The sequence below is a fragment of the Heterodontus francisci genome, chromosome 19 (genome assembly GCF_036365525.1).
Source record: "Heterodontus francisci isolate sHetFra1 chromosome 19, sHetFra1.hap1, whole genome shotgun sequence".
NCBI lineage: Eukaryota > Metazoa > Chordata > Chondrichthyes > Heterodontiformes > Heterodontidae > Heterodontus > Heterodontus francisci.
In genome coordinates this window covers 65539269-65791350 of record NC_090389.1, presented here as the reverse complement: position 1 = coordinate 65791350, position 252082 = coordinate 65539269, and the positions used below count along the sequence as shown (strand labels likewise).

At 42.6% G+C, this 252082-nt stretch overlaps 3 protein-coding genes across 12 annotated transcripts; 2 read left to right on the top strand and 1 right to left on the bottom strand.

Annotated features, from left to right (window-relative positions):
- Positions 1-13958: 13958 nt before the first annotated feature.
- On the top strand, positions 13959-50557 carry mkrn2 (makorin, ring finger protein, 2). 3 transcript variants are annotated; one of them, XM_068051820.1, is made up of 8 exons: positions 13959-14068; positions 19762-19890; positions 21535-21713; positions 25139-25479; positions 27901-28115; positions 31941-32051; positions 35392-35536; positions 40712-50556. In XM_068051820.1, exons 1-8 carry the CDS (start codon positions 14043-14045, stop codon positions 40892-40894), a joined length of 1329 nt encoding a protein of 442 aa, XP_067907921.1. In that variant the 5' UTR covers positions 13959-14042; the 3' UTR covers positions 40895-50556. The 3 variants fall into 3 exon arrangements, with proteins under 3 accessions (XP_067907921.1, XP_067907922.1, XP_067907923.1); XM_068051821.1 differs by having other exon boundaries at positions 13967-14057; positions 40712-50557; XM_068051822.1 differs by lacking the exon at positions 13959-14068 and adding an exon at positions 14111-14172 and having other exon boundaries at positions 40712-50557.
- Positions 50558-52026: 1469 nt separating this feature from the next.
- LOC137380130 (RAF proto-oncogene serine/threonine-protein kinase-like) lies at positions 52027-152134 on the bottom strand. 6 transcript variants are annotated; one of them, XM_068051818.1, is made up of 18 exons: positions 152116-152134; positions 123700-123782; positions 121872-122097; positions 118894-119000; positions 110730-110832; positions 110494-110642; positions 109251-109376; positions 108992-109145; positions 98017-98044; positions 95881-96008; positions 94234-94351; positions 84875-84959; positions 79300-79476; positions 68138-68184; positions 62025-62143; positions 59065-59196; positions 56793-56927; positions 52030-52911 (listed from the first exon to the last, which is right to left on the bottom strand). In XM_068051818.1, exons 3-18 carry the CDS (start codon positions 122073-122075, stop codon positions 52771-52773), a joined length of 1953 nt encoding a protein of 650 aa, XP_067907919.1. In that variant the 5' UTR covers positions 122076-122097; positions 123700-123782; positions 152116-152134; the 3' UTR covers positions 52030-52770. The 6 variants fall into 6 exon arrangements, 5 of the variants coding, with proteins under 5 accessions (XP_067907916.1, XP_067907919.1, XP_067907917.1 ...); XM_068051816.1 differs by lacking the exon at positions 152116-152134 and adding an exon at positions 151295-151631; XM_068051817.1 differs by lacking the exon at positions 152116-152134 and adding an exon at positions 150975-151171.
- Positions 152135-206976: 54842 nt separating this feature from the next.
- cnbpb (CCHC-type zinc finger, nucleic acid binding protein b) lies at positions 206977-235380 on the top strand. Of its 3 annotated transcripts, none has more exons than XM_068051812.1 (5): positions 206977-207064; positions 216314-216451; positions 223602-223664; positions 223748-223946; positions 230824-235380. In XM_068051812.1, exons 2-5 carry the CDS (start codon positions 216331-216333, stop codon positions 230939-230941), a joined length of 501 nt encoding a protein of 166 aa, XP_067907913.1. In that variant the 5' UTR covers positions 206977-207064; positions 216314-216330; the 3' UTR covers positions 230942-235380. The 3 variants fall into 3 exon arrangements, with proteins under 3 accessions (XP_067907913.1, XP_067907915.1, XP_067907912.1); XM_068051814.1 differs by having other exon boundaries at positions 206997-207091; XM_068051811.1 differs by having other exon boundaries at positions 207013-207234.
- Positions 235381-252082: the final 16702 nt, after the last annotated feature.

Sequence of the window (252082 nt, the reverse complement as noted above, 5' to 3'; positions counted from 1 at the left end):
ACGAAGCTGCAGTTGTATTTTACTACTTCTCGTGCGTTGGAGCTACGTCTTCGAATAGGAAATAGGTTGAGGCACACACAAACTACTTCCTAAATGGCAATGAGACTTCTACAGTCTAGAAAAAAATAATCAAAAAGCAAGCTAGGGTAACTTCACTGTTAAGGCCATACACTCCCTCTTTGTAGATGCAGGCTATCTTGAACAATCTTATCCAAAGTCAGCCAACACAGTAAATTCATGCCACATTCCTGCATTACGTTTGTTTTTAACCTTTTTGACTCACAAAATCACAGAATTGTTACAGTGCAGAAGGAAGCCATTTGGCCCACCCACCTTCTCCCCATAACCCTACACATTTTTCCTTTTCATATAAGTCTAATTCCCTTTTGAATGCTTCAATTGAACCTGCCTCCACCACACTCTTAGACAGCGCATTCCAGACCTTAACCACTCGCTGCGTGAAAAAGTTTTCCCTCATATTGCTTTTGCTTCTTTTACCCATTACTTTAAATCTGTGTGTGCTCGTTCTCGATCCTTTCACGAGTGGGAACCGTTTCTCTCTATCTACTCTGTCCAGACCCCTCATGATTTTGAATACCTCTATCAAATCACCTCTCAGCCTTCTCTTCTCCAGGGAAAACAGTTCTAACTTCTCCAATCTATCTTCATAACTGAAGTTCCTCAAGGACAAAACAACTCTAGGTGTAGATATGATTGGCAATGCAATTCTATAATTTTATTACTGATCGCATCATTGTATTACTGGTCGGGGTCTCTGTGATAAGGACGGTAGCATAGTGGTAACCCATTAATGGACTAATAATCGAGTAGGCCTGGACTAATGCTGCAGAATTGTGAGTTCAAATCCAACCACCTCAGCTGGGGGGATTTAAATTCAATTAATTAATTAATCTGGTATGAAATGCTAGTCTCAATAATAATCATTAAACTACCAGATTGTTGTAAAAATGCATCTGGTTCACTAATGTCTTTCAGAGGAGGAAATCTGCTGCCCTTACCTGGTCTGGCCTACATGTAACTCCAGACCCAGAAAATGTGGTTGACAACACTCAACTGCCCTCTGAAATGACCTAGCAAGCTCCTCAATTCAAGGACAATCAGGGATAGGCAATAAATGCTGGCCTTGCCAGTGATTCTCACATCCCAAGAACAAATTTTATAAAATGCTGTGATCATATTAAAATATAATTCTCATTCAAGCTGAAACCAGTGTATTGTCATCGAGAACGACAAACCAAAGACGTGCATCAGATGCCAGCCATGGCTCAGTGGTGGCACTCAAGCTCTGTCAGGTTAATGAGATAAGTGCATTTAAAATAAAAAGGGGGTGTTTTAAATAAACCAATCAAACTCGAAAGAGGATAAAATCCCTGGTCTGGATGGATTGCATCCACACTTTTTAAAACAATCCAGGGAAGCGATAGCAGAGGCATTACTACACATATTTAATAATTCATTAGAAAAAGGTGTAGTGTCAGAGGACTGGTATATAGCTAATGTAGTATCTATATTTAAGAAAGGGGATAGAACATACCCAGGGAATCATAGACCAGACAGCTTAACATTGGTGGCAGGAAATAATAATGGAATCTCTATTAAAGGAGAAAATAGAAGAACATCTAGAAACAAAAAAAGTAATGAATAGTCAGCATAGATTTCAAAAGAGAAAATCTTGTTTGAATAACCTTATTGAATTTTTTGAGGTGACAATAGTAATGCAGTAGACGTAATTTATCTGGATTTTCAAAAGGGCTTTGATAAGGTATCCCATAATAGATTAATGAATAAGGAGTCAGGGGACAATTGGCAGAATGGATTGCTAACTGGTTTCAAGACAGAAAGCACAGACTGAGAGTAAAGAGTAACTATCCACAGTGGTGGAGGTTGGGTAATGGCATTCCACAAGGATCAGTTCTGTTGTTCAGAATTTAATGAATTGGACTTTGGAACCACAATTTCTAAATTTGTGGATGACACCGAATTTGGGGGGGGGGGGGGGGGGGGGTTGGAGCGGGATGGGAGATAGTCAATACTGAGCAGGACTGCAACAAATTACAGGTGGGCATTAATAAACTTGCAGAATGGACAAATATTTGGCAAATGAAGCTCGCACAGTTAAATGTGAGGTAATACGTGTTGGTAGGAAGAATAGGGAGGTCGCTTATTACTTGAAAGGTCTGAGTCTAAGTGAGATAGAGGAACAAAGGGATTTCGGAGTACAAATATCATTAAAAGTCATGCCACAGGTTAGCAAGGTCATAAAAAAACAAACCAATCACTAAGGTTTATTTTTAAAGGGATAGTACTGAAAAGTAGGGAAGTTATGCGAAACATGTATCGAACCTTGGTTAGACCACACTTACGTATGCAGTTCTGGTCACCATATTATAAAACGGATAGACAGGCACTGGAAAGGTGCAGAGAGACTTACAAGGATGATACCAGAAATGCGAAGGTGTACGTATCAGGAAAGGATGGGTCTCTTTTCTCTTGAAAAAAGGCAGAAGGGTGAACTAATCGAGGTCTCTAAAATAATGAAAGGCTTTGATAAAGTGGATACACAGAAAATGTTTCCACTTGTAGGGAAGAGCATAACTAGAGGCCATCAGTATATGAAAGTCACCAAAATATCCAATAGGAAACTACCCCCAACCACCACAATCCCATCGAATTTTATGCTCTCGTCACCTCCAAACCCGCCGCAGGGGAGAGCATAAAATTCCACCTTGGAACACATAGGGTTGAAATTTACTGACCCCTTGACATCGGGGGTAGTGGCGGGGGTGGGGAAAGCCAGAAAATGCCTCCGGGTGAGGCCCGTCACTGACCCATATTGCCGACGGCGGTGAGGCCTTGTGGCGGCTCCCCTGCCGTGTGGTGACGGGACCGGAATTTAAATACGTTAACAAATGTAAATGAACAAATTAATGAATTACCTTGTCCCACCGGCCGCCCGCTCCGATATTGCGGTCGGTGGCTGGCACTCCCAAGCCGTCAGATCTCTGACCAGTGATGGAAGGCGGTACACTGGTGAGGATTGGGGAGCAGGTAAGTTCCTCAGTGTGGGGGGTGGGGGGAGAGAAGTGGGGCCAAACTATTTTCATTGGTCTAGGGGGCGGTGGGAAGGGGTGAAGATTGAAGTTTGTGACCTTTGGGGGGTAGGTGCGAAAGGTAAATATTTTGGGGAGGAGAAGGCAAGGAATGAATTGTTTGATCATTGCCGGGTGGGAGAGGGGCTTGAAACTTGTACTAATCTTTTTTCAAATAAAGTCCACGTCTCTATTCCTTTAAAAATTCAAATTACATGTAAGGGCTTGAAGCCCTTTAAAAATGGCGTTGGCGCCTGCACATTGCATCAGATGCCATTGCTGGGGACGTCATTGGGGTGGTGGAGGGGCAGTCCACCCCGGCCATGTAAATGAGCCACTGCGTTTAATATCACGGAGGCTCCGCAGAATAAAGCCCACGTCTGCGGGCTGCCACCTTTTACAGCCGCTGACATAAATTTCTGGCCATAATTTAGGCTGACACTACAGTGCAGGACTGTGGGAGTGCTGCACAGTTGGATGTGCCATTTTTCAGATGAAGCACAGATGCGGCGCAGTGGTTAGCACTGCAGCCTCACAGCTCTAGGGACCCGGGTTCAATTCTGGGTACTGCCTGTGCAGAGTTTGCAAGTTCTCCCTATGACTGCGTGGGTTTTCGCTGGGTGCTCCGGTTTCTTCCACAGCCAAAGACTTGCAGGTTGATAGGTAAATTGGCCATTGTAAATTGCCCCTCGTGTAGATAGGTGGTAGGGAATATGGGATTACTGCAGGGTTAGTATAAACGGGTGGTTGTTGGTCGGCACAGACTTGGTGGGCTGAAGGGCCTGTTTCAGTGCTGTATCTCTAAATAAATAAATTGAGGCCTTCTTTGCCATTTCAGCTGCACGTGAAAAATCCCATAGTACAGTTTTGAAGATCAGGGGAGTTCTTCCCTGGTAGTCTGACCAGTATTTATCCCTTAATCAACATCACAAAAACAAATTATCTGGTCATTATCGCTTTGCAGTTGGTGGGGACTTGTTGTGCTTCCTACATTATCACAGTGGCAACACCTCAAAGGTACATCATTGGCTGCATTTGGGATGTTGTTAAAGCACAATATAAATGAAAGTTCTTTTTTTCATAGTGGGTATAACAGCACATTTTTAAGATAACAGGTCATTTAAACCTCAAGATTTATGTAAAGATATTATCTGTAATAATGTTTTCTATTTCTCTGACTGTTATGATTTGTACATTTCTGTTCCCTTTGAGTGAATGCGTAATAAGGGCATTTTAGTTGAGAAGATTTTGTTATTAGGTGTCATGATCTAAGAACATCCATCTTATGATTTGGAATATCCAGTATTAATAGGAAGGAAGGCATTTTAATAGCACATAGTATTAGTTGCCTGCATACTTGAAAATATAATGAGGCACCATTTTGGAAAATATTTCTTCCTATACAAAGACATGAATAGGATCCCAATGATGATGTGATTTTTTTTTAATGCAAGTTTGGAACATTCCATTATACAACTAATATAACTTGCTTTTACATAGCACCTTTAATGTAGTAAAGCATTGCAATGCACTTTGCCAGAGCATTATCAGACAAAATTTGACACTGAGCCACATAAAGTGATATTAGGACAGGTGACCAAAAGCTTGGTCAAAGAGGCAGGTTTTAAGGAGCGACTTAAAGGATGAGAGAGAGTTTCAGACCTGAAACATTAACTATATTTCTCGCTCCGCAGATGCTACCAGACCTGAATATTTCCAGCATTTTCTGTTTATTTCAGATTTCCAGCATCCGCAGTATCTTGCTTTTATTTTAAGTAGAAAGTTTGCCTAGAGCTGCAGAGAAAAGCTATATCAACAACAGACAACAATTCACATCTTCGTAGCACTCTTCACTTACAAGAAGAAATCTCAAAGCCCTTTGAAGAACGAAATAGTAACTGGGAAGGGAAAAGGAAATATGGAAAGTGGTGGGGAAACCAAATGTAGAGATAAAGATAAGGTTTTTTGAGGATGGTTTTAAAAGCAGGGTAGAGGGTACTGGCCAAGAACATTGAGAGGGCAGATTGTAGCAAACAATGATAAAACAGAGAAAGAAGCTCAGTGTCAGAGCAGCAAAGGATGAGTGAAAAGATGTAAGGCAGGAGAAGATCACTAAAGTAGCGGAGACAAGCCATGGATGGATTTGAACATGAAAAGAATTTTGAAGTCAACTTGCTGGAGCTTAGGTAGCCAGTGAAGCTTGCAGTGACAGAGATATGGGACTTTGTGCAGGTGAGAATATGACCTGCAGTGTTTTGAACAAGTAAAGATGTGAAATGGTAAGGCATTGAAATTGGCCAGGACAGCATTATACAGATCTCATGATGAAGGTACAGGGAGAAGTAGAGATGGAAGTGGGAAAATGTTGTAGAGATGGAAGAAAGAACTCTTGTTAACAGAGCGGATGAGGGAAAGGCAGACAACCTTCCATATTTCCTGAATCAGCCAGAGTGGGTGGATGAAGAGGTTCATGGATTCAAGGGCAGAAGTAGTTTTGTAAGTGTTGTAATGTTCAAAAAAGACAGCTTTGGCTTCAACTTTACCAACATTAAGCTGGGTGAAATTTTGGCTCATTCAAGTCTTGATGTTGGAATGTAGCAACAGCCTTTGGATGAATAAAGAAGGCAGGGAGGTAAACCTGGGAGTTTTCAGCTTACATGTGTCAGCTGACTTCTTCCCCTGCACCAAAACCCCATTTTTCCTGAGGATGTCACAAATGGGTAGGGTGTAAATAATGAAAAGGAAAGAACCAAATTTGGACACCTGGAGTGTGCTGGAGTTGTTCATTCGTGCAGAGGAGGAGAAGCCATTGGAGGTAACGTAGAGCCTGCATTGCAAAAGATATAAGTGGAACCAGGGAAGAGTGGTACCATGAAGAGGATGTGGAGGTCCTGAGATTACGGTTTGTGGTGGAGAAATGAATGTGGAGTTCTTTGTGCTTTCTAGCATGATCTTGCATTAATTAGCAGTTTTAGCCAAGGAGAGGGAGCTATAGATAGCCCAGCCAGATCTGGCAGTAAATAGTCAGATCAGTCAATTGCCAACTGCTATCAAGCTAACAGATTTGAGGCTGCGAAGGGCAGGTATTGGGATGAGAGATAGTTTGGGATTTATGGGGAACAAGGATATGGGAGGTGGAGATGGGACAACGGTGCAGAAGGCCCTCAGAAGCATTGTCATCACAAGCGGCAGGGCAGAAAAAAGTGAGGTCAGAATTTGAGAATTTGTTTGCAAGGCGGTAGGGTTAAACTTATTTTCCACAGGAAGCAACTATTGAGGGAGAATTTCAGATTGAAGATGATATAGGTCTCTGAGCACTTGAAGGCATGTAATGATGGGGTCAAAAGGATTGCCATGTGAGTGGATAGAGGAGCTGATGTGGAGGATGTGTAGCTGATTGAGGGCTAAGAAATCAACCTGGAGAGAATAAATTCAGGTTAAAAACACCAAGGATGAGAAGTTGCTTGGTGCAGAGGCTGTGGCTGGAAAGGACTGAGGATATTTTGGTAAGAAACATGCCTAGAGGTATAAGTGGGAATTAGATAAGGAAAATCTTTATGGGGAGATGTGAAGAGTGGTTGAATATATGTCATTGTGTCACAGATCCAAATGTTCAGCCAGCTAATAACAATTCAACACAACTAGCTTTTGTTAATAGAAGTTGAGGGTAAAGATGAATTGAAGTGGTAAGAACATCAAAATTGAAAGGTCTTACACTCTCATAAAGTACAGCAACTGAAATTAGAAGAACTCAACCTGAAGAGTTATAAAAATGGACTTTTCTTTTATGAAGTGGACAATGTGCTTCAAAATGGCCATCAAAGGTCAAAAGTCCTAGCCTTGTATATTCAAACTGTCTTGCTGTCTGGCAAGGACAGAAAGATACATTCCAAGGCAAAGAGGTATCAATTGCACCCACCCTGAACCCATCAAGAGATATTTTTGGAATTGAATGGGTACTTCTGAAACAGTGATGGAAGGGTTGTCGACAATGATGGAAGGGTTGTCGACAATGCTATCAAGCAGCACTTGCACAGCAAAAACCTGCTCACTGACACTCAGTTTGGGTTCGCCAGGGCCACTCAGCTCCTGACCACATCGCAGTCTTGTTCAAAACATGGACAAAAGAACTGAACTCCAGAGGTGAGGTGAGAGTGACTGCCCTTGATATCAAGGCAGCATTTGACTGAGTATGGCATCAAGAAGCCCTAGCAAAAATGGAGTCAATGGGAATCAGGGGAAAATTCTCTGCTGGGTTGAGTCATACCTAGCACAGAGGAAGATGGTTGTGGTTGTTGGTGGTCAATCATCTCAGTCTCAGGACATCACTGCAGGAGTTCCTCTGGGTAATGTCCTAGGCCCAACCATCTTCAACTACTTCATCAATGACTTTCCCTCCATCATAAGGTCAGAAGTGAGGATGTTCACTGATGATTGCACAATGTTCAGCATCATTCGCAACTCCTCAAATAATGAAGCAGCCCATGTCCAGAAGCAGCAAGACCTGGACAACATCCAGGCTTTGTCTGATAAGTGGCAAATAACATTTACACCACTCAAGAGCCAGGCAATGACCATCTCAAACAAGATAGAATCTAAACATCTCCCCTTGATGTTCAATGGCATTACCATTGCTGAATCCTGCACTATCAACATAGAGTCATAGTTATACAGCACAGAAACAGGCCCTTCGGCCCACCGTGTCTGCGCCGGCCATAAAAACTATCTATTCTAATCCCATTTTCCAGCACTTGGCCTGTAGACTTATATGCTATGGCGTTTCAAGTGTTCATCTAAATACTTCTTAAATGTTGAGGGTTCCTGCCTCTATCACCCCTTCAGAAAGTGTGTTCCAGATTCCAACCACCTTCTGGGTGAAAAAAATCTTTCCTCAAATCCCCTCTAAACCTCCTGCCTCTTACCTTAAATCTATGCCCCCTGGTTAGTGACACCATCCCGAGGGTTACCATTGACCAGAAACTGAACTGGACCAGCCACTAAAATGCCATGGCTACAGAGCTGGTCAGAGGCTGGGAATTCTGCAGCGGGTAACTCACCTCCTGTTTCCCCAATGCCTGTCCACCATGTACAAGGCATGAGTCAGGAGTGTGATGTAATACTCTCCACTTGCCTGGATGGGTGCAGCTCCAACAACACTCAAGAAGCTCAACACCATCCAGGACAAAGCAGCCCGCTTGATTGGCATCCCATCCACCACTTTCAACATTCACTCCCTTCATCACTGACGCACAGTGGCAGCAGTGTGTACCATCTACAAGATGCACTGCAGCAATTCACCAAGGTTCCTAAGACAGCACCTTCCAAACACGCGACCTCTACCATCCAGAAAGACAAGGACAGCAGATGCATGGGAATACCACCACCTGCATGTTCCCTTCCAAGCCGCACACCATCCTGACTTGGAACTATATTGTCGTTCCTTCACTGTCGCTGGGTCAAGATCCTGGAACTCCCTTCCTAACAGCACTGTGAGTGTACTTACACCCCAATAACTGCAGCCATTCAAGAAGGCAGCTCATCACTGCCTTCTCAAGGGCAATTAGGGATGGGCAATAAATGCTGGCCAGGCCAGCAATGCCCACATCCCACGAACGAATAAAAAAAAGGTGCTTTTGTTGGTCATCACAGAGAGGAAGATCTCTGTCTTCCAACAGAGGAAAGATGTGAGATTAGCTTAAAAGGTAGCTCTCTGGAGGGAGAAAGAGAGAGAGACCTAGAACAAATCATCAGCAAAGCCTCTCTGGCTAAGAGCTGGGAGAAAATCCAGCAAGCCAAAAAGGTACTCTGCTGTGAATTTTACACTTCAACTTGTGCAGCAGAGATCCCCTGTCTTCAGACCGAAATTTCAACCAACAGAGAAATCTACAAACACCCCAGGCCTGCAACAAAAGAGAAATTGACCTCCGAGAAGATTCAACGCTGTGAACCCAGAAAACCTAATTCACTTCAAACCACTTACCCCTTTTCCTCTCTATCTGTCTCGTGTGTGTGTGCCTGTGCGCGAACGAATGTGTGAGTGGGTGCGGTTGCGACAATTTCGGGATAAGGAATATTGCTCAATAAATAATTAATCTTCTGTTTTAAACCTGTTGCTGTCTGTTTATTTGACAAATAAAACATAAAGGGATTAAAATCCTGGGGGTTTTAAAAAATACTTGCTGCAGTCAGGTTGGAGTTAAACAGTGGAAACCACCCACACCCTTCACGTGACCGTAACAAATGTGTTAAATATTTTGACCAGAAAAGCACCACCCTAGGCTCAGTACTTCCCTGTTTTGACTTGAGAAAGCAAGTTGAAAGTCCATGGCTCAATCATAGAGAGATACAGCACTGAAACAGGCCCTTCGGCCCACCGAGTCTGTGCCGACAAACAACCACCCATTTATACTAATCCTACATTAATCCCATATTCCCTACCATATCCCCACCTTCCCTCAATTCTCCTACCACCTACCTATACTAGGGGCAATTTACAATGGCCAATTTACCTACTAACCTGCAAGTCTTTGGCTGTGGGAGGAAACCGGAGCACCCGGCGGAAACCCACGCAGTCACAGGGAGAACTTGCAAACTCCACACAGGCAGCACCCAGAACTGAACCCGGGTCACTGGAGCTGTGAGGCTGTGGTGCTAACCACTGCACCACCCCAATCGATAGGGAAGACATCAAAGTTCAAAGAAAGAGAACAGGACAATCATAAGGCTGTAGTTAGGTGAATCTAAACTTGAGTTTTAAAAACTTGAAGATTTTATGAGGGAGGAATGACTGAAGGAGGCAAGAAGGTCTGCTAAAACTGCTCACTATTCCAGGATCATCCTGGAATGCAAAGATAAGCCCTGGCTTTTTTTTCTCTACTGCAAACCATCTTCTTAAACCCCTTTCCTCTGTCTCCTCCACCCTCTCCTGCAACAAGTGTAAGAAGTTCATAGACTTCTTTGTCACTTAGATCGAGACCATCCAAACAGCTGCCTCTGCCGCTTCCCTCCCTTCCCCTAGGCCACCGGGCCAAACTTCCTCCAAGGTTCCCCTCCACCCTAACCTTGAATTCGCTTCTTACCCTAGTTTGTCTTCTATCTCCCTTCATGTCCTCTCTGAGATCATCTTGTCCATGAGACCTACCTCCTACTCAATCGACCCTATTCTCACTAAAGGGCTGGCCACCCAATTTTGTTTCCTGGCTTCCATGTCAGCTGGTATTGTTAACAGTTCTCTCTCCTCAGGAACTGTCCTCTCCTTCAAATCTGCGGACATCACTTCTCCTCAAAAAAAACCCCTTGACCCCTCCATCCTTGCAAACTACAATGTCATCTCCAACTTCTCTTTCCTCCTCAAAGTCCTGGAACATGTTATCGCCTCCCAAATCTATGTCCATCTTTCCAGGAGCACCATGTTTGAATCCCTCCAATCAGGTTTCTGGCCCTGCCACATTACCAAAATGGCTCTTATCAAAATCACAAATGATATCTGATGTGACTGTGATAAAAGTAAATGATGCCTCCTTATCCACACCATCCTCCACAACAGCTCTTCAATGTCATCTAGCTGAGTGGAACTGCCTCGCCTGGTTCCATTATTATTTATCTAATTGTAGCCAGAGAATCATGTGTAATGGTTTCTCTCCTTATTCCCGCACCGCTACCTCTGGTGCCCAAGGACCTTCCCTTGGATCCCTCTTATTTCTCATCTAGATGCTGCCCCTCGGCAGCATCATCCAAAAACACAGCATCTGTTTCCACATGTATTCTGACAATACCCAGTTCTACCTCACCACACCACCTCTTGCAACTCCTCCACTGTCTCTAAATTGTCAGACTGCTTCTCCAACATCCAGGATGAGTAGAAATTTCCTCCAAATAAACATTGGAAAGATCGAAGCCCTTGTCTTTGGTCCCAACTACAAACTCCGTTCTCCATGCATTTGTAGAAAGTTTAATATTACTATTCCTCTAAAGGACATTCATTGCAGCTGTAGAAAAGAGAAAAATGCTTCTCATTTTGCTGTTTCCTCTTGTAAGAACTGCCCTACCAACAAAAGTAATAAAAAGTTTACATAATAGAGTTTACCAATATACCTTTTTATGAACAGCAGTTCTTCATTTTATATGGCTGTCATATGTCTGTTTATAATTGCAAATATTAATTAGATACCTACAATACATACATCATGGTTCAGGCTAACGTTTTTGATTGATTTCTAAAAAATATTTGTAATTCTTCACTCAGGTACTCCAAATTGAGAGCCTAACAAACATGGGGTGAATTTTACAGACCCCCGACGTCAGGGGTCATGGTGGTGGGGTGGGGGCCGCCACGCGCCCCAACGCCAGGAAGGCCCCATCTGATATTGCCGGTGGTGGCAAGGCCTCGTGGCGCCCCCCCCTCCCCCCAACCACTCTTCGACGGGACCAGTATTTAAATTAATTTAAATCAACGAATTGATGAGACCTGCGTTCCTGCTACCTGTCCCAGTGCAACTGTCATGCTGCTGGCTGGCATTCCTGCGCCTTCGGATCAGTGTTCGGGGAACCAAGGTGGAAAACTGGTGGGGAGGGGGGAGGAGGTAAGTTTCTCAGTGCAGGGGTGGTGGGGGGAAGAGAGCAGGGTCAAAGTAATATGGTGGGAAGGGTTATAGTTTAAAGTTTATGTACTTTGTTGGGGGTGGGGGGAAGGCAATGTGGACAAGTTAAGTGTTTTGGGGTGGGGGGGGGAGGCCAAGTAATTAATTTAATTGTTACTGGGGGTGTGGGAGTGGGCCAGAATAAAGGGATTTAATTTTTTTTATTACATATCTCTTTAAATATTTAAATGGAACAGTAGGGCTCGAAGCCGTTTAAAAATGGTGTCAGCGCCTTCCATTGCCTGGGATGGACAGCCCACCCCACCCCCCCCCCAAAGTCATTTCAGGGGGAGGGGGCGACCCGCCCTGGTTATTTAAATGAGCCGCTGCGCTTAATATCGCAGTGGCTCCACGACATGCGGCCCGCACAGGTGGGCCGCCATTGTTTTCGCCCGCCACCGATTTCGGCAGCGGGAGTATAAGTTTCAACCCAATGTAGATATTAACAGTGCATCCCTCGTAATCTTTGCTATTCTATAAACAAAAACTATGCACAATTAGCACAACAAATACTGTCGTAAGTGTATGGTCGGTTCGGATCTAAAAACTACTTACCTCATAAAATTAACTTTGTGTGGTTATTTGTAGTGACTTGTGATGCTGGAACTCAAGAAATATTTCAAACTTCAGTGACACTGAACTATAAAACGGGAAAAAAAATCTTCCAGCACCTTAAGAACACACTTAATGAAGTAGGCTTAGCCACACAGAGAGAATTCAAGATCCTTCCTGGATCTCCAGATCTCATATAATTTTAAACTCTCACAGGATTTCACTTGTACATAACAACTTAAACAATAACACCTACCTGTGGCACATTCAAGTTATGTAAAATAACACTTGTATTGCACTCCAACATCCTTCTATATGACATATTCAAAAGAGAAATGGGCCGATTTTGCTACAAATTGATCTGATCATTGTTCTGATGTTTGTTTTGTTGATAATTAATTTGGAAAAAATAACAATCTATGCCTCCACATCAAAAAACACAGAAATTGGAAAAACAGCATTTTTTTGAAAATCTGATTAGTATCTAGTTTTCACTTTGCATATTGCCTGATGTACTCAATAAAAAACTGAAAAAATAGAAAAATGTTGGAAATAAATAGTTGATCCAGCACATCTGTACAGAGAACGGATGGGTTGATGTTTCAGCAGTAGAACTTTCCACGGAATTTTGCTTTTAGTTCAATTTCCATCATTTGCAGGCCTTTATAACCTCCACTCAAAAAATCGCACTGTCTGGTCAGCTGATGTTCTGACTTTTTTTAAACAATACATGAAGATTATTTATCATAACCATGGATCCCTTTTATCAGGCAGCAGGTGTTGGTAATGATTCTGCTTTTGTCATTATCAGCTTCTCTAGACCCATCTTTTGTTTCTTTTATTATCCCATTACCACCTCCTTTTATTTCTTCTCAAAGTCATTCTTATCAAAATCTCTTATCAAAGTCACAAATGACATTGTATGTGACTGTGACACAGGCCTCCTTATCCTTCTTGACCTGTCTGCAGTCTTACGCCATCGAAAAGAAAAAAATCTGAAGCTCCCCTTGAAGCGCCGCTACATTGGCTTTAACAACTGGGAGGAGCTTGCTACTAATGGTTCAGAATGGTGACAACTTATCCAACAACGCTGCAACGAGTCCCAACGCCTTATTGATGAGGCAGAGTGACAGTAGAGAAGAAAAGGAGACAAATCCTGCTCTCCAGGTCCCACTAGCTCATGGGACGGCCCGCTCCAGGTGCCCATAGAGCTGTGGGTTGAAAATCAGCCTGCTCAGTCACGTGAAGACCCACTGCAGAAACTCCCGGCCCTTAGCAGATGTTGTCCTCGAATCAAGGGGCAGCCAAGGACAACTCTACTATGAGAGGTAAAATAAAAGCAAAACACTGCAGATGCTGGAAATCTGAAATAAAAACAAGAAATGCTGGAAATACTTAGCAGGTCTGGCAGCATCTGTAGAAAGAGAAGCAGAGTTAATGTTTCAGATCAATGAGAGGTACCGCAGTGCCCAACCACGCAATGCAGCCCAAGCACAATTTTGGCTCCTGGTACCAGCTGGTCAGGTGCGTGACGTCAATTGAGCACGCCATAGAGGAGCCGCGGCGTCGCCGGCGGTACTGCCCCCTCTGGCCGGGGCCGGTACCGCGAGGGCGCTGCTGAGCCTCGGAACCGCGTGTCAGTTCCTGTGGCGGGTACGTGGGTTTAGACGGACGGACAGGAAATTGATGGGGGGGTGGGTGGCTGGGGAAATGAAGATGATGTAGGACTGGCGGCGGGACGATGAGTACTAAACAGGTGACGTGCAGGTACTGACCTCTTGAATCCTGTTCCTGCTTCGGGGAAGGTGCGGGTGGCGAAGGGTTTGAGGCAGCAGGAGTTGGCGGCTCCCGGGGTTTCTATCCGCTATCAGGTGAGGGGCTGTAAGGGCCAGGCCTTCACCTTCCTCCCTCTGCTTTCAACACCGAACAAACTCCCTCAGTACAAAGGAGCTGAACACCGGAGGGTCCGGGCTCACTTTTGACCGTGCGCTGTCATATTTACAGCAGGTCTGCGACCAAAAAATTTTTTTTGTGCCTTTGGGGTTAAATATTAAATAGCAATACTAGCCAAATACTTTGATTCCGTTTCTACTTTTTTGGCTTGTTGAAAATATTTTAAAACTGATCGAATTGCTTGTTAAACTCGTTTGCTTCTAAAGCCACCGTGGTCTTTGTTTCTGTGCTTTAAGGAGTTTAAAGTTTTACTTGCGGGACCGAATGCCTGTGTTCTGTAGCATCACGAACTTGTACTGTGGTTGCTCTACACATCTGGAGCTGTGGTGTTGTATTGGCATCAGGATCGTCCAAAAAGCGGTTTGCAGCCTCAGCATGATGTTCAACTCCGAGCTAAACTTCTGATCTATCCAGCCTGACACAAAGACTGCCTACTTCCACCTACATAATAATGCCTAATTCTGCCCTCAGTATCTCAGCCCATCTGTTGCTGAAACTCTCATCTATGCCTTTGGCGTCTCCAACTCAACTATTCCAAAGCTCTAATGGCCAGATTCCCATCGTCCACCCTCTGTAATTCTGATGTCCAATATGTAGATAGGCCGACTAGAGGGGAGACTGTGTTGGACTTGGTGCTTGGCAACGAACCAGGCCAGGTGGGAGAGCATTTCGGTGATCGTGATCACAACTCCCTGACCTTTACGATAGTCATGGAGAGGGACAGGAGCAGACGGGATGGGAAAATATTTAATTGGGGGAGGGGGAATTACAATGCTATTAGGCAGGGACTGGGGAGCATAAATTGGGAACAGATGTTCTCCAGGAAATGCACGACAGAAATGTGGATGTTGTTTAGGGAGCACTTGTGACTGCTGGATAGGTTTGTCCCGATGAGGCAGGGAAGGGATGGTAGGGTGAAGGAACCTTGGATGACAAGAGATGTGGAACAGCTAGTCAAGAGGAAGAAGGAAGCTTACTTAAGGTTGAGGAAGCAAGGATCAGACAGGGCTCTAGAGGGTTACAAGGTAGCCAGGAAGGAACTGAAGAATGGACATAGGAGAGCTAGAAGGGGACATGAAAAAGTCTTGGCGGGTAGGATTAAGGAAAATCCCAAGGCGTTCTACACTTATGTGAGGAACAAGAGGATGGCCAGAGTGAGGGTAGGGCCGATCAGGGATAGTGGAGGGAACTTGTGCCTGGAGTCGGAGGTGGTAGGGGAGCTGATATGCTCAAACAGGTTGAGGTTAAGAGGGAGGACGTGCTGGAAATTTTGAATGATATGAGGACAGATAAGTCCCCGGGGCCAGATGGGATATACCCAAGGATATTACGGGAAGCGAGGGAAGAGATTGCTGCGCCTTTGGAGATGATCTTTGCATCTTCACTGTCCACTGGAGTAGTACCGGATGATTGGAGGGTGGCAAATGTTGTTCCCTTGTTCAAGAAAGGGAATAGGGATAACCCTGGGAATTATAGACCAGTCAGTCTTACGTCGGTAGTGGGCAAATTATTGGAGAGGATTCTGAGAGACAGGATTTATGATTATTTGGAAAAGCATAGTTTGATTAGAGACAGTCAGCATAGCTTTGTGAGGGGCAGGTCATGCCTCACAAGCCTTATTGAATTCTTTGAGGATGTGACAAAACACATTGATGAAGGCAGAGCAGTGGATGTGGTGTATATGGATTTTAGCAAGGCGTTTGATAAGGTTCCCCATGGTAGGCTCATTCAGAAAGTAAGGAGGCATGGGATTCAGGGAAAGTTGGCTGTCTGGATACAAAATTGGCTGGCCCATAGAAGTCAGAGGGTGGTAGTAGATGGAAAGTATTCAGCATGGAGCTCGGTGACCAGTGGTGTTCCACAAGGATCTGTTCTGGGACCTCTGCTCTTTGTGATTTTTATAAATGACTTGGATGAGGAAGTGGAAGGCTGGGTTAGCAAGTTTGCCGATGACACGAAGGTTGCTGGAGTTGTGGATAGTGTGGAGGGCTGTTGTAGGTTGCAACGGGACATTGACAGGATGCAGAGCTGGGCTGAGAAGTGGCAGATGGAGTTCAACCTGGAAAAGTGTGAAGTGATTCATTTTGGAAGGTCGAATTTGAATGCGGAATACAGGCTTAAAGACAGGATTCTTGGTAGTGTGGAGGAACAGAGGGATCTTGGGGTCCATGTCCATAGATCGCTCAAAGTTGCCACCCAAGTTGATAGGGTTGTTAAGAAGGCATATGGTGTGTTGGCTTTCATTAACAGGGGGATTGGGTTTAAGAACCGCGAGGTTATGCTGCAGCTCTATAAGGCCCTGGTTCGACCACACTTGGAATATTGTGTTCAGTTCTGGTCGCCTCATTATAGGAAGGATGTGGAAGCTTTAGAGAGGGTGCAGAGGAGATTTACCAGGTTGCTGCCTGGACTGGAGGGCATGTCCTACAAAGAAAGATTGAGGGAGCTAGGGCTTTTCTCACTGGAGCGAAGAAGGATGAGAGGTGACTTGATAGAGGGGTACAAGATGATGAGAGGCATAGATAGAGTGGATAGTCAGAGACTTTTTCCCAGGGTGGAAAGGGCTATCACCAGGGGGCATAATTTTAAGGTGATTGGAGGAAGGTTTCGGGGAGATGTCAGAGGTAGGTTCTTTACACAGAGTGGTGGGTGTGTGGAATGCGCTGCCAGCGGTGGTAGTAGAAGCAGATACATTAGGGGCATTTAAGCGACTCTTGGATAGGTACATGGATGATAGTAGAATGAAGGGTAGGTAGTTAGTTTGATCTTAGAGTAGGTTAAAGGTTCGGCACAACATCGTGGGCCGAAGGGCCTGTACTGTGCTGTACTGTTCTTTGTTCTATGCTACACCAAGTCCTGGTTACCCATCATTCTTCTGACTCAAGCTCATGTAAGTGCACCCCTCCATTTGTCCCATCATTGTGCTTTCAGCTGCCTAGGCCCAACAGACTGGAATACCCTTAAACCCCCTTCTTTCCACTTCTATTCCCTTAAAGGCCCTCTTTGAAACCCAGCCTTTGACCAAGCTTTGATACACTTCTCCTAAATATCTCCTTTGGGTGTCCATCTTTTTCATTCTGCCTCTTTGAAGCACATTGGAACATTGCTCTATAAATGTAAGTTGTCTTGCAATCTAGGTTTATACACAGGCTAGCCCATATAGATTAAATCTCTGTCTGGATTCTTCAGCATTTGAGTACAATATGACTGCAAACCCGTTTTGGCTGTTATCTTGTAGTGATGAGTATTTATGACTATATTTGTCATTGTATGGTGAGCTCTGCATATATTTTATGTAAAATCTGTGTTCAGCAGCCTCTGCACAGCAGTTTTAAAGTTTAAAAGACAGCTGTGGGCCATAGGTTAAGCATACAACATGCTGTCTCCTTTAACATTTGGTTATTCAGTTTAGATAAGTACAGTTTCCCTTTAAATCAAGTTTTATGTTACAGATTGCATAGGATATACGACACAGAAACTGGCCATTCAGTGCAACCAGTCCGTGCCGCCTCCTGGCTTTACTCATCTAACTGTATCAGCATAATCCTGTATTCCCTTCTCCTTCATATGCCTATCTAGCCTCCCCTAAAAGGTATCTATGCTATTTGCTTCAGCCACTGCCTGGGGTAGAGTTCTGCATACTCGCCACTCTCTGAGTAAAGAAGTTTCTTCTGAATTCCCTATTTGATTTCTTGGTAATTATCCTATATCGATGGGCCTCTAGTTTTGTTCTTCCCCGGTTGGCATCCTTCCATCTATGAAAGATGATGGACACGCAGCAAACAATCTATTTAGGTGGGGTGTCTTCTCTTGGTGCACCTTTGCTGATGGCTGTGAAAGCCAATCCTTGAGAGGCAGATTCTGCCACAAGTGTCACACGCGACGCTGTCAAGTGATGCCATGAGTTGTTGTTTTTGATGTTGGCACCTGTTGCCAAGCTGCTGTAGCCACTGTTCGTCGTGATAGTGCACACCAGTCCACCGGATGTGTCGCCAGTTTCCTCTTTTGTCAGCTCGTGACTCCCAGGTGTGATAGTCGACATTTCGGGCCTTCATGTCACACTTGCAAGTATCCTTGAAGCGGAGCTTTGGATGCCTCACTGGTCGTCTGACCCTGTCTACCTCCCCATACAGAAGGTCCTTGGTTATGTAACTGTCTTCTATCCTGTGGACGTGACCAATCCACCGAAGCCACCTCTGTTTGAGTAGTGCCAACTCAGCCTTTGAGAGGACTGCCACATTTGTGATTTTGTCCTACTCCCAGGATAGTCCCATTATGCGCTGCGGACAGCGAAGATGGAAATTATTGTGCTGCTTTTGCTGGTAGCTGTAAGTCGCCCATGTTTCACAGTCATACAGTAAGGTGCTGAGAACACAGGCCTTATAAACCAACAGCTTGGTCCTAAGGGTCAACTTGGTGTTATACCACGAGCGTTTCGCTAGCTGCTTTTCCTTTGTGTGTATTGAACTCTGCATCAAGGGTCAGATTGTCTGTCACTGTAGACCAAGGTAGCAGAATTTGCTAATCACTTCCAGTGGAGTGTTCTTCCCCACAAATAGAAATATTCTGTCTGTCATTGCCAGCAAAACTTTTCCTAATTTTAAAGACCTCGATTAGGTCACTGTACAGCCTTCTCCTTTCAAGAGCAAAGAGGCCCAGCCTGTTCATTTGGAATTATTGGTACTTAGGTTTAACAGCTGCCCTTCAGTATACAATAATGGACCCCCTAACACTAACATTTCTAGCAGTTTGTAACTGATGTGGATTCCTAGCATCCCAACTAAGTATAGCTGCAAACTATTTTTTGGGGTGTTGTAATTAAAGATTATGGCACAGTGGCGCAGTGGTTAGCACTGCAGCCTCATAGCTACAGCGACCCGGGTTCAATTCTGGGTACTGCCTGTGTGGAGTTTGCAAGTTCCCCCTGTGTCTGTGTGAGTTTCCTCCGGGTGCTCCGGTTTCCTCCCACAGCCAAAAGACTTGCAGGTTGATAGGTAAATTGGCCATTATAAATTGCCCCTAGTATAGGTAGGTGGTAGGGGAATATAGGGACAGGTGAGGATGTGGTAGGAATATGGGATTAGTGTAGGATTAGTATAAATGGGTGGTTAATGGTCGGCACAGACTCGGTGGTCCGAAGGGCCTGTTTCAGTGCTGTATCTCTAAATCAAATCAAAGCAATATGCTTAGGGATCAATGAGAGAAATTTGAGGCAGCACTTTATAAAATGTAAATTGGCATGAGTTGGAGCAGACTACATAACATTTGTTTTCACATGTATGAATGCTTTTGTAAAATTTAACATCACACTGATTATTTGTGTAGGGGTGGTTTTATAGCTATTCACGGATGCCTTTTTTTTGTTTTTGTGTTTTTATTTTGCTGCCCTTTTCAGATAATTCTATAAACAATGGTGTATACCTAGTTGATGTCTCAAATGTTGTCCTATCTGTTTATAATGCTAACAGAAGTAAAATTGTCTAAACCCTATAAATAATTCTATTTAGATATTTTATGCATGGGGTCTGCCGTGAAGGAAGTCGCTGTATGTTTTCCCATGATTTGTCTACAAGCAAGCCATCTACAATATGTAAATTCTACCAGAAAGGGCAGTGTGCCTATGGGGAGCACTGCAGGTAGGGTTACAGTGATTTTGTGTTTTTCAAACTAATACCATGCTACTACGATGCTATTTTGGGAAGTGAATTGTTGAGTTATACAGTTTTAAGGAACAGGGGGGCAAGCATGTCAGACTCATGCTCTCTATTGTAATTTGAAGCTAGCTAAAATTGTTTTTCTGGGGAAAACAAGCATCATATATCCACTCTTTGCTAGCTCTCATTACCGCAAAATTATTGCTTAAATCTGAATGCATTGCCAAATTATTGGCTTCTGCTTTTTCTGGCTCTAATCTGTTTATTTCTGCCTCCTTTTTTTTTATTCGTTCATGGGATGTGAGCGTCACTGGCAAAGCCAGCATTTGCTGCCCATCCCTAATTGCTCTGGAGAAGGTGGTGGTGAGCTGCCTTCTTGAACCGCTGCAGTCCATGTGGTGTAGGTACACCCACAGTGCTGTTAGGAAGGGAATTCCAGGATTTTCATCCGGTGACAGTGAAGGAATGGCGATATAGTTCCAAGTCAGGATGGTGTGTAGCTTGGAGGGAAACTTGCAGGTGGCGGTGTGCCCAGGTGTCTGCTGCCCTTGTTCTTCTAGGCAGTAGAGGTCGCAAGTTAAGACTTACCCTTTTAGTTTTTGACTCCATTTTTTTCTCGTTTTAACAACAGCTACATTCTTAGTTGATATGAGACTTAGTATCAACAACAGTGCCACTTCCTGAATTTTTATTTTGGTTTTCAATAAAAAATCTCATGGTATTCATTTTCTTATGGGAGTATGAGCTGTGTTTGCTGCTGGCCAGCTGTGAGCAGGAAAACTCTATCTAGTACCACCTTCTGAAATAAACCATTGTGCACACACATGGCACCTAAGTATGAAAGTCATGCCTGTCTCCCTTGCATCTTGTGGCTGCTGAAGGTACAAATGACTAATTACAGCCAAGCATGTCTGCTCTGACAAAATGACATGAATCCCAGCACAATAGTGGAAGGGTCTGAAAATATTTATGGAAATGAAGTTTATTAATTTATTTTCAAGTGCTGCAAAGGAGTGGCGTTCTGTGAAATGCCTGAAGATGTTATTACTTGGTATAACAGATGGCAAAGTCTTGTTAAATGCATGAGCACTTTAACCACAAGTCTTGTTAAATGCACGGACACTTTAACCACCTTTGTTTATTCAACTCTTTGCAGCTCCTTTATCTGTTAGAGGGGAAAAAACCTCAATAGTTTTGCCCTTTTGTTTGTCTTTTCTTGCTGCAGTCACCCAGTCTTTCCCACAATTCCGACCCACAAGAACCCAATGCCTCCTCCCCTTCCCCCCCACAACTGGCCTTACTGGTCTGGTGGCTTCAGGGCTGCCAAATCTTGGCAGCTCCAAAGCCGATGAACTGCCTCTTTAGATCCCCAATTTGAGCAGTTGGTTGGACAGCAGATGTTAATGAAAGCCCAGCCGTTAAAATTGACTGAACCTCCTGCTGCAGCTCCCGGGTGGGCAGCACACCTGTCCTACCAGTTTTTTGTCTGCGAGTTAAAATTCCCCCTTTTTATTTCAGGTGTTGTTTGGGTTTAAATTAAATGTGTCTGCTGTTCATCAGTAGGCCTACTGATGTGATGATATAATGTATCTGGTGTCTAACTACACTCTATTTTTCATTGATAAGATATGACCATGTGAAACTTCCTGGATCTAGAGCAGTGGGGCCAGTAATCTCTAGAGTCACCTGTACACCTGTTGTTCATGATGCAATTGCAGAATCAACTGCTGCAGAACAGACTGTGCCTGTCAAAGTTACTGAATCTGGAAGATGTAAAAAGAAAACACTTGAACTAAAAGATCGAGGTATGTTAAAATGGGACTGTCTATTGGTCGTGTGCCTTTTTCACTCATGGGTTTTGCGATATTTTGCTACCCAAAGCTATGAGAGAAACATGGGTGTATCTTGTTTTTTTGGCACATGTAGTGAAATCTGAGAGGCTGCAAAGAGACTGTGACACTAGTCTACTCCTTGTCCTCCATTCTGCTCCTCCTTTAGCAATTGGTCCTTCATCTGTTACAGTGTGGAATGCTCTCTATTTTCAAAAGTTTCCTAAAAACTCCCCTCTTTGCATTTCAGCTCCACCCCCTTGTCTTTTTGTTTTTGGTGACATCATCTGAAAACATGATGGCTACCAACTGTGCCTCAGCACCAAGTCTCTCGAGCCCTCCACTTTCTCTTTGTCAGACTGCTTGCCCAAAATCCAGTCTTGGATTAGCTGAAATTTCCTCCATTTAGCCATTGGGAAGTCCAAAGACCACCACAGATTCCATTCACTCACAGCCGATTCTATTCCCCTCCCAGGCCACTGTCTCGGGCAGAACCAGACTGTAACTTCAGTGTCCTAGTTAATCCTGTGTTGTACTTCCATCTCCATATGCTGTCCGCCATAAAAGACCACCTACTTCCATCTCTGTAACATTGCTTGTCACCACCCCACCTCAGCTTATCTGTTGCTGAAACCCTCTTCCATGCATTTGTTGCTTCCAAACTTGACTATTCCAATGCTCTCCTGGCCGACTTCCCATCCTCCACTCAGCACAAACTTGAACTCATCCAAAACTGCTGCCCGTTTCCAAACTCGTATGACGACCCATTGACCCATCACCCTTGTGCTTGAGTTCACCAATGCCTTCTTTTTTATTTAAATTCTGATCCTAGTGTTCAAACCCCTCCAAGGCCACCCTACCATGACACATCATTCCTTCAGCCGCCTTGGGCCTAAACTCTAAAGTTCCCTTTCCAAACCTCATCATCTCTCAACCTCTCCTCCTCTCACCCTTTTCTAAACTTACCTCTTTGACCAAGTCACCTACCTTAATATCTTCTTCATTGGCTTGGTAATAGTTTTTGACCCATGACACCCCCACGAAGTGCCTTGGGACATTTTACTACATTAAAGGCACTATACTTTGTATGAAAAAAGGGAAGAAAAATATAACAAAAACTATATTATTCAAGCTATTTGGTATGAATAGTACAGTATGTTATTTGACCAGTTTCAGTAGAAATGGCCATACATTTGCACAGAATTGCTCCAGTGTATCTTGGATGATGTTTAGTATCTGTTTCAGTAATTGTTGCAAATTGGGCAGCAGAAGTACTTGAGAGTGCCAACCAATTACCACACTTTTGGTTCCAATAGTGTAAGTTTCTTTTTCTGTGAGATTTTCATAGGTTGTAGAATAATTTATGGTACAGAAGGAGGCCATTAGGCCCATGGTGTAAATTTTCTATTAAATTTTTTAATGGATGGAGCTATAAAGCAAAATATATTTGACTTAAGATTTGTTTGTCTGAGGGCACTGCCAACTCTGGTTTTGTTGCTAAATCAAGAAAAAACGAGATACTTTTAGTTTTTTGCAAGTCTTGTTTCCATCCACTAGAGTGAGCTAGAGCACATGTTGGTCATCAGCATTGCTTACTTTTTATATAAACAGAGGTTATGCATGTCGAACTCAAGTCCTGATATTTAGTTAAAATATTCATTTGTACTTACAAAAAGTAAATTAAGTATGGAAATAATTAAAAACCAAATATGAAATTGTCTATTCTCATACTGAAAAAGCAGCACACTCTGGACCATGCTGTATCTTGCTTCTGTGCTCTTGTATCAAGAGTGAACGAACTCAAATATCCCGGTGGGAGTACCAGTGCAGAGGAAATTTTTAAGTGGGATTTTCCTTGTGTTTTTGTTCAGTTTAAGAATTTTGTGGTCCAGTGCTACTACAGAACCAGTATGTATTTTGTTTAAGAGGAACATAGGAGCAGGAGTAGGCCATTCAGCCCATCGAGCCTGCTCTGCCAGTCAATACAATCATGGCTGATCATCCACTTCAATACTTTTTTCTCCACACTATCCCCATATTTCTTTGTCATTGGTATTGAGAAATATGTCAATCTCTGCTTTAAACATACTCAATGCTTGAGCTTCCACAGCCCTCTGGGGTAGAGAATTCCAAAGATTCACAACCCTCTGAGTAAAGAAATTTCTCCTCATCTCGGTCCTAAGTGGCTTCCCCCTTATTTTGAAATTGAGGCAAACATCTTATCTGCACCTACCCTGTCTATCCCTTTAAGTATTTTGCAGGTTTCAATGAGATAATGTCTTCCATTTTGTGTCTTCCATCTAATGTTCAGTAGTTCTTCCGTCTTAATACAGAACCTAGTTACCATTTTAACAAATTGTACTTGCATGAGAAAATGAAAAGCATCACAAACATGAGTTCAGACTTGCTCTATCCATTTGCAAATAGTTTGTTTTTGTTTGTAATTAGCAGGGACCAAATTCTAAACACGTAACAAAACATGGCATAAACTGTTATGAACTGTTAGAATTGATGTTATTCAGAGGATAAGTTAAATTGGAGCAGTGCTGATAATTATTGCCCTATAATTATTATTATGATAATTATTGTCTAACAAACATATTCTTTTTTTATGGGGACTGAAACAGGGAGGGAAGTAGTTTAGCATATTTCCTCTAAAGCAAAATGAGAATGCCGGTGAACCATCACTCTATTAAAAAGTGCACAATCCAAGGAGTAGATTTTATTTGGTGTGCTGCTTAAATCAATTTTTGTCATCTGACCTCTGCCATGACCTCTGAAATACAAACTGAGCAGAGCCATCTTATCATGATAGGGTAAAACTGCAAGTATTTTTTTCAAATCTATTCATATACTTCCCTGTTAGCAAAATAAATGATCTCCACTTAAAAGATTTTTGGTTTATTTATAATTTATTCACCTGTACTGCAGCAATGGGATCTTAAGTGGAATGTGGGTGGTCTATGTTGCAGCTAGCTTTCGTATTTCTTTTACCTGTGCCATACATTATGAATTTCCTTGCTTATAGACCTTACATAGACACCAACTTAAACTGAGTGATATACTTGCACCTAACCCACATGCATAATTAATCTTTTTTACCTACAGTTGTCACTCTTGCCTCATTTGTCAATCGCCAGAATACCTGCTCATCCAGTTCTGCATCTCATCTGTTATTGTGCAAGCCTCTATGGTCAAGGTTACAGCTTAATTCCATTAATGTATGCCTGAAATTATTTTGCGTGTTTTTCCTTTGTTTATAAGCTCAGTTAGAGGGATTGGGGAGGAGACCATCTGGGCAGTGACCATTTCTGTATTCCATTATGTCTGTTAAGCATGATCCTGTAACTTTTAATTGCATTTCATGCTGCAACTTTTTTTGGGTTTATTCTTCTTTTTAGACCTTTGCAACCGAGCAGCAGAAAAATCTAAATTGTTTCCTTTCCCACCATCTTATTGCAACACCACAAAGACTGCATCGCATTTCTTTGACTCAGCAAAGTTTGCTTATGAAGATGTCCAAGTGAAGCCACCATCGTATTTGGACGCAGTTCGCAGTGGACTGGATGTTTCAGCATCAGTATGCAGCAATAATTCTGCACAGCAGCTGTGCCCTTTTGCAGCAGCTGGTGAATGTCATTATGGTGACAGCTGTTTATATCTTCATGGGGATGTGTGTGAAGTGTGTGGACTGCAAGTACTGCATCCAACTGACCTTGAGCAACGTAGAGCACATGAACAGGCAAGTGTAGGCCAAAGCAATGTGCCTTTCAAAGGCCTGGATTTACTCCATATTATTCATATTTGTATGTTCAGCTATAGCTTGCTCTAGTTATTGCCAACTTCTTAGTTTAGTTAACTCAACTTTAAATTATGTTAACTGAAAGAATTTACCTTTAATCTTCATCATGAAGTAAAACTACTGAAATTTCATCCTCATAGAGTCATAGAGTTATACAGCAGAGAAACAGGCCCTTCAGCTCATCGTGTCCGTGCCAGCCATCAAGCACCTATCTATTCTAATCCCATTTTCCGGCACTTGGCCCGTAGCCATGTATGCTATGGCGTTTCAAGTGCTCATCTAAATACTACTTAAATATTGTGAAGGTACCTGCCTCTACCACCCCTTCAGGCAGTGTGTTCCAGATTCCAACCACCTTCTGGGTGAAATTTTTTTCCTCAAATCCCCTCAAAACCTCCTGCCCCTTACCTTAAATCTATGCCCCCTGGTTTTTGATACCTTGCTAAGGGAAAAAGTTTTTTCCTATCTATGCCCCTCATAATTTTGTATACCTCAATCAGGTCCCCCCTCAGCCTTCTGTGCTGTGAGGAAAACAGCCCTAGCCTATCCAATGTCTCTTCATAGCTGAAATGCTCCAGCCCAGGCAACATCCTGGTGAATCTCCTCTGCACCCTCTCCAGTGCAATCACATCCTTCCTATAGTATGGTGACCAGAACTGTACACAGTACTCCAGCTGTGGCCTAACTAGCATTTTATACAGCTCCATCATAACCTCCTTGCTCTATGCCTTGGCTATTAAAGACAAGTAACCCATATGCCATCCGAAGCACCTTTATCTACCTGTGCTGCTGCCTTCAGTGATCTATGGACAAGCATTGTTTTTTCTTTAATGGAATAATGGTGTAATGTGCTGAAAATGAGGGGTGGCGGTATTTCTTGTAAAATTCACACCTCCCATTTCTTGGGATTATTGCTTTTGCTGTGTTTTTTTTCATTTTATTATGTTTTATTGCTTGTTTCTGATCCTAATTGCAAAAATGATGTGCCTAATCTGTATTATCTATATAAATATAAAGTTGCCTATAGATCACATTTCCAATAATACTTTCCCATCACAATATAAGAGCTCAATTGTTATGCAACAGCATATCCACTAACCTACTGTGAGCAAAACTATGGGACGTCTAATTTATTATAGATTAAGAAAGGAAAAAAAGACTTGCATTTACATAGCACCTTTCATAACCTGTAGAGATCCCAAAGGATTTACAGCCAATAAAGTACTTTTGAAATGTAGATCTGATATAAAATAGGGAAATTTGCACCCAGCAAGGTCCCACAAAAAGCAATGAGATGATCTGTTTTAGTGATGTCAGTTAAGGGATAATATTGGTCAAGACATCTGGAGAACTCCTCAGCTCTTGTTCGAATAGTGGCATGGGATCTTTTACATCCCCCTGAGATGGGGCTTGTCGTAACGTCCAACAGTGCAGGTGTCACCTTAGATTATGTACTGAAGTCTGTGAAGTGGGACTCCAGGACTTCAGCACAAAAATCAAGGCTGATGCTCCAGTGCAGTACTGTGGGAGGACTGCACTGTCAGAGGTGCTGTCTTTCAGATGAGACGTTAAACCAAGGCCCCATCTGTCCTAACAGGCAGATGTAAATGAACCAAGGGCACTGTTTCAAATAAGAGCAGGGGAGTTATCCCCAATGTCCTGGCCAATACTTTTCCTTCGCTCGACATCACAAAAAAACAGGATATCTGGTCATTATCATATTGCTGTTTGTGGGAGTTTGCTGTGTGCAAGTTGACTGCTGCATTTCCTACATTACTACAATGGCTACACTTCAGAAGTACTTCATTGTCTGAAAAGCGCTTTGGGGTATCCGGTGGTTGAAAGGCACTATATAAATGCAAGTGTTTCTTTTATTGATTCCATGACCTGAGCCAGAGATGAGAGCGCTACTCCTGAGTGAAGGCTGATGCCTAGAATTGTATTGAAATATTTGCTTGTACATTGGTAGTTAAAATGTGTAGACTAACAAAAGACTTTTGCCCAATTAACTCTAACTAGTGTTCTTGTGTCATTGAGCCTTTCACTCTGATTTGCGATTGAAAGATTGGTGAGGCAATGTTGAGTTCAGTGACAACTCCTCTTCCCTCTCAGTTCTTTTTATGATTCTCAATGTTCCTGTCTCTGCTCTGTGTTGCTTTATTGAAGTTTTACTATAAATAAAATAACTAAAACAGCACCTTGAGTAAGCATGAACTGCCTGGAAATTTTGCCATATGTAGAAAATCCATGGTCTGCCACCAGACAATGATGGTATTAGGTCTTTTGGTTGGGTAAATTTATTCAATTTGCTTGGAATATGTGTCCTTTAAATTCTGACTGTTGCCTTTTTGATTCGATCAGATGTGTCTCATTGCATTTGAACAAGACATGGAGAAAGCCTTTGCTGTACAAAAGAGTCAAGATAAAGTCTGTAACATTTGTATGGAGATAGTCTATGATAAAATGATACCATCCGAGAGAAGATTTGGAATTCTTTCTGACTGCATTCACCCGTATTGTCTGTCCTGCATTAGACAGTGGAGATGTGCGAAACAGTTTGAGAATAAAATAATCAAGTGAGTGTAACTGGTTTTACAGATCAGTAAGTGACAACTTTTGAGTATTGTACACAGACAAATATAGATCACAATCATTTTTATGGTTTGCGAAACAAGTGGCCAGCAATTTTAATGAGGCTTTCTAAAGGATACAAGCATTGGAAAGGTGGAGAGTTTTTTTTGAACATGGCAAGGTTGATATTTTTGACATTAACGTTGTATTTTGGGAAAGAAAAATCACAGCAAAAGCAGAAAAAAAAAAATCATCCCTTCTTTAAACTGGGCCAGTCTGATTTCATATATATGAATTACATATGAAATTGGATACTTTGCAGTTAGTGATGCCTTTGACTAGCACTGCACATATGTGTGTGTGAATAAAGTGACATACGAACATACGAATTAGGAGCAGGAGTAGGCCACTCGGGCCCTCGAGCCTGCTCTGCAATTCAATAAGATCATGGCTGATCTGATTGTAACCCCGACTCCGCATTCCCGCCTACCCCCAATAACCTTTCAACCCCTTTCTTATCAAGAATCTATCTACCTCTGCTTTAAAAATATTCAAAGACTCTGCTTCCACTGCCTTTTGAGGAAGAGTTCCAAAGACTCTCGACCCTCTGAGAGAAAAGATTTCTCCTTATCTCTGTCTTAAGTAGGCGACCCCTTATTTTTAAACAGTGTTCCCTAGTTCTAGATTCTCCCACAGAAGAAACACCCTTTCCACATTCACCCTGTCAAGACCCCTCCGGATCTTATATGTTTCAATTAAGTCGCCTTTTACTCTCCTAAACTCCAGTGAATACAAGCCTAGCCTGTCCAACCTTTCCTCATAAGACAACCCGCCCATTCCAGGTTTAGTCCAATAGACCACCTCTGAACTGCTTCCAATGCATTTATATCCTTCCATAAGGAGACCAATACTGTACACAGTACTCTAGATGTGGTCTCACCAATGTCCTGTATAATTGAAGCATAACCTCCCTACTTTTGTATTCAGTTCCCCGGCAATAAACAATAACATTGTATTAGCCTTCCTAATTACTTGCTGAACCTGCGTATTAACCTTTTGCGATTCATGCACTAGGCCATCCAGATCCCTCTGCATCTCAGCTCTGCAATCTCTCACCATTTAGATAATATGCTTTTTTATTCTTGCTGCCAAAATGGGCAATTTCACATTTTTCCCACATTATACTCCATTTGCCAGATCTTTGCCCACTCACTTAACTTATCCATATCCCTTTGTAGCCTCCTTAGGTCCTTTTCACAATTTGCTTTCCAACCTATCTTTGTGTCATCAGCAAATTTAGCAACCATACCTTCTGTCCCTTCATCCAAGTCATTCATATAAATTGTAAAAAGTTGAGGCCCCAGCACTGATCCCTGCAGCATGCTACTCGTTACATCTTGCCAACCAGCAAATGTCCCATTTATGCCTACTCTCTGTTTCCTGTTAGCTAGCCAATCTTCTATCCATGCCAATATGTTACCCCCACACCATTATTTTCCGCAATAACCATTGATGTACCACCTTATCAAATGCCTTCTGGAAATCTAAGTACAGTGCATCTAGCGATTTCCCCTTTATTCACAGCACATGTTACTTCTTCAAAGAACTCCGATAAATTGGTTAAACATTATTTTCCTTTCACAAAACCATGTTGACTCTGCCTGATTACCTTGAATTTTTCTATATGCTCTGCTATAACGTCTTTAATAATAGCTTCTAACATTTTTCCTAAGACAGATGTTAAACTAACTGGCTTGTAATTTCAGGCTTTCTGTCTCCCTCCCTTTTTAAATAAAAAAAATTGCATTTGCTATTTTCCAATCTAATGGAACGTTCCCCAAATCTAGGGAATTTTGGAAAATTAAAACCAACGCATCAACTATCTCACTAGCCACTTCTTTTAGGACCCTAGGATGAAGTCCATCAGGACTCGAGGCTTGTCAGGCCACAACTGCAACAATTTGTTCAGTACTACTTCCCTGGTGATTGTAATTTTCTTGAGTGCCTCCCTCCCTTCTGTTTCCTGATTACATCTATTTCTGGGATGTTATTTGTATCCTCTATAGTGAAGACCGATGCAAAATACCTGTTTAATTCATCTGCCATCACCTTATTTTGCTTTATTAATTCCCCAGACTCACTTTCTATTGGGCCAATGCTCACTTTGTTAACTTTTTCTTTTTTTAAAAAAATATCTATAGAAACTCTTACTGTCTGTTTTGATATTTCTAGCTGGCTTTCTCTCGTACTCTAATTTTTCCCTCCTTATCAATCGTTTAGTCATTCCTTGCTGTTACTTGTATTCTGTCCAATCTTCTGACCTGCCACCCATCTTTGCGCAATTATATGCTTTTTCTTTAAGTTTGGTACTATCTTTAACTGTTTTAGTTAATTACAGATAGTGAGTCTTCCTCTTGGAATTTTTCTTTCTCATTGGAATGTATCTATTCTGTTCTGAAATAGCGCCTTAAATGTCTGCCACTGCATCTCTAATGACCTATCCTTTAACCTAATTTGGCAGTTCACTCTGCTTTCATGCCCTCATAATTGCCCTTATTTGAAGTTTAAAATACTAGTGTCCTGTATGAGCGAGTCATAATATTGGATCCATTGATACGGGAAGAATTTTTTTTATAGAGTGCAAAATTTCATTGGGGATAATGGCATTTCCTGTTCTTAAAAAATTCTATGTTAGATACCATGATCCATTGAAGCTTTTAAACTGTGGAGGTGGTTTTTATTTTGGAGGAAACTCTGCCCATCCCCACCCTTTGCCCTAACGCATAACAGTACTGCCATGTCGAACAGTAAGTAATCAGGATCACAAAGTGTCTGGTTTCATTACATGTCTATATTGAGCCAGAGTATCAGTTGGCAAGCTACAATTATCTCCAGTGCTTCTGGAGTAAGGAAGCTAAAAGCAGCCATGGCTTCTGAGTACTTAATTATAAATCAAAAGGCTCTGATAAGTCCATGAAATGTGAGGTCAAAACTAAAGCAGTTTGTACATTTCCTCTAAACCCTAAGATTGAATTAAACCTTTTAATGTGCTCCAAGGTGACTTGTTTATCTCCACTGTAGAGTTTTAAACAAAATTCAGATGGGCATGTTCATTGCAAATTCTTGAGCTGACTGATGCTGAGAATCTTTCTGCTTTTGCTGTTCAACCTTTAAAGATTATGATTACATTACTCATTGTGTTGTGTTGCAGTGTAGAGGATCCATACTTTTTTTTTGCGGGGCCCTTGTTTGGCGATTCATGCCATTCCCCCTTTTTCTAAAATGTCATATTTTGTAGTTTCCCAAGAAAATATCAAGAGTTCAATATTATTGGTTTCAAAAACTGAGGAAAAATTGAGACGATCAAGATGCTCACCCTGCCTTCAGTCATATAGGGACCGTGTACCTCAAATAGTCAACTACTTCAAGGATCTCTCTTTTCATACAGCAGTCAGGAGGGGCTACAGAAATGTCTTTCACAGTAACTAATGCAGTTTCGCATAGTGAGCGGAAATGCATTATCAGATGATTTCTGCACGGGACGTTTGACTCCCCACAGATTTCTAGAATCACAGAATTGTTACAGAAGTGGACCAATCAGAGTTGTTTTTGGCGCCCTTACAATCACTGCTTAATTCAGCGTGTTCAAACCTTGTGCCATACATGTATATGTGCATAATGAGGTTATTAAGGATGCATTTATCAATCAAATTTGCTAATTCCTCCGATCCTCCATTTAGGTTTCTGATTATTAAAGCATTTTGTATGTTGCACATGCCAATGTGTCATTTATAAAATCTCAGTATTTTAAAAGAAAATTGTTGTCTTAGGTCCTGCCCTGAGTGTCGAGTGGTGTCTGAATTTGTGATCCCTAGTGCTTATTGGGTGGAGGAAAAAGAGGAAAAGGACCAGCTTATTGACGCATTCAAGCAGGGAATGAGGTGAGGAGTTCTTGCTTTATGAAATGGGGTATTGAATTTCCATTCATGGAGATGGTTCAACATGTATGCAGTAAAATCAGAATGAAGGTGCTTAACATAATGTAAATTGAATCTGTTTGAGTCAAATGCTTCTTTCTATTGGTTATGTGGCAGAGTTTCATATTCTTGCAACTAGGAGGTATGATGTGTCTTGGCACATGACCTTTCTGTCGAACTAGCTGTTGATTTACAGAAAAATAAGCACATCGGAGTCAGTGGCCTGGCCAGTGATGCCTACATCCCGTGAAACGAATAAAAGAAAAAAATAATTTTAAATGTCCAAACTGAGACTGCACTTTTCTGTACTATATTATGTTTTTCTATTTACAATACAATGGTTTTTCTTACCTGGCCTGTCCAACTTGTGAATCTTGTTGATGCTTGGAATTAGTGAGAGAAATCTAGGAAAGTTTGGGAGATGGTGCTATCTCAGTATCCATACAGAAAATTGGAAGCCCTCTGTTATTTTCAACAGGACCAATCACTATATACATATGTATGCTGGGAAAACCTTGCTTCTGCAAACATTCTCTTGCTTGAATAGTACTGAATTATGACACCAGCAGCAGAGCATATATAAACAGAAACATGGACTCACTTGGAAGCTGCTAAAGGCAGAAGGTGAGGGTGAACTGGATTGTGGAGTGCATTGAGTGGGCTTGCATTTCCTTGACAGAGTTGGTCTGTTTGCTTGAAGACTTGCTTTGTAACTTTGAGCTTCTGCGATACATCATGTACATGTTGGAAATCATTCAAAGGAGATTTTTTTTACATTTGTGATGAATAAATGTATCAACTATCATAGGCATTTTGCTGGTATCACATAGCATCATTATGCTTCTGCTACTTTTGTATAGTAAATACAAGTTATGCAGAAAACACACAATGTAAGTTACCTTACTGGTATTCTTAAATAAACCAAATCAAAAAACCAGACAAATTCAACAATGGGCAGAATGACCAGAGTAAATAATGACTTTACTTTTTTGATCATAGCTAGAAAGCCTTCATATATGGTTCACTGATATGTATGCCACTCAGTACTGTGGTAACATCAGATACTTATAAGAAATAGGAGCAGGAGTAGACTATACAGCCTCTCGAGCCTCCTCTGCCATTCAGTATGATCATAACTGATCCTCAGCCTCAACTCTACTTTCCTGCCCCTTCACCTTATCTCTTGATTCCCTGAGAGACCAAAAACCTGTAACTCAGCCTTAAATGTATTCAACGATGGAGCATCCACAAACTTCTGGGGTAGAGAATTCCAAAGATTCACAACCCTTTGAGTGAAATAATTTCTCCTTGTCTCGTCCTAAATGATCGGCCCCTTATCCTGGGAATGTGCCCCCAAGTTCTAGATCCCCTAGCCAGGAGAAATAACCTCAGTGTCTACCTTGTCAGGCCACTTCAGAATCTTGTATGTTTCAATGAGATCAGCTCATTCTTCTAAGCTGCAGAGAGTATAGGTGCAATTTACTCAGCCTCTTATCATTGGACAACCTTCTCATTCCAGGAACTAATCTAGTGCACACTTTTCTTAGTAAAATTAGTACCGTTGATTCCAGGCATAAAATGTGTAAGCAAATAACTGTGTTGAAGCCAGTGAGTTCTGGTGCATAGAAAGTGTTTTTTCCTTGTCCTGATCACCAGGTGGCACTCTAACTGAACGCAATATCTCTTGTCGAATGCAGAGGGTAAGAGAGGGCAATCCTTGTTGAAGCTAACAGAATAAATTCAGTAATGTCAAAAATCCAAAGTGGCCTCACTCCACCAAGCTCCTGAATTTCTGTTGAAGGCGTTCATGAGGCTAAATCAGAAAATGCAAGTTTATAATAAAATATATAGGAAATCTTTTGAAATCAGTATATTGCATACTCAATTTTTCAACAGAGTGAAGATGGAACCAAAATTTGAAATTTTGAGACTTTTTATTCCCATTAATTTTCTCCCCTGCCTCGTGAAGGCATTGGCTGTTTTAACCAATGAGTGACTTAAATGTAATTTACAGAGCTGTTGTGAATACAGCCAAGGGAGTTTAAAAGGTGAACATTGTGCCTCTATTCTATGACTTTGCAAATAGATATACAAAAGATCATTGATAACTTGTGGGGAAATACACAAAGTCTATGATGTAAATTCAAAGACCGTTGTAATATATTGCTGTTTTACCCCAAAAGAATAAATTTAATTTTTTATCTCAATTTGTAATGTATGATTAGGCTTCAATATGTGGGATTACAGAAGGGATAAATACTATAAATATCAGTTTGCTCCAGATAGTTTCTGTTATGAATCTGCATCAAAGTTCCTACTTTATTAGAATATATTCCGATTGAGATAAATGAATGATTACCTTCATGTGGTGTGTGAACTGTATTCCTGAAAAGATTCTATAAATAAACTGGAATTTGTCTTTATAATATAATGCATGTAACAAAAATTTTGTTTCAGAATTTGGCACAGTGTAGAGGCTGGCAACAAAGTTTTTGCACGCCAACTTGTCATTTTTCAACTTTGGGTCTAAGATGCGTACCAGTGGTGTTCATGTTTCTGTAACTACTGATGATTTGCAGTAGTTATAATCTGCTGCTTTTAGCTAATAAGAGGCTGGGAGGAACCAAATCCTTATGCGTTTATGTTACATGTTTTTATCTTTGGCACATATATCTTATCTCTGCTCACACAACTTGTTCTAAGAATACATTGCTCTTCGGGTGAAATGGCAGCTGCTATTTAAAAAAAAAAAATTGCTTTTAAGGAAGGTTTACTGGTCACAACTTTGAGTCATCAGCTTTTTAGCTGCTGTTCCTCTTATGATTTTGTGACATGTATGTTGGCCCCACTTTTCCAAATCCTTCTGTATCCTCGTACCCAAATGCTTCAAATTCACGAGGCAACTATATTTACTATAACTGGGCACATCTTGTTATGCCAGTGCAGCTGAAGAGGGAGGAAAAATTACTGTAATGCAGCTACATGTATAAATTAGTATTTCTATCAAAGAAGAACTGGCGTGGGATGGTTAATGAATTATACTCCGAGTTAGCTCTGTCTCAAAATACAAGGGCATGATTGAGTTAACATTAAATAGAAAGGTGTTCAGAAATACTAAATGGTTAGCAATGATAGAAAAATTACTGAATTCCATGTGTAAATGACTAGTCTGAGCTTTGAATGCTGTAGCTGGAGAGCGAAGTGCAGTTGTAAAATGTATTTTTGTTTTGTCCAAAACTAGATTGCCAATTACAGCACTAATTGTGCATTCCTCTTTTCTACTTTTTATGTTGTCACTTAACAGTAAGAAGGCTTGTAAATACTTTGACAAGGGGAAAGGGTCCTGTCCGTTTGGTGGAAAGTGCCTTTATCTTCACGCTTACCCTGATGGAACGTTGGCAGAGCCTGAGCAGCCAAGAAAACAGCTCAGTTCAGAAGGCAATGTGAGGGTAAATAATCTAAGTACCAGATTTGTCATTGCATGATGTTTTTTCTGATGAACTTTCAGTTTTCCTCCTAGGGCTTTTGAAAAGCATCAGCCGGTGAACAACTTTTTTTAAATTTAGAGATACAGCACTGAAACAGGCCCTTCGACCCACCGAGTCTGTGCCGACCATCAACCACCCATTTATACTAATCCTACACTAATTCCATATTCCTACCACATCCCCACCTGTCCCTATATTTCCCTACCACCTACCTATACTAGGGGCAATTTATAATGGCCAATTTACCTATCAACCTGCAAGTCTTTGGCATGTGGGAGGAAACCGGAGCACCCGGAGGAAACCCACGCAGACACAGGGAGAACTTGCAAACTCCACACAGGCAGTACCCAGAATTGAACCCAGGTCACTGGAGCTGTGAGGCGGCAGTGCTAACCACTGCGCCACCCTATCTGGAGCCCTTGATGCCACTGCATTAAGTTGGTGATAATTAGAGCTGCCTAGTTCAGCGCATTGACGATGCAAGTTTTGGATTTACTTATTTTAGATTCAGTTAAATCTGATCATCACAAATGGACACCTGTAGATGGGTAGCCCACCTACCCACAGAAACAGAAAGTGTATCAACTTCTTATTAATTTTACATTGATTTGAAGCCTCAAATTGCACAGTGCCCCACAATTGACATTAGGTGGCTATGGCCCATTTTTTTTAATTTGTGAAAGTAGCAGACAGTTTTTGTTTAAACTTCATTCATCACTTTGGGAACAAATTACATCCATATCAGTACAAGTAGCTATTGAACATTGCTACTGGTGCTTCGGTAAGGATGATACTTCCAAGATTTAGTGAATTTCATACTATGTGATTATATGAATTTAAAAAAAAATTATTTTCTTGGGATGTGAGCATCAGTGGCTCATCCCTAATTGCCCTTGAGAAGGTGGTGGTGAGCAGCCTTCTTGAACTGCTGCATCCATGTGCTGTAGGTACACCCACAAAGCTGTTAGGAAGGGAGATCAGGTTTTTGGCCCAGCAACAGTGAAGACTTGGCGATGTAGTTCCAAGTCAGGATGGTTTGTGGCTTGGAGGGGAACTTGCAGGTGGTGGTGTTCCCATGCATCTGCTGCCCTTCTAGATGAAAGAGGTCGTGGGTTTGGAAGGTGCTGTCGAAGGAACCTTGATGAGTTGTTGCAGTGCATCTTGTAGGTGGCGTACACTGCTGTCACAGTGCACTGATGGTGGAGGAGGGACTGTATGTTTAAGGTGGTGGGCAGCCAATCAAGTGAGCTGCGTTGTCCTTGATGGTGTCACGCTTCTTGCGTGTTGTTGGAGCTGCACTCATCGAGGCAAATGGAGAGTATTCCATCACACTCCTGGCTTGTGCCTTGTAGATGGTGGACAGGCTTTGGGGAGTCAGGAGGTGAGTTACTCGCTGCAGAATTCCCTGCCTCAGACCTCTTTTTATTATTCGTTCAGGGGATGTGGGCATCGCTGGCTATGCCAGCATTTATTGTTCATTCCTCATTGCCCTTAAGAAGGTGGTGGTGAGCTATGTTTTTGAACCGCTGCAGTCCTTGGGGTGTAGGTACACCAGCAGAACTGTTAGGAAGGAAGTTCCAGAATTTTGACCTAGCGACAGTGAAGGAATGGCATTTATAGTTCCAAGTCAGGATGGTGTCTGGCTTGGAGCAGAACTTGCAGGTGGTGGTGTTTGTCGCTCTTGTAGCCACAGTATTTATATGGCTGTTCCAGTTGAGTTTCTGGTCAATGGTAACCTCCAGAATGTTGATCGTGGGGTATTCAGTGATGGTAATGCTGTTGAACATCAAGGAGAGATGATTAGATTCTCTCTTGTTGGAGATAGTCATTGCCTGGCACTTCTGTGGCATGAAAGTTACCGCATATCAGCCAATGCCTGAATGTTGTCCGGTTCTTGCTACATGTGCGCACAGACTTCTTCAGTATCTGAGGAGTCTCGAATGGTACTGTACACCACAATCATCAGCAAACATCCCGTTATGACTGATGCGAGAGGAGTGCATTGTTAATTCAGTCCCACTTCTCCACAGGTCACAACATATTTAATAAAAGTTTCCCACTTATCGATATGGTTAATCATGTACACTATTTTTCCCAGAATAGAACACACTAACCAGGTTTCTTTACTGAACAATAAAATTATCAGTTTATTGTAAAACAAGTCTTAACTAGTAATGAAGTAAAACATAAATAGATCAAATTTTTAAAGTCCCAACATTAAATTTTAAAATCCCCTATTTTTCCTTAGCAATTCACACTCGCGCACACACACACATACACACATGTATACTGGTTAACCGAAAAAATAAAAAAGGATTTTTGGATCAGAGCTCTGTTACAAACAAAAAGCATTTGGGTTAACTACTTGCTCGTTTTTGAAGGAAACAGCAGATTGGTCACTAAAATCTTTAGAACAGTTCTCTTCAGAAGGCGTTGAGAATTATTTCAGCTTTCTTGAAATACAGGAAACAAGACGAATTGACTTGATGGGGTCTTTCATGGAATTTCTGGGAAGCGAGCTGGGTTGTGGTCTTCTGTCCTTTCTTGACTTTTTCTTCAGACTTGACTTTATCTTCTTCCAAAAGGTAAAACGCACTCACTCTGACACACAACCAGAAAGCTTGTGAGTTTTTCTGCCAATCCAGGTGCTCTCTGTTACTACTGGGCTTGTCCAATCAATGGAGCGCTTGTCACTTTTCTGCCCCTGTTACCAGGGTTTACGCTCCATCTCCAACCCAAGCCATGTGACAACCAGCAACACTGTTGCCAATCCAGCTCCCTCAGTCCTCTTGATGGATTCCTTTTTTTTAAAAAAACCTGGTCCAATATTTATTCAGTTTAACCATAAATTCCTTTTAAAAATATTTAACAAAAAACAGAATCACTTTCATAACAATCCCCACTTCTGACCTTTCTGATGGAGGAAAGGTCACTGATGAAGCAGCTGAAGATGGTTGGGCTTAAGACACTACCCTGAGGAACTCCTGCAGTGATGCCCTGGGGCTGACATGTTTGATCTCCAACAACTATTTTCCTTTATACTAGGTATGACTCCAACCAGTGGACAGTTTTCATCCCCAATTCCCATTGACTCAATTTTTACTCGGGCCCTAGATACCACACTTGATCAAATGCTGCCTTGATGTCAAGGGCAGTCACTCTTGCCTAATTTTTGGAATTCAGCAATCTTGTCTGTGTTTTAACCAAGGCTGTAATAAGGTGTGGAGTCGAGTGGCCCTGGCGGAACTCAAATTGAGCATCGGTGAACCAGTTATTGCTGAGTAGGTGCTGCTTGATAGCACTGTCAATGACAACTTCCATCACTTTGCTGATTGAGAGTAGACTGATCAGGCTTAATTGGTCGGATTGGATTTGTCCTGCCTTTTGTGGACCACACGCACCTGGGCACTTTTCCAAATTGTCAGGTAGATGCCAGTGCTGTAGCTGTACTGGAACAGCTTGGCTAGGGGCGCAGCTAGTTCTGGAGCACAAGTCTTTTGTACTACAGCCTTTGCTGTATCCATTGAGTTCAGTTGTTTCTGGATATCACTGAGTGAACCGGATTGGCTGAAGACTGGTATCTCTGATGCTGGGGACCTCTGGGGGAGGCCGAGATGGATCATCCACTCAGCACTTCTGGCTGAAGATGATTGCAAATGCTTCAGCCTTGTCTTTTGCACTAACGTCCTGGACTCCCCCATCATTGAGGATGGGGATGTTTTCTGCCTTCTGAAGCATCTGGTTAGTTGTTTAGTAGTCCACCACCATTCACGACTGGATTGGCAGGAATGCAGAGCTTAGATCTGATATTTTGGTTGTGGGATCGCTTAGCTCTCTATCACATGCTGCTTCTGCTTTTCAGCATGCATGTTAATCCTGTGTTGTAACTTCACCAGATTGGCACCTCATTTTTAAGTATGCTTGGTTCTGCTCCAGGCATGCTCTTCTGCACACTTCATTGAACCAGGGTTGAACCCTGGTAGAGTGAGAAATATGCTGGGCCATGAGGTTGCAGATTATGGTTGAATGCTCTGCTGCTGCTGCTGCTGCTGATGGCCCACAGTGTCTCATGGATGCTCAGTTTTGAGCTGCTAGATCTGTTCTGACTCTATCCCATTTAGCACTGTGGTAGTGCCACACAACACGATGGACAGTATCCTCAGTGTGAAGATGGAACTTCGTCTCCAGAAAGACTGTGTAGTGGTCACTCCTACCAAAACTGTTTTGGACAGATGCATCTGCGACAGGTAGATCGGTGAGGATGAGGTCAGGTAGGTTTTTCTCTCTTATTGGTTCTCTCACCACCTGCTGCAGGCCCAGTCTGGCAGATATGTCTTTCAGGACTTGGTCAGTAGTGGTGTTACTGAGCCATTCTTGGTGATGGACATTGAAGGCCCCCAACCAGAATATATTCTGTGCCCTTGCTACCTTCAGTGCTTCTTTCAAGTGGTGTAAAATATCATCAGCGGAGGAAGGGTTGTAGCTGGCAGGCAGTAGGAGGTTTCCTTGCCCGTTTGATCTGATGCCATGAGACTTCATGAGGTCCGGAGTCAATGTTGAGGACACAGCGCCACTCCCTGCCAACTGTATACCACTGCGCCACCTTTGGACAGGACGTACCCAGGGATAGTGGAGGTGTCTGGGACATTGGCTGCAAGGTATGATTCAGTGGGACAGCTCTCCCAATTTTGGCACAAGTCCCCAGATGTTAGTGAGGAGGATTTTGCAGGGTTGGCTGGGCGGGGTGTGCCTTTGTCGTTTCCAGTGCCTTGGTTGATGCCAGATGGTCCATCCAGCTCGATATTTTTTGACTTTTCTGTCTAGGTTTAATACAACTGTGTCGTCCTCCAGATTTATTAATGAATTGAATTTAAATTCCACCAGCTGATGTGGTGGGATTTGAGCTTGTCTCTGGAGCATTAGTCTGGCCTTCTGGATTACTAGTCCAGTAACATTTCCACTACTTGACCCTGTGTACTTTCCTTTGGGGGGGTTGGGGGGGAGAAAGAACTGAACACCAGCTGCTTAATATTTTTGCAATAATGGTTCATATCTTGTCTGCAAGTATATATTTTAAAATAGGTTCCAGAAAAGTGCAATGCACAATGATACTGTTTGTTTTTTTTAATCCTGCAGTTCCTTCACTCCATGCGACTGTGGGATTTTATTGAAGAGCGGGAGCACAGGGATGTTCCCCAACATACAGGTGATGAGGAAGTGGCAGAGCTTGGAGATCTCTTCATGCACCTGTCAGGAGCGGATGAGCGTACTGCATCCAGTGAGAGTCAGGCTGATCAGCCTGTTTCTGTAGTGTTATAAGATGCTATAAACTAAATTACAGCTTGCTTCTGCTGAAGCACAAAATTGATTCACCTAAGCATGGAAGCTTGGTTCAAATTTGTTTGAATTGGAGCTGCTATATAATGGGAACAAATGGTACAATGAAATTGTGGTTGAATCAGGACTGTATTTTGCAGTGTTTGCTATATTTAATTGTAAACTTTTGATTTATTTATGAATTCTGAACAGTTTTTTTTTAAATCACTGCAGAGCACACTACAGTGTACAATTCACAGCCGTTTTTCTGGTATTAGAAATTTTCTTGCTGTAATTTTAAAAGGAAAAGATGTATGAAGCTGTTGAGATATTGCTTGTAGTTAATTGCCTTGATAGTATACATTAGTAACAAAGCAAAGCTTTTGTAGCTTGAGTCCACAGTTGAAGCTGCAAAATATATTCACTTCAGAATAAGGCCCCTCACTTTTCTCACACTTCCCAAGTTGGTGGGCTATGCATCAGTGCTTCTCTGAACTGACCTCAGGAGCACTAGAGTAGTCTGCAATTGATTAATTTTGTCTGCTGTCTCTCCCACTCTGATGAAGTACCTGACTTCTGCATCCCAGAATGATGCCTGGTAACAGTGTAGGAGTGTATATCCACGTCCCACCATCTTTTCTTTGCCAAGAGAGTAGACAGGTAAGCTGCTGCCAGCCCACTCAACCATCTACCAGGAATTGAATGAGAGCAACCTGAAGTGGCCTAACCATATGTTACCCTTTCCCTGGCTCTCAGACTGAAATGACCTGATGAAGGTTGTGAACCTGTCTTGTTGCACAGAAGTTCGGTTTAAAACAACATGTTTTGGCAATACTGTCTGTTAGCTGCGAAAAATGTTTATGAATTGCCTTTTCTTTTAAAAATTACAATGACGGCTAGAAGAAAACTAAAATATATTGTACCACAGATCCTATTAAGATCCCAAAGTCGGAAGCAATTTTTAAACAAAATAGCTCAAATCTTTTTTTACTTATTGCTATTTTGCTAACTATTCTCATTGAGCCATGCTTGGGTGAAACTAAAATACTTGTGACACAGTAGTCAGTCTCCCTGAATGAAAATAGTTGAAAGGTCAGTGTTTATTATTAAGGCTCATTCAATTGTTGAGATTACTAGTTAATAAATCTGGGAAATGACTGGCTAAGTCTTGTAATCTTTCCCTGAAAATACAGATCAGATTGCAGCACATATGTTGTCAAGGTTTGTAAATGGCTAGAAAACTATTAATCATGTTGCACCTGTAAAGATGTGGTTTGGTGCAGTATTATAATTTTAAAAAATTAGTAAAGCAAGGTATCCCAGTATTGCAAATAGAATTGTTTTCACAATTACTTAGTTCCATTAAATCAATTTTTACAGTTGCTAACCAGGCTATTTCAATGTGATAGGTTGTCCATCTCGAGGAGAGGACAAATCCCTAATTCTGCTTTTCTACCAACTTAGGGCAGGGTAGCTATTCTGAACATGTTCATCATCCTTCCAAAGTGTGTGTTTTGGTGGTGGGGGGAAAGAAGGAACAGGGGACTAAAATAATTATTCTACAAGCCAAGACTACTTTATTTGATAGTGTTTGTATTTTGTATTGTGAAAGTGCAAACTAAAGCTTGAGTGTTACATATATGAACTGTAACTGAATCATATCAGAAAACAGGGACTTGTCAAACAACTGTGAATGTCAGGGTTAGTTATTAACTACTCAGCTTGAATGTTCTAACACAAGTCCTTTTTAAATCTGTACTTTTTTGTAAAAGGTATTAATTGGGGAAAATGAGATTCTAATACTGAAATCTTCACCATCTATTACTGGTGATAATATTTCCCCAAAAAACTATTTCAGTGCCTACCATAGCAAACTCAAAATGGTAATGAAAGTATCCTTCCTATAGATGGATTCTGAGTTCTGTTGTACCTGCCAGATATTGGGTAAAGTTCTGTATTTACACCTGCTTGTCTTCTCCATTGTGTAGTAGTGTTGCTTTGAATAAAAGTTTCCTATGGTAGAGAAGAGGCTTGTCTGTGCTTTGGTTTAAGAAAGAAAAAAATTAAATTTTTATAGCACCTTTTAAATCCTCAGGAAATCCCAAAGTGCTTCAGTCAATTATACTTTTGTAATATGGGGGAAATTGAGGCCTGTCATGTGGCAGTAACAGGGCAATAAGTGCCCCGTAAATCACAGAAAAGAACTTGACTCCAAGGGTCCTTGGAAGAGGTGACCCAGGTGGCCACCTGAAACGTGTACAGCTAATTTGTGTTTTAAGTTGGGGTTCGAGGACATCAACACCATTTTAGCAGAACTGGCAGTGAGTGTACCATGCACACATTGCCCAGTATTAGCTGGCAGTCCAGGTGAAGTGAAGCACAAAAGTAAGCTTTCTATTAATGCAGGGCCAAGAGGAGCAGGAATGCTTCCCTCCACCCACACACCAGCCTATCTTTTTCCAGATCCAGAGGCTGGCTGGGTTGTCCGATATTGGTGCAGAATCAATAGACTGTCTGCAGCCTGCTGGCAGTGTTAACAAACCCCAGCCCTCAATGGTTTGGGACTCAAGTCAGTACTGTCGGATGGGTGTCCCTGAAGCTAGCTACCCAAAAATCTCAGAAAACATTCTACCTCTTGTAGGAAAATACAGCAGCTTATTTGTGCTCAGCAAGGTCCCATAATCAGCAAGGAGAATTAACCAGATGAATATTTTCAGTGGCACTGGTCGAAGGATAAGTGTTGGCCAGAACAGCAGGAGAACTGCTCTGTTCATTTTTTTTAAAAACTTATTCATGGGATGTGGGCATCACTGGCTAGGCCAGCATTTATTGCCCATCCCTAATTGCCCTTGAACTGTGTGGCTTACTATGCCATCTCAGGGCATTTAAGAGTCAACCACATAGCTGTGGATCTGAGTCACGTGTAGGCCAGACCAGATAAGGACGGCAGATTTCCTTCCCTAAAGGACATTAGTGAACCAGATGGGTTTTTACAACATTCTCATTGGTTTCATGGTCACCATTAGACTAGCTTTTTTAATTCCAGATTTATTAATTGAATTCAAATTTCACCATCTGCTTTGGTGGGATTCGAACCCATGCCCCCAGAGCACTAGCCTGGGCTTCTGGACTACTAGTCCAGTGACATTACCACTGCGCCACCCTTAAGGTTCAAGCTTTAACATTTTTAACACCTCAACCAAAAGACGGCACTTCATAACACTGTAACTCTATGCTGCAGTGAAGCGTCAGCCCACATTCTGTGCTTGAACCCACAACTTTCTAACTCTACCATTGCTGAACCAAGGCTGACGCTAATTAAATGTTAACACTGGCAAAACATCTGCATTTACATATTTCTAGTGACCTCTGCATCCCTTCCCCTTCCTTAGTGATACATGGCACCAAGTTAACACATATTTTATCCCATTAGAGATATGCAGATCTCCCATGGTATTGCACATGGTGTCGAGCTGGATACTTAAAAGTGTTAAACCTATGGGAAGTGTATGGTATAGCAAAGGATTAGTTCTAGTAAGCAGAGGTGATGGCTGAAGCAGATCACCGAGAGTAGGTAGCAGGAAGTAGATTGAGATGGAGGGATGAAGAAACAAGAAGCAGAATGGTTAGGTTGGCAGGAGATGGTAGAGTATGCACAATGAGAAGACATGAATAAGGAAAGGGAAGAGCAGAAGTGGGGTCTGAGTGGCTGAGCAAAACAGCAAGGAAAGTGGATAACGACTTGAGTAGTTGGTTAGAAAAGGAGCATAATTGGACATGGTGTGAAAGAGATAGGTAGCGAAACAACTTGTTGGGAAGGAAGGAGAGCTTGCTAGGACGCAGATGGTAGTAGAGTTGGAAGGAGTAGGAGATGGATGGTGGGGGAGAAAAAGCTATGTAGGGCAGGTAAAGGTACATGTTGAATGTACAAGTTGCCCCATCGTATGAAAATATGTTGACACAGGATTCAAAATGACTGTTATGCCTGACTGACTTTTCTAAAAAGAAAGTTAGGGGTCCAATCTGCAGCCTGAAGAGCAATTATACTCCCACTTCACCCAGTACTTACTGAACTGATATTAGACTTTAGTCTCATCTTAGTAGATAATACATTGATATTATAATGCTCCTAACCTTGTGAAATAGCATATAATCCTATTTAATGGCAATGCCACAGCAGATCTGCATGTCTGTGCGAATGTGTCAGTCACACTTTAGTGTTAATCAATCTTTATGTGCAAATATCAGTCTCAAACTGTCACCTAGTTGGTGCAAATGTCATAATCAGAAAAGCAAGAAATGAAGAAAATCTACTAATCCTAAAAAGATTAGAAACTGAACTAGTCTTGCAATTTCTTTCCCTTTTTTGGTCCATCTGCTGGCATTTCCCAATGCTGCCCGCTCCCCTGGACATCTGAATTAATTTCTGACCTATTGTAATTTGGCTTACAAAAGCCAATTTGACTTTTCAATGCAAATGCTTGTGAATAATGATTTGCTAATAAACTGCTGACTCATTTACCAAAGTTACAGAAGAAAAATAATCATGGGCAAATGGTCTATTTTGACTCTCTGCCACTACTTAGACAAAACTACAATTGCTGCTGGGGACAAAATCCTGTAGTGCAATTTTTAAAAGTTCTTTCATCGGATGTGGGTGCCGCTGGCAAGGCCAGCATCTGTTGCCCATCCCTAATTGCCCTTGACAACTGTGTGGCTTGCTAGGCCATTTCAGAGGGCAGTTAAGAGTCAGCCACATTGCTGTGGGCCTGGAGTCATATGTAGGCCAGACCAGGTTAGGATGGCAGGTTTCCTTCCTTTAAAGGACATTAGTGAAACAGAAGAGTTTTTACGACAATTTATAGTTTTATGGCGCTATTACTGAGACTAGCTTTCAATTCCAGATTTTTTTATTAATTAAATTTAAACTCCACCAGCTGCCCTGGTGGGATTTGAACCAGTGGCCCTAGGGCATTGGTCTGGGCCTGTTAGTGGATTACTAGTTCAGTGACATTACCTTCAGTTGGCAAACATGGAACAGTATTTAAGTACGTCATATGTGCACTCACTGACTAATGTGACAAGATGCCCAGAAAAAATTGTATCCAGCCATAAACAGGATGCCTGTTATATATACAATGATGTCCAATTTTTCCTGCTGTCCACCTCACTCAAGCTTTTCTCCATGTCCGCTGATTCATCATGGCCTCAGTTTCACTGGTGCAGCAGCCTTACAAGACTCTATTTTTAGTGGGAAAATTAAGGTCCTGCCCTAGCCTTCTAAACAAAGAGAAATTAAATAAAACCACTCCTGTAATGTTGCCCTGATGGTTCAGCTGGTTTAGACAGTGATTCATTGCACTATGTAGTCCAAGAAGTTCCCAATTTGAATCCCCAGTGTGAAGAATTAGCTGATCTCAGCCAGGACAGCAGTAGGAGTACAAGAATGGCTTCTGCATACCTGCAGAGAGGAGAAGAAAATCGGACAGTATGCCCACTCCTAATGAAAGTGTGTGTGGACGCTGGTGAGAAAAGATCAGGTTCAGCTGTAATGCCACTGCAATTGAATAGCCTACTGACACTCACTGTCTCTGTTCGCACATGAACTTAGGAACAGGACTGCAGCAGTTCAAGAAGGCACCTCACCAGCACCAACTTCTCAAGGGCAATTAGGGATGGGCAATAAATGGATGCCCACATCCCCTGAAAGAACAAAAACAGTAGGCCATTCAGCCCCTGGAGCCTGTTCTGCCAATCCTGGCTGATCTGTATCCTAACTCCATCCACCTGCCTTGGCTCCATATCCCTCAGTAGCCTTGACTAGCAAAAAAAATCTATCAATCTCAGGTGTAAAATTATTGAGTTAGTATCTACTGCATACTGTGGTATAGAGTACCACATTTCTACCACCCTTTCTGTGAAGAAGTGATTTCCAGCCCCTCTCAATGTCCCCTTGTCCTAAACTCCCACACCAGGAGAAAAAGTTTCCTCTCTAGTTACCCTATCAATTCCTTTGAAAAACCTCAATCAAATGATCCACTAACCACCTATATTCCAGGGAATATAAACCTCATTTATCTAATCTCACTTCATAATTTAACCATTAAAGCCCTAGTAACATTTTGGTGAATCTCTGCTGCACTCCAAGGCCAATAGATCCTAAAATGCATTGCCTAGTACTCCAGATGTGGTCTAACCAGGCCTTTGTATAGCTGTAGCAAAATTTCCCTTTATATTCTAGCCCTCTAGTTAGTTTTGATTTTTTTTGTATCTAACCACAACATTTTAGTGATCTGTGTACATGGACCCCTAAATCTCTTTGAGTCTCCATTGTTCTAGCTTTCGAGCATTTAAAAAAACTCAGCTCCATCCTTTTAAGAACCAAAATGGGTGACCGCCCATTTACCTGTGATGAAATCCATGCCAGTATTGCTGATTCATTAGATATATTAATGTCTTTTTAATTTTATGCCCCTGTTTAGTACTATGCCACCAATCTTTGTAAAATCTATGCAAACTTGGATATATGGTTCTCTATTGTGTTATCTAAGTCATTAATAAATAGAGTGAATAGTTGAGGTCCCAGCACACATCCTTATGGAATGCCACTAGATACTTATAATGCACATGCTTACTCATTGGGCTGAATTTTATCAGCGTGTTGCACTCCATGGCGGCGCGCCTTCAGCCACGGAAGCGCTGTCGCAGAGCCCCCGCGATATCATGCGTGGGGACTCATTTAAATGGAGAGGGCGGAGCGGCCACCATTTTTAAAGGCTTCAAGCCCTTCAGTTAAATTTTTAGAATGTCACAACACCTTTCATTCAAATAAAACATTAAAAGATGGAGGCCCCTTTCCCAACCCGACAATGGTGTTTTTATTGTCTGATGTGATTGAAATCTATTTTGGTTCCAGCACGACCTTTCCTCCGTAACCTCACCACATTTGCCCTTCAACCCCTTCCCACCATCCCCACAGCCAACAATTATTGTTTTTCCCGCTAACACCCCACCCCGCCTTTGTTAGCTCTCTCTCTCTCTCTCTAATCAGCTCAAATTTCTGTGCTCAGTCACTCTATCCTTAATTATAGATTCTAATAACTCTGACCCCCTCCCCCCAACCTGCCTCAGTTCCCAAAGAAGTTAGACTAATAAGTCTATATTTTTACTGGTTCATCTCACACCTTAAATAATGGAAGTACATTTGCAATTTTCCAATCTGAAAGGGTGAATTCCTGAACAGTGTGTGTTTTGGAAGATTATGGCTAAAGTATCAGCAATTTCTTCATCTTCCTTTCCATAGGGTCTAGAACATAAAACATAGGGTCTAGTGAGAAGGAAGAACTGTATGAAATCAGTATTAGTAGGGAAATGGTGTTAAGGAAATTGATGGGATTGAAGGCTGATAAATCCCCAGGGCCTGATAATCTACATCCCAGAATACTTAAGGAAGTGGCTCTAAAAATAGTAGATGCATTGCTGGTCATTTTTCGAAATTCTATAGACTCTGGAACAGTTCCAACGGATTGGAGGGTAGTTAATGTAACCCCACTATTTAAAAAAGGAGGCAGAGAGAAAACAGAATTATAGACTGGTTAGCCTGACATCAGTAGTGGGGAAAATGCTAGAGTCCATTATAAAAGATGTAATAGCAGAGCACTTGGAAAACAATGACATGTTCGGACAAAGTCAACATGGATTTACAAAAGCGAAATCATGCTTGGCAAATCTACTGGAATTTTTTGAGGATGTAACTAGTATAATAGATAAGGGAGAACCAGTGGATGTAGTTTATTTGGACTTTCAGAAGGCTTTTGACAAGGTCCCACAGAAGAGATTAGCGTGCAAAATTAAAGCACATGGGATTGGGGGGAAGATACTGACATGGATAGAGAACTGGTTGGCAGACAGGAAACAAAGAGTAGGAATAAACGGGTCTTTTTCTGAGTGGAAGGCAGTGACTAGTGGGGTACCGCAGGGATCAGTGCTAGGACCCCAGCTATTCACAATATATATTAATGATATAGATGAGGAAATTAAATGTAATATATCCAATTTTGCAGATGACACAAAGCTGGGTGGGAGTGTGAACTGTGAGGAAGATGCAGAGAAGCTCCAGTGTGATTTGGACAGGTTGAGTGAGTGGGCAAATACATGGCAGATGCAGTATAATGTGGATAAATGTGAGGTTATCCACTTTGCTGGCAAAAACAGAGGGGAAGATGCAGCAAGACCTAGGTATCTGTGGGCACCAGTCACTGAAAGTATGCATGCAGGTGCAGCAGGCAGGCAAATAATATGATGGCCTTCATAGTGAGAGGATTTGAGTACAGGAGCAAGGATGTCTTGCTGCAATTATACAAGGCCTTGGTGAGCCCACATCTGGAGTATTGTGTGCAGTTTTGGACTCCTTATCTGAGGAAGGATGTTCTTGCTATGGAGGGAGTGCAGCGAGGTTTCACCAGACTGATTCCTGGGATGGCAGGTCTGACGTATGAAGAGAGATTGGGTCAATTAGGCTTGTAGTCTCTAGAGTTTAGAAGAATGAGGGGTGATCTCATAAAAACCTACAAAATTCTAACAGGACTGGACAGGCTAGGTGCAGGAAGGATGTTCCCGATGGTGGGGGAGTCCAGGCCCAGGGGTCACAATCTAAGGATAAGGGGTGAGCCATTTAGGACTGAGATGAGGAGGGATTTCTTCACCCAGAGAGTGGTGAATCTGTGGAATTGTCTACCACAGAAAGCAGTTGCGGCCAAATCATTAAATATATTCAAGAAAGAGTTAGATATAGTTCTTAGGGCTAAAGGAATCAAGGGATACAGGGAGAAAGCGGGAACAGGGTTTGGACGATCAGCTATGATCGTATTGAAGGTGCAGGCTCGAAGGGTCGAATGCCCTACTCCTATTTTCTATGTTTCTAAAACATTAGGGTGAAAACCATCAGGTCTGTGGGATTTGGTGGTCTTTAGTGCCATTACTTGTTCTAATACTGTTTTCTTTCTTACATTAACTTTGAGTTCCAGTCCTTGATTCATCATTAGTTTCCCTGGAATGTGTGTTATATTATCCTCTTCCTCTGCTGTGAAGTTTTACTGTCATTATTCAGTCTGCCATTTCCTTAGTTGCAATATTACCTGCATCTATTTTTAACAAAGGTCTCATTAACGTTGACTACCCTTTTTCTAATACAAATGGAAAAGCTTTGCATTAATCTTGATATCCTTTGCAAGTTTCTTTTCATTGCTTACTAATTTTTTTTTGTCTTCCTTTGCTATTTGTTCTATCTCTCCCCGTCCCTTGGATCTACCTTATTCGTCACACTTTTGTATGCTCTTTTCTTTAGTTTTATGTTATTTGTCACCTCTTTTGTCAACCGTGGCTGTTTTATTTGGTAAGTAGAACTGCTTGCCCCTTAGGGATGTAGACTGGTTCTGTATTAAGTTAAATTCTTTTTCCAATCCCTCCCACTGTTTGTTTGCAGTTTTACCCGAAAATAGGTTTGTCCAGTTTTCTGTCAATCTTTTGTTAAATAATCTTGTTAAAGTTAGCCCTAATAAAATCTAGAATTTTAGTAGCTGTGTTGTTACGTTTCTCCTTTTCAAACCTAACATTGAATTTGATTGTATTATGATCACTGTTAAATAAATGTACCATCACAGTTAGATTACTAACCAAGTCTGGCTCATTACTCATTATTAAATCTATTAAGGCCTGCCCTCTTGTTGGTCCTAGAAATTATTGCTCCAGAAAATGATCTTGAATGCACTCAAGAAATTTACTACTTTCTGGCTTGAGCTACTCTGCACTTCCCAATCTATATAAAAATTAAAGTCTCTAATTAAAATAACTCTGCTTTTGCTACAAGCCTCTCTAATCTGTGAATTACTATATTCTGCTGACACTTCATTGCTGTGATTAACAGCCCTGTAGGCAATTCCCATTACAGTTTTAAGTCCTCAATTCATCTATTCTAACGATAGTCTCCGCTGATTGCTTTCCCTTACCTATATCCTCTCTTCCTAACGTTAAGTACATCAGAAATCGGAGCAGGAGTAGGCCATTTAGCCCTTCGAGCCCACTCTGCCATTCAACGAGATCATGGCTGATCTACTTCAACACCTTTTTCCTGCACTATCCCTGTATCCCTTGATGTTTTTAATATGTAGAAATCTATCGATCTCAGTCTTGAATGTACTCAACGACGGAGCCTCCAGAGCCCTCTGGGGCGCAGAATTCCAAAGATTTACCACCCTCTGAATGAAGAGCTTCCTCCTCATCTCAGTCCTAAATGGCCTGCCCCTTATTCTGAGACTGTAACAATATATTTAATCAATAAGACTACTCCTCCTCCTCTTCCAGTTTTTCACTATCCTTTCTAAAGACTTATTAACTTGAAATATTTAACTCCCAATTAAGACCAGCGTGCAGCCATGATATAGTAATGGCCATCACGTCATACCTTCTAAGCTGTATTTGAGCCTCAAATTCACTCAGTTTATTTCTTGTACTCTGTGTTAATATATAAAACTCTTATCTAGACAAGAGACCCTATCCTATCCTTCTAACCTGCTGCTGTATTCCTCACACTGTTTAATGTAACAGATTTCTAATTTGTCACTCCTCCAGTAACGACTTTCGCTTTTTAAAGTATCCCCTTCAACTGGAGCATCTATATCGCCACTTGTGACCTGAACTCTGCTCTTATTCCATTTTTTAAAATAATCTTTAAACTCATTTTTACTATTGTTTCTGACTGAGCCCTTGCCCCATTTATTAGTTTAAAGTTCTTTTTACCATCCTAAAATGAACACACTGACATCAATGACCATTGAACTGTGCTCCATCAAGAAGTTAACATCTGAGGAGAGACAGGCAGGAGAGGAAAGTGGCAAAAAGAGAAAAATCACTAACATAACTTGAAAAATGTAATAAGATAGGTTATAAAAATAAATGTTAATATGGTAGATCATGGAACAACAGATACAAGTTTAAGCTCGCTTACTCTACTGGCTAAACTGGAATTGCAGAAAATGAAAATGATTATCAATGGTTGCAATTGGTCGCAGCAGCCTTCTGATTTCTATTGGCTGTTTTTATTCTGTTTCTCAGGAGTAATTAATAATCCATCCATAGTCTTTTGGCATTTTAATGCTGTTAAATTCTGTAATTACATTTTTCAATTATCTAATGTTCTGAAGTAATAGAACGATCTAAAAAAACTGCATATAGTTCTGTATAAAATGCAAATTTTAACTTATTTTATTAAAATACATGGGACTGACAGCAACTCTACAGGTATTCAAATGGAATACCATGTTATCCCCACTCAATAGCAAAAAAACCCAAAACTGAAACAATGAACTTCCCAATTATTTATAACCACTTCGACACTTGTTGCAGCGTACTGACTCACAGTTTACCACATTAGTCCACCTTTAACCCTCAAATTTACTAAGTCAATATAAAAGCGGTACATGTTTGCTTTAGAAATGTCTTCTTTGATAAGCAGGTTGCTTGGTGATTGGATCATCATGTAGCATGCTGTAATACGGTTTTCTCCAATACAGCCACGTTGCACCAGTGCACAGTCTGAAGCTTGGTGATAAGCGTGGAAGGCAGGCAGTGGGCATGATACGACTGCAAGACAAGAGTCCACGGTGTACAAGTCAGTTGATTGTCCACCTCTGGAAAAGGCTTCATGAAATTTACCAGGAATCCACACGTTAAATGAAATGTACGCACTTTTACCTTGATAGTTAGTATCAATAAATCTGAACAATAGCAGCTTTCAGGATTGATTACAAGTGAAAGGATGCTGCACCACCCCAAGAAACATAACTGCACAGCTTTCTCCATTGCTCTTGACTCAAGATCAGTTAGCAAGGAACCACTCTCGTTGATGTTAGGGTGAAGGGATTCAAGTCTTCAGTGTGTGCAGCTCGATGAAGAGAGGGTTCAGAGGCGCTACGGTGGATTTTGGGTAATGAATGTTGCAACAGTTCAACAGAAGATAAAATCTGTAACAATTTCAGAAAGGAGGAAATTAAAAAAAGAAAAAAATCGAGCAATGGCACTCATTTAAGAATCTAATACAAGCATTTTATGTAATTTAAATTATAAGTATGGCAATTTAAGTTTAATGAAATTATGGTAAGAAACTATTATCCATTCTAATCCAGTTGTATGCTTTGTAATAATTATGAGAGATTTTGTGATATCAGAATGCTGCAGGAGTCTTTTATCTATTCAACAGTTCAACAGAAGTGCAGTTTTCTCTTTGTAACCCAATCACAAAAATATCCTGAAAGTACATCTTGTAGTTCTATGTCTGGATGTTATTAATCATCTTCTACATTTATTGTATTCTGTACCCAGAATTCCATTTGATTACATAAACTGAAACGTCAGCTTTCATATTCTAATGCAGTCAATCATTCCAGCCTACCTGTGGGAATGTAATTTAGTGGTAGAAATGGAAGCCTTGTGCCTCAAGGCTTACTGTACTCATCTCATGCAAAGCTCAGTGAGCCTAACATCTAAATCAAAACCAAATCAAAATGATCTTTACATGTAAAATTTACAGCAGTTTGAACCAAAAATATATCCAAAAATACTTTTAAAATTTAAATTCAACCAGTAGAAGTGCACAACCAAATTAAATTAATTCATAAAAGAGCAATACAATAAGGTAATTATTGTATTACAGGACTTGTCATACAATAGGAGAGATAGGGTTGAGTACTGATTTTTAAAGCAGTAATCATTATTCTGCAAAAGAAGCTGCATAACATATTACAAATAAGATAGTCTGTCTAATTGTGTAGGTGGGAGGGAGAATAGCGAAAAAGAGGCACATGACCTTAGAATTCAGTCAATCAGCGTGCTTCATTTATTTCATCTGTTACTGTATACCATTTAATACTTCCTACAACTCAATGAAATCTTCAATAATTTCCTTCTCTAAAGACTGTAAAACCTGTACTTCAATATATCTTCTAATATCTTTCATTCATCTGGGCAGGATATAAATAAAATAAGATGCCTTGGCAATCCCTTTCTTACATATAGGCTGGAATTTTACACCTCCCTCCAACAAGTGGGCCGGTGGCTGGGGTGGGAGTGCCAATTAACAGCCGCCGACCGCTGCCATGGGGATTTTACTGTTGACAGGTGGGTGGCCCAGACCTGAGAAAAGCCGCCTGACAAAAGTAGGCGGCTTTATGACGGCCTGGGGAGGGGGGATGGCCCTCCTGATCAGGCACCCTGTGCCTGATGGAGGCCCGCCCCCGATGCCCCAAATCAATCCACCTTGCCTCGCTGGGGCCTAACTGATCACTCCCAGCAAGACCCCAAAAACTACCTTTCTTGGGGACACCCGGGGGCGCTGCTGGGACTAAGAGCTGCCAGCCCACTGATTGGCCAGCAGCTCCATTAGGTGGGACTTCCTGCTTCAATGAGGTGGAAGTTCTGCCTTAGACCAATTAAGATCCTGGGGACTGTAAAATCCAGACTAGATCCCCAGGCCCGACGGAGGCCACTGACATTTTGGTCGGTGGACGGCTCCCATCCGCCATGCGAAAAATTCCGGCCTTAGTATCCAACCCGCTTCCCACCATCTCTGCACCTTTCTTGTGTTTATTTAAATTTATTTTATTGATACTACTATTGCCTTACTTTAATTTTTCAATCTTGTTTCCATTAAGCTCCAAAGTGCTAAGTATTCCATTCTACATGCCCTGTTCCTCCTTTCACTTTCAAGGTGTTTAAATCAAAATTCATGGCAGTGTTTTAACTCATTCTTTGATAGCACCTTAAAACAGTGGAGTTCTTTATCCCCTCAATCTTTCCTACTTCCTACAATCTTCAGATTTCTAATACCCAAGCATGGCTAATTAATCACTACTTGTTGATTTATAATATCTTTTACTCTGTCCAATCATCAGTATTCTGCACAAAGGTTCCTCACTTTGATTTCTTAATTTTTAAAAAAGGAGGCCTATAAAAAAGTTCAATTTAAGAGAGATTGATAATCTCAGTAGAGCGGATATGGTATGTGCAGCATAATTTCACTTGAAGAGTGACAACTATATTATATTTAGTGATGATGAATCTATCTTTTTCCTTGTTCTTTAAAATACATCTCTCAATGTATGGACAATCCTTACGGTTTAGCGCCTCAACAAAGGTAGCAGGAACTTAGTACAGCCCTAGTAGACTGCAGGCTTTTCTAGGCAGCAAAGTCATAGCAATATACACCTTGAGATGTACAGATTACTTGTAGATATCCTGAATATCATTATGATAAATGTTATCTCAAATAATGTGCTCATGAAATGCTCTTCAATGTCACTAGGACCTTCAAATTCTACCACTTGGTAACAGAGGGATATGCTCCACTAGAAATGCACAGGTAATCACACAGGCATTTGAGAAACCAATGTTTTGGTTGCACAGCATTTAAGATGTGGGAATCTGTCCTTCAGCATTCTAATTCTTTCTAACATTTAGCCCAGAAAAAAAAACAATGGGCAGAATTTTCCCAGCCAGGTGGAGGCAGGTTTCATTGCGTGTCAGGTGGGAAAGTTCCAGAAAGTGACGTTCAGGATCCTGCTCCCTTCCGGCTTTCTCTGGGGCAGGTTCCAAATCCTGTGGGGAATCCCTGTGGGTCTGGCAGGAAAGTAATTAAGGTGATTAAAAAGGCAATTATGAGCATTTTGAACCATGAATGCCTTCTTTCCCAACAGTGCATGACTCCCATTGAGAGACTGCTGTTCAAAGCATTTCTTCGTCACAAAGTGCTCGACATGTGATTGCCGACTTCTTGGAAAGTCCTGTCCAGCACTTCACTCACTTTCTGCTACATTTCCCTGCTGCCAGCCTTCACCACAGCTTAGCAGCACCTTGCACAGCTCAAACTTCCACCTTCTGCAACCTCAGAAGCCAAACCACTGCCAAGAGCTCCAGCAGCAGCACCAGCTGCCTTCTCATATTGTTGCCATAAGATATTTACAGTTGTAATCAAACTACTTAAAAAGAGCATATGGAGTATGGTTGTCTGATGGTTATGCAACTGGTGGTATCAAAGCATATTTTAGTGCCAGCTGATAGTAAGCAATTTCCCCAGTACACCTGGTAGCTGCTATGCAAGTTGCTATAATTTATCTGTGACATGCTGTACTCTTTCCTAAGTGTAGCAGAAGACTCCTACAAGATATTACATTGTATGAGCCCTGCTTGGATGATTTCCTGAGCACCAAATGAATACAGATGAGAGAGGCAATTCAGCTTATTTAATTTATCTAAAACCTATAATTCTTCCAATTATGTCATTCAATAAGGTCTTCAAAACTTTACATCTCCACTACTCTTTCTGGAAGTCTATTTCAACATTAGTTCTGCCATTAGTCCTAAATTTACCCTTCACCTATGTAGCCTTGTTCTATTGTCTTGGTTTACTTTGAAGTATAGCGCTGCATTTATCTTTTCTATACCATGTAATCACCGATACTTTATAACAATTTTCTCCTTCATCCAAGACTCCAAAGAGATTACATTTCTCTAATCTCATGCTGATTTCTCAGTGCTCACTCAGTCCTATGATTCTGGGATTAACTCAATCACTCTTCCCTGAACTGCCTCCAAATACTGTATCTGAATGAGCAGAACTGGACACAGTGCTCAAGATCTCACCAGAGTACAACTTGTATCATAATAATTTTTGACTTTTACTCGGCTAATTTGGTTATGTAGTTTAGTCTACCCTTGGTGTGAGAAGCACACGAGATCAGATCACAAGCTTGCTTCTGTAACCAATATAAAATAAAAATATAACCCGTATCTCATTTTTTGGTTTATTATTAAGTAAATCAGCTGATACCCTCACTATCTTTGGTCTTACCTGAGGAAAGAGGGGTCGATCATCCTTGCTTCTGTTCAAACAGTTTGCTACAAGTCTCTTCATTGCTTTTGGGCAATTTTTATAGAGTTTACTGAGGTCAGGTGTTAAAAATCCTCGGCCCACCATGAAAATAATCTAATCACATAAAGACAAAGGCAAATACAAATGTTAAATTGTGTTTTGCCAATGGATGAAAAATTGTGAAATATTTATCAAAAAGGTAAGAAATAATGTTTTTTAATGTAAGAACAGATAGTGCTGGAAATACTCAGCAGGTCTGGCAGCATCTGTGAAGAGAGAAACAGAGTTAACGTTTCGGGTCAATGATCTTTCTTTTGTCAGAAGGTCATCAACCAGAAACGTTAATTCTGTTTCTCTCTCCACAGATGCTGCCAGACCTGCTGAGTATTTCAAGATTTCTGTTTTTATTTCAAATTTCCAGCTTTTGTATTAATGCATTTTAATGTGTTGTTTACATGAACTGGTGGTAGGGCGGAACCCTCTTGTCATTTTTAATTTACCAGCCCAAAAAAAGTAACAGCGAATAGCAAGTAACAAAAGGGCTTTGTTCCAACAAAGTGATTATCGACAACGCAGCCGGCAGCTAACGTCATCAGGCTGCGCCAATCTGCGCACATGAGCAGATTGGCTCCTACTCTCTGCGTATGTGCTGCGTTCCGCATTGCCAGGACTGGTTGGCACATGCGCAGATTACGTCATCGAGTAACGTCATCGGGGAGAGAGTGGGGGTGGTGGAAGCGGGGAGAGCGTGGCCGAAGATCTTGGTGGTGGCGGCGGGTGCGCTCTCCTCCCCCCCACCCAACCCCTGGCCGGCCCACCCGCCTGCTTGCTCCCCCCGCTCGTTCCCTCCCCCCGGCCGGCCCACTCGCTCGCTCACCTGCTCGCTCTCTCTGTCCTGCCATTGTGTTTTGCTATGTGTTTAGGTTGCCTTCGTGTGATTATTTCAGCAGCGCCATCTTTAGTCCTGGCAGCTGCAGATGTCGCAGACTGTGATGTTTTTGTGGCACATGCTGCATTTGCGCATGTGCCACTGCAGCGCCACCTAGTGGTAGTGTTGTCAGCAAACGCAGCCTTGTTCCAACATGATACAGTTTATCTTAGAGAAATTTTTCAGATAGCTCACTTCAATAACTAAATGTCAATGAAATAAGTCAAATAACTTCAATGCGAACCAATACAAATTTGCATTACTTTGTTTATTAGGGATGGGCAACAAATGCTGGCTTTGCCAGCAATGCTCACATCACATAAAAGTGAAATTTAAAAAATGTAGAGAGTTGTAAATGGCAGCTTCTGAAGTCAATAAAGCTCCTTGGAGTCTCCTTATACTTTTAAATGCCTTGGGACATTTTACCACATTAAAGGTGCGATATAAATGCAAGTTATTGTTTTTGAAGCCCCATCTGGTGACAGAGATGTGCAAATGCAGGAATGGCTGTCTCAACATTGACACCCAAATAAGTGTGCCACATACATAGCAAATGTTATGCATTATAGGTTGGATTCATGGTGTTACAAAATTGGAGTCCTGAATTTGGAAAGAAGTCAAAATAGTTTGTGACATCATCACAATGAAATTAAATATCTGCAAGTAAAAGGTATAGTGCTAAACCATATAGATTGGTAGATCCCAGTATCATTTTGAACTCTGTGCCGAGTAAGGTGGTTTCATTCAGGGCAGCAATTCGGATTCTATAATTGGTTTCAATGCCCCAGGGTGGAAGCCCACTAAACTAATGCTTCTGATTATTGTTTGGGGACTCCTGCTGAAAGATGTACAAGTGTTAACAGGATCAGGTGCAGCTGTGATATTCCCCACAATTTGATAGTTTGCAGTTCACAGATGAATAATGGCTTTTGGCACCTATAAAACTGCAGATTCCCAGCACCAAACAAAACAAAATCCATGACATATGTGCCACAAACTGTAGGTCGCTGCTGTTGCATATCCCTACAAAACCATTGCCCAGTGTCAGTTGGTTATCATAAGGAAGAACTTTGTTACTGGGGGGGGGGGTGGGAAGGAAGGGAAAAATTAATAAATCAACAGCCAAATCAAACTGGACAACTGTTCGGTGCCATCTGATTGCACAGTAGAATTTTCAGAGGTACAGAACAATTCAATAGCTTGCAGTAGTGTGTGACAAAGGAAAAAAGCAGAGAAAAACAATAGGGGACAGAGGAGGAGTTGAATACCAAGTACTAATTTGTTTTTAAAAGAGTTATGTACTTGAACATATTGCACTCTTACCTGGTCTCGATTGTTTATGTGGGAGTAGGGCAGCTCTCCTGTCATTAATTCAAATAGCACAATACCATATGAATAGACATCAGATTGAAAACTATATGGATTAATTTCCTCCATTCGAATTACCTCGGGTGCCTAGAAAAACAGTTCCATACAAGTTACACTCTCTCAGGTTTTCTTAAGTTTCAGAAAACACAAGCCTTAGAAAATACTCTTTTATGCAAATTGTGCAAAACAGTGAAATTTAGGATGGTCTGATTGGAACCATATCACAGCACAAGTCAGCACCTGCACAAGAGAGGAAGAAAATGGGATATTATCAAAGATGCTAGGCCTCTCTAGTCCTGAACAGGCTAGGAGTTGTCAGTTCACAGGGAGAATTCTGTCCAATCTTGCCTAGAAATGGCTAACTAGAGCAGACTGAAATGTATGGTTTAAATCTTTTCCAATGTGTGTCCCAGCAGTTCCAGTACAATACTCTCAACTAAAAGGAAGCTGTAGCTCAATCTCAATTCAGGCTAGCATTCCTGATTTCTTTCCTTAGGAATGGATCTCTGCTCTTTTCCTCTCCTTCCCCCAAACTACACCATACACACACACACACACACACACACACACAGAGCAAACCAACTGGGATCAAGTTACTTTCCACATCACTCAAGAACACCTAGTGGTGACTCCACCAAGCAGCGATAGTGACGTGTGGATGAAGCCTCCCCTTAAATGTGGCAATGCTATCCGTTTCAACCTCTCCATGTAGCAGCAAGTTCCACATTCTCAGCATGCCGTATAAAGATATTCCTTCTAAATTCTTTATTTGATCAGTTTATCCTCTATTTATGCTCCTTGTTCTGGACTCACCCAAAAGTGGAAGCAGTTTCTCCATGTCCACCACAGTGAACCAGTCCATAATTTTAAAGATTGTTATCAGATCTCCTCTTAGTCTTCCCTTTTCAGGTAAAATCCCCAGTCTATTCAAACATTTCTGATTGTCACATCCTCTCAATTATAACATCCTTGTAAATCTTTTCTGCACTTTCTCTAGTGCTTCAAGATCTAAACAACAGTACTTGAACTGTGGTCTAACCAAGGTTCTATATATATTTAACAATCCCTCCTTTTATATTCTGTTCCTCTAGAAATGAAGCCCAGTCAATACTTTGCACACTTTATGGCCTTATCAACTTGCAATGCTACTTTTAGCAATGAATGTATCTGTATTCTTAGATCTCTTTGCTCCTCAACCCCATTTAGTTTCTTACCTTCTATGAAATGTGGCCTCCTTATATCGCCACCAAAATAGAACACTTTATTTGTTAAGAGGAAAAGCAGATCATTTATGGGGTGTCCATTAAGTTATTTACAAGCTGGAATATTCTAATTGAAGACAGCATAGCTGCAGAGAAAAAAAAAATCTAAAATGCAAGATTTCAAAAAGTGTTTTTCCATATTCACTGTTTAAACTGCTTTCCATTGTCCCATTTTAGAACAAGTATCCACTTTCAGTTACATTTTCTATTTTTTTGTGAAGCATTAACCAGCACCGCAGACCCCTACTGGTGTAGGAGGCTGCACCTTTGAATAGAGAAGTATCAAAATTGCCTGTGCCCAACAGAATTTTAAATAGGCCACCAGGATTAGGCAGAAACAATTAGGCTGATCAGAAAGAAGTTAAATTTCTGCTCATCTTATGACTACATAGTCATGTTTAAACCTCTAATGTTATTTCCAAAGATATTTTGACAGTATTATCAATTTATTACTTAATTTATAAGCAAATTGACATTAATTGAAAGTAATTTTGAAAAAAATAGTGACCTTTGGATAAGATAAATGCCAAGTTTAACACTGAATGCTCGCTATTCAGACAAATATAGCAGTGTGCATGAAAACACCAAATTAATGGAATGCATTCTAATCAGTGCTGAATACAAGGCCAGGTGGCAGAGATCCCAATTTCTTGCCTTTCCTTTCCTAACTGGAACAGAATAGTGACAGATATCCCAGATGAATCAGCAACAAGTATGTGTAAAAGTAAAATTATTTTTTAAAACTAAATTGCATATGTAGAAAATTTATTTTGGAAGATCATCAGACAAACCTGAAAAGCCGAGGATGAGATCACTATTGTTATTTTTAAAGTGGCATTTGCTGCCGGTAATTCAGAAAAGGCAGGAACAAGCAAACTGCTTTAGGGACTGCATAAAAGGGAATTCTCTGTTTACAGTGAATTTAGGAAATATTAATTAGGGAGATAAAACATCAAAGGAGATTGCAAAAAAGAGATAGGGAAAATAAACTCATCATCATAAATCAAAAGTCAAAGAAAGCAAGTTTGGTTTATCAGATGCCAAAAACAGCATGTAAAATTTTTTAATCACAATTGTCTTTGATATACGCAAATTGCTGCCATTTAAGCAGTATTTACAGCATTCCCAATTATAAGGACAGAGAGTCAGAGGTTAGAAAAAAATTCACAGAATGACAAAGAATCAATTTGGGTACATTCATTACAACTATTGATGAATGTACCCAAATTGATTCTTTGTCATTCTGTGAATTTTTTTCTAACCTCTGACTGTTTGCATAATTAGCTATAAAAGTGCTACATTTTAAAAGTTGGAGACAGGTTGGTTGACTGTGGTTCAAAAATTGCTTTAAGATTCATGAGTGTAACATTTTATAATGCAGTGATTATGTACTTTTGACAAGCGACAACACTGGAACCTTGTTACTCCCTTGCTTAATAGTCAAACTAATCTGAGCAGACTAGGTCTTTCATTTCCTGAATGAAAGACTTTCAGAGAAGTTTAGGAGTCTCAGGTTAGGTTTAATATGGCCTCTGGATATTAATAAAGCCTATTTAACAAAAGTGTAAAGTTTTTATTTATCTTAACTACTACAGTTAAACCAGCTTTCAAAGTTAAGCACTCTAAAACAACCAAAAGTGCCCAATTCCTCACCATCCAAAGAATGGAACCTGTTGGCTGTCCTACTTGTTGGGAGCCACTCCATCGAGATTTCACAGTTGCTAAGCCAAAATCTCCAATCTTCACAGTGAGGCCTTCATGAAGAAAGATGTCTGAACTTCTCTTAAGGAGAATGTATGTTGATAGTAGCAGTGTACTACCCAAAAAAGAAAGCTGTTCCCGATGACTTCCATCCAGATAGTAAGAACCAGTTAAGCTGGATTTCTGCAAATTTTACAACCTTTACTCTTCATTACAGTTGATTGCTTAAGGAGGTATCCAAAAACTTATTTTACAGCACTATAATGAGTACCAAAAGAAATTCATCTCCATACCCAACTGGCGTGAAGATCAATTTTCAGGAACTTTTCCTGCACACTTTTGGACAGTGCAAGAAAAAATCCACTTAAGAAAAAGAGGATAATTACAAACAGTTATGTGCTTTGCCAGTAATACATTTCTTGAATTGATATTAACCGACCAGAAGAAAAACAGAATGCAGTAAAGACACTTGGTTGTATAGGGCAGTTATAAGGTTACCAATTGTATAAGATGATTCCCTTAGTTTGCTTACATTCTTAGCTAACAATGAATGTCAATGAAACAACTACAAAACTTCAGATTTCCATCTTTAGCCAATTAGTAGCTGTGTAATATCTAAAAGTACATTTAGTCCTGTTTAAATTTTAGTCACCCATTAACATCTGTCTCTCATATTAACTGATGGCCCAATTCAGACATTGAAATGTTAACTGCCAATCAATTTAAAATGTGGCATCCTCCATCTGATAACGAGCTGGAATTTCCAAATATAATGCGGCTAGTTGTCTGGAATGTTTTACAAAAGCCTACTGCAACAACACTACTGTTGTTGTTCATTTTGAGTAGTCAGCGGTTGCATTTCTTCAATAGCAAATCTAAAGTCGTAAACTGCGGCAGAGATGGACACAACACTGGTCACTACAAAAAAACTGATATTTGAAATCATTTAACGCCCAAAGGTTACTCACAAGAATACAAGAGCTAATGAATAAAAAAGATTACAGGATCTTGGTACTACCTAAATAAACACCTGCTCATCCTGAAGTAAATAATTACTCTCTATGTATCTAATATATTTTAAAATTTTCATCTGCACACACTTCCCGTCAACTTTCCATACAGAACTTTCCATATGATACACAATGGGGGTGAATTTCCTTAGACGTTTTATATAAAACACTACTTCAGCCCCAGCTGGAGAATTGTGTCCAGTTCTGGGCACCACACTTTAGGAAGGATATGAAGGTTTTGGAGAGGCTGCAGAAGAGATTTACTAGAATAGTTCCTGGGATGAGGGATTACAGTTACATGGATAGACTGGAGCAGCTGGGCTTGTTCACCTTACAGCAGTGAAGGCTAAGAGGAGATTTGATGGAGGTGTTTAAAACCATGAACAGTTTAGATAGAGTAAATAAAGAGAAACTGTTTTCAATGGCTGAAGAGTCAAAAACCATAGGGCACAGATTTAAGGTGATTGGCAAAAGAACCAGAGGAAAAACTTTTTTTAAGCAACAAATGGTTAGGATTTGGAATGCACTGCCTGATTTGGTGGTGGGCACAGATTCAACAGTAGCCTTCAAAAGGGAGTTGGTAAAGACTTAAAAGAGAAAAAATTGCAGCAATGTGGTGAGAGTGGGGAGGGGAACTAACTGGACTGCCCTTCAAAAGACCTGGCGCAGACTTGATGGGCTGAAAATAGCTTCCTTCTGTACTATACTATTCTATGATTCGCTCTTTCATCCACAGAAACTCAGAGAAACAGCATAAATGTTGCTTTTCCATGATTTGCTCTAATCAGTAAAAGAAGCTGCAAAACAGAAACAGCCCCTAATTGTAACCCCTGCGATCCCATCTGTTAGCAGTTCTAAACATATAAACATCTTAAAACTGTTAATGAATATATTGAAATTAAAAACCTTATTTCAAACTTGTCAGCAAGGTGAGGGGAAAAATGGCAGGGGATATTTCATAAAGTATTTGGGAATTTAATTGGATGAATTTCTGGTTTCATTAATGTTCTTGATTCAGCATAGTTGCAAGTGAACTTAGGTGGTTCTAGATACCAGAATATGTGGAAGCAAATGTGACAGACAGGAATCATGAAACGTTATATCATCGCTATTACAGAAACATGGCTTAGGCAGGGACAGGAATGGCAGCTCTATGTTCCTGGTTACAGGGTTTTCAGATGCGATAGGGAGAGGGATAAGAAAGGAGGGGGAGTGGCAATTTTGGTCAAAGAAACTATTACAGCTATGAGGAGGGATGATATGTTGGAAGGTTCATCAAATGAGGCCATATGGATTGAGCTAAGGAACAAAAAATGGGCACTCATGCTGGAAGTATACTAATAGACTCCCAAACAGTCAGATGGAGATAGAAGAGCAGATATGTAGGCAAATCTCTGAGAAGTGCAAGAACAATAGGGCAGTAATAGTAGGGGATTTTAACTACCACAATATTAACTGGGATAGTTTTAGTGTGAAAGGAATTGAGGGAGCAGAATTCTTGAGGTGCATTCAGAAAAGCTTTTTTGTCAGTATGTAACAAGTCCAACAAGAGAGGGCACAGTTTTAGACTTAGTTTTAAGAAACGAAGATGGGCAGGTGGAAGGAGTGGCAGTGGGAGAGCGTTTTGGTGGTAGTGATCATAATTCAGTCAGCTTTAACATAATTATGGAAAAGGACACAGACAGAACAGAAGCTGGAGTTCTCAATTGGGGCAAGGCCAATTTTACTAAATTGAGGAATAATTTAGCGAAAGTGGACTGGAAACAGTTACTTGAAGATAAATCAGTATCAGAGCAGTGGGAGGCATTCAAAGCAGAGATTCAAGGGTTTCAGAGTAAGCATGTTCCCACAAAGAAAAAGAGTGAGATGGCCAAGTCTACAGCCACATGGATGTCAAGGAGCTTACAGGGAAAGATAAGGCAGAAAAGGAAAGCTTATGTCCAACATCGAGAACTCAATACTACAGAAAGCAGAGAGGAGTATAGAAAGTGGAGGGGTGAAATCAAAAAGGAAATTAGGAAAGCAAAGAGAGGGCATGAAAGAATATTGGCAAGCAAAATCAAGGTGAACCCAAAGATGTTTTATCAATAAATTCATAGTAAGAGGATAACTAAGGAGAGCGTGGGGCCCATTAGGGACCAAAATGGTAACCTATGTGTAGGGGCGGAAGATGTTGGTATTGTTCTCAATGAATATTTTGCATCTGTCTTCACAAAAGAGGGGGGACAATTCAGATATTGTAGTTAAGGGGGAGGAGGAGTGTGAAGTATTGGATGCGATAAACATAGGGAGAGAGGAAGTATTAATGGGATTAGCATCCTTGAAAGTTGATAAAACACCAGGGCCGGATGAAATATACCCCAGGCTGTTAAAAGAGGCATGAGAGGAAATAGCAGAAGATCTGACCATCATTTTCCAGTCCTCACTGGATACAGGTGTGGTGCCGGACAACTGGAAAACTGATAACATTGTTCCTCTGTTTAAAAACGGAGCGAGGGATAGACCGAATAATTACGGGCCAATCAGTCTAACCTCAGTAGTGGGCAAATCATTGGAATCTATTCTGAGAGACAGGATAAACTGTCACTTAGAAAGGCACAGGTAAATCAAGGATAGTCAGCATGGATTTGATAAGGGAATATCTTGTTTGACCAACTTGATCCAATTTTATGAAGTAACAAGGAAGATAGATGAGGGTAGTGCAGTTGATGTGGTCAACATAGATTTTAGTGAGGCTTTTGACAAGGTCCCACATGGCAGATTGGTTAAAAAAATAAAATCCTGTGGGATCTGGGGAAATGCAGCAAGGTGGATACAAAATTGGCTCAGTGGCAGGAAACAAAGGGTAATTGCTGACGGGTGTTTTTGCGACTAGAGGGCTGTTTCCAGTGGTGTTCCACAGGGCTTAGTATTGGGTGCCATGCTTTCTGTGGTATATATTAACGATTTGGACATAAATGTAGGGAGCATGATCAAGAAGTTTGCAGACGACACAAAGATTGGCCGTGTGATAGATAGTGAGGAGGAGAGCTGCAGGAAGATATTGATGGTCTGGTCAGATGGGAAGAAAAGTGGCAAATGGAATTCAACCCGGAGAAGTATGAGGTGATGCATCTAGGGAGGCCAAACAAGGCAAAGGAATGCACAATTAATGGGAAAATACTGAGAAGTGTAGAGGAAGTGAGGGACCTTGGAGTGAATGTTCACAGATCCCTGAAGGTAGCAGGACAGGTCGATAAGGTGGTTAAGAAGGCATATGAAATCCTTACCTTTAATAGCTGAGGTATGGAATATAACAGCAGAGAGGTTATGCTGGAAGTGTATAACTCATTGGTTAGGCCACAACTTGAGTACTGTGTGCAGTTCTGGTCACCTCATTACAGAAAGGATGTAATTGCACCAGAGAGGGTACAGAAAAGACTTACGACTGGAAAGATGCAGCTATGAGAAAGATTGGATAGGCTGGAGTTGTTCTCCTTGGAAAAGAGAAGGCTGAGGGGAGATCTGATTGAAATGTACAAAATTTTGGGGGCCTGGATAGAGTGGAGGTGAAGGGTCTATTCACCTTACCAGAGAGGACAGTGATGAGGGGGCATAGATTTAAAGTGATTGGTAGAAAAATTAGAGGGGAGATGAGGAAAAACCTTTTTCATCCAGAGGGTGGTGGGGGTCTGGAACTCACTGCCAATAAGATTAGTTGAGGCAGAAACCCTCAACTCATTCAAAAGGAGTCTGGATATGCACCTCAAGTGCCATAATCTGTTGGGCTATGGACCAAATGCTGGAAGGTGGGATTAGAATGGGTGGATTGTTTTTCAGTCGGCACAGACACGATGGGCCAAGTGGCCTCTTTCTGTGCCTTAAACTTTCTATGATTCTATGATTGAACCATTTTAATGTATAATATATAGATAAAGAGAGATAAGAAAGCAAAAATATCTAGCCTGCATCTGTCACACTCTGGATGTCACATTATATTACTGATTCAAAACAATCTAATAAAAAAACACCCAGGTATTTTATCTTGAGGTTTCTGATCTGTAGTCTGAAATTTGTAAGTACCCGCTGATCTGCAAGTTTTCTATATTAATAAGCAATTAAGCTCTAAATAACCTCAAGCTGTGTTTGCTTAATAGCAATCAAACATTCCGACCTTGTAGGAATACAGGCAAACCTCAACAGCAGAACAGTACAATATGCATTACATTATATAACATTCCTGTTCTTATACAATGCAGTACCACTTAACTTGGGAACAATGCCACAAAAGATCCACTAGTCTTATCTAAATGTCTAATATTTAACAATATTTAATCAAAATTTGCTTCAGTATCCTCTTGCCTAAATACTATTGTTCCATATATTAACCAAAATTTATCCCATGCACCTAGGTGAACCAGCACTGTTCCCAATAAAAACCACTGAGAAATCACATATTCTGTGCATACATGCCAAGTCTCATATTTCAACCAAGCGCTGTGTAGTCTCACAGAATTTAAAACAGTCATACAAATCGATGCTGGCTCTACAGCAGACACAGTGTTCACTGGCTTTCTTCCATGGGGCGGACATTGTTTGCAACACACTTGAGGGGCAGGACCCAAGTTTCACTAATTGTATACTAAATAGCAATCACCATTAAACTGCCTGTTTATCAACCCGTCAGCAGAGAGAGGCATTTCAATTGCACAGGATTCCTGTGTAACAGCACAGGAGCGGAGCATATATCACCCATAAACCCATCTCAAATTCATATGGCTCTTGGAATCTGCATTTTCCTAATGGTTGGCTTAGTTGTCAGTTGTGAAATGCATACCAGTGAGTTAGTTAAGAAAGCAGCACAGTGCAGGAAACAGGAGTTAAACCTGAGCTGCAAATAAAATAAACTGGTTGTGTGGCCGGGGATGTGAATTCCTTTACTGTTGGTAGCGTCATGCTGGAAAATTTCATGCTTGGCACACATTGAAATTTGGCATTTATTTCTGCTGTGCATCATCCTGCTGAATCATTCTAAAGAATAAACAACAATGGTCAAAGATCAAATAAAAAGGATACTGTTTGATTTCATGTCTCTATGGATAATATTCTTTGCATGTAAATAACTGTAAGAGAAGCAAACCACAGTCAGGCTGTTCTGTTCAGGCAGTGATGCCTCTGGCTATTAATGTCGTTTTTCTTTCTAAGTAAATAAAAATGTAAACCGGTTTTGCCTCTCATTAATACAGTGTACAACATTGTAGAAGGTATTTGAAAGAAAATGGGGAGTGGCCGGTTTGTTTTCTTGCATGCCCTGGTCAGGTCATTGAACTTTTTGGGGTACTGGTCTGTAGACCAGGAGTCATCTCACTCTACATGGCATGAGTAACCTTCTTCATAGATTTACTGCCACTAACACCCAGCACTGTCTCCGCTTTGCACTATTTTATTGAGAATGGTTTGCAGGGCAGTCTCTGAAATTGTGGCAGCTTCTTCTCTGCTTTTGTACCTGGCTCTTGTCCCTCCTTTGGCTGTCTCTTACAGGCTCTTCTGTGTTAAGCATTCTTGCAACGTGCCACAAAATAACCATGAGACATAGGACGAGATTTTAATGCACTCAAAACCCATCCACTTGCACAGAGTTAAAAACAAGCCTAGACGGCGGGATATTTATTTAAATGAGAGGGTAGGAATAGAGGCAGGCAGTCACTTAAACCCTCCCCTCGGGTCAATGTATCAGTTTCATGATGCAAAACTAACACGGTCAAATTTAAAGGGCTCCGAGGAGCCTCCATGAGAGGCAACATGCCCGAAATGGATAAATGGCCAGTTAAAGGCTCTTAATGAACTTGTTAGCTGGTTAAGGGACAATTTGAAATTTTCTTTATAAGGCGTAGGATTCACACAGGGTCTCATCCACGACCAGGAAATGGGATTAAGCTACTCCAAGATAGGATTGACTAGTGATGAGGAGCAAAGGCAGACCCTGGGCAACAAAGGCACAGGGGTGAGGAATGAGGGGCAGGAAGGCAATACCCTCAGCAGAGGGTCTATCACCAAAGGAGAAGCTACCTGGATATGTCAGAGTGTCAGTACCGCAGAAGGCTGTGCCTGTCCAGGCGGATGGTTACTGACTTGTGTGTCCTCATTGAGGGTTTTCCGAGGGTTCGCAGGAACCGTCACCATGTCTTCCCATAGCTGTACTTTTTTTTCAACCAGGTCCTTCCAAGGAGTGGCAGCAGATATTGGCAGCATCTCCCAGGCAACAGCAGATCACTGCATCGTGAAGGTAACAAGAAGGCAGTGGATTACATTGAATTCAAGGTGGATAAGCTCCGGGACAATGGGGTTTGCCTCCTTTGCTGGATTCACTCAGGTGCAGGAGATTATCGATTGCATCCATGTGGTCATCAAGGCACTGACTGACCAGCCAGGGAGATTCTTGAACATGAAGGGATTCCACTCCCTAAGTGTTCAGCTGGTATGCGACCACAGTAAGAGCTTTATGCAGGTGTGTACATGTGATCCAGGAAGCTACCATGACACCTTCATCCATTGGCAATCACAGGTTGTGCAGCTCTTCATGAAGCCATTGGATGGCTGTTAGCGGATAAGGCTTATCCCTTTAAGAGATGGCTGATGACTCAGGTGCAGAACCCTGCCACAGAGTCTGAGAGACACTACAACCGATGCCACCTGAGCACAAGGGTCATCATTGAGCAGGCCATCAGCCTCATGAAGGTGAGATTCAGGTGCCTTGTCCAGTTGGGTAGCACCCTCCAGTACACTCCCTCAAGGGTTTGTGCATTGTGGTAGTCTGCTGCGCTCTCCATAACATGGCCATCCAGAGAGGCATGGACCTTAAAGAGGGAGAAGCGCTGGAATGGCACAGCTCCTCAGAGGAGGAAGACTAGGACGAGGGGAAGGCTGAAGGAAAGCGGTCACCATGCTTTGCAGGGATGTCACTGTGGTATGTTCATGAGGCGGAGCACTTCTCAGGATGGCAGGGATCCTAGGGTCACTCTAATCCAGACACATTTCACCTGAACGATACTCAGTCTGCAGGATATTTGGAGAGGAGATTCTCCTTCATCTGAGTGGCAGTAAGCATCCGTTAAGAACAAATGTCAGCAACCTTCCAATGGCACAAGCACTGCAAGACTCCACAGTCTCCACCTGACAGACTCTTCCCAAGGCACTCCTTTGCCCTGCTAACCCTTATTTTCCATTCTCCTGCCTTCCACCATGATAAAATGGAAACACACAAATCCGCCTTAGTGCAACAACACGCTCAGTGCTTTATCGCATAAAACTTTGATTACATGTACAACAGAAATGACCCACAAAGTGACATCACTGACATGGTGGCCTGCACTCATGGCCACTCTTATGAGTTGCTCCCCCTGTGGCTGAGTTGCTCCCTCTGTGGCTGAGGTTGAGGCGCAGGCAGACTGCTCACTAGTGCTTGTCTGGGACGGAGATGCCTGTGGTGGTCGACCTCGTCATGGAGGTGCTAGCGTGGGGCAACACCTCCAAAGGATGCTGCACTGGCATCACTGCAGACGCAGCCTGTTATAAGGCAAAACTCTACAGATGCTTCCTCTGTCAGAAGGGCCATGGAGGCAAATAATATTGATGGAGTCCCATGAGGGGTGGCTCCCTCATCGCCTCCTCAGCCCTTTCCTGACATCCTTGATCACTCGAGGGAACCACCAGCTGTGGTGCAGCTGGCATCCACTCCATGCTTCTTTGTGTAATTTGTGCCACTGACAGGTCAATACTACAGACTGTCCCATGCATTCTGTGCATGTCAGTGCACTGTTCCTGCATCCACTCTGGGTGAAGCTGCATATGGTTCTTCAGGAGGTTGGCCACACTCTCAATGGAGGAGCTCATGCACAAAAAGCACTGGGACACTGTGGAACACATGAGATAAATGGACTCCTCCATTCACATCCCATGACTCTGCAGTACCTCTGGTATCTCCGACATGTTGCACACATCTCACACTGGTTCTGAAGATAGAGCCGTCTGTTTTGTGACTCCTGAGGCTCAAGCAAGGCTGCACCTGCCCTCCATCCTCTGAAGAGGTCTAGCCACAACTGACTCTGCCTTTCCTGTCTCCTCCTGCTCTGAAGAGATGTTGCCTTCTCCCTGTGACACCAGTTCTAATACTGTGCGAGGACCCACCGAGGTGCAAGTGACTGTGCTGGTGGAGGGTGCCTATGAAAGATGTGATGGTACAGGCTCCGATGTGTCTTCCTCCTTTGACTCCTCCAGAACAGATTGGCAGTGTGTCAACTCTGCAGCTGGCCCTGTGGGAGACATAAGAGAAGGTGACATGAGAAATTGGCACAATCGACAGATGCTTCTGTGCTTAAAATAATGAGATGACAGCTTATGCATTGACAGCTCGTTGCATGGGGAAGATTGCTATGCATCCGCTGAACTTGTAGATATAGAGATCTTCTCACCCTGGCTAAGTTGGACGCCCAACTTCCCGGTGGCTTGCTATTCTGGCCAGATCAAGGGTCAGTTCCTCAAAATGCATCAGTGGCGCAAGCTGGTGTCCCCACCGTCCGAACATGCCCTATCGCTCTTTCTGATGTTCTGCCATTTGGCCTGCGAGGTGAAGAAAGATGCCATTAGGACAATGACTCTCTCCCTCGCCACTTTTCATTCGCATAGTATGTTGCTGTCTTCACTGTAGTTTACTGTCCAATAGCGCTCAGATAATGAACTATGCTTATGGTCATCAATGCTGCTGTGCATACTATCTCTCCCATGGTCAGGAGGACTCTATGCGCCCTCAGGATGCCCCCCTCTTTTGCATTCTGGTGACTGCTGACCAGGAGGCATGGCCTTCTGGGTCTATCTCTGGACTCACCTTGCCAAACCGAAGCAGGTCATTGAAATATTTCCTGCACTGGACCCAGTTCCTCCTTATCACTCCTCTGCTGCTGACCTCATGAGCCGCCTCTAGCCATGCCTTCTTGGTGTGTCTTGCAGGCTTTCTCATGTCACTGGCAAGGAATAGGATATTTCTCTGTGATGTCGCTGCCTCCAGCAGCAATTCAAGTGAGGCGTCAGAAAAACAGGGGGCTGCCCTGGCATGGAGACTCTCCCTACCCACTGCCCTCTGCTCAGCTACTCCTTCCATCATTGAGACGAATGGCAACCACAGCAATGGCTGCCACTCGCCCTTTAAATTGGGTCCGCTCCTCCCTGTGTCCTGCCTCCTTCCTGCACCTGCCACTGCTAATTGGACTGTGAACATGACTCTGGGCCAATTAACTTGATTTTCAATTAAAATTGCTACAAGTGTACAGTGCCGGCACGGTACAGGGTCAGGTCCCAGAAGTGAACATAACATTGTGGTCCCGACCCCAGAATTGAAATAAAGTTAGCTAACAGTCAACTGACTGAGCCAAGCACTATTCCCTACTTAGCTGCTGCTCCCCCAGCCTGCAATCCTCAGGTAGAACAGGGTTTTATTTTATGTAAAAGGAGTACACTCTAATTTCCAGGCACTCTAGCAGATTACTTCCATTTTATGCAAGTTAGATTCCCAAAGATATGAGAATAAGCTGACCCAGGAATTTCTTTTGTAAATACCTTTCTAATCTATCCATGGGCACAACTCACTTTCCACCGGCATGAAAGTAACGCAACTCACTCCATGGAATTTCTAGGCTCCCTTTACATAGGACCTGTGAAATTGTCACTTGAAGCAGATAAAATGTTAAAAACCATGAAATTTTCAAGGGACTTGTTAGGCGTTAAGTACCATTCATTCAAATAAGGAATTCTAGAGAACAGATCAGATCTGTAATTACAACGTTACAGAACTGGATTACTCATCTTATCCTCCACTAATGGCACTTTTACATTTGGATTAGGAGTCCAGGAGAGTGAACCACAACTCCATGCATTGCTCTCCCATTTTAACCTTTCTTCTGCAGCTGCTCCAAATTTTGGTTCATTGGAGCAGATAACTGGCAACAAACAAGTAGAAAATAAGAGAAATCGGATCTAAATTGAAATTTCACGGCAACTTGTGAGAATATAGGTCTCCAACACAGTTAGGTCTCTAGAGGCCCCTGCCTTATATAAGAGAATAGCCATCAGTGGCAAGTGTACCATTGGCAGCACTCATCCAATGCACAAGTGCCTTAACATTCAACCACTGGACTTTCTCAGATACACAATTTCATTATCATCTATGACAATTAACCATTGTACTAGATTAGCAGTGTTTGTTTATTCAATTCTAATAATATTGAACAACAGGGCCTGTTTACCCTGTCCTGTTTCTTGAACAGTGGCAGATAGAGATTGCTATAAATGGTGAACAAAGTAGATAATTCATCTGTGGTGATGAAATCTTCAGAAACTAACATTTAGCCCTGTATTTCACAAACTGTGCGGTATGACACTTTTCCAGGTGGGGTATATGGAGAGGTTAAAAAGAGGTATAGCAATAGTAGAGTGCAGACTATGAGCATTCACACGGATAGTGCTCTTTGCCAGCATTAATCAGTTTAGCACTCTATCATTCTGTTTGCTTAAACCATTGTCATTTCTCACTTGGACCATACAATCTATTTACATACAAAATAAAACAATTGAACTTATAGTCTTTTATTTTCTATTGGTCATACCACTTTTCAATCAGGCAACTAATATAAATTAATTTGCAATTAATTCCAAGAATCCTACTCTTTAAAAGCCTCACATGAGCTTCCCTGAAGGCTCAGCAAGTTTAGCTAATGAGTCATGTTCAAAAGGACCCAGGTTCCATCATAAATATTAGTCAACTAGTCGCTGTAATAGATAGAAAGAGAAATCCTTTGAAGCTATCGTACTGGTTCTATTGTTTTCTTTTAAATTTATTCATTCACGGGATATGGGTGTCACTGATCAGGCCAGCATTTATTGCTCATGGAATCTGAGCCCTTGAGGAGGTGGGGGTGAACCGCCTTCTTGAACTGCTGCAGTCCATGTGATGTAGGTACACCCACAGTGCTGTTTGGCAGAGAGTTCTAGGATTTTGACCCACTGATGATGAAGGAATGGCAATATATTTCCAAGTCAGGACAGTGAGTGACTTGGAGGGGAACTTGCATGTGGTGGTGTTCTCATGCGCCTGCTGCCCTTGTCCTTGTAGGTGGTGCAGGTCACCAGTTTTGAAGGTGCTATTGAAGAAGCTATGGAAAGTTGCTTCAGTGCATCTGATAGATGGTACACAATACAACGGTGGTAGAGGAAGTGAACGTTTATAGTGGTGGATGAGGTGCTAATCAAATGGGCTGCTTTGTCCTGGATGGTGTTGAACTTGGAGTGTTGTTGGAACTGCAGTCATCCAGGCAAGTGGAAAGTATTCCATCACACCCCTGAGTTGTGCCTTGTAGGTGATGAAAAGCTTTGGGAAGTCAGGAGGTGAGTCACTCCCTACAGAATATCCAGTCTCTGACCTGCTCTTGTAGCCATAGTATTTATATGGCTGGTCCAATTAAATTTCTGGTCAATGGTAACCCCAGGATGTTGATGGTGGAGGATTCAATGACAGTAATACTATTGAATGTCAAGGGAAGGCAGTTACACTCTCTCTTATTAGAGATGGTCATTGCCTAGCACTTATGTGGTGCAAATGTTACTTGCCACTTACCAGCCCACCCCTGGATGTTGTCTAGGTCTTGCTGCATGCAGGCACAGACTGCTTCATTATCTCAGCAACTGCGAATGGAACTGAACACTGTGCAATCAGCAAAAATACTCACTTCTGAATTTATGATGGAGGGAGGTTATTGTTAAAGCAGTTGAAGATAATTGGCCCATGGACATTGCCCTGAGGAATTCCTGCAGTGATATTCCAGGGCTGAGATGATTGGCCTCCAACAACCACAACCATCTCCCTTTGTGCTAGGTATGACTCCGACCAGTGGACAGTTTTCCTCTCGATTGTCATTGACTTCAATTTTACTGGGGTTCTTTGATACCACACTCAGTCAAATGCTGCCTCGGTGTCAAGGGCAGTTTCTCACCTCACCTCTGGAATTCAGCTCTTTTGTCCATTTTTTGACCAAGGCTGTAATGAGGTCTGGAAGTGAGTGGTTCTTGTGGAACCCAAACTAAGCACTGGAGAACAGATTACTGGTAAGTGCTGCTTGATAGTACTGTCGATGACACCTTCCACCATTTTGCTGATAATTGAGCATAGGCTGATGGAGCGGTAATTGAATATATTGGATTGGTCCTGCTTTTAGTGGACAGGACATACCTGGGCAATTTTCCACTTTATCAGGTAGATGCCAGTAGATCTTGGCCAGTAGTGATGCTACTGAGCCACACTTGGTGATGGACGTGCAGACCCCACCCTGAGTACATTCTGTGCCCTCGTATATCACCAATGATATACGACCTCAGGGCATCCCAAAGCACTTTACAGCCAGTGATGTGGATTTTAAGTGTAGTCACTGTTGTAATGTAGGAAACGCGGCAGCCGATATGTGCACAGCAAGTTCCCACAATCAGCAATGTGATAACGGCCAAATAAGCTGTTTTAGTGATGTTGATTGAGGGATAAATATTCACCAGAACACCAGGGAGAACTCTTCTGCTCTTCTTTGAAATAGGGGCAAGGGATCTTTAATGTCCACCTGAGTGCGCACAGGGACTTGGCTTAACATGCAAATTACATCACCTTTGATAGTGCAGCATTCCCTCACTACTGCACTGGAATGTCAGCCTGGGTGTTTGTGTTTAAGTCTCTAAAGTGGGACTTGAATCCACAACTTTCTGACTCGAAAGTAAGAGTGCTACCAACTGAGCCATGGCTGACATTATGTGGCTGTAAAGATTCTAAAGATCCTGATTTAACACTAAAACAACAGATACAAATAAAATAGTGCAACGGTTCAAACCTGGGTCACAGCCTCAAGCAGGAGGGAGGGCTTCACATGCTTGGGGCATTGGGACCAGTTCTGGGGCAGAAGGCACCTATTCAAAAGAGACGAGTTGCATCTCAACAGGACTTGGACCAATGTCGTCGCGAGGAGATTCACTAGTGCAGTTGGGGAGGGTTTAAACTAAATTGCCAGGGGAATGGGCATCAGAATATAGAAGTAGTAAAGAGGATTAAGGTGCATAATGTGAGAGTGTTAGACATTACTAGAGAAGGGAGTAGTTCCGGATCAGATGGGAGAAAACTGAGAAGGAATATAAGGAATGCAAAGACAGGATTACAATGCATGTATGTAAACACACAAAGTGTGGTGAATAAGGTAGGTAAGCTATAAGCACAAATAGTATTATGGGAATATGACGTAGTGGCAATAATGGAAACATGGCTTAAAAATGGCGAGGACAGAGCACTTAATATATGAGGATATAAACTGTAAAGAGAAGGGAAAAAAGGGAGGTGGGGTGGCAGTACTGATTAGGGAAGGCATTGCAGTGTTAGAAAAGGAGAATGTCCTTGAGGGGGCATGAATAGAATCCATTTGGTTAGAATTGAGAAGCAAAAGGATATGATAACACTACTAGGGGCACTCTATGGGCCTCGAAATAGTGTTCTTGTGAGAGAGAGAGATAGAGAAGCAAATCTGCAGGGAAATCACAAAGATGTGCAAGAATTATAGAATGGTGATATTTGGGGACTTTAATTACCCAAATATCGATTGGGATAATTTAAAAGTACAGGGTAAAGAGGGGGATGAATTTCTGAAACGTGTTCAGGAGAACTTCCTTGAGCAGTATGTTCTCAGCCCAACTAGACAGGAGGCATTACAGAAAATGCTGCAAATACTCAGGACCTACTGAGTATTTCCAGCACTTTGTTTTTATTTCAGATTTCCAGCACCCGCAGTATTTTACTTTTATTATAGAAAGGGGGCATTTCTGGATCGGAACCTGAGAAATGAGGTGGGCCAAGTGGACCAAGTGTCTCTCAAGGAGCACTTAGGTAAGAGTGATCATTGTATCATAAGGTTTAGACTAGTAATGCAGAAAAGCAAGGAATGAAATAAGGTCTAGATTGGAAAAGGGCTAATTTCAATGCAATGAGAAGGGATCTTGCTAGGATAAAATGGAACCAAAGACTGACAGGCAGAGTTGTATCGGAACAATGGTTTATCTTTAAGGAAGAGATGCTTCAGGTACAGGCTAGGAACATTCCAACAAGGGTGAAGGGCAAGGAACCAAAAACAAGGCTCCCTGGATGATGAGGGAGAGAGAGTGAAACAAAAAAAGAGAATGCATAATACATGTCAGGCGAATTCTTCAAGTGAGAACCATATCATATACAATAAGCTGAGAGGGGAGGTGAAGAGAGAATGTGAAAATAGAATGGAATCTGGCAAAATATAGGTAGAAGCAGAGTAGAGCAATGGGGGAGGTATTGGCTGGCTATGCTTAGGGTTGATAAAGTCACCTTGTCCGGATGGCTTGCATCCCAGGTTGCTAAAGGAAGTGGGGCTAGAAATGGTGGAAGGGCTTGCCATAATCTTCCAATCTTCCTTGGATACAGTGGAGGTGCCAGAAGATTGGAGAGTGGCAAATGTGACACCCTTATTCAAGAAAGGGTGTAAGGATAGTCCTAGCAACTACAGGCCTGTTAGTTTAACATCAGTGGTGGGTAAGATTTTAGAAACAATAATCAGGGGAAAATATCAACAGACACTTGGAGAGTGTTTGAGTTAATTAAGGAGAGCCAGCATGGATTTGTAAAAGGGAGATCATGCTTGACCAATCTAATTGAATTTTTTCATGAAGTAACAGAGAAGGTTGATGAAGGGAATGCAGTGAATGTTGTTTATATGGATTTTAAGAAAGTGTTTGATCAGGTACCACATAAAAGGTTGGTTAACAAAATTAAAGCTCATGGAATAGGAGGGTCAGTGTTTAATTGGATAAAAAAAAAATTGGCTTAAGGACAGAAAACAGTGGGTCGTGGTAAATGGTTGTTTTGCAGACTGGAGAATGGTGGACAGTGGTGTTCCCCAAGGGTCAGTGCTGGGACCAGTGCTTTTTTTGCTATATATAAATGACTTAGATCTTGGAATACAGGGTAGAATTTCAAAATTTGTCACTGCCATCAAACTTGGAGGTGTGACAAACATTAAGGATGACATGAACCACCTGCAACAGGACATACAGATTAGGAGAAATGAGCCGACAAGGTGGCAGATGGAATTTAATATAGAGAAGTGTGAGGTGATACATTGTAGCAGAAGGAATAGGGAGAGGCAACACATACTTAATGGCACAGTTCTAGAGTGTGCATGAACAGAGGGACCTGGGGGCTGCATGTGCATCGATCTTTGAAGGGGGCAGGACATATTAAGAAAGTGGTTAGTAAAGCATTTGGAATCTTTGGCTTCATAAATAGAGGCATTGAGTACAAAAGCTGGGAAGTTATGCTGAAGCTTTATAAAGCTCTGGTTAGGCCCCAACTGGAGTGCTGCGTCCAGTTCTGGTCACCACCACACTTCAGGAAGGATGTGAGGGTCCTTGAAAGGGTGCAGAGGAGATTTATCAGAAAGGTTCCAGGGATGGGGGATTTTTGTTATAAAAGGTTAGGTTGGAAAAGCTGGGGTTTTTCTCATTAGAGCAAAGGAGACTGAGGAGAGATTTAATAGAGCTGTACAAGATTACAGACAAAGAAATACTGTTCCCATTAACTGATGATACAAGGACTTGGGGACACAGATTGAAGGTTTTGGGCAGGAGGTGCAGGGGGAATATGAGGAAGAACGTTTTTTTACCCAGCGGGTAGTAATGACCTGGAACTTGCTGCCCACGTGGTGGAAGCGGAGACAATCAATGACTTCTAAAGGAAATTGGATGGCCACTTAAAGGAAATAAACTTGCAGGGCTATGGGGATCGAGCAGGGTTGGGGGGCCGGGGGGGGGGGGGGCGGGGGGGGGGGTGGTGGGTGGAGGGAAGGGCAGACCTGTTGCCTTGGACTCCTTCACTGCTTGATGTACATTCAGATCAAACTCATTTACCACTGCTTACTGCAATGTGTACCAGAGGGGATACAGATACCAGAACGTCGTCACACAGAAAGAAAAAATAGCTATAAGAATAGGTGAAGCCTGGCTACAATTATCATTAATCCTCTAACGAGTTAAACATGAAACTAAATTACACCACAACAAAGTTCTTATTTAGATGTACACAACAGGATGAGAAGTCATGCCACTGTACCACAATGCTGATTTTATGAAGTTGTACTCACTCCATTCCTTGTGCCGTCTGACGAGCAATGTCAATCAGCTGAAACATCTCCAGCTTTATTTCCTGCACATGTAAGTGTTGGTAGAGGCTGTTACCTTCACACCACTGGGTGACAATAGCCAGGTTAAACTTAGTCATGTAGCCCATAAATAATAAGATGTTTACGTGCCGTGTCTTCCTGCAACAAGAAAACAGATAGCAATCAGAAAAGCACTTGCTATAAAAAACGAATTACTGATAAGAAACATAATTTTAAACATTTTATAGTTTTTCTTTGCCAATTTCTTCCTCTCTTTCCACTCCTAAAGGTATGGACTACTTGCTAAGTTGGGTAGGTGATAGACATCTACACAACTGGGCTGTGAATCACGATAGTATCTGAAAGGAACTTGATCAAATTTTGATTCAGCTATCTACACATTCACGCTTCTATTTGTGATTCTGGATAGCAATCTTAAAGGCACATGAGCAATGCAGTGAAGCGATTGTTAAGTAAACAGGGTGCTGAGATGTATTCATAGGACAACTGGGTATAATACGAAGCAAAGTCCTTGTGGAAGACCTTGGTTAGGTTTCACTTGGAATACTGTGTCCAGCTTTGGTCTCCTCACATGGTGGATGATAATGAGGCATTGGAAAGGGTGCAGAAGAGGGCCACTGGACTAATTCCCAGTATAAATCAAGATAGGCTAAAAGAGTTTGAAGTCTATACTTTAGAGAAGTGTAGACTTACGAGTGATCTGATTCAAGTTTATAAGATGATGAAGGGAATAGATTGTGTTCCAGTCGATAGTTTGTTCCAATTAAATAGGTTAGGGAGGACCAGGGTAACAATAAAATAAAAGCAAAATACTGCGGATGCTGGAAATCTGAAATAAAAACAAGAACACACTCAGTGCTATGCGCCGCCACATGCACACACTGGACCTCTCTCTCCAGCAGCACCGTCTCACCTTATCTCAAAGCTGTTCTACTCCACAGTTTCATCTCATCTTACGTCTCATCCGACGCATTAACAAAAAACTTTTTTTCTTCCTTTCAGGTGTTAAGGAATGCAAGCTCCAGCAGCTGATGGGGACTAATGCCCCTCCAGATCCTCCTTCCGCTTCACTTCCCTCTGACCCCACCCCTTCTGATCGGACCCCTTGCCGTGTATTCACTATACCCTCTGACCTCCCCCTCTCTGATGCTGAGCGTTCTGTACTCAGCAAAGGTCTCAGTTTTATCCCCTTACGCCCCCACCTCAAATGAATTTCGCGCTCGGCATGACGTTGAGCTCTTCTTCCGTCGCCTCCGCCTCCGGGCTCACTTCTTCGACCAGGAGTCCTTCCCCCGACCAGCAGACCCATTCACCCGCCTCCAGCATTCTCCCTCTACCTGGACCCCTCCCCCTGGCCTCTTACCCGCTCTTGATCTCTTCATTGAAAACTGTCGGCGAGACATTGGTCGTCTCAATTTCTCTGCCCCCCTCACTCACTCTAACCTGTCCCCCTCTGAACTTGAGGCACTCCATTCTCTCAGGTCTAACCCCGACATGGTCATCAAACCTGCAGACCAGGGTGGTGCTGTTGTTGTATGGCGTACCGACCTCTACCTTGCAGAAGCTCAACGCCAACTCACGGACACTTCTTCCTACCTCCCTCTGGACCATGACCCCACCACCGAACATCAAGCCACCGTCCAAAGGACTGTCACTGACCTCATCTCCTCTGGAGATCTTCCCTCTACAGCTTCCAACCTCATAGTCCCACAACCCCGGACAGCCCGCTTCTACCTCCTTCCCAAAATCCACAAACGGGACTGTCCCGGCAGACCCATTGTGTCTGCCTGCTCCTGCCCCACTGAACTTATTTCTTCCTATCTAGACTCTATCTTTTCTCCGCTGGTCCAGTCTCTTCCCACCTACATCCGTGACTCTTCTGACGCCCTACGTCATTTTGACAATTTCCAGTTTCCTGGTCCCAACCGCCTCCTCTTCACTATGGACGTCCAATCGCTCTACACCTCCATCCCCCACCAGGATGGTTTGAGGGCTCGCCGCTTCTTCCTGGAACAGAGGCCCAACCAGTCCCCATCCACCACCACCCTCCTCCGCCTGGCTGAACTTGTTCTCACATTGAACAACTTCTCCTTCAACTCCACGCACTTCCTTCAAGTAAAAGGTGTCGCTATGGGTACCCGCATGGGTCCTAGTTATGCCTGTCTTTTTGTGGGATATGTCGAGCATTCTTTGTTCCAGTCCTACTCAGGCCCCCTCCCCCAACTCTTTTTCCGGTACATTGATGACTGTATCGGTGCCGTTTCCTGCTCCCGCCCCGAACTAGAAAACTTTATCAACTTTGCTTCCAATTTCCACCCTTCTCTCACCTTTACATGGTCCATCTCTGACACTTCCCTTCCCTTCCTCGACTTCTCTGTCTCCATCTCTGGGGATAGGTTGTCTACCAACATCCATTATAAGCCCACCGACTCCCACAGCTACTTCGACTACACTTCTTCACACCCTACCTCCTGTAAGGACTCCATTCCATTCTCCCAGTTTCTCCGTCTCCGACGCATCTGCTCTGATGATGTTACCTTTCATGACGGTGCTTCTGATATGACCTCCTTTTTCCTCAACCGAGGATTTCCCCCCACTGTGGTTGACAGGGCCCTCAACCGTGTCCGACCCATTCCCCGCACCTCTACCCTCACCCCTTCCCCTCCCTCCCAGAACCGTGACAGGGTTCCCCTTGTCCTCACTTTTCATCCCACCAGCCTCCATATCCAAAGGATCATCCTCCGCCATTTTCGGCACCTCCAGTGTGATGCCACTACCAGTCGCATCTTCCCCTCCCTTCCCCTGTCAGCATTCCGAAGGGATCGTTCCCTCCGCGACACCCTGGTCCACTCCTCCATTACCCCCACCACCTCGTCCCCGTCCCAGGGCACCTTCCCCTGCAATCGCAGGAGGTGTAATACCTGCCCATTTACCTCCTCTCTCCTCACTATCCCAAGCCCCAAACACTCCTTTCAGGTGAAGCAGCGATTTACTTGTACTTCTTTCAATGTAGTATACTGTATTCGCTGCTCACAGTGTGGTCTCCTCTACATTGGGGAGACCAAGCGCAGACTGGGTGACCGCTTTGCGGAACATCTCCGCTCAGTCCTCAAGCAGGACCCTGAGCTTCCGGTTGCTTGCCATTTCATCACTCCCCCCTGCTCTCATGCTCACATCTCTGTCCTGGGATTGCTGCAGTGTTCCAGTGAACATCAATGCAAGCTCGAGGAACAGCATCTCATCTACCGATTAGGCACACTACAGCCTGCCGGACTGAACATTGAGTTCAATAATTTCAGAGCATGACAGCCCCCCATTTTACTTTCAATTTTAGTTATTTTTTTCTTCCTTGTTTTTACATTCTTTTTTACATTTTTTACAATCTTTTTTTTGCATTTATTTCATTTCATCTTAGTTTGTTCAGTTTGCTTACCCACTGTTTTTTTTCAGGTTTGCACTTGCTGCTGTTCAATATTCAGTGTATTTACACCTAATCTGTACTAATGCTTTGTCTTTCAACACACCATTAACATATTGTTTGCCTTTGCTCCGTGACCTTTTGGTCAGCTATGTGGCCTGGTCCAATCTACACCTTCTCCTTTGTTATCTCTTGCCCCACCCCCACCTCACTTGCTTATAATCTGTGACTTTTCTAATATTTGTCAGTTCCGAAGAAGGGTCACTGACCCGAAACGTTAACTCTGCTTCTCTTTCCACAGATGCTGCCAGACCTGCTGAGTGATACCAGGGTAACAATATTAAGTTGTGTAAGGCCAAATCTAGGTTAGATGTCAGGAGATGGTTCTCTTCCCAGATAATAGTGGACCTCTGGAACTTCTCATACGGTGGACGTTGACTTGCTGAGTTACTTCAAATGAGAGAGATGGACCTATTTCTGATTGGGGTGGGCATCACCTCTTACAAAAGGTAGGTACTTCAGAGAATTCAGAGCTACCTCAGAGAATTCAGGGCCAGTGAGCTGCTAAACTAGTTTTGAACGGCTAGATGGGTTAGAAGGAAATTTCCCAGACATCTTTCCCCAAATTGGCCTGGATTTTTATCTGATTTTTCACCTTTCCCAGGAGATCACATGGTTTCAGGTAGGGTGGGGAGCATATATAGTGTGATACACGAGGTAATTGTGTGGGACAGGCTGGGTAGACCACAGGATCTTTACCTGTCTGTCATTGATCATATGTTTATAATCAGAAGTCCAAACCGTGGGCAATTTTTCTTCTCCCTAACTAGTGGTGCTGAGTCCAACTGTTGCACCCATACTGCCGCACTGGCCAAGATCAACTAAATTAATCCTTACAACCTGAAAACTTCTTGGTCTCTACAGCTCACCGACTGACTTGGATAAACTTGCTGAGGCACCAGGGACTTTTTAAATATCAAACTCATCAATTTATATAGTGTCTTTTAACATAGAAAAACATCACAAGGCATTTCAAAGGCATGATCAGATAAAAAATAGGCACAGATCCAAAGAAGAAGATATTAGGAGGGATGTCCAAAAGCTTACTCAAAAAAGTGAATTTTAATGAGGTCCTTAAAGGAGGAGAGGTAGATGGACAAGCAGTGGGTTTAGGGAGGGAATTGTTCAGCTTGGGGCCTGGATGGCTGAAGGTATGGACATCAACAGTGCAGCGAAGGAGGGGGAGCATGCACAAAAGGCCAAAATAAGCGTAATGGAGAATTGGGGACAAGGAGCTTGTAGGACTGGAGGAGATAGGGTGGTGCAAGGCCATGAAGGGATTTAAACATGAAAGTGAGAATTTTTAATTGGAGGCATTGGGAGGCCGGGAGTCAATATAAGTCTGCAAGGACAGCATTTTGGATTAGCCGAAGTTTACAGAGCCCGTAAAATGGGAGGTTTGCCACTCCTCCAACGCTCCTCCAACTCTGGCTTCTTGTGCATCACCAATTTTCTTCACTCCACTATTGGTAACTGTGCCTTCAGCTGCCTAGGCACTAAGCTCTGGAATTCCCACCCTAAACATCTCTTTCTCACGCTCCTTCTTGAATATGCACCTTAAAATCTACCTCTTTTGCCAAGCTTTTGGTTACCTGTCCCATCATCTCTTCATGTTGCTTGGTGTCAAATTACTCACTCCTGTGAAGCATCTTGGGATATTTTACTATGTCAAATCCGCTATCTAAATGCATGATGTGATATATGGCAACATGGTTAGCTCCTCCTCTCTTTTGCTTTCCCATCACCCATAGACAAAGTTCTAAACTTCTCCATGAATATCCGACCAAGAATTATGAATCAAGTGTTCCTGTTGCCGTCTTGAAGAAAAATAAATGTTTTTTTTTTATGTTGTGACTTATGATGTCATCAGTGCTTTCCACAATGAACCAGTTGTGGAGCTCAGTGACTTTTTATGAAAGCAAAAACAAAACACTCTACGCTGGCAACATCCCATAAACACTAATGAGAGAAATGTCCAGTTAATCTTAATTTCTGGTGGTAGTAGTCAAGGGAGGAATATTGGCCAAAATACTGAGAGAAACTCTCTAATTGTCTTACCTTAGTACCTGAACTTCATTCCGAAAAGCTTGGAGTTGTTCTGGTGTTGGATCTGTTACCTTTAGAATCTTTACGGCTACATCACCTGAAAAAGCAAGTTCACAACAACTTCCATCTGTTACACAACAGAGCAGTCAGTCAAGGTTGTTGTGATCTGTGACTTGTGACTTCCATTATGTGTCATCGTGAAACCAGGGCTGGAGCATGTATTAGACTATGCAAAATTTCTAGTTTCTCCATTGACGCCCCAGCTTCACAACTCTCCAAATGCTTCAATTCTATCTACAACCACAAGGCCAGCAAGGTAACAATTTGAATAAGGCAGCTACTGTCTTGACTGCTAATATAATATAATTACTTTGCGTGACCAAACAATGTGCATTCTAAACAAACAAATTATTTGGTCTGAGATTATGATGTTAAAAGCTAGTCTTCAGCCACACTGTCATTATGCCATGATATATAATAATTACTTAAAAAAAGACAGTGATCACTTAAATGGAAGTCATATTACAAAACCAATATAAGACAGTCTATGTGACATAAACAACAACATTTATATAGCGCCTTAAACATAATAAAACACCCCAAGGCACTTTACAGGAGCATTATAAAACTAAGTATGAAACTGAGCCACAAAAGGAGAGATTAGGTCAGATGACCAAAAGCTTGGTCAAAGAGGTAGGTTTTAAGGAGTGTCTTAAAAGGAGGAAAGCGAGGTGGAGAGGCAGAGAGGTCTAGGGAGGGTATTCCAGAGTTTGGGGTCAAGGCAACTGAAGGCATGGCCACCGATGTTGGAGCGATTAAAATCAGGGATGCACAAGAGGCCAGAGTTAGAGGAGTACAAATATCTTGGAGGGTTGTTAGTCTGGAGGAGATTAAAGAAATAGGGAAGGGTGAGGCCACGGAAGGATTTGAAAACAAGGATGAGAATTTTAAAATTACTATGTTGCTTGACTGGGAGCCACTGTAGGTTGGCGAGCACAGGGGTGATATGAAAACAGGACTTGGTGCAAGTTCAAACATGGGCAGCAGAGTTTTTGATGACCTCAAGTTTACAGAGAGTAGAATATGGGAGATCAGCTAGGAGTGCATTGGAACAGTCAAGCCTAGAGGTAACAAAGGCATGAATGTGGGTTTCAGCAGAAGAGGAGCTGAGGTAGGGCGAAGTTGGGCAATTTTACGGAGGTAGAAACAGGCAGTCTTATTGATGGCATGAATGTGAGGTCAGAAGCTCATCTCGAGGTCAAATGTGTCAACAATGTTGCGAACAGACTGATTTGGAGCGGGGACCAAACACAATGGCTTCAGTCTTCCCAATATTTAAGTGGAATTAACCTCAACATATAGCACTCAGACCATTAACATTTCGTTAATAAAATCCCTTTTAGGTTCAGTATCTTCCTTGCTGAAAAATAAATTGGATTGAAAACTAACAAATTGGAGAAAACTGATTGATAAATTTTAACTAAGACTTGGCATGTATTCCCCGCACCCTAAGAAAGGTCAGCAAGGAATCTGAAAAATACTGTCCTGTGGAGATATGGGGAAAATACAATTATCTGAGGGTGTGTAGGCATTATGTAAGATAAAGAAAGAACATGAAATAAAACCTGTAACCATTTTATTTCAACCATGAATTCTAAAGAAAACGTTTTTTTTAAAAAGTAGGATCTTTATCTTATCTTTGTGCCTTTCAGATGCTGTCCTATATTTCGGCTCTCCCAGAGATGTGAGCAAATCATCAAAGTGAGACTCACCCTCAGGCTCTTTAACCTTTGGACTACAGCAATATATTCTGTGCCAGATTCAAAATAAAATTTCAAGAGTAGAACTGCCCATTTTCTTTAGAACATGCTATAAACAGTCTCTGCTGCTCTTTGTTCTCACTTACAAGAGTTTGGCAGAAACCAAATTTTCCTCTGATGCAGCTTGTAAGTAAAGGTAAATAGCCTGAATACTGAAGAAATAGTACAGCAAGCATCAGGAGCTTAACAGCAAAATTTGCAGACACCAACAAAGTAAAGGGCTTAACAGTAAAATGGACTGTATGAGGAAGAAAATCGATTCTGCTTTGACGCCTGCCTATGCTGTATTTCTCTTATATTGTACAAAATAAACAGGAGAGTGGAATGGATAGACAGGCGCAATTTATTGTGGATATGTGTGAGGTAACAATAAATTTTGGGAGAGAAAACAACAAATAGGATTATACACTTAATGGAAAGATGCTGAACAGTTTGTATGAACAAGACCTGAGTGTTCAAATACATAATTTCCTGAAACTGAGAGTTAGAAAGGTAAAGCCATAAAAAGCCAAATAGCATTCTGGGTTTTGGAAATAGGGCATACAAAACAGGAGCAAAGAGGTAAACAGTAAGATTACACAAGGCAATGGCTAGGCCACAGAATACTGTGTGAAGGTTTAGATTCCCCATTACAAAAAGAACATTAAAACCACAGAGAATGTACAGCATCAATTCATAGAATGATACCAGGGATTGTAAACTATAGTTACAAAAAGATTGTAATACTCTTCTTCTTTGGCCTCCTTGTCTCGAGAGACAATGGGTAAGCGCCTGGAGGTGGTCAGTGGTTTGTGAAGCAGCGGTTGGAGGGGCTATAAAGGCCAATTCTAGAGTGACAGACTCTTCCACAGGTGCTGCAGATAAAATTGGTTGTCGGGGCTGTTACACAGTTGGCTCTCCCTTTGCGCTTCTGTCTTTTTTCCTGCCAACTGCTAAGTCTCTTTGACTCACCACACTTTAGCCCCGCCTTTATGGCTGCCCGCCAGCTCTGGCGATCGCTGGCAACTGACTCCCACAACTTGTGATCAATGTCACAGGACTGCATGTCGCGTTTGCAGACATCTTTAAAACGGAGACATGGACGAGCTCGCTGTACAATGTGTCTTTGGGGATCCTGCCATCTTCCATGCGGCTCACATGGCCAAGCCATCTCAAGTGCCGCTGGCTCAGTAGGGTGTATATGCTGGGGATGATGGCCGCCTCGAGGACTTCTGTGTTGGGGATATGGTCCTGCCACCTGATGCCAAGGATTCTCCGGAGGCAGCGAAGATGGAATGAATTGAGACGTAGCTCTTGGCTGACATACGTTGTCCAGGCCTCGCTGCCATAGAGCAAGGTACTGACACACAGGCTTGATACACTCGGACTTTTGAGTTCCGTGTCAGTGCGTCATTTTCCCACACTCTCTTGGCCAGTCTGGACATAAGAAAGAACAAAGAAAATTACAGCACAGGAACAGGCCCTTCTGCCCTCCAAGCCTGCACCGATCCAGATCCTCATAGCAGTGGAAGCCTTTCCCATGCGCTTGTTGATTTCTGCATCGAGAGACAGGTTACTGGTGATAGTTGAGCCTAGGTAGGTGAACTCTTGAACCACTTCCAGAGCGTGGTCGCCAGTACTGATGGATGGAGCTTTTCTGACGTCCTGTCCCATGATGTTCGTTTTCTTGAGGCTAATGGTTAGGCCAAATTCGTTGCAGACAGCCGCAATCCTGTCGATGAGTCTCTGCAGACACTCTTCAGTGTGAGATGTTAATGCAGCATCGTCAGCAAAGAGGAGTTCCCTGATGAGGACCTTCCGTACTTTGGTCTTCGCTCTTAGACGGGCAAGGTTGAACAACCTGCCACCTGATCTTGTGTGGAGGAAAATTCCTACTTCTGAAGACTTGAACGCATGTGAGAGCATCAGGGAGAAGAGATCCCAAACAGTGGAGGTGCAAGAACACAACCCTGTTTCACGCCACTCAGGATAGGAAAGGGTCTGATGAGGCGCCGCTATGCTGAATTGTGCCTTTCATATTGTCATGGAATGAGGTGATGATACTTAGTAGCTTTGGTGGACATCCGATCTTTTCTAGTAGTCTGAAGAGACCACGTCTGCTGACGAGGTCAAAGGCTTTGGTGAGATCAATGAAAGCAACGTAGAGGGGCATCTGTTGTTCACAGCATTTCTCCTGTAGCTGGTGAAGGGAGAACAGCATGTCAATGGTCGATCTCTCTGCTCGAAAGCCACACTGTGCCTCAGGGTAGATGCGCTCAGCCAGCTTCTGGAGCCTGTTTAAAGCGACTCAAGCGAAGACTTTCCCCACTATGCTGAGCAGGAAGATTCCACTGTAGTTGTTGCAGTCACCACGGTCACCCTTGTTCTTATAGAGGGTGATGATATTGGCATCACGCATGTCCTGTGGTACTGCTCCCTCGTCCCAGCACAGGCAAAGCAGTTCGTAGAGTGCTGAAAGTATAGCAGGCTTAGCACTCTTGATTATTTCAGGGGTAATGCCGTCCTTCCCAGGGGCTTTTCCGCTGGCTAGAGAATCAATGGCATCACTGAGTTCAGATTTTGTTGGCTGTACGTCCAGCTTGTCCATGACTGGTAGAATGGGCTGCATTGAGGGCAGTCTCAGTGACAACATTTTCCCTGGAGTACAGTTCTAGGTAGTGCTCCACCCAGCAGTCCATTTGCTTGCATTGGTCAGTGATTGTGTCCCCTGATTTAGATTTGAGGGGGCGATCTTCTTGATGGTTGGCCCAAAAGCTCTCTTAATGCCATCATACATTCCTCTGATGTTTCCGGTGTCTGAGGCCAGCTGAATATGACTGTATAGCTGTTGCCAGTAGTCATTTGCACAGCGCCTGGCTGTTCTTTGTGCAGTACTTCTGGCTGCTTTAAGTGCTACGGATGTTAACTCGCTGGGGGCTTTCTTGTAGTTCAGCAGCGCAATGCGCTTAGCGGCTATGACAGGTTCCAGCTCTTCAAAGTGAGATTGAAACCAGTCTACATTCCGCTTCACACATTTGCCATAGTTGGTCATTGCTGAGTCATAGATGGCGTCTCTGATGTGGGCCCACTTGGTCTCTGCATCCCCTGTAGAAGTGTTATGAAGGGCTTTCTCAAGTGAATGTAGAAACCTATGTAACAGCTGTGGATGAGAGATTCTGCTCGTGTTGATGCGCGGGCGGCCCTTCTGCTTGGAGTGATGCAGCTTCTTTGGCTTGAGTCCAACCTTGCTGCACACCAGGGAGTGGTCGGTGTCGCAGTCCGCACTGTGGAAGCTGCGTGTGATTTAAACGCTGTTTAAAGAGGCTCGCCTTGTGACGATGAGGTCCAGCCGGTGCCAACGATGTGATCTTGGGTGCCTCCAAGAAACCTGGTGACAGGGTTTAGTGTGAAAGAACGAGTTGGTGATGCAGAGGTTATGATAGGTACACAACTCAAGCAGTCCCTGTCCATTCTCATTCATCCTTCCAATGCCATAACGCCCAAGGCAGGAGGCCCATGATTCAATGTTCGGCCCCATCCCTGGCATTAAAATCCTCCAGCAGGAACGGGTGTTCAGTATTGGGGATGCTACTAATGATATTATGGAGTTCCTCGTAGAACTGGTCTTTAGCTTCAGGTGGGGAGCAGAGTGTTGGAGCACAGATGCTGAGTAGGTGTACTGGACCAGAGGCGGTGAACAGTCGGATGGACAGTATGCGTTCCGAGCCATTTGAGGGTGGCTCTATCATGCTGAGCAAAGAGTTTCTGATGGCGAAGCCCACTCCATGCTGTCTTGGTTCTTCAGGATCCCTACTCTGCCAGAAGATGGTGTAGTCTTGCTCTCTTAGAGATCCGCTCCCAGGGAGGAGTGTCTCCTGAAGTGCTGCAATGTCCACATTGAGTCTGCTGAGCTCGTTGTTAATGATGGCGGTCTTCCGAGAATCGTTGATTTGTGTAAAGTCTTCTGACAGGCCAGGACACATAGTTCTGACGTTCCAGCTTGCAAAACCAAGGGCTGGTACCTTCTTTCCTTTTTTTGTCGTGCTGTTTGGTGGGGTATTACAGTCCATTTGTCGGGCAATGACCCTGAGCTCCAAGCACCCATTGAAGCAGGTGGACTGTGGCGGGACAGAACCTTACTGACCGGGGGCTGCCCGGTTTGAGGCAGGCGGTAGCTGTCCAGTGAGACGAGCTGACCTCTCCCACCGACAAAGGCAACCCGTGGCGCCCAATCTCTATGCCAGTTGAGCTGGACTTATAACCCGTAACTGCTGCCTTCTGTGTTGTTTCAGTCGCTGTGAGGCAACTATGAAGTGACCTCTCCATGGCGCATGCCTGGGCGAATGTATGGGGGTTGTGAGTTGCCCAAGCGTCAAAACCCCCCTCTCGGCCTTTCTGGTGGGATCCAAAGGAGTGCAGAGCACGACGTTTGGCACCGGTATGGCTGCAGGAACTGCCGGAAACATGCCAAAATGACACTTGACCGCCTTCGGGGTTCCCCTCCGGATTTTCTGTTAGGGTTTACTCCCTTAGCCTTGGTCTCTCCTGAGACGCCCACAAGGCCACAAGGGTTGTTAGGGCCCCAGCACAGCAACTCGATTGGATTTCATGGGTACTGAAAATGGGAGGTCGATACCTGTTTTTAATGGTTTGTAAACTAGTAAACGCCTGAAAGATGAAGGAGCGAGGTCGCTGCTCGAAAACCAGCGGGAAACTCAGTTGTTCGTCCAGAGTGTCGAGCGTGACGGGCGGCATGGCCATGCCGGGCTCCAGGGAGGAGGCCGCTCCTCGGCGTCCCAAAAGCATGAGGAAAGCTTCAAATGCGGCGCCGCTGCTCAGTTCCCCCGTCACCGACGGCTAATACTAGGACTATTGAAATTGGAGCAGAGAAGGCCAAGAGGAGATTGTGCTATGATGAATAGAAAAGGTTATTTCCTCTATTTGCGAGGTCAGAAATGAGGGGTATCAATTAAAATTGGTTACTAAGTGAAAGGTTACAGAGGAATTCCTTTAACAGAGTTGTTGTATCATGTAATGCTTTACTTCAGGGAGCAGCTGAAGCAGCGCTCAGTGCATCTTTTAAGGGAATAGATATTTGAAGCAAAGGAAGATGTAAGACCATGGAGAGAGAGGAGGGGTGGAATTTTATGCTCTCCCCCACAGTGGATTTAGAGGCGAGGAGAGCATAAAATCAGATGGAATGGTGGTGGCGCAGAGTTTGCCACCACCATCCCGCCTCCGCCGTAATTTAGTCCAGGATGGGAAGGCACCCTGCCACCAATTGAGGCCCTTAACAGGGGAATTAACCCCCAATTAAGGGCCTCTTCCCACCGGAGCCACAATTACCCATGCGGGCCCTGTTGCTGCTGGGGAAGCACAGTAGGAAAAGCTCCGGGGGGGGGGGGGGGGTTCCTCGTTTAAAGGCACTTAGTGCCTGAATGAGGGACCCCCAGAATCAGGAAGGGGAGCCCACTGAGGGCCACCACCTGCACTTACTGCCGACTCGCCCCTCCCCCCCTGCCTCCCAATGAGACCCCTCCCACCCTGACCCACCCGAGGCCTGGCTCCAGCGACGCTCCTTGGCCTCCAGTACAGCCACCTCCAGCAGCAGCCACCACCTCTGATTGGCCGGCAGCTCTCAGAGGGCAGGACTTCATTCGACGTGGTCCTAAATCCTATGGAAGACCCGCCACTGTCCAATTAAGTGCCTGATTGGCACTAATTTCAGCGGGCCTTCCGGAAAAGTGGCGATGCGGGGATCTCGGTGTCCGTTTCTCTCGACATCGAGACACCCCCCACCCCCCCACCCCACCAGCATAAAATTCACCCCCAGTTTTGGATTGCTTCAACAAAGAGGCAGTACAAACAAAATGGACCATTAGTCTCTCTCTGTATTGTAAACCTCTATGGAAGCTTTTAAGCAGTTCCAATTCAAAGGCACAAATAAAACTGTAAAGCTGCAATACCTGAAAGAAGAGGAGACACAACTCCAGTTAGCCAGGCTTTCAATACACTTTAATGCCCAGCTCCAACTCTGGATCTGTTTTTCATTTTCACATTTAAGTACAGCTGTGTGTGACCCAAACTTGCTACATTTCCATTGCAACACTTTTGCAAACTTTCTCAGCTAATCAGACTAAACAAACCATTCATTATCATCAACGGTATAAATAGCCAGTCATGAGGCAGGCTAATTCACCCACAATCTTCAACACCCACCCACTGCGGTCAGTGCTGCAATTCCAAATCATATTCTCTCCAGTAAACCACAAGCTAGGAACTGTACGAACAGTCAGTTTGGCAATCTGTTTATTTACTAATTTTTTTTTTTAGAGGGAAATGGGGTTGAACTCTAAATACTGACTTTATAACACCTATATAAACACCTATATAAAAACAGTCATCAATTTAATTAAGTTATTCAGTTGGTTTAGGCAGTAGCAGCAGATTCTAAAAGCCAAAGTGAAGACACAGTGCATGAGTAAGATCTCACACAGTACATGTGGTCTTAGGAGCTACAATATCCCAACTGAGGCCTTTACCCAACAACTTTTATGCAAGATCCATACACGTAGCATGTAGGTTAAGAGTCAAACACTGCACAAACCAGAGCTGACTCTCTCTGGACTAATGGTTTCTTTAAAAAATATACATTAATTATAAAATTCTCTCATAAACATGATTTTAAGATTTAGCTCTGGAGTTTGGGTAATTTGTTACTTAAAACTAAATCTTTTAATAACTTATATTTTCAGTATTTTTCTTTCTGAGCATAATATCCTATTCACCATCTCCTTCAACCCTCAATGAGAGGATTGGAGATAAATTATTCCCAGATCTCATCTACTTCCATCTGTAATTGAATGCTATTTCATGAACATGAGTTCCCTGGCCTGGCACACCCTCCAATTTCCCTTCTCTTTTTGGGAGGAAATGGTGAAGGTGAAGGAGGTGGCAGCTTAACACCACCTTTGCTGGGCAACCAGAGTTGGGCAAGAAATGCCAGCTTCACCAGCAATGCTCATGCCCTGAGAATGGGAAAAAAGAAAGTTGCCAATCTCACTCTGAGAGGTCACAGGTAGGATTATGTAAAAAATATGACAGAAGTCCCACTGCTGCAATAGGCATGCTTTACGACACTGGGGCTGAGGCTCTTTGTTGGGTGAAAGTAGAGGAATTTTTGTACATGGCTATACTCCATCTGATCTGGGAGTGCTTGATGCAGATACTGATTGGCTAAAATGGGAACAATTTCATTCCACAACCCAAACATCCATCACTTTGATCAACACACAAAATTCAGTGAAAGAAAACCATGTTAAAAAATTATCCACAGAAGCACTGATTATTTCACGAAAAGTCTTCGAACCAGATAACTCAGCTACAAGATTACAGATCAGACAGATTTCCTTCCAGAATTATATAAATGATATATAAAAATTCAAAGTTCCAACACTTAATCACTAGGCAGGACTGTCCTGGCAGTTCAAGTTTTCATACTACCCATCAATGCAGAATTTTTAAAAGAAAAAAAAAAGTTTAGATGATGGATGGAGATAGAAAGATTCTTACCATGCCATTTTCCTTTAAATACAGTTCCAAAGGATCCGGAGCCTATTCTCTTCAACAATACAACTTCCTCCCCTTTTATTTCCCAGTAGTAACTGGAATCTCTTTGAACACGTGGGCGCTGTAACAGATTGTATAATGTTCAAACCAACAGTATAAATATCTTAGAAGACATCAATCTGTTTAGCATTCATTTTAGAAATATTAATCATTCAAGTCTCTAAAATCTTCCAATGGAAATTACTGATTTATCACAAATCTTACTCCATTAACTCTCTGGAATGCATTTAGGGCTCAATTCTCAAACTGTTCAAATACAATTCTGTAAGCAAAGTAATAGGCAACAAGTTTGTTAAGGGCTCCCCCGCACAGTTCCATAACTATTCTGCTGAGTTAGCTACTCTCAGCTGCTGCAACAGAGTTGAGCGCAACAACTGGCTTCAGCTTTCCTAGGTTAAGGAAAGGAAAATCTGCTAGGTTTCTCACTTCTGTTTACCACCCAGAGATTACTGCTGGAAGAGCGTGAATATGAGTGCATGACTTAGGGTTGGGTTCAGCTAAGATGCCCATCATGATCAAGTCGCCTTGCAACACTCCCTGCAAAGTTCACTCATGAATAACAGTCACTTGGATAACAGAGGATGACTATGAAACTGTGCTCCAGGAAGAACAAACACCTTCAGCAGGAGAAGCGGGGAAAAGTAAAAATTGACAGGAAAAAGGAAAAAAGAAATCAAGTATTTTACTTCACATCATCTATGTTTTTTAATAAAGCTATTTTCTCTTAATCTCTTAGATGCTCCCCCTGCCCCCTCATCCCAGACCCCACTCACTCTTTGTGATAACAAGCAGACAGTCTCCTCCCAAGCTATTGCCTATACTGCAGGGCAGCACAGTGGCGCAGTGGTTAGCACCGCAGCCTCACAGCTCCAGCGACCCAGGTTCAGTTCTGGGTACTGCCTGTGCACAGTTTGCAAGTTCTCTCTGTGACCGCATGGGTTTCCACTGGGTGCTCCGGTTTCCTCCCACAGCCAAAGACTTACAGGTTGATAGGTAAATAGGTGGTAGGAGAATTGAGGGAAGGTGGAGATGTGGTAGGGAATATGGGATTAGTGTAGGATTAGTATAAATGGGTGGTTGATGGTTGGCACGGACTTGGTGGGTCGAAGGGCCTCTTTCAGTGCTGTATCTCTCTAAAAGCAATTTCCTGTCCAATGTAATGCAACTTTAAATAAAAGTTCTACATTTTCCTCCTCCCAGACTGATCACCTAAGATATGATTTAAGAAATGTTATTCAATATAATTGACTCTTTTTATACATTATGAATGAGAATAAAAAGATCTGTGCAGGCTGATAATTACAGCCTAGATTCAGGCTGACAGGTGAGAAAATGAACTAAAATACAAATTTGGAAAGGGCAGTTTTTGGATTTACCTGGAGAAGTTGTTACAAAGTACAATAAGAAAATTATTAAAAAATGAGCATCTCATCAATACGTCTATTCCTGTGAATGTTGTCATCCACTGAAATATAGTCAGCTATGTACATTATACTACAAATACTATGAAAGAGCTCCAAATAAAGAGTCTTATGCAGTATGGTTCTGCATATATTAATAATTAGGCTTCACCAGTTTGCTTTGACTTACAATCTTCTTTATTCCTTCTGACGTCGCTGACGGTCTTCTATCTCTGTGAGTTTGAACTGGAGACTTTTGCTTAGATTCACGTGTTGGACTTAAACTGGGTGGACTATTCGACAGTGCTGACGCAGGAACTAAATAAAAATAAATAGCATCAGTTTACTGTTATCGTTGGGTGCTATTTTTTGAAAAAGGGTTTCAACTGACCCAAACGTTATTTTGGATTTCTGTTCTTGAAAGTTTGAAGTACTGTAAAATCTGGTGTAAATGAAACATATATGCCAGGTGGCAATGCGCACTGTCATGCAGGCCCCCACCTGCCAAACATGAGGCATATTAATTTCGCCACATGAACATTAAATTTCAAACTGTTGTTAAAGTGAAGAAAGGACTTCCTTTAAAAAATTGCCAGATCTTGGTTGGAAAGATATTTGCATATTAACAGACAGTGTTTGGAAGGACAAAGCAGCCATTCCCTGACACATTCAACCCACAATGGACTTTAGATCACCAGACATTGAAGGTGGGGGAGCTCGCATTCCAGGTTGACTGCTAAGATGGCCGAATACATAAACGGACATGGTCAAACCAGATAGTCACATGACTAACCTGCTGAGCAAGCTGAGTTTTTTGAATTTGTACAAACAGTTTGGGCAGATAGCAGAATGCTCCTGGACTGAGAAGATCTCTCCTGGCTGGCTCGCCACAGTCTCTCCTGTCTGCCTGCTCCCATCTCTTTCTCACAAGCCTCTGAATCCACTGAAGACACATGAACCCCAAGAGAGAAAAGTCTCCTACAGCGAACAAGGCTTAAGAAGAATACTGGGCCCTAATGAAAAGCAAGATCTACCTACAATCAAGGAGTGAGCTCGAAGACCCATTAGAAACTCTTCAGATATTGCCTCAAACCTTTCCACTTTATTTTTCTTCTGCTCTTTTCTGTCTCTATTTGCATGTGTGTATCGCGTATGCATGCTAGCATGGGCACATTGTGTATCCATAGGCATCAACTAAATTAGAGTTTAAGTTTAATAAATTTAAACTTTTCTTCTTTAAACCTAAGAAAGCCCATTTGTGCTGGTTTCTTTCCCTTATAATTGGAAAGAAGTGAACAAGGATTCACCACGGGGTAGCTAAAAACACGGTGTGTTTAAAATTAAACCCTGTTATGGTAAAACCAGGTGAAGGCTGAGAGGGACCCCTAGACACCTTTCTCACCTGGTCGTAACAGCACATTAGTGCATCATGATGCAAACCCCACTTGTCAGTTGTCTAATAACCAATTACTGACTGCACTCCTTAGAGGGGAGAGGATGGTCCAGTTGACTCAAAGATGACATGCTGATGATGGAAAATTGGAACTGAGTCAACCCTCTGTGGCAAATTTAGCAATCCAATACCTGAACCAGGAAGGTCCACAGTAGTCCAGGGCACTGATGATGTCTGATTAGATACTCTGACCCATTAATGGAACCTCAAAAGGTAGGAACCATCAGATCGGCTGAGCTGCACCTAACTTGGACCAAAATAACCCTGCACATCACTGCTATAAATGGTAGGGTGGCCCTAACTGAGAACAACAGGAAGTTTAACAAGTGCTCTATGCTAGCAAGCTGCCTGGAATAATTCAGCTAAAATACAGGAGTACCCCTGTGCACACTTAGGAATCCTTAAGCCTTGGTCATCCCCAACCTGCACCTAAACTCTGGACCTAACCAAGCCGCTACAGGGAGACAATGTGTACTTAATAACAGGAAACCAGAAACTTTACCTAAATGCATTTCTCAGTAGCTAATTTGAAGACTTAAGCACAGAGATGGGTTTCCATGTCTGTCAGACACCCAGCTGACCAAAATTAAAAAATGACAACTGATAAAAATCTGAGTTAAGTTAAAATGCACTAAATGGTATAATATATAAAAGGGAATGTTACATCAACTAACAGTCAGCAAGCACCATGATTGTGCAGTAAACTGGCATATCAAATGGTACTTCCCCACAGGAAGAGGATGGGGTGGAGAAATCAGAGTCACTTCTGCATGTGTCCCAACAGTATGCTGGCACAAGGTCACTTGCCCTCCAACTTTGCTGGAAATTGAACAGTATGTTATCAGGAAGAATAAAAAACAATAAGCAATTTACCTCTTGGAGTGTGACTTCTTATTACATCCTGTAAAAGTAAATAAATATATTATTTCTGACCATCACCACAAATATATAGCGAATTTGGAGAAATTTGATTAATCAACTCATTTAGTTTATGGGGGCGGGTAAGGTGGCAGTAGCTATCTCCATTCAAATGAACAGGAATCACATATTATTTCAAGCCATTGTGGATAAAAACGGAGGGATGGAGCAACATAATAAGCTGAATTAGTAAATCTACATTTCGTCTTAAAATGGGGAAACTCAAAAGGAAGAAGCAGGCTACAACAATGAGGATTCTGAAAATGTGTCAGCCAAACAAAACCTCCTCCAAGTCAACTAGCAAATTATAGTTATTCCCACTCAGCTGCCAACCAAGAATGTAACAAAGCAGAGTGCAGAGTATTTCATCACAGTCCTGACTTGTACCTTTAGGTGGTGGACAAGCTTTGGGGAGTCAGGAGATGACTTAGTTGCCACAGAATTCCTAGCCTCTGACCTGCTCTTGTAGTCACAGTATTTGTGTGGCTGGTCCAGTTAAGTTTCTGGCCAATGGTGATCCTCAGGATGTTGATGGTGGGGATTCAACAATGGTAACACTACTGAATGTCAGGGAGAGGAGTTAGACTCTTGTTGGAAATGGTCATTGTCTGGCACTTGTGTGGCATGAATGGTACTCGTCACTTATCAGTCCAAATGTGAATGTTGTCCCGGTCTTGTTGCATGTGGATACAGACTGCTTCATTATCTCAGCAATTACAAATGTAAATGAACATTGTGCAATCATCAGTGAAGATCCCCACTTCTGCCCTTATGATGGAGGGCAGGTCACTAATGAAGCAGGTGAAGGAGTTTGGGCCTAGAACACTAACCTGAGGAATTTCGGCAGGAATATCCTGGGGCTGAGATGATTGGCCACCAACAACCACAACCATCTTCCTTTGTGCTAGGTATGACTTCAGTCAGTAGAGTGTTTCTCCCTGATTCCCATTAACATCAATTTTGCTAGGGCTCTTTGATGCCACAATCAGTCAAATGCTGCCTTGATGTCAAGAGCAGTCACTCTCACCTCACCTCTGAAATTTCAGCTCTTTTGTACATGTTTGGACTAAGGCTGTAATAATATCTGGAACAAAGTGATCCTGGAGGAATACAAACTGAGCATCAATGAGCAGATTATTGGTGAGTAAGCACTGCTTAATAACACTTTCAATGACGCCTTCCAACAGATTGAGAGTAGACTGATGAAGCAGTAATTGGCCGGATTGGATTTGTTCTGCTTTTTATGGACAGGACTTAGCTGGGCAATTGTCCACTTTGTCAGGCAGATGCTAGGTGTTATAGCTGTACTGGAACAGCTAGGCTGGAGGCACAGCTAGTTTTGGAGCAGAAGTCTTCAGCACTACAGCCAGGATGTTAGCAGGGCCTTTACACTTCGCCATATCCAGCGCACTCAGCCATTTCTTGATATCATGTGGAGTAAATCAAATTGGCCAAATACTGGCATCTCCAATGGTGGAAAGCTCAGGAGGGGGGGCCCAAATGACTCATCCACTTGGCACTTCTGGCTGAAAATAGTTGCAAACGCTTCAGCCTTGTCTTTTGCAGTCACATGCTGGGCTCCGTCATCACTGAGGATGGAGAAGTTCATGAAGCCTCCACTTCTCATTAGTTGTTTAGTTGTCCAACACCAGTCACGACTGGATGTGGCAGGTCTGCAGAGTTTTGATCTTATCTGCTGGCTGTGGGCACACTTAGCTCTGTTTATAGCATACTGGCTTCCCGTTTTAGCACATATATAATCCAGTGTTGCAGCTTCACCGGGTCGACACCTTATTTTTAGGTGCTCCTGGGATGCTCTTCTACACTCTTCATTGAACCAGGGTTGATCTCTTGGTTTGATGGTAATGGCTGAGTGAGGGATATGCTGGGCCATGAGGTTACAAACTGTAGTGAAATACAATTCTATTGTTGCTGATGGCCCACAGTGCCTCATGGATGCCTAGGTTTGAGTTGGTCGATCTGTTCTAAATCTATCCCGTTTAGCACAGTGGTAGTGCCACACAACATGATGGAGGGTGGCCTCAGTGTAAAAACGGGACTTTGTCTCCACAAGGACTGCACGGTAATCACTCATACTGATGCTGTCATGGATGGATGCATCTAAGACAGATAGACTGGTGAGGACGAGGTGAAGTAGGATTTTCCCTTACATTGGTTCACTCATCACTTGCCGCAAGCCTGGTTTGGTAGATAGGTCCTTCAGGACTCAGCCAGCTCGGCCGGTAGTGGTGGTTCCAAGCCATTCTTGTTGATGGACATTGAAGTTTCCCACCCACAGTCCATTCCTTGCTACCCTCAGTGCTTCTGCCATATGGGCCTGACTTTCAGAACAGGTATAATTCTGTAAGTTCTTTGTCAAAGATAGTAATTATAGTTGTAATATTAACTTGTTCATGTGGTTTGAGTTTGAGACTCAAAATTGACTGACCACCTGAGCTGAAAACAGGACCTGTGACAACACCATAAGTGACAAATCTAAACACTACAAGTGACCAGTCTGGTTTGCTTGAGTTTCTGTCATTTTGAAAGCACATCCTGTCTTGTTAGCAGTCTGTAACAAATTTCCTGGACTAACTTGCAAGTTCGGAGAAGGTTCTGGTGAGTACCAGCCAGCCTTAAAACAATCTAATTTTATCCTCCTCCACTGAAACCACAAACCTTGAAAACTGAATACTATTTTTTTGTCAAAATCCCACCTCTCAAATTTTCCATAGAATGTTAGCTCTCAGGATTTACAGGACTGCCAGTTTGGACCAAGGCTGTAATAATATCTGGAACGAAGAGATCCTGGAAGAATACAAACTGAGCCAGTTGTAGTCTTTCATTACTTTACTCTACAGCAAAATTGCAGACAAGGAAATACCAACAAAAGGTACAACTATTAATCAAATTGAAGAAAGTGGCAGACACATATGTATCAAACATGATAACAGATTTGTAAAATTCATAGTTGGTCATGAAAACATTCTTAGAATGTTTTCAATCAATTTTCAAAACAATTTTAACTCCATGTAATCAACTAACTAAACAATCCAAGGGAATACCAAGGGAATTATTATTAATGGTAAAATTATTTAATTCCTCATAATCTACCCACATCCAGAACAATTTCTCTTCACAAACAATGGAGATTTATTACTTCTATTCATCAAGGAAACCCTGCATATGGCCTCAATACACTATGAACTTTACCACAAAGAAAACTGAAACAAACTGCAGGACTTTTTTTTTTACTGAAATGGCTTGGTGATTGTGGATGAAAGAAACGTGATAATCTTTGCTCAAAGAATGGTGGATCTACTGCACATGGCAACATGCTAAGAAACAGCACTGCAAAACAATCTATAATAAAATTACTATAAAAATTATTTTGTGCTACTGCAATTTTGTTGTGCTGCACAAGGAGCTGAAAACATCTCATCTGTTTAAGGTGAAGTGTACATGGATATGAATATTTTGCATAAATACTGAGAGATGGGAGAGGTATTATTTTAGTGAAAGGGAGAAATCAGGAACTAAATAGCTGAGCTAATAAGAAACATCTCTTTGATAGTCCAGATTTAGCACATAATTTTCAGGTTAATTGATGATTATCATAATTTGAATGTGTCTGCAGGTGCTAACCAGAAACTTGCAAGTTTAGGACTCAAGAACTGACTAGATGCAAATTTCACGGAACAGTATATATAGGTTCCTCGATCCACTTCCACTGAAGGTGTGGAGTGCTCTGGCTGGCACACAGTGGCACGTTGCAGGATAGTCAGGGACTGAGGGAAACAGTGCACAGGTTATCAGATGTGGAATTGGAGGTCCGGGTGGAGGAGGTCCAGAGGATGAGGGATGTCTTGTATCTGCAGTGGAGGGGGAAAGGACACCACTTCACCCTTCTGTTCATCTCTCCTGCAGCAGCTGGTGCCGCTCTGCCTCGCCTCATGTCCTCCTGCTATTCCTCATTCAGACATCCCTAGCTAGATTTTTTTTTTATTTTCAAAATATACTTTATTCATAAAAATCTGCAAAAATTACATTGCCAAACAGTTTCAAACAGCACCAAAAAATACAAACATTGCAAGGGAGATCAGTTTCCTTCTATACTATCATGAGTTTCTTCACAACCCTTCCATTTCACTATTGTCATGCCAGTTACAGTTTTACATTTACAGCAAAAGAAAATATCAACGATACAGTTCGAGGGGTTTCCCATGGATCCAGCCCCTCAGTTCAGCTTGGTGGGGGGACCTTACACTGTGGTCTTTCCCCATTGAGCCTTTGCTGCGGCTGCCCCAAGCTTTAGTGCGTCCCTCAGCACGTAGTCCTGGACCTTGGAATGTGCCAGTCTGCAACATTCGGTGGTGGACAACTCTTTGCGCTGGAAGACCAGCAAGTTTCGGGCAGACCAAAGGGCGTCTTTCACCGAATTGATAGTCCTCCAGCAGCAGTTGATGTTTGTCTCGGTGTGCGTCCCTGGGAACAGCCCGTAGAGCACAGACTCCTGTGTTATAGAGCTGCTTGGGATGAACCTCGACAAAAACCACTGCATCTCTTTCCACACCTGCTTTGCAAAGACACATTCCAGGAGGAGGTGGGCGACCGTCTCTTCCCCACCACAGCCAACGCGGGGGCACTGTGCGGAGGAGGAGAGACTTCGGGTGTGCATGAAGGATCTGACGGGAAGGGCCCTTCTCACCACCAGCCAAGCTACGTCTTGGTGCTTGTTTGAAAGTTCTGGTGATGAGGCATTCCGCCAAATGACTTTGACGGTCTGCTCGGGGAACCATCCGACAGCATCCACCGTCTCCTTTTCCCGTAGGCCCTTGAGGACATTCCGTGCAGACCACTGCCTGATGGACCGGTGGTCAAAGGTGTTTTCCCGCAGAAACTGCTCCAGGAAGGATAGGTGGTACGGCACGGCCCAACTGCATGGAGCGTTCCGCGGCAATGTGGCCAAGCCCATCCTTCGCAACACCGGGGACAGATAGAACCTCAGCACGTAGTGACACTTGGAGTTTGCGTACTGGAGGTCTACACACAGCTTGATGCAGCCGCACACGAAGGTGGTCATCAGGATGAGGGCCACGTTGGGTACATTTTTCCCACCCTTGTCCAGAGATTTGAACATCGTGTCCCTCCGGACCCGGTCCATTTTAGATCCCCAGATGAAGCGGAAAATGGCTCGGGTGACTGCCACGGTGCAGGAGTGGGGTATGGGCCAGACCTGCGCCACGTAGAGCAACAACATGAGCGCCTCGCACCTGATGACATCCCTAGCTAGATGTCCATGGCCAAGCACTCCCTTTCTCCTGGTGGCTCATATAAGGTATCCAACAAGGTGCAGTAACACAGCACTTACTCTATTTAAGCGAAGTCCTGAGAGAATTTCCAAAATAAATGTTGCACAAGTGTTGGTGTAGTCTTAACAAAGTGTCCATGAAAGTCTTCCAATATGTTTCAGAGATCCTCTTCACAGCTCCCTTAGCAATGGCCATGAAATGGTATCGCTTCAGGTCAAGTTTGAAATCAACATAAACACCATGTTTACTCTCAAACAGCTGCTTGCTATTAGGAGAGGGAATTAGTTGAAGTGATAGCCACCAAAACGCTGTGAAATCTCTTTAATGAGTGCAAGCAGCAATTTTAAGTGGCATCAACTGTTTATCCAGTCTCCAGATGGCTTTTCCTAACACTGGCTTCAACTCCTTTACCAAAATGGTGTTTTGTGCTAACCTGGCATTTCAACTTCAAGAATAGGAACAGGAGTATGCCATTTAGTCCCTCAGGCCTGTAACGTCATTCAACGAGATCATGGCTGATCCATGGCCTAACTCTATGTACCCGCCTTTGCCCCATATCCCTTAATACCTTTGGTTAACAACAAACAATCAATCTCAGATTTAAAATTTACAATTGATCTAGCATCAACTGCGAAAGAGAGCTCCAAACTTCTACCACCCTCTGTATGCAGAAGTGTTTCCTAATCTAAGATACCATTTTAGCCAGCTCTCAATATCTTCAGCGCTTAAAGTATTCGACAAAAATTTCCTCTGGTACTTAAAATGAGCACGGTCATGCAGGCCCCCACCTGCCAAGAGTGAGGCATATTAATTTTATCATATGAACATGGATTTTAAACTTGCTGGGAAGAAGAGAAGGCCTGTTACAAGGGCTGCCAGACACTTAGCTGAAAAACATTTGCATACTAACAGACAGTGCTTGTAGAGACAAAAGGACCATTTCCTGACACATTCAACCCACAATGGATTTTGATCACCAGACATTGAAGGCGTAAGGAAGAGCATTCCAGAGACTGCTAAGATGATACAATCCACAAAAGCCAGGACTAGTTAAATGAGCTGGTTACATGACTAACTGGCTGGTCCAGGGTTTTCTGAACTAGCCACAGAGTTTTTAAACTTGAAAAGACTGTTTGCTCCTGGTGTGAGAAGACCTCTTCTGTCTGCTCCCATCTCTTTCTCACAAGCCTCTGGACCCACTGAGGCCACATGAACTTCAAGAGAGAAAAGTCTCCTACATCAAGCAAGGTTTAAGAAGAATACTGGGCCCCAACGAAAAGCAAGACCTACCTATAATCAAGGACTTTACAGTGAGCTCGAAGAACAGTGACCAAAACCATCTTCAGATATTGCCTCAAACTTTTCCACTTTATTTCTTCTGCTCTTTTCTGTCTCTATTTGCACGTGTGTATCGCGTAGGCATGCTAGTGTGGTCGCGTCGTGTATCCGTAGGCATTAACCGCATTAGAGATTAAGTTTAATAAAGTTCAACCTTTTCTCTTTAAACCCAAGAAAACCTGTTTAGCTAGTTTCTTTGCCTTATAATTGGAAGTTAGTGAATTTAGAATTTTTAGAATTTAGAACTTAGAACATTACAGCGCAGTACAGGCCCTTCGGCCCTCGATGTTGCGCCGACCTGTGAAACCATCTGACCCCTGCATTATTCCATTTTCATCCATGTGTCTATCCAATGTCCACTTAAATGCCCTTAAAGTTGGCGAATCTACTACTGCTGCAGGCAGGGCGTTCCACGCCCTTACTACTCTCTGAGTAAAGAAACTACCTCTCACATCTGTCCGATATCTATCACCCCTCAACTTGAAGCTATGTCCCCTCGTGTTTGCCATCACCATCCGAGGAAAAAGACGCTCACTATCCACCCTATCTAACCCTCTGATTATCTTATATGTCTCTATTAAGTCACCTCTCCTCCTCCTTCTCTCCAACGAAAACAACCTCAAGTCCCTCAGCCTTTCCTCGTAAGACCTTCCCTCCATACCAGGCAACATCCTAGTAAATCTCCTCTGCACCCTTTCCATAGCTTCCACATCCTTCCTATAATGCGGTGACCAGAACTGCACGCAATACTCCAGGTGCGGTCTCACCAGAGTTTTGTACAGCTGCAGCATGACCTCGTGGCTCCGAAACTCGACCCCCCTACTAATAAAAGCTAACACACCATATGCCTTCTTAACAGCCCTATTAACCTGGTTAGCAACCTTCAGGGATTTATGCACCTGGACACCAAGATCTCTCTGTTCATCTACAGTACCAAGAATCCTCCCATTAGCCCAGTACTCTGCATTCCTGTTACTCCTTCCAAAGTGAATCACCTCACACTTTTCCGCATTAAACTCCATTTGCCATCTCTCAGCCCAGCTCTGCAGCCTATCTATGTCTCTCTGTACCCGACAACATCCTTCGGCACTATCCACAACTCCACCGACCTTAGTGTCATCTGCAAATTTACTAACCCACCCTTCTAAACCCTCTTCCAGGTCATTTATAAAAATGACAAACAGCAGTGGCCCCAAAACAGATCCTTGCGGTACACTACTAGTAACTAAACTCCAGGATGAGCATTTGCCATCAACCACCAACCTCTGTCTTCTTTCAGCTAGCCAATTTCTGATCCAAAGCTCTAAATCACCTTCAACCCCATACTTGCGTATTTTCTGCAATAGCCTACCGTGGGGAACCTTATCAAACGCCTTACTGAAATCCATATACACCACATCCACTGCTTTACCCTCATCCACCTGTTTGGTCACCTTCTCGAAAAACTCAATAAGGTTTGTGAGGCACGACCTACCAGTCACAAAACCGTGCTGACTATCTCTAATGTACTTATTCTTTTCAAGATGATTATAAATCCTGTCTCTTATAACCTTTTCCAACATTTTACCCACAACCGAAGTAAGGCTCACAGGTCTATAATTACCAGGGCTGTCTCTACTCCCCTTCTTGAACAAGGGGACAACATTTGCAATCCTCCAGTCTTCCGGCACTATTCCTGTCGACAATGACGACATAAAGATAAAGGACAAAGGCTCTGCAATCTCCTCCCTAGCTTCCCAGAGAATCCTAGGATAAATCCCATCTGGCCCAGGGGACTTATCTATTTTCACACTTTCCAAAATTGCTAACACCTCCTCCCTGTGAACCTCAATCCCATCTAGCCTCGTAGCCTGAATCTCAGTATTCTCAACAACATTTTCTTTCTCTACTGTAAATACTGACGCAAAATATTCATTTAACACTTCCCCTATCTCCTCTGATTTCACACACAACTTCCCACTACTATCCTTGATTGGCCCTAATCTAACTCTAGTCATTCTTTTATTCCTGATATACCTATAGAAAGCCTTAGGGTTTTCCCTGATCCGATCCACCAATGACCTCTCGTGTCCTCTCCTTGCTCTTCTTAGCTCTCCCTTTAGATCCTTCCTGGCTAGCTTGTAGCTCTCAAGCGCCCTAACTGAGCCTTCACGTCTCATCCTAACATAAGCCTTCTTCTTCCTCTTGACAAGCGCTTCAACTTCTTTAGTAAACCACGGCTCCCTCGCACGACAACTTCCTCCCTGCCTCACAGGTACATACTTATCAAGGACACGCAGTAGCTGCTCCTTGAATAAGCTCCACATTTCGATTGTTCCCATCCCCTGCAGTTTCCTTCCCCATCCTACGCATCCTAAATCTTGCCTAATCGCATCATAATTTCCTTTCCCCCAGTTATAATTCTTGCCCTGCGGTATATACCTGTCCCTGCCCATCGCTAAGGTAAACCTAACCGAATTGTGATCACTATCACCAAAGTGCTCACCTACATCTAAATCTAACACCTGGCCGGGTTCATTTCCCAGTACCAAATCCAATGTGGCATCGCCCCTGGTTGGCCTGTCTACATACTGTGTCAGAAAACCCTCCTGCACACACTGGACAAAAACTGACCCATCTAAAGTACTCGAACTATAGTATTTCCAGTCGATATTTGGAAAGTTAAAGTCCCCCATAACAACTACCCTGTTACTCTCACCCCTGTCGAGAATCATCTTCGCTATCCTTTCCTCTACATCTCTGGAACTATTTGGAGGTCTATAAAAGACTCCCAACAGGGTAACCTCACCTCTCCTGTTTCTAACCTCAGCCCATACTACCTCAGTAGCCGAGTCCTCAAACGTCCTTTCTGTCGCTGTAATACTCTCCTTGATTAACAATGCCACACCCCCCCCTCTTTTACCATCTTCTCTGTTCTTACTGAAACATCTAAATCCCGGGATCTGCAACATCCATTCCTGCCCCTGCTCTACCCATGTCTCCGAAATGGCCACTACATCGAGATCCCAGGTACCAACCCATGCTGCAAGCTCACCCACCTTATTCCGGATGCTCCTGGCGTTGAAATAGACACACTTTAAACCAGGTTCTTGCTTGCCAGTGCCCTCTTGCGTCCTTGTAACCATATCCCTGACCTCACTACTCTCAACATCCTGTACACTGGCACTACAATTTAGGTTCCCATTCCCCTGCTGAATTAGTTTAAACCCCCCCGAAGAGCACTAGCAAACCTCCCCCCCAGGATATTGGTACCCCTCTGGTTCAGGTGAAGACCATCCTGTTTGTAGAGGTCCCACCTACCCCAGAAAGAGCCCCAATTATCCAGGAAACCAAAACCCTCCCTCCTGCACCATCCCTGCAGCCACGTGTTCAACTCCTCTCTCTCCCTATTCCTCACTTCGCTATCACGTGGCACGGGCAACAACCCAGAGATAACAACTCTGTTTGTTCTCGCTCTAAGCTTCCACCCTAGCTCCCTAAATTTCTGTCTTAAATCCCCATCTCTCTTCCTACCTATGTCGTTGGTGCCTATGTGGACCACGACTTGGGGCTGCTCCCCCTCCCCATTAAGGATCCCAAAAACACGATCCGAGACATCACGAACCCTGGCACCTGGGAGGCAACATACCAACCGTGAGTCTCTCTCGTTCCCACAGAACCTCCTATCTGTTCCCCTAACTATGGAGTCCCCAATGACTAATGTTCTGCTCCTCTTCCCCCTTCCCTTCTGAGCAACAGGGACAGACTCTGTGCCAGATATCTGTACCCCATTGCTTACCCCTGATAAGTCGTCCCCCGCAACAGTATCCAAAACGGTATACCTGTTGTTGAGGGAAACGGCCACAGGGGATCCCTGCCCTGCCTGCTGGTTCCCTCTCCTTCCCCTGACGGTAACCCATCTACCCATCACCAAGGGGGAGCTAAAAAAAGTGTGTTTAAAACAAAACCCTGTTACAGTAAGACCAGGTGAAGGCTGAGAGGGAACCCTAGACCCCTTTCTCACCTGGTCGTAACAGCACAAAATTTTAAAAATTGGAAAATCAATTTTTTTATAAAGTTGAGACTATAGAAAAAAGCATAACTATAATGAATGGAATAAAATATGAAGTGTGAAAATTATAGTAATCACAAACAACATTTTATTTATAACGGCAAATGAAACTTAAATCAACTAGCCACAGCCAAGAGTAACCAACAAATGCCCATGTGTTCTAAGCAGCTGCACGTTCTTAGGCACATGCAAGTTCGGGGGTTCTGTCATTTCACAAGGGTCATTTTACCTCAATAATGCTGTTATCAATTGGCATGTTGGTGCTGGACATGTGAACGTTGGGAGTGGATGAAGACCTTTGCCGCTGGCAGAGCTGACCTTCTGTGGATGAGAAAGTCATGGGACAGTTGAAGGCATGAGAGGTGGAATGCCTGTACTGCAAGCTGAAAATGATAAAAGAAAAGCACAAGCTAAGAACAGTCAAAGAAGCAGACAACAAACTGTGATGAAAATTCTTCTTTGAAATTAGTTTAATGCTTTCAACTCACCTCTCAGGAAGTCGTGAAAAAGACTCACGCACTCGGCGTGTAGTCATTTGTGTAATGGATGGCACTACCCCATCGCTGTTAGAAGGTGAGAACAGTCTAGAGTATGGCGTGGCTGCTTGATATGCTCTGACAGAAAATAGAAAAGAAATTAACTGGCATCCTGAATACTCATTGTGCAAGAATTGCTTAAAATATCTAATTTATTTACTGCAATTACTTTGCAATTAATAAAGAGAATATCCTTGAACATAGGATAGCTTACAAAATTACCACATACTTTTGGGAAAAAGTATTTCTTAATTCAGATGAAATAAAACAAAGTATTTCCAACAAGGAGAGATGATGATTTAAAAACAGCAGCCTTTTGAGATAAAGTCATGTCTTGAACCTGAAGGGACCAAAGCAGTAGGTAGTAAGGCCCTTTTATTTCGAACATAAGTTGCAGTACTGTCCTGTAGCAACAGGTTTAAATAATGACCACAATATGCAACCTCAGCTCTTCCTTCCCTCTCCTATAGGTAAGGAGTCCATTGGTCAGCTGCAGGAGGATTAGAGGAGGAATACCCAAGTGTCAACCAAAGGGTGGTGTTGATAGGCTCTGTGTCCAGAGGCTGTCCTTTCCACCCTTCCACCAAATGGGAACTGTACAAAGCAACCAATTAGGAGGGAAGAGAACGAGACAAAAAGGGAGGAAAAAGCAATATGATAAATCACTGTAATACAACTGATAACACAGTGACTTACTGACACACTCCACCCCTCAGCCAAAAATGATTTATTATACAAATAGCTAACCAGTTACTGTCTGCCAACAAAGATCAACAAATGTTCAATTAAAATTACAGGACCACAGAATACACAAAATCTGAACACTTCTCAACAACATTGTTGTGAAGCACTCCATTTAACAGGCTGCCCAAAATCTAGCATACTCATAACTGGAGTCAATTCTGCTGGATCATAAGGTCACTTAAAAGCCAGAACCCAGATTCAGAGATAGCAGGGTGCAAGTTCAATGCCCTACTACTGAAGCAGCAGGTTGTCACAAATAGGCAATCATTTTGATGACAGTAGTTAAAGTCAGAATCAATATTCCCACATATTGCCAACCATGAAGAACTTTTGTACATAGCATAAATTATCAGTACATACAAACATAGGTAATATCTCCACAGTAATGCAATGCACTAGAAAGATTCAATGAGAAACCAACTAAACATTTTACAAAAATTCTCGCAAGTACCTAACATTATTCCAGTCGATACACATGGTAGGGACTTTGGTGCTACAGTGCTCATGGAACTTGTAGCCGCAGGTCTGACACCGAAAGCCATTCAGAAGAAACTTTTGACAGATATCACAGAATGCCAACTTCAAAAAGGTTTTGCGAACCTTTGAACAAATAACATGAGAATGGTTTAAAATGGTGAAGTTACTAAGGAGTGCAAACTGAATTCAAAAGTAACCTGAAATACTTACAAAATTGTGAGTAGTTAGGGGGAGGTGGTCCAGGACCTCAACCACCAGCTCTTCACCAATCAACGAGGTAGTATCTGTGGTCCAATCTATACGGTACTTCGGGCTACAGATGGAGCAAGGTATATCAATGAAAGTGTTTTTTTTTTAAAAAGGTGAAACTCCCTCTTTCTAAAATATTTTTCTTCTCTAGTCACACACCTTCAGCAGAGGAATGAGCACATGCATAGCTAACCTACTCCTAAACCTTCAATAATGTTACTTGGAAACCAGTTACAAGAAGCTGCCAGATTGATGATTCTCCCTCCTGCATTTATGCCTTTTGTTGGGAAATGCTTGGCATCTCCAAGTCTTGGAGCATCAAATGTGCAAACTCACATGGCGCTGCGCATTAATGTTCCAACACACTACACCACCATATACAATCTTAAAAAGCATACTGAAAGCATGATATTATGGATCAGAAGGTGGCTATGGAAAACCTAAATTTTTGATGTGTCAAGAATTCTTATGTAATTTCCATTTCCACAGTAAAAGGTTGAAAATGCACCAGACTTTCCATACGTTTCTGCACTTGGTTGAACATAATTTAAAAGTCTGACTCTCGTATCGTACAAGGCTTGCGGGATGTTCCTGGATGACTCCTGTATGACAGGCAAAAAAAAAAGATGGCAAATCTCCAAATAGACAATGAAGCAGTGCAGCCAGGAGGCCCGTCAATCAATTAATTATATTAATTTTTAGCACACATTTCCATCATGCTTCTTGCTTACAGTTAAATGTGGGCAATTTTCTTGCATCTGACTGGCTCATTCACAATTTCTTCATTTTAACTGCACAGTAGGAAACAGGAATCATGGCTATGCTTCACACTATGTTACAATTAATCTTTTACAGTTTTATTGTTTGCTCATCTTCTTTAACTTCTGCATATAGCAGAGCTTCCCCTGCAGTTCCCACCCGCCATTCACTACCAAGTACATGGCAACGTGTGCACACCTCACCTCCAGCAACCTGCTCTTTATGCTCTTGGTGGGTTACACTGCTCCAAATCCCTGCTCGTAACTGATTCAGCTTCCATCACCTCCCAGTCTGCTTCCCATGTTTATCCCTCATCTGCTGCTCACCCTACACTAGTACTTGACTCTGTCATCCCACATCAACTTCTGCTATTGACACTTGCTGCTCCACAATTAACTAAACATTTAGCAGATAAATCTGTAAGGAAGATGTGTCCTGGTAATATGATACCAAGTTATGCAAATAACTAATTTGCAGTGAACTGAATTGTAGATCAGTTACAAATCACAACCCTTTAGTACAAAAGTTTAACTTTCTGCATTTCCTCTTAGTTCTGAATCAACATAAAACAAGTACAAATTACTCTAAACAAATTCATTTAGCTTTTTCTTGTCAACATTATACATCATATGCTCTGCTGCCTTCATTACATAATGCAATCAATGTGTGTCACATGCATTTGCTTCTTTTATTATAAACCACATTTCCTCCAACATAACTAGTACTAACTGCATACATAAACATAAAATCTGTCAAATAGATAACATGTCACTAAACTTAACAGTTTCTTAATTAATATGAAAGACCAACACCTCATTAAAAATTATCTATTTGTCTGTCACTTGATTTAGCTATGATTTATGATAGAGCAGTGGTCGTTTCTACAAATTCTACAAAGACAAAAACATTTATGTATACAGACAGACTCTGGATTGCAATTACTGCTGATAGTAGAGCAATTTCTTCATGAATTTTATAGGACAGCTTCTGTGTCTTTCATTTTTAGCATAATGAAAATTTTTGTTTCCTAGAATCTGCATACAATTGCTCTGTTCTGTGCTACTCAGGCTGTTTCACTTCAATTATTTTTCTTGAAATCTTTAATTATTTTTACATCATGAAGTTAATAGCTTAGATTTGTCTCACCAAATCAGAACTAAAGATCAAACTATCTGATTGGATCCTTTCAAATTGGCCATGGAGGTGGTCTGCTGCCAGCTTCATCTATTGCAGGGTGCAGATTATTTTTACCTATGTCATACAACTGCCAGCTTGTGGTTCAATTGGGAGATTCTGATGACTCGATCGATTTATCATATTCCACATTACCATCTGTGAAGTACCTGCAAGGGACGAGGGGTGTGCCTGAATGTTAAGTGAGCAGTAAAGTGCTTCCATTCTTTCAGTTTTCAATAAGTGATGCGCTGTATATTTATAGGCCACCAACTAGTGGGAAAGATGTAGAAAAGCAAATTTGCGGGGAAATTATAGAGAGGTGCAAGAACTATGCAATAGTGATAATGGGGGACTTTAATTATCCAAATATAGACCGGAACAATAATAGTGTAAAGAGCAGAGAGGGAGAAAGAGTTTCTGATGTGTGGTCAGGAGAATTTTCTTCACCAGTACATTTTCAGCCCAATGAGGAAGGAGGCATTGCTGGATTTGGTTCTGGGGAATGAGGTTGGACAAGTAGATCAATTGTCAATAGGGGAACATTTAGGGAACAGTGATAATATTATCATAAGTTTTAGATTAGCTATGGAAAAGGAGAAGGAGCAATCCAGAGTAAAAATATTTCATTTGAGGAGGGCCAATTTCACTGAGCTGAGAACAGATCTGGCCCAGATAAATTGGAATTAAAGACTGGCAGACAAAACTGTAATGAAACAAAGGGAGTCTTTAAAGAGAAATAAAAACAAAAAATGCTGGAAATACTCAGCAGGTCTGGCAGCATCTGTGGAGAGAGAAGTAGAGTTAACGTTTCAGGTCTGTGACCTTTCATCAGAACTGGCAAAGGTTAGAAAAGAATTAGGTTTTAAGCAAGTGAAGGGGAGGCAGTGGGAGAGAGAATAAAGGGGAAGGTGCTTGATATGGCAGAGGGCAAGAGAGATTAAATAACAAAGCTGTCCTGGGACAAAGGAAAACAGCGTATTAATGCTTGTTGTGAAAGACAAAGCATTAGTTCAGAGAGCGTGTTAATAGCAAAATAATGAGCAGCTCTGACTACATGAAAAACAGGCACATGGTTAAAAAATAAAATATAAAAACAAAGGCCAGTCATGCTCTGAAGTTATTGAACTCAATGTTCTGTAGAGTGCCTAACTGAAAGATCAGGTGCTGCTCCTCGAGCTTGCGTTGATGTTCACTGGAACACTGGAGCAGGCCAAAGACAGAAATGTTGGCATGAGAGCAGAGGGGAGTGTTGAAATAGCAAGCAACCGGAAGCTTGGGTAATAAAAACAAGAAATGCTGGAACCACTCAGCAGGTCTGGAAGCTTGGGTCATGCTTTCGGACTGAGTAAAGGTGTTCCACAAAACAGTCACCCAATCTGCGTTTGGTCTCCCCAATGTAGAGGAGACCACATTGTGTGCAGCGAATACAGTATACTAAATTGAAAGAAGTACAAGTAAATCACTGCTTCACCTGAAAGGAGTATTTGGGGCATTGGATAGTGAGGAGAGAGGAGGTAAACATTTATTACACCTGCGATTGCAGGGAAAGATGCCATGGGAAGGGGACGAGGTGTTGGGGGTAATGGAGGAGTGGACCAGGGTGTTGCGGAGGGAACGATCCCTTCGGAATGCTGAAAGGGGAGGGGAGGGGAAGATGCGTTTGGTGATGGCATCACGCTGGAGGTGGCGGAAACGGTGGAGAATGATTCTTTGAATATGGAGGCTGGTTGGGTGGAAAGTGAGGACAAGGGGAACCCTGTCGCAATTCTGGGAGGGAGGGGACGGGGTGAGAGCAGAAGTGCGGGAAATGGGCCAGACACGGTTGAGGGCCCTGTCAACCACAGTGGGGGAGATTCCTCAGTTGAGGAAAAAGGAAGACATATCAGAAGCGCTCTTGTGGAAGGCTGCATCATCACAGCAGATGTGTCGGAGACAAAGAAACTGAGAGAATGGAATGGAGTCCTTACAGGAGGTAGGGTGTGAAGAAGTGTAGTCGAGGTAGCTGTGGGAGTTGGTGGGCTTATAATGAATATTAGTAGACAGCCTATCCCCAGAGATGGAGAGAGAGAAGTCAAGGAAGGGAATGGTGTCAGAGATGGACCCTATAAAGGTGAGAGAAGGATGGAAATTGGAAGCAAAGTTGATAATGTTTTCCAGTTTGGGACAGGAGCAGGAAACGGCACTGATACAGTCATCAATGTACCGGAAAAAGAGTTGGGGGAGGGGGCCTGAGTAGGACTCGAACAAGGAATGTTCGACGTATCCCACAAAAGGATAGGCGCAACTACGACCCATGTGGGTACCCATAGTAACACCTTTTACTTGAGTGGAGTTGAAGGAGAAGTTGTTCAATGTGAGAACAAGTTCTGCCAGGTGGAGGAATGTGGTGGTGGATGGGGACGGGTTGGGCCTCTGTTCAAGGAAAAAGCGAAGAGCTGTCAAACCGTCCTGGTGGGGGATGGAGGTGTAGAGAGATTGGACGTCCATAGTGAAGAGGAGGCGGTTAGGGCCAGGAAACTGGAAATTGTCAAAATGACATTGGACGTCAGAAGAGTGACAGATGTAGGTGGGAAGAGACTGGATCAGCGGAGAAAAGATAGAGTCAAGATAGGAAGAAATAAGTTCTTTGGGGCAGAAACAGGCTGAAACAATGGGTCTGCCAGGACAGTCCTTGTTTGTGGATTTTAGGAAGGAGCTAGAAGTGGGCTGTCCGGGTTTGCAGGACTATGAAGTTGGAATCTGTAGAGGGAAGATCTCCAGAGGAGAGGAGGTCGGTGACAGTCCTGTAGACAGAAGTTTGATGTTCGGTGGTGGGGTCATGGTACAGGGGGAGGTAGGAAGAAGTGTCTCAGAGCTGGCGCTCAGCCTCTGCAAGGTAGAGATACGCCAGATAACAACAGCACCACCCTTGTCAGCAGGTTTGATCATAATATCGGGGTTAGACCTGAGAGAACGGTGTGCAGCTAGCTCATAGGAAGACAGGTTAGAGTGAGTGAGGGGAGCAGAGAAATTGAAACGGCCAATGTCTTTAAACAGGAGATGGTTCACATCCAGTTGAGGCACATTCCCACGAGGGGGAAAGGTAGGGCTCTACTTAAAGTTGACAAGTGACAGGGACCAAATGGGATGCATCCGAGGATGGTAAGAGAGATAAAGGTGAAAACTGCGGAGGTACTGGCCATAATCTTCCAATCCTCCTTAGATACAGGGGTGGTGATAGAGGACTATAGAATTGCAAATGTCACACCCTTGCTCAAAAAAAGGTGTAAGGATAAACACACAACTACAGACCAGATAGTTTAACCTCACTGGTGGGAAAGCTTTTAGAAACAATACTCCAGGACAAAATTAACAGTCACTTGGATCAGTATAGATTAAGGAAAGCCAGCACGGATTTGTTAAAGGCAAATTATGTTTAACTAACTTGATTGGGTTTTTTGATGAAGTAACAGGGAGGGCTGCTGAGGGTAATACAGTTGATGTGGTGTATATGGACTTCCGAAAGGCATTTGATAAAGTGCCACATAATAGGCTTGCCAGCAAAGTTGAAGCCCAAGGAAAAAAAGGGGCAGTGGCAGCTTGGTTGCAAAGTTGGCTGAGTGACAGAAAACAAAGAATAATGGTGAACGGTTGTTTATCGGACTGGAAGAAGGTATACAGTGGGGTTCCCTAGGGGTCAGTAGTGGGGAACATGCTTTTCTTGATCCATATTAATGACTTAGACTTGGGTGTACAGGGCACAATTTCAAAATTTGTGGATGACACAAAATTTTGAAGTATTGTGCACTGTTAGGAGGATAGCGATAGACTTCAAGAGGACATAGACAGGCTGATGGAATGGATGGACACGTTAGCAAATAATATTTAATACAGAGAAGTGTGACATGATACATTTTGGTAGGAATAATGAAGAGAGGCAATACAAAATAAAGGATACAATTCTAAAGAGGGTGCATGAACAAAGAGACCTAGGGGTATTTGTGCACAAATCATGAAAGGACAGGTTCAGAAAGTGATTTAAAAAGTATACAGTATCCTGGGATTTATAAATAGAGGCATAGAGTACAAAAGCAAGGAAGTTATGATGAACCTTTATAAAACACTGGTTTTGCCTCAGCTGGAATATCGTGTCAAATTCTGGGCATTACACTTTAGGAATGATGTGAAGGCTTTAGAGAGGGTGCAGAAAACATTTACGAGAATACTTCCATGGATGAGGGACTTCAGTTATGCGGATTGATTGGAGAAGCTGGTGTTGTTCTCCTTAGAGAAGAAAGACAGACTTGCATTTATATAGCACCTTTCACAACCACCGGACATCCCAAAGCACTTTACAGCCAATGAAGTACTTTTGAAGTATAATCACTTTTGTAATGTAGGAAACATGGCAATCAATTTGCACACAGCAAGCTCCCACAAACAGCAATGTGATAATGATCAGATAATCTGTTTTTGCGATGCTGATTGAGGAATAAATATTGGCCAAGACAAGAGAAGGTTGAGTGGGGATTTGATAGATATGTTCAAAATTATGAGTGGTCTAGACAGAGTAGGTAGAGAGAAATTGTTCCCATTGGCTGAAGGGTCAAGAACCAGAGAACACAGATTTAAGGTGTTTGGCAAAAGAACCAAAGGTGATATGAGAAAAAATGTTTTTACACAGTGAGTGGTTAGGATCTGGAATGCACTGCCTGAGAGAGTGGTGGAGGCAGATTCAATCATGGCTTTCTAAAGGAATTTGGAGAAGTATCTGAAGAAAAAAAAATTGCCGGTCTTCGGGCAAAGGGCGGGGAAGTGGGACAAGCTGAATTGGTTTTGCAGAGAGCCAGCAAGGACTTGATGGGCCAAATGGCCCACTTCTGTACTGTAACCATTCTATGATTACACATTCACACAGCGAGTGGTTAAGGTCTGGAATGCGCTGCCTGAGAACGTAGTGCAGGCAGGTTCAATTGAAGCATTCAAAAGGGAATTAGACAGTTGTTTGAAAAGGAAGAATGTGCAGGGTTACAGGGAGAAGGCAGGGGAATGGAACTGAGGGAGTTGCTCTTTCAGAGAGCTGGTGCGAACACGATGGGCCGAATGGCCTCCTTCTCCGTTGTAACAATTCTGTGATTCAGATGGAGTTTCTCATGGATACTCGATTAGATCTTGTGACCATAGTCTAAATCGTGGTCTCTCCATCACCCCACATTTCAGCAGAACAGGGAGGTTGAGATCAAAATTGCAAGAATTCATTACCAATATATTTCTTATTTGACATTTGCCCACTAAAATTTTCCAGCAGGCCTCAAATTAGGCAGCCAGCACTCATGCTGGAAACAGGCAGGAGTCTCATCGTATCATGTAACTGAGTAATAGACAGCGCAGCACCAGCTAAGTGCAGGACCCATTCACTGTACAGAGCAAAAAACTGCCATGACGTATGTCCCTTAAAGGGGAACCAAGTCAGGAATGAAGAAAATGCATTTTATATAACACTTTCTGGAATTCAGGATGAACATAACTGCTCCTCATTGAGAATCACAGAACCAAAGAAAAGTTACGGTGCAGAAGGAGTCCATTCAGTCCATTGTGTCTGAGTCGGCTGAAACAACTAGCCGCCCAATCTGATCCTTTCCAGCCCTCCACCACTCCAATCAGTAATTCTCTGTCGCCCTATAACCCCACCACAATATGGCCCAGCCTCCCCCTTTAATACAATGCTGTAGGCCCACCAGATTTTCCAATTCCTCCAAAATAGCAAGCAGACATGAGTGTTCAGACAGGCAGCTTGCCAATTAAATTTAAATGAGGCCTGATCATCAAAAGTCAAAAATAGGGGTCAATATTTCAGAGGCTTGTTCCCAAAGTGAAATAAGTTGATGGTAGAAATCTACAGCATATCATAACAAGCAATGGCATTTAATTTAATTTAAAAACACCTCTGATAACATTTTTAAAGAACTATTTGATATTAAAGACTTTCTATAAAACGTGTAGCTTTTTTGTCTTACGTAAGACTTACTTCTTTTACATTCCTCAGGCTGGGATCAAGAACAACTCACATGGGGTGAGTTACAGGGAGAACAAATTGGAACTGAATATTGACATACTTAATATCAATAATTTATTCAGTGCTCCACTATTGAAGAGCATAACAAACCAGTCAGCTATTATTCATGGTAACTGAACAGAAAAATGTTCTTACCATCCTTGTGGCAGCCTGAAGACTGCACAGCAATCTGGCTGCAGACCCCGGACTTTTAGAGCCTTTTTGAGACTGTCCTGTACAGTCATGCCTGGTCGCACACTCACCTGCAGCACCATATAAAGGGAGAACAACAGGTCAGATATACATAATGTTGCATTCACATATTAAATTATGCTATTTTTAAATAATGTTTTCTGGTTAAGGCTTGATTATACAATTTGTACTTCATTGTCCTTACTGGAACAAATAGGTCAGGGTGGGGATGCAAAAAACCTAATTTGTCCATCCCACAAAATTTGCAACAGGTAAATAATGTTGGCCATTTTAGCTGTACTTGCCCTTTCAGGGTATTCTGTATTTTAGACATAGCTGTTCATTCTCACCCTTCAGGATCAGGGCTAGATATAGTTATAATTTTGATTCAGTCATTTCACTCCCACCAGCCCCCACCACCACCCACCACCCCCCACCCCACCCCAAACACTGGCCAATTCAAAACATCTGTCACCCTGACAAATGTTGCTCAGCATTCAAGAGAAACCTAAAGAATACAAATATATATATTTTTAAATGAGCAATAAGTCAGCATATTTTATACAGTCTGCAGTAAAGAGTCGTACTCATTAATATGTGCATGGATCTGGATGTAGCTCACAAAAACTAGTTACTGGCCCGGTTACCTATTACCTATTGCAAGTGCATATATTATTCTTTATCCACCAATAAGAGTCTGCATAACTCTCTAGCAGCCAGGTCTGGGACAGAACTTTCTGAATACCAAATACCATAGCAACATGAACAGACTTGTCCCTCACTTGAAGCAATACCAAACGTGCAGGACAAGCATACAAAGAGTAAATGCTATTTTTTTTTGTGATTAAATGCTCTTCTGGCAACTGTTGTCATAGTGACTAGATGCTATCAGCCAGGCCTGGTGCCACTGTCCACTCACTGCTTCAATGCCACAGAATATTCATTGTAGCCAACTGCAATCGACATAATGATTTCTTTTTAGGAACTCAAAAAATTATACAATGTGTTTACTTCTGTTATATAGATTTTTGCTTTAGATTAGAGATTTGCCAACTTTCACAGTCCCCTTTTGACTGACTTTTCAGTTAAACGTATGGGCCTAATTTTAACCTATTCAAAACCCACCCACTTGCAAAGTTAAAATCAGATCCATACTTTCTTGCATGCTACTCCATGCAACAAAGGTGTGCCTGAACTATAAAGTCTGTCATGAATTTTTATCTGTAATTCAGTTAGTTGTCAGAATCATTCAATGGAGTGTCTGTGCAAATTGAGGTAAAGGGCGTGAAAAAAATCAATAAACAGTTACAATTATTCTGTAAACAAACATCAAAACTACAGATACAAAATAGTTTGGAACCTTGATTTCCAGCCAATAATGGTTGAAATTCAGTTCAATATGAAGTTGGATTGGACTACAGATCATGTGCCCATGTTCCACTAGCTACACAAGAGGCCTACTCAGCACAATGACTTGACAATTATAATTAAGACAGTACTAAAGAATATTTCTGCAGGGCGTAAAGGGAAAGTAAACCAAATAATCTGTTTCTAGTACTACTCCATATCTGGCTCATATCCTAAAAGTGCTCAAAGGCAGTTCGCAAAATAAGAAATGAGCTCTTAATGAACAAAAGGGGAAAGACACAATCCATCTGTAATACAATTTTTCCTCCATGTAGCTTACTTTACTTTAATTTAGAGCTTTATTATCAATTTTAAATTTAGTCCATTCTTCCTCAATGACAACATTGTTTTTAGTAAAATACAATAATCCTACTCCACCTTGGCAAATCTGTCAAAGCGAGAAGTCTTCTGATATGACTACCACCTTGGGAAATTGCTAGATTGCTTATCTACTATACATCCAATGTTGTCAAACAACAAATTTCACACTTAGGCCAGTAATCAGACTATGCTCTTAGCGTGCAGAACATAGAAGTATTACTTTCAAGTAATTTTGTCCTCATCAAGTTTTTGATATTTTTATAATTAGATTTTCTGGAAGGCAAGTTACTCCAATAGTGAACTGGAAGAGCAATTAAAAATTAAACTGAGATTCAGATTAATTTGACCTTTGCTATGCAGTCTTGATGATAGGTACAGCTATTTTTGCAGGACAGCGCTTCTGCTACCATGAACCTATATGGATTTAAGCAAGTGAAAAAGACAATGCAATAAAATCAGTGATGAATAGCTGATCATGGGTACATCTACTTACATTAAAAAGAAATCCAACACTGTACCAACTTCTATTAAATGCCTCATTAAAAATGAATCTCAGAATTCTTACTAATTTTCTCTTTTAAACCTGCTAGGCATCCTAAGGCAACACCCTTGAACGCAGAGAACTGTCTTAGTGATGTAATTTTTCATCAGGACTGCCTTCAAAGTTATTCAAGGATCAAATAATTAGTGGTACTATTGCATCCTAGATTCTACCATTTTTCTTTTTGCCATATTCTTTAAGAGGGAAATCTTCATGTGATGGGATTCCCATCTACCAGTCCCAAGTTCCGCCTTCATACCAAATATTGTACCACCGGGGGAATGGAACGGAGGGAACTGCTCTTTCAGACAGCCAGTGTGAACACGATGGGCCGATTGGCCCCCTTCTGCACTGTAACGATTCTGTGATTCATTCTGGCCAGGAGCCAAGTACTCATCAGTTTGAGCTACAGAATCGCATTTTAGTTATCCAAGACAAGTACTAGATGGAAGCATTTGTGTAACACTATCCCACCCGCATCTTCCTAGCTCTGTGAGATCACATTACTTTGCAAATACTAATTACTTTGATAAATGTTACTACAGGAGTTGTATTAGGTAAAAAATAAAATGGTTACTTAAAAACAATTACCACTTTACAGAAAACCTAAAATTCCAAAGGAAGCAAACCTTTTCATATTATTTGGCTTCTAAATAATGGAACATAAATTTACCACGGTACGCTGCTTGTTTGGTAAGTAAACCCGAATAGTGCCCCCTGCTTTGTAAGCATCTGCCAATTTCCCATCCTCAGATTCCCGACGATATGCAAAGTGATGAGCAAAGGTGGGGGAAGCAGATGTAGAAATATCATGGAAAACATCTTGTACATTGAAACCATTACTGGTGGACTTCCAGAATCCCAGATTATACTCCATTTTGATCAGACAGGCAGGGGATCTGCAAGAATAGCAAACACAAATTAAAGACAGTGATTCTCTGATTCTATACAGGCTCTGCTAAGTATTCAACATTCATCAAGCATCTGAACATACCTATAATATTGAGCCTTAATACTGGAGAAAGTTTTTTTTGTTCCTGTTGGCCTTAGAGCAAAGGTTTGGACCCCTGATTCCAATTTCTGCCAACCCAAGATATTGATTTTCCAGTCCATATTCATTTGAAAATGGCTCCCCGACTTCCTAAATCCTCACAGCATATGATCACAAAATGGAATTCAAACTACAGGCTTTGGAATTGCATTCACTGCAGTATTCCAGAACTAGTTCTAGGCTGTGAAATACATGTTAGTTTTAAATTCTGCTTGCTCAGTGCCTTTGGCAACTAGTGAACCCTTTGATCTAGCTGCCACAAAGCTAAATATAGCACAGCAATGAAAACAAATCTAAAAAAAAGCAAATCAAACACAACATTCACAGCAAGCGCCATGAAAATTTACAGTTTAAAAAGTGCAGAGATCTAGGATTACAGTGCAGCTGCTGCAGTACTCACTGACCCTGATCATACATGCATGTGTGACGTGCTGTTTTCAATCAAGTTCTTTTAGCAGATTACACTGATTCTCGGCAATGTGCTGAATTCACTTAACAGAACTAGTTTTCTTAAAAATAGTAAAATACTCACGACCCATTGCAAATAGTAGCAGCCCTCCCCTGCCTGTCACCACAAACTATCTAATAGATGAAGACCAAATCGCTGACATTAATACACAGTTTGATTCAATGCCAGCCATTTCTTGAAGGAAATTATCTATCTCAATCTCAGAAAGCAGGTAGCTTTGCTTTAATGGAGACACAATTGACACGGTGCCAGAATGTCCATATAAGTACCTTATACTGGAATGCCACAACATATACTGCAAGATTTCTCTGAATAACATTACAGCTAAACATTTTCTTGACAGGTTGTGCTAGTTAAACAATTAGTTTCAGCTCCTTGATAGTTTAGCTTTCAGTGTGGAACTGAGGCACACAGATCATAGAAGGTTCCTCATTTAATTCCCATTCTATGCTGAGTTAGCTGATCAGCACCAGAGTCAGTAAGAGGAGTACTTCAATATTTGTTAGCACTCCTGGGTCATAAGAAGGGTTGCGGAAAAGAAAAATACCACCCGCACCCCCACCCAGTCACAATCCACTGCTGATAAATGTATAATTGTGGACGTTGGTTAAGGCCAGTATCAGACTCAACTGTCCACGGCCTCACAGATGAAGAATGGTCACTTGCGTAAGAAACCAGTAGCTGGTCAGTACCTGTCGTTCTGTACCCAGTCAGTACGAGATAATATCTTTATAACAGGGAGGTTTTTTTTAATATAAACATTACACTAATTGAGCTGATCTGTGCCATGATAAAAAAGAATATTTGGCCCAGTGCCTCTGTACTAGCAAAGGGAAGAATTGACCAGGCTCCCAACCCTGATTACATAGGGATCCCTAGTGGGAGTGTGCATATGTAGGTATTTGGTGAAGACAGGATTGTGCTTAGCTGTGATATCGTTCACAGTGAAATAGCTGACTGTCATTCAACATCAAGACTCACATGATAAACGTGCACTTGGGCGATGTACTGCAGGGTGACAACCGACTGAGGACGTCAACGCCTTCAGAAGAGGAGGGAGAAAACTGGAGGAGAAAAATTATATAGAAATTACTAAATATTACATGTACAATGAACACAGTGTATACCCAACCTCATCCACATGGGAGAGATGCCCACGAGAACAGTGCCAAAGCCAAGACGTGACACTAGTATACAACATTCATTGGGCTGGATTTTACAGTCAGCGAAGAAAGTTGCCCACAAAAGATCTAGCAATCTCTGTGGCGTGGATTTCACCTTTCCTGATGGTATTTTAAATCTGGCACAAAGTGAAGGGGATCTCCAGGCTTCCAGCAGCAGTGATGTCAGCAAGCAGGGTAAGCAATTAATCACAATGAAGTATTCATTATCCTTCACTTTTAATCTAAATTTTCAGGTAACGAAATAAATGGTTATGCTTATTTTATCTTCTATCTTAATCCAAAGTTAAACAAACTTAAAAAAAAATTTAAATGTGGACATTTTATCATTGTGGAGAAATTTGACATTCTACAAATATAAAACTAGCTTTTCAGCGCCAGCGAGGGTGTTTAGCAGTAATTATGAACTTATACGCCATTAAAATCCCAGTTACACCTCATTCAACATGGTGTAACTTTTTCAAGGGTTTTTACAATGAGACAAACAGTATAAGAGAGGACGTTCTTGTCAATTCACTCTGAGATTGCACTCTGGGGGGACCTCAACATGGCACCCTCTGGAGAAAGAATCATTGACAGCAATTCTGGATTTCTACATTATTCTGTGCATGTGCAAACTCTCAAAGTTGCTGTCAGGTTCAGTGGAGTAATTATGGTGAACACTGACAGTTTTGCCATCATTACCACCAGAAAATCCAGGCCAATGATCCAAGTACACATTTATCCTCTGAATAACAATTAACTGCTAAAGCATTAGTCACAGCACTTGTCACACCAAGCAAGGGTAGCAGTGAGATCAGAAACAGGTGTTTGCTCACAGGGATTTGTATAACATTGACTTGATTTGAATAGAAGCAGGACACTCAAAAGTTACTCATCTTTGTCTTATTTCTGGTTCCAGATCAAGCAGACTGAAAGATTTAGTGAAAGGCGCTTCAATTTTGTCCACAACTCCAAACTGGTCCCTTCAACAACTTATATTCTCAAGTCAAAATGAAAGGGATGGGCAATGTATGCGGGGCTTGCCAATGATGCCCGCATTCCATGACTGAATAAATAATATATACAACTTTCTCTTCCTTCCTTTGATGCCTGCTCACTATAGAATCAACTGCAATTTAATGCTCAGTCTACACATAGAAACATAGCAGTAATAGGCCAATCAAACCCTCAAGCATGTTCATCCATTCAACGGCTGATCTGTGCCTCAACTCCATTTATGGACCCATTCCCCATAATCCCGTGATATTCTTACCTAACAAAAAATCTATTAATTTCAATCTTGAAAATTTTAATTGACTCACCATCTACTGCCTTTTGAGGGAGAGAATTCCAGATTTCTATTACCCTTTAAGTGAAAAAAAATGCTTCCTGATTTCACTCCTAAATGGCCTAGCTCTAATATGAAGTTTATGATGTTCTGAACACCCAGTCAGAGGAAGTGCTCTATAGAATCCCTTAAACATTTTAAGCACATCTATTGTATCACCCCTCAACCTTCTAAATTCAAGTAGCCAAGTTTATGGAACCTAAGTCCTTATATCATCATTCTGGTAAATCTGTGTTGTATCCCCACCAAGATCAATATATCTTTCCTGAGGTTCAGTGCCCAAAACTGAACGCACTACTTCAGATGGGGGTCTGACTAAGGCTTTGTACAATTGAAGCATCACTTTCTTGCTTTTGAATTCCAACCCATTTGAGATAAAGATCAAAATGTCATTAGTTACTTGCATTATTATTTCCACTTCTGCACTGGCTTTTATTGATTTGCGTACATGGACACCTAAATCACTTTGCTCCTCCACAGCTCCTAGTCTCTCACCGTTTAGCAAATATTCTGATTTGTCTTTCTCCCATCCAAAGTTGATAACCTCATACTTCCTTGTATTGAACTCCATCTGCTAGGTGTCAGCCATGGCTTAGTGGTAGCAATCTCACTGGAGTCAGAAGGTTATGGGATCAAGTCCCACTCCTTAGATTTTAACATAAAGTCTAGGCTGGCACTCAGTGCAGTACTGAGGGAGTGCTGCACTGTTGGAGGAGCCATCTTTCAGATGAGACATTAAACTGAGGCCCCGTATGCCCTCTCAGGTGGATGTAAAAGAACTAATGGCACTTTTCAAAGAAGAGCAGCATAGTTTTCCCCAGTATCCTGCCAATAATTACCCCTTAACCAACACCACTAAAATAGGTCATTATTACACTGCTGTTTGTGCCAACTTGCTGTGCACAAATTGACTACCATATTTCCTTTATTACAACAGTGACGAACTACATAACAAAAATACTTAATTGGTTGTAAAGCACTTTGGGATGTCCCAAGATCCTGAAAGGCACTATATAAATTTAAGTTCTTTATTTTGCTATAGTTCTGCCTACTCAAATGTTCCTTTGAAGCCTCCTGCTCCCATCTACACAACTTGCTGTGCCTCCTAAAATATTGCTATCTGCAGACTTGGAGATATAAATCGCTTTTTTTTTCTTTCATGGGATGTGGCGTCGCTGGCAAGGCCAGCATTTGCTGCCCATCATTAATTGCCCTTAACAACTGAGTGGCTTGCTAGGCCATTTCAGAGGGCAGTTAAAAGTCAACCACATTTCCATTGGTCTGGGGGTCACATGTTGGTCAGACCAGTTAAGAACAGCAGATTTCCTTCCCTAAATTTTCATTAGTGAACTAAATGAGTTTTTATGACAATTGATCATAGTTTCATTACTGAGACTAGCTTTCAATTACAGCTTTTTATTAATTAATTGAATTTTTATTAACTGTGTTGGCATCCCTCCATTACTATGGAGGATACAAAAACATTCCAGTAATAGCTGTAAATCAGGAGGTGGAAGGAAGACAGGAACTTGGTGAAATTACAATCACCAGGGAAACAGTACTGACGAAACTGATGGAGCTACGGGCCTGATGGGCTTCATCCTAGGATCTTAAAAGAGGTGGCTAATGAGGTAGTAGATGCGTTGGTGTTAATTTTTCAGAATTAACTTGATTCTGGAAAGGTTCCATCAGACTGGAAAATAGCAAATATAACCCCTCTATTCAAGGGGTGGGGAGGAAGGCAGAAAACAGGTAACTACTAACCAGTTAGCTTGACGTCTGTCATGGGGAAGGTATTAGAATTGATCATTAAGGAGGCAATAGCTGTGCACTTAGAAAAACTCAAGGTAATCAGGAATAGTCAGCATGGTTTTGTGAAAGGCAGATCATGTTTAACCAATTTATTGGAGTTCTTTGAAGGAGTAACATGTGTCATGGATAAAGGGGAGCCCGTTGACATACTGTACTTGGATTTCCAGAAGGCATTTGACAAGGTGCCACATAAAAGGTTATTGCGCAAGATAGGAGCTCATGGTGTAATGGGCAACATATTGGCATGGGGGATAGAAGATTGGCTGGCTGGTAGAAAACAGAGAGTATGTATTAATGGGTCCTTTTCTGATTGGCAGGATGTGACGAGTGGAGTCCCGCAGGGGTCTGTGCTGGGGTCTCAACTTTTTACAATTTATATCAATGACCTAGTTGAGGGGAGCGATAGCATGGTAGCTAGATTTGCACATGACACAAAGATAGGTAGGAAAGTGTGTTGTGAAGAGGACATAAGGAGCTTGCCGACTGATATAGATAGAATTAGAATTAGAATTAGAACATTACAGTGCAGTACAGGCCCTTCGGCCCTCGATGTTGCGCCGACCTGTGAAACCATCTGACCTACACTATTCCATTTTCATCCATATGTCTATCCAATGACCACTTAAATGCCCTTAAAGTTGGCGAGTCTACTACTGTTGCAGGCAGGGCGTTCCACGCCCCTACTACTCACTGAGTAAAGAAACTACCTCTGACATCTGTCCTATATCTATCACCCCTCAACTTAAAGCTATGTCCCCTCGTGTTTGCCATCACCATCCGAGGAAAAAGACTCTCACTATCCACCCTATCTAACCCTCTGATTATCTTATATGTCTCTATTAAGTCACCTCTCCTCCTCCTTCTCTCCAATGAAAACAACCTCAAGTCCCTCAGCCTTTCCTCGTAAGACCTTCCCTCCATACCAGGCAACATCCTAGTCAATCTCCTCTGCACCCCTTCCATAGCTTCCACATCCTTCCTATAATGCGGTGACCAGAACTGCACGCAATACTCCAGGTGCGGTCTCACCAGAGTTTTGTACAGCTGCAGCATGACATCGTGGCTCCGAGACTCGATCCCCCTACTAATAAAAGCTAACACACCATATGCCTTCTTAACAGCCCTATTAACCTGGGTAGCAACCTTCAGGGATTTATGCACCTGGACACCAAGATCTCTCTGTTCATCTACACTACCAAGAATCTTCCCATTAGCCCAGTACTCTGCATTCCTGTTACTCCTTCCAAAGTGAATCACCTCGCACTTTTCCGCATTAAACTCCATTTGCCATCTCTCAGCCCAGCTCTGCAGCCTATCTATGTCCCTCTGTACCCTACAACATCCTTCGGCACTATCCACAACTCCACCGACCTTAGTGACATCCGCAAATTTACTAACCCACCCTTCTACACCCTCTTCCAGGTCATTTATAAAAATGACAAACAGCAGTGGTCCCACTGCTGATAGGTTGAGTGAGTGGACAAAAATCTGGCAGATGGAGTACAATGTGGGAAAATGTGAAGTTGTTCACTTTGGCAAGAAGAATAAAAAAGTAGAGTATTACTTAAACGGAGAATGACTGCAGAACTCCGAGGTGCAAAGGGATTGAGATGTTCTCGTGCATGAGTCACAAAAAGTTAGTATACAGGTACAGCAAGTAATAAAGAAGGCTAGTGGAATGCTATCCTTTATTACGAGAGGAATTGAAAATAAAAGTAAGGATGTTATGATTCAGTTATACAGGGCATTGGTGAGAGCACATCTCGAATACTGTGTGCAGTTTTGATCTCCTTATTTAAGGAAGGATGTGAATGCGTTGGAGGCAGTTCAGAGGAGGTTTACTAGATAGATAGCTGGAATGAGCCGGTTGTCTTATGAGGAAAGGTTAGACAGACTGGGCTTGTTTTCACTGGAGTTTAGAGGAGTGAGGGGAGACTTGATTGAAGTTTATAAGATCCTGAACGGTCTTGACAAGGTGGATGGGGAAAGGATGTTTCCTCTTGTGGGGGAGTCCAGAACTAGGAGGCACTGTTTTAAAATTAGGTGCCGCCCTTTTCGGACAGAGATGAGGAGAGATTTTTTCTCTCAGAGGGTTGTGCGAGTTTGGAACTCTCTGCCTCAAAAGGTGGTGGAGGCAGGGTCATTGAATAATTTTAAGGTGGGGGTAGATAGATTCTTGTTAGGCAAGGGAATTAAAGGATCAGGGATAGATGGTAGTGTGGAATTTGAGACACAAACAGATCAGCAATGATCTTATTGAATGACAGAGCAGGCTAGAGGGGCCAAATGGCCTACTTCTACTCCTTCGTATGTTCGTAAAGATGGTGGACATGCAGCAAACAATCCTTTTAGATGGGGTGTCTTCCCTTGGTGCACCTTTGTTGATGGCTGTGAAGGCCAAACCTTAAGAGGCAGGTTCTGCCACAAGTGCCGCAAGTAAAACTGCTAAGTGATGCTGTGAGTTGTTGTTTTTGATGTTGGCACCTGTTGCCAAGTTGCTGTAGCCACTGGTCGTCGTGGTAGTGCATGCCAGTCCACAGGATGTGTCAGCATTTCCCTCTTTCGCCAGCTAGTGACTCCCAGGTGCAACAGTCGACATTTCGGGCTTTCATGTCATGCTTGCGAGCATCCTTGAAGCGGAGCCTCGGGCGCCCCACTGGTCATCTGGCCTCGACTACCTCGCCATACAGAAGATCCTGGGGATGCAACCGTCTTCCATCCTACGGACGTGTCCGATCCACCGAAGCCACCTCTGTTTGATTAGTGCTAACACACTTGGGAGCTCTGCCTTTTCAAAGGACTGCTGCATGTGATTTTGTCCTGTCAGGATATACTCATAATGTGCTGCAGATAGCAAAGATAGAAATTATTGAGCTTCTTTTCCTGATAGTTGTAAGTCACCCATGTTTCATAGCCATACAGCAAGGTGCTGAGAACACAGGCCTTATAAACCATCAGCTTGGTCCTGAGGGACAGCTTAGTGTTATCATATGCACATTTCACAAGCCAACCAAAGGTGGTAGCTGCCTTGCCTGTGTGTGTATTAAGCTCTGCATCATAGGACAGATTGTCTGTCACAGTGGACCCAAGGTAACAGAATTTGCTAATCACTTCCAGTGTGGTGCTGCATTGTGTGATCAGGGGCAGAGATGCAACACCTTGTCCCATGACCATGGTTTTCTTAACGTTTATAGTCAAGATGAACAAGTTATAGGCAAGGGAGAGACAGTTCATAAGTCTTTGTAGCTGAGTTTCGGTGTGAGCGACTAGCACAGCATCATCAGCATAGAGGAACTCTCTGATCGGGACAGGATGTGTTTTTGTCTTCACTTTCAGCCTTGATAGATTGTAGAGCTTGCCCTCTGACATAGTGTGTAAGTAGACTTCCATATCTGCAGGGAAGGTGAAGGTCAGGAGCATGGAGAAGATACCAAACAGAGCGGGAGTTAGGACACAACCCTGTTTTATTCCATGCTTCACTCCGAAACTGTCAGAAGTGGAGCCAACAAACTGTACAGTGCAGTGCATGTTGTCATGGAAGGAGTAGATGAGTCTGAGGAGCTTCGGTGGACAGCCAATTTTTCCCAAAATCTTGTACAGCCCTGCTCTGCTGACAGTGTCGAATGCCTTAGTGAGAGCTACAAAAGTAAGGTAAAGGGGTATACTCTGTTCCCTACACTTCTCTCGTAGATGGTCTATGGAGAAGATCATGTCCACATGTCATCTGCCAGCATGGAAACCACACTGCTCTTCCGGGTCCACTCGGTTTGCAATTAAATGGAGTTTTTTAGCCTACAAAAGGCCTTCCCCGTGACGCTTAACAGTGAGATGCCCTGTGATTGTTGAAGTCTCCTCTATCGCCTTTGTTTTTGTATAGTGTGATGATTTTGGCGTCAAACACCTCCTGTGGAACAGAGCCTACTTTCCAGAAGAGAAGGAAGAGGTCATAAAGTTGTGACAATGGATGGGACTTTCCATGCTTGAGCAGTTCAGCTGGGATTAATTAATTAAATTTAAATTCCACCAGCTGCTGTGGTGGGATTTGAACCCAGTAGCCCAGGCCTCTGGATTACTAGTTCAGTGACATTACAGCTATGCCACCGTCTCTCCCCATTTCATAGAATCACAGAATTCTTACAGTGCAGAAGGTGGTCATTCGGCCCATCGTGTCCGCACTGGCTTTCTGTAAGAGCAATTCACTCAGTTCCATTCCCCCGCCTTCTCCCCATATCCTGCACATTCTTCCTTTTTATATAACAGTCTAATTCCCTTTTGAATGCTTCAATTGAACCTGCCTCCACCACCTTCTCAGGTAGCGCATTCTAGACCTTAACCACTTGCTGCGTGAAAAGGTTTTTCCTCATGTCACTTTTGCTTCTCTTACCAAATACTTTAAATCTGTGCCCGCTCGTTCTCAATCCTTTCAGGAGTGGGAACAGTTTCTCTCTATCTACTCTGTCCAGACCCCTCATGATTTTGAATACTTCTATCAAGTCACCTCTCATCCTTCTCTTCTCCAAGGAAAACAGTCCTAACTTCTCCAATCTATCTTCATAACTGAAATTCCTCATCCCTGAAAAAATTATCATCAATGTTTTCAGTACTCTTGCCGATGTTCTCACGTCCTTCCTAAAGTGCGTTGCCCAGAACTGGATGCAATACTCCAGCTGAGGCATAACGAGTGTCTTATACAAGTTCAACATAACTTCCTTGCTCTTGTACTCTATGCCCCTGTTAATAAAGCCCAGGATACTGTATGCTTTATTAACCGCTCTCGCAACCTGTCCTGCCACCTTCAATAACTTATGCACATATACACCAAGGTCCCTCTGCTCCTGCACCCCCTTTAGAATTGTACCATTTATTTTATATTGTCTCACCATGTTCTTCCTACCAAAATGAATCACTTCACATTTCTCTGCTTTGAACTTCATCTGCCACCTGTCTGCCCATTCCACCAACTTGTCTATGTCCTTTTGAAGTTCTACACTATTTCTGCATCCAAGTCATGAATATATATTGCGAAAAGCCAAGGCTCCATTACAGATCCATGGGGAACAGCACTCGTCATTTCCTGCCACAGTACATTCTTCTTGTCACTACTCTGACTGCTCCATCCAACCAATTACCAATCCATGGCACAAAGGTTACCTCCAATTCTGTGTACTTTCATATGTGATAATGCTCACTTGTGTGGAATCTTACCAAATGCATTAATATTTCTTCATCGCTTATCCAAATTGTATTTAAATGCTTGCGGCAGTCTATAAAAAAGTCCAAGTCAACGAAACAACACCAGTTTCCCAATATCAGCTTCAAGTTTACATGATACAACGACTGTACAACAAAAAGTGGAATATCTCCAAAGCAGCAGTCAGAATAAGCACTGAAACAAAATAAAACATTCTTCTCCCTCATTTTTCTCTCCTTCCCTCATGAAGTGTTCAGGTCCACCATCAGTCCTCCAGAACCTTGCCCTTCACGGAAGTCAAGGCACCATCAGTCAGCTATTCAAGTTAGGGACGCATAACACCCAAACTTGAACTTTTCCTCACTGCTGACTACAAATGTAATCTCAGGCAGTTGACTGCTATCTAGTGACCCCACTAGCAAACGCACATGTGTAGAGGTTGAGCAAAAATTTGATGCCCTTCACTCGAACATTCCGTCAACACTCACGGCTCACATACGAAAACTTGGCCCCAGCAAGTCAGTGCTTCAGAAGGTGTGAAGAAAGAAAAATTACTAGCCTTTATGTATTTACATTTTAGAAAATAAAACATGCAAATAAAATTCATAATTGCGGCAATTCTATTCTAGATGAAGGGCTGGATGTTATTCCAGCAATGGCAGTCCTGTGGCAGGCCAGAAAGCCTGGGTATAACCCACCTCAGCCCTCCGTTGGACCTCCATTGCCATCTAATGGCAGGCAGCCAATTAACTGCCTGCCATCAGGGACGCTGTCCCTTTAAGAGCTGAACTCCCACCTCCAGAGCTGCTGGCCAATCAGAAGGCTGGCAGCTCACCTGTACTGGCATTGCTACTGGGAGTGGTGGCCCTGGATTGCCCCCAAAGGAGGGACCCTCGACACTGCTTGGAGGCCACCAGGTTTTACCTGGCGGTGTCTCCCCACGGCGGGTGGCCCCTCCGCCTTCTGCAAAATTGAAGTGAAGGCCTCAATTGGCCTTCCCTGCCTGGACAAAATGGCAGTGAGCCCGGGCAATGTCAGGAACGGCGCCCTCTGCCACTTTGTTTGCCCCCTCTACCTCTGTGCCCATCTCTGAGGGCATTCCAAGGAGTTCAATTCCATTTTAAAAGTATTTGTTGTACCTACTCAGAGGGGTGGAATGTTTTAACATAATGCAGGATGATTTATTTAGCTGGCCTAGAATAGTTGAGAGCTAGGCAATCCCACTCACTATAGCCAAGAGGGGAACTGGTTTGTAAAATTGAAATATCCAACTGATGTGTCAAAAGGAAAAGACAACTAATCAGATCAACACTTTAACTAACCGCAGAGCACTTGATGCTGACACTGGGCTGAATTTTGGACGCCCAGAAGGAGCAGGTGTGGAGGTGCGGGAGGGCCGAAACATCGGGACGCGTATGCTCATGCGGAAACCCAACATGGTTACAGATTTTGTCAGCGGTGGGAAAGCTCCAAGGTGGCATTGCCAGCCTGACACAACAGGACTGCAATTTAAATTGGTGAACAATCCATTTTAATACATTTGCATGGAAGTGATTACAATTTTATGGGGGGAGGTTTTAAATTTAGTGAAGGGGCTGCAGGGATCATGCGCCTTTTGATCCCCGGCCATTTAAAGGTGGCGACACCGAGGCAAGGCCTCAGTGATGCCGCAGGTAGGCAGCCATAGGGAGCACTGGATAAGGGAAGAGGGGGGAGGGAAGGTTGTTGTTGGCCTGCAATGCTGGGCACGCTGCACGTGTGGGCAATCTCTCGGGTGCAAGGATTCAGTGAGCTATTATCTTGGGTGCTGGGCTATCTGCAAGGGTGGGCATTGAGAGGCATTAGCGCGTATTCCAAGGAGATTAGCAAAGGTGCCAAGATAACTTAGTCTCTGCAAGGACAGCATTTGGGAGGGCTACCTATCAGATGGCATGGGTCTCATACACACCGTGTTTGTGGACCCCTGTGCCACACAACAGCAGCTCAGAGGGAGGGAGGGCCATGATGTAGCTGTGCCCGCCTGTGAAGCTCCAAGAGGAGAGCAGAAGCCACTAGCCACTCCAAGAAGGGCCTACCCGTGCCAGATAGTGTACTGGACTCGCCTCAGCTACCTCCAAATGTTCGAGCGGCAGTGTCAACTAAGACTGTACCTCTCCAGGGAGGCTCTCTCACCAACTCATGCGCTATACTGCAGGACGAGTTGCGACCCCAATGGACACCCAATGCCTGTGGCTCTGAAGATAACCATAGCACTCAACCTCTGTGCCTCTGGCTCTTTCCAAGGATCCACTGGGGACATGTGTGGAGTTTCCCAGGCAGCAACCCACCACTGCATCAAGGAGGCGATCAATGCCGTGTTCAAATGGGCCGGCGACTATGTGCATTACCAGACCGAGCGTGACGATCAGGCAGAGAGAGCCATTGGGTTTGGAGCCAATGCTGGATTCCCCCAGATGCAAGGTGTCATTGACTGCATGCATGTGGCCACCAAGGCTCCCACGGAGCAGCTAGCCACCTCCATCAACATTCAACTGGTCTGCGACCACCGAAAGCATTTCCTGCAGGTGTGTGCCCGCTTCCCAGGAAGCATACTTCGGCAGTGCCAGGTGCCACAGCTTTCCTGGCCCCTACTCATCTTCAGGATTCTCGGGTCAAGGGCTACCCATTGAAGACATGGCTATTGACGCCTGTGAGGAAGCATCGCACAGCAGCAGAGGACAGGTACAACACCTGCCACAGCTCCACCCGAGCGACCATCGAGTAGGCCATTGAGCTGCTGAAGATGTGATTCTGGTGCTTGGATCCATCTGGTGGAGCTCTGCAGTATGCCCCAGCAAGGGTCTCGCATATCGTTGTGGTCTGCTGTGCTCTGCGCAATCTAGCACAGCAGATGGAGGAATGAAGAGGACATGATTGATCGCCAGTCCTCATCGATGAAGAGGATGTGGAGGAGAATGTGGCAGAGCTTACTGAGCAGACACCACTAGATATTGATTGCCTTACAGCAGAAACCAGGGCCATTGAGAGACGCGCAAGGGAGGCAAGAGACAATCTCATACATATCCGGTTCCTTCCACCATGATGGCCTCTCAAAGTGGATTCAATACAGACTCACCTCACTGTATTCCGCCTGTTGCCAGCTCTCCATCTCCATTCTGTGCCTAGCACCAGCTTCACCATGTGCTCTGGAACATCTGAGATGCTGATCAAAGGTGTGCCTACACTGGCAGCCCATTGAAGGAGCAAGGGTGATGGCATCATCTCCCAATTCAGGTGTGAATGAGAATTCTACAACAATGAATGTGAACTCTATATTATAACACCAATTGCAGACAACAATATAAATGCCAAAGATAATACACCCGTGATTCCTCAAAGGGGTCTTGGTGCTCTTCTTTATATATTTCCAAGTGCTTCTGCGAGGCATGACTCCTGCGCTAGTAGCTAAGACGGAAGCAGGCTGCTATCAGGCTGTCCTCGGCCTGGATTAATCCGGCAGATGTCCTCTGGCTGTATGAGGCTTGAAGGGTCCCGGCTGCCTGAGGGGTTGTTGCACAGGTGCAGATGCCTCCTCACAGCTACTGGAACTGGGTTCACTGGTAGAGGGGCTAAGGAACCACTGTCCGCACTCAGAGCACCCCGAGGGGTGCCCCCAGATGTGGAGGTCAGCCTCTCCCTCCTCCCTTTCAAGGCTCACTTGAACCACCCTGCTGACCAGAGAAGAATGAGGATCTGGAAAAGACTGCAGAAGCCTTGTCCTTCTCGCGACTTGCTGAGTTGAGCTCATGGCCAAGGTGATGGTGTGCAGGTCTGCGTGCATCTGTCAGATCTGGCTCTCCATGAGGGTCGTCAACCTCTCAATGGAGGAGGCCATGCACTCACATGCTTGAGACATTGCAGCACTCTTAGCATGGATGGACTCCTCTCCTCCATCAGCCGCTCATGGCCGTGCATTACCCCAGCAGCCCCGCCAGACATTGCCTTACTTCTCTTCGCACCTCCAGCATGCCCTGTGCTGTTGACACCAGAGGCTGGTCATCAGCCTGGGGCCTGGCCACCCACAGTCCTCCGACTGTCAGTGGCCTCATTTGTCACAGCCTCTGTCAGTTGCTCTGGTGTGTGTGAGGCGCTCTCACCAGCTTGTGATCCTGAATCTAAGTCTGAGCACATAACCACTGAGGTGAAAGTATCTATGCTGGTGAAAGGCACAGGGAAATGATGTAACAGTGCATCCTCTGACTGCTCCTTCTCCTTACAGGTAGACAGCACGCCCCCTATCGCAGTGGCTGTGCTTGCCTCTGGCGTTAAATGAACTGCATGACAGAACACAAACATTTGTGGGTTAGGTTGTGTGGATATCCACATGCCAACCATGCGTGAGGTGAGTCTCCAGGAGTGTGGTGGAGGTCACATGAACTCAATCCTCACTCTCTTGTGCGGACACTCAAGTCTCACAGTTCGCAACTGAATGGCTGCACTGTGCCCCTTCTAGCTCCAGAGCTGCCTCCTCACTGATAAGAGGACAAACATCAGGGATCCCTCCACCAGTCCTCGAGGTCTCCCTAGTGTTATGTGGCCATTTGTCTTGCAAGTGGATAGAGGGACATAGGTAGACTTTGCAGGAAAATCTACAGAAGTTATGCTTTTAGCAGCCCCTCGTCCCTTGATGGGGCTTCCCTTATGGCTCCTCCCCGCGTTCGCTCTCAGGAGACGTAATGGCTATGAACTGTGAAAGGCGATGGCACGTCGCCGAGATACAGCCATGCATTGCCAGGGTGTGGTGATGCATAACTCCTTTACCATTGCCTTTGTGGTCACTCCCTCCCCATGTAGCGCTCCCTCCCGCATAGCCACATGCAAACCCCAAAGAGGAGAGAGGTATGGAGGACTCACCTTGGAGCGAAGGAGGTCATAGACCCTCTTGCGATGCTAGACCCAGTTCCGGGAGGGGGGGGCGGGGGGGTGGGGGGGTGACCCCACAGCTGCTGACCTCCTCTGCAGTCTCTATCCAGGCTTGCTTGATCGGACAGGAGCATCTCTTGACAATCCTTGGTCAGATCCGCCTGTCTTTCCCTTGCAGCCTGGAGGAGGATCTCCAAGGAGGCATCACTAAACCGTGGGGCCACCCGATGACTTGCCTTGGACATGGTCCCAGTTTGATCAAGCTCCATCCCAACGGTCAGCAGTCCTGGAGCAAGGGGGTCCAGGACTTGCAGACCCAGCAAGCAGCTACAGCAGTGGAGCAGGAGGGTCCAGGAGTTGAAAATACAATCAGACAGGTCCAGCAGCGTTCCTGGTTCACTGCCTCACTGAAAGGCATCAATACCACGAGGGCTGGCAGCGCTTTAAAAATGGCACCAGCACCCATGTTGGAGTCATCTGGCACTGCAATCAACGCCTAGGAGCCCACCCCCATCGTGCAGTTGGACAGGTCCTGCACTTCTGTTATGTTAAGTGACTGGCCGCTGCATGATCGCGGCCGGCTGCACACATAACATGCAGCAATGGCACCCGCTTCCGGGTCCACCGCTGGGACTTGCGACAGGCTCACAAAATTCAGCCCACTGTGTGCAGAGAATAATGTTCCATTACCTAGTACGAGATAGTCACTAAATCAGTTTATTTAAGATCAATATTGTATGAGTTTTGTCTCCAAAGCTTATTGATTTAAAGCTGCAAATCCAAGTGGTCTAAATATTGGTTTCAAAGTTGTATTTCCAAATACATCTTTTTTCAAGAAACTGACTGACTCACCAACAGAAGAGGTATCTACAACAAATCACAGTTGATGCACATCTAGTTTTTAAAGACAGCAGAATGAAAAAAGAAAGCAATTAGTTTCTACTTCTGTACTTCTTGCATCATGGCCTTTAAGCCACAAGAACTGAACATCAACAGAAACAATTCTTTTAAGTAAGTGACAACAGAACAGATTACATGTCCTGGACTACATCTGTAATCAGTATCAGCTAGATTACATAGCTGTGGTGGGAACATTTGTTTCTGTAAAGTTAGCAGAGTGTAACTGCAAACTTAGGAGAATAGCAGATATTTTCCTTGTTTGATAGTGAGATTTGTTTTAAGCAAAACAAAAATGTGGGTGAAGTGAATGCAGCTTTACCAAACGCATCAATATATGTATTATTCCGTTCTAGTAGATCCATGTCTATGATGGAATGCGTGTAATATTAAAACATCTGGTAAATATTACGAAAGTTTTAAAACCAAGCTTTTTTAAAAAAAACTAAGGGCTCAGCTTATATTTTTTTGTTCATCTCTTAATTTACAGAATTGCACCATGTCATCTGCATTTCTTGTGGTTATGAAAGTTGAACAGATGTAACATTTAAACAGTTTACATTCCTTAGATTGTAGATGTCTCTTTAGCGTGCTATCAAGTAATTTCCCAATTCATCACAGTGTGCTTACATCACAGACACTGCACAGTTCTAACGCATTAAGTAGGTCAGGAGCTCTCATGTTGGAGCATTTGTTGAATCTTAAGCCAATTTGTACATTTTTTTTTATTTATGCAACACCAATCCCAAAATCTGAATTTCCAACTAGCTGTCACACAAAAACATATAAAATATTTTAATGACTGTATAGTTCAAATAGTAAGAGAAGCATCTATTTATTGCAGTGCATGTGTGCTACCAAATAAATTCTAAGGTTTGGGTAAAAAGAGCATTTGAAAATAATTTGAAGTCTGTATGGTGAAATGTGGAAAAATATGCTATCAACTGCTCATTGACAATTAATCACCTTGCGGCACTATAAATTTTTCTCACCTCCTAATCTAACTGCATTTTGCTTGCTAAAAAGAGCTGAGCGTCAGAACTCGAGAACGACCAGTAGCTCCAGTTTCTAAATCAATCATATTTATAACGGACCCATAAACATCACACCCAATAAAATGGTCACGAGGTCACATTATCAAAAATGACAGATATGCTTCACCAAAGATGAGACAGCACGATCATTTAATTCTTTACGATTGAATGAGATCTACGACTAGCTGCAATCTGTCAACACACAGATTGGCCAATGCCAAGCCTACCTTACAAGATTAGTGAAACTACAGCTCTGATGACATTTAGAGCAAATTATCTAACTAATCAAATATAATTAAAATAAAAAGAATGCACTATTTTCACTCATGATTTGTTTGAAATATATCATGTGATATTTAATATAAAGCCCATAAACAGAGTGTCTTTTCATTATGACAATCTTAAAAATTGCTTTGTATAAATAAAAAAAACTAGCTGGGTTTTTTTGCAGCCATAGCAAAGAATTCCATCCTTAACTGTGAGCCTTTGTTGCTTTCAAAATATACATATTTAGCATCAAATTTTATGAAATTATTTTCCTGTAAAAATCTCTAATGATAACATTAATGAAGGACAATTAAAGCTGCACTGCAAACCATATTCTTGCAACAAAAAATGCATCTTGATTATTTTTGCTGTACATATAGATGCCCACAGTTATCATGAGGGTAAAGAGTGCTGTAAGCAAATCAACTGCCAAGATCCTCTTCCAAAACAAACACGAAAGAAATGAATGAGTTATAGCAATCTGTGGCACCATTCAGTGTCTATAAAAGTACACTGTGAGTTTAAGATAGTATTCAATTTCATTTTGTCCCAAGATTACTGCATTACACTTAAAATGAAAAAATATGGCAAAAGGAACTTGGCCTACTCGAGGGCTGTATTCGCACCTCACCAACCAACACCCCCATCCCACAATGATACCCATTTATAAAAATACTGAATACAACTAATATATCTTATTTAGATGTGCAAGACGACCTCACTTTATGGTGCTCTTACGTCAGAGAACCATACATTAAAATGTATACTGCTTAGTTAGTCTAGCTTAGTTTTAGACTCTGAAGATTACTTCATACAGTAGGACTACAGTACTTTTTTTAGAACCATGTTAAAAAGTGCTGACTGTAACAAAAACTGTGCTGTATTATGTGCCCTGCTCCTGGCAGTGTGGTCTCTTGGAATCATGCCAAGGACATATCCTGTTGAAAGTCTGGTCGGCACTGTACTAACAGGGCCTGTGCAAAATGGTACACCTACAGATTGCATTCATTAAATAAAAAGTTTGAATGAAATTTAATGATAATAAAAATGAAACTTAAGAATACATTTTATCTATACGCTGGAGCCACATTTATATACCATGCAGGAATGGCATATTGATTTTATATTAAGGCAGAATAGGACTAGAGGATATATATTTAAATCAGTAAAAAATACATTTAAAAGTTGTTCCAGGAAGAACTTCTTTACTTAAGGAGTGATAACTGTTTGGAATAACCTATAGTCCAGGTAGTAACGATAAAAAATATCAGGGATGTTTAAATGGAAGAGTTAAGAGTACCAGAAGGATGAGCTTCGATGGACAAGGCTTTCTCATTCTTGACCTTTCTTAAGTTCTTATAGTGATTATGAATGACAGTTTCTATTGGTCCAATGTCTACAGCAAGGACTGCACACAAGAGCTCAACTTTATCCAATCCTGGAAAGAAATATTCCCAACAATATCTTCTAACAAGCAATCTATGGATTATTGATTACAAGGCATAAGATATTTCAGAGTTTTAAAATACCAGTTCTCCCATTAATTATTGCCGCGGGGTGAATGAATGACATCACATTTCATACGAATTGAGGATGATGAACAAGAAATGTTATAATATATAAGCGAAAGCTAATGGGTCATGCATCAGATGTATGTTGGTATGGTAAGACTGCACTTTTAAATGTACTTTCTATGCTTCTTTGTTTGGGTAGGTGAACTGTTCCAGAGCTCTGCTCGGTGCCTCATCACTACAACATTCCGGTGATCAGCCGTAGAGTTTGTTTAAAGTTTGCAAAGTTAGGACCATCTTAATGGAGGTTAATGTTTGAAGTCAACAAAATATTGTTTCTACCAAACAATCTTGATTTAAAAGTCATTCTAAATGTCTGACAGTGTAAAAATACTGTATTAACTTAAAGGCGAGCCACTGTGCCCCCAAAAAATTTCAGTTTTTTAATCTGCTCGATGGAGCTCCTTCTTGGTACAATGCCGACTTTAAGCATTTCTATTTTCAGTTGGTGTCATTAGAATTTAACATATGCCAAATCAATTCTCAACAGGTCTTTGCATGGTATTCAGTGCCAGTTAATCTAATGCAAAGATTGCTCTGGCCATTCTCCAATTTGCAAATTGCTAATACTGGGCTTTATGTGGCTAAATATATTTTCAAATGACTAAAAAGATGGTGTAAAAAAAATCTACTGTATCACAATACTAAACTTGGTGGTGCTATCGCATTTGAACTTCAAATGTAATGCCTTCACTGGCTGTCTAGTTTTAAGACCCATTAATATTTTTTTTCATGTGGCTGTTGCCCACTAATCAGTAATCATCCTATATAGGTCTCGTTCTCCAAATTTACAAAAACCTGAGAATCATCTTCAACTGCAAAACAACTCCTAAAGATTTTTTTTTTAAAACCATTGATAAATCTTCCAAAAAATTCAAAACACAAATATTCTATCACAGAATATTTGAAAATCATAACATTTATTCTGGAAAATTTCTAATGCTAGTCATAATCTTGATTTACCTCTATATAAATGTTTGCAACTTCAGAATAACTCTTCATTCACAGAACTATATGAATTAACTCCAAATAACTCAGCAGGAAAATATACATGGTGCATTATTATCTTTTGCAATCCTGTGTTGTCAGACTGCAAGCCTGAAATTCAGTTCTGGATGAGCTGAGATTTCCTCCAATTAAGCAATGGAAAGGCCAAAGTTCAGTTCCCGCCACATACTCTATCCCCCTCCCTAGCCACTGTCTCAGGCTGAACTAGACTATTTGCAACCTCTCCATCCTATTGAACCTTGAGCTGAGATTCCAACCCCAGATGCAAGATCGCCTACATCTACCTTCCTAATATCACCCATGTCCAGCTACGCCTAAGCTCATTGACTTGTCCAATCCAATGCTCTCCTGGCTGGCTCTCATCTTCTCCTCTCCAAAAACTTATCATCCAAAACTCTGTTGCCCCTATTATAGCTCGCACCAAATCCTGTTCACCCACCACCTCTGTGCTTGCTGACCTCCACTGGCTCACAGTTCCCCAAATGCCTCCATTTAAAATCCCTCGTCCTCATATTCAAATCCTTCCATGGCCTTGCCGCTCCCTATCTCTGTAACCTCCTCCGGCCCTACAATCCTTCAAGAACTCGGTGTTCCTCCAAATCTGGCCTCTTGTCTTGGCAATTATACCTTCAGTTTTCTAAGCCCTAAGCTCTGGAATACCCTCCCTAAATCTCTCCGCCTCCCCACATCACTCTCGTCCTTTAAGAATCTTCTTAAAAACTACCTCTTTGACCAAGATTTTTGTCATCTGTCCTAATGGGCAAAATCTTCCCTGTCTCGTGGACGCAGGTTTGAAGGCATGACTGGAAGCAAACTTGGCGATTCCCACCTGCTGGCGATCTTTTTATTTTATTTTATTTTTTTTAAATTTATTTAGAGATACAGCACTGAAACAGGCCCTTCGGCCCACCGAGTCTGTGCCGACCAACAACCACCCATTTATACTAACCCTACAGTAATCCCATATTCCCCATCACCTACCTATACTAGGGGCAATTTACAACGGCCAATTTACCTATCACCTGCAAGTCTTTTGGATGTGGGAGGAAACCGGAGCACCCGGCGAAAACCCACGCAGACACAGGGAGAACTTGCAAACTCCGCACAGGCAGTACCCAGAATCGAACCCGGTCCCTGGAGCTGTGAGGCTGCGGTGCTAACCACTGCGCCACCGGAGGTAAGCATCAGCAACACCTACCTGACAGGCAACAGCGGGTAGCCAATAATCGCCAAATGAGGGGGACAGTGAGGACTACGTTGGGACCTTCCCAGCGTCGGAGCGGACACCCACTGATTGCTGAGCCTGGCAGCTCCATGGAGGCAGTCTCAAGCGGCAGTCCGGGTGGCCATTGGAATTGGGGGCTCCGTGCCCCAGTGGCAGAACCATAGGAATGAAAGGCCGCACTCCTTGCCCAGACAAATCCTCCTGAGGGGTGTCCCCTCTGCTTTGATGGGCCTACTGGCTGCGCCCCTCTATTTATGAAATGTTATATATACTTGAGGGCACCTCCATTTCTGCCTGAGCAGTGCCCAACTCTTCCGGCAGGGCTGCCGGCCTTCCAAAGCTGTGGGTCCTCTGATTGGGCCTGTGGCCTCTGGAACCCACTCGCCGTCCTTAATTGGTTGGCGGACACAGAGGGGACCAATTAGGAGGCCACCTCCCAGAACATGGCGCCAGATTGCATACTCGTGCAGGGTCAAGACTCAGAACTGGTCCTGACTCCTGAAATTAAACAATCATCAGAAGATTCTGCTCAATGTCCCCTTCTTTGGCTCAGTGTCAATTTCTGTCTGATAGCATTTCCGTGAAGAGCCTTGGAACATTTACTACATTAAAGGCCGTATAGTAATGCAAGTTGTTATTAAGCTGTACAGAAGGTTGAGATCTGATACTTTGTCTTGTATTGAGTCAGCCAATTTCAGGGCAGCAGTCGTGATGGAAAATATGGCCTCAGCATCCCAGGGCTAGATAACTGGAAGAAAATTAGCCAGGCTGAGCTTCTGTTTGAAATGTGCATGTCAACATTATAATTTGATGGTCAAGTAAATTTGCTAACAGTATTTACTGGTTCAGATTCCATATCAAGAATAGGCACTTGAGCAAAGTACCAGCGGACCACTGTCATCCATAAAGCATGATTCGGCATCTTCAGGAAAGGGTAAGGGATGAGAAAAACAATGAATAAATGCCCTATTTTGATGCATAAGTATTAACTCAGTTCTGTGGTAATCTACATCTCAGCCTTCATTACAATTGTGATCTCTCCCTTAATGTCTCAGCAAATTTATCCAGTAACTGAGCCATACAACCATAGAGGTTTAAGGTACAAAAATTACACCGTATAATTCAGTGAAAATGCTTTAGCAATAATGCCGAACAATCAATTGCACTTGGCACAAACCACGAAAAAACATGTAACAGAACATTTACAATCTTATCATGAAACCATGCTTTACCTCCTCTGCATGTACTTTCAAATAATCATTCTGTACTTCTATCAGTATTACAGGGAACGGTTTCAAATGTACTCAGCAAAAAACAATTCAGAACGCAGAAAGAAAGGTTAAGAAGTTTACTTCTTTAATAATGTTCTATATACTTAATCTTCATTAACATTTATTGGAATCATAGAATCTTACAGTAAAGGAGGCCATTCTGCTCATCACTTTGAAAGAACTGTCCAATTCAGTCCCATATCCTAGCTTTTTCCCCATAACCCTGCAAAAATTAGTCCTCTTCAATTAAAGCTAATTGCCTTTTGAAAGTTCCTATTGAATCTGCTTCCACCACCCTTTCAGATAGTGCATTCCAGATCTTAACAACGCACTGTGAAAAAATTTCTCCTCATTTCTCCACTAGTTCTTTTTCCATTTATGTTAAATCTGGTTATCAACCCACTTGCTAGAGGAAACAGTTTCTCCCAACTACTCTATCAAAACACCTCATAATCGTTCTATAACTATCAAAAATGACTATTGTCCAATGGGCCATTCGTACAAACACATTAAATAAAGCAGAACAGCTCTTCGTTGGAAGACACATCTATATGTGAGGAGGATCTGTTCTTGGTAATTGGAGTTAACTGTACTGACATTATCTACTCTTAATCAGAGTGACTTCAATTTCACTGGGTGGCTCATCTAAAGTTAAGATTCAGCCAGTAAGCAGCAATTTAAGTTAGATGATCAGTAAATAAAGCAGTGCAATAAAAAGTTAGGAAATTTAAACAAACAAGGCTGAGATTTAAAATAGACTTCATAAGCATACACCCAGGTCTTTAAAACAGGAGGCAATATTCAATTTCAATTGTGGCCTCTTAAATCAAGAATCAATACATCACTTTTTAAGCTATATTTTTTTCTCCCAAGGTAGTTTGTCCACAAGCTGAATATTGAATGTGTGGAAAAGTCACGGTATCTTCTCAACTTGCACAAGCAGGTATTTCGACTGTTTGAGTACCACCTGAGCAATGATCTCTTGTAATTGTGGCACCATTTCTGACTCATCTCCCAGCATAAATACACACACACACACACACACACACACACAGTCAGGTGGGCAATACCTTCATCCATTGTTAGTAATGGAGACTTGAAAGATCTTGAAAAATGGAGACTTGAAAATAATGGAGACTTGAAAGGCTTATGCTTCTATTAGAGTTATAGGTATGCTCCCATCCTGTCCTCAACTCTCCCTACATTTATTTTTTATTTTTTTTAATTTTGGAGATACAGCACTGAAACAGGCCCTTCGGCCCACCGAGTCTGTGCTGGCCATCAACCACCCATTTATACTAATCCTACATTAATCCCATATTCCTACCACATCCCCACCTTCCCTCAATGCCCCTACCACCTACCTACCTACACTAGGGGCAATTTACAATGGCTAATTTACCTATCAACCTGCAAGTCTTTGGCTTTGGGAGGAAACCAGAGCACCCGGCGAAAACCCACGCGGACCCATGCACAAACTTATAAAGCACTAACAAAATAGAACAGTTTATTTTTATTTGTAATGCTTCCCATTTCTACACCACAACCAGGGCAGGTAAAATATACATAAATTGAATAACAACAATTTGCATTTGGCATGCTTAATGTGGTAAAACCTCCCAAGGCACTTTACTGGAGCATAAGCAAGCACTGACACCAAGCAAAAGGAAATGTAAGGACAGGTGACAAAATGCTTGGTCAAAGATGTACATTTTCAGGAGGGTCTTAAAGAAGGAGAGAAGTGTGGAGAGGTTTAGGAAGGGAATTCCGAGCTTGGGGCCTAGACAGCTAAAGCATGGCCACCAATGGTGGGGTAAAGGAAGTGGGGATGGTTAAGAGGCCAGAGTTGAAGCAACACAAGAGTGCTCAGACAGCTATAGCACTGGGTGAGGTTAGAAATAGAAAGCAGTGCAGCAATGGAAGGATTTGAACTCAACAATAAGAATTTTAAAATGGAGGCATTTGCGGACGGGGAGCCAATGTCGGTCAGCTAGCACAGGGGTGATGAGTGAAGGGGATAGTTGTGAGTTAGGATTCGGGCAGTAGAGATTTGGATGAGCTTAAGTTTATGGAGGGTGGAAGATGGGAGTGTATAACTTGGAAACTGCAGTTTTGTTACTGTAACTACAGAATCATCACAAAACACCCTTATCAATGTGATAATTACATACAAAATAGCAGAAGTGAAAAAAGGAACTTCTCTCTGAAAAACAGAACTTCTCAACACAGTGGTGGTTAAAAGTCACTATATTATACGCAATATGTTTTGAACTATTGACATGTGACACCATATACTGTAGAGAATGGCTACCCGACCTGAACCCGACGGCACGTGTCGGGGTCAGGTCACTCTTCCGGGTCCGGCATTCAGGTTCGGGTCGGACACACTCCATCACCACCTCCAGTACGTGCCTCCAATCTTAATGTACTTTTTAAACAACCTTTCAAGTCCAGTTACAGTTTTTGTTGCTTATATGCACTAGTTTAAAAAGTGAAAAATGGAAGCTAAGTCAACTGAACATTCCGGTGGTGGGGTCGGTTCGGGCGCGGGAAAATTGAAAGGACTCTGGCTGGGTCGGGCTTGGGTTGGACGTGGTTCTGTTGCGCTCGGGTCGGGTTTCATTTGCAGACCCGAGCAGGCCTCTAATATATTGTACAGCACTAAAAATATACCATCACATGCCAAATCGGGTGTGCGATATCGACAGAACCATTTCATTTACTATCAGTTACAAATGGAAATAAAATGACTTAACAGAGTTCAAATTTGGTAGGACTCACAATCATGTGCTGCATTTACTACTGTGCTCCCTATAAAAACTTGCTGATGGTCAATCCTGATATCCTATGTTACTGCATGCTCATTTCGCTTCAGTATTCATGATTCAAAATTATTTACTACAACACTTATGTACTTGCAATCTAGGATTCAACATCTTTTTCTCACCAGCACTATTATCCCTACTAAGTTCCATTGGTATGCCATGTCCCCGAGAATTAAATTTAAAGCTATCATTCCCTTTGAGTTCATACTTAACCGTGCTGCTCCTTACCACTCTGATCTCCTCCATATCCAATACTCCTCTGATATCTGTCTATTTATTTTTCTTCACCATTATTGGCTGCTCCTTCAGCCACTATGGCCTTGCCCTCTTAAACTCCCTCCCTTACCACCTCTCTTCCTCCCTTCAAAAACCTCATTAAGACTTTCCTTTTTCACAGTGCTTCCCTTCCCTCTTCCTCCCTTCTGCTTGGTGTCCTCTCAATTATCCACCACCTATGAAGAGCTCCAAGATGCTCCTCTGTATATAAGTGCTAAGTTGTTGTTGATCTACAGCCACAAATACAATTAGGCGACTAACAAATTTAGCCAGGTGACAACACAGTCTAAAAAGTGAATCTGCTCATAGGAGTATATTTTTGAACTTACAGAATGTTCTATTTATTTTGAATGTACAGTAATTACTAGAATCAAAGGACACCAATTTAAGGTGATTGGCAAAAGATGCGACATGAGTAAAAACTGTTTTACACAGTGAGTGGTTAGGATCTGGAATGCACTGTCTGAGAGTGTGGTGGAGGCAGATTCAATCGAGGCCTTCAAAGGAAAATTGGATAATTATCTGAAGAGAAAAAAATTTGCAGGGCTACAGGGAAAAGACAGGGGAGTGGAACTAGGCGAGCTGCTCTTTCGGAGAGCTGGCACAGACACAATGGGCTGAATAGCCTCCTTCTGTGCTGTAACTATTCTATGATTCTATTAGTTATGTGTCAGGGCCTAGATAAGTCTCTCCCAGTACGACCTTATTTCTATAGACAAGTGACCTACCCAAGGCTATAACAACACAAACAGTGACTGTTGTTCATGGTCATTATTCACAGAACAGTTACTGAATGCAAATTGGTGTAGCTCCTATTCATAGGGTTACACAAAGAAATACTAGTCTTTGTGCAGTTCGATTTGCACATATTTAAGCAAGGATAGCATCAGGATTGTTTTTGTACTTTAGCCAGTTGCATAACAGCCTGCGTGCCCAGATCAATTGTGCAAAATACAGTAGACCTTCTTTATAAGGTTCTCTAATATTTCCTGCTCTGATATAGAATGCCAGTTGCTAGTTCAATCACAAGTTAAACATCCCATTTATAAAATGCTTCTTTGTACAACTCCATAGAGTGTGTTGGGAGTGGGAGGTGGAAGATCTATTGTATAAACAATATTCCCACCCCCATTTAGAAAGGATCCCCCCTGGGAATCATAGCAAAACCTGGAATCTTCAATGTGGTAGTCACATGACACCATACTTTTCAATGCTACCTCCTGGTTGTGTCATTAGACAGATTAGATTAGATTAGATTAGAGATACAGCACTGAAACAGGCCCTTCGGCCCACCGAGTCTGTGCCGAACATCAACCACCCATTTTATACTAATCCTACACTAATCCCATATTCCCAACAAACATCCCCACCTGTCCCTATATTTCCCTACCACCTACCTATACTAGTGACAATTTATAATGGCCAATTTACCTATCAACCTGCAAGTCTTTTGGCTTGTGGGAGGAAACCGGAGCACCCGGAGAAAACCCACGCAGACACAGGGAGAACTTGCAAACTCCACACAGGCAGTTCCCGGAATCGAACCCGTGTCCCTGGAGCTGTGAGGCTGCGGTGCTAACCACTGCGCCGCCCTTGATGTATGCATCAACACTGACACCCTGTCTAATTCCAAAAACTGAAGGATGACACTTTGTGGTCATTTCTGGAGGATCTATATTTTAGCACTTCTAGTATCCAGAAAATAATTGTACATTTTTCTCAATCCATGGCTTTGTCAGCTAAATCTACTTATTCCTATGCATGTTTCAATTAATATTTTGCTGTACTACCTTCACACTGACAGTTAACATTGTCAGTTGTTTTAAAATGTGTGTACTGTTATAATACAGTATTTACCCAAATATGAATATATGCCGATTGCAAACAGCTGTTCTGCCACATAGAACTAAATGCTAGTAGCCAGTTATCAACAAATCACCTTAATGCATGAATATTTAGTAGGAAAACCTACTAAGATGGTTACAGCACCAAATAGCAATGATTCAAAAATATTTTGTTCTATTGTTATTGATGACAAGGAACTCACTATAGCAATGCTTTCTTTAGTATAAAAACCTATAAATCATCAACATACGAGATAAGAGGGTTTTTGCACAAATGGAAAGACAACTGTAACACTTACACTGGTGTGATGTTTTGTTCATTCTATGGGCCCTATGGCTCCTGGCTGAATTCTAAGTTCACCCTTCAATGAAACTGAGAACTATTTTGGTTGTTTCAAGAAGGAGTTAGATATAGCTCTTGGGTTTAAAGGGCTCAAAGGATATGGGGCAAAAGTGGGAACATGTTACTGAGTTGGATGATCAGCCATGATCATAATGAATGGTGAAGCAGGCTCAAAGGGTCAAACGGCCTAATCCTGCTCCTATTTTCTATGTTTCTATGAGATCTGGCTCCTCCTGTGATAGCATCAAAAGAATATACCATACTTCTGGTGTCATGTTTCTAGGTGTATGATCCAAAGTTACATCCAAAGATCACAAGTTAATTAAGATTTGTATTTATATAGTGCTTTTCACAACCACCGGACGACTCAAAATACTTCATAGCCAATAAAGTACTTTTTTGAAGTGTATCAGTGTTGTAATGCAGGAAACACAGCAGCCAGTATGAAGCAAACTCCCAAAAACAGCAATGTGTTAGTGACCAGATAATCGGTTTTTGTGATGCTGATTGAGTGATAAATACTGGCCAGGATATCAGGGATAACTCCCCCACTCTTCTTCAGAACAGTGCCACGGAATCTTTTACATCCATCCAAGCAAGTAGACAAGGCCTCGGTGTAATGTCTCATCCAAAAGACAGCACCTCCGACAGTGCAGTACTCCCTCAGCACAGCACTGGAGCGTCAGCCTTGATCTTTTTTGTGCTCAAGCCCTGGAATCCGAAACCTTGTGACTGAGAGGCGAGTGTGCCTTTTATCAACTACAATGAAAGGATCTGTACTTCTGGAATTTATTGCCAAAATGGATGTTTCCATTTTTAGACACCTCATACTACGATTACTTGCCTAAACACTTGGGTGGAAATTCGTAAAATTCACGGCTCCTGAGCTCAAGTGCGATTTCAGACACGCGTGAATGTTTTTTGAGTAGCACACGTGTCAATTCTCTGCGGCCACTGAGAACAACTGCAGCTCAGAGCACAGCCACAAAACAGATTAGTTATCGGGTCCCCACAGTGTCAACCATCGAACCGGGTTTTAGCCGAATAAAGCCCGGCTAAACCTGGAGTGTGTTGACGGCATTCCTGCTATAATAAATATATCCACTCAATCCAAATATTATTCTCCCCCTCAAAATTTCACTTTCTCTCCCCACCCCCCAGCTCCCTGAACTTTATAATATGATTACATTTCAGTGTGAATAATGTGTACACAATAGATCAGATCATTTACGCCACTTTAACAAAGAATGCAAGATAAAGCAGCCAAATAACCCCAAACCTATGCAACACGGCCGGTTGGATTCTCAGATGTTTGCACTATTTTTACATCAGTCCCAATGTAATGGTCGCTGCGAGTTCCGCCACGGGAGAAATGGCCTGACGCCGATGAACCTTTCGGGTCTGCAGAAATTCTGCCGGGGGGTAGAAAACAGAAAGATACTTTGGAACCAGCCTAAAGGAAGCAAGATTTTAAAGCTCCACGCTTCGGGCCCTTCTGCCGCAGCAAAGAGGGACACAACAACAACAACAAAAGTAAATCAAACAAGAGGAACTAACTTGGGAGTTTTAACCCTTTCCCAATCCCCAAATGGCACTCACACTTTCACCGACCACTGTCCGCTCGCTGCCCCTTTAAACGGCGACAAACACGGGTAAACATTTCGCGCCGATCCACTGTGCCGTGTCGGAAATCCAAAAGTTGGCCAACTTTCTAAAGTTGACCTCCGCCATAACTAAGCGAAAAACTTGTCGCCCGCTGACATCATCATATTCCCTACTTGAACTGTTCCCACACTCTGCCAACTGTTGTGATCACAAACTCTTTCACATCGCACTCGGCGTAGGATGCTGGGAGAAATTATTAATGATAACCTTTTTAATATATATAAAGAAAAATAGTAATTTCAAACATTTTGTGGGATTGCTGCGATTACACGATACACATTCGCCTCTCTCTGCATTAGGGGCAAATACCTGCACCAACACACAGAGAACACAGAGCCGTGAGCATTTTTTTTTTCCTGGTGTTCACGGGAGATGGGAAATATGCATTTATTTTCGTGGGGAAAGCAAAACTTTTAAATGCACAACAAAAGTATCCGCCTTTTTAGAGGGGCACAGAACGATGAACACCCAAATCATACCAAGGAAAAAAGGAAACTTAAATCATAATATTATTCGAGAAGAGGTGTAGTATTTAATAGGTTAATTAAAAAGTACGTTAAACTTTTCTATTTATTCCACCAGTGTTGAGAGACTAGCGTCTTGATGACGCCAGGCTGTTGAAACAAGATATTGGATCTTGATGGTCCGGAATTACAGCCATGATCAGCATGTTACCAGGGTAAAGGGACAGTGCACTGCAAATAGCAAGTGAAATTCCACCGAGGTCATTTGACCATCTCAGCCTGTTAGCTTACCTCGGCAGCATTGCGAAATGAGGGCGTATTTATTTATACTGTAGCTGCGTGAACACCCCACTTTCACAAAACACTTAAAACGTCTCGGTCTGCGTTTATAAAGTGTCCAGGGGCTCCAGTTGATCAGATGAACACGATTTAAAACATTGTAAATAAAACACTGCGGATGCTGGAAATCTGAAACACTAACAGAAAATGCTGGAAAAACACTCAGTAGATCGATCAGTATCTATGACGAGAACAGCCAAGTCAACGTTTCAGTTACAATCGTTACTTGTTCTGATCAGCTGAGTGTTTACAGCATTTGCTACTTTTTAAAGCGACTTTCACATCATGTGGTGGGAGGGAGTCTGCATCCTCTTGGTGTATCATACTGTTCCCTTCTGGAGTCAGCTTCAGACCAGGCCTTGGGTTCTCAGGCTGAATTGTCCTGGCCCTTTGGAGAGGGGCTGGGCGGCAGAAGAGCTGGCAATATGGCAGGGGAAGGTGTCAGGAGGGGAGTCCGACATCTTCCTGCCACCATGGCATATTGCCAGCGGCAGAAACCTGAGTGGTGCGGCCACCCACCAGGCTGCCAATCAAGCCACTTAAGGAGCCAATTAATGGCCACTTCCTGCCCCGTGGGCGGAGGGCCGACTGTTGTGAGGGGAGACTGCCAAGTAAACCCTGGCAGCCTCCCAGCAGGTTCCCAGAGGTGGACTGTCATTGATGGGCGCTCCATGGCCCAGAGAGGGGCCCCTGGCGGCAGTGGCCATCCCAACGCCTAATTCGTCGCCAGTGCACCATGCCACCACCCACCGCCCCAGTCAATTGCCGGGCTTGCCTGCCTGGCCCCAGCTTCCTCAGCAACATTTACGTGTCTTTGAGGGTGCCTCGACATTGAGGTGCAGTCTCAGCAGTGGTCACCACTAGCGGTGGCACTGCCGAGGCTGCTGAGCTGCTGACCCTCTAATTGGGCCAGCTGCTCTTGGGGAGTGAGCCACCGTCGTCAATTGAATGGCAGCCCCAGTGGCGGCCTATTAATTGGCCACCACCAACAAAATGCAACCCCAGGGTCCCACCACAGTGGGGTCAGCTCCTGCTTTCGGCCCCAGAGGCGGGACTACTTCAAGGATGACAAAATTCAACCCATACTGTTGCTCTTCTATTGCTCCTAATTTAAAACTGAATCTACCCCATTAACTTTTCCCCCAAACTTTTCAGATAATACTTTCAATTACCTAAACATAAATATATATTCACAATTTCAGGGAATACTACTCAATCTCTTGTGGTACTCCACAAAAGTAGTTAAGACCAAGTATAGTCTTCAGATGAAAAGAGATTAGAGGGCAGGGGATAATTGGACAGGTCATGTAGATGCAAGACTGGAGGTCGCGGATTTGGGCTCAGGTGAGGGTGAGAGGGGGAGACTGGAAGATTGGAGTTTGAGAGGGAGTCTGGGAAATGGGAGAAGTGGGTATAGGTCCAGCATTTCCTGCAGAGCTGCAGCAGCAATATGTAGTTTAGTATCTTTGCTCATGGTTTTGTTCCAGAAGCTGTTTTGTGAGAAGTTCTGAGAACCAGGAGACTGGCGAGCAGGTGAAGAGGGGAAATCGAGGGCAGAGGAAGGATTCACAGTGGGAAAACCAGAGGTAAGAGGAACTTTGATTCCACCATAAGTAGCAGTAACTTACTGAAATTGCACCACTAATGGTAATACTGCTGTCACTCAGCACCAACCAACATAACCAACAGTAATACAATAACTCATTGATAGTCTATATGTAACTGGCGGAAATAGGTACAACGCCCCAACATCCTGTGCGTGAAGTGGCACCGAAAGAGGTGTGGCCAGTAAAGGGTTACATAAATAGTGGGAGATTTGTTTCTACTGGTGGGGGAAGGGGGAACTGGGGGTGGGCAAAGATCAATGATTTTCACTGAAAAAATCTTGAAAGAATAAAAGATGGTATTTAAACTGAGAGCTATGGGCCCATAGATGCTTCACTGAAAGTAGCTATTGAGACAGAGATTAGATCATCATATAAGAGGGGTTGAGATAAGTATTTGAAAAGGAGAGAGATGGGTCGTTAAAAGTGGCATCAAGAGCCAGACCACATTGATGTAGCGTAGGGGGATTCTGACTATACTTACAGGGTGAAGATCAGTGGATAATAGGATTGCTACTAGTTACAGGTAGGATTTTGGGGCATTCATATTCAACGGATAATCCTCTGCCATTTCCACCAGCTGTAGCCTGATACCACCACCAAACACATCTTCCCTTCCCCTCTCCTTTCAGCTTTCTAAAGAGACTGTTCCCTCCGCGACACCCTGGGTCATCCCCAACACTTCCCCTCTCGCCTACAGCACCTTTCCATGCAAGTGCAGAAGATGCAACACCTGCCCTTTTACCTCCTCCCTTCTCACCATCCAAACTGCGATTTACTTGTACTTCTTTCAATTTACTATACTGTTTCCACTGCTCAAAATGTGGTCTCCTTTACATGGGGAGACTACCACAGACTGGGTGACCGCTTTGCAGAACACCTCCATTCAGTCCGCAAGCGCAACCCCGAGCTTCCTGACGCTTGTCATTTTAATTCTCCGCCTTGCTCCCACTCTGACCTTTCTGTCCTTGACCTGCTGCAGTGTTCAAATGAAAATCAACACAAGCTCGAGGAACAGCACCTCATCTTTCGACTGGGCACTTTACAGCCTTCCTGACTTAACATTGAATTCAATAATTTTAGTTCGTAACCTCTGCTCCCATTTTTTTCTTTATTTGTTTTTTTTTGCTGGTTCTTTTTTTCTCCCTCTTGTTCTTTCTTTATCCTTTTACTTTTTATTCGGACAGCTGTTATCCTGCCATTCACATCTCATCCATGTTTCTTTACCTGTCCCATTACCACTCCTTTGGCTTTGTACCATGAAACCTTTTGTCATTTAATCTATCCTGCCCTCCACCTGATCACAGACCTTCCCTTTTGTTCTTCTTCCCCCCTTCCCCCCCTTCACTTGATCAAAACCTGTTACATTTCAAACTTCTAACAGTTCTGATGAAAGGTCACAGACCTGAAATATTAACTCTGTATTTTTTCTCCACTGATGCTACCTCACCTGCTGAGTATTTCCAGCATTTTTGTTTTTGTTTCAGATTTCCAGCAATATTTTTCTTTTGTGCTGAAGCCACACAACATCCTGACTTGGAACTATATCGCTGTTCCTTCGCTGTCACTGGGTCAAAAACCTGGAACTCCCATCCTTACAGCACTGTGTATGTACTTACACCAGATGGACTGCAGCAGTTCAAGAAGGCAGCTCAGCACCACCTTCTCAAGGGCAATTGGGGATGGGTAATAAATCTTGCAGTGACGCTCACATCAATGAAAGAATAAAAAAAGAATGAAATGGGGAAAGTGGAGCATATGTCAGTGGGAGTGACCTCTAGAAACTGATCACAATATCATTAGGTTTAAAGTAGATAGGGAAATGGACAAAAACAATCAAAGATGATGATTTTTAACTGGAAGGGGACTAATGTAAGTGTGTTAAAAAGGAATCTGGCTTTGACTAGGTGGATCGGAAATAAAGATTGGTTAGTAAAACAGTAAATGAGCAATGGGAGGCCTTCAAGGAGGAGCTAGTTGGGGTACAGACCAAACACTTTCCTATGTGTGGAAAGGAAGGGCATCAAAAGTGAATATAGGGAGTTAGGCAGAAGGTTAAAAAGCAGGACCTCTAGGGTTGTAATCTCAGGACTACTCCCTGTGCCACGTGCTAGTGAGGGTAGGAATAGGAGGATTAGGCAAATGAATGTGTGGCTGAAGAGCTGGTGTAGGCGGGAGGGCTTCAGCTACTTGGATCATTGGGATCTCTTCTGGTGCAGAGGTGACCTGTACAAGAAGGACGGGTTGCATCTGAACTGGAAGGGGACCAATATCCTTGCGGGGAGGTTTGCTAGTACTACTCGGGAGGGTTTAAACTAGTCTTGCAGGGGAGTGGGACCCAAAGTAGCAGTCTTTCCGATGAGATAGTTGAGGTAAATGTAGAGGTTAAAACAAGCAAGTCCAGTAGGCAGGCCGGGCAGGGGCAGAACAGGGAGCGTGGAAGGTCTGATAGGCTAAACTGCATTTACTTTAATGCAAGAAGCCTTACAGCTAAGGCAGGTGAACTCAAAGCATGGATCGGTATATGGGATTGTGATATTATAGCTATTACGGAAACGTGGTTGAGGGATGGGCAGGACTGGCAGCTCAATGTTCCGGGGTACCGATGCTTCCGGCGTGACAGAGGTGGAGGTAAGAGAGGAGGGGGAGTTGCGCTATTGATTAGGGAGGACATCGCGGCAGTACTTAGAGAGGATATCCCGGGGGGAATGTCCAGCAAGGCCATATGGGTAGAACTTAGAAATAAGAAAGGGGTGATCACTTTGATGGGATTATACTATAAGCCCCCCAATAGTCAGAGGTAATTGGAGGAACATATATGTAGGGAAATCACAGATAGGTGTAGGAATTATAGGGTTGTAATAGTAGGTGATTTTAACTTCCCTAATATTGACTGGGACTGCCTTAGTGCTAAAGGATCAGATGGGGAAGAATTTGTTAAGTGTGTCCAGGATAGTTTTCTGATGTAGTATGTGGATGCCCCCACTAGAGAAGGAGCTACACTCGACCTCCTCTTAGGAAATGAGGCTGGGAAGGTGGTTGATGTGTCAGTGGGGGAGCACTTTGGGACCAGTGACCATAACTCTATTAGCTTCAAGATAGTTATGGAAAAGGATAGGACTGGTCCTCAGGTTGAAGTCCTAAATTGGGGGAAGGTAAATTTTGATGGCATCAGACAGGAACTCTCAAAAGTTGAATGGGAGCGGCTGTTTACAGGTAAAGGGACAGCTGGCAAGTGGGAGGCTTTTAAAAGTGAGATTGGAAGAGTTCAGGGCTGGCATGTTCCTGTTAGATGGAAGGGCAAGGCTGGCAGGTTTAGGGAATCTTGCTTGACAGGGGATATTGAGGGTCTGGTCAGGACAAAGAAGGAGGCATATGTCAGGTATAGGCAGCTGGGATCAAGTGAGTCCCTCGAGGAGTATATGGGATGTAGGAGTACACTTAAGAAGGAAATTAGGAGGGTGAAAAGGGGCCATGAGATTTCCCTGGCAGATAAGATAAAGGAGAATCCTAAAAGATTCTTTAAGTATATTAAGAGTAAAAGGGTAGCTAGGGAGAGAGTAGGTCCCCTTAAGGATCAGTGTGGTAATCTATGTGTGGAGCCACGGGAAATGGGCGAGGTCTTAAATGAATACTTCTCATCTGTATTTACCGTGGAGAAGGTCATGGAAGCTAATGAGTCCAAGGGAGGGAACAGCGATATCCTGGAGCATATCAACATTACAAAGGAGGAGGTGTTGGAGGTTTTGAAACATGTTAAGGTGGATAAATCCCCAGGGCCTGACCACGTGTATCCTAGGATGCTATGGGAAGCAAGGGAGGAGATTGTGGGGCCCTGGCAGTGATTTTTGTTTCATCGTTAGCCAAGGGTGAGGTACTGGAAGACTGGAGGATAGCTAATGTTATGCTTTTATTTCAGAAGAGCAGCAAGGATAAGCCAGGGAACTACAGGCCGGTGAGCCTTACATCAGTGGTGGGAAAGATATTGGAAGGGATTCTGAGAGACAGGATTTATATGCATTTGGAAAGGCATGGTCTGATTAGGGATAGTCAGCATGGCTTTGTGCATGGGGAATCATGTCTCACGAATTTGATTGAGTTTTTCGAGGAGGTGACTAAGAGGATTGCCGAGGGCAGGGCGATGGCCATTGTCTACATGGACTTTAGCTAGGCCTTTGACAAGGTCCCGCATGGTAAGCTGGTCCAGAAGGTTCGAACACATGGGATCCAGGGTGAGCTCGCCAATTGGATACAAAATTGACTTGGTCGGAGGCAGAAGATGGTAGTGGAGGGTTGTTTTTCAGATTGGAGGCTGGTGACCAATGGTGTGCAGCAGGGATCGGTGCTGGGCCCTCTGTTGTTTGTCATATATAATAATGACTTGGATGTGAATGCAGGGGGCATGATTAGTAAGTTTGCAGATGACACCAAAATTGGTGGTATAGTGGACAGTGAAGAAGGTTGTCTAAGGTTACAACAGGATATAGATAAACTGGGAAAATGGGCAAGGGATTGGCAAATGGAAATTAAGGCAGACAAGTGCGAAGTGATGCATTTTGGGAAGTTAAACCAGGGCAGGACATATACAGTGAATGGCAGGGCCCTGGGAAGTGTTGTTGAGCAGAGAGACCTTGGGGTGCAAGTACATAGTTCCCTGAAAATGGCAACATAGATAGACAGGGTGGTGAAGAAGGCATATGGCATGCTTGCCTCCATCGGCCAAGGCATTGAGTACAAGAGTTGGGACATCATGTTACAGTTGTACATAACGTTGGTTAGGCCGCACTTGGAGTACTGTGTGCAGTTCTGGTCGCCGCACTACAGGAAAGATGTGATTAAGCTAGAGAGGGTGCAGAAAAGATTCACAAGGATGTTGCCTGGTTTGAAGGGCTTGCGTTATAAAGAGAGATTGGACAGGCTGGGTCTGTTTTCCCTGGAGCGAAGGAGGTTGAGAGGGGACATGATAGAGGTATATAAAATTATGAGAGGCATAGATAGGGTAGATAGCCAGAGTCTGTTTCCCATGGTAGGGGTGACTAAAACTAGAGGGCATAGATTTAAGGTGAGAGGGAGGAGGTTTAAAGGAGATCAAAGGGGTAAATTTTTCACACAAAGAATAGTGGGTATCTGGAATGAGCTGCCTGAGGAGGTGGTGGAGGCAGGAACAGTAGCAACATTTAAGAGGCATCTGGACAGGTACTTGAATGAGCAAGGCATAGAGGGATATGAAATTAATGCAGGCAGGTGGGATTAGTATAGATAGGCATTCTGGTCGGCATGGACGCGGTGCGCTGAAGGGTCGGTGTCTATGCTGTACAACTCTATGACTCTATAAAAGCTGGAGCTCCCTGGGTGACTAAAATACTGAGATTAAATTAAACAGGAAAAGGAGGCTTACGATAAATGTCAGGTTCACAGTGCAGAATAAAGCAAAATACTGAAAGTGCAGAATATAACTGAATGAGGAAATGAAAAAAGATTAGCAGATAACATGAAAGAGAACACTAAAGTCTTTTATAAACATATAGAGTAAAAGAATATTCAAATAAAGGGTATGGCTGATTAGGGACCAAAAAAGAAATCTTGTGGAAGCAGAGGGCATAGCTGAGGTACTAAATGAGAATTTTACATCTGTATTTATAAAAGAGGATGCTGCCAATATCACATTTAGGAAGGAAGGGTAGAAAAATTGGATAGAATAAAAATAAAGAGGTACTTAAAAGGGTGACAGCAATCATAGTAGAAAAGTTACTTGGTCCCAGATGGGATGCATCTAGATTGCTGAGGTATATTAGCATAGATATAGCAGAGGCTCTGGTCACAATCTTTCAATCGTCCTTGGATATGGGAGTGATGTCAGAAGACTGGAGAGTTGCATATGTTACACACTGTTCAAAAATAGGGAAAAGGGATAAACGCAGAAACTAAAGGCTAGTTAGCCGACTGTCAGTGATGGGGAAACTCTTAAAAGACAACAATCGGGCAAAATTAATTGTCACTTGGAGAAACATGGGTTAATAAATGCGAGAGGAATTGAATACAAAAGTAGGGAGGTTATGCTACAGTTATAGAGGGCATTGGTGAGACAACATCTGGAGTACTGTATTCACAGAATCACAGACACAGAATTGTTACAGTGCAAAAGGAGGCCATTCGGCCCATCATCTCCACACCAGCCCTCTGAAAGAGCAACTCCCACAGTTCCATTCCCCTGCCTTCTCCCCGTAACCCTGCATGCTCTTCCTTTTCATACCTAATGTAAGTACACCTAAATGTATGTTGAAATTATTCAAGTTAACCATTCAAACAGGCATAAAAGAGGCAGCAATATGTGGCAGATAAGGCGAGTCATAAATAGGAGTTTGGTCACTATTCAAAGTACAAGAAAGTTTATATATTTTCTGTATTTATTCTACAAGATTTATTGGTCACTTTAGATGTCGACTGTGAATTTTTGGATGAAGTAGAAATTACAGTTTCTAGATATGGCTAGAAATTGATCTGCAAGGTAAACCAAGCCCACAGATGAAATTGCACATGTATTGGTCTCCTTATTTAAGGAAGGATTTAAATGTTTTGGAAGCAGTCCAGAGAAGGTTTACTAGATTAATACCTGGAATGGTGGGTTGTCTTATGAGGAAAAGTTGGACTGGCTCGGCTTGTATCTGCTGGAGTTTAGAAGAGTAAGATCCTGAGGGGTCATAACAGGGTGGATGTGGAAAGGATGTTTCCTCTTGTGGAAGAATCTGGAACTAGGGGTCACAATTTAAAAATAAGGGGTCGCCCATTTAACACAGAGATGAGGAGAAATTTTTTCTCTGAGGGTCGTGAGTCTTTGGAACTCTCGTCCTCAAAAGGTGGTGGAAGCAGAGTCTTTGAATATATTTATGGCAGAGGTAGATAGATTCTTGATAAGCAAGGGTGTGAAAGGTTATCGGGGGTATGCAGGAATGTGGAGTTGAGGTTACAATCAGATCAGCCATAATTATGTTGAATGGCGGAGCAGGCTCAACAGGCCAAGTGGCCGACTCCTGCTCCTCCAATTTGTATGCTCGTGCATATGTTCGTATGACAGCAAGCATGGATTTGTTAAAGGCAAATCATGTATTACAAACTTGATTGAGTTCTTTGATGAAGCAACTGAGAGGACTGATGAGAGCAGTGCAGTTGATGTTGTGTATGTGGACTTTCAAAAGGTGTTTGATAAAGTGCCACATAATAGACTTGTTAGCAAAATCGAATTCCATGGGATTAAAGGGGCAGTGGCAGCATGGAAACAAAATTGGCTAAGAGACTGAAAGCAGAGAGTAGTGGTAAATGTTAATTGTCAGGCTGGAGGAAAATGTACAGTGTTGTCCACCAGGGGTCAGTTTTAGGACCACTGCTATTTCTTATACATATTAATGACCTGGACGTAGGTATAAAGGACATAATTTCACAGTTTGCAGGTGGAATAAGAGGGTCAATATCAGTTTGGATAAAAAATTGGCTTAAGGGCAGAAAACAGCGAGTCATGGTAAATAGTTGTTTTTCAAACTGGAGCATGGCAGACAGCGCTGTTCCCCAAGGTTCAGTGCTAGGAGCATTGCTTTTTTAATATACATAGATGACTTTGATATTGGAATATAGAGTAATATTTCAAAATTTGCCAATGATACCAAACTTGGAGGTGTGGCAGTGAGGATGATACCAATTAACTGCAAAAGGACATAGTTTGGCTCGCAAAATGTGCAGACAAGGGGCAGACAGAATTTAATACAGAAAAATGTGAGGCGATGCAAAAGCGATAGGGAGAGGCAATATAGACTAAATAGCACAGTTCTAAAGAGTGCATGGGGCAGAGGGATCTTGGGATTCATGTGCAATGATCTTTAAAGGTAGCAGTACATATTGATAGAGTAGTTAGCAAAGCATATGGGATCTGGGACTTCATAAATAGTGGTATTGAGTACAAAAGCAAGGAGATTATGCTGAACCTTTATAAAGCTCTGGTTAGGCCAGTTCTGGTCACCACACTTTAGGAAAGATGTCAGGGTCCTTAAGAGGGTGCAGAGGAGAGTTATCAGAATGGTTCCAGAGTTGAGGGATTTTAGCTACAAGATTAGGTTGGAAAAACTGGGGTTGTTCTCCTTAGAACACAGGCGATTGAGGGGATATTTGATAGAGGTGTACAAGATTATGACAGGTTTGGATAGTGTAGACAAAGAAAAGCTATTCCCATTAGCTGATGGTCCAAGGACTAGTGGACATAGATTTAAAGTTTTGGGCAAGAGATGCAGGGGGGAATGTGAGGAAGAACATTTTTACGCAGCAAGTGGTAATGACCTGGAACTTGCTGCCTATGAGGGTGGTAGGAGCGAAGGCAATCAATGATTTCAAAAGGAATTTGGATGGGCACTTGAGGAAATTTGATGGGCACTTGAAGGAAATAAACTTGCAGGGCTACAGGGATACAACCGGGGAATGAGACTGATTGGACTGCTTTACAGAGAGATGGCATGGACTTGATGGGCCGAATGGCCTCTTTCTGTGCCTTTATGACTCTATGACACAAAACACGGAGATGTAGTAAACAGTGAACAGAATAATAGCAGACTGCAGAAGGACATAGGCAGACTGGTAAAATGAGCAGACACACAACAGATAAATTTTAACGTCGAGAAGTGATTCATCTTCAAAAGGAGAATGAGGAGAGCTAATATAAACAAAATGGTATAATGGTAAAGGGGGTGCATGAACAGAGAGCGGATTCATGTGCACAAATTTTTTGAAGGTGGCAAGACAAATCAATAAGGCCGTTAAAAAATTATATGGGATCCTTGACTTTATAAATAGAAGCATAGCATGCAAAAACATGAAAGTTATACTAAACATTTATAAATCATTGGTTAGACCTCAGCCGGAGCATTGTGTCCAATTTTGCATACCGCACTTTAGGAAGAATGTCAAGACCTTGGAGAGGGTGAGGAAGAGATTTACTAGAACGGTACCAGGGATGAGGAACTTTCTCTTACAGCAGAGAAGATTAAAGGGAGATTTAATAGAGTTGTTTAAAATTATGAAGGGTTTTGATAGTGTACATCAGGAAAAGTTATTTCCACTGGTAGGCAGGTCAGTAATCAGAGGCAACAATTTTAAGGTAATTGGGAAAAAAATCTGAGGGGAGATGAGGAGAAATGCTTTTTACCTGGCGGGTTCTTATGATCTGGAATACACTGCCTGCAAGGGTGATCAAAGCAGATACAGTAGTAACTTTTGAAAGGCAATTGGATAAATACTTAGAGTCATAGAGTTATACAGCACAGAAACAGGCCCTTCGGCCCATCGTGTCCATGCCAGCCATCTAGCACCTAGCTATTCTAATCCCATTTTCCAGCACTTGGCCCATAGCCTTGTATGCTATGGCGTTTCAAGTGCTCATCTAAATACTTCTTAAATATTGTGAGGGTTCCTGCCTCTACCACCCCTTCAGGCAGTGTGTTCCAGATTCCAACCACCCTCTGGGTGAAAAAGGTTTTCCTCAAATCCCCTCTAAACCTCCTGCCCCTTACCTTAAATCTATGCCCCCTGGTTAGTGACACCTCCGCTAAGAGAAAAAGTTTCTTCTTATCTGTGCCCTTCATAATTTTGTATACCTCAATCAGGTCCCTCCTCAGCCTTCTCTGCTCTAAGGAAAACAACCCTAGCCTATCTAGTCTCTCTTCATAGCTGAAATGCTCCAGCCCACGCAACATCCTATTGAATCTCCTCTGCACCCTCTCTGGTGCAATCACATCCTTCCTATAGTGTGGCAACCAGAACTGTATACAGTATCCAGCTGTGGCCTAACTAGCGTTTTATATAGCTCCATCATAACCTCCCTGCTCTTATATTCTGTGCCTCGGCTAATAAAGGCAAGTATCCCATATGCCTTCCTAGCCACCTTTATCTACCTGTGCTGCTGCCTTCAGTGATCTAAGAACAAGTACACCAAGGTCCCTCTGACCCTCTGTACTTCCTAGGGTCGTACCATCCATTGTATATTCCCTTGCCTTGTTAGTCCTCCCAAAATACATCACCTCACACTTCCCAGGATTAAATTCCATTTGCCATTGCTCTGTCCATCTTACCAGTCCATCTATATCATCCTGTAATCTAAGGCTTTCCGCCTCACCATTTACGACACCACCAGTTTTCGTGTCATCTGCGAACTTACTGATCATACCTCCTACATTCACGTCTAAATCATTAATGTACACTACAAACAGCAAGGGTCCCAGCACCAATCACTTGAAAGGGAAAACTTTTCAGGGCTATGGGAAAGAAGCAGGGGAGTGTGACCAATTGGATAGCTCTTTCAAAGAGCTGGCACAGATATGATGGGCTGAATGGCCTCCTTTTGTGCTGTACAATTCCCTGGCATTATCATCCACAAACATGGAATTAACTTCCACATGCATGCCGATGATAGCCGGCTCTACCTATCCATCACCTTTACTTCCCCTCCACTGCCAACGTGCTATCAGCTTGCTTGTCCTACATCCAGTCTTGGTTGAGCTACAATTTACTCCTGTTAAACACCAAAACCATCTTCCAGCCCCCTCACCAGCCACTGCCTAAAGTTGAACCAGATTATTTACATCCTTGGTGTCCTATTCAACTCCGAGCTGAGATTCCAACCCCATATCCCCTCCATCACAAAGAGCACTTGCTGCCAGCTCTGTAACATGGCCCGTGTATACTCTGCCATAGCTCATCTGCTGCCGAAACTCTCATCCATGCCACTGTATCTTCAGAATCAATTACTCAATGCTTTCCTGGCTGTCATCCTCCATAATATGTGTAAATAGGAATTAGTATGAATCCAATTACTATCATGACATTGCTGAAAATAAATGCTGACTTGGTATTTTTCAAATATCGTCTTTCTTGCAATAACTTTGAAGTTAAATGTATGACTGAAAGCAGCCATAATACAAGTGCACTTTACAATTTATTATTAAATGTTGGTTGTAGTAAAATTATTCATCACTTAATATTAATTGTCACTTCAAAGATAGATTCTAAGCTGAGATCCACAGAACCATAGAAAAGGTACAGCACAGAAAGAGGCCATTCAGCCCATCGTGTCTGCTCTGGCTGAAAAAACTAGCCGCCCAATCTAATCCCAATTTTCAGCAACTGGTCTGTAGCCTTGCAGGTTACAGCACTTAAGGTGCAGGTCCAGTATTAGTAGAATAATGTATGAATATTTAATAGAGGCAATTTTCAAACTATTTTACTAATATTTCAATATATAATAATTCAATATATTTTCAATACATAATTGATTATACATGGATAAATGATATATGACAACATGTATTTATATAGTGCCTTTAACTTAGTAAAACATCCCAACATGCTTCACAGGGGTGTTATCAAACAGAATTTGACACCAATACACATAAGGAAATATTAGTGCCGATAGGTAGGTTTTAAGGAGTGTCTGAAAGGAGGAAAGATGGTAAGAAAGGCAGAGTGGTCTCGGGAGGGAAATCCAAAGCTTAAGGCCTCGGCAGCTGAAGGTACAGCCAATAATAGTGGAGAGATTAAAGTCAGGGATGGCATCATGAAAACCCTATTTGGCATATGGGAAATATTAATTTAATCAGTTGGACACTTACATTAGACTTTTAAAGGAAAAATCCTACCAGTTAACTTTTAAAAGATAGCAGCCAAGATGGCCACTGCAATTTACATTTGAAACACAGTGAAATTAAACTGGAGATGAAAAGTCTAACCAAGCCCAGCCAGAACAATAGCTTTCACTCAGTGATTTGAATCACCTCGAATGGCTTATCAACATTATCATCAAGGCCATTTCTACCATTGAGTTTGAAAGAACCAACCCCCTCCAAGTGTGACTGAACATCCTGAGGCATGTAGCACCTTTAATTCCAGAGAAGATACCAGAAAAAACCTAATTAAAAACAAAGGGGTTTGATAGAACCATGTGACTGCTTGCGCATCTCTGAAGAAACAGTATGTCTTGTCACACAGACAGCAGACAAGCAGTAACTGAAAAGCCAGCAATGAAGCAGGCTCTCTCTCTCTCTCTTTCTGACGCCAGAAAACATTAGAAGAACATCCAGCTGCGACTGGGAACCCCCCAAGCCTACAGACTGCTACAGCCAGCAACAAGGGGGAAGAGAAACCACCACTCATTCTGCCTCAGTAGCCCTAAGCAAAACAAGCCAACCACCGTGCATGTGGCCCAGCGAGGAATTCAAGACTACAACTTCAGCTGAGGACTATTGGACTCACGTACTGTATTTTAATTCCATTTATTCTGGACTTTAATCCAACCACCAAATCTGTTTCCCTCTGTAATCTATTTGTGTGTATGTGATTCTCGTGTGAATGTGTGCATGCATGTGTAGCATATTTTTAGTATTTTAAATTGGGTGAGAGTGTTGAGTGTAATAAAGTTACCTCTTTCTTGTTTAAACTCAAGAAAATCTGTCTGATTGGTTCTTTTGCAATCACGTTAGAGAAACAGGAGAAAATGCTCACTGAGGTCATAAGCTCAACCACTGTGTTAAAAAAGGAATAAACCCTGTTACGGTCAAACAAGAGATGGGGGCGAAAGGGAGCCTGAGATCCCTCCTCACCAGGCCATAACAGATGCTCAAGAGGCCAGAATTGGAGTTCAGATATCTCGAAGGGTTGTCGGGCTGGAGGAGATTACAGAGATGGGGAGGGGAGAGATGAGAATTTTAAAATTGGAAGCCAATTGGTTAGCATGGACAGTGGTGATGAGTGAAAGAGACTCAGTGCAAGTTAGGACATGGACAGCAGAGTTTTGGATGACCTCAAATTTATGTAAGGTAGAAAGTGGGAGGCTGGCCAGGAGTGCTCTGGAATAGTCAAGTCTAGAGGTAACAAAGGCATGGAGGGTTTCAGCAGCAGAACTGAGTCAGGGGTGGAGTCAGAAGTGAAAATAGGCAGTCTTAGTGATGGCGTGCATACATGGTCAGAAGCTCATCCTGGGGTCAAATATGACACTAAGGTTGCCTGCAGTCTGGTTCCGCCTCAGACAGTTGCCAGGAAGAGGGATGGAGACAGTGACTGGGGAACAGAGTTTGTGGTGGGGACTGAAGACAATGGCTTCAGTCTTCATAATATTTAGTTGGATAGAATGTCTGCTCATCTGGATGTCAGATAAACAGTTTAAAGACAGTGGAGGTGTCAAGAGAGGTGGAGGGAAGGTAGAGCTGGGTGTTGTCAGTGTACATGTGGAAACTGACACTGTGTTTTTGAATGATGTCACCGAGGGGCATAAGAATAAGAGGTGGCCAAGGATTATTCTTGGGGGAATAGCAGAGGTAATGTTGAGGGAGCAAGAGGAGAAACCATTGCAGGTTATTCTTTGGCTACGACTGGACAGATAAGAATGGAACCAGACGAATGCTGTTCCACCCAGCTGGACAACGGTGGAGCAGCGTTGGAAGAGGATGGTCAATCATGTCAAAGGCTGCGGACAGGATGCGAAGGGCGACATTGTCTTGTTTACCATTGTCACCAACATTCGTAACTTTGATAAGAGCCATTTTGGTATTGTGGGAGGGGCAGAAACCTGTTTGGAGGGATTCAAAGATGCTTTGAAAGCGCCCTGAATTTGTGGATGATAATTTCAATGGAAGGAAACTGTGAGCTAAATATAACTTCAGTTACTTCAAACTGGTCAATGTTAATTCAAGGACTAGATTTGACTGGACTGCGCTGCCACCTAGTGCAACATATGTATCTGGACTGACGTGTTCAGAATAGAAATGGATGATTCTGGATTTCATAGAAAAGTATAATATTGGCACGCTGTCAATTTAAGTGGAAAATAGGAATTGTGTATTTAACTCTTTATTTATTTATTTTTTATTTAGAGATACAGCACTGAAACAGGCCCTTCGGCCCACCGAGTCTGTGCCGACCAACAACCACCCATTTATACTAACCCTACAGTAATCCCATATTCCCTATCACCTACCTACACTAGGGGCAATTTACAATGGCCAATTTACCTATCACCTGCAAGTTTTTGCCAGAAAGGCCGAGAGGGGGGTTTTGACGACTGGGCAACTCTCAACCCCCATAAATTTGCCCAGGCATGCGCCATGGAGAGGTCACTCCATAGTTGCCTCACAGCGACTAAAACAACACGGAAGGCAGCAGTTACGGGTTATAAGTCCAGATAAATTGGCGTAGAAACTGGGCGCCACGGGTTGCCTTTGTCGGTGGGAGAGGTCATTGCACCTCACTGGACAGCTACTGCCCGCCTCAAACCGGGCAGCCCCCGGTCAATAAGGTTCTGTCCCGCCACAGTCTGCCTGCTTCAATGGGTGCTTGGAGCTCAGGGTCATTGCCCGAAAGGTGGACTGATACACCGCACCAAACAACATGAAAAAAGGAAAGAAGGTACCAGCCCTTCGCTTTGCAAGCTGGAACGTCAGAACTATGTGTCCTGGCCTGTCGGAAGACCTTACACAAATCAACGATTCTCGGAAGACCGCCATCATTAACAACGAGCTCAGTAGATTCAATGTGGACATTGCAGCACTTCAGGAGACTCGCCTCCCCGCGAGTGGCTCTCTAGCAGAGCAAGACTACACCTTCTTCTGGCAGGGCAGGGATCCTGAAGAACCAAGACAGCATGGAGTGGGCTTCGCCATCAGAAACTCCTTGCTCAGCATGATAGAGCCTCCCTCAAATGGCTCGGAACGCATACTGTCCATCCGACTGCTCACCACCTCTGGTCCAGTACACCTACTCAGCATCTATGCTCCAACACTCTGCTCCGCACCTGAAGCTAAAGACCAGTTCTATGAACAACTCCATAACATCATTAGCAGCATCCCCAACACTGAACACCTATTCCTGCTGGGGGACTTTAATGCCAGGGTTGGGGCCGACCATGACTCATGGCCCTCCTGCCTTGGGCGCTATGGCGTTGGAAGGATGAATGAGAACGGGCAGAGACTGCTTGAGTTGTGTACCTATCATAACCTCTGCATCACCAACTCGTTCTTTCACACTAAACCCTGTCACCAGGTTTCATGGAGGCACCCAAGATCACGTCGTTGGCACAAGGCGAGCCGCCTTAAACAGTGTTCAAATCACACGCAGCTTCCACAGTGCGGACTGCGACACCGACCACTCCCTGGTGTGCAGCAAGGTTAGACTCAGACCAAAGAAGTTGCATCATTCCAAGCAGAAGGGCCACCCGCGCATCAACACGAGCAGAATTTCTCACCCACAGCTGTTACAAAAATTTCTAAATTCACTTGTAACAGCCCTTCAAAACACTCCCACAGGGGATGCTGAGACCAAGTGGGCCCACATCAGAGACGCCATCTATGAGTCAGCTTTGACCACCTACGGCAAAAGTGCGAAGAGAAATGCAGACTGGTTTCAATCTCATAATGAAGAGCTGGAACCTGTCATAGCCGCTAAGCGCATTGCACTTTTGAACTACAAGAAAGCCCCCAGCGATTTAACATCCGCAGCACTTAAAGCAGCCAGAAGTACTGCACAAAGAACAGCTAGGCGTTGCGCAAACGACTACTGGCAACACCTATGCAGTCATATTCAGCTGGCCTCAGACACCGGAAACATCAGAGGAATGTATGATGGCATGAAGAGAGCTCTTGGGCCAACCATCAAGAAGATCACCCCCCTCAAATCTAAATCGGGGGACATAATCACTGACCAACGCAAACAGATGGACCGCTGGGTTGAGCACTACCTAGAACTGTACTCCAGGGAGAATGCTGTCACTGAGACTGCCCTCAATGCAGCCCAGCCTCTACCAGTCATGGATGAGCTGGACATACAGCCAACCAAATCGGAACTCAGTGATGCCATTGATTCCCTAGCCAGCGGAAAAGCCCCTGGGAAGGACAGCATTACCCCTGAAATAATCAAGAGTGCCAAGCCTGCTATACTCTCAGCACTACATGAACTGCTATGCCTGTGCTGGGACGAGGGAGCAGTACCCCAGGACATGCGCGATGCCAACATCATCACCCTCTATAAAAACAAAGGTGACCGCGGTGACTGCAACAACTACCGTGGAATCTCCCTGCTCAGCATAGTGGGGAAAGTCTTTGCTCGAGTCGCTCTGAACAGGCTCCAGAAGCTGGCCGAGCGCGTCTACCCTGAGGCACAGTGTGGCTTTCGTGCAGAGAGATCGACTATTGACATGCTGTTCTCCCTTCGTCAGATACAGGAGAAATGCCGTGAACAACAGATGCCCCTCTACATTGCTTTCATTGATCTCACCAAAGCCTTTGACCTCGTCAGCAGACGTGGTCTCTTCAGACTACTAGAAAAGATCGGATGTCCACCAAAGCTACTAAGTATCATCACCTCATTCCATGACAATATGAAAGGCACAATTCAACATGGTGGCTCCTCATCAGAGCCCTTTCCTATCCTGAGTGGTGTGAAACAGGGCTGTGTTCTCGCACCCACACTTTTTGGGATTTTCTTCTCCCTGCTGCTTTCACATGCGTTCAAATCCTCTGAAGAAGGAATTTTCCTCCACACAAGATCAGGGGGCAGGTTGTTCAACCTTGCCCGTCTAAGAGCGAAGTCCAAAGTACGGAAAGTCCTCATCAGAGAACTCCTCTTTGCTGACGATGCTGCTTTAACATCTCACACTGAAGAATGCCTGCAGAGTCTCATCGACAGGTTTGCGTCTGCCTGCAATGAATTTGGCCTAACCATCAGCCTCAAGAAAACGAACATCATGGGGCAGGATGTCAGAAATGCTCCATCCATCAATATTGGCGACCACGCTCTGGAAGTGGTTCAAGAGTTCACCTACCTAGGCTCAACTATCACCAGTAACCTGTCTCTAGATGCAGAAATCAACAAGCGCATGGGTAAGGCTTCCACTGCTATGTCCAGACTGGCCAAGAGAGTGTGGGAAAATGGCGCACTGACACGGAACACAAAAGTCCGAGTGTATCAGGCCTGTGTCCTCAGTACCTTGCTCTACGGCAGCGAGGCCTGGACAACGTATGCCAGCCAAGAGCGACGTCTCAATTCATTCCATCTTCGCTGCCTTCGGAGAATACTTGGCATCAGGTGGCAGGACTATATCTCCAACACAGAAGTCCTTGAAGCGGCCAACATCCCCAGCTTATACACACTACTGAGTCAGCGGCGCTTGAGATGGCTTGGCCATGTGAGCCGCATGGAAGATGGCAGGATCCCCAAAGACACATTGTACAGCGAGCTCGCCACTGGTATCAGACCCACCGGCCGTCCATGTCTCCGTTATAAAGACGTCTGCAAACGCGACATGAAATCGTGTGACATTGATCACAAGTCGTGGGAGTCAGTTGCCAGCATTCGCCAGAGCTGGCGGGCAGCCATAAAGACAGGGCTAAATTGTGGCGAGTCGAAGAGACTTAGTAGTTGGCAGAAAAAAAGACAGAGGCGCAAGGGGAGAGCCAACTGTGCAACAGCCCCAACAAACAAATTTCTCTGCAGCACCTGTGGAAGAGCCTGTCACTCCAGAATTGGCCTTTATAGCCACTCCAGGCGCTGCTTCACAAACCACTGACCACCTCCAGGCGCGTATCCATTGTCTCTCGAGATGAGGAGGCCCAAAAGAAAGAACAGTAATCCCATATTCCCTATCACCTACCTACACTAGGGGCAATTTACAATGGCCAATTTACCTATCACCTGCAAGTTTTTGGCAGTGGGAGGAAACCGGAGCACCCGGCGAACACCCACATGGTCACAGGGAGAACTTGCAAACTCCGCACAGGCAATACCCAGAATTGAACCCGGGTCCCTAGAGCTGTGAGGTTGCGGTGCTAACCACTGCGCCACTGTGCCGCCCATCTTTACATAGACTTAATCATTAGCATGAGCTTTATAGGCTCTCCAGGCTTTTCACGTTCCCAACTTCTAATATTTTTTTATATTGGTGTGGTTTGAATGGGCTGGATTTTACCAGCCCTCTTGTCATGGGCTGGGCGGCGGGGAGCCCTGTAAAACAGCGAGCGAGGGTGGAGTGCCCTTTACCTTCCTGCTGCCATGCCATTTTACCAGCAGCAGGGAAGGTGGCTGAAGGCCCTCCCACCCAGAGGCCAATTGAGCCACTTTAGTGGCCAAATAAGGGCCTCTTCCCGCCGCCATTGGCATTTTACCAGTGGCAGGAGGGCCCTCCACTGCATGGAGAGACGGCCAGGTGAACACTGTCGACCTCCTCGTGGGCTCGGGGGTGCCTCTTCCTTGGGCACTCTTTTGCCTATGGAGGGGCCCCCGGAAGCAATGGCTGGCCCCACAGCAACACCCCTGCCTCTCACCAACACCCCTCCCCAGCCCCAGTGCCCCCAGACCTCACTTACCTGGTTGGGAGGGTGGCGTCAATTGATGCCGTCCTCTTCTTCCAGGTGCAGCCCCAGCAGTGGCACTGCTGAGTCTGATGAGCTGCCAGCCTTCCGATTGGCTGCCAGCTCCTGGCGTGGGCAGTCATCCTTTAAAGGGATGGCAGCTCCGACAGCAATGAACTAGTTGCCTGACCCCCGTGAAATGCAGACAAGATGGGGTCACCCCCAGCTTTCGGCCCATCATCAGGAACCCCCGCTGCAAGCATAAAATTCAGCTCATTTTTTATGACAATGGAATTGTTCTAGATGAATGAACTAAGATGAGCTCAATGGCTACCATGTGATGGGACATTTTGGCCACAGCTCTGGTGTAAATTAATAATGTCTCATTCAATGAGGCATAATTGGGTTCTTAACTGTGTCCTAAGTCATAATTACAAATGAGCAACCTCTCAGGCCCTGAAAAACAAATGTTATATTTGTGGAATGTTACATTTCTGTATTATGATAAATATTCCATAGGTTTATAATATAGTAAAAATTATTTTTTTGGAAAGATTATTTATGATATTTCAGCTTCTACCTTAATCCCATGTCTATGTCCCAATCTTTATTTCGCTTTCTGTGAAATTATTAAAAAGTGAAGGATAATCAATGCATTTTAATTCCTGGATTGCTGACTATGAGAATCCTTCAATATGATTGGTTGCTTAGCCTGTTTGATGATATCTATATTGCTGGTCAGTGGAGATCCTCTATAGTTGGTGCCAGAATCAAATTAACATTGGGAAAGGTGAAACACACACCACAAAAATCGCTACATCTTTGTGGGCAGCTTTCTTCGAGGCCAGCAGCAAGCACTATCATTTTGCTGCTGACCACAAAATCCAGGCCAAAGTGTTGATTCCAACTCAACACATTTATTGGCCACTTTCAGGAGCTCCAAGAACCATGGAGAGACTCAGCAAAAAGTAGGTCTTTGCTTCTGCTGCATATATAAAACTAGGTATGTTTCTCTTCAGTACTGCTTCTTTCTGAGGGAGGCCTGCTTGTTGGGACCCACTGGGACTAATATAATATTAAAGCACCCAGTAACATGTCCACTCCTGCCCCATCAATTAACCAGACTAGTTGATGAATCACCAAGAGAACCCTGAGATACTGTAGCCTTCCCTGATTCAGGTATTGGATTATTCAGTCTACCAAAAAAGATCTATTTAGAGGGGTCCTTATGCCATGTGTTTCTAACATCTAGATCTCACGCATCTAGAGGCAACCCTAATGAAAAGTTACTGAATTTACTCAGCCTGGCTGAGGAAAAATATGAAGCATGAGACTCACATGTTGTGAACTGGAGGTGCAAGCACCCCTCTAAGATATGTGCAAAATTAACTTTTGAAGACAATTTTATTTAAACTAACACTTACCATCCTTAAGGAGCATACTTCAAGATATTTATGGGTATTTTAGTCTATTACAGACTTGGACACCTATGACCCATTGTTTTTGGTGACACAGGCTAATCACTATTCCACTCACTGGGGAAGATTTTTAGTGCAGCCTCCCGGCAGGAACAAGGCCGTAACATGCCAGAAAATGGCAGTGAACCACTTACTGTCCTGTTGTCACTCTCAGTACAGCCACTGCCATTTCCACTGCAGTCTTTTCATGGGTGACCTGGGCTTTTGTAATATGCTAATTGAGGTCTTATGCTGTACAAATGATTCTAACGCAATTTAAAGGTACCAATAAATGCACGCATTGCACTGTTGGTGCCAGGCATTGATCAGTTTACCCAGCGCCCACAAAAGAGCCCAGTTAAATTTTTCAAAGAATTTTGTGGGGGTCAGGAGAATCAAAATCTTCCTGGCCACTGCTGACCTGTCTGTGATCCCAACTCCAAGATATTTTCCCCACCCTTTAAGGTGCAACTTGCAGCTCATCGCACACACCACCAACCCCATAACCCAAATTAGCACGCCACTGTGAGCATTGATACAGCGCTCGCAGTCTGCCAGCAGTAACCAAATGAGGCTCAGCCCTCAAAATGGCTCAGGCTCATGCAAGGTCTTCATATGGCAATGCAAGCACACATCCCGCTACCCACCCCAAGCTATAAATAGCTATAATGCCTCCCTATGAATTTCTGCTTCTGATGCTGTCCCAGGATGTGAAGGTCATACTCACACATTGTTTCCTCAGTACAAACCTGCAGAAAAGCCTTCAAATCAACCAATTCAGCATGTAGATTTCTGCTTTGTTGGGCTCAGAAATATCACAGTAGTTGCCAAAGAAACCGTACCATCTCTACCCTGAAAATCAAGCTCGACCAAGAAATGCTGATTCTACCAATGAGAGTGAGGGGTATGGTTGCTCACTTTCTATTATCAAATCTACTTTTCTGAACTTCTGAAAGCTGTTATATGAGAGCAGTAAATCAAAACCTTACCAGAAAGTACAAGAGAGAGGGCAAAGATGAAATGGAAATCGATGATCTGGATGAGTCTGAGGACCAGTCGCTGAGCCGACTAGGCTGCAGCTGATGTTTGGAAAGCATTACTCACACTGTAAATCAATGGCCATCCAGACTGCCAGAGACATTCCTACACTGGAAAACTGTGCTAAGCCTCTAAGGTAGCAAAAGCTCGGCAAACTCACATCACAGGCATTTTTGCTGCACAGAAGTGATTAAAATAAGTTTCCTTTTATTTTGAACTGTTTACCCAGTGTTTATACTGATATTTGGGAGCTTTTTTTCCCCCGTAAATCTATCATCATAGTATGAATTCTGCACAATATTTTATGTTAAAGTTTCTGTGTACTTAATTTGTCAAGCTATGGTAAAAACGATGAGGAGGAAATTCTACCCTGGAATCTGACAGGAAAATGCCGGAATATTTAGGTAATGAAGTCTATCGTTGTCTCACCGCCCATACTGGAATTTTCCTCCACTTGCCCGACTGAGACCTCCACTGCCACTCCTTCCCTGCCTGATCCATGCAAATGACAGGAGGGCCACAATGCAATTTACTTCTTTTCGATCCCAGTTACTGTTGCTTCCTGGGACTGTCACGTAGAAGGTGCAGGTCGGCCCAGGAACCAATGGTAAAGGCCCTACACTCCCCCAATGAAAGGAGAAGGCTGTGTTGAGCCTTTTCTCCCTTCAGTCAACATCAAACACTTAGCTGCTGAAGGTCTCAAGCATAACCACTACCAACCACCCCTGCACCCACCCACAACACCCTAGCTGCCGCTATCTCACTCCCAATCTCCTAGAGAAAAATCATTACACATTGAAATGCTAAAAATTTGCAAGCTTACAACTGAGAAAGTAGACAAATTCATTATCTGCAATGGCTGGCCCATCGAGTAATGTTCTGAAAGGAATTCTGTTAATGTCTCAAGATTAACATTTGTGACCTGAAAGGCTTCATACAGCATAAAGGTGCTACCAGAACTATTCATCTTAAGTTTCATCCACATTCACTTGATTCAGCTGTATATTATCATGTCATAGAAATGAATCAGAATTTTGTGTGGACATTTGGGCGGCACAGTGGCGCAGTGGTTAGCACCGCAGCCTCACAGCTCCAGGGACCCAGGTTCGATTCTGGGTACTGCCTGTGCGGAGTTTGCAAGTTCTCCCTGTGACCGTGTGGGTTTTCGCCGGGTGCTCCGGTTTCCTCCCACCGCCAAAGACTTGCAGGTGATAGGTAAATTGGCCATTGTAAATTGCCCCTAGTGTAGGTAGGTGGTAGGGAATATGGGATTACTGTAGGGTTAGTATAAATGGATGGTTGTTGGTTGGCACAGACTCGGTGGGCCGAAGGGCCTGTTTCAGTGCTGTATCTCTAAATAAAATAAATAGAAGCATGTACAATGTAATGATCTCTAGTGCTGAAGATATGTGCCCCAGTACTATCCACCCCACCACCAGCCAAGCTGTTCCAGTACAGCTACAACACTGGCTTCTACCCAACAAAATGGAAAATTGCCAAAGTATGTCCTGTCCACAAAGAGCAGAACAAATCCAATTTGGCCAATTACCATCCTATCAGTCTACTCGCAATCATCAGCAAAGCCATGGTAGGTGTCGTCAACAGTGCTATGAAGCAACACTTACTCCCCATAACCTGTTCATTGGTGCTCAGTTTGGGTCCTGCTAGGAGAACTCAGCTCCTGACCTCTTTACAGCCTTGGTCTGGACATGGACAAAAGAACTGAATGCTAGAGCTGAGGTGAAAGTGACTTCCTTTGACTTCAAGGCAACATTAACTAAGTGCACTTTCAAGGAACCCTAGTAAAATTGAAATCAATGGGAAATGGTGGGGGGAGCTCTCCACTGGCTGGAGTCATACCTAGCACAAATTATGATCGTTGTGGTTGTTGGAGATCAATCATCTCAGCTGCAGGAGTTCCTCAGGGTAGTGTCCTAGCCCAACCATCTACAGCTGCTTCATCACTGATCTTCCCTCCATCATAAGATCAGAAGTGGAGAGGTTCACTAATAATTACACAGTCTCCAGTTCCATTCGCAACTCCTCTGTAAATGAAGCAGTCCATGGCCGCATCCAGCAAGACCTGGACAACATTCAGGCTTGGAGTAATAAGTGACATCACACCACACAAGTGCCAGGCAAAGACCATCTCCAACAAGACAGAATATAACCATCTCCCCTTGACATTCAGTGACATTACCATCACTGAATCCCCCATCATCAACATCCTGGGCATCACCATTGACCAGAAATCTAACTGAACCAGCCACATAAATATTGTGACTACAAGAGGAGTACAGAGGCTGGGAACTCCGCAGCAAGTTATTCACCTCCTGACTCCCCAAAGCCTGCTCACCATTTACAAGGCACAAGACAGGAATATGATGGAATACCCTCCACTTGCCTGGATGAGTGCAGTTCCTACAAGACTCAAGAAGCATGACACTATCTGGGACAAAGTGACCTACTTGATTGGCACCCCATTCACATTCACTCCCTCTAGCACCAGCGCACAGTGCAGCAGTGTGTCCAATCTACAAGATGCACTGCAGCAACTCGCCAAACCTCCTTCGATAGCGCCTTCCAAATCTGCGAACTCTACCACCTAGAAGAACAAGGGCAGCAAGTGTATCGGAACACCATCACTTGCAAGTTCCGTTCTCAGTCACACAACAATCTGACTTGGAATTACATTGCTGTTCCTTAACTCTTGTTGGGTCAAGATTCTGGAACTCCCTCCCTAACAGTACTGTGGGAGTGCCTACACCACACAGGTTGCAGTGGTTCAAGGAGGTGTCTCACCATTACTTTTCTAGGGAAATTAGAGATAGGCAATAAATGCTGGCCTTGTCTGCAAAACACACATCCGAGGAAGGAATAAAAAAAAGACTCCGTTGAAAGATTCCAAAAGGGGGAAGGAATTTTAGGTCCCGATGGGGGTGAATGTGGAGGTGGGTGGGTGTGAAAATTCATGCCGCTGACTGGCATGCCAGTTTGCCGGCACCATCCCGGGCCATTTTCCTGGAGGCCGGATTGGAGGCAGCAGAGCTACTCGCCTGTAGGCGGCAGACAGCCAATTAAGAGTATTTAAAGACCATTTAAGAACTATTGTCAGAGGCCAACTGGAATTTTCCAGTCAGCCTCCAGGGCACCCGAGGCGTGGGGGACTAGGCCAGCTGCCTGGAGGCGGCCTCCTGATGGCAGACCTGGGGGCCAGCACTCCAGGCAGGCTTTGAGGCTCTCCCCACCTGTTTGGCCACAGCTGCAGCTATAGCCGCAGGCTGCCCTGTTGAGGGCCTCCCCTCCACAATGGTGTCTCAGCTGCTGAAGGCATTTTTAAATGTAAAAGTTTAATAAGCTGGAGAAAGAGTACCTCTCTCTCTTAACTGAATTGCAAGCTTCTGCTTCTTCAGTGCTGGAAGGCCTCCTATTGGCCCTCCAGCTTTGAGATCCCACCCACTGTCCATAATTGGGCGGTGAACTCTCCCTCTGTCCACTAATTTGCCAATTCAGGGAAAATCTCTGCCAGGTGACTGTTTCCCACACAGTGCTGGGTTGTGACCCCCATTTGACCCTGATGTCGGGGTCCCGACCCAGAGGGCAAAATCCTGCCAAGGATTCTATGATTTGAGAATACTTTGTTATTTTCTTACACTGTAAAAAGTAGTGAAGTAGTAGTAGTAGGTATCCATCTGTCTCGGAAGACGATGGACTGCACCCAGGTTGTATGCCATTTCTGAGTTGAACATTGCCTGTTGTGGCTGATAAGGCCGACTCGGGAGTGGCAATCCCTTCCAAAACTCCACTGTTTTCTTTTTGGTTCTGTGTATATTTATTTTCTGTAGTAAATTTTACTTATAGTTTTACCCTGAACCACATGTAACGAGGGCATAATTTTTTCCACCTATCGGAGACAACAGGAGTCATAGTGAGTAACATGTGTGCTTCTGTTTTTTAACCATGCAGTAAAAGAGTAATTGTTAGTTCTATGGCATGCAGTTTACTACAGTTACAAGACTGACTACACTACAAAAGTATTTCATTGGCTGTAAACGATTTGGGACATCCTGAGGTCTTTCCTTCTTAATTGTATTTGAGGTTAATTTTAAATTATAAGTTTCTGATCATAAAGGATGGAGGTTTGCTTATGGAAATTGTAATTCCATATGAACAGAGTCCAACTTGTAATTACCACCTTCTTTGCACAGTCATGACTGAAAAATTTGGCTTACATTACAATTGAGAGAATAAAAAGGTCTCCTCCGTGGCCTTAGTGCCTACTACAGCCATATTTTCCATTCATTGTCCTAACCTAGAAAGATGAAATGTGGGCAATAGCTCCTTGGAGGCAAAAAATGAATGGAAATATCTATCTATTTAATTGTGAAATATTTTATAAAGCAGCAAAACAATCAATTTACTACACGTACCCTCTTCATCTGATGAATATGCATCAAAATAGGAAGATATTGTGTCTCTTTTACCAGGGAAGCTCATACTTTTCCTCTTATTGTCATGGACTGTACTATTTTTCTCCTCGGATTAAAACAGTGTGCCTTTCAGATTCTGTTAAAAACAGTGCACCTTTAAGACAGGGAGAGAAGTTTGGATTTTGGGGCACAGTGTGCCATGGCTGCATTTTGTTACCCTAGACCACAGCAGGAGTGTGAGGTCACATGGTATAATGTATGGATTTGACTGTGTGTAAAACTGGAAAAAAAAGGTCTGAATCAATTTGTTTGGAGAGACTTTCCAGCGAGGCGTGCTACTGAAGAACTGTCTATTTTCTCTCAGCAAAATTCTACAGGGAGCTACGGGCTGAGTTGATTACCTGTTGCGGAGAAAAAAAAGCCCTTTCTTTTCAGAGACCGTTTGTATTGCTGAAGGTAATAAAAAATAAAACTCCTTTTCTTTACTTCCAAGCCAGGAAGTATTTGCTTCAAGATTGAATCTCTCTTAACTGATTACATTTTTGGAATTCACCGGTGTTTGATGCCTGCTGTAGCCGAAGTGTTTTGAATGCCTATTAAGAACAGACAATTTAATCAAATCCATGTGGCGACTTTGAGTAGCCTTTGATTTGATTATTTTCACATTGGAATATCTCATCCATCAGGAACGTAACCCACGAAGACTTATTTATTTATTCTTAAGAAACAGCTTTTTTTTTTAAAAAACACATTTAAAACTGGTTAACTACTGTTATTTTGAGTGTCTGTGTGTGAATGGGGAAGTTAGATTAAAATTAGAAGTTATAAGGTCTTTAGACATAGGTTTATCTTAATAGTTTTAAATAATAGTTAATTTGTTGTTATCTAAAGATACCTGGTTTGGTCTGTTTTATTCCGGGGGTTACTAGAGTGTTTAATTTGGCTGTTTTCTGGTTGGGTGGGAAAACTTTAATAATATGCTGCAAACTGTGGAGTGACAGGACTGAATTGACAGTGTGTTGCTCCCGCCGCGGTCGTAACATATTGATTGGGTGGCTCATCCAAGATCAGAATCAAATTAATTGGGGGGCTTGCATTTGGAATCATATTAATTACTCGTCTCTGGGATAACATATAAATTGGGGTCTTACGTCGGCATTATATTAATTGCTCTCGCGTCTGGGATCATATTAATTGGAAACTCGATTGTCGGGATCCAAATCTAACGTCAATTACAAAAAAAAGGAACCAGGTTTCTTGTATAATAACGTACCGTCTATATCATCAGAATTGCATGAGCAGTTTCAGCAGAGTTTCTGGGAAAGGAGACTATTTCCCTCAGTGACTTGAAAACTTTAACTAAGAATAAACTAAAAGAATTGGCAGCAGAATTGGGGTTAGAATTGAAATCAGGTGCCAAAAAGCAATGATAATTGACCTAATAGCCCAACATCTGGTATTAGAAGAAGACAAGGAACAAGAAGGTAGTAAGTCAGAGAGTGATGCATTGGAATTAGCCAAAATTCAGTTGGAAATGGAAAAACTTAGGCTTCAACAGGAAACAGAAAAAGAAATAGTTATAAGAAAACTTGAGGCTGAAAAAGAATTAAGAAAACTTGAATTTGAAAAAGAGGAAAGGGAGAGAGGGAATGTAGGTTAAGAGAGATGGAACTAAGACAAAGAGGTGGTCTTGACATCAGGGAAAATTCAGGTCAGGAAGAATCTGAATTCAGCTCAGGACCCAGCGAAAAGCAATTTAAATTTATACAAGCTCTTCCTAAGTTTGAGGAAAAGGACATAGAGGCATTTTTCATATCTTTTGAAAAAGTAGCCAAACAGATGAAATGGCTGACGGAAAGCTGGACACTGCTTATGCAAAGCAGCTTGGTAGGCAGAGATCATGAAGTTTATGCCATGCTTCCTGAAGAGGTTTCTGCAGATTATGTGATGGCAAAAAAAGGCTATTCTCACTGCGTATGAGTTAGTCCCTGAAGCTTACCGTCAGAAGTTTCGGAACTTACGGAGATTGGCTGGGCAGATGTATGCAGAATTTTACAGGGTGAAGTAAATTAGTTTTGACCGTTGGATATGGGCATTAAAGCTGGAAACCACATATGAGAACCTTGAGAGTTGATTCTCTTGGAAGAGTTTAAAAATTCAATTTCTTCAGTACTGAGAACTCATGTAGATAACCTGAAAGTTTTGAAAGTTAGGCAAGCAGCGGAAATTGCTGATGATTTCAAGCCAAAACCTTTTGTCCTTCACCCCCATAAACCCGAAAAGGATAGAAAGTGAAAGTGAAAGGAAGGCAAATAGCCGGGGACAAGAAAGAACAGCTGGGAATGCCCCAGGATCACCTCCTCAGGCCAGAAAGGAAGGTGCTGAGGGTAGAAGTAAGGTTTGCAAGCCGAGGTGTTATCATTGCCACAGAATGGGTCACCTTCGTTCAGAATGCTGGAGGTTGCGAAATAAACCCATAGGACTACTTGGGGTATGCAAAGCTAATGCGTAGGAAAAGACTCTGACTGAGAGTATAGCACACCAGGCTATAGCTTTAACAGCAGCTGTAAAACCAGATACAAAAATTAAAGTGAGTATTGAGGTTAAGAATAAGATATCCGAAAGTGCAATGAATTTTTGTCAAAGGGGAAAGTAACTCCATATCCTTTAAGTGAGGCAGGAAAACCTATCACTATACTCAGGGATACAGGAACAACCCAAACACTCTTGTTGGGGACAGATATAGCGTTTCCACCAGAGAGTGCCTTTTTTTTTAGAGATACAGCACTGAAACAGGCCCTTCGGCCCACCGAGTCTGTACCGACCATTAACCACCCATTTATACTAATCCTACCCTAATCCCATATTCCTACCACATCCCCACCGGTCCCTATATTCCCCTACCACCTACCTATACTGGGGACAATTTATAATGGCCAATTTACCTATCAACCTGCAAGTCTTTTGGCTGTGGGAGGAAACCGGAGCACCCTGGGAAAACCCACGCAGACACAGGGAGAACTTGCAAACTCCACACAGGCAGTACCCAGAATTGAACCCGGGTCACTGGAGCTGTGAGGCTGCATCTTTGACACTAAAGTTTTAGTTCATGGAGTCGGAAGGGAGTACCTTTATATAAAGTACGCCTAGAGAGTGACTTAATATCTGGGATGGAAACTAGGAGTTGTCAACAGTTTACCAGAAGAGCAAATTGATCTACTCCTAGGAAATGATTTGGCCAGGTCAAAAGTATCAGTTTCACCTATAATTACAGAGGAACTATGTGAAATTAAGGAAACGGAGCAATTACAGGAACAAGTTCCAGGAATATTTCCTGCGTGTGTAGTCACCCAAGCAATGGCTAAACTAGATCCATTGTCGGAGGTAAAAGTGGCATTAAAAACAGATAGCCAAGTATCTGAAACCTTATTTGGGGATTTAGATAATCCAAATGAAATGTTTAACAGATCTTCTAACATTGCAGAACAGCAAGCTGATCCAGAGTTATACCAAATAGCACAGACGGCTCTGTCAGAAGCTGAGGCAAAAGGAACTCCAGAAAGCTATTATAAGGCAAACGGGATTTTGAGGAGGAAATGGAGACCACCTCATTGACCTGCAGGCGAAGACTGGACAGTTGTTGAACAGATAGTGGTACCATCTAAATATTGCCAGGGACTATTAAGGTTTTTTAAAATTCATTCATTTGATATGGGCGTCACTGGCTATGCCAGCATTTATTGCCCATCCCTAATTGCCCTTCAGAAGGTGGTGGTGAGCTGCCTTCTTAAACCGCTGCAGTCCATGTGAGGTAGGTACACCCACAGTGCTGTTAGGAAGGGAGTTCCAGGATTTTGACCCAGTGACAGTGAAGGAACGGTGATATAGTTCCAAGTCAGGATGGTGTGTGATTTGGACGGGAACTTGGAGGTGGTGATGTTCCCATGCATCTGCTGCTCTTGTCCTTCGAGGTGGTAGAGGTCGCAGGTTTGGAAGGTGCTATCTAAGGAGCCTTGGTGCGTTGCTGCAGTGCATCTTGTAGATGGTACACACTGCTGCCACTGTGCATCGGTGGTGGAGGGAGTGAATGTTTGTGCATGGTGTGCCAATCAAGCGGGCTGTTTTGTTCTGGATGGTGTCGAGCTTCTTGAGTATTGTTGGAGCTGCACCCATCCAGGCAAGTGGAGAATATTCCATCACACCCCTGACTTGTGTCTTGTAGATGGTGGACAGGCTTTGGGGAGTCAGGATGTGAGTTACTCGCCGCAGGATTCCTAGCCTCTGACCTGCTCATGTAGCCACGGTATTTATATGGCTACTCCAGTTCAGTTTCTGGTCAATGGTAGCCCCTAAGATGTTGATAGTGGGGGATTCAGCGATGGTAATGCCACTGAATGTCAAGGGGAGATGGTTAGATTCTCTCTTGTTGGAGATCGTCATTGCCTGGCACTTGTGTGGCGCAAATGTTACTTGCCATTTATCAGCCCAAGCCTGGATATTGTCCAGGTCTTGCTGCATTTCTGCACGGACTGCTTCAGTATTTGAGGAGTCGTGAATGGTGCTGAACATTGTGCAATCATCAGCGAACATCCTCACTTCTGACCTTATGATTGAAGGAAGGTCATTGATGAAGCAGCTGAAGATGGTTGGGCCTAGGACACTACCCTGAGGAACTCCTGCACTGATGTCCTGGAGCTCAGATGTTTGACCTCCAACAACCACAGCCATCTTCCTTTGCACTAGGTATGACTCCAACCAGCAGAGAGTTTTCCCCGATTCCCATTGACTCCAGTTTTGCTAGGGCTCCTTGATGCCATACTCGGTCAAATGCTGCCTTGATGTCAAGGGCAGTCACTCTCACCTCACCTCTTGAGTTCAGCTCTTTTGTCCATGTTTGAACCAAGGCTGTAATGAGGTCAGGAGCTGAGTGGCCCTGGCGAAACCCAAACTGAGCATCACTGAGCAGGTTATTGCTAAGCAATTGCTGCTTGATGGCACTGTTGATGACACCTTCCATCACTTTACTGATGATTGAGAGTAGACTGATGGGGTGGTTATTGGCCGGGTTGGACTTGTCCTGTTTTTTGTGTACAGGACATTCCTGGGCAATTTTCCACATTGCTGGGTAGATGCCAGTGTTGTAGCTATACTGGAACAGCTTGGCTAGGGCTGCGGCAAGTTCTGGAGCACAGGTCTTCAGTACTATTGCCGGAATATTGTCAGGACCCAAGCCTTTGTAGTATCCAGTGCCTTCAGTCGTTTCTTGATATCATACGGAGTGAATCGAATTGGCTGAAGCCTGGCATCTGTAATGCTGGGGACTTCAGGAGGGGGCCGAGATGGATCATCCACTCGGCACTTCTGGCTGAAGATTGTTGCAAATGCTTCAGCCTTATCTTTCGCACTGATGTGCTGGGCTACCCCATCATTGAGGATGGAGATATTTGTGTGCGCCACCTCCTCCAGTTAGTTGTTTAATTGTCCACCACCATTCACGACTGGATGTGGCAGGACTACAGAGCTTAGATCTGATCCATTGGTTATAGGATCGCTTAGCTCTGCCTATTGCATGCTGCTTATGCAATTTGGCATGCAAGTAGTCCTGGGTTGTAGCTTCACCAGGTTGACACCTCATTTTGAGGTATGCCTGGTGCTGCTCCTGGTATGCCCTCCTGCACTCTTCATTGAACCAGGGTTGGTCTTCTGGCTTGATGGTAATGGTAGAGTGGGGGATATGCCGGGCCATGAGGTTACAGATTGTGGTTGAGTACAATTCTGCTGCTGCTGGTGGCCCACAGCACCTCATGGATGCCCAGTTTTGCATTGCTAGATCTGTTCGAAATCTATCCCATTTAGCATGGTGATCGTGCCACACAACACAATGGACGGTATCCTCAATGTGAAGGCGGGGCTTCGTCTCCACAAGGACTGTGTGGTGGTCACTCCTACCAATACTGTCATGGACAGATGCATCTGCGGCCGGCAGATTGGTGACGACAAGGTCAAGTATGTTTTTCCCTTGTGTTGGTTCTCCCACCACGTGCCGCAGTCTATCAGCTATGTCCTTTAGTACTCGGCCAGCTTGGTCAGTAGTGGTGCTACCGAGCCACTCTTGGTGATAGACATTGATGTCCCCCACCCAGAGTACATTTTGTGCCCTTGCCACCCTCAGTGCTTCCTCCAAGTGGTGTTCAACATGGAGGAGTACTGACTCATCAGCTGAGGGAGGGCGGTAGGTGGTAATCAGTAGGAGGTTACCTTGCCCATGTTTGACCTGATGCCATGAGACTTCATGGGGTCAGGAGTCGATGTTGAGGACTCCCAGGGCAACTCCCTCCCTACTGTAGGCCACTATCCCACCACCTCTGCTGAATCTGTCCTGCCGGTGGGACAGGACATACCCAGGGATAGTGATTGCAGTGTCTGGGACATTGTCGTTAAGGTATGATTCCGTGTGTATGACTATGTCAGGCTGTTGCTTGACCAGTCTGTGGGACAGCTCTCCCAACTTTGGCACAAGTCCCCAGATGTTAGTAAGGAGGACTTTGCAGGGTCGACAGGGCTGGGTTTGCCGTTGTCGTTTCTGGTGCCTAGGTCGATGCCAGGTGGTCCGTCCGGTTTCATTCCTTTTTTAGGTGATTTATTAAGGTGAGCACATGACATTCCTTTTGCAGGACAGAGGGGAATTTGAAAGGCCAAATCACGTATAAGCCAATATTGTTACTGGCCAGGTCTTACAAAGGATGTGAGACAATTTTGTAGGACATGCTATACATGCCAAATGGTGGGAAAACTGCAACCTACCATAAAAGCAGCACCCTAGTTCCCATAGCAGTGATTGAGGAACCATTTAACAGGGTATTGGTAGACTGTGTAGGACCCTTGCCAAAAACAAAAGCGTGACATCAATACATACTTACTATCATGGATAGGACTTCTCCATTTCCATTACTGCTAAAATAGTAGTAGAGAAGTTAACCCAATTCTTTACGAGATATGGGTTACCACTTGAAGTTCAATCGGATCAAGGTTCTAATTTCATGTCTAAGATATGTCATTCTCGGCCCTCACCTGCCAAGAATGAGGCACATTAATTTTGTCATGAACATTGATTTTAAACTGTTACTGGAGTGAAGAAAGGACTTGATAAACAGATCAGCCACAGCTGGAAAAGACACTTGCATATAAACAGACAGTGTTTTGAAGGACAAAGCAGCCATTCCTGACACATTCAACCCACAATGGACTTTTGATCACCAGACGTTGAAGGTGGGGGAGTTCGCATTCCAGGTTGACTGCTAAGATGGCTGAATACACAAATGGACATGGTCAAACCAGCTAGTCACATGATTAACCTGCTGGGCAACCTGAGTTTTTTGGATTTGTGCAAACAGTTTGGGCAGAGTGTCTGTTTGCTCCTGGACTGAGAAGATCTCTCCTGTCTACTCCCATCTCTTTCTCACAAGCCTCCGAATCCACTGAAGACACATGAACCCCTAGAGAGAAAAGTCTCCTACAGCGAACAAGGTTTGAGAAGAATACTGGGCCCCAACAAAAAGCAAGATCTACCTACAATCAAAGACTCGACAGTGAGCTCGAAGAACTGTAACACAATAAACCTCCTCAGATATTGCCTCAAACTTTTCCACTTTATTTCTTCTGTTTTCTTTCTGTTTCTATCTGTATGTGTGTATCGCGTGTGCATGCTAACATGGGCGCGTCGTGTATCCGTAGGTATTAAATGAATTAGAGTTTAGATTTAAGTTTAATAAATTTCAACTTTTCTTCTTTAAACCTAAGAAAGAATGTTTGTGTTGGTTTCTTTGCCTTATAATTGGAAAGCGGTGAACAAGGATTCACCAAGGGGGAGCTAAAAAACACGATGTTTTAAAAATTAAACCTTGTTACGGTAAGAGCAGGTGAAGGCTGAGCGGGACCTCTGGACACCTTTCTCACCTGGTCGTAACAGATATTTCAAGAAGTCATGGGCAATTTGGGCATTAAACAGTTGAAATCTTCAGCATATCACCCACAATCACAGGGAGCTTTAGAGAGATACCACCAAACTCTCAAAACAATGATTAGAACTTACTGTCCCGAGTATCCACATGACTGGGATAAAGGACTAGACTTTCTTTTATTTGCCACCAGAGACTCACCGAATGAGTCTACAGGCTTCAGTCCTTTTGAATTGGTTTACGGACATGAAGTAAGAGGTCCTCTACACCTCATAAAAGAAAGATTCTTGGAACAAAAGAATGAATCTTCGATACTGGACTATGTATGTGTTCCCCAAAAGGCTCACGAAAGCATGTGGTGTGGCTCAGGAGCACCTTAAAGCATCCCAAGCCGATATGAAAAAATGGGCAGACAAGAATGCAAAAGCCTGCAATTTTCAACCAGGGGATAAAGTAGTGGTGTTGTTACCATTACAGGGAGAACCATTACAAGCACGGTTCAGTGGCCCATATAGAGTGATCAAAAGAGTGGGTAAGGTAGATTACTTGATTGATACCCCTGATCGTCGGAAGAAGAACTGGTTGTGTCACATCAATATGTTAAAGCAATATTATCGCAAAGAGGAGGATAAGCCAGTACAGGTATGTCAGGTAATTGGGACTGTTGAGAAGGAAAAGGATAGTGAGGATGAGGCAGAAGGAGGCCTAGACAATTCTCAGATTGAACCTCCAACTATCAGATTAGTGAATACAGAATGGCTAGGAAAATTGGAAAACATGCTTTTGCACTTAGAGGCAAAACAATGTAAAGACCTAATCAAGCTTTTCACAACATTTAAAAGAATTTATAGGGATGAGCCAGGATGTACAACCTTAGCCACACATGATGTGATGTAGGGGGAACCGTTCCTTTAAAACAACATCCTTCCCGCTTAAGTCCGGACAAACAGACCTAAGTAAAAGCAGAGATCCAATACATGCTGGAAAACATTTTAATATTATAAAAGAACTGACAGCAAATTTGGGGTCAGTATTGAAATCAGGTGCCAGAAAAGCAATGATAATTGACCTAATAGCCCAACATCTGGAATTAGAAGAAGAGGAAGACAAGGAACAAGAAGGTAGTAAGTCAGAGAGTGATGCAGTGGAATTAGCCAAAATTTAGTTAGAAATGAAAAAACTTGAGCAGGAACAATAAATGAAAAAACTTGAGGCTGAAAAAGAATTAAGAAAACTTGAACCTGAAAAATGGGAAAGGGAGAATGAGAGAGCACATCAGAGAGAAAGTGTAAGAGGAGAGGGAATTTAGGCTAAAGAGTTGGAACTAAGACAAAGGGGTTGTCTTGACTCCTAGGAAAATTTGGCTCAGGAAGAATCTGAATTCAGCCCAGGACCCAGCAAAAAGCTGTTTAAATTTATACAAGCTCTTCCTATGTTTGAGGAAAAGGACGTAGAGACATTTTTCATATCTTTTGAAAAAATAGCCAAACAGATGAAGTGGCCAAAGGAAAGCTAGACACTGCTTATGCAAAGCAGGTTGGTAGGCAGAGCTCATGACGTTTAGGCCATGCTTTCTGAACAGTCTTCTGCAGATTATGAGATGGCAAAAAAGGCTATTCTTGCTGTGTATGAGGTAGTCCCTGAAGCTTACCATTAGAAGTTTCGGAACTTACGGAGATTGGCTGGGCAGATGTAAAGGCCGGCTCGGGTCTGCAAATGAAACCTAACCCGAGCCCAACAGAACCAAATCCGACCCTAGCCCGACCTGGCCCGAGTCCTTTCATTTTGTCCCACGCCCGACCCAACCCGACCACCGGAATATAATCAACTTTATTGAAGAGGTTGTGCTCTACCTTGGATGGAATCGCTCACTGCAGACTAGTGTGGAGTGTTTCCTGCCTTGACATCCTGGCTGTCACTGTGTCTGACCTGGCCCAACCCAACCCGGCCCAAATGCCAGATCCGGAAGAGCGACCCAACCTGACCTGAGCCCGACACATGTCATCGGGTCCCATCGGGTTTGGGTCAGGTAGCCATGCTCTAGGCAAACGTATGTAGAATTTGAGAGGGTGATAATATGGTGAATAATAATGGGGAAGTTAGATTAAAATAAGAAGTTATAAGGTCAGTAGACATAGGTTTATCTTAATAGTGTTTAAGATTTAGTTTTAATAAATAGTTAATTTGTTGTTGTCTAAAGATACCTGGTTTGGTCTGTTTTATTCTGAAGGATTACTGGAGTGTTTAATTTGGCTGTTTTCTGGTTGAGTGGGAAAACTTTAATAATATGATAATATGTGGAGTGACGGGACTGAATTGACAGTGTGTTACACCCACCGTAGTCCTAACAATATTTATAACAAATCAAAAGGGAGTATTTTGCTTTCAATTTCTGTTCCAACAGAAGCTATTTTTAATTAAGTCTTCAGACAGACCACATTAGAACATTTGAAATTTGCATCTATCCTTGTTTTGCAGCTGATTTGTAAATAGTTATTCCTATAGCCTCTACATTGTACACATAAGCTGCAAAAGTCACAACAGCATGTAACATTACTGAAATATTTAAAACTAATATTTCTGCAGGAAAGGATATCAAAAGCAGACTGCTCTCCAAAGACAATGGCAAAGTACACGACAAGAATAGAAAATTCTGGAAACACACAGCAGATCAGTTAGCATCAGTGGAGGTAACAGAAAAGTTAAATGTTTCAGATGCCAACCATCTGCACTAGTAAAATTAAAGTGTTTGTACTTTCCTCAGATGCTGCCTGACCTGCGGTGTTTCTGCCATTTTTGTTTTAAATTTCCAACATCTGTAGTATTTTGCTTTTTACTCATCAAAGTATGGAAACTTGACTGATAAACATTCAGCAGGCAAGTTATTAAAATCCACAATGATTATTAACCTGTCTGAAAATTCTTCATTTTTGTGTCAAAAATAACCCATGTAAGTAGTTTATTGTGACAGGTATTATTGAAAATCAAGTTCAATTGAGCTGAGATAATGACTAATTCATCAACCAGTTCATAGCTTCTGATGAAGCGTTGCTATCCAAAACACTAACCCATCATTTCTCTTTTCAGATGTATAAATACTCCTGTAAGTGGCATGTTATTACTCGGTCAAACTCGATCCAGCCAAGGGGTTTCCCCTCCAACCCTATGCACTTGGTGGCCTAGATTTTGTTCACTTCAGCACTGCTGTGCAGCCCAGCAAGGACACCTCCATGTTGTTATGAACTCTTACTATGCCAAATTTTGATTTTTTTTTTAAATCCAGCAGTTGGAAACCTGAATTAAACTTTAAAAAGAAAGCAGGAAACAAAAAACTGATAAAAGGGTTACTGCTAGTGGCTAAAATGGCCACCGCAATTTGCATCTAAATGCCTCACATACCAACGTAAAAGGTGGAGATGAATGGCTGGTTAATCTCCCACCAGTACAATGGCTTGCGAATTTTGAATGAGCTATCTGCCTTACCTCCATTAACAGGACACTAAAAGCCATCTTGGAATATTAACGCTGATGGAGATGAACCTCAAAAGGGAAACACTGAAACAATGGGACCCAAGAGAGACTGGAGTTCTTAGACTTGAACTAATTAAGAGAGAATACACTGGGCCATCATGTGACAGACTCTGCATCTGTGTGAAAACTTGCAATTCTTCTCTCTACAGCAGACAAGCACCTGAGTTTGACCAGTGCAGGACCAAAGTGGGGGTCTGTCTGACTGTCCATCTCTCTCTCCAGGCAACCCTATAACTGCTGACTACAAAACATCCAAGACTATCATTGCTGCAGACAGAGATCCCAGGGAGAAAACCATATATATCATTGTCTCCAAGAAAACCCTGAGCCAGGTGGCCACCTCTACCAGCCAGAAACTTCAGGACCATGAGTTCAGCCAGAAGACAACTGAATTACCAGACTCCACAGACTGTATATTCTTTTATTTGTTCTGGACTCTAATCAAACCTATCTATTCCTCTTCACTCTGTAACCTATTTGTGTCTGTGTGTTTCTCATGTGTGTGTGTGTGTGGAGCATAGTTTATTATTTTACTTAGATTGGGTTTTTGGTTTTACGTACAATAAACTAATTTCTTTCTTGTTTAAACTCAAGAAAGCCTGTCTGTTTGGTTCTTTTATGATCGTAGCTTATAAAAGGATACACACTCACTGAATTGGTAAGCATATCCACTGTTTAAAAGAAATAAACCCTGTTGCAGTCAAACAAGGAGAGGGACAAGAGGGGAGCCTCTCGACTCCTCCTTAACTGATTGTAACTATGTTGAGGCTCCCTTGTGGTCCCTGACCTGCCTCTTCCAGTGGGGCTGCAGGACCAACAGGATTGATGACGTCGAACACAGAGGCATCTAATTTGGAGGCTGCCTCCTGGAAGATTGCTGAGCCAGTCTCACCACCGGCAAGTGTGGGCTCAGGGCCCTCATTTGGTCCTCATGTCAGGGTCCCGAAGCCTGTGGCAAAATCCAGCCCTTATAGTTTGGTGCATACTTCCTAAAAGTTTCCTGTTTTAAGAGAATAATTGAGTATTTTTCAGAATTTCAACACTCAGAGATTTTAGAAAACACCACCTTTGATTAAAATAGAAAATTGATACAGATAGTGACTGAGACACTTTACCCTATTTTTTGGCATCTGATTGTTGGGCCCTTTCGTCTGAAGTTCACTCTGAAGGTCACTGTAAATAACAATGATGCTTGAAACTGATGCAAATTGATAGTGCTACCTACAAAAGAGAGGGTTTGAAATCTTATATAAAAAACAAAGACTTACTCGTATACAGCACCTTATTTAATGTCCCAAAGCAGTTCAGAGCCAAAGAAGTATTTTTGACATGAAGTCACTGTTGGAATGTTGGAAAATTAAGTATTATAAAATCCAACAACTAAAATGCTGTAACCTTGCATAATATCAATAAAAGACCAACGAATACTATAAATAGCATCTACATATCACCTGCATTAACTCTAGCAATTCCTCCACAGCAAAATGCCTAACAGTGCTATAATGTCACTGGATGGAGGAAGCTGAGAAATTGCTGAGTTATAATTTTACCCTATGAAAATTACAATGAAAAAATGTATTTTGGGGACTGAACCAACAGCAATCTGAGCGAAGACTATGTTTTACAGAATTTAATTCAGGGGTAGCTTCAGTGCTTGTGGAAATTCACTTTCATCCAGAGGAAAATAAATAAATTTCAAATATTGTTACGACTGAGATTGTGCACTGTCTTTTCTAGTTCCACTTCTCCACAGGTCACAACATATATTTTAAATGTTTACCCAGTTACCGATACGGTCAATTATATACTTTATTCTTTATCCCAGAATAAAATAAATCAAGCAGGTTTCTTTAATAAACAACAACATTATCAGTTTATGATAAAACAAGACTTATCCAGTAAAGAAGCAAAGCATTAACACACAGATTAAAATATGAAAGCTCCCTTTTTAAATACCCCCCTACACACACACACACACACACACACAGTGTTAAAGAACAATAAAAAAAATCTCTCTGCAGAGTTCTTTTACAAAAAGAAGACAAAAAATGAATACTTTTGCCAAATACTTGTTAATTCTTGAAGAAAAAGGATGAGATATGTGGTGTCCCAGAAATGGCATACAGCCTGGCATCCAAGTACACGTACTGGGCTCTTTTCTGAAGCAGTACTTTTCAGGCGTCGTCGAAAATTAATCTGGCAGGCCTTCCAGGAGTATCTCAGGAGAAATGTGGCATCAGGGGTTTTAGCTCTCACACACTGGATCTTTGCAGGGTTTTGCAGAGTCTGGAGGAAAGAGAATAGCTGACTTGGCAGGCTGATCTCCAACTGCCTTCAAACACATTCCCACCCCCAACTGAACCAAAACAATATCTCAGAAGTGAAACCAACTCCTGACCCTCATAAATCTTGACATGTCACTCCTCTGTAAATATCTCCCCTAAGTCACCAAGTTTCTGTTGTTTATTGAGCTTAAGGCATGTGACAGTGAGTAAAGATTTGTTTTTAAACAAGACTTCTCAGTGACCCTTCAAACAAAAACAAAGTCCAACATCAATGGAATCTCCCCAGTGTTAAATAAATCCATCTCCACAATTCTAACAAATGAATCCTCAAAAAATATTTTTAAAAATGAAGCACTTTCATAACACCTCCATCCTTGGAGGAATGAAACACCATTTTTAAATGTGTTTCATTACGAAGTATGGAAAAACAGAAGGTTAAATTTTTTTTTAAAAAGAAGCACTTTCATAACAATATAATAAAATGCACCAACTAAATAATTTGACTAATACTTTTTAATTATGTGGGATATTGCAATCATATACATCAACCTTTTATTTTAACATGGTGTTGCTCTGTGACCTATTTTAATTGACTACATTTTCATAACTAACGTGAAACTTAACATCTCCTTGATAATGGCCTTTCCATTATTGCTACGATTTTAATGCAGTATACGTGAAAACAAAGTGCTTTAATGTTAGTTTACCATGCATAGTAATTAAATATGTAATTCTGAATTCAAACTAAAGAACAAATCATAAGCTCTGGGAGAGAATAAGGAAGACTTCCAGACACTTCACCAGAGGGTTGGCCTCATGTATCTGAAGCACAGACCAACATTACCCAAGTCCACTAGTCCACATATCTTGCTGGAGAATTTCTTGGGCATGTCATAGGAGACTTGATGAGGGAGACCACACTTCAGGTTGAGATTGTGCCCTCTAGGTGGCATTTGGTTGGTCTCGGACAAAAGTCATCTAGCGAGGCTTTAAGTTGAAGGAGGAAATGCACAGTGACAAGGTGTGTGCAACCTGTATACTGACCTGGGTGATCCTAGGTGACTGTGCATCTTGTAGCTGGGTTGTTCTAAAATGCCTTGAGGTGTCAGGGCCTTAAAATTGCAAGGTTCCCGATTCGACATTGCATCTTGCAGGGGTGCCATCCTGAAGCTGTAAGGTTAATTCAGGGCTCAGGGTTGTTGAGGTGTACATGTGGAACAGGCTATACTTTACAGCAAAATCTGCCATAATGAAAAACTCTCCTTGCACCCACCTCACGCGGCTGCATGCCCATTGAGATGTTGCTGAAACAGGGGAGATGCTGTATCTCTCACTCACTTGACCACAGCGTTATGCCTCAACATCAAGTTTGCTTTCATTTTCTTTATGCATGAAACTTCCCTCCTTTTCCCAGCCTTAACTTTTTTTAAAAATTATTCATTCACAGGATGGGAGCATCGCTAACAAGACTAGCATTTATAGCTCATCCCTCCTTGGCCTTGAACAGGTGGTGGTGAACTGCCTTCTTGAACTGCTACAGTCTTACACTGCTGTTAGGTAGGGAGTTCCAGGATTTTGACCCAATAACAATGAACGGATGGTGATATTTTTCTAAGTCAGGATGCTGTGTGACTTGGAGGTGGTGTTGATCGCATACGCCCTGTTGGCCTTGTCCTTCAAAGTGGTAGAGGTTGCATGTTTTGGAGGTGCTGCAGTGCATTTTGTAGATGTCACACACTGCAGCCATCATGCATCGGTGGTGGAGGGAGTGAATGTTTAAGGTGGTGGATGGGTGCCGATCAAGTGGGTTGCTTTATCATGGAGAATGTCAAGCTTCTTGAGTGTTGTTGGAGCTGCAATCATCCAGGTAAATGGACAGTATTCTATTAAACTCCTGACTTGTGCCTTGTAAGTAGTGAACATGCTTTCGGGCGTCAGGAGATAATTCACTCACGGCAGAATTCCTAGTCTCTGTCCTGCTCTTGTAGCCATAGTATTTGTGTGGTTGGTCCAGTTAAGTTTCTGGAAATGGTGTTACCACCACCCCCCCACCCCCGCAGGGTGTTAATGGTGGGGTTTCAATGACAGTAATGTCACTTAATGTCGTGGTGGTGGTCAGACTCTCTCTTATTGGAGATGGCCATTGCATGGCACTGTGTGGCATGAATGTTACTTGCCATTGATCAGCCAAGCCTGGATGTTATCCAGGTCTTTCTGCATGTGGTACGGACTGCTTCATTATCTGAGGAATTATGAACACTGTGCAGTCATTAGCGAATATTCGCACTTCTGACTTTATGATGGAGCGAAGGACCTTGATGAAGCAGGTGAAAATGTTGGGCCTAGAATACCACTCTGTGTAAATCCTGCAGCGATGTCCTGTGCTGAGATGATAGGTCTTCAACAAGCACAAGCATCTTCCTTTGTGCTAGGTACAACTCTACCCAGTGGAGAGTTTTCACTTTGAGCCCTGTTGACTTCAATTTCACTAGGACGTCTTGATGCTACACTCAGTTATAATTAGATTAGATTAGAGATACAGCACTGAAACAGGCCCTTCGGCCCACCGAGTCTGTGCCGAACATCAACCACCCATTTATACTAATCCTACACTAATCCCATATTCCTACCAAACATCCCCACCTGTCCCTATATTTCCCTACCACCTACCTATACTAGTGACAATTTATAATGGCCAATTTACCTATCAACCTGCAAGTCTTTTGGCTTGTGGGAGGAAACCGGAGCACCCGGAGAAAACCCACGCAGACACAGGGAGAACTTGCAAACTCCACACAGACAGTACCCGGAATCGAACCCGGGTCCCTGGAGCTGTGAGGCTGCGGTGCTAACCACTGCGCCACTGTGCCGCCCGATAATGTTGCCTTGATGTCAAGGGCAATCCCTCTCATCTCACCTCTGGCATTCAGCTGTTTTGTGCATGTTTGGAACAAAGCTGTAATGAGGTCTGGAATTTATTAGCCCTGGTCAAACCCAAACTGAGCAATCGGTCAGCAGGTTATTGGTAAGTGCCACTTGATAGAACTTTGCTGATGATTGAGAGTAGGCTGACAGGGTGGTAATTGGCTGGATTGGATTTGTCCGCCTGTGGAGAGGACATATCTGGGCAATTTTCCACTTTGTTGTAGCTTGCTGGAACAGTTCGGCTAGAGACTTGACTAGTTCTGCAGCCCAAGTCTTCAGCACTAATGAATCGAATAGGCTGAAGACTGGCATCTATGAGAATGTGGACCTCAGGAGGAGGGCAGAGGCTGAAGATAGTTGCAAAAGCATCAGCTTTGTCTTTGGTACTAATGTGTAGGATTCCACTATTGTAGAGGATGGGCACGTTGATGGAGACTCCAATTCCTGTTAGTTGTTTAAATGTCCACCACCATTCACTACTGGATGTGGCAGGACTGCAGAGTTGTGATCTGATCTGCTGGTTGTGGGAACATTTAGCTCTGTCTATAGCATGCTTCTTCTGTTGTTTAACATACATGTGGTCCTGTGTTATAGCTTCACCAGGTTGGCACCTCATTTTTAGGTTTGTCTGGTGCTGCTCCTAGCATGCTCTTCTACACTCCTCATTGAACAAGGGTTGGTCGCTTGGTTTGATGGTAATGGTACAGTGAGGGATATGTGGGGCCATGAAGTGACAGATTGTGGTGGAATACAATTCTACTGCTTCTGATGTTCAGTTTTGATCTGCTAGATCTGTTCTGAATTTATCTCATTTAGCATGGTGGTAGTGCCACACATGGCGGTGATTGTTCTCAGTTTGACAACAGAATTTCACCTCCACAAGGACTGTGCAGTGGTCACTCCTACTAATACTGTCATGGACAGATGCATCTGTGCTGGGTAGATTGGTGAGGATGAGGTCATGTAGGTTTTTCCCTCTTGCTGGTTCTCTCAATACCTGCTGTAAGCACACTTTGGCAGCTATGTCCTTCAAAACTCGGCCAACTCGGTCAGTAGTGCTGCTACCAAGCCACTCTTAGTAATGGACATTGAAGTCCCCCACCCTGAGTATATTCTGTGCCCTTGTTTCCTTCAGTATTTCTTTCAAGTGGTGTTCAACATGGAAGAGTACTGAGCCATCTGTTAAGGGTGACAAGTGGTAATCAGCAGGAGGTTTCCTTTCCCATGTTTGGTCTGGTGCCATGGGACTTCATGGGGTCTGGAGTCACTGTTGAGGACTCCCCAGGACCACTACCTCCCAAACGTATACCACTGTGTTGCCACCTCTGGTGGGTTTGTCTTGCCGATGAGACAGGACATACCCAGGGATGGTGATGGAGGAGCATGGGACATTGACTGGAAGGTGTAATTCTATGAGTATGACTATGTCAGGCTGTTGCTTAACTAGTTTGTGGGACAGCCATCCCAATTTTGGCACAAATTCCCAGATGTAAGTGAAGTGGACTTTGTAGGGTCGACTGGGCTGGGAGTGCCTTTTTTTATGTCCGAATCCAATGCCGAGGTCATTACCGAGTGGTCCATCCAGTTTCATTATTGTGCCTTTTTGTAGCAGTTTGATGCAACTGATTGGTTTGTTAGGCTATTTCAAAGAGCAGTTAAGAGCACCACATTGCTGTGGGTTTGGATTCACATATTTTTTTTTATTTCCAAAATATACTTTATTCATAAAAATCTGTCAAAATTACATTGCCAAACAGTTTCCAAACAGCACCAAAAAATACAAACATTGCAAGGGAGATCAGTTTCCTTCAATACTGTCATGAGTTTCTTCCCAACCCTTCCGTTTCACAATTGTCATGTCAATTACAGTTTTACATTTACAGCAATTGCGAATATTAACGATACAGTTCGAGGGGTTTCCCATGGATCCAGCCCCTCAGTCCAGCTTGGTGGGGGAACCTTACACTGTGGTCTTTCCCCATTGAGCCTTTGCTGCGGCTGCCCCAAGCTTTAGTGCGTCCCTCAGCACGTAGTCCTGGACCTTGGAATGTGCCAGTCTGCAACATTCGGCGGTGGACAACTCTTTGCACTGGAAGACCAGCAAGTTTTGGGCAGACCAAAGGGCGTCTTTCACCGAATTGATAGTCCTCCAGCAGCAGTTGATGTTTGTCTCGGTGTGCGTCCCTGGGAACAGCCCGTAGAGCACAGACTCCTGTGTTACAGAGCTGCTTGGGATGAACCTTGACAAAAACCACTGCATCTCTTTCCACACCTGCTTTGCAAAGGCACATTCCAGGAGGAGGTGGGCGACCGTCTCTTCCCCACCACAGCCAACGCGGGGGCATTGTGCGGAGGGGGCGAGACTTCGGGTGTGCATGAAGGATCTGACGGGGAGGGCCCTTCTCACCACCAGCCAAGCTACGTCTTGGTGCTTGTTTGAAAGTTCTGGTGATGAGGCATTCCGCCAAATGACTTTGACGGTCTGCTCGGGGAACCACCCGACATGATCCACCGTTTCCTTTTCCCGTAGGGCCTTGAGGACATTCCGTGCAGACCACTGCCTGATGGACCAGTGGTCAAAAGTGTTTTCCCGCAGTTTGGATTCACATATAGGCCAGACTGGGTTAAAACAGCAGGTTTCCACCCCTAAAAGACATTAGTGAGCCAGTCAGGGCTTTCTCTTGGCTCACATATACGTGAAATTGATTTTGCAACTTGAGTAAGCTAAAATAAATATTTATCCCTATACGAAGCATATCGCTTGAATTACAACTTGATGTGCAGAAATTCCACTCCTTCACTGAGCTGGCTCCCTGCACAACAGCAAAGTTGGGCAAGAAATTATAATTATTCAAATTAGCTGGAATGCAAATTTCAGAGCAGCAAGTGCACCGCTGCACCATGGCAGCTAGTGTTGGCAACACTACATAAAAACTTCTCTTGTGCTGGGAACATAATTTCAGGCTCTATATAGTGACCAGTGATTAAAAATAAATGTGAAATAGATTATATTAGATATATAAATGCGTTTGAATGATATAATGTAAAATAAATTATATCGTATATAAAAGATTTCATATAATTTAGAATATTTAATAGAATTTGTAGGGTATATATTTTTATTTGATATTGTAAATGCCATTTTCTACAGTTTATATGAAATATAAATGTTTGGTTATATGTTCTAAACCTTCATAATGGTAATTGGCTTTGATTGCTTGATCTGACTGGATTCAAAGCTGCACCACGAGATGTGTCAGAATCATGGTGCACCAAAGCTCCAGCTCTGCACGTCAGGGAAAAGAGTGTGATAAGCTAGGCAGGGGAGAATACGAAAATTAAGAACGAGAGAAAGTCAGAAGTGAAGGAAAGATATAGGGAGAGAGACAGAAGTTCAGGAAACGGGAAGGAAACAAAATTGAAAGAAGAAACAGCAAGAGATGTAAGTGCCATAGTCCAATGATTCCAAAAAGCACAAAATAAATGGAGAATTGGACTTCATATTTAATCATTATTCTGCCTAATTCAACAACAATTCATCAGACACAACTCATTCACTAGTTGTGACACATGAATCTGGCCTGCATTTCCAAAATGTGGTTATCTGGATGCAGGTAGGAGGCATCTCTGCTCCCAGTGACAGATCCACCAATGAGTTTGATCAATGATTCAGGTTGACTTGTCAATTGTCAATAGTGCGATGGAACCATCTTCATAAGATTTTGAATTTCCAAGTCTGTCATGTAGGATCGATTTGGTTCAAATCTCCCACCACTTTTTACAGTGATTTTTGTAGAACCAGGATTTAGAAATATCCTCTTCCACGCCCCAAAAACCTCTTCAGGCTCACTGTTGCCACACCCCACTTGACATACGCTCCATTTGAAAATTGTCTCCCTTGATCTCCTCCTGTCTCTCACTGGTGTTGTTAATTAGAATGTTTATATTTTCTGTAAACACACCAATTAGAGCTGTTTTGCAAAGTTCAACCAATTTGTTGCATTTTTCTGAAAAATGAAATAAAACTAGAATGAGGAAAGACACTCTCCATTTAATACACTTTCCAAAGCTTACATGACACTCAGTAAAATTTACAAGAGGCGTGTAATTTATCTGACACGCTTGCTCCCCTTGCTCTCACCATGGAGCTTCCTTGTGTAGGAAAAAAACTTGATGTAAACTTTACTAGAATTTGTCCTCTAAGAAAAAGAACTTACATTTGTATAAAGTCTTTCATGGTCTCAGAATGTCCGAACCAGTGAAGTACGTTTGAACTATATTCACTGTTGTAATGTAGGAAAACTCGACAACCAATTTGCAGAAAGCAATGTCCCCCAAACAGCAAGCAGATAAATAACCAGATAAGTGATATTTGTTGAGGGATAAATATTGGCAAGGATATCAGAAGAACTTCTCTTTTCTTCATGGAATTGTGCCCTGGCATTTTTTATGTCCACCTAAGATTGCAGACAGTTTAATGGTTCAACAACTTGCATTTATATAGTGCCTTTCTATAGTAAACCCATCCCCCAAGTGCTTCACAGGAGACACCAAGCCACATAAAGATATATAAGGACAGGTGACCAAAAGGTTTGTCAAAGAGATAAGTTTTAAGGAGCATCTTAAAGGAGGGAGAATGGTAGAGAAGGGGAAAGTATTGAGGGAATTTCAGTGCTTGGGTCTTTTCTTATTTTCTTATGTTCTTATAATCATGGGATTATGGGGATCGGGTGGGAGAAAGAAGTTGAGGTCAAAGATCAGCCATGATCTTGTTAAATGGAGGAGCAAGCTTGAGGGACTGTATGGCCTACTCCTGGTTCTATCTCGTAATTTATTATGATAGCTGCAGACATTGCCTCCAATGGTGGACCAGAGGCCAGAATTTGCGGAACGCAGAGTTCTCAGAGGGTTGTAGGGCCAGAGGAGGTTACAGAGATAAGGAGGGTGAAACCATGGAGGGATTTGAGTACAAGGATGAGAATTTTAAATTTTAAGCATTGCTGGGCTGGGAGTCAATGTAGGTCAGCGAGCTCAGGGATGATGGAGGAATAGAGCTTTGTACAATTTGGATACGTGCAGCAGAATTTTGGATGAGCACAAATTAACGGAGTGTGAAGGGTGGGCGGCTGGCGAGGGGAGCATTGGAATAGTCGAATCTGGAGGTAACAAAAGCATGGATGAGGGTTTCAGCAGCAGATGGGACTCCAGGTACATATGCTAAAACATAGAAACATAGAAAATAGAAGCAGGAGTAGGCCATTCGGCCCTTTGAGCCTGCTCCGCCATTCATTATGATCATGGCTGATCATCCACCTCAGTAACCTGTTCCCACTTTCCCACCATATCCTTTGATCCCTTTCACCCCAAGAGCTATATCTAACTCCTTCTTGAAAACATTCAATGTTTTGGCCTCAACTGCTTTCTGTGGTAGCGAATTCCACAGGCTCACCACTCTCTGGGCGAAGATATTTCTCCTCATCTCGGTCCTGAAAGACTTATCCCATATCCTTGGACTATGACCCCCGGTTCTGGACTCCCCCACCATTGGGAACATCCTTCCTGCATCTACCCTGTCAAGTCCTGATGGAATTTTATAGGTTTCTATGAGATCCCCCCTCACTCTTCTGAACTCGAGCGAATATAATCCTAACCGACTCAATCGCTCCTCGTACGCCAGTCCCGCCATACCAGGAATCAGTCTGGTAAACCTTCGCTGCACTCCCTCTATAGCAAGAACATCCTTCCTCAGATAAGGAGACCAAAACTGCACACAATATTCCAGGTGTGGCCTCATCAAGGCCCTGTATAATTGCAGCAAGACATCCCTGCTCCTGTACTCGAATCCTCTCGCTATGAAGGCTAACATACCATTTGTCTTTTTTACCGCCTGTTGCACTTGCATGCTTACCTTCAGCGACGTGTGTATGAGAACACCCAGGTCTCGCTGCTTATTCCCCTCTCTGTTTATAGCCGTTCAGATACTAATCTGCCTTCCTGTTTTTGCTACCAAAGTGGATAACCTCACATTTATCCACATTATACTGCAGCTGCCATGCATTTGCCCACTCACTCTACTTGTCCAAATCATCCTGAAGCCTCTCTGCATCCTCCTCACAAATCACCCTCCCACCCAGTTTTGTGTCATCTGCAAAGTTGGAGATATTACATTTAGTTCCCTCATCTAAATCATTAATATATATTTGTGAATAGCTGGGGTCCTAGCACCGATCCCAACGGTACCCCACTAGTCACTGCCTGCCATTCGGAAAAAGACCAGATTATTCCTACTCTTTGTTTCCTGTCTGCAAACCAATTTTCTGCCCATTGCAATACACTACCCCCAATCCCATACGCTTTAATTTTACACACTAACCTCTTATGTGGGACTTTGTCGAAAGAGTCATAGAGTTATACAGCACAGAAACAGGCCCTTTGGCCCATCATGTCTGTGCTGGCCATCAAGCACCTATCTATTCTAATCCCATTTTCCAGCACTTGACCTGTAGCCTTGTATGCTAAAGCCTTCTGAAAGTCCAAATAAACCACATCCACTGGCTCCCCCTCATCAACTCTACTAGTTACATCCTCGAAGAATTCTAGTAGATTAGTTAAGCATGATTTCCCTTTCGTAAATCCATGCTGACACTGTCCGATTCTACCACTGTTCTCCAAGTGCTCTGCTATAAAATCTTTGATAATGGACTCTAGAATTTTCCCCACTACCGACTTCAGGCTGACTGGTCTACAATTCCCTGTTTTCTCTCTACCTCCCTTTTTAAATAGTGGGGTTACATTAGCTACCCTCCAATCTGTAGGAACTGTTCCAGAGTCTGTAGAATCTTGGAAGATGACCACCAATGCATCCACTATTTCTAGGGCCACTTCCTTAAGTACTCTGGGATGTAGATTATCAGGCCCTGGGGATTTACCAGCCTTCAATCCCATCAGTTTCCCCAACACCATTTCTTTACTAATACTAATTTCCTTCAGTTCCTCCCTCTCACTAAACCCTGTGTTCCCCAACATTTCTGGTATGTTATTTGTGTTCTCCTTTGTGAAGACAGAACCAAAGTATGCATTTAGTTAGTCAGCCATTTCTTTGTTCCCCATAATAAATTCCCCTGTTTCTGAGTGTAAGGGGCCTACATTTGTCTTCACCAATCTTGCTCTCTTCACATACCTATAGAAACTTTTACAGTCAGTTTTTATGTTCCCCGCAAGCTTACTCTCATACTCTATTTTCCCCTTCTTAATCAATCCCTTGGTCCTCCTTTGCTGAATTCTAAACTGCTCCCAATCCTCAGTTGTTTTTTTTTGGTGAATTTGTATGCCTCTTCCTTGGATCTAATGCTATCTCCAATTTCCCATTGTAAGCCATGGTTTGGCTACCTTTCCCGTTTTACTTTTGCGCCAGACAAGAATAAACAATTGTTGCAGTTCATCCATGCGCACTTTGAATGTTTGCCATTGCCTATCCACCATCATCCCTTTTAAGTAACGTTTCCCAATCCGTCATGGCCAACTCGCGCCTCATACCTTCGTAGTTTCCTTCATTAAGATTCAGGACCTGAGTGTCAGAATCAACTACGCCACTCTCCATCTTGATGAAGAATTCTATCATATTATGGTCGCTCATCCCCAAGGGGTCTCGCACAACTAGATTGTCAATTATTCCTCTCTCATTACACAATACCCAGTCTAGGATGGCCTGTTCTTTAGTTGGTTCCTCAACATATTGGTCCATAAAACCATCCCGTATACACTCCATGAATTCCTCCTCTACGGTATTGTGACTAATTTGATTTGCCCAATCTATATGCAGATTAAAATCACCCATAATTACAGATGTTCCTGTATCGCATGCATCTCTAATTTCCTGTTTAATGCCATTCCCAACATCACCACTACAGTTTGGGGGTCTATATACAACCCCCACTAATGTTTTTTGCCCCTTAGTATTTCTCAGCTCTACCCATACAGATTCCAGATCGTCAGAGCAAATATCCTTCCTCACTATTGCGTTGATTTCCTCTTTAACTAGCAATGCAACTCCACTGCCTTTTATTTTTTATCTGTCCTTCCTAAATACTGAATATCCCTGAATGTTCATTTCCCATCCCTGGTCACCCTGCAGCCATGTCTCCATAATCCCAACTATATCATACCTGTTTATATCTATTTGAGCGATTAATTCATCCCCTTTATTGAGAATGCTCCGCGTGTTAAGGCATAAAGCCTTAAGGCTTGCCTTTTTAACATTACCTGTCCCCTTCCCACTATTTTTCACTGTGGCCCTGTTTGATTCTGGCCCTTGATTTCTCTGCCAATCACTTTTCTTAATCCCCTTACTGTCTTTTGTTCTTGTCCTTGATCCCCCCCCCTTCCTCTGACTCCTTGCAAAGGTTCCCATCCCGCTGCCATTTTAGTTTAAACCCTCCCCAACCACTCTAGCAAATACTCCCCCTAGGACATCAGTCTCAAGGGCAATTAGGGGTTGGCAATAAATGCTGGCCTGGCCAGCGACGCCCAAATCCCGTGAATGAATAAAAACAAAGTCCCGGTCCTGCCCAGGTATAACCCGTCCAGTTTGTACTGGTCCCACCTTCCCCAGAACTGGTCCCAATGTCCCAGGAATCTAAAACCCTCCCCCTCACACCATCTCTTCAGCCACATATTCATCCGATACATCCTGCTATTTCTACTCTGACTAACACGTGGCACTGGTAGTAATCCTGAGATCACTACCTTTGAGGTCCGACTTTTCAACTTACTTCCTAACTGCCTATATTCTGCTTTTAGGACCTCATCCCTTTTTTTACCTACGTTGTTTGTACCAATGTGTACCATGACCACTGGCTGTTCACCCTCCCCTTCAGAATGCCCTGTAACCACTCTGAGACATCTTTGACCCTAGCACCAGGGAGGCAAAATACCATCCTGGAGTCTCGTTTGCAGCCACAGAAACGCCTATCTATTCCCCTTACAATTGAAACCCAGGAAGGTTCCAGGTTAGGTCCCTAGTTTGTGCTCATCCTGGTAGTAGTTTTTATTAGTGCCCTGGGTAAGAAAGGATAAATCAACCATAGCTTCCCTTCCTGATTACTATCTAATGGCAGCTGCTGGAAAAGGCGCATTTGGAAATTAGACACGCTGTAGCACATGGATGAGCACTGACATGAGGAATAACCATTTGGGTTCAGTACAAAATGTTACTGTTGCTATTTCAGTAGATGCCAATAACTTTAGGAGAGAAGGTGAGAAAGTTACTAAAATCTCTTTTAAAAACCCCATTTAATAAAAACAAAATTCAAGCACAATTGAGTTATATAATATTGGACTTCAAAATGAGATGGCTGAAAAATAAAAAACGCCTAATGCATTGAGACAATAAAGTTACATCAATAGTAAAACGAAATGGGGCACAATCCTGAAAATAAATTTGCTTTAATTGAAGCTTATGTTAGAGATTCTTATTGATATCCAAATAGAATCCACTGCACATGTGCATTAAAATTGTTGTTTTGAGATTTTACATTATATTTAATTTGTACATAATCATTGAAATGGTACTGTGGGCAGCTGTGTGTCCAGTGGCCTCTCACTGACCCTGCATATTCCACAGGGTTGCAGCAGAGGTTACCAGCAGGCATATCGCGACCTTTGCAGCTTTTTCTTCTTAGTTATCATTGCAGTAGCACCTTCGGGATCCCATTTAAGCCAGTAAGTTGGGTTGATTGGGTGTAGAAGATAACTTGCATAATTTCAGGTAATTCAGTAATAGTCCAAATTAATAACAATTACATAACAATATTAACAAACATAGCATTGCCCACCAATGCCTGGTCCACCAGAGTTCAATTTTAAATTTTTCATCCTCATGTTAAAATCCTTCCACGGCCTAGTGCCTTCCTATCTGTGTTCCTCCAATTCTGGCCTCTTGTGCATCCCCACTTCCTTCACTCCACCACTGGCAGCCATACCTTCAGCTATTCCAAAGGTCTAGAATTACCTTTCTTCTTTGTAATTCATTCACAGGATGTGCACAATGCAGGGAACACCAGCATTTAATGCCCATCCCTAATTGCCCTTGAGAAGGTGATGTTGAGCTATCTTCTTGAATTGCTGCAATCCATGTGGTGAAGGTACACCACAGTGGTTAGGTAGGGAGTTCCAGGACTTTGACCCAGTGATAATGAAAGAGCAGCGATATTTTTCCAAGTCAGGGTAGTGTGAGACTTGGAAGGGAACTTGGAGATGGTGGTAACCTCCGGCTGCACTTGTCCTTCTAAGTATTAGAGGTTTGGGAGGTGCGAATGAAGATCCCCTGGAGAATTGCTGCAATGCTTCCTGTAGATGGTACACGCTGCAGCCACAGTGCATTAGTGGTGGAGACAGTGAACTTTAAGGTGATGGAAGAAATGCCAATCAAGCAGACTGCTTTGTCATGGACAGCATCGAGCTTCTCAGGTGCTGTTGGAGCTGCACCCATTCTTGGGCTAAAAATTCTGATGAAAGGCCACTGATCTGAAACGTTAACTATGCTTCTCTCTTCACAGGTGCTGCCAGACCTGCCGAATATTTCCAGCATTTTTGTTTTTATTTCAGATTTCCAGCATCAGCAGTATTTTGCTTTTATTATCCCTGCCCTCGAACCCCAGGGCAGCTCTACACCACCACAGGAAGTCGGCTAGTAAATGCTTTAAATTTCCCTGTCAGGCCTTGCAAATGTTAACAAAGTAGGAAAGTCACAAGACAGAGAAATTACAGAATTGTGGTTTGGGCCTGGAAATCTGGGCTCAATTCCTTCTGGAACTGTCACTCAATCGGACACCCTGAGGAAACTACAGCTCCCAGTATACAACACGCACAATAATTTTACTTTAGAGATAAACACAAAGTAACGAGCACTAGAGAATCCTCTCCACAGGAATCAATTTATACTTCTTGCTTAAATACGAAAAAGGGCAACATAAGAGTCAAACGGACAAGAAATATTAACACCTCAAGACAACGCATCTTAAAAAGAACTTGAAAGCTGCCAGGCCGCAGCACTGCGCAATTGCCAGCAAGTAGCATCTGATTGGTCCCGCGGCGGCAGAGGCGGGTTTTGCTACGGAGGAGTGGCATTCAACGCATCCAGTCAGGAGGACGGTCGCCTGGATCGGGATAAATTGATTGGCAAGCGCCAGGGTGTGTGCCGTGTGCAGAGGGTTCCGCCCCCTTTTTTCGTGTGCAAACCGCGTGACGCGTGCAGAAGGAAAGAGCCAGAAAAAAAACCGAAACTCGGAGTGAAAGCGGTCAGACGGTGAGTGGGAACCGTAGCACCGAGACCGTGAGTAAAAAAAAACACTGTGCGTATGGTGAAGAGTTTAACACCAGTACGGTGAACCTGACTTTCGTTCCCCCTCTCCTTCTTCCTGAGAGCTCAAGCGTGGTGGCGAGCTCCCGAGAGTTAAACGCTAAAGAAGTGCTGAGGTAAACAAGTGAATTTCTGACGGCGCATTGCGGCCTGTGCGTCAGGCTGTCGGATCGAGCCTTCTTCTTTGGTTTCACCCCATCCCACCGGCCACCTGAAAGCATCGACCCGATGACTGTCTAACGTGACTTCAGCCCGAACCCCTTTCCCCCTCCCACTGAAGCAAGGCCGCTTAAACTAAACGCGGTGTCTCGGGAGGTGTGTATCGCTAGGCCCAATGCGTGTAGTGGCGTGGTTTGTGTTAGGTTACCAGGCCTGCGACGGCTGCTTTTAACCACCTTCGGTTTGAGACTTACTTCCTGTAGTTGTCCCTTAGACTCAAATATAACGGTTCCTACAAGTGAGTCCAGCTGCTTCGCATGACGGCTTTTGGCGCCGCAACGCGTGATGGCCTGGCGACAAACCGCCGAGTTTGTTTTGGAAAGCCACACTTAAAACTGGCCGGTCCATTAGGCCCGTATTCACCGTTGTTTGACTTTACTAATCGGGGTCACATTTTGTTAGTTTTAGTAGCAATGTGAGCCAACTTATTCCGAAAAGTGAGGCTCGAAATGTTAAGTAGATACTAAGACCCCGCCCCTGGAAGCACGTTTTAACCCGAAACTTGAATGAGTTGCGCTTTGGCGGGAAAGGGAATAAAATTAAAATATCCCACATGGATAATATACGGGCCATATCTACTGATAGATCTATTAACCTGAAGTATTCTGTTTATGGCGTTTCTAGCAAGAATGTTTAAAAGCATGATCTAATTACTTATTTTAGGAAACGAGAATTCTGCTCGATTTCAAATGATGTGCAAGCCTCCGTCTCAAAAACCCTTCAGGAACAAATTGTATTAGACCTGTACACTTGAATTAATTTAGTTTTGCATATGAATGTTTGTCATTCATTTGCTGTAATGTGCTGTGGGAGGGAATACAGGGGCAGTATGAGCCCATGAATAATGTGCAGCATTGTATTTAGGAAACTATAATTTCCAAATATTTAACTGTTGCCAATTAATATTGGGTGCCATGCAGTGGTATCGGAATGACTGATACTACTGGAAAGGTTAGTTTATTCCATACTTTTCTCTTGTGTCTTTAACAGCAAATTGGGCTATATGGATATTCAGTTTTAGATAATCCTCAACTGAGGATTCCCTCCTCCCTCCCCTGTGGTTGACAGGGCCCTCAACTGTGTCTGGCCCATTTCCTGCACCTCTACCCTCACCCCTTCCCCTCCCTCCCAGAACTGTGACGAGGTTCCCCTTGTCCTCACTTTCCACCCCACCAGCCTCCACATCCAAAGGATCATTCTCCACCATTTCATTCACATCCAGCGTGATGCAACTACCAAATGCATCTTCCCCTCCCCTGTCAGCATTCCAAAGGGATCATTCCCTCCGCGACACCCTGGTCCACTCCTCCATTACCCTCAACACCTTGTTTCCTTCCCATGCAATCGCAGGAGGTGAAATACCTGCCCAATTACCACCTCTCTGCTATCCAAGGCCTCAACCACTCCTTTCAGGTGAAGCAGTGATTTACTTGTACTACTTTCAACTTGGTATACTGTATTTGCTGCTCACAATGTGGTCTCTACATTGGGGAGACCAACCGCAGATTGGGTGACCGCTTTGCGGAACATCTACGCTCAGTCCGAAAGCATGACCCTGACCTTCTGGTTGCTTGCTATTTCAACACCCCCACCTGCTGTCATGCCCACATAGCTATCCTGGGTTTGCTGCAGTGTTCCAGTGAACATCAATGCAAGCTCGAGTAACAGTATCTCGTTTACCAAGTAGGCATGCTACAGCCTGCTGGACTGAACATGGAGTTCAATCATTTTAGAGCATAACAGGGCCTCCTTTAATTTTTTGATTTGTTTTTTTTTAACCATGTACCTGCTTGTTCTTTGGGCCAGGCTGTTCATTTTTCTGTTAATTAACACCCTCTCTGCACTAACGCTTTGTCTTTCAGCACACCATTAACATACCGTTTGCCTTTGTTCCATGACCTTCTGGTCAGGTATTCTGTGACCCTGTCCTATCAACACCTTCCCTTTTGTTATCTGTTGTCCCACTCCTGCTTTAATTGCTTAGATCCTATTACATTTCTGACCTTTGCCAGTTCTGATGAAAGGTCACTGACCTGAAATGTTAACTCTGCTCTTCTCTCCACAGATGCTGCCAGACGTGCTGAGTATTTCTAGCATTTCTTGTTTTTAATTTTACGTAATTGTCTGCCTGGATTGAAATAAGTATTCTGAAATTACAGCAACAAAGACCATCTGGCCTACCATGTCTGTGCTGTTCAACTGTCCTTGCTACCAAGTTGCATTTACCTGCTCTTTCCCTTTAAATGATATGCCGTGTGTCTCAATATTAACTTTCAACCTCTTCTGGTGAGAATCCTGAGTATTATGACTAGTACAACTAACTTTATTTGACCTTGAATAATTTTGGACATCTTTTATTAGACTTTTGACCCCCTCATCTGAACCTAGTGACAAAAACCTTCCTTTTCTGAACCTCTTGTAACAACTTCCTACTTTAGACATACTTCTCTTAAATATCCAGTAAATTTACTTCTAGTAAAAATGTACTACTTCACATTTCTCTGCATTAAACTGGAGCTGTCACCTTTCTGTTTAAATGTTGAACTTTGACACTTTAAATATCAGCAGCAGTTTACATTTAAATAGTGTCTTTGACACAGTAAGATATTCCAAGGCCCTTCACAGGAGTGTTGCTGGGCAAAAATTGGCATGGAGCCACATTAGGAAATATTAGGACAGGTGTTGGTCAGATGTTTTAATGAGCATCTTGATGGCAGAGTTGTTCAGGGAGGGAATTCCAGAGCTTGAGGGCTAGACAGCTGAAGGTGCAACTGCTAATAGGGTGAAGGAAACCTGGGATGCACAAGAGGCTGTGATTAGTGTTATCTAAGATTGATTTATTAAAAAGTTTACGTATATGTGAAAATATAGGAGTATATGCCAATGCAGCCAAGGTTTGAGCTCCACTGTTACAGTTGGTTCTCTAATTTTTATAAAGTTTGAAAATAATCTCATTGTGATGTATAGAACTGCATCACTTTCAATCAGTGGGCACCTGTTTTTTATAATGCGGTGGTGGGGGGAAGTGAACAGTCTACAGAAGCAAGTCTTGCTGTTCTTAGATTTCAGTTCACAAAACCTCACGTCTAAGCACCTATTCATAATGTTCGGGAAATAAATGTGGCCATGTAACCTCATTCCTGAGGGGGAAAGAGAGGAATATCCTGCTCCCAGTTTGGTTTTGTTTCTGCTGTTGTGTGTATGAACATTGTTCAGGCAAGTGGACAGTATATTTAGGAAGCTAGATACAGTTCAGAGGTATTTAATTTTTGCCACTTTTGTGTATCCTGCTTTTCCTAAATTAATATTCAATATGACCTCTACAAATGTAACTTCACTATTCATACAGTATACACAGAAAAGATTGCATATGAAATGTACAGCTGATACTATTAAGCTTCCTTTTTGTAGCAGGTTTCTTGTTCAGAGTCTTGTAGTGGATCATTGTTACTTTGATTTCTGACCATTTGTAAAGTTGCATTTTTCTTTCAATTAGAATTTCCCATTCTTGTCCCCTCAACTCAACTGTAATATCATTAAATGTGTGATATGATACACAACTAGGACTATTATTCATAGTACAGGAATTGTCAAAGTATAAAAGAACATTGGGCAGCAGTGACCATTTGTAAAACTGTGTAGTTTGTGCAAGGGGATAAAATCCAAAATCTGTGACACTGTAGCATGTTTCCATCTGGTCTTTAGTTGAATTGGAGTTGAGATACATGGATCTGTCAAAGGGTTGTCCATAATTAAAACATTTGTGATATCCAAAGCCAACCTCAGCTACCTAGTTAAAGCATTTTGCACTTGGTCTAATTTAAATGTTGTGTGGATGGGAGTATTTAGGCATTTAAAAAAAAAAGTTTTCATCAAACGCTTGTTATAGTTACACAAATATGAGGGTGGTGGGATGGCCATTTAATTGGGCAGGGTGGTTGTATGACTTCAGGCCTCCAATGAAACTTCCAGAAATACATCAAACCAAAATGGACAACCATAGATGCAGTGCCATAACTGATGCTGTGGCTGGGATCAGCTAACAGCATAGAAATTATGCCTGGGATAATCTGATCCTTGAGGCTTAGTTCTACATTTGTGATGGGACTCCTTCCTATTGCAGAGACAGTCAAGGGAGAGAAGTAGAGAAGCTTACAGAATAGCGGTTAGAGAAATCTAGTAAGTTAGATGGAGGATCTTGGTGAAATATGTAAAATGTGACCTGGTATAATATAGCACCTAGGAAATAAACTAAAGGACATATGAAAATTAGTAAACCACACCAATGTACTGCTGCAGTGACTATTAATTCTTGCAAGGTTATTTTGTGTTCTTGATCTTTTGCTAGTGCCAAGTTTACTTGTAAGCAGAGCTCCTTCTGCATTTGACCTGTGCAAATGGTTGAGTAAGAGCTATGTTGCAGCCATGCCAGACCTTTTATTACTGGATTTAAATGAAGAGCTGGTGTTAAGCCAATGAAATGGTTTTTCTTCCAAAACTACTTATTTCAAAAATGGGTGTTGGTAGTCATGGAGGAGAAAGAATTTTGAAAATATAATTTTAAAAAAATGCTTGATGAAAATTAGTACAAACGGGGAATGGAGGATAGGACAAATAGGATTGGTTTTCAAATACTTTAAAATCACGATAATGGTTTTAAACAGTTATGATTAGTGTTGCAGTGATAAAGCCACTCAGTTTAATTTTATATTGTATTAGTTGTTTTGAACAATTGTATTAGTTGTTCAAACATCGCAGTACATGTCCTTAAAAACTTAGTTATCCCAAGAAAATGTTTGTTGATCTGGTTATACATGGATTAAAACATGATTTGTTAATGACATTTCTGTTCCTGGGGGAAACTTGGAATTATTTCTTCAGTTATAAAAGCCTTTACTGAAATTTCTAATCCCTGTTTGGTGTCATGTTTCTACCACAAGTTCCTACTATTAATGGTGATGTGCAATAATTTTATTGCTCACTAATTTGATTCTGAATAATTTCATGTGTGCAGCTTTTAGATAATTTTCTATTATTCATTTACAATAACTTTTCTTTATTTGTTCATGGAATGTGAGCATCACTGGCAAGGCCAGCATTTATTTTCCATCCCTAATTGCCCTTGAAAAGTTGGTGGTGAGTCACCACATTGAACCACTACAGTCCATGTGGTGTAGGCACACCCACAGTACTGTTAGGAAGGAAGTTCCAGGATTTTGACCCAGTGACTGTTAAGGAACAGTGATCCAATTCCAAGTATATGTCTTGGAGGGGAACTTGCAGGTGGTGGTTCCATGCATCTCCTGCCCTTGTTCTTCTCGGGCTGGAAGGTGCTTTCAGAGGAGCCTTGGCGTGTTGCTGTAGTGCTTGTAGATGGTGAAAACTGCTGCCACTGTGTGCTGGTGGTGGAGGGAGTGAATGTTTAAGGTGGAAGATGGGAAATCGATCAAGTGGGCTACTTTGTCTTGGATGGTGTTGGAGCTGCACTCATCAGGTAAGTGGAGAGTAGGAACATAGGAAATAGGAACAGGAGTAGGCCATTTGGCCTGTCGAGCCTGCTCCATCATTTATACAGATTATGCCTGATCATCTACCTCTACCATTTTTCTTGTCTGTGTTCCTCCACTGCTTGGCCAGGTTGGACTTCCTTGGTTTTCCTTTTGAAAACCCGAGTAAAGCTCTCATGGGAGGTGTTTGGGGGAAGTAAGAGTTGCATGCTTACACATCTGCAGCTTGTAAACCAGGAGTGTGGGAAGTGAGGAGGATTAGTTATGAGAATGGTCATCAGTGGTTTCAGCTTCAGCAATGGACGTCCCAATATTAACCAGTACTGCCTCCTCCGTTACGGTTAGTATGTGCAGATGCTCCAGCTACCTCTAGTTGTATGCCACCTTGTCCTGCAGGAGAGAGGGGAGTAGGTCAGTGAATGTATTGCAATCTGTTAATGTGGCTGTCATGGTTGAATAACTGGTAGTGTGTGCAACCTGAGATCTTGAGGCTTGCAACAGTGCCAAGTGTGAGGGTGTGAATGCCTGGTATGAAGCCTGATGGAGATTGTTGGTAGGTGATTAGTGTGATAATTTGAGCAGTGGCTGAGACTACTAGTGCAGTTGGTCTGATGTGGCATTTGCAGATGCATAGACTGGCCCATAAATCTTGGCGTTCACTCGTTCCCAAGTTAGATTCTTCTCAATTTTGAGGCTGAAACAGCCTTCCATTTTAAGAGGTGTAGGCTAGCTTTAAGTGCTGCTAGACATGATATTGGCTGGACACATCAGCGGTTCAGTGAACAGCATAGTTAGCGCTGGCAGGATGCAGAGCTCATTCAAATGAGCAGGTAGCACAAAGTTGATATGCCTGCATTGTAATCAACAGGTGTGGGTTTAATCATTCATTGTGATCCCTGTGCTCATATTTGGGGCTATCCAATTTAGCTCCTATTGCCTTGTGTTTGTCAACTCTTCACTCCTGATGGCAGTTAATATTGCTGGGTGCAATTCCAGGAGCACCAGTAGCCAACTGGTGCATCAACTACGTGATCACTCTTCATATGAGTTTAGGGTTTCTGGCTAGGAATGAAACCTAGCTAAACCATATCCTGTCCTCACTTAATGGCCCTGATTTTGTGGTTCGTGGTGAACTGACAGCATTCTCCATTCATTATCTTTGCGCTTATACTTGCCCACAGACTTGTACGCTGCAACTTGTAATTAGAGAGCCGAGACAGCATGGCACCCTCTACCAAGGGATCTTGAACCTGTGTACAAGGCAAGCAACAGAGTATTTCCGAAGAAGGGTCACTGACGCGAAACGTTAACTCTGCTTCTCTCTTCACAGATGCTGCCAGGCCTGCTGAGTATTTCCAGCATTTCTTGTTTTTATAAGAGTCTATTTGATCAATATGATTGAAAAATTCTTAGAGACATGTAGAGTCTAAACCAGGGAATGTAAGATTGAATATTTACAATGCCACATCATCTACAGACAGGAAAAGAAATATGGTATTTGGGGATAAAGTGAAAACTTTTTAAATTTAAAAAAAAATCCAATAGTTGAACTATGACTAACAACTCCACTTGTAAATTCAGTGCTGAGAGATTGTATGGCAGTAATTAGACTTATCCCAATAAAAATTCAGTCCTACTTGAATAGGAAAGCCCTAACTCTTGTGTAACTAGTGGGTAAGTGCTGCAACTTCATGTCCTTTAGTATTTCAATGCCAAGTCTCTTGGCTAGATACTGGTACAGTGAAGTTTCTGTAGCTGCAGTGCAACCTGGATAGCAGTTTCTTAATTTCTGCTTTTAATTGCTCGTGTGGACTGGCAATTGCTGTCTGATTTACTCAACAATGGAAGTGCTGATTGTGGTAAGAACAATAAAACAAAGTCTGGGCCTTTTTTAAGACTTGTAATTATGTGGTACTTTTCACAACCTTAGCATGTTCCAAAGTTGAGTCTCTGGATGGCAGTTGAGCACAGTATCTGGAGTGACTTTTATATACCAACTCTCCCTGGATCACTAAAACTAACTGAAACATGACCCTACCCTCACTAAGCTGAAACTGGTCAGCTCAGCACCGAGCAGAAAGGAGTGACTTTAAACAAACTCATTGTGGGAGGTAAATGTTAATGGCTGCTATAATGTAGATTTGCTGGAACATTGGAAGTATTAATGTAAAGAATTGTGCAGCAGTCTATGGAATTCAGTTACTGGAAAAATGCCATGCTGTGGTAAATGGATTTTTGAACAAGCGCTTTACAACTGCTATACCATGCATAAGGTAGATAAGGTTGTTTCGTGTTGCATTCGCAGATTTCCTTCTCACTAATTTACTTTTCCATATTCATAAAACAGCAACAAATCACAATTGGAAAAAGTAGGAAGAGAAATAATCACTACAAATATTTTTGAAAGTTTTTATCTGCTGTCTTGGAATTTCTGCCTATTGGAAACAAGATTATAATGTCATTATTCAGAAACAACATTTTTTTTAAATTGGCATTTTCCATTTTTGAAATGCTTGCAAGTGTTTTAGATTGGAAGCCTTAGACCATGTGAGATCTCTCTGCCTGAATTTCATGAAGCTTCTCAAAACAATCACACTCCACTGAAGTGTCACTAGGTTCTAGCCTACAAATTCTAGCATGCCCTTGTGTCTACATCTTGCTAATCTTTCAAAAAGATTTTATATTTTTTTAAAAAATACAAGATTGGCACTTCACAACATGTCAACTTTCTGGTTGTCATGTTCTCCTGCGTATCAACACAAATTGTGCAAATGAAAGTTTCCATGTCAGTTTTATTTTGGTGATTTAGTCACTTAATTTTCTTGTGGGTAAATCATTGCAAACAGCAGAAACCCTTCAAACATTTTGAAGTGAGACTTTTACTTGTGACTCCATACCATCTGTAGGTCAAGAATGCCAACCCATTACGCTAGTTGTATCTGGTCTATGTCTACTACAGTTGCAAGCCAAGTTCTGCTCTCCAAGGAAGACTTGGAAATAAAGTATTGGTGATTTTGTCTCTTTGTGATCTATATGTTGAGAAAACTATTAAAGGAGCAGATGAATCTTCATGTTCTTTTTTGTATTTCTTGGCTTTTGATGTGCATGCCATTTACATTGAGTTCCTTTTGCACTGAGCGGCTAGCTTGGGCGTTACTGTTTGCTTTTTCCTGCTAATCTGGTGCTAGGTGCTTTCCTTTTTAAAATACAAATTGTAACTTGTATCCTTGGGCAATATCCTGTTTCCTTAAGATTGCATTATAGTCTGTATTTGTAAAAAATATAGTTGGCCTTGAACAAAGCAAAATATAGTTTCAAGAACACCATGTATTATACGCTGTGATAAGCTGACAAGTAGAAATATATTTGCAAAAGAACTTTTTTTCAAGAAAAAAAAAGTACTGGCTTTGATTAAGTGTTACTGGAATATGGCTATAACTTTAAATGTCCCAACATTTTTCTCCTTTAGGCTGAATATAGTTCACCATGAGTAGCCAGCTGTGCTATACATGTGGGCATTCCGGCCACTGGGCGCGTGAATGTCCAAGTGCAGGTGGGCGCAGTCGGATTCGAGGTCGTGGCAGAGGAAGTTTCACTGCTGCAAGAGGTAACCTAAGAATTTGCTTTTTAATCTTAGCATGAGAACTTGGGCCAAAAATGTGCCTACTGTACTAGATGATCAAAATAATAGATACTCATATTACATACAGGAGTTTGAGAAGTTTAGATTTAAATTCCAAATTGACTAGTCCATAAGCACTCAACTTAAATTTAGCTCTGGTACTGCTACTGTAATTGGGGTTAAAAAAAAAAACTTGAGTCTGAAATAGTATTAGCCTGCTTATCTTAGACAAATGATTTGACATTTGATCTGATGGCTGACAGAATTTCACAATACTTTGAGATGTGTGGAATATTTTTATTTCACTTAAACACGTCTCAGCCCTCAAACACTTTGACCTTTTCTATAGCAACTTCATAATTATAAATTTGGAAAGTAAATCTAAATTTTGCTTTTTCAGAATAATTGAGGGCATAATTGAGGATTCTGATGAGTTTATAAGCAGTGAGTGGAAAGTTGAGCTGGAAAGTCCTCAAGCATGTTCTTGCCTCCCAAATCCATGCACATCTTTATTTGGACTCAGGTTTCTGGCCCTGTCGCAGTACCAACACAGCTCCTAAAGGATGACATTTGTGACTCTGACTAAGAGAAACTATCCTTGTCCTCCTCCTATCTGTCTGCAGCCTTTGACTGTTATCACACCATCTTCCTCTGACGCCTCTCCACCAGCATCTAACTGAATGGGACTACTCACCTGATTTTGCAATTAACTATCTAATTGTAGGCAGGGTATCACTGCAGTAGCCTCTCTCCCTGCTTTGTAAAGTTACCTGTCAATATCCTGGGGGTTACCATTGACCAGAAACTGGAGTGCTGTGCTAAGTGCTGTGGCTAAAGAGCAGGTCAGAAGGCTGAGAATTCTGTGGTGAGTAACTTGTTTCCTGTCTCCCCAATGCCTGTCCACCATCTACAAGGCACAAGCCTGGAGTATGATGGAATACTCTCCACTTTCCTGGATGGGTGCAGCTCCAACAACACTCCAGAAGCTCGACATCATCCAGGGCAAAGCAGCCCGCTTGATTGGCACCCCATCCAGCACCCTCAACATTCACTCCTCCACCACTGACCCACACTAGTAGCAGTGTGTACCATCTACAAGATGCACTCCAGCAACTCACCAAGGCTCCTTGGAAAACACCTTCTAAACCCGCGACCTCTACTGCCTTGAAGGACGAGGGCAGCAGGTGCATGGAAACATGGGCAGCGCAGTAGTTAGCACCACAGCCTCACAGCTCCAGCGACCCGGGTTCAATTCTGGGTACTGCCTGTGTGGAGTTTGCAAGTTCTCCCTGTGTCTGCGTGGGTTTTCTCCGGGTGCTCCAGTTTCCTCCCCAAGCCAAAAGACTTGCAGGTTGGTAGGTAAATTGCCCCTAGTATAGGTGGGTGGTAGGGAAATATAGGGACAGGTAGGGATGTGGTAGGAATATGGGATTAGTGTAGGATTGGTATATATGGGTGGTTGATGGTCGGCACAGATTCAGTGGGCCGAAGGGCCTGTTTCAGTGCTGTATCACTAAACTAAACCACCTGCGTTCTCTTCCAAGCGCACACCTTCCTGACTTGGAACTATATCGTCGTTACTTCGCTGTTGCTAGGTCAAAATCCTGGAACTCACTAGCAGCACTGGATGCGCCTACACCCCAAGGGCTGCAGCGGTTCAAGAAAGCAGCTCACTGCACTTTCTCAAGCAATTAGGGATGGGCAATAAATGCTGGCCTAACCTGTGACGCCCGCATCCTCTGGTGTCTCCCAAGGATCTATCCTTGGCCCCCTCCTACTTCTCATCTAGATGTTGCTCCTTGGTGACATCCAGAAACATGACTGTGCTTCCACACCTGCTGAGAACACCCAGCTCTACTTCACCTGTACCCCTCATGATCCTTCCACTGTTAAGTGTCATTCTGCTTATTTAACATCCAGCACTGGATGAGCTGAAATATTGAAAATCCCGGTTCCTGTGCAAATGCTGCTCCCTCGTCACTGACTGCATCCCCTGCCTGGCAGCTGCTTGAGGCTGATCCAGACTGTTCAGTCTTGGTGTGTTATTTCACCGAGTTGAGCTTTCAACCATATACCCACCCCATCACTAATACTGCCTATTTCCACCTCTAACATTGCCTGACTCCACCCTGTCTCCACCTATCTGCTGAAACACTCATCCATGCTTTTGTTACCTCTAAAGTTGACTATTCTAATATACTCCTGGCCAGCCTCCCACATTCTACCTCCATAAACTTGAGGTCATCCAGAACTCTGCTGCCCCTGTCCTAAATTGCACCAAGTCTCATTCGCCCATCACCCCTGTGCTCACTAATCTATATTGGCTGCCACATAAGCAACGCCTTGATATCTGACATTCTCATCCTTGTTTTCCAATCCTTCCACTGCCTCATTCCACTCTCTCCCTCCCAGTCCCACAGTCCTGTGATATCTGGCTGTGCAGCCAAGGCTGTAAGCTCTGGAATTCCCTCCCTAAACCCTTATGTCTTCCCCTTTTCCCCCTTTTAACATGCTCCTTATAACCTTATCAAGCTTTAGGTCATATAATCTTTTTATGTGACTTGGTGTCATTTTTTGTTTTGCCATTGTGAAGAGCCTCAACATTTTGTGAAAATGTGCTATATAAAATCAGATTGTTGGAACTGTAAGTATTACAAACCCAAGATTATGGAACTGTAATTAGTCTGTAATTGTCTGTCATCTGATAATTTATACCTGCAAGTAGTCAAAAGGTGGTGAATAGAACTAGTGGAACATGATTGTTCGTTTGCTTGATTGTGGAAATAAGGAAGCAACCCGTCCCCCTGGTTGGTTGCCTAGACTTCTCTTGGGAATAATTCCTTGTACATAGGATTTTTTAAAATCTGACAGGTCATCCAGTCTTAAATACTGACTTGTAATTGGCTTCCCATCATTTGGGCATAATGTTCTGGATTTTGTGATGGTAGTGACAGCAAAACTGTCGGTGTTTGCCTTGATTACTCCGAAAGATGACAACTTCTGGAGTCCACATGTATGCAGTTAAATGTAGAAAACCAGAAGTTGCTGTCAGTGCTTCAATGCTTGTTGAAGTCCTCTGCCCCCCTGACTCCCAACCAAGAGTGTAGTCAAGTAGAAATCACTCAACTGACAAACTTGCTTTTTTTATGCTATTTGTCTTGCTGTACAAACACTTGAAAAAGTTACATCTTGTTAAAATAAGGTGTAACTGGGTTTTTAATGCTATATTAAGATCACAAGTCGTGGGAGTCAGTTGCCAGCATTCGCCAGAGCTGGCGGGCAGCCATAAAGACAGGGCTAAATTGTGGCGAGTCGAAGAGACTTAGTAGTTGGCAGGAAAAAAGACAGGCGCAAGGGGAGAGCCAACTGTGCAACAGCCCCAACAAACAAATTTCTCTGCAGCACCTGTGGAAGAGCCTGTCACTCCAGAATTGGCCTTTATAGCCACTCCAGGCGCTGCTTCACAAACCACTGACCACCTCCAGGCGCGTATCCATTGTCTCTCGAGATAAGGAGGCCCAAAAGAAAGAAAAAGAAGATGATCACAAATACTGCTGAACAGCCTCACTGGCTCTGGAAAAAAAACTTATGGAATGTCAAATTTCTGCATTGATATTCACATTATTACATTAAGGTTTTGTGATGGGAATGTAGAAGTAGGTCATTTGGCTTGTAGAGCCTGCTCTGCCATTCAAACGATCATAGCTGATCATCTACCTCTATGCCATTTATCCCCAATATCCCTTGATGTCATTAGTATCCAGAAATCTTTTTTTTTTCTTACTTAAATGTGCTCAGTGAGCTTCCACAGCCCTCTGGGGGTAGAGAATTCCACAGATGCACTGCCCTTTGAGTAAAGAGATTCCTCCATCTGTCTTAAATGGTCGGCCCCTTATTCTGAGACTGTGGTCCCCTGGTTCTCAACTCCAGCCAGAGGAAATATCCTATCTACATCTACCCTGTCACGCCCTGTAAAAGTTTTGTAAGTTTAAATGAGATCACCTCTCATTCTTTGAAATGGAGAATACAGGCCCAGTTTATGTAATAGCTCATGACCATTCTGCCATTCCAGGAATTAGTCTGGTGAATCTCTGTTGTACTCACTCCTTCCTTGGTAAGAGGACCAAGACTGCACACAATACTCCGTGTGTGGTGTCACCAAGGCTGTATACAATTACAGCAAGGTATCTTTATTTCTGTACTCAAATCCCCTTGCAGTGCAGGCCAACTTACCATTTGTCTTGCTAATTGCTTGCTGCACCTGCATACTAGCTTTTAGTGACTCATGAACAAGGATACCCAAATCCCTTTGGACATCAACACTTCCCAACCCCTCTCCATTTAAGAAATACTCTGCCTTTCTGTTTTTCTACCAAAGTGGATCACATTATATTCCATCTGCTATGTTCTTGCCCATTCACTTAGCCTGTTCAAATCCCCTTGAAGTCTCCTTGCATCCTCCTCCTCAACTTGCATTCCCACCTAGTTTTGTGTCATCTGCAAATTTGGAAATATTACAATTGGTCCCCATATCCAAATCATTTATGTAGATTGTGAATAGCTGTAGCCCAATCACTTGTGGTACCCCACTAGTAACAGCCTGCCATCCTGAAAATGACCTGTTTATTCCTATTCTCTGCTTTATGTCTGTTAACCAATTCTTAATCCATAGCAGTATATTACCCTCAAACCCATGTTCCAATTTTGTTTACTAACCACCTGTGTGGGACCTTGTCAAAAGCTTTCTGAAAATCCAAATACACCACATCCACTGGTTCTCCTTTATCTGTGCTACAAGTAGCACCCTCTTAAGAACTCACAGGTTTGTCAAACATGATTTCCATTTCATAAATCCATGTTGACTCTGCTCAGTTGTATCATTTTCTAAGTGTCCAGTTATCTCGTCCTGTATAATCTAACATTTTCCCTACTAATGTCAAACAAACAGGTCCTATAGTTCAGTTTTCTCTTGTAACCCCACTGTTTAAGAAGGGAGCGTTTGCTACTTTCCAATCTGTAGGAACCCTTCCAGAATCTATAGAATTTTGAAAGATAATCACCAATGCATCTACATCTCTGTAGCCACCTCCTTCAGTACTTTGGGATATAGCTCATCTGGTCCAGGGGATTTATCAACTTTAAATCCAGTTCATTTTTTGAGTGCGACCTCTTTTTTTCAATGGATACAAATTTTTTTCAGTTCCTTTTTTTTTTACAAGTCCCTTGGTTCCCTTGTATTTCTAGGAGATTGTCTTCCTCCATGAAGACAGTCTCAATTGTTTAGTCTGTCATTTCCCCATTCTCCACCACAAATTCTCCTGTTTCTGCCTGTAATGGTCCCATATTTGCCTTCACTTATCTTTTCCTTTTCACATACCTAAAGAAGCTTTTACATTCTGCCTTTGTTACTAGCTAGCTTGTTTTTTTCCCTTTCTTTCAGTTTCTTGGTACTCCTTTGTTGGATTCTAAATTGCTCCAAGCGTTGGGCTTACCACTTTTTTTCTGATCTTACCCAGTCTATATGTAAATTGAAATCACTGCCTCAGGGAGATGGTGTAGTGGTAATGTCACTAGACTAGTAATCCAGAGCCCAGGCTAATGCTCTGGGGGACTTGGGTTTGAATCCCACCATGGTAGATGGTGAAATTTGAATTCAGTTTAATATGCAATTAAAAGCTATTCTAATGGTGACCTTGAAACCATTGTTTGTTGTGAAAACCCATATGGCTCACTAATAAGTAACTGGTAAGTTATTCTACTTATTCCACTGTCTGCCTCCACTGTAATGCAGAAAGAACTGAATACTGGAAGCTGAAAAGGCAAAAAGAGTCAAAGGAGCACTTCCTTCCCCATGTCACTGAACTCCCTCACTCACCAAATTCACAGCTTCATGCTAATTTAAACCCTAGCAATATTAACCTTACCGCTTATAAAGTAGCTATTTGAGGGTTTAAAAAAAACTTTAAGCTTTTACCTTTAATCCTATGTATATCCCAATCATTTATGTTGCTGTCTGTAAAATTTTAAAGTGAAAAGATCAGTGTATTTTACTTGTTCTCAGACAAACACCAGTGTGATTGCTTGATGACATCACTGGACACCAGGCAGCTTTCTTCAAGGTTAGCAGCAAGTGCCATCACTTCACCATTGGCTGTGAAATCGGGCCAGTATTTTTTCTCAAGTTTCTGCTGTAACTAAACTGTTAGAAATAAGCTCCTGGTCAAGAGTGCAAAGAGCTGCTTATCGTGAGGACATGTTGGACGATCCTTTATAAATATGGTTTCCTAGCTCCGTGGCGTCATAACATGGACAGATTCTGTCAAATTCTTTTGTAACTTGGCATTACTCTTTGAAGAAGCCATCAAATACTGAAATGATATTCTAGTTGTGTTTTATGAAGTCAACAGTAATCAAAGTGGTGTTTAATTATTCTGGATTTAAATACTTGGGCGGGGTGGTGGAATTCAAGATGTTAAGGTTGCAAATGGAAAGCTTTTTCACCTTGGCTATCAAAGTCAAGCATACCCAAGTTGGGTAGACTTGCAGGTGGCAAGGAATGTTCCTTCATTATGCTGCAGCTTCAGATGGGTCTTCACTATTTGCATAGTAACTGTCTTTGACACTAATTTGTGGTAATTTTGAAGGCCATGCCCAGCAGAACTGGATTGAGACTACCCAAAATTTTATATAGGAAGCTTACAACTGGCAAACTTACACATGCTCTACCCCCTCTCCAAAATCCAAGGTAAATGGGTCGTGCCACTTCAGTGATCAGGGTCTCCACGTAATAGAAATTGTAAGTATTGAGGTATATCACACTGACATTAAGGATCTGTGATTCAGGAAAATAGTGACCTGGTGCTGGAAATTAACATGGGGATTGTGTGGGGGGGGGGGGGGGGGAGAAACTTAAATGTTGACGTGATTAGAATTACACGTACACAAATTACTGGCTATTTCAAATTCTTTTCAGTATTTTTGAATAACCTGCATTTTTCTTCCAATATTTTCAATATTTAATCTGTCATTAGAATTAGTCATTCAAGTGAAAAATAAATAGCACACATTGTGATATCATGCAGTTTTTTTATTACTGGCTAATGAACTGTTTTAAATCTATACACTCGATTTACAGATATCTGCTATCGCTGCGGTGAATCAGGCCACCTCGCAAAGGATTGTGAGCTCCAGGAAGATGGTAAATATGTAAACATTTTTGTTGGAAATGGGACAAAGTTGCTACTTGTAAACAAAAATAATTTTTATACTGTTGCATTGCAGCCTGCTACAACTGTGGTAAGGGTGGCCACATTGCCAAAGACTGTAAGGAGCCAAAGAAGGAGAGGGAGCAGTGCTGCTACAACTGTGGCAGACCTGGGCATCTGGCCCGTGACTGTGATCATGCTGATGAGCAGAAATGTTATTCTTGTGGAGAATTTGGGCACATTCAGAAGGATTGCACTAAAGTCAAGTGCTATAGGTATGGAGCAAATGACCAGCATTTTTTTTTGTGAACTTTATTCCTGGTGTTGTAAATTCTGTTAGTTACAATTTCTATCTAGTTACAAATGTCTATTGGTTGTTCATGAGCAATATTTCACTTGGACTGATCTATTAGTCTAACTTTTCTGCTGGAAAATAACAGGCCAAGCATGCACTGGACATTCGTGGAGCAGCATTTAATCCATTGTTTGACTACTTCATTTATGTTCCTTTTTTAGTTGACAAAATCACTGCAACTGTCTGTTTGCTGCCTTCATGGCAGACTATATAAACATCACTGCTGTGTAAGTAAGAGTAGTGATGTATTCTGCAGAATTAAGAGTATAAAACCTCATGTTACCAATGGTATTGTCTTTTCCTGTATGAAAATTTTAGGAAAACATTTGGACATTTCAGCAGTTCAGTTAAGTTGGGCAGCTGTATTTTTGTAACATGGGCAATACAGGGATTTTTTTTTTTCTTGCCAGTTCTTTCCCCTCGTCTAATGTCAATATTGACTCTACAAGGCTAAGGTTCTACAAGTGCCTTCCTGAGTTTTGCCTATATGACCATTCCATTATGTGAGCCCCTCAACAGTGTGGCTATTCCAAAAAAAAAAAAGGCATTGTAGCTGAGCCCACTATCTACATGAGTGCACTTAAGGGGCTGTTGCTGGGTAGTAATTGGGAGCATGAGTACTGGCCAGTGTCCCCTCCCACTCCAATTCCTTGGCCTTGGATTGTTGAGGCTACTGTTCACCATTTTGAACTGATGATGAGAAGTTTCTTCTCAGTTGTGAAACTTGGGAATTCTCTACACCAGAGGGCTATGGATTCTCAGTTGTTGAGTATATTGAAGGCTGAAATCATTAGATTTTTGGCTGTTAAGAAATATGGGAAAAGGGCAGGAAGTGAAGTTGAGGTAGATCCACCATTATTTTCTTGAATGGTGGAGCAGACTTGAGGGGCTGCATGACCTACTCCTATATGTTCTTAATGCCATTGTTCGTGTTTCTCTGGTGGAGTGAGCCAGGTCTTGAATCTTCCAGTCTATATGGCTCAGCCAAGGCAACAAAGCCTGACGTGTCCTCAAGCAGTCGTGATCATATGTACACTTGACATTCCAACATTAAGGGAAGTTCTGAGCCAGCAATATCACTTATCAGCCAGAACTTGTGGCTCTAGCATCAAGTTAATGTATAGGACAGAGTAGCTGGTCACCGTTCATTTCAAATTTTCAATTGGAATGGGGGCAGCACTAAATTGAAGTGGGGACTTGGGTGCATCGGACAAGCCAAAGGAAATTAGATTGAAGACTAAAAGTCCAGTACACGTGTGTATATATCTCCTTTTCTGAAAGAATAATGGGTACTAATTTGCTGCACCAGAACACTGCAGGGCCACTTGTAATGTGTTAATAAAAGTATTAAATTGACAAATAACTGAAATGAGATGAACTTCAAACTTGATCATGCATGGTAAAGTATGAGTTTTGAATAATAACACTGAGGTAATCTGCTTTGGCTCAGTGCTTGTCATGAGTTTACCTCAGCTAAATTTTTTTAGGTGTTCAATGTGTCTATTTTTAAAAATAAAACTTGTCTGTTCACACTGCAAAACATAACTTAACTTTTCTCATTAGAAATTTCTGTTAACATTTAGAATGGAAACTACTTAAATAAAATTATCAAACTGTAATTACACTTTCATGCCAGTAGTGTTAATACCTTGGTTAATAGTTTTGACTCCCAGCTGCTTGGCTTATACTGGACAAACTCTTGTACGCCCCTACGTTTCTGCTTCACAAATTGCTATATTTTGCTGTTTAACTATAAATGTATTGCATTCAGTTCTTGATGTGGACTGAATTGCATTAATTTGTAAGATTTGAAATATTTAACACTGGTCAATCTAGTTAGGTTATGTACATCAAAATACTTAGAGAAATGTAATCTGAAATTAAATTTGTTTACAGTTAGTATGTCACTAAACCACAATGTACATTGCTTAGAAATATGTTCAGGGATCCTGGCATCAAATGTAACCTCGGTCATAAATGGAACTAGTCATTAACAGATCAGAAATTGAGAGATTTTTTGTGAAAAATGTAGAACTCACTGCCACATTTGATATTTAAGGGGAGGCTTGGTGCATCAGGGAGAAGGGAATATAGGGAGGCAGGGTGAGAGGAGGCTTGTATGGAACACAAACATTGAAGATCAGTTGAGTTTTTTTGCTGTTGGTTAGGTCACGAAGAATTACACGCAACCTAAGAATTGACTTCTCTTCTCCCACATCTATCAAACCATCAATACATGCGAACATACGAATTGGGAGCAGGAGTTGGCCACTCGGCCCCTTGAGCCTACTCTGCAATTCAACAAGATCATGGCTGATCTGATTGTCACCTCAAGTCCACATTTCTGCCTATCGCTGATAACCTTACACCCTCCTTGCTTATAAAGAATCTGTCTACCTCTGCCTTAAATGTTCAAAGACTCTGTTTCCACTGCCTTTTGCTGAAGAGTTCCAAAGACTCATGACCCTCAGAAAAATAAATTCTTCTCCATTTCTATCTTAAATGGGAAATCCCTTTATTTTTAAAGAATGACTGAGTTCCAGGTTCTCCCACGAGGGGAAACATCCTTTCCACATCCACCCTGTCAAGACCCTCCAGGATCTTGTTTCAATCAAGTCGCCTCTTACGCTAAACTGCAGTAGATGCAAGCCTAGCCTGTCCAATCTTTCCTCATAACCTGCCCATTCCAGGTATTAGTCTAGTAAACCTTCTCTGAATTGCTGTCTCCTTCCTTAAGACCAGTACTGTACACCGTACTCCAGATGTGCTCTCTCCAATTCCCTGTATAACTGAAGCATAACCTACTTTTGTATTCAATTCCCCTCACAGTAAACATTCTATTAGCTTTCCTAATTACTTGCTGGATCTGCATCCTAACCTTTTGCAATTCATGCTCTAGGACACTCAGATCCCTCTGCATCTGAGGTCTGCAATCTCTCGCCATTTTAGATAATCTGCTCTTTTAATCTTCCTGCCAAGGTGGGCAATTTCACATTTTCCTGCATTATACTCCATTTGCTAGATCTTTGCCCACTCAACCTATCTATATCCCTTTGTAGCCTCCTTAGGTCCTCTTCACAACTTTCTTTCCTACCTATCTTTGTGTCATCAGCAAATTTAGCAACGATACCTTCGGTCCCTTCATCTAAGTCATTTATATAATTTGTTAAAAAGTTGAGGTCCCAGCACTGATCCCTGTGGCACACCACTTGTTAGTTGCCAACCAGAAAATGACCCATTTATGCCTATTGTTTCCTGTTAGCCAACCAATCTTCTATCCATGCCAATATGTTGCCTTTTACACTGAGCTTCTATTTTCTGCAGTAACCTTTTGAGGTTCCTTATCAAATGCCTGCTGGAAATCTAAGTACAGTACATCCGGTAGTTCCCCTTTATTAACAGTACATGTTACTGGTTCAAAGAACTCCAATAAATTGGTTAAACATGATTTCCCTTTCACTAAACCATGTTGACGCTGCCTGATTACTTTGAATTTTTCTAAATACCTTGCTATAACATTTTTAATGGCTTCTAACATTTTCCCTAAGTCAGATGTTAAGCTAACTAGCCTGTAGTTTTCTGCTTTCTGTCACTCCCTTTTTGAATAAAGGAGTTACATTTGCTATTTTCCGATCTAATGGAACCTTCCCCAAATCTAAAGAATTTTAGAAAATTAAAACAAACGCAGCAACTATCTCTCTAGCCACTTTTAGGACACTAGGATGAAGTCCATCAGGGCTCGGGGACCAGAAAAGTGTGGGGTAATGCATTTGGGGAGGTCAACTAAAATGACGGAATACACAATAAATAGGAGGATATTGAGGAGTAGAAGTGAGACACCTTGGAGTGCACGTCCACAGGTCCCTGAAGATGGCAGGACAAGTAGACAGAGTGAAGACATGGAATGATTTTCTTTATTGGTCGAGGTATGGAATTCAAAAGCCGGGATGTAATGCTGGAACTATATAAAACGCTGGTTAGGCCACAGTTAAGAGTATTGTGTGCAGTTCTGGTAGTCGCAAAGGACATAATTGCTCTGGAGAGAGTACAGAGGAGATTTACAAGAATGTTGTCAGATCTTGAAAGTTGCAGCTATGAGGAAAAATTGGATGGGCTAAGATTGTTTTCCTTAGAACAGAGGAGGTAGAGGTGTACAAAATTGAGGGGTCTAGATAGGGTCAACAGGAAGGACCTGTTTCCCCTAGCGGAGAGGTCAGTTACCGGGGCACAAATTTAAGGTGATAGAAGGATTAGAGGGGACATGAGAATTTTTCAGCCAGAGGGTGGTGGGAGTCTGGAATTCATTGCTAGGAATGGTGGAGGCAGCAATCCTCAATTCTTTTAAAAGGTACCTGGACATGCAGCTGAAGTGCTGTAACCGGCAAGGTTTTGGGCCAGGTGCTGGAAGGTGGGATTAGATTGGGCTAGTTTTTTTCAGCCGGCACTGACATGATGGGCTGAATTGCTGCCTCCTGCACTGTAATTGTTCTATGGTTCTATGACTTGCCAGCCCACAGCTCCCAACAGTTTGCTCTACCACTTCCCTGATGATTGTAATTGAGTTCCTCCCTCCCTTCCATTTCCTGATTTACAGCTATTTCTGGGATTTTACTTGCATCTTTGTGTATATAGTGAGACTGATACAAAATACCTGTTCAATTCATCTGACATACCATTTCCTGGCACAAAACAAACTACTTTCTACCATTCCATTCAACAGATTCATCTGTTTCCTTTACCAGAATATTGTCACTGGCAAGAGGTTCATCTCGAGAGAAGAATCATGGCCAATATTTCTTAAAAGCTATTCCATTGTATAGTGGATTCCTGGAATAATGCAGCACAGAAGGATACTATTCAAACTCTTGTGCCTGTATTGGCTCTTTGAAAGAGCTGCCTCACTCCCTGCTCATAATAGCCCTGTAGATTTTTTCCCATTAAATATTTATCCAGTTCCCTTTAGAAAATTGTTATTGAGTCTGCTTTCATCACCCTTTTCAGGCAGTGTTCCAGATCATTGAAACTCACTACATAATTTTTTTTCCCTCATGACATCTGATTCTTTTGCCATATTACCTTAAATTTGTATCCTCCGTTTGCTGACCCTTCTATTGTAAACAGTTTATTTTGTCTGTAAACCATTCATGAATCTGAACACCTATCAGATTTCCTTCTCTGCTCTAAGGAGTGAACTCCAGTTGCTTATGTCTCCTCGTAACCCAAGTCTTTAAGCCCTGGGTACCACTCAAGTAGATTTCCTTTGCACCCCCTCGAGGCCTTGACATCCATCCTATTGTGGTGCCCAGAATTGGTCGCAATACTCCCAGCTGGGGCCTAACCAGTGTTTATAAAAGTTCAGTGCAACTTCCTTGCATTTGTGTGCTCTCTATTTATTTATAAAGCCAGCAATCCTATATGCCTTTTTTTAAACTGCCTTCTCAACTTGTCCTGGCATCTTCAGAGACTTGTGTATGTACACCCCCAGCTACACCTGTTCCTGCACCCTATTTAAAATTGTACTACTTAGTTGCTAATCCTTATCTTCCTACCAAAATCAATCACTTTGTACTTGTTAAATTTCTTTTGCTGTGTCTGCCCATTTCAGAATTTTTTAACAAACCTCCGTATTGACTTCCTCAGATTTCAGTCGAACCAGTAATAGACTTTTGATTGTTTTGACATTCAATTAGAAGTGCATTTCTCTCACCATCCTGAGTATAGCATAATTAAGATGATGTGGATCAATCATTTTAATAACTGAATCTTTGAGAAGCTTTAATTGTATGAAACCTATAACATCAATTAAAATCCAAACAGCTGTTTACATGTTAAATATATAGTTGTAATTCTTGCAGTTGACTGCCAACTTAATGAATCTGTTCCATTTATTTAGAAGAAGGATTAAAAATCATTGAGAAAGTAATGGTTGTTTTTTTCCCAGGTGATTGTGTAAAATACTGATTACTAGGTCGGGGTGGAGGTGAAGGTCACTGATTAAATACAGTCCCCTTGCTTGCATCATCCCTGCTTATCCTGGACAGCCTGTATTTGGTAAATGGCACTAACCATTTGCCATTACCATCGGCATCAGCTATAAAGGTCCCACTTAAACCATGTTAAGTGTGCCAACTATTTAGGTCAGTTCAAGCAGTTTTTCATATTTTAACAGTACCATTACCTGTTGAGTCTCTCCAGACAACCAAGTGGCAAAGCCTGCTGAAACTCGAGCTGTGTTTACAGCATATGCTGGTAGTGGTGAAACTGACCAGACTGCTGTATACTTCAGCCCAATTCAGCTCTCCGTAGCAGAATAAGGTGAAAAGTGTCAACCTCTTGAAGCTCATTTGTAGCCAAGAATATATTCCACAATATAGAAAGCTGAGAAATCATCAAATCACCAGCAGCACATTGGGAGTGGGAAGTAAGTTGAGACTTTCTGAAAGAAGCCGCTTCCTGACCACTACTTTGGAGAATCACCTTGGGGGAAAAGAGGGGTGGACCTCTGAACTCAAATACCAGAGCTGATGGCACTTAAATGAGTTGTGTTTTAATTTCTGAAGCGGAGCTCAAATTGGCCTTTCCCGATGCACTAGCTATTCCATATAGTGTAAAATTGCATTGACGTCAACATGCCTGCTATAATGAGGACTGTGGTTGGATCAATCTTGATGCCTTTTCTCTCTGGTTTTTTTTTATTGCATATTTACTTGCGCAGTAATGAACCTAAAATTGAATGTTTATAGCTCAGGGTGCATATTGAAACTTAGTGTGTGAAATTGTCTTGTTTAAAATTGCAGATGTGGTGAAACTGGACATGTCGCCATCAATTGCAGCAAGGCCAGTGAAGTGAACTGCTACCGCTGTGGTGAAGCTGGACATCTTGCACGGGAATGCACGATCGAGGCTACAGCTTAAACCTTACTTTGTCGCCCCTCCTTTTCTGATTGATGGTTGTATTATTTCCTCTGAATCCTCTTCACTGGCCAGTGATTGGCAGATAGAGGCTAGTCCCAGGCCAGTGAGCTTTACTCAAAATGTAAAAGGAGGAAAGGGGTGGAAATTGACTTTCTGCATTTAACTACAAATGTTTATGTTTAGTTTGGTAGAGGTGTTATGTATAATGCTTTGTAAAAGAACCCCCTTTCCATGCCACTGGTGTATAGGGATTAATGAGTGGGAAGAGATGAGTCAGATCAGTGACCCTCTGGGTCTGGAAGTGATTCTGCGGGAGGAAACCAAACCTGGAAGTGTCTGAAAACTTCCACATGTGATTTCTTGAAGTGTTGGCTTTGAATTGTTTGATCTTGGGAGCAGTTCATCTTGTAAACCAACATCTGTATCAGGGCCCTACGTACAGTAAACAGCAAGTGGGAGTAAACAGAAAACAAATGAGCAAACCTGTCCACAGCTGAAAAGTACAGGTTTTTTTTTTTTTTAAAAGCATCATAGGAGTAACCAACTTACAGTAGCTGAAACCCGAGTCAGTATCGGAGATACAGATGTTCAAGCAGAGGTTTGAATAAATTTTTGAATGTAGTTTAGCATCTATTATACCCATTATGAAATACCACAACAAACATAACAAACAGAATTGGAACTACACAGCAGTTGAATGTGTTTTCACAGAAATCAAGATGTTATTTTTGTATAATACAATTAGACTACTGTAAAGAATCATTTGCTTGAAATCAGTTTTTTTAAGACAGAAGGTAAAAGCAACTGAAGTCTTAGAACTATAGAAATGTAATTTTAAACTATCAATAAAGCTGGAGGAGGAAGGGGAAAGCTTGTCTGAGTGATTTTTGATTTTTGGCAACATTCAGCTCGCAATTTCTGTAGCTGATTTGCTTTTCATTTTGGGGGGGAGTGGGTGGAGCAGGGGAGAAAAGTACCACATTAGTTTCATACTTGCATGCGGATGTACACTGCACTCCTGGTAAGTCAAAAATATGTTAATGCTGATTGAAATGAGAACTGGTAACTGACAGAAGTTCCACTGGGTTCAGATTAGTTTTAGCTGCTTTGTGGCTTCATAGGAGTTTACAAATGGATTGAATTATTTCCTTTATGGCAAGTACTGATGTTTACTGCTCTTAGAAGAAGGAATTGGGAAACATTTAAGGGGTTGTGGGGAGTGTGATTACCAAAGGAAAAGCTGAAGAGATCGCTTTTGCGAATCTTGAGTTTTTCTGTTTAATAACCACTAGTAAGTAGAGACTTCAGTAACTTGGTTAAATGAGGGGATACAAAGTTGGGCAGCAGTGTAAAGTTGAAGAATTCAGAAAGGTAAATTTTAAGATGAAATCAAAATCTGCTTTGCATGCAAAGAAACAAGCCAGTAGCTTCATGATCTGGATTCAGCTTGGAGGCCTCAAACCTGTAATACTGATTCAACAGAGTTCTCCAAACTGATTGGAAAAGCTGCTTTTGATTGTCCACATTGTGTATAATTTCTGTTTTAATTTTAACTGGTAGAATTGCAGATTCCATATAGAAAGTTGAACAAAATTGAGGAAAATGCAGATTGTATAGTCATTGACCAGATCAGCAAAAACTGCTACAGGTGCAAAATTGGAAGTGGTAGAGTAGCAAAAGTACGCAATTATTTAAGTAATTGAGTACAAGTCAAGGGGTATGGCAATATTTTGAGTACAGTGAGCAGCTTGGCTTCTTAAAATGCTAGCATTACTTCTGCTTTGTATTCTCAAGAAATATGTAAGCATTGTTTGAAGGCTATTTCCAAAGTTATAAATCTTTTTGTTCCATGCTGCTTCATTGTGGTTCTGGTAACAGGCAGATCCTTTGAAATAGTCATGGTTTGCCATTTGGGGTGCTTTCATCTTCATCTAGGAGGCAGGAATAGATTGTGCTGCCCTTAATATCTTTTGTAGCTAATAGGCTGGCCTTGGAAAAATTAAGTTCAGCCAGCTGCCTTTAGATGAATGGATGTGAACAGGAATTGGGTGAACGCACATACCCATGGCATGAGTGCAAACTTTTGGAACCTTGGATTGTTACAAGTTCTATGCTAGCTTAAAAATATCAAGTCAAAGTAAAGCTCAAATCATATTGTCTCTGAAATAATATGTGCATAACCACTGGCTGCAGTATATGTGGGAGACTTCTAAATAACAATCCCTATTAACTTCAGTACTCTACCTACTGACGAGAGCCCTGTTGCCCATTGTTTCCAAATTGCCCAATACTTCAGTTTATGGGACTGGAATAATTTCTACAAACCTTTTCATTTTGATACTGTTTTGAACAACTTCAGCATTGTTCCTAAATGAGCATGAGTTTTTTTTGTTTCCTAGTTTTTTTCCCTTTATAGATACTTAAATTTGAATCTTTAATGGATATTGACTATGGTTGGATTATTTTAAACAAATTGTTAAGCACCAGTCCTTTTTTTTTCCCTGCTGGCTGTGGGTCGCTTTGTCTTTTTTTAAAGATTGAAACTAGGCATTTCTTGAATTTTACTGAATCTGTCTGCTGAAGACTAGGCAAGCTACTCTGCTAACCTGAGACGTATCTTACCAATTGTTTGAAGAAACCTAATCATACATTGAGTATGAAAAGTATATATGCTTACATTTTTTTAAAGACATTTCTCTTCCCCACCCCAATGCCAAAGTTTTGGTGGGCCTAGTTCTCACTCTATAGAGGTAACTCTTCAGACTAGAATCGACATTCAGGATTGCAAGCCTTAATTGTATTTAAGTAGTGAATGTTGATCTCAATAAGGAACTGGCTTAGAAAACTTAACCCAAAAGAAGGGAGTCAAATTATTAGAAACATAGGCGTTAACTTTGTGGTACTGGCATAATTTGCCCACCTCCCTTTTTCCATTGCTTAGTATCTCTACCCCAAAGTTTTAAAGAAAATCCTATATGGCTTCCCTTAGATCTGCATTGCTTGCACAGCAGTTACCCAATGCTTGGAGTTTAAATCATTGTCTCAACTAAATGAAGTGTTCAGTAGGTTCTTTTTATTTTTGGATAACTCATGATTGATATTTGGATGCAAGTACCAGGAGCAGAAAGAATACTGATTGTGGATGTCCATAACAGCCAACTGGAAGGAAGCTCACTAGATATGTTAACCAAGTAAACCTCTTGCAATTGAGAACCAATTTTCTTTTAAGCATAATGGGATAGAATCTGGAAATTGTATTGAAGGTGACCAGTTGGGCTTGTACTAGTGCTAGATTTTCAGTGGAAGTTGTGGTCTAATTCTGTTTTCCTACCCTTTCCCTATATTTCAGTCCATTTAAATAATTCAATTCCCTTTTAAATTGTGCTACGCCTCTTTAACCACTTGCTAAAGTATGTAACTGTATCAAAAATGTACAACCTTTTTGTTCAGTCTATGACTGTTACCAGTTTGCAAACAATTGGAAGTATCAATTTAATCTAAACTCTTTCATAACCTTGATAAACCTCTTTTTAATCCCCCATTACCTTTTCTATGCCAGTGGGAAATTTATTGATAAATTCCTTTTCAATTAATCCTGGTTTACGGGGTCTTGGACAAGAAGTATGAGTGGAAGCAAATCTCTCCTGTAACCAGCTAAAAGATTGCTAATCAAGTCCAAGGGAATTCAGTAGCAGACTTAATGGGGCCTGCAAATGAGGTTTACCTTTAGCCTAAATTTTCAAGTGGTTGGAATTTGTATGCTTCCAATAGATTGAAAATGATTTGAAAATGTAACAATGCTTTCTTGCTGTTTAGCCACTGGAAGAATTAAATGCTCAACTGTTGCAATAATGAAAATATTTGTATTCTGAGAAATATCAAGGAGTTTTCATTGGCTATTTGAACAGATATTGATCATGGAAGTCTATGTATGTGATAAAGATGAACATTTATTACGATGTAGGCAGAGGTGGAATGGGTAGGAATGATCTATGCAAGAGTAATGCAAAATGTGCAAAACCTAAATTTGTTTTTCTTTTTGGGGGCGGGGTGGGGGGGTGGTGGCAGGGGTGGGAGAAGAGGTGAAGTGTTGGTGTGAAGCGGTGTCATTTCCCAATAGTTACTTCCATGGAGGGAAGTGTAATGTTTTCAGCTAGATTATTGAGGTTGTTAATTTGGTACATGGAAATTTTGTGGATAAATTGAGCAAAATGAGTGATAATATTGAAATTGGGAATGTAGATATGCATTTAATAAGTGAAGCAGCCTTTGGGAGCTAACCACTGCATGAGATTCAGCCCAGGTTTGAGGTTAATCCCACTAATGTCAGCTTGTGTTTTTTTTTTTTTTGCAAAGGCAGAAAGAAAATGTACCATGTTTTGTAATGTGATTCATATATTGTGGGCAAGTTGCAAATAAAAGTACTGTGGTATACAGTTGATAGTGCTTTGGTGACAGGATGAATAGAATTACACAAGGCCCTCTTACATTTTTTTTTTACAGATTATCCACATGAAGTGAGCTCAAACAATCTAAATTGAGGTATTTGGAATAACTCAATTTAAAATATTGTGAATAAATGCAAACTAATATGTAGGAACTAAACACTAATTTGATAAAAGATGGGAAGTTAAACTTTCTCTGTGTTCTGCCAAGATTATAGTTGCAGATATTAACTGCAAATACAGTGGAAAAACAAAAGGATTTGGTTTTGAATAATGTCTGTTTCTGGATCTGCACCTGTGCACTGTGACAACGGAATTACACTTCAGGCTTTTAAAACCAATCTCCCTAGTTCTGTCTTGACCTGACTCCCACTAGTGCATTTCTCAACAATGAGAGCATGCCAGGAGTAGTTCCAGGCCAACCCAGTGCAGTTGCAAAACATAGATGCTAAACCGTAGAAATAGTGTGTGATAGAGCAAAGCATGCTCTCAACCAACGGCTTAGATCAAAGCTCTGCAATCCTACCACATCCAATTGTGAATAGTGGTGGTGGGCAATTAACTAACTGGAGGAAGTGGTTCCACAAACATCCCCATCCTCTATGATTGTGTGGGGGGGGGGGGGGGGGGGGGGAAGCACAGCATGTCAGTGGAAAAGATGAGGCTGAAGCATTTGAAACCCTGTTCAATCAGTAGTGCTGAGAGGTCCCCAGCATCTTTCATACCAGTTCTCCGCCAATTCTATTCACTCCACCTGATATCAAGAATCAGCTGAGCACACTGGACGCAGCAAAGGTTATGGGCCCTGACAACGTCTCAGCTGTAGTACTGAAGACTTGTTCCAGAACTAGCCATGCCCCAAGCCAAGCTCTTCCAGCACAGCTGTAACATTGAAAAGTTGCCCAGGCATGTCCTATCCAGGAAAAGCAAGCAAAATCCAATCTGGCTAATTATTGCCCACTTAATACGTCCAATTGTCAAAGCAATGAAAAGTGTCTAACAGTACAGTCAACAGCACTTACTCAGCAACAACCTGCTTGCCAATGCTCAGTCTAGGTTCTGCCAGGGGCACTCTGCTCCAGTCCTCATAACATCCTTGGCCCAAATATGGACAAGAGTTGAGGTGTGTGACTGCCTTTTACCAGCATTTGACTGAGTATAGCATCAAGTGCTAGCAAAATTGTTAGTGTTACGGAATTTCCATAGGTTTTTGTTAAAACTTGGAATCTATCTTTTTAAGCGAAGAGGCTGACGTCTGTCTTTTTTGAAAGGAAGTTCACCAAAAGTTTAACCAGTAAACCAGTTTGTTTTACTGGAAAGCAGGTGATTTCAAGAAAACACCACAGGGGGTTTGACTTAAAGAGCTATTTTGTGTTGTGATGAGAATTTATGATTAGCATGAGACTTGCCTGGAAAACTGTTTTGGTTTCACTTTGAATTGTCAAAAGTTGCTGGTTTTTAGACTAAAAGCAGCCAGTTGGAATCTGCATATGGACCCGCCAGGAGATCAGAAGAAAACAGATAACTCTTACCTCTTTGAAGAATCCCTGCTATTGAAAAGCAAAAGCCTGTATGAAATGGTACTCTTACCTCCTGTATATTTGAAGAACTGAATATTTGAAGAAACCTTACATCTTCAAATTAACTTTGCATTGAATATGAGTACTCAAACCTCTGCTGCTGCACACCTGCTGTAAGAACTATGTGAGGCCTTCTGCAGTTGAATTTCTCTGCCTACCCAAACAGGCCACACCAACCTCACCCGGATAAATTCCTGGCAGCAGCTGACTATTTTACTTTGGAACACCTTGCCTGAACAAAGGACTTCTGTTTCTCTTCAGGATTTTTTTTTTTTTTACAGCTGTTACAAAGGAATAGAAAGAATAAACAAAAATCCCTTTTTTCCTAGTTAACTGGTTTTTCGATGTATATGCGTTTGGGCTACATGATATGGGCCTTTAGTTTCTCAATATTTACTTCATTTGATTACGCACTGGTTTATAATCAGATAATTTCCTTTATTAAAAGGAACTGGTTGGTGTGCTTTATTCTGGGGACAAAGTATCTAATGTTTTGGTAAGTGAAAATTTATTATGTTGTGACCTGTGGAGAAGTGGGACTGAATTAACAGTGCACTCCTCCTGCCTCGCTTGTAACAAATGGGAATTGGGGGAAAGATTGCCACTGGTTGGAGTCATGCTTAACACAAAGGAAGATGGTTATGATTGTTGGAGGCCAATTGTTTCAGTCCTAGGTCATCAGTGCCCATCTTCTGCTTCATTAATGACCTTCCCTCCATCATGAGGTCACAAGTGGGGATGTTTGCTGATTGATACTGAATGCTACATTTGCAACTTCTCATACTGAAGCAGTCCATGCCTCTGCAGCAAGATCTGGACAACATTCAGGCTTGGCTTGATGAGTGGCAAGTAATAATCACACCCCACAAGTGCTAAGCAATGACCATCTTCAAGAGAGAATCTAACCATCTCCTTTGATCAATGGCATTACCATTGCTGACTTCTACCATCAACATCCTGAGAGTTACCATTGACCAGAAACTTAACTGGCCTAGCCATATATATTTTGTGACCACCTCCTGTAACCAAAGGCTGGAAATTCTGCAGCAAGTAACTCCCTTCCTGACTCTTATCCACCATCGACAACTAACAAGTCAGGAGGGTGATGGAATAATCCCCACTTACCTGGATGCATGTAGCTCCAACAACACTCCAGAAGCTTGACACCATCCAGGGCAGAACAGCCTGCTTGATCACCACATCCACCACCCTCAACATTCGCTTCCTCCACCGGTGCACAGTGGCAGCAGTGTATACCATTTACAAGATGCACTGCAGCTGCATTATATTAAAAGTAGATTGCTTGAATATAGAACTGTCATCTATGGCATTATAAAACTGCATTTCATATCAAACACAACATGCTTAGGGATTACTGACTTGTGGAAGAAACTGCTACTTGAAATTTAAGTGAAAATAAATTTAATGGACTTAGAATGTAGAAGGGTGTAAACTTTAATTTGGAATGGTGAGATGAGATTGGGAAACTTGCAGCATTGGCAGTTTCCTTCAGTATTTTTTGATAACTGAACAATAATTTCTTGATCCACAAATAGGGAGTGTAATCACAATAGTAGGGAAAGAATTGTATCCAGGTGAAATTCTATTGTTTCTGCTGGAGTCTTCTGATAACTATTGCAACTTTGCATTATTGTTACACTTATAAAACTAAAGTCAAGAATTGGCATTTAATAATTTTAGGTTCACCATCCTAATCCAAAGCTGTTACGTAACAAATTTAATCTTGGAGAAATTTGGCCCTTTCCCTCAAGCTCTATTGTACTTGAGTCACTGGAGATTGACTTGCATAAACTCTTATTCGGATATGTACAGTAATGGGTTTTGGTTTAATTACATTTTGTTTCTGTTCCTAAAATCCAGGTGCCATCCCCATTGTCTGTAATCAGCAATGGAGTTTGAGTGGATATCTTCCTGTATAGGGCCTTGTGATTAAACCTGTGGTGCTTTTGCCTTCTGTGTTAAGACTCTGGAAGCTGGCTCATACGAAAATTCCTCTAACTTTTTCTGATTTACCTTTTTAGTATGTCCTACTTTTTAGAGTTTGTTTGAGGTAAGCATCATCTGCAATAAGAGAGCCAAAGATTAAGCTGCTTAACAATTCAATATTTATATTTAGATCAGCAGAGAACATGGCCCAGCAATACCTTGTCACAATTCAAGCATTGGGAAATTTTGAACAATCTTGAAAATAGTAGATGCCAGTTGGTGACTTTCCTTTAGATATCCTCTTGCCCTTTAGGTACTTTAAAAAAAAAAACCAAAGATGTTTTTATAATTTTACTTGCCAATATTTTTTCATGCCCTCTGTTTTCCTAAATTTCTTTCTAATGTCACCCCCTACATTATTCTGTAATCCTTTAGGCTTTCTGCAGTATTGAGCTCTTGATATCTGACATAAGCTTCCCCTTTTTGCCTTGTCCCACTCTGTATGCTCTTAGACATCCAGGGTGGTAGTGTCTAGATTTGGGAGTCTTGCCCTTTTTTTTCTATCTGGGGATATTTGTTCTGAACTCTTTCCTCCTTGACTACCTCCCACTGCTCTGTCACTGATTTACCTTCAGGTATCTGTGTCCAGTACAATTGTAAAATTGGCCTTTCCCCTGTTTAAAACTTTTACACTTGGTCGATCTTTATCCTTTTCCATAACTATGCTAAATCCAATTGAATTATGATCACTATCACCAAAATGCTCTCCTACTGATGCCCCTTCCACCCACCCTGATTCATTCTCTAAAACTAGATACAGAACTGCCCCTTTTGTTGGGCTTACTACAAAAAAACCTCCTGTATCCATTTTAAGAATTCTGTACCCTGTGTACCTTTTTACACTGATTTTATCCCAATTAATAGGGTGCTTGAATTCCTTTACTATTACTGTCCTATTTCTTTTCTATTTCCCTTTAACTGTTTGGGGGTCTATAATATACTCCAAGTCATTTGCCACTTTTTTTTTTGTTCCTCAGTTCAACCCATATGGCCTTCTAGCACAATATCCATCCTCACAGCTGGGGTTGTTTGTTTCTTTAATATTAACTTTAATATCCCTTTTATTTTCCCCCTTGCTATCCTATATTAAAACTCTAACCAGGAATGTTGTGCTATTCCTGCCCTCCTTTAAGCCATGGTTCAGTAATAACTATCATATTTCCAAGTGTCTGTGCCCTCTGCTCAATTGCATTGAATTATATGGCACTAGTTGCTGAAAACGCCTTTGTCTATTTTCTAGTTTTTGTTTCCTCTGCCTTCTATAGTCACATTAATTTCCTACCTTCCTTTTCCAGCTTTGTTTCTCTTCCTTCTGCATCTATGCTCAGTTTCCCATCCCATCCCCTTGCCAAGTTAGTTCAAACCCTCTCCAACTACACTAGCAAACATCGCTGCCACAAGGTTCAACTTGTCTGGCTTGGACAAGCCACATCTCCCGGAACCAGTCCTAATGCCCCAGGAATCTAAAGACCTCCCTCCTACACCATCATTCTAGTCACACATCCAACTGTGCTATCTGCTTATTTCTATACTCACTAATGCATAGCACTGGAAGTAATCCAGAGATCTTATCTCTTTCTACCTAATATCATCGGTTCTGATATGAACCACAACCTCTGCCTGTTCACCCTCCTCCCTCAGAATGCTCTGCAGACACTGACGCTGGCACCAGGAAGGCAACATATCATCCTGGAGTCATGTTTGTGGCTGCAGAAACACATCTATTCCCTTAACTATTGAATCCCCTATCACTATTGCTTTTCCAACCTTCTTCCTTCCACGTTCTCTCCCCACCCCCTGCAAACACCATACAGCTGAGACACCTGTGGGGCTGTGGACTTGGATCTGGCTGTACTCCCAAGAGGAACCATCACCCTCAGTTATTCAAAGCTGAATATCAGAGAGCAAGGTGCACTTGAGATTCCAACACTGCCTGTCTGGTCCTCTATCTGTCTGGCGGTCACCCATTCCTTCTCTGCCTGCACACTCTTAAAAGTTGTGCAGTGACCACCTCCAGCAACATGTTATCCATGTAGATCTCAGCCTCACAGATGCACTGCAGTGATGCTAGCTGTTGCCCAAGCTCTGAAACCCAGAGCTCCAGCTGACAACATTTCCTACACACGTGGTTGTCCAGGACACAAGAAGTGGCACACCATATGCATTTCATGGACTGAGGTGCACTACCATGCTTCTATTTGGACACAAAATCTTACCAGCTACTCACCAATCACCTTGTGCTCCCTTACCATTGGGCTCTCTGGAGATTCAAACTTAACAGAAATAAAGCTTAAGACTTAGGAATTAAAGCCTCACACTTTTTAAACCAGGTTTAATTAATCTAGTTCTCTTTCTTAGATCCTTACCTCAATATTTGCCCTCGATACTGATCTTGGTTCCCTCAGATTCTGCCATTCCTTCCATTCTGCACTGATTCTGGTGTCTTTCAATTTCTGTGTTTGAGTTGTTCTCAACTCTCACTCCTCCTGGTCTCAGATCTCTGCTGCCATGCTTTATAACTTGCTCTGCTCTCACTCAGCTGCTGCTCCTGGTCTTGGGATCTCCACTGCTGCCACACTATGTATCTCAGCTCCCGCTCCTTCTCTGTACTCTAAATTTTCTGTTTTTATGTAACATTCATCTTTCAAACACAACACTGACAACAGATTAATTGATTATATAGCTAATTTCCTGATGTAGGATATTGCAAATTGGCTGCCATACTTGCCTAAAGTGATTATATTTCTAAAGTACTTTTACGAGTACTTAATTTCTTCTTTCTATGGGAAGTATCTCAGCTGAGCCAGATACAGTCCTTGCTGATGCTCATGCACATGTACTTTCCAACAGGAATCAGTGATTAATAATCGAGTAAGTACCCTGGCAGTTTTTGCCCCCTCTCTATTCCAGTGTAATTTATGCCAGTAGGGAAATAATTATCAGCTGAAACAACACAAATCAGATATCAAACAGAGCCAGTGCACAGTTCAGCTCTATACTGGCATTGATTTCACAACTCGGAAGGTTTTTGATTTGTTCTTTGTATTGAGAGGGTTAGAGATGCTCTGCCCCATGATACCCAGAGACAAGGAATGGCCGTTTTACCTGGTTTAACCTCAGGAAGTACATAATTTTCTCAGAATGGGCTATTTTCCATAGAATCTTTATACTGAGTAGAGGGACCTTTAGGTGGAAATCCAAGAGTTTTCTCATGTTTGGGTCCAGAGTGGCTTGAAGAAAGCTGACAAATTTGACTCCTCTTTAGGTATCGAACTGGATAGCAGGATTGCTTTTAAGCAGTGTTGCAATTTAATATTTAAGACAGGTAGTAATGAAAAGGGTGATGCTTGATTGGGTGGAAGACAGGAGAGATTAAACGACACGTGACAAAAGATCTTAATCTCTCCTGTCTTCCACCCTTTTGTTGTTTTTTCCTACCCTATACCTTTCACTTGCTTAAAACAAAACACATCTCTAACTTATCCTAGTTTAATGGAAGGTCATTGATGCTGCCTAACCTGAGACTTTCTAGCATTTTCTGTTTTTATTTTGGATTTCCAACAGCTGTGGTATTTTGCTTTTGTCTAAATTTATTTGTTTTTAAAATAGTGCAATATAGATGAGGGAAGTAGGTTAACTAAAGTCTCAAGAGGCTTCCTAGCTGCTCACTTAGTTGGTCTTCATTCATTGAATTAACAGGATTGAGCAAATTTACCTTTAGCGTCGTCTATTTACAGCTCAACTCATTTCAAACTGTGTGCGCTGCACTACATGTATTTATTTGCATAATTAAATAAGGGGAACACTAGATGACAAACATCAAAGGCATATCACTCTACATCTTGAAGGTTAGAATTTTTGTGGAAAGTCTACTCAGTTGTAGCAGCACCAAGACAGCTGGTAAACAAACGTGAAGAGCTGGTGTTTCCATCAAGGTGTGTACACATCTTAACTCTGTGCCTTCAAATCATAGAGTAGTAGTGTCCTATGTAACAGCAAAGGGTAAGATAGGTGAGATAAGGAAGCTGGTTTGTATTACTTATTCTTGATTTTAAAAAAAATGAGCTGGTTCGATCATAATAGCCATATCAATTAAAGGTAGTGAATTTTCCACAGCACCCTCCAGTTGCAGATGGCCTCGGGAGTACCAATGGACACTGTATATTCCCTCTCCTGGGCCACCTGGGCATAGACAAGACCGCAACCAGACTGCCCCTCTGTAGCATCATACTCATCCTGCAACTGTGAATCCCTGTTTTTGCCTGGCCTCAGAGCAGATCAACGAGAAGGTGCTTCAACTTGCACCATCTCCTCTGCCACCAATCCTGTGCTGGGTGGCCAGAGATCAGTGTGAGGCTAAAGGTGGGGGGAAGTTGAGCCAATTCCTTTTAAATAAAATAATAACCTCAACTTTGCAAACTCCAGGTATAATATGAATCAAGGTTTCCTCCAGCTGCAGAAGTTACAAGAGGTCTGGGTGTCTGTGAGATGACACACTTTCTCCATACAACAATCCACCCCAGATTCCCCAGTAGCGTAGGGAAGGATCCCGTCATAGAGAGCCTTCCACTGGGGGCTCCTGCTGGATGGCAAAATGGAACACTAGGGCTTGCCCAGACAGAAGACAGTGAGGAAATGGAGATTAAGGTGCAGCAGTCCATACAGGAAATTCCTCAGTATGCAGATTAAAAAGATGGACTGTTTCCACTAAGACAATGGCATTCTTCCCCAATTTAAGTATTCACCTTCTGAATACAGGAGAACAATTGCTGCACTGACTTTGTAGCTCTCCTCCTGCTGTGATTTTGCTTAACAGTTAAAGGTTTACACTAACAGCTGCATTGTGACTTAATTTTGCATCTGCATGACTGAAGACATGGATGTCAGAGAGGTCACTAGAAAATATCCTACAACATCAACCAAGTATAAAAAAACCAAGGGGAGGAGACAACAAAGGGCACAGCGAACCAAGTCCATGCGAAGGCACTGGAGATAAGGGGATGGGTGGATACTGTAAGATTTGTTTTGTAAACGTCTACTAAATTAGCTCGTTACTTTATTCCTTATATTTCTTGCTTTGTGCAATTTCATCGAAATATTTGTGCACCCAACTTGCTTTTCTCGTTTCTGTTTAAGGTTAATTCCCTAGAGTTATTGGTTATACTTACTGTTTTCATTGTATCATAGAAAGTTTATGGCATAGGAAGAGGCCACTTGGCCCACCGTGTCTGCCGGCGGAAAAACGAGCCACCCAACCTCATCCCACCTTCCAGCACTTGAGGTGTACAGCCGGACACCTTTTAAATGAGTTGAGGGTTTCTGCCTCTACTACCCTTTCAAGCAGTGAATTTCAGACCCCCAACGGCCTCTGGTTGAAAAACTTTTTCCACCTCTCTCCTTTTAATCTTTTAACCAATCACTTTAAACCTATGTCCCTTAGTCACTGTCACTCTCTGCTAAGGTAAATAGGCCCTTTACTCACTAACTTCATTATCTTTGCTTTGAAAACTTTGCTTTGAAACAATAATTACAATACCTTAAAATATAATAAATATAATGAGGCAGTGGCAACAGATTACGTAACATAGATATTAGTGTTTACTGAATGATCTTTTAACTTAATTTGATAAATGCCAGGTGCTACACGCCCCTTGAAGTCTCGTACTTAAAATCTTGTGCAAACAACCTCCTCTGTTTTGTATGCTTGGATCAGAATGTTTCTAGACTTTCTGGTTGCAAAATATAACGGCTTGGTATTTGTGAACAACTTGCAAAATAAGGAAGCTAACCTAAGAAGTCTCCCTGGTTGTAGGAGGGCAAACTTTTGACGTAGAGGCAAATGGGAAAATAGAAATAAGAGAACGGTCCATGGGAATAGCAGATCAAGTGAACGGCAGCACTGACAGTAAGCTGGGAAATGTGTCGACAGGAAAGCGGACGGAATTGCAAAGATGGGGGGGATAGAACCAATTGAGAATGCGCAGAAAAAATAATACTTCAACCGAATACAGTGACCAGAACGGGATGTTCGGGATAACCTCGCCACAACTACTCATGAGACTGTGGGTCGTGTCATTCATGGGATCATTCCTCTAACAGGAGGTGATGGCGTGAGTGACCGAGGACTTAGAACTGTGGAGAAATAACAGGACAAAAATGGGCCGAATTGCCTTCAGCTAAAGAAATGGACCCTGAACAATATTGCAGTAAGAACGCGGAGGAATATGAACGCCATTCCCTGGATACTGAAGAAGCTGTGCAGCTCGTCGGCATTCTGCAAGCGACGGGACTATGGAAACGCAGCGAGATTGGGTTCAATGTGGATGCTCCATCTGAAACCAAACAGGGGGCAAAATCCCCTGCTACTCGTCCTGTTTTACCACGTGAATGCGATGAGTTTGTGGAGACATGTGGTGAAGATCGAGGAAACATCCTTGAAGGATTTCACCAACAGCCTATGAGCAGGACGTGCCCAGGTGCTGGAATTATTGCGGAAGTCGACTCATTTGAATCGGGTAAAATAGATGGGATCGTGGCCCAATTGCCTGAAGGTGCAACGTGTCAGGATTCGGAAACAACTAACAATCAGGAACTCCGAGAGGGTGCGGGTGTCACCAGTTCTTGCAATCTGGCAAAAGAAAAACTTGCGGAGGAAATAAAGAACATTAGAGTAAAATATGCGTCCAGTCAGACTGAAGTCAGACTGCTAGCTGACAGGTTAAATAGTTCTAACTGTAAGGTTGAGTTGCTTGAACTGGAATTGAACGCTGAAAAGGAACGGAACCAGAGGCAAACTGGCAGAATTAAAGAGCTGGAGAATGAACTGAGAAGGAACTCTGCTCTGATCGGACTGCTCTCTGACTGCAAAACCAAAGTGGAACAATTAGAGGAATTGAAACAAGCATCACAAGAACTAATATTTAAAGTAAGTGTTAGAGAACTAAGTGATTACAATTGGAATATGTAGTAGTGCAAACCGGGCACCACACAGACATATAATAAATAAAACCTGCCAATGCAATCTACAAAAAAGCTGCAGTTGGTATTCACTTTATAGTTGCTTCACATTTAAATCCCCAATATGCCTTCATATTTACATTTATTCCTGCTACCTGTACATATTAAACGTTTCAAAATATATGGTTTTTACTTATACTAGCATGTGGCATCGCTTGTGTAAGGCAGAGGATGTCCTGCTCTATAACAGTCAAAGTATTCACTTATCAGCATAATTACAGATGAGGAAGGCCAATTGGACCATTTTAATTCACCCAAGCAACCAGTTCCTGAAATCACCCTACTGTAGCATTTAATTGTTCCTTAAATGATCCCAGGGTTTTTCCTCCATGACTTTATTGGACAGTTTATTCCACAAGTTTGATCACCCTATCTGAAGAATTTCAGTCCTAATACCTTTTTATTAATTGAATCTGTGCTCCCTAGCTCTACTCTGTTCAATTTAAAGTTATATTTTGCCTCCAAGCTATCCCAGACATACAGGACTATATCACCTTCCAAACACTCTAATATTCAATGGTGTATAGTAATTTCCAACCTTGGGATTTAAGCAAGTTACTGATACTTTTTTTTATTTGTTCGTTTGTGGGATGTGGGCGTCACTGGCTCAGCCAGCATTTATTGTCCATCCCTAATTGCCCTTGAGAAGGTGGTGGTGAGCTGCTTTCTTGAATTGCAGCAGTCCTTGGGGTGCAAGTATACCAACAGTGGTGTTCAGAAGGGAGTTGCAGGATTTTGACCCAGCGACGGTGAAGGAACAGCAATATAGTTCCAAGTCAGCATGGTGTGTAACTTGGAAGGGAACTTGCAGGTAGTAGTATTCCCTTGCATCTGCTGCCTTTGTCCTTCTAGGTGGTAGAGGTCGAGGGTTTGGAAGGTGCTTTCCATGGAGCCTTGGTGAGTTGCTGCAGTGCATCTTGTAGATGGTACACACTGCTGCCGCTGTGCACCAGCAGTGAAGGGAGTGAATGTTGAAAGTTGTGGATGGGGTGCCAATCAAGCAGGCTGCTTTGTCCTGGATGGTGTCCAGCTTCCTGAGCGTTGTTGGAGCTGCAATCATCTTAGCAAGCGGAGAGTATTCCATCACACTCCTGACGTGTGCCTTGTAGATGGTGGACAGGCAATGGGGAGAAAGGAGGTGAGTTACTCACCACAGAATTCCTAGCCTCTGACCTGGTCTTGTAGCCATAGCACTTATGTGGCTGCTCCAGTTCAGTTTCTGATCAATGGTAACCCCCATAATGTTGACAGTGGGGGATTCAGCAATAGTAACGCCATTGAACATCAAGGGGAGATGGTTAGATTCTCTCTTGTTTGAGATGGTCATTGTCTGGCATTTGTGTGGCACAAATGTTATTTGCCACTTATCAGCCCAAGCCTGGATGTTGTCCAGGTCTTGCTGCATCTGGACATGGGCTCCTTCAGAATCTGAGGAGTTGTGAATGGTGCTGAACATTGTGCAATCATCCGTGAACATCCACACGTCTGACCTTATGATTGAAGGAAGGTCATTGATGAAGCAGTTGAAGATGGTTGGGCCTGGGATACTACCCTGAGGAACTCCTGCAGTGATGCCCTGGGACTAAGATGATTGACCTCCAACCACCACAACCATCTTCCTTTGTGCTAGGTATGACTCCAACCAGTGGAGAGTTTTCCCTCTGATTCCCATTAACTGCAGTTTCGCTAGGGCTCCTTGATGCCATACTCTGTCAAATGCCGCCTTGATGTCAAGGGCAGTCACTCTCACCTCACCTTTTGAGTTCAGCTCTTTTGTCCATGTTTGAACCAAGGCTGTAATGAGTTCAGGAGCTGAGTGGCCCTGGCGGAACCCAAACTGAGCATCAGCAAGCAGGTTATTGCTGAGCAAGTGCCGCTTGATGGCACTGTTGACAACCTCTTCCATCACTTTGCTGATGAGCGAGAGTAGACTGATAAGATGGTAATTGGCCGGGATGGATTTGTCCTACTTTTTGTGCACAGGATATACCTGGGCAATTTTCCACATTGCCAGGCAGATGCTAGTGTTGTAGCTGTACTGGGACAGCTTGGCTAGGGTCGCAGCTAGTTCTGGAGCACAAGTCTTCAGTGCTATTGCCGGAATGTTGTCAATGCCCATAGCCTTTGCAGTATCCAGTGCCTTCAGCTGTTGCTTGATATCACATGGAGTGAATTGGATTGGCTGAAGACTTGCATCTGTGATGCTGGGGACCTCAGGAGGAGGCCGAGATGAATCATCCACTCGGCACTTCTAACTGAAGATGGATGCAAATGCTTCAGCCTTTTCTTTTGCATTGATGTGCTGGGCTCCCCAACCATTGAGGATGGGAATATTTGTGGAGTCTCTTCCTGCTGTCAGTTGTTTAATTGTCCACCACCATTCACGACTGAATGTGGCAGGACTGCAGAGATTAGATCTGATCTGATACTCCCACCACATTGTACTTTGATAATGCCACACAGTTTTGGCATCCTATTTCAAATGCTTCTAGAATTCATTTATGTACATCTTATTGATTTGCCACCTCTCATATTCCTCATTGTCTGCTTATAGTTGGTCTCCAGTTCTTGTGAGTTTGCATCCATACCTGCTTGATTAACTTCTACCCGACAGTGTGTTTCATCCAAGATCTTGTTTCCTCTGCCCTCCTTCCACCTTCATCTGTCTAGTGTAAATGATTTTCTATTGCTGCCTTCTTAATTCTCAATATGTATTATTCTAGATTCGAATAAACAGTTCACCATCCTGTAAGTATTGTCCTTCTGACGCACATAGGTGTCCACTTTCCCAAGCAAAATGATCAGTAACTTTAATCTTTGACCTGCATCCTGTATCTTCGTCTAGGCTGTCCTCTCTAGTTTTCTGGTTACCTTTTTTTTCTGGAACCTTTTATCATCATATGCATTGTTGAACAATGCCCAGTACCTGTTTACTACAATTTATTGACTTATTACATATGGTTTCCTACCCTTTCTTAACAACCTTAATCCAGTTGCTATCCATGTTTCTGTGGATTCCCTCAGCACTCATCCCCCTGCCATTGACAACATGTTTCTATTTGTAGTGTTCTCCAACTCCAATCCCTGAAGGTTTACTCTTGAGATTTGATGTTATCCTGGCTATCTCACATACATGAGGTGATTCACTTGTTGAACCCAATACTATCCACCTGCTTTTGATAATTTCCTCAGTTTTGTCTGCCCTTTCTAAGTTCTTGTAGTTTGCTCTCCAAAGTCATAACTCTTTCTTTAAGCTTACTGATTAATAAAGCTTTTAGAGTCTTTGGCCTTCTGTGCTGTAATGACCCTTAAGCCCATCATGTCCATGCCAGCTCTCTGCAGAGTAATTCAGTCAGTCCCATTCTCCTGCTCTATCTCTGTCTTCCTGCAAGTTTATTTCCCTCAAATGCCTATCTAATTTCCTTTTGAAATCCTTGGTCTGCTCTTTATAATTTGTGAATGCAGAAATGAGATGAGGCCTGGGTATCTGCAAAGTGAGTTAAATGCATTTGATGCCACAACTCCATACAGCATTCTGAAGCTCAGGTCCCTAATGGAGCAGGGGAGGATCCCCAAATACAGAGCCAAATAGAAGGTGAGAACAAGGAAATCAGGAGTGAGCAAGAGCAACCTATACAAGAAATCCTTCCCTGCCATTCCATTGTGCACAGCAGGAATTTCTGGGAGAAGGCCCAAATTTGTGAGGGTGCAGGCTCCCAAGGGAGATTTCATGGTCTCACACCGATGTGCAACTTCATTCGAAGGGAGGTGAGTTTGGATGGAATCCCTCCATGAGCTTGAGCCTCCTCAACACACCTAGTGGAATCAGGACCACATTCAACCTTTTGTGTCTGAATGGACTGGTTTGCAGGAAAGGGCAGCACCAGAACCCAGGCAGCCAACGCCACTAGTGACATTCAGCCTGCTCCGTTACAATCCAGTATGTTCCTGATTCTGGTTACCTTTGCAGCTAGGACTCTCCTCTCTGCCAACCACTTGTCAACAAAGCTAACAACAGAGCACCCCCATGATTGTTGGTGTTCTGGAAAAGTTACATGGGAGCTCTCTGGAGCAGGTGACATGAATTTGTTTCAGTGCACATTTTTAATTACTTTATTATATCTTACTACAATATTCTTACAAACCAATAGATGTGATGCACCCGATCTTTTGGTACTTAATTATTTGGTATATATGTGCCTGATGCCTGCTGATTTTTTTAAATTCCAGGAATGGTCCCAAACTACTGCCACACCTGTCACCCAAAGTCTTTTACAATCTTTATGCTTTGTAGGGGATACTGGGCAACTGATTTACAAAGAACAAGTCAATTTCATGTTTAAATGTATTTCGGGACTTTTATTGGTGCTTTGTGATTGAATTTCACAACTGTCAGTTATTATGAAAACTGTAAATGGGGTTTAGCTGGGAAATGGTGGTGGAGTATTGGATGTTGCTAATATTTGGCATTATTTTCGGCACCCCTGTGAATGCCTGGAAAATTGGACACAGACTACCTCTGGTCCCTTCTGCACCATCAGGTCCCCAAACTCCACCACCATTTTTCCATTGTCACCAGGTCCCTATCTTTGTTCTTTCCCCAATACTTTTCTGCTCTCAATAAAGTTTCAGCTTGTTTAAAACTCAATGAACAGAAAATTCTGATGAAAACATACATGACATCTTGATGATACAGCTGTGGCAACACTCTATTAATGAGTTTTCCAAGTCTTTAGCAAAGATATATTTCCATATAAACTAATTACCTCAAACATCAAGTTTATAGTTAATGAAGAATCTAAGTTTGTAATATATAAAAAAAGTCTCAAATAGTTTGATCGCTTTCTAAAGTGAATATATACATTCAATTGATTTTTTTAAAAATCCATTCTTTATAACTATAAATAGCAGTCATCATGTGAGACAGCAATCGAAAAGCAACTGTTCATGTTCATGTCCTTACATTAAAGGCCTGCACGTGTCTACAAATGAAACCCGACCCAAGCCTGACAGAACCACATCGGACCCAAGCCCGACCCGGCCCAAGTCCTTTCATTTTTTCCCGCGCCCAACCTGACCCAACCACTGGAATGTTCAGTTAACCTAGCTTCCGTTTTTCACTTTTTAAGCTTTTGCAGATAAGCAACAAAAACTTTAACTGGACTTTAAAGGTTGTTTAAATTGCTACAATGTTTGCAAGAACCATTTATTGATTAGTACACAGTAAGTTGAAATACCAAGCACAGTAGGAAGCACACTTCAAAAGATCTGTGGTTTCCAGGGTTTCACTAACACAACTGTAACGCAAGGCTGTTAGACTGTGTCCGATCGGGCCCAACCCGACCCGAGCCCGAATGCCGGACCCAGAAGAGCGAACCGACCCGAACCGAACCCGACACATGTTGTCTGGTCCCATCGGGTTCGGGTTGGGTAGCCATGCTCTACCTCGCGTGCTGCCTTGTTTCTGAGAGAAGCAATAATTGCTGGCCTCATCAGCTCTATCCCATGAACGAAAGTATATATATAAAAAAATTGAAAAGCACAATTTAATATATTTACATAACTTAACTAGCTGCTTGAAATAAAAGCATAGATAATTCTATCTCCAGTTTCTTTCAAAGTCTTTTGGTAAAAAGCAAAGGAACTCCCAAATATTCACAGGACAAGGAGACACACCCTTTTTAATGCAGGACAGGGGGTGATGGGTAAGCCAGACTAAGTGCAGGATAGGATGTCGGCAGCCGGGTTGGAGAACTAATTTATGGAGGATGCAGTATGGGAGGGAAAGACCACAAATTAAATTAAACATTTTCACCTTTGATGGTTGTTTAACTCATGGAACCTGTGTGCATTTTGGTTAAAGCATTCAAAAAAAGAAATATGGACATTCTGATTCATGGGGTGAAGGGAGAGATAGGGCTGGCACCAAGGTAGAAGGATATGAAAATAATTGCGTTGGTTCAAAGTGGGGAGAAAGATAAAGGGTAGGTACCAAGTTTGAAGGAATATTCCAGTCGGAATGGGGAGCTCCCCCACTAAGGCCAAAACACTAAGGCCGAGAGATGGAGGTGGGATGGGGGTTTCTTGGTGGT

Coding starts and splice junctions, on each gene's coding strand:
- mkrn2 (XM_068051820.1), top strand. CDS start 14,043: ATGAGTACTAAACAGGTGACGTGCAG. Junction 21,714..25,138: donor ACTTGAACTAAAAGATCGAG/GTATGTTAAAAT, acceptor TCTTCTTTTTAG/ACCTTTGCAACCGAGCAGCA. Junction 25,480..27,900: donor AACGTAGAGCACATGAACAG/GCAAGTGTAGGC, acceptor TGATTCGATCAG/ATGTGTCTCATTGCATTTGA.
- LOC137380130 (XM_068051815.1), bottom strand. CDS start 122,317: ATGAATATGGACTGGAAAATCAATATCTTGGGTTGGCAGAAATTGGAA. Junction 119,001..121,871: donor CAAACAAGCAGCGTACCGTG/GTAAATTTATGT, acceptor ATGGTGCTGCAG/GTGAGTGTGCGACCAGGCAT. Junction 56,928..59,064: donor ACATAAACAATCGAGACCAG/GTAAGAGTGCAA, acceptor TTATGTGATTAG/ATTATTTTCATGGTGGGCCG.
- cnbpb (XM_068051812.1), top strand. CDS start 216,331: ATGAGTAGCCAGCTGTGCTATACATGTGGGCATTCCGGCCACTGGGCG. Junction 216,452..223,601: donor AAGTTTCACTGCTGCAAGAG/GTAACCTAAGAA, acceptor CTCGATTTACAG/ATATCTGCTATCGCTGCGGT. Junction 223,947..230,823: donor ACTAAAGTCAAGTGCTATAG/GTATGGAGCAAA, acceptor TTAAAATTGCAG/ATGTGGTGAAACTGGACATG.